The sequence below is a fragment of the Pelobates fuscus genome, chromosome 1 (genome assembly GCF_036172605.1).
Source record: "Pelobates fuscus isolate aPelFus1 chromosome 1, aPelFus1.pri, whole genome shotgun sequence".
In the NCBI taxonomy this organism is placed as follows: domain Eukaryota; kingdom Metazoa; phylum Chordata; class Amphibia; order Anura; family Pelobatidae; genus Pelobates; species Pelobates fuscus.
Genome location: NC_086317.1, coordinates 193,536,951 through 193,825,308, shown reverse-complemented (window position 1 = coordinate 193,825,308; position 288,358 = coordinate 193,536,951). Strand labels below are relative to the sequence as shown.

The window sequence follows — 288,358 nt, the reverse complement described above, 5'->3', positions numbered from 1 at the left end:
GCCCCCACCCGCCGCTCAGGGGTGGGGGCCGGGGGGGGGACAGTAAGTCCCCCCCCCTCATTGATAATTTTAGGGCCCCCACCCGCCACACAGGGGTGGGGGCCGGGGGGGACAGTAGGTCCCCCCCTTATTGATAATTGTATGGCCCCCACCCGCCGCTCAGGGGTGGGGGCCGGGGGGGGGACAGTAGGTCCCCCCCTCATTGATCATTTTAGGGCCCCCACCCGCCGCACAGGGGTGGGGGCCGGGGGGGACAGTAGGTCCCCCCCTTATTGATAATTGTAGGGCCCCCACCCGCCGCTCAGGGGTGGGGGCCGGGGGGGACAGTAGGTCCCCCCCTCATTGATCATTTTAGGGCCCCCACCCGCCGCTCAGGGGTGGGGGCCGGGGGGGGGCAGTAAGTCCCCCCCTCATTGATAATTTTAGGGCCCCCACCCGCCGCACAGGGGTGGGGGCCGGGGGGGACAGTAGGTCCCCCCCTTATTGATAATTGTAGGGCCCCCACCCGCCGCTCAGGGGTGGGGGCCGGGGGGGGACAGTAGGTACCCCCCTCATTGATAATTTTAGGGCCCCCACCCGCCGCACAGGGTTGGGGGCCGGGGGGGGGTACAGTAGGTCCCCCCCCTTATTGATAATTTTAGGGCCCCCACCCGCCGCACAGGGGTGGGGGCCGGGGGGGGACAGTAGGTCCCCCCCCTTATTGATAATTTTAGAAAGCGAGCTGAGCTGTCAGTCAGTTGCCGGGTGGCTTGTTTACATTGCAGGTTACCCCGGCAACGGCACAATGACGCGTACACGCTACTTCCGGTTTCGGCATGTTCGCACATGCGCACACGGAAGTGAGAGACGCCGGGCGCCTGAATACACAGGTGGTAAGTGTTTTTAATTTGTCTTATAAGTCTGTTTAGCTATATATAAGTGGCTTTTTGTATATGTAATAGTTTTGTGAGCTGAGTTGGTCCTGATGAAAGCCACTGATGTGGCTGAAACGTCGATAAAGATGACAGCAACTATATTTTAATAATATGGAATAAAGAAGAAGTGTTTTAATCCTAACAACAGACCGTGAGTGCAAGCCTTTATTTTTGAGATTATTTTATATGTTTTTGGCTATGGCTAAGATGCACCCGGCATTTTTTGACAATTTATGAGTGTGTGTGCTGGGTACAACTGGATACTATATATATATATATATATATATATATATATATATATGAGTCTAGTGTGTGTTTGAAGGACCCAGAATGTGTATAGGAGATCTAGTGAGTGTGCGTATATAACGGATTCAGAGTGTATATAGGGATCTAGTGTGTGTATGTGTGTAGATGATCCAGAGTTGGGTAAAGGATGTAGTGTGTGTGTCTGGAATGTAATGTGTTTAGGGGTGCAGTATGTGTGTGAGGGGTGCTATATTATATAAATATGTTTGGAAGTATTGTGTATGTGTGTGATGCAGTGTATCGGGGGGGGGGATTGTGTGTATGTGAGGGGTGCATTATGTGTGTGTGATGGATGTGTTGTGTGTGGTGTGTGTGTGTGTGAGGGTGCTGTGTGTGATTGATTTGTGTGAGGGTGCTGTGTGTGATTTGTGTGAGAGTGCTGTGTGTGTGTGTGCGGTGTATGATGTGTGTGAGAGTGTTGTGTGTGAGTGTTTTGTGTGATGTGTGTGAGAGTGTTGTGTGTGTGATGTGTGTGAGTGCTGAGTGTGATAGTGTTGTGTGTGTGAGAGTGCTGAGTGTGTGAGTGTGATGTGTGTGAGTGTGATGTGTGTGAGTGTGATGTGTGTGAGTGTGATGTGTGTGAGTGTGATGTGTGTGAGTGTGATGTGTGTGAGTGTGATGTGTGTGATGTGTGTGATGTGTGTGATGTGTGTGATGTGTGTGAGAGTGCTGAGTGTGATGTGTGTGATGTGTGTGAGAGTGCTGTGTGTAAATGTTGTGTGGGTAAATAAACAAATAAAAAACGAAGGGGGGTAAATACACAAATAATAAAACCGGGGGAGCGGGGGTAAATAAACAAATAATAAAACTAAGGGGGGTAAATAAACAAATAATAAAACAAAACTAAGGGGGGTAAATAAACAAATAATAAAACAAAACTAAGGGGGGTAAATAAACAAATAATAAAACAAAACTAAGGGGGGTAAATAAACAAATAATAAAACAAAACTAAGGGGGGTAAATAAACAAATAATAAAACAAAACTAAGGGGGGTAAATAAACAAATAATAAAACAAAACTAAGGGGGGTAAATAAACAAATAATAAAACAAAACTAAGGGGGTAAATAAACAAATAAAAAACTAGGTGGGGGTAAATAAACAAATAAAAAACTAGGTGGGGGTAAATAAACAAATAAAAAAAACTAGGTGGGGGTAAATAAACAAATAATAAAACTAAGGGGGTAAATAAACAAATAATAAAACTAAGGGGGTAAATAAACAAATAAAAAAAACTAGGGGGGTATATAAACAAATAAAAAAAAAAACTAAGAATGCATTAAATCCCCCCCCTCCCTTCTTACCTTTAGCCTGGGAGGGGGGGACAGGCATGGTGGTAATTGGGAGGGGGGGACCGGCAGTCACACACGATCCCTGGTGATCCAGTGGTGAGTGTCGCGAGATCGGGGGCGTTGCCATAGCAACGCTCCCGATCTCGCGAGAGGAACCGGGCGGAGCTGCAAGAAAGAGCTCCGCCGGGTCCTCTCTCTCCCTCCCCAGCCGCAGGTCTATTTAAGTGGGCCGGTGAGGGAGATCTCTGATCTCTTCACTGGCCCGCCATGGCACACAGCGGGGCCGGCGCTCGGATAGTGCCGGCCCTGCATAGACCGGCAGGGGAGATCATGGGACCTTCCCCTGCCGGCCTCGGCCCCTGGCCACCGCGGCCCACCGGGCATTTGCCCGGTGTGCCCGATGGCCAGTCCGGGCCTGCTATTGATACATTTGAAAAATGTAAATTTTGAAACAGCAATTTCCTACTTGTACTTATAGCCCTATAACTTGCAAAAAAAACCACATAAACATTGTGTGTTTTTAAACTCAGGACAACATTTTGAATCTATTTAGCAGTTTGTTTCATTCGATTTTGTAGATGAGTAAAAGATTTTTTAAGTAAAATTCAAAAAAATTAGATTTTTTTTTAATTTTTCACCATATTTTATTATTATTATTTAATTAAATTATATGACATGATAAAAATAATAGTATGTAAAGAAAGCCCTTTTTGTCCTGAAAAAAAAAACAATATATAATTTGTATGGGAACAGTAACTGAGAGAGTGGAAAATTACAGCTAAACACAAACACCACAAAAGTGTTAAAACTGCTCTGGTCCTTAACGTACAAACATCGCAAAAACAGTCCGGTCCTGAAGGGGTTAATATGAAAGAGGTGAATTACGGTTGAACAGACATATAGTGCAAATTCCAGTTTTTGTTTACATTTTGTTTTGATCAGAACGTGTACTATTGACTCCGTCCTGAAGGGGTTAAAGGGGATTCTACAGGGAGTCACCCTTGGTGTGTCGCCGTATACTGGAGCTTCTGGAGGAAGGGAGGCTGAATTCCCTCTATAATAAGGGTTAAAAAAAAAAACTGGTAAACTATAGAGAAAATGTATGCTTGGAAAAAATGCACTGTTTTGGGGAGTATGGACAGGAACAAAGAAGTAGGGTTTAGGGCCTAAAGCAGGGGTATTTATAAAATATTTAAATCTCTCCCGTCCAATGGGAGTGGTGGGCAGAGCTGACCCATGAGTAGTGCTGCCATGCCTGGGAAAGATTTTTATTTTTTATTTTTTACTGGTCCTCCTTTTTTCACTCTGTTGGTCAGTTGTCACTTGAGCTGTAAATTAAATGTAATATTTAGTGGCTATCCTCTAGCCATCAATCATCTTCTTTTTCTGTTTTGCTGCCTCTTAAATTGATAGTAGATCTAGCCCTTATGATTGGGAAACTAAACTGCTTATTTGCTCTTACAAATAAATAACAAGAACAAAACACAGTTCTTTTACGATCCATTCACATTTGTTCTGGTGCCAGGAATAGCAATCTAAAATTAATTTCCAAGTCTACCAGGCAGCTACCAGGAGTGTGCCTGTGTGTACAAGCCACTAGATGGTAGTGGGCATATGTACTACTGCCTATGCTGACATCCTGTGTAGTCTCCACTACGACAATTAATTCTAACAAAAGGTTCCAGAGTAAGTGGCTTGACAAACATATAGTAATAATAATAATTCATATGACACGTGACTTGAACAACACAGCTAGCAAGAGGTTAATAAAAACGCATTATATATGATAAAATATGTCAAACTATCCAAATGAATGCAAATGAAATACAAAGATATTCCTGAATTTCACTACATAATGAATATGCTAAACACTTGAATGATACTGAAATCCAGGTCTGGGAACATAAGATTGATGGCCTGCAAATTCCTAGATTTTACTATTAACATGACGTAAAGTCATGATTTTATTAAAGACACGGAAGCGAGTATTATGCTTCTCTTTCTTTAATTCTCCCTCAGCAGCGAAGAGAGATATATGCAGAAGAGAGGAAAAAAAAAAAAAATTAGCTTATTGACAGTGCTATCATTGGTATCCACCCCCTTAGTATATAAGGTGTAGCACTCCATGCTTCTTCCTCTTTCTGTAGCGATCCGAAGACTAGATCAATAACCGAACGACAAACTTGGCCCGAACAGGAACAGTGGGCGATAGTCAAATGTCCATTCTTTATGGGTGGACTGTAGAGCCTTGTATCGGATTTTCAACACCTTGAAAGCATAATTCAGGCTAAAATGAGAGGAGAAAATATGGTAATATTTGGTTGGTAACTGGTTGTATCATAGGCTTTTAATTTATTGTGGACAGAATTGTTTTCATGTCGTCATAACATATGATATTTTAAACATTCTAATAAGGTAATCTGATCGTAAGGACACACCTGATCCGTGGTCGATATCCGTGTGAAATCCAATCCCTCCACCCAGGGAGGGCGGGAGGGAATAATACTCGCCTCCGTGTCTTTAATAAAATCATGACTTTACGTCATGTTAATAGTAAAATCTAGGAATTTTATTAAAGACACGGAGGCTCCTATTATGCTCTTTCAAAGCTGAGCAATAACTCTTTCCGAGAAATGTTGGATTGGTTTAAAATAAAAATTCCGGAATGTGGATTCCGTAGACCAGTCTGCGGCCTTCAGGATGTCTTCCAATCGACATCCTATTGTCGATGCTTTAGAAGCCATAGCGCCTCTGACCGAGTGGGCTGAAAAGACTGTGATGTCTATCCCGGCCGAAGCTAATAACCATTTGGCCCAACGGGCGAGGGTAGGTGTAGTTACTGGGAGGTGCGGTTTCTTCAGTGAAATAAACAAAGGACCGTCGTTTGATGGTCGCAGGGGAGAAGTACGGGATTCGTATTCTTTTAAGCACAGTATTGGGCACAGATTTGGTTGATTTGGAAGACGTGGATAGAAGACTTGCTTAGTTGCCGATTTCGTTCTCCGTGAAATATCAAATGACACTCCTTCTGGAGTGAACATGCGGGCTTGCCAGTCCAAAGCACTCACGTCTGACACTCGTTTACAAGATAGTAAACATAATATCATGAGTAATTTTTTTAATACAGTGCCGTGTTGTTGGCCCATTCCTCTAGGAATTTGAACACTATGTTGACATCCCAAAAGGATCCGTATCTTGATTTTGGTGGGCGTGAAAAACGTACACCTTTGAGTAGGCGACAGACCAGGGGGTTCTGTCCGAGAGAAATTCCGTCCACAGTATCATGACCTGCCGAGATAGCTGATCTGTAGATGTTGACTGTACGGAATGCTTTACCCGATTCGAATAGTTGAGTGAGGAAGTCTAGTACCGTCTTTACAGAAGCTGATACGGGATCCACTGATTTTTCCAGGCACCAATCGGACCAAGCTCTCCATGCCATATGTGCGCCGTGTTCCTGGTGCCCAGGCGTTCGCCAAGAGTTGGGTAGTTGTTGGTGAGGGAACCAGGGTTGAGATCTCCAGCATGGTATTATCAAGACCAATGTGGTCCTGTAGCGTCGAATGTGCGCCAGAGTCTGGGCAATCAGGTTGAATGGGGGGAAGGCGTATGCTCGTCCCCCGGTCCAGTCCTGAAGAAAAGCATCTGTTGCCAAGGCTTCCGGGTCCGGTCGCCAGTTGAAAAATTGAGGAAGTTGTGTGTTCAGTCTGGACGCAAAGAGATCCACACTCAAGGGACCCCATAGTCGTGCGATCTTGGAGAATACTTTCGGTTGGAGTCTCCAATCCCCTAAATCCCTCAGGTATCGGGAGTTCCAGTCCGCGGTGTAATTGTCTAGGCCTGGTATGTGTTCCGCGGTCACCGACACATTGTTTCGCAAACAGTAATGCCAGAAGTCTCGAGCCAAAACCGCCAGGATGCGTGATTTGGTACATCCTAGATGGTTTATGAACCTGACTGCCGAGATGTTGTCCAATTTGAGGAGGATTGTGCAAGAGATGCCCCTGGGTGTGAGGCTGCGGATGGCAAATGAGGCCGCCAGTAGTTCCAGTGAGTTTATGTGTAGGAACGATTCGTTTACTGACCATCTGCCTCCTGTGGATATGGAGCCACAGCGCGCGCCCCAACCATGTAAGCTTGCATCCGACTCTATTATAACATCTGGAGTGGAACCGAAAATCGCCCGTCCGTTCCACGCTTCCATGTGGGTTAACCACCAGTTCAGCTCTTCCTTGGATTCTTCGTCCAAAGTGATGTTGGTCTCGTACGACTGACCGTTCCTTAGGCAAGATGCTTTCAGGCGTTGTAACGCCCGATAGTGAAGTGGTCCCGGGAAGATCACCTGTATGGAGGCCGCTAGTAAGCCGATTACTCGAGCCAGTTGTCTCAGAGAAATGTCTGGACGGTTCATTAGCCTCCTGATCTCCTTTTTGATGTTGGACATCTTGTCCGTTGGGAGGCACAGGATTTGTTGGACGGAGTCGACTCGGAATCCTAGGAATTCCATCTGTTGAGAGGGTTGTAGCACCGATTTCTCCCAGTTCACCAGGAAACCGAGGTTCTGTTGGAGGTGAAGGGTCCACGACAGGTGCGACAACAGAAGGGATCGTGTCCCTGACAGTATGAGGATATCGTCCAGGTAGATAATGAGACGAATTCCATGTAATCTGAGGAACGCAACCACCGGTTTCAACACTTTCGTGAAGCACCAGGGAGCGGAGGATAGACCGAAAGGAAGACAGCGGAAGAGCCATTTCTTTGTGCCCCACTGGAATTGTAGCAGATCCCTGTGCGTCGGTGTTATCGGGATCGTGAGCTACGCATCTTGTAGATCCAGTTTCACCATCCAGTCTCCCGGGAGGATGAGGTCTCGGAGCCAGTGTATGCCCTCCATTTTGAAATGCCAATATTGGCTTAGGTTGATAACCGGGCGGACACCCCCGCCTTTCTTCGGTACCAAAAATAGGTTGCTCACAAAACCTGGGGTATCTAGAGGGATTTCCTCTATGGCATTTTTGTTGCGTAGGACCTCGATCTCCGTGGAGATGAGGTCGCGGTGAGACTGTGGCATGTGTGGCACCCGTGGAAGGGAATCTTGAAAGGGAAGACCCGTCAGTTCTAGGTGGTAACCCTCTACAGTCTGTAACACCCAGCTGTCGGATGTGATCGTGGCCCAAGTCTGAGAGAACAAAGCTAATCTGCCCCCCACATTTACATGGGAAAAATGGGGAAAAATTGTACTCACCATAAGGGCGTTTTCCTAGGGTTGTTCCTCTGCCGCCACGGGCATTCCAAGATCTTCCTCGAGAGGGGAAGAATGGAGTGTAGGATCGTTCCTGGTTTTGCCTCTGAGTGTTGAAGGAGCCTCTGCCCGGTCTGGAGAAACCTCGGGGATTGCGGCCGGGTAGACGGCCCCTACCTCTACCGGCCCCATCGAAAACCTTTTGGTGGAAGACTCTTTTAATGGACGATTGGGCTTTGTCCAGAGCCGTGAAGGTTTTAACATAGGAACCCAGATCTTTGACGAAAGGATTCGCCGAATAACAGACCCTTAGCCGAGGCCCCTGGTTCAGAGGAGGCCATGCTAGCCAGTTTGGGTTCAATCTTCAGCAGGATAGCTTTCCTGCGTTCTGTTGACATGGCAGTATTGGCGTTGCCGATCATGCAGACCAGGCGTTGGAGCCAGCCAAACGCCACGTCAAAGTCCAAAGGTGCATCACCCGACTGAGCTATTTCCAGCAGTTCATACAGCTTAGTAACGGGACCAAGGGTGTCTAGGAACTTGTCCTGATAGTTTCAGAGGGAATAGTCTAGTCCCCTTCGGTTTTGACTAGAAACTGGGCTATCTGAGGGTCCACTTCTGGGGTTTTTGCCACAGCATCAGGTATTATGGGTCGGGGGCATTCCGCTCTTAACTTATTATGGCCCTCTTGGGAGAGGGACTTACGTACCCTGAGGGCCAGGTATTGGGCAATGTGTTCGGAGGGTTCCCACTCAGCAGAGCGTGGGTGCCTTAAGTTGTCATGGTCAAATAGAGGAACATCTTTAGGGTCGCGGGCGGCTAATGCCCCGGGCGCCCCTGATTGTGCCGAGGCACGTGTCGGTGCTAAGGGGAATTGTTTTCCCTGGAGGCTTTCGCCCTCTGAGAGCTCGTCTTCGTACGGGTCAGAGTACGGGACGTCTGACCCCTCATCGCCCTCCTCGTCTGAGTCAGACAGTACATCTTGGGCTCTTGCCCGTTTCCAGTCTCTGGTAGCCGTAGCTCGCCCAGAAGTTCTATTGCACGGTTGTTGCGCGCCATCATGGACAGCCTGAGGCATGTCAATCAGAGCAGGGTCAACCTGCATGGGGGGGAGGTCTTGTGAGTGTTTGCGCTTGCCTAGCGCTTTGCGCCCTGGTAGTGTCTCTTCAGGAGGGGTATGGGTCAAGGCAGGGGTAGCGTGAGGTTGGACTTGCCTGAGCGCCTGAGTAATGGAGTTCGAGATGGTAGAGGACATGGCTGATGATATGGCCTTTGAAATAGAGTTGGACATGGTAGTGTCCAGAAGGGATTGGAATTCTTCCGATCCCATAAGCCCAGGGTCAGCCTGATGGTCAGGGTTATTAGTGGCCATTGATGGGCTAAGTTTGCCAGGAAAATTATCACCAGATTGCATGGTAGATAACTGAGTGCAAGTAAGAAAACAACAAATTTGAAATAAAGTGAAAAGACAGTACTAGGATTGATTAACCCAGGTACAGGATGGAAAAAAAAAGGTTCAGGGAGATGGAGTGTAGCTCCAAAGTATAAAAGTGCTATAAATAGACTGTACCCGTCTGGAGAGGGAAAGGATCGATTCTCAGAGCGTGTGAGAGGGAAAAACCCACGATGCACGGTTCTTAAAATGGCCGCCGCCTTAGCCGGTGACCAGAAACCGAAAAAATGGCCGCCGCGAGTCACCGAAACGAAAGTAACCTGAAAACTACGTGCGGACAAAAGTAGGTCCGCCCGGCGGTGCAGAAATGAGTGCCGGGAAAAGCTGCGGGGGTATCTGATGAGCACCGCCGGCGAAACCCGGCAGAGTGTGACCGGGGAAGAGAGCCCCAACCCGAGGGGGGAGGGAAAACAGAAAAGCCCAAATGGGGAACTGAGGGCACAACGGTCACACAAGAAAAACAGCAATGAAACAGATAATTGAGCAAATGTAGTGGGAAGGGATGAAACGGTAAAGAGTATCCCAATAAGCAGAGTAAATAAACAGAGCAAATTGCAAATACAATATAATATAATCCCACCAGAGCACACTGTAGGTATTAGAGGAGAGTGTACTTATCTGGTCTGAGGGAGCAGCGAAGAAAGAGGAAGAAGCATGGAGTGCTACACCTTATATACTAAGGGGGTGGATACCAATGTTGTTTGTTTGTTTTTTCTCTCTTCTGCATATATCTCTCTTCGCTGCTGAGGGAGAATTAAAGAAAGAGAAGCATAATAGGAGCCTCTGTGTCTTTTATAAAATTAGGATTAGCTTGATACTGGTATTCAGGCTACTTTATGGAATAATCTATTATTGATTGTTACCTCTCCACAGAGCCTTGAAAGGATGAAAGGAAAGTTATTTCTGGCAAAAATTGGACATTTTGTTTCAAGAAGACAAAACTGACTTTTTCAGTATCCAAATAAACCTTTTAATTGGGGTTCCTGTAGGAAAAAACATGATGCCAAATTAAAGGGTTACTCCAACCAAAAAACAGTGTTTTCATAAGTTATTTGTTAGAGTAACCCACTGTGAGGTTCTTTGCCCCCTCACCCAAACTTAAAGGATCACTATAGTGTCAGGAAAACCGCTTCAGCAGTTTACCTTAATCCAGCGCTGGGCTCCCTCGGCGCTGGTGACTTCTCCTCTCCGTCCGACGTCAGCTCCCTAGTGGAGCGGAGTGCACACGCGCGGCAAGCGTCCTATGGACGTTCTGCGCGATGGATGCAAAATTTGCATCCAGCGTCGCAGATGCGCCTCTAGTGGCTGTCCGGAAGACAGCCACAAGAGGCTGGATTAGCCCCAAATGTAAACATAGCAGTTTCTCTGAAACTGCTATGTTTGCATCTGAAGGGTTAAAACCTGAGGGACCTGGCACCCAGACCACTTCATTGAGCTGAAGTGGTCTGGGTGACTATAGTGTCCCTTTAAATAAATAAATAAAACATAAAACCCATCTCCTTTCCGTCGCCAAGCCCAAGTAATCCCTTCAGTACTTGTCACCAGAAGGTAAGAGAAGGCAAAGATGATGGGCTTAGGGCTGTGCTTACTGGTGTCAGACACTAATTTTGCACAGTGCTGACATTAGCCAGCAGAGAACTTTGTTCTGGATGGGCTAATGCCATTGCCAGAGGTGGAGTTACAACTTAGGCAGCTAAATAAGTAATCTGTATGTTCTGCATTTTAAAGCGAAACACAACACGTACAGACTCCAGGCAGCATAACTAATTCATATCACTGAAGTGGTAATGGTGCTTGAGAATCCCTTTAAATTACCAAATCAAACATACAACAATAGAGAAAGCTTCAATGTAGCTTTGTTTTTGTCTAGTAGGCGGGGATACTCATCCTGAAAAAACAGATCTATGTGGACCCAGCTACTAAATAGCTCTTATATCATCCCTGCTATTGTGAGAAAATAATGTAATCGCTAGGTACAGGAGACATTTGTTCCAATAATGCCACGGTTTGTTTTCTAAACATCTAGCTTTACTCGTGGTTTACAAATATCCAAATTTTTTTCATGTATTTCCATTATCCCTGTCTCCTGCTGAGGGCACCAATAATGCTTTTAATGGGTGTTATTCGTGCTCCAAGACAAACCTCTCCAGCATACCCATGTTTGGAAACCACAGACATGCTTCCCAAACAGACTAAAAGTACCAATACTCTTTTTTGGGCTTTGTGCTATGTAAATAAAACATATCTGACCTTTGGATTGGCTAAAATCAGCAAGGGGCAGGGCCAAATGCTGTTGGCCAATCAGCACCTCTTCATAGAAATGCATTGAATCAATGCATCTCTATGAGGAAATTTCAGCATCCCCATGCAGAGTGTGGGGACGCTGAACAGCAGAGCTGCCTACTGTGCAGCACTGAGCCAGGAAGCGCCTCCAGTGGCCATCTGAAGAGTGGACACTTGGAGGTGTCCTTAGGGGCAATGTAAACACTGACTTTTCTCTGAATGAAAATGTTGCATGAAAATGCCTGAAGGCAATGATTATACTCACCAGAACAACTACATTAAGCTGTAGTTGTTCTGGTGACTATAGTTTCCCTTTAAGCAGAGCCTGGCCTTCCTCCCTCCTTCCCTTGCAGGCACTGATTTATCCAGAGGAGGTTTTCCCTGATAACAGAGATGCAGAGCACAGCTTCTTAACTCTATTCTAATTGACACAGACTGAAGTGGGCAAAATGCTGTTTTAAGAAGAACATTTTAAAGAAAACTAGACATTTGTTATCAATTCTGCTAGCGTAATGCATTACTGTGGGGCTTGACAAATTTGCTTTTAATCAAGGAGCCAGCTAACAAAAATTAGGAGCCAGTTTTTTTCAGCATCAAAAATACAATTCTTAAGGGGACCCTATAGTCACCAGAAACACTACTGTCCTCCCTCTCTATGAATTGTTTGCTGTGTGTAGGTCAGGACTGTCTGGGCAGTTGTTGGCTGAGGTGGAGGCAGGTTCATGCTAACCTAAGTCGATGGTGTTGTTGGGGTGTTTGTGCCCTTTTTCGTGTGCTTGTTCGAATGAGCTGCTGACCTCATCCTTAGAATTCGAGAGACGTGTCTGCACTGCCATTGTCTGTCCTAGTTGGTGGTTGTGTGGTGTCCAGGATTTATAATAGGCTAGGCTCAACGTATGCAGTCTTGTGATTGTCAAATTGCCCACGTTGAGTTTTTGGTCTGTCGTTGAGTGCATTGGTACCTTAATGTGAGGTCTGTGTGGGGTGGAGTTAAACAGGGTGGTCGAGGGGAGGTGTGGATGTAGAGGTTTCAAACAGGGAAAGGGCAGTAGGGAGGTAAAGGCAGCATCAACCGGCCTCCTGGGTCCCCCCCCCCCCCCCCCCCCACCGGTGTGAGGTGAGGGGGCGCGGGTTGTGTGGTTGGGATGGGTGTATTTTGCCAAAGTTACATGGTATCGGTCTGTGCAGTATTAATGAAGGGCACCAGGGTCGAGTCTAATTAAGCGGCTTTATGGTGGGTGCTATCTACCAAGGTAGTGTAGTATCTCCATTTAACCATGAGTCTCAAGTCTTATGGAAGTGTTTGGCTGTTTCGTGTATCTGGGCTGTGAAGCTATCCATGTAAGCGCTGTCTTGTATCTTATGTGCTATGATGGTGTGTGAATGTATCTGCAGTGTGGCGCATAGCTCCGCAATTACCCTGCATGTTGCCAGTGCTATCCGTGCGATTAACTTGTTCTCTGCTCTGGTGAAGGAATCTAGGGGTTTGGACAGCAGTAGCATCCATGGATCCGTGGGGCATGGCTTGTCGAGCAGTCTAGCGATTAGTGCTGTGATGCTGTGCCATAAGGGCTGTAGTTTGGGGCAAGTCCACCAACAGTGGAGAAAGGTCCCCACTTCACCGCATCCTTTCCAGCAAAGATTAGTTGGGGCTATGTGCATAGTGGGAAGTCGTTGGGGCGTTAAGTACCACCGAAATAGCATTTTGTAAGCCTGTTCTTTATGCGTCACGCAAATACATATGGCAGCTGTTGCGTCCCTGATGTCCAACCAGTCGGAGGGTTCGTCGGGAGGGCCCAGGTCCCTTTCCCACGCCTTTATATATGGGAGCGTACCTTGTGTTGGGTCGCCAAGGTGGAATACAGGTCTGAGATTTGTTCCCTTCATGCGGGGTGTTCCATACAGTCTTGCACGAATTGCGTTACGGGGGCTGTACCTGACTGCTTAATAATGGGTGTGGATGCAAAGCTTCTGAGTTGTATGTATCCTAAGTGGTCGAAAGTTGTGAGGGTATTGTTGTCAGGTATATCATTGTAGGCTATGATTGTGTTGTTAGAGTACAGGTGTCCCACCCGAGATATGTTTTGCTTTTCAAAGTTAGCAAAGTGTATTGGTGTAAGGCCTTGCGTAAAGAGCTTGTTTCTCCAGATGGGGGTAATTGGGGACAAAAAGAAGGACAGATCAAATCTGTCCCTCATCTTGTCCCATAAGTAAAGAGAGAAGGTCATTGTGGGGGCTGTTGGTGGGGGCAGAGTTCGCTGTGATCTAGGTAGCCACATATATAATGATGGGTGGTCCCACCAGAATATTATGTGCTCGAGATCCACCCATCATTTCTTGTTTGGCGGTAGGTGCCATTGTTGTATTTGGGCTAGATGTGTCGCTGTTAGTGTGTAAAGCTAGGGCCCCAGCTTGTTTGGGGATATATGCTTTCTGCACTCTGGGTTTGTGTCCATTCCAGACAAAATAATCTACTGCCCCTTGAAAGGCCTTGAAGCCGGTTTGCGGAATGGTATGGGTAGGGTCTGAAAAATGTAGAGAAATCTAGGTAGGAGATTCATTATAATTGACATGACTCTACCCAGCCACGATATCCCAAGGGAGCGCCATTGCACTAGGTCCTTGTGTGCTTTTTGTAGGAGGGTTGGGTAGTTCGCCTCATAAAGGTTTGCTATGTCGTTCGTTAGTTTGATGCCTAGGTTAAGATAGATGTTGGGCAAGTTCGAAATCGGAATAGGTTTTGTAGGCATTCTAGCCGCGGTCTATCACTGTTAATGGGTAGGAGTTCCGACTTTGTTACGTTTAACTTGTATCCGCTTAGTGTGGAGTAGGTTTGTATTAAGGTTAGCGTGGCTTCTATGGATTTTCCATGGTTTGTGAGTGTTAGCAGAATGTCGTCTGCATCTTTTAAGGTTTCCCTCCGTATTTGTATCCCCTCTATCTCTGGACTATCTCGCATCGCTTGCAGCAGTGGTTCAAGTGAGACTGCGAATAGGATGGACGAAAGTTATACAGGGCTGTCAAATAACTTTGGAATGTTTCCCCTATTCTGTCTGGAACGTTGCTAAGTTGTCCTGATTGGGTGCGTATTCTTTTACAGTCTATTCTATGTTTGAGGCGGCGTGCCAGCATCGAGTCCGCCCTTTTGCTTTTCTCATAGTATTTTTGTTTGAGCCACATCAGGGCTTTCGCTGTGTCGGCCTGTGTCAGTTGTTTTACCTGGTCTCTAATGGCATTCTGTTGGGTCAGAGTGGATTGTTGCGGGGGTGTTGTTTGTGGGTTTTTTTTTGTGAGCTGCTGTTGTCGTTGGTGTTTTTTTGCCGTCACCAGGCTAATCAGGTGACCTCTAATGACTGCCTGGCTGGATGTTTGGCTATTTCGACCGTTATTGGTTTGTCGTGTAGGAGAAGTGGCTAAGCTTCCACGTCCAATGTCGCTTGAGGTGGGGTATGCTCACGGTGAGTGTGATGGGAGGGAGTAGTCTTGGGGAGATCAGGAAGGGGTCTATGCGTGAATATAATGCGTATGCGTGGGAGTAAAAGGTAAAATCTCTTGTGGCGGGATGTTGGGCTCTCCAGCAGGGCCGGACTGGCCCACCGGGATACCGGGAAATTTCCCGGTGGGCCGCGGCACCTGGGGGGCTGCATGTAGAGCGGGAGCCCTGCTCCCTAAATTTTAATAATATCATGGCCGCCGGCCGCATGTGGATGCTGCCGGGTGGCCAGTCCGGCGGCACACTCTGAGGTGATTACTCACCTTGCGGCCGGCGGCCCCATCTCCTGTGCTGACAGCTATGCTGCTGTCAGTATCAGTGAGTGTGCCGGGCGGCCACCTAACCGGTCCAGCAGCTCACTCACTGATACTGACAGCAGTACAGCTGTCAGCACAGGAGGACTGAGGGAGGGCGCGGAGTTAACTACCATGCTCCCTCGCGGTTCCCATAATTCCCAGCACCTACACATCATAGAGTAATCACTACTCTATGATGTGTCCATGCTGGGAATTATGGGAACCGCGAGGGAGCATGGTAGTTAGCTCCGCCCCCCCCCCCCCCCCCCCCCCTCAGTCCTCCTGTAACAGCAGGCACACAGGAAAATAGGGAAAGGGGGTGACAAAAAGAGTGGAAGGGGGGACAAAAAGAGTGGAAGGGGGAGACGAAAAGAGGCAAGGGGGGGACAAAAAGTGGGGACAAACAGAGCAGTAATACAAACACAGGGGAAGGGTAGACACAGAGACAGAGGGGTAATAGAGAGACATAGGGCAAGGGGGGACACATAGACAGATGGGGTAATAGAGACACCAGAGAAGGGGAGGGGACAAAGAGACACAGGGGATGGGGGGGGGACAAAGAGAGGGGTAATAGAGAGACACCAGGGAAGGGGGGGGACAAAGAGACAGAGGGGTAATAGAGAGACATAGGGGTTGGGGGGACAAAGAGATGGGTTATAGAGAGACACAGGAGAAGGGGGGACACAGAGACAGATGGGGTAATAGAGAGACACCAGGGAAGGGGGGGGGGACAAAGAGACAGAGGGATAATAGAGAGACACAGGGGATGGGGGTACAAAGAGACAGAGGGGTAAGAGAGAGGGAGGAGACACAGGGAGGAGATGGGGAAGAGAGATACAGGGAAGAGAGGGGGAAGAGAGACATGGAGGAGAGGGGAGAAAGAGACACACAGAAGGGAAGGGGAACAAAGTGACAAGATTTGTGGCAGGCAACGTTGGGCTGGAGAAAAGAGACAGAGTGGCTGGGAGAAGAGAAAGAGGCACACAGATGAGATTTGGAAGGGGAGAAAGAGACAAAGTGGCTGGGGCTAAGAACAACACAAAAGGGGCTGGGGGAAAGAAATACAGAGGCTGGAGAAGGGTAAAAAGAAACACAGGGACTGGGATGAAGTAAAAGATGCACAAGGGTCGCTGTAAGAGAATAAAAGGAGACAATTGGAGACAAGATACACTAAACGAGGTAAAGGTAATAGACGTAAATTGATGTGATCCTGACAGTAATACACAGACACACACACACACACACACATATATATATATATATATATATATATATATATATAAAACAAAATCCAGAGCCAGGCACTCCTCCTTAACGAAAAAATCTATACCAGTAAAAGTATGCCTTACAGAATCTATGTTGGCTATCACAGAATGATATATGTTATACAGTATATAATGACTTTCTAACTAACTGTAACTTTTATTGCCTGATCCTGTTCTGCATTTATGTTCTATGTATATTCTTCACATTGTAATTTCTCACGTTGATTTTTCCTGCACGTTCGTTTTATCACATATGGACTTTGCACATATCTAGATCCATTTATGCAGACCTCGGGATATAGTGGCTTAGTTTTCTTCTCTACACACTCTTCTAGGCATGCGTAGAGTTTTCCTCCGGTCTCTTCTGAACCGGGTGATTGTTTTTACTCCTTTTACGTAGTTGCTTAGCAACTACGTTACTTACGTAACACGTCACACGCACGATCCCACGTGGTGCCTCACACTTCCGGGTTTCTCAGTCTGCCGGCTGTCCGATCATCTTACTGGTAAGCACATTACACACTTATGTATATATTGAAAGTATTTTACACATGTCACTGTGATCTTGATAAAGACCCAGGAGGGTCGAAACGTTGATTTTTGCTTAAACCACAGTTATGTATTCGTTGTGAATGCAGTAAATAAGTTTAGCACTATAATCAAGACCTAGTGTGCTCCCTTTATTGCTTCTTTCTATATATATATATATATATATATATATATATATATAATTATGCCTATAATATTTACACATATAGTAATATACATTTATTTGTGCTCGGAATTTAAATAAGTAATGGATAGTAACTGTGAGCAAAGTTGGTTGTGGTGTGCCGAAACCAACGTACGAGTGGGCCTGTAAATAAAAGAGGGCCCACCAAGGAGAATATAGTTGCACCAGGGTGTAGGTGGGAGGGGACAATCAGGCAGAGGGGACAATCAGGCAGAGGTGAGTAGGGGCTGGGAGTTTAAGTAGGGGACTTACTCCTCCCACAAATTCAGACCTCCACAAATTCAGGCCTTTTAACTTGTGCTCGGAATTTAAATACGTAATGGATAGTAACTGTGAGCAAAGTTGGTTGTGGTGTGCCGAAACCAACGTACGAGTGGGCCTGTAAATAAAAGAGGGCAAAAGATAAATTCGAGAAATACACACTTTATTGCATTTTTTACAAGACCAAGTTCCTGAAAGCTTGGCGAAGCTCTTTCTCCAGCTGAGGAATATATGCAGTATATATGCCGCGTCTGTGTGGATGATGGGTGAAGAGGTGGAGAGAGGGGGGATAAACATGGAGATTCCATTCCAGTCCTTCAAAAACTTCCCCCACATAGCCAAGTCAGCCTTGGCGTGGGGGTCCAAAGAAACTGTGCCAGAGTCCGGAACTCCGTGCATCAGGCAAAGAAGTCTGGATATGAAAGATCTTCCCTGCGGAATGATGCGCATGGCGAAGTTCAGAGATCCGAGAAGGGACTGAAGTTCCTTCCTAGTGCAAACATCATTCCGCAGGAACAAGTCTATCTCCCCTCTCAAACGTGCCAGTTTGTCGTGAGGGAGGCTAGCTCTGAGGTTAACCGAGTCCAGTTCTATCCCCAGAAAGGTCAATTTAGTTGTGATACCGGAGAAACTGACGGAAGCCAAGCACAGAGAGATGAACACAGGTTTCTTCAGGAAGGAAGAGGTTCTTTATTCGGTTCACCGATTGGGACTCAGAGGGACTAATGTCACCAAAAACAGTAAAGATCTGAGCACTGAATACATAGAGTACATTCCTTATATAGCACTGTAGCTCCTCCCATATCTAACTACGCCCACACATACCCTTAACCTATTCAATGAATAGAGTCTAAACTCATCCATCCAGTCTAACCACGTGGCTCATCTGAAACAAAGGAGAGGGACGCGTAATTCCAGTTTCTACATTCCTGCACATGCTCAGTACAATGATGACAGTATCTTAGCTACGTGTAACTAACTAACTGATACTACAAACACATGTACATACATATGCCTTGTGGCAATCTTAGCCTGCTAAACTTGTATTTTACTGGAATTACATCACATTCCCCCCTTTGATGCTTCTGTTATTTCATAATTCCAGATGCATCACTTAATCATAGTTTGCATATACCTCAGGTTGCTATGAACCAGACCAGACTTTTCTATGAGGTGAATCCCTCAACACTCCTCTTCCTGCATTGGTTCTCCCTGATTTAAAGCCTCATATTTATATATGGCCATTATCTGTGCTGCAGCCTTCCTCTCTGCTATATTTTCTATCAGGCTCTGCACAGACCTAACTACTAAAGGAGTAAGACATGGCAGGAGTAGACACAACATTAAAATCAGTATGACTCCGCCTACCAATGCCTTAAGCCCTCCAAACTGCTCATACCAGTTACCAAACCAACTACTTGGATTATACCCTTTCCATACCTGAGTAGGCACATGCGCTAGTTTAACCATATGGCTAGTAAGCTCAGCTATTGCTTGCCCTTTGTCATCTATTTGAAGACAGCAATTGCTCAGGTTAAACTTCCCACATACACCTCCCTCTACTGCCAATAGGTAATCCAAGGCTAACCTATTTTGGTACACTGCTGTCCTCATCCTGGTATTATGCTTCGCTAGAAGATTGAGCGCTTGTGAGGTCTCATTAGTAATTATCTCAACCACCGCCTGTAACCTTATAATGCGGTTGAGCATATATATTGGGGTCCTATATCCGAAAGTACCATCCTCTGCCCAAGTGGCTGGTCCATAATAATCTATAATACGCTGGGGAGGCCATTCATCATCTTCCCAGGCGCCTATCTCTATGGGTCCCCTTTTCTTCCTATGATTCACATCATACACTTTAACTCCCAAAGTCTCACCTGTTTCAATTGGCAACAAGAAGAAGGATGGCTTGAGCATACCTAACACACATGCCCCTTCCCAGTCCTGTGGCAACTCCGAATAGGCCTTCTTACCACAGATCCAGTACAAATTTGCTGGGGCTTTCCAACTAGATGTGATGGATAAGTCAAACCATACGTCCTTTAAATTGGCATATCTTGCAAACGGGTTAGATGGTTCTGAGACATTTGAAGCCGACCACCAAGTTGTATTCTTTGTATCATCATCATAAGCTTTTTGCCCTAGACAAGTTAATTCTCCTACAGAAGTATTATACATCATTCCTTTCCTTGCTATGCAAACATAACCTATGATGGAGGTCTTTAATCTCCACTCAGATTTACCTCTAACACTCATCTGATAATCGGCTTGTGTAGATATTAATTGTTCAACTGCCTCAGAACCGGACATTACCTCCTTTGCTTCCCAAGGCCATTGGTCTCCCATGTTAGTACCTCCACACACATAGCAGTTGGTTACATTAAGACTACCAGCAATACTCTCAGCTAAATCTATAAACAGGTTTTTAGCGTTATGGGGAATCTTATTATCTACACTCATCTCTTCATAAAAAGAATGGAATACCTGATGAGTTTGGGATGATACGGTATCGGTCTCTATCCCTATAAACAATATTGTCCCAGGGTCTAAACCCGTCCCATATATTTGAAACCCAAATAAGTTACCATATCTATCTAGGAATTGGTCAGGATTATTTATAAGAATATGGATTGGGTTGCATTCCATAGACTTACAGTATGGGTTGGTAGGCAACTTAGTAACAATCATATCCTTGTCTGCTGTCTGTCCCCAAGTTGCCCACCCCACACAAGACCAATATGGGCAAAAGTTATATTCCCTATCTGGGCATCTCGGACTTACATACTTGTTTTTACTACTGGGACAAATATATTTATCATTAGACCCATACGTTCTCTCCCACCTAAGATCCCCACATACATTCCACGGCTTTCTACCACTTGATATCGCTTTACATGCATCAAATAGCAGAACACCCGAAGAATGTACGGTTTCTAACTCAGTTTTATTTATTAGGGTCCCCTGAGGATCTCCATTCCTGAGGGTCAACCAAATTGTACGGGGTTGATACTCCGGACTGAAGCACTTAGGTTCTCCTACTCCTAAATGGCATACACTATACTCTATATTTAAGTATCTACACCTAGACACATCACCTTTACACTCATATTGCGAATGCCAAATTAGGGTCTGGGAAATATGATTACCTGTTCTTGTAGTCTTAATGCAAACCTCACAGCTAGGAGTGTCGGTACCTCTACCTTCCTGAATATAAAAAGACATATAAATAAACATTATCATTAGCACATCTTTCGTCAGCTGCATCCTCAATCTTCGTCCGTGCGATGGCACCTCAGCTTCCAGGATGTAAGGGCTGCAGGGAATGGAGTTCTGCTCGTCTTCACAAGGGTCCCTTCGAGACTTTCCTGGCTTTTAATAAAACGTTGGTGAGCGGACAGGCGTTATTATGGCCGTCTAAACACTCACTTACCAATCTCTGAAACAACAATAATTGTAATCCACTAGGTTTCCTCGTCACGCCGACTGAGTCGTGCGCTTTAACCGGATCTTGCAGGGATTCTCTGGATCTGTTGTAGCTTGCCAAGAATCTACTGCTGCTGGTTTAACCCTGGAGTGATGAATCCACGGAGTCACTTTGGCCACTTTTATTGCTGTAGGGGTAGACAAAAGAACAACATAAGGACCCCTCCACTTAGGCCCTAACAGTATATTATTCCACTCTTTAATCCACACTTTGTCTCCTGGATGGTAACTATGTACAGGGGGATAAATATTCACAGGTAATCTATCTTGTACCCATTTCTGTACCTCCTCCATAGTTTTACCCAACTCTACAACCTTCTGCCGGGTAATTCCTTCTCCCAACTGACTCAAATCCCCCCCTTAAGTTACCAAGTACGGGAGGTGGACGCCCATACATGATTTCAAAAGGAGAGACCCATCCTTCTGGTAGGTGTACTTCGAATACGCAACAGAGCTATAGGCAAAAGAACATTCCACTTGAGTTGGGTTTCCTGACACATCTTTGCCAACTGATTCTTAATAGTTCTATTCATTCTTTCTACTTTACCAGAACTCTGAGGTCTATATGCTGTATGAAGTCTCCACTTAATACCAAGCATATGAGTCAGTTGTTGTAGGCACTGGTGAACAAAGGCTGGACCATTATCCGATCCTATAGAGCAGGGTAGTCCATATCGGGGTATTATTTCTCGTAGCAGGAATCGCACAACTTCTCCTGCTTTCTCTGTACGAGTAGGACATGCTTCTACCCAGCCTGAATAGGTGCACACAACCACTAGTAGGTAGCGATGTCCACCAGATTTAGGCATAACTGTATAGTCAATTTGTAGATCGGACATAGGGAGTCCCCCCATATACTGAACTCCTGGTGGCTTTACTGGTCCTTGCCTTGCATTATTTTTAGCACACGTTACACATCTTCGTACATTGGCTTGAGTTAAGTTGGACAATCTTGGTATGTAGAAATGTTTTCTGAGAGATTCTTCTGTACTATCTCTTCCAGAATGTGTCCCGTTGTGATAGTTTTGGACAATTTCTACCGCTAGTGATGCTGGAATAACTATTCTCCCATCTTCTAACTGATACCATTTGTTCTCCAGGTACTTTCCAGGTTCAGTCTTTAACCACTCCTCTTCCTGAGCTGTATAAACTGGAGTCCATTGAGACAGTGGAGTTGGTATAAGAGCAGCTATATGTTCCACATATTCCTGTCTTCCTGATTCAGCGGCACGCTTAGCTGCATTATCTGCCATCCGATTTCCTTTGGTTACATCACCATCGCCTCTCAAGTGCGCTCGACAATGTATAATACCAACTTCTTTCGGTTCCCATACTGCTTCCAATAGTTGTAATATTTCAGCTGCGTACTTGATTTCTTTGCCCTCTGAATTCAATAGTCCTCTTTCTTTATACAAAGCTCCGTGGGCATGAGTGGTTAAAAACGCATACTTGGAGTCCGTGTAGATGTTCACTCTTAAACCTTCAGCCAATTGTAACGCTCGTGTTAGTGCTATCAATTCTGCCTTCTGTGCTGATGTTCCTTTTGACAGTGGCCGAGCTTCTATCACCTTGTCTATCGTTGTTACTGCATATCCTGCATAGCGAATCCCTTCTTTCACAAAACTACTGCCGTCTGTATAATATTGGACATCGGGGTTCTGAATGGGAAAATCACGAAGATCTGGTCTACTTGAAAATACTTCAGCCATCACCTCCAAACAATCGTGTTGACTTTCAGTAGGTTGCGGCAAAAGGGTAGCTGGATTTAAGGTATTGACAGTCTCTAAATGCACTCTTGGGTTTTCACACAACATTGCTTGATACTTAGTCATGCGGCTGTTACTGAACCAATGATTGCCTTTGTAATCTAGCAACGTCTGTACTGCGTGCAGGACTCGCACATAAAGTTCTTGACCCAGAGTGAGTTTATCGGCTTCAGCTACTAGCAGGGCGGCTGCAGCTACAGCTCTTAGACAAGGTGGAAGACCACTGGCCACTGCATCCAATTGCTTAGACATATAGGCAACAGGTCTTTGCCATGATCCCAAGTACTGTGTTAATACTCCCACAGCCATTCTTCTTTGCTCGTGTACATATAAGTAGAATGGTAGTGTGTGATCAGGTAGACCTAATGCTGGGGCACTCATCAAAGCCTCCTTCACGTCTTCAAATGCCTTTTGCTGTTCTGGGGTCCATAGGAAGGGGTCGTGTTCTGTACCCTTGATAGCTGCATACAGAGGTTTCGCCAATATCGCACAACTGGGAATCCATATCCTACAGAAGCCTGCTGCCCCCAAGAACTCTCGCACTTGTCTTCTATTCTTGGGTATTGGTATTTGGCACACAGCTTCTTTTCTCTCTGGCCCCATTATTCTTTGACCTTCAGAGATATGGAATCCCAGATATTTGACAGTTGGCAGACACAACTGAGCCTTCTTCCTAGACACCTTGTATCCTGCCTTCCAGAGAATGTGTAGTAGATCGTGTGTTGCTTGCTGACATATTTCTCTTGTGACTGCGGCTATCAACAAGTCATCTACATATTGTAATAATACACACTCTCCTGGGATGGACTTGAAATCCAGTAAGTCTTGACTTAAAGCTGAACCAAATAGGGTAGGTGAATTTTTAAACCCTTGGGGCAGTCTTGTCCAAGTCATCTGGCGTTTCGAGCCCGTTACAGCATTTTCCCATTGGAATGCGAAGATACATTGGCTTTCTGCAGCAATTCGGAGGCAAAAGAAGGCATCCTTGAGGTCTAAGACTGTAAAATAGGTAGCCCCGCACGGAATTAAAGCAAGCAGGTTATATGGATTGGGCACAACTGGGTGTATACTTACAACCGCATCATTGACTGCTCTCAAGTCCTGCACAGGACGATACTCATCTGTACCGGGCTTTTGAACAGGCAGCAATGGGGTGTTCCAGGGGGAAGTACAGAATTTTAGGATACCATACCGTATGAACTTATCCAGATACGATTGAATATTCTTCTTAGCCTTCTGCGGGATATGATATTGCCGTAGGCTCACTGGATAAACTCCAAGTTTTAGTTCAATTCGAATGGGTGGAATATTGCGGGCCAGTCCTGGTGGGTTGTTCTCTGCCCAAACTCCTGGTATGTTGAATAAGGATTCATCACTCTTAGGGTTTTGGCTAGTCAACGCTGTATAAAGTCGCCACTCTTCTTCCTTTGGTACAGATAATGTCATAATACCTGAAGGTCCATTAAACTTTAAAGATGTTGTTCCATTTGGTAGGAACGTTATCTGCGCTTGTAGTTTGGATAGCAAATCACGTCCCAGCAATTGGACTGGACATTCAGGCATATAAAGGAATTGATGTTTTACTACGTGGCCTCCCAATACACATTGTCGACTTTTAAGAACCGGTTTTGCAGCACTTCTTCCAGTTGCTCCTATTACGGTGATGGTTCTTCCAGATGGAGGAGCAACCAGATCAGTCACCACCGAATGTTCAGCACCAGTATCAATCATGAATGCACTCCTTTTTCCCCCTATTGATACTTCGACCATAGGCTCCGCTCGGCCAAGGGGGATGGAGCCCGGTCGGTATCAATAGTCTTCCATGACCGTGTCAGCCAATCCTACAAAGTCCCTATCTTCTCTATCGCGGGACCTTTGCGCTGCGGGATAATATCTGTCTTCTCTAACACTACCTCTGTTATTACCATTACTCCCTCCGGGACCTCCTCTACCTCTCGCTCTACCTCTAAAGTTTCCATATCCTGCCCTGGGTTGGTCTCTCTCATACTGCTCCCTTTTTGGACACTCGCTTCTCCAATGCCCTTCTTCTCTACAGTATGCACACTGATTCCTACTCAGGGGTTCCCTATTCCACTTACTGTCGCCTCTATCTGGTCCCCGTCTGTCTACGCCTGCGATCGCTACCGCTAGCATGTCCGCCTTTTTACGCATCTTGCGCTCTTCCTCTTTCTTATTCTCTGATTCCCTATTCATGTAAACTTTATTAGCTACCTCCATTAGTTGGGTGATGGACATTCCTACAAACCCTTCTAACTTTTGTAGCTTGCGCTTAATATCTCCGTAGGCTTGGCTGACAAAGGCAGAGTTTACCATTCGGGAATTCTCAGGGGCTTCCGGATTAAAGGGGGTATACAAACGGTATGCCTCCAATAATCGGTCATAAAAGACTCTGGGCGGTTCATCACTTTTCTGTAACACCTCAGCCGTCTTAGACATATTTATAGCTTTCTTCCCTCCGGCTTTCATGCCAGCAATTATAGCGTCTCTGTAGGCTTTTAAATGAACCATGTCTGCGCCATTAACATCCCATTCGGGATCAGCATTAGGATAATGAGTTGCCGCCCATGCTGCTGGATTAGCTTGATTTAATGTACGGGCTTCTTCTTCCAGCGCTTTAATGGCCGCTTGGTTTATCCTAGTCCTCTCCTCGTTGTTAAACAATGTCATTAGTAATTGCTGACAATCAGCCCAAGTAGGATTATGCGTCTGGACTATCGAGGTGAACAGGTCGGTCATGGCTTGTGGTTTGTCAGTATACGAGGAATTATGGGTTTTCCAATTCAAAAGATCGGTAGTTGTGAATGGGACATATATGAAGACTGAGTCAGCATACACCATTTGACCTACATCATTAAGGTATGCTGACCCGGGAGTCAAACGAAGTGGCATCTGATAATGTTTAGGTTTTTGGGTACCGGTCAGTTGTCGGGTTAGTACAGGGCTTCGTTGAGGGGCGTCGGTTAGGGGTTCCAGTCGAGGGGTAGTAAGGCTTGGGGATGTAGAAGCTTTATTGTGGGGAAGGTCGGTGAATAGAATATTCCGAGCCGGGCTAGAGGAAGCCTGACCGGAAGCTTGAAATGGCGCCAAATCAGGATATGCGGTTTTAACAGGGGTTGGTACCGGAAGGGGAGGTTTAGTAATGAGGGGGATGGATTCTGAGCTAGAGGAGGAAGCAGATGGGGACAACGGGGAAAGGGGTGTAGAACTTCCTGTATCACTTCCCCTTGAGGAGAAGTAAGGGGGCGGCATAGGGATCTCGGACTCAAAATGGGCGTAACCATGGCCCTAGTGGACAAACGAGTCCTGGCCACCATGAGGCGACATTGCTCCTCGTGGCATATTCGGATCCACCTTGGCGAGTCGTTTACGGCCTGCCTCCAACAATCAATGTATGGAAACTGTCCGTAAAGTTCAGGCCTACCTGATACAGCGTATACACGCTGTACCAGATTAGGATCTAAACTGCCACGTGGGGGCCATGCGGCAACCAAAGTAGGCCATTCCCTAGTACATAATGTAATCAAACGTACAGAAGACATTTTAATCCCAAAATCACATTTTGTAAATCCCTTTTTAAAATTCTTTAACATGCATCCTAAGGGATCCAAAATCTTCGAGTCCGACGCGCCCATACTTAGCAATGGAGCGTCGTTTCCAACGAATACTATACACGCACTCTATTTAACGGTCACACCCGTTCCCTCGGCAACAGCACCACGTGGTACAGTTACCAAGTGAAACGTACACAATAAAAACACTCAGGGAATTCCCGTACACACACAGCTGTTAAAACAGTCACTAAGTAATCGATATTATGCCCTTTGGCGAAACTATACAGTCACCCACGCTATAATTCCCTATATATGAATTACCCGTCTATAACATACCCCAGTAACATCGTCTTTACAAAAAGCAGTTACAGTACGGTTAGCATAGGTTAAAGTACAATTTAAGGTCACAGTACAATTAATAGTGGTTATGGTGTTAGACATGCAATAGACGACAATTATTAGTATTCATATACAGTGTCAGTAAATATACAGGGTTATGGTACCGTGCACTATAATACAGCTACACACTATTAACACTCTCGCTAGACGGCAGAGCTCACGCTACTAAACAATCTTTAACACATTTACAATTCCCAACTAATCTATTGGCCAGTACCTTGATGGACTACCTAAAACTATCTACATCCGTTTTGGTTAGCCACACTGCCCAAGCACCACATATAGCGAACTAGAGGGCGGAATTTACAACAGAACCCTCTTAGTCTATCTACTCTATCAAAAGTCTAGTGGGTTCCAAATTTACACGCCTTCCCACTTAGCCAAGATAGGTTGAGAGCTAGCGGACCGAATTTACACAGACGCCGCTTAGTCTCCCGGTCCCTCCGACCTAGCGAACAAATTGTACACCCTAGAACGCTAGTCTAGACAAGACACCGGTGTCCGGCTAGGGCTATTTACACAGAACCCCGCCTGACTCCAAACCAAATTAAACGGTCTTACTAAAGAGCGTTCAATTGAGCGGTGCTCCTTCCCTCCGACAGAGGGGGCAGATTCCGTACACAAATAACCCCTTATGGGCCTACCGCACAATCGGTATACCCCTAGTGGGTCCGCCGTCTAAAACAGCGGTCGTCTTACCTCCTCGTTCCTGAACCTGAGTTCACACTCATCGACGGGAACACCCCAGCACTTACTACGTAGAGGCCGATGATCTCCTGGACAACAGACCAGTGGCGCCGAGACGAAGGGAGGTCCACGCAGAAGTTCAGGGGTGCAGCCGTAGAGAACGTGGGCAAAGATAGACCGTCTCACGCCTCTGCTTCTCAGCTACCGTTGAACGATGAGCTTCCCGGCCAATGCACCAAATGATACCGGAGAAACTGACGGAAGCCAAGCACAGAGAGATGGACACAGGTTTCTTCAGGAAGGAAGAGGTTCTTTATTCGGTTCACCGATCGGGACTCAGAGGGACTAATGTCACCAAAAACAGCAAAGATCTGAGCACTGAATACATAGAGTACATTCCTTATATAGCACTGTATCTCCTCCCATAATTAACTACGCCCACACATACCCTTAACCTATTCAATGAATAGAGTCTAAACTCATCCATCCGGTCTAACCACGTGGCTCATCTGAAACAAAGGAGAGGGACGCGTAATTCCAGTTTCTACATTCCTGCACATGCTCAGTACAATGATGACAGTATCTTAGCTACGTGTAACTAACTAACTGATACTACAAACACATGTACATACATATGCCTTGTGGCAATCTTAGCCTGCTAAACTTGTATTTTACTGGAATTACATCACAGTTGTGGGGCCTATAGTTTTGGCTGGGGACAAAGGGACTCCAAGTGTGGCAAATAGTGCAGTAGTGCTTCTGATTGCTGTGGGTGATGGTGACACTGGCTCTATAAGTAAAAAGTCGTCGAGGTAGTGGATAACAGAGTGACACCTGGTGATGTTCAGAAGCAGCCAGCATAGCGACTCTGCGAAAATGTCGAACAGTTTGGGGCTGCTACGAGAACCAAAAGTGAGTTGTGTAGAAAAGTAGTATTTCCCACGCCATTTAACACCGTGTAAGTGCCAGAGTGAGGGGTGCATGGGTAGTAATTTAAAAGCGTTTGTAATGTCCGTTTTGCTAAGCCAGGGTCGATTACCAGATGATATGATGGACTGTATGGCGTCGTAGATGGTTACGTACTGAAGTGAAAATTCGTCTGCTGGAATGAGTGTGTTTATTCTTGAAACAAAAGAGGAGTGCGGTGCCGATAAATCAATAATTAGATGTTTTTTATTAGAATATTTGTGAATAGCAATACCAATGGGGTTAGTGCGCCAGGAGGAGAATGGTGACGAGGTGAAGGGGCCTATCATGAAACCGTTGGTGATTTCCGAGGCAATGAGGGTGTCTGTGGAGACTGGGTCTAAACGTGCTGACTGGAGATTAGGGCATTCTAGTGTACCTGGGGGAATGGCTACTATACCCGTGAGAAACCCTTTAGTGAACCCTGTGGTGAGATAATCCACCAGATGCCTGCTAGGGTGAGACCTTAGATAAAAAAACAGGTTGTCGATGTTTATGTCGGTTAGTCATTTGTTTGGTGACAACCTGGCTGGGCACATGGTCTTGGTATGTGCCCTGAAACATATGGAGCAGATGTGCAATAATGTACAGGCGCTGAAACTGCAGGAGCCTGCGTTAAAATTATTGCACACCTGCGCCTTCCCTTGAAAGGAGATGGGCCTACCTAGCTTATCCCGAAGACCACCCGCTGATTTGTTGTAGGGGGTGAAAGTGGAGTGAGGTGTGAAAGTAGAGTGAGAGGAGGGAGTGGAGGTGGTGGGATCTGCTTCGACGGGACATAAATCCGCCATGTGGGATGTCGAATTGCATATGGCACAAGCCGGGGGCCTGAGACCAGCGAAGTGGCGACAGAACAGTTCTGTGTCCATCTGACCCCAGTTCATTTTAATATTGAACTGCTTCAGATGGGTCGCCGCCTTCGCTGACACTGACTTGTGGTAGTCATAGAAAGAGGAGCCCCCGTACTTGATGCCTAGATCCACCACCTTGTGCAGATAAAGGTCTAATTCTTCTCTCCTGTGGGGGTACACCGTGCAAATAATCCCGAAGGCTATCACAAACTGGGGTATCGACAATTTTTTATTAAGCCTGGGATCCCTTGTCTTGAGCACCACAGAAATTTCACCATAGTTGAAAGCCTTGTTCTCAAGTACATCCTGAGAGGCTATGAGCAGGGACACCAGACACACATCCTTCCCATCTAGGATATCTTTCTTGATAGCGTCAGGGACGGAGTGTGCTGGTGACTCAAATGGTGTAATGGCTGTGCCTGGTGCTGGGGGGGGGGGGAGTATGGGAGGGCATGTTGGTATGTCGGGTACGGCCGTGATAGGGACTGGGACTACCGTGGTAGTACCTGGGGAGGAGATGGCGCTCTCCACCTTAGCCTGTTATTGAGGGTCTGTAGATTGGTAGGTGAGGCCCTGCTAATGCCAAGTGGCGGTGAGAGGCTCTACCTATGATTTGGCTTATGACGTAGTTGCCACAGACGTGGTGGCGGGATGTTGGCCTCTCGGTGACAGTAAAGAGAGATCAAAACGTGTGGCCGTGACAGGTGAGGCCCTGACTAGAGCCCTATAGTAGGGCATGCGAGGCTTCTAACTATGATTTGGGCGTGGGGCCGTACCTCCGTGTTGAGGTGGGGTGGGGATGGAAGGCCTCGCGGGATTGGATTTCCTAATAGGGTGAGCTAAGGCATTAGCCTAGACCCTGTAGCCAGTTCGATTGTATACTAAAGGGTATAGTGCGAGGACTGGAGTGGTATGTGGATACTAACCTTGACTGGTCGCAAATGGTCTCTGGAACCTTTTGGTAGTATTTAATGTAGTGAGTCTTGTCTTGTTGTTGTCCTTGAGGAAGAATCCTGGGGATTTAAGACAGATGTTGATGTATTTATGTGTATCGTGGTGGCGTATGATTTGTATTTTTGTTAGGGGCGCAACGTGTGATCCTGCGTTGAGGGATCTGGAAGGTTTAGGGTGTGTGAATGGGATGATTTAGATATTTTTAGAGAAGGCTGAATGAGGCCTTGGGTTGGACAATGGACTTATTTGGGAAGGGCGTAAGTACCTGAAGGTATGGCTGAGTACCGGGTCAGGATTTGGTGATTTTCCAGAGCCTGAAGGCCGTATGACCGTATGTCTGGGTAGAAGATAATAAAGAGTTAACGTACCGTGGGCGTAAGCTTTTGACAAAGTAGTAATGAAAAATGAGACCACGTGAGGTCTTTGTATGAACAGTTGTAAGTAGAAATAGAGAACTATACCTTGGTTAGAACAAACAGGGAGTAACGAAAGAGCCACAAGAAAAGTACACTTTTAGAGAACGGGGGGTAACCCCAAAAGTAACATAGCAAAAAGAGGGCAAAAAGTGTACCTATGTATACTGAGTCATTGCTCAAATATGCGTAGATTCAGAGAGGGCTACGGTAAGCTATACAGAGTATTCAACTGTAAGACAACGTCTACCCTTGGTCAATTGCTCAGCAAATTAAGCAAAGAAAAACAAATAAATTTTATTAATTGATATTTAAACCACAACGTGCTAGTGTACAAAAGTGTAAACCTAAAATGGTGATACCTGAAAACCCAACATAGGTGTAATAAATAAATAAAATGAAAAAAATGAAAAAAGAGAGAATCTCAGCCAGGACCTATATATCTATATCGTAAAAATATTATTATCAGGACTGGTGAGTGGTCCCCAGGCCGCTTGGTAGGTATGAGAAAATCTCAAAACCTTTCTTGCGGCAGCACAAGGTAGTGCGTATAAAGTAGGGGGACCAGGCCAGTATGATAAGGCTCAGTCCTGAGTAAAGAATATATAGGTGGGGATAGAAAGAGAAAGGAGCACTTTCTCCCGTACATACGGAAAGTTAGTGGCGGTCACGGCTGTATAATATGTCAGTGTAACTGGAATTAGTAATTATTCATGAACTGGTAGTTAGCAACTTCGTGACCTGTTGTCTAAGCGTATATTATAGCAGTGGCAGTGGTAGAGCTGTCCATCTGATAGCGGCAGCCCGAAATCGTAAATGGTCAAATATAGCGTAGAGTGTTAGCTATCTGCACCATAACGAAATCCTCAAAGGACCATTTGCTTTGTGCGGTAAGCAGAGCAGTATTAATACAATAGTCTTATTGGAAAGGAAAAAGCTAGTCCCCGTGCCTTCATGGGCACCTAACAATAATCCCACTCGATCAAACAAAGTCTCTTAAGTATACCTTTGTATATATATTTGCTTTATACGGTGAAAAAAGCAGTGTTAGTAAGTTTTCTTTTAGGAGAGGGAAAAGCTAGTCCCCGTGCCTTCATGGGCACCTAACAATAATCCCACTCGATCACATAGAGTCTTATGCCTATACCGGAGCAAAATAGTTTGTGCAGAAGCTAGTAACACTAGGTTAAAAAACAAGAGTGCTGCTGAACAGAGTTACCCTGCTGCTAACGCTGGACACTGTGCCTTCGAGGGCACCTCAAATCTAATCCCACTGGTAGAGATATCTATCCTCAAGATAAAGAGGAGCTAGTAATAGATTCTAACTACTGGTGTGCTGCAATAAAGGTCCATGGGCACACTAAGAGCTTCAAAATAAAGGCAAAATTCAATGTAGTTAGAAAAATAGCGTGGTCGCTAGTGCCAGTGCTTCCCTCTAAAGCAGGGGTAGGCAACCTTTTAGCAGCACTGTGCCGATATAGGATTGTGATGTCCCGTAGCGTGCCGATCCTATTTTTTTAAATTGAGGTGTGTATGCTGCTGTATTCTGCTTGTGTTATTTTTACTGTAATTGCTTTGTATCGTTGTATTTGTGCGTATATGAGCGATTATATTGTATATGTGCACAGGGCCGCCATCAGGGGGTGACAACCCACTTTCTTTCTCTGCACACATAGATAGCGAACATCGCTATCTATGTGTGCAGCCGCGGGCCCCCGGCTCCCTGTTACCACAGAGGGGGCCCAGGCAGCACACAGCCTCTTCTCTTCTAATAACTCTCTTGAGACCCGGTTGCCAGGGCAATGCTCCGCGGGTCTCGCAAGAGTTATTGGAAGAGAGGAGAGAAGAGAAGAAGCTGTATGCTGCCTGGGCCCCCTCTGCGGTAACAGGGAGCCGGGGTCCCCCCACCGGACCACCAGGGATGGAATCTCCCCCTCCCTGGACCCAGGTAAGCAGGGAGGGGGGAGAAACATTTAATTAAATTTAAAAAAAAAATGTATGTGAAAATGCCACATTCAGTCCTGCATCATTGTCAGTGGACAAGGCAGGGTGTGAGCTGGCCTGGGAGGTGGAGAGGGAGGGGGGCAGACCTTGTGCTTTGTCAATTTCTGATGGCAGCCCTGTATGTGCATTAGTAGTTTATCGTATCGTGTATGATACATATGAATGTGGGCTGTGTATGAGGGCTGCTTGTGGAATTGTGTGTGGATGGATATGTCACATTGTGTTTTTGGTAGTGTGTGGGGGCTGTTTGGGATATTGCATGTGAGAGGCTGCATGTGGGATTGTGTGCATGTATGTGGATTGTTAGTGGTGTTGCGTTAGTGGGGATTGTGTGTATGTTTGTGTGTGGGCTGTCCATATTATTTGTATCAGGGGAGGCTTATTCTGCAGGTCTGTGTATATCTAGCAGTGTGAGTGGCTTCCCTGGGTTCCAGTGGAGACCAGGCTGGCCAGGTACAGGTCAAGGACAGGAGCTGCAGGATGCTCTACTACAGTGTGGGTTCCCATTCACAAGTGCTGGGAGGAACTGATCTGAGGTCACTTCCTCTACGTTCTGCAATGCATAAATTGAGGATTTTCCTTCACCACCTTTTCGTATTAGCAGATATCTGAAGTTTCACTGAGACTCCTTATAGGCCAGAGCCTGTTTGGCTCTAGCAGCCTTGAGTGCCGTGGAAAGACACCTCGAGTGCCGTGCACGGCACTAGTGCCGTAGGTTGCCTACCCCTGCTCTAAAGCATAGAAGTACTGAAGGACACCCTGACGCGCGCGTTTCGCCCGACCTGGCTCGTCAGAGGGGAACCGGCCGGTACACTGCGTCTGGTTTAAATCTAGATGCATGAATTCCTATTGGATAAAAAGGACCATCGTCTGATAGGTGAGTACCCATTTCGTCAGTGATGACGAAGCGAGTGGGCGGGGCTCAGTCACTGAAGTTGCTTAACCCCTTCAGTGCTGGGTATAATGAAAGGAACACGGGATACAACTGTATAGGAGAAAATACCAATACTTGGATTAGACAATATATGGTGGAAGAGAAAACAAGTGGATTGGGTTATATATGCCCGTGCTCAATTGTAGCTAACCGTTAATGGAGTTACAGCATTGTTGTAGTATATGATATTATATCAACAGAGTTATGTCTCTGAGTAATGCTAGGCAGAAGTCTATATTTTTATTTTTACTGGTTCTTAGGTGGACCGACCACGTTATATTCTCACCAGTTATGATGGTTAGACGTACAGAAATTGTGTTAAACGTAGTAGGTTTTAACAGTGTTGAACCGGTGGAAGCCTAGGTTAATACTGGAGCTAAGGGTTAACCGAAGAAAATTTTCATAGTTAACAACAGATGTGATGGTATGTAATAAAACGTAATAGTTTAAATGAATTTCTAGGCCTAGACCTTGATGACTCAAAGTGATAAAATACCATACCTGTTCCTGTAATAAAAGACCTTGAAATAACAACTTTAGCGCAGAAAAGCGAGAAACTGATGCACTCTGTAAAGCCAAAATATGTGACAGTGTGATTATATGGGAAATGATTAGTACATATGTTGATGTACCGGGTATTATGTTTAGACAAAGTATTTATTTGTATATGTGACGTATGTCAGTATGTATCATGGTTAAAAAAAAAAGAAGTGTTATTAGTTAAATATATGTATAGAAACCGTATGTTTATTATGGTAGTGGATGTTTTAAGGTTAGTAAAATAAATTTAACTGGTTAACATTGATAAAAATTAAAAAGGCTGGTATTTAAACAAGTTAAATATAACCCCAAACTGATGAGTAGGTATCAGTAGTAACCGAACAGGGAATATACATAAAAGCAGGTAGAATTCGTGTAAAATAGGCCTAAGTGCATACTGTAGCCTATTTCAATAAGATCTAACCCAATATGTGTTAGAGCATAGTGTTCGTGCTTAAATCATACGAAATATATTGGTCCTGGGTGACCGAACGGAATAAGAGAATACCGGTAATAATATTGTGTATAAACTGCATATGCTAATTCGGTAAATTACGTACGAATATGTAAACGAGGTGAGAAAGTGCCGAGCGTTCGTCTGTTTAGGTGCGAACGCTGAATTTGTTTAAACGAGCATGTAATAGTACGAGTAGGTTTAGAGGGAGCCTACCCCCACGTTTTTAGGCCCGAACGGCGGGAACTCACGTGTACGTGCCGGTCTCGTGACCGGAAGCCGGGTACCTCGACCGGAAAACCGATTGGAGGGCCTCGAACGGACGGAGGACTGTTTCAGGACGTCTGACTGCTGGAAACAGGAGTAATTCTGGCGGGAAGCTGGACCGGAAGTGCTGGTTGCTATGGGGACAAGACAATCAGCTGAACGGCAGAGGTGAGTAGGGGCTGGGAGTTTAAGTAGGGGACTTACTCCTCCCACAAATTCAGGCCTTTTAACATATGCATAATACACACATAAATGTCATTAATATATATATGTAATGAGCACGTATTGGCCCAGTCTTGTTGCTAGTTGCATACTCATGCATTATAACATGTTCAAAGTGAAGAGCACACCCGTAGAACTTCAAAATAAACAAGATCACTTCTTTTTTTTTTGTTTTGCAACTGCAGACATTCAGCATTTCAGTACCATTACTAAAATGTCCTTAATAGGCCAAAGTAGTTGTACTGAAACATTGATTACATGCAAATGTACGTCTACTTAAAATAAAGGCGCTCTTTTGTTTATTTTGAAGCCCTATATGCGTTCTTTCGTTGGAGTAAGAGTTTTCAATTTCAAGTAATTTTTTCACCCTCTATATCAGCACACTATGCTGGCGCGACGCATTATTGGGCTGGTATAGAATTTTTTTCCAGGGCTGCTTTTAGTTCCCAGTCCGGCCCTGCTCTCCAGACATCTAGAAGGTTTTGGGTTTCTAAGAAGTGGGTGGATATGGTGTCGTTTCTAGTGGGCTGGGCACGATTCTGGTGTCTAGTTTGTCTGTCTGTTGCTGGGGTGTGTACTGCATTGCAATCCCCCCAATGATGATTGGGATGTTTGCGTCCGTCTGTAAATGTGTTGTGTATTGGAGCCAAAATTTGGTTTCCGGTGAGATCAGTACGTATAGTGAGCTGAATGCATATTTTGTTGCACCTATATTGCCAGTCACCGTAATGAAATGGCCTTCCGGGTCTGCGGTGTATGTTATTCCTGTCAGGGGGCAAGATGTTCTCAATATGACGGCTACTCCTTTTGTTTTTGTGTCCGGTAAGTTTGCCATGAACCTACGGTTGTAGTTACGTTTGTGAGGGGGAACGACCTATTGGCTGTGAAATGGGTCTCTTGTAGCAGGATAATGTCTGTTTTGTGTTTGTGGGCCCATCTCATTAAGGTATGCCGTTTGGTAGGGGAATTAAGTCCCTTGGCATTGAATGACACACATTTTAAGGTGAGAGGCATTTTTGGTGGTGGGGGTTATTGTATGGCCCCCAAGAATTTTACTGGTCGGGCTGTTTTGGGGATTAGCGGAGGACCTAAGGCCGGGACATGGGGAGCCTCGGGGGTCCGGCCATGTGAATGAGGTAAGAGTATGTAGATTACTGGGCTTATCCGTTGGACCAGTAGAATTTAGGGAAGGCTACCTGGCAGCTACTCTCTTAGGCTCTGGTGAGGTGAAAGGGGTAAATAACGGTAACTGACAGTCTGAGAGTCTCGTGTGCATGCTTATCTGGTCGTGTGGTCAAACCCTATGGTAAGGCCTGAGAGCCAACGCAGGCCCCTGCACCGCGTCCCATCCCCCAACCTCCTGCCTAAGAGGGAGAGGCCCGGGAAGGCGCGGCAGGCACCCTCTGTTGGGGTGTCCAATAGGAGCATGGCAACACACGCATCTGGCTCCGTAGAGACCTTTGTAACATTTTGTATACATAAGCGCATTTACGATACATAGAACAATAATCAAACATATGGCGAAGCCTGCTTCTGCATTCTGCCCCACATCCCCCCGCCACTTCCTGGGGAGAAGGGGGCAGAGGAAGGCCCGGCGGGTGTCCAGCTCCACAGAGATAACGTTATACTGCCTTGAACCGTGGCATGCAGTTAAAATCCAGTATTACTACATACAGTGCAAGATCAAAAATAAATGTTTACGTTATCATATTCTCTGACTCTCGGGTGAACAACCAGGTTGTGCGAGGGGGCCTGGGGCTTTACAATGCCTACGGAGAGAGCCATTAGATTAGCTGTGCGATGGTGAGGAGAGTGTGCTGTTGGGTTTAAGGGGTCCAGCCTAGTCTGGAGGTATGGCGTGTGTCCCTGCGTTAAGAGGTTGCTACCCTGCCTGAGGAGCCGTTTGTCAGGGGGGTGGTCCCTCCGCATCCCAAAGCCCCAGTCTGGGTCTTGGTGAGTTGTCCGGTGATTGGTGTGGCCTGTGCCCATGGGGGGGGGGGGAGAGTCGCAGATGGGGGGGAGTTACCTTGCCTCTCTAGACCAACCCCTCCTTCCCCCCACCCTACACCCCGGGAGACAAAATTAGTGCTATGGCATGTGGGCCTTTTCACGGCCTGTCATCAGGATGGTTACTGTGCCCTATGGTATGGAGTGGCTGGTTGGGTGTGTCATAAGTAAGGCACATTTAGTATTCTAGTGGTCTGGGGGGAACCGTAGCAATGTTGGCCCATGGGGATGCAGTAATAGAGCCCATTCATACATGAGTATAATCAGTACTGAGGGAGAATGGGAGGAAAGGGAGTGGAGGGATATGCAGGGCTGAGGGGCGCAGGCCCAGAAGGGGCAAGTCTGCATCAGTTCAATTTTTATGAGTCCCCAGTTATACTTCCGACTCTGCAATGTGTTGCCTCTGCTAGCTGTAGTGCCCCATGGTCTCGGGCAATATCGGTTCACCGAGGCTGGGAAGTGTTCAGCAGGCTGGGCTCTCCATGTTATGTGCTGCGATCCGTCTCTCTGGCTTTCTGCTGCATAGCATCCATAGTGGTGTGGGGGAAGGGTCGAGCGTTAGCTGGTCACACGGAGATGGCTACATGAAGAAGGTGGCTGTTAGTCTCTGGTCCCAGAGGGTCTCCTAGAGGCACCAGGACGATGTGGAGATGCTCTGTCCAGTAGGTGGGGAGGCCCTTGCTCTAAGCCCAATATCAAGTTCAGCGAAGCTGTGCATTTCGGATGGGTGCATATCAGATCCTCCTTTGGTTAAGTGCCTGGGTGAGGGGTCGCAACTCCCTGTGCTTGCGGAGAGTGCTTGGGGCTAGGTCCTGGAAGAACTGGATCTGGTGCCGGTCAATTTGTAGCGGTGTGTCCCTTGCCGCTCTCATGATTGCCTCTTTGACGTGGAAGTAGTGCATCCGCACTATGACATCTCTGGGCATGGCGGTGTTTAGGGTGGGAGCCTGCAGCGCCCTGTCCATAAGCATCTCTGCTGGCGGTGCTTCTGGAAGTAAACCACAGAGTGTTTCTCGGAGTGTGGCGGTTAGGGCCTCGATGGTCATGGATTCAGGGAGCCCCCTGATTCTGATATTGTTTCTTCTGGAGCGGTTGTTGAGGTCCTCCTGTGCATCTTCAAGTGCTCTGAAGATGCACAGAGGTCTTGTATGGCTTGCGCTTGAGTGGAGGAGGCTAACGTAACCTGCTCCCTCTTGTCCTTCATTTCAGAGGTGGTCTGTTCAGATCCGCCATTGCTTCTCTAATTAGGGCCAGGTGTTTAGTAAATTCTGTGGCCATGTTCATTTTGATTTCCTTTAGTAGGCTCTGTAAGTCTCTTTTAGTGAGCGGTGCTTGTTGTTGCGAGTGACTTTGATCCGATTCAGAGTCCAGGACGCCATCGCCACGTGGCTGGTCCCGCTCGCCACGGCCGGGGAAGATTGAGGCCACTGCTGTGTTATGTTTCGATTTTCTGCCACCTCCCATGTTTCTCCGTGGCATTAAGGTTCAGTTCCTGGCTGCTAATCGGTTTAGGATGTGTTGAACCGCTTTTGTATGATTTTGTTTGCCTGCATTAATGGAGCTCTAGCACAGTGCTGCCATTCGCCTTGGAAGCCAGGTGCCGCTCCCAGGAGTTCTTTTTTTTTATTTTTAAAATATTGAATAAATGGCTAAAGAAGTATCCTGGTAGAGAAAATGATTTAATGACAAATTAAATTATGCTATTTTCTCTTTTTCTAACCTTACTAATAGACAGAGGGTGGGTCCCATTTCCAAATTGCCCTTTGATGTGTGTATGTTGTTCATGTATTCAATACAAACTGTTATCATGTATTAGATGGACAAGTGACTTGGTAATATAAGACTATGAACTCTTATGTGTTCATAGTCTTGTGAATTTTTACACAGTGATTTGTCCACCATAATTTTTAAGAACAATTGTAATGTATGTACGTCAGTTTTTTCTATTGCTGTGAAAACCAATGAAAAGATCAAAACATAAAATGACGTATCCCAACTTAAAGCACTTTATAAAAGCGACTATTTCAAAAGTGACTATGTGAAATTGGCATTTTTATATTTATAGTAAGAAACTGCTAACTGGCTGTCAATCAAAGAGCCAGGTAGGTTTTCTTCCTCCCTCCATTATCTCCACTAAGCTACTCCTATAAGTGTCTGTGAGCCTGTGAACAGTGGTGTATCCTGGTTTTGTGCTGCCCTTCCAACTCCTATGCAATATGCAATGACATATTACTTTTTCGCTTAATGCTATAAGGATGCTGAATGAGAGTGAGGCAATCTCTTTAATACTGATACCATCCGTTTCCCACTGGACAGTAGGGAAGCCACCCTGCTGCATGGGAAAAGGTAGGAATCAGGAAGGTGACTAAAACCACACGAGCAGGGGCAGATCCAGAACCAAATCTCGGGAGGGGCACTAGTGGTGGGCTACAGCTGAGTGAAAAGGGCTGCATTGGAGGAGGGATAGGGGACTCTAGTTTAGGGGATAGGAGGCTGTACACATATGCGGCCACACACAGGGATATGGAAACACAATAACACACTGACACATACACACAGATACAAACATATACCTTCAGACACATACGCTGGCACACACACACACACACACACAGATACAAACCTATACCTACACAGGCACACACAGATACACATACCTACACATAGATAGATAGATACACACATACACACACTGGCACACAGATAAACATACCTACACATAGTTACATAGTTAGATAGCTGAAAAGAGACTTGCGTCCATCAAGTTCAGCCTTCCTCACACCTGTTTTTTGCTGTTGATCCAAAAGGCAAAAAAAAAAACAAAAAAAAAAACCAAAAAAAAAAAACCCCAGTTTGAAGCACAATTTTGCAACAAGCTAGGACAAAAAATTCCTTCTTGACCCCAGAATGGCAGTCAGATTTATCCTTGAATCAAGCAGTTATTACCCTACATTGAAAGATTATATCCTTGAATATTCTGTCTTTGCAAGTATGCATCTAGTAGCTGTTTGAACATCTGTATGGACTCTGATAAAACCACTTCTTCAGGCAGAGAATTCCACATCCTGATTGTTCTTACAGTAAAAAAACCTTTCCTTTGCCTTAGACGAAATCTTCTTTCTTCCAGTCTAAACTCATGGCCTCGTGTCCTATGTAAAGTCCGGTTTGTGAATAGATTTCCACACAATGGTTTGTATTGGCCCCGAATATATTTGTATAATGTTATTATATCCCCTCTCAGGCGACGTTTTTCTAAACTAAATAGGTTTAAATTTGTTAACCTTTCTTCATAGCTGATATGTTCCATTCCTTTTATTAATTTTGTAGCCCGCCTCTGCACTTTTTCTAGTGCCATGATATCCTTCTTTAGAACAGGTGCCCAAAATTGCACAGCATATTCAATATGTGGTCTTACCAGTGATTTATAGAGAGGCAAAATGATATTCTCGTCCCGAGAATGAATGCCCTTTTTCATGCATGACAATACCTTACTGGCCTTGGCCACTGCTGATTGACATTGCACATTGTTGCATAGTTTGTTGTCTATAACAATTCCCAAGTCATTTTCGTGTGTTGTTATCCCTAATTCACTTCCATTAAGGGTATACGTTGCTTGTGTATTCTTTACGCCGAAGTGCATAACTTTGCATTTTTCAACATTAAATTTCATCTGCCATTTGAGTGCCCAGTCCTCCAGTCTATCTAAATCCTTCTGCAGCAAAGTAATATCTTGCTCACATTGTATTATTTTACAAAGTTTTGTGTCATCTGCAAACACTGAAACATGACTTTCAATGCTGTCTTCAAGATCATTTATAAAAATGTTAAATAGAAGGGATCCCAGAACAGACCCCTGAGGGACACCACTTGCCACCTCTGTCCAGCTTGAAAATTTACCATTAACGACAACTCTTTGTATTCTGTTTTTAAGCCAATGTTCTACCCAAGAACAAGCATTTTCATCGAGACCGATTTCCTTGAGTTTGAACACTAATCTTTTGTGTGGAACTGTATCAAATGCCTTGGCAAAATCCAAATAGATCACATCCACTGCAACACCCTGATCTATACTTCTACTTACTTCTTCGTAGAACGCAATCAAGTTAGTTTGACATGACCTGTGCTTCATAAAACCGTGCTGATTTTTGCTGATAACCATATTCTTCTCAAGGAATTCTTGAATATTATCCCTTAATAACCTTTCAAATATTTTACCAGCCACAGAAGTTAAGCTCACAGGTTTATAATTTCCAGGCAAGGATTTTGAACCCTTTTTGAATATAGGAACCACATCTGCCTTCCTTCAATCCTCCGGAACACTTCCTGAAAGAAAAGAATCTTGAAAGATTAAAAACAGAGGTTCACTTATTTCTACACTTAGTTCCTTAAGTACACGTGGATGGATACCGTCAGGCCCTGGAGCTTTGTTTATATTAACTTTCTTTAGTTGCTGCAGCACATTGTCTTGAGTTAACCAATTACAATTATTCTGCAAGTTTTTAGTAGCAATCATTTGTACATCTATTGCCATGGGTTCTTCTTTAATATATACGGAGGAGAAATAGTTATTTAGAATTCCTGCCTTTTCTTGGTCTTCATTAACTAACACCCCCGTTTCAGTTTTGGGTTTTTTGGAATTTATGTACTTAAAAAATGCTTTGGGGTTGGTTTTGCTCTCTTTAGCTATCATTTTTTCATTTTGAAGTTTAGCAAGTTTAATTGCCTTTTTGCACGCATTATTTGCTTTCTTATATCTTTTATAAGATGCATCTGATTTGTCTGATTTAAATGCTTTAAATGCCCTTTTCTTATTTTTAATCTCTTGTTTTACTTCTCTACTAAGCCACATTGGTTTTAATTTGTTTCTTTTATACTTATTTCCCAATGGTACATACTGAGAAATGTACCTTTTTAATATTTGTTGGAAGATGATCCATTTATGCTCAGTGTTCTTTTCACTAAAGAGTTTATGCCAGTCAATATATTGTAAAGCTTCCCTTATCTTATTGAAATTGGCCTTTTTAAAATTATATGTTTTAGTATACCCCATGTGCTTTTGTTTTTTTGAGTTTATTTCAAAGGACACTATATTGTGATCACTATTTCCCAAGTGCTCACCTACTTGAATGTTGGTCAAAAGATCAACGTTGTTTGTTAAAACCAGGTCCAGACAAGCGTCCATTCTAGTTGGTGCTTGTACAAGTTGTGACATGAAGTTGTCATTTAACAAGTTTAAAAACCTAATTCCCTTTGCTGAGCTACTAGTCCCTATGTCCCAATTTATGTCTGGGTAATTAAAATCTCCAATAATTAAAGTGTTACCAAGATTTGCAGCTTTCTCAATTTGCTCAAACAGCTGTTGTTCCTCGTCAATATTAACATTAGGTGGTTTATAACATATCCCTACCAATAGTTGGTTTCCCTTCTTTTCCCCCAAGCAGATATTTACCCATAAAGCTTCCACATTTTCCTCATCGCATTCAATTTGCTTAAGATTTGGCTTTAAATCATGGTCGACATACAAACATACCCCACCACCCTTCTTGTTTTTCCTATCCTTCCTAAATAATGTGTACCCATTTAAGTTAACTGCCCAGTCATGTGTCTCATCCCACCATGTTTCAGTTATGCCTATTATATCATATTGTTTAGTGTATGCTAATGCCTCTAGTTCCCCCATTTTGTTATTTAGGCTCCTTGCATTAGTAAGCATACATTTAATATCATGCGTCTCTTGTTTATTTTGTGAATTACCAACATTACATAGCTTCTCTGTTCTGAGCTTGCCCCTCCCCCCTCCCCCCGTCTCCACCCTCCTTATACTGTTCTAAAGCCCATCTCCTTTCTGTCCTATATCCATTTTGTAGATTGCTATGACCCTCCCCCCACTACTAGTTTAAAATCTCCTCCAACCTTCTAGCCATCCTATCCCCCATAGATAGATAGATAGATAGATACACACATACACACACTGGCACATAGATACACACATGCGCACTGGTACACACACACACACACACACACACACACACACATACAGGCACACATACAACCACTGGTACACATACCTAATCATGCTTAAAGCGGCACTGTCATGCCGCATCCCGGTTTATTTTTTAACCCCCCTCCCGCCTCCACTACATCCAATTGACCCCCTAGTCACCCCCAAATGCCCCTAAGCCCCCCATATTACCTCTTTTGTATTCTTTATTTTCTGCCCCGATCTATATTCAGGGCGCCGCCATCTTTGTGTGGGTAGGTGAAGTCCCTGTGGGACACGTCATCTGCCCACACTAGACAGACTGTGAGATTCCCGCACATGCCCAGTTAAACACCTGCACATGCGAACGGGAATTTCATCTATTCATTCATTCATCAGACAGACGAATGAATGAATAGAAAAATCAGAAGAACAAACAAACACTGAGTATCAGTGTTCGTTTGTTCGTTCAGTTTGTTACAAGGAGGGAGCTACCGGCACGCAGCTCTCTCCTTGTAATATGTACAGATAGAAGCGTCAGGGAGCAGTGCTCCCCACCACTTCATAAGCCCCCCAGGACCCCCTCACTCTATGGGGGTCAATATGACCCCCATAATAGCACAAGGGAGATTAAAATCTCCCGATTGCCCCTACTCGCTATACTGCGAGTAGGGGCATGTCCACTAAACAGTGAGCAGCCTGTGGCTGCTCACTGTAAAATAAAATTACATAAATTACAATAAGGGGGGGCGGACCTATTGTCCTCCCCCCGTCCCCCACCCCTGGGCGGTGGGTGGGGGCCATAATGATAATGAGGGGGGGGACCTACTGTCCTGGTCCCCACCCCTGTGCGGCAAAATAAAAAAATTTAACTTACCATTTGACGTCTTCTTTTTTCTAAAATCTTTATTTTTCAGCCCCCAAAAAGGCCAAATAAAAAGCCATCATACCCGTCGAACTTAAAATAAAATAAAAAATCCGAGTGCAAAAAAAAAAACCTGACGAAAAAGAAAAAACCCGAGCGCCAAAAAATAATCCATCTTCACCCATGGCATTGGCGGATCCAGGGGGGGGGCAACGGGGCAATTGCCCCCCCCGAGAAAATATTGCTGCCCGAGGCTCTCCCCTGACGGCCCATGCAGGGCTGGTGCTAGAACCCGGGGGAGCTCTTACCTGCAGCTCCGCCGGGTTCTCCTCTCGCGAGCACGGAGCGTTACCATGGCAACGCTCCGTTCTCGCGAGAGTGAACTCTAGCCTGAGCTGCAGGTTAGAGTTCACTCTCCCACTAGAACCACCAGGGACTGGAAGAGAGCAATGTCTCCCCCTCCCTCAGCAAAGGTAAGAAGGGAGGGGGGACATTAGCTTTATTTATTTAAGAATTAAAACAAAAAAATATATATTTTATCTGCCCCCCTATCCTCTCACACACTGCACCACACAGTCCCCCCTTACCTACACAGTCCCCCCTTACCTACACAGCCCCCCTCTTACCTACACAGCCCCCCCTAACATACACAGCCCCCCTCTTACATACACATCCCCCCTCTTACATACACAGCCCCCCCTTACATACACAGCCCCCCCTTAAACACACAGCCCCCTTACCTACACAGCCCCCCCTTACCTACACAGCCCCCCCCTTACCTACACAGCCCCCCCCTTACCTACACAGCCCCCCCTTACCTACACAGCCCCCCCTTACCTACACAGTCCCCCCTTACCTACACAGTCCCCCCTTACCTACACAGTCCCCCCTTACCTACACAGCCCCCCCTTACATACACAGCCCCCCCTTACATACACAGCCCCCCCTTACATACACAGCCCCCCCTTACATACACAGCCCCCCTTACATACACAGCCCCCCTTACACACACAGCCCCCCCTTACACACACAGACCCCCCTTACACACACAGACCCTCTTACACACACACAGCCCCCCCTTACATACACAGACCCCCCCTTACATACACAGACCCCCTTTACACACACAGCCCCCCCTTACACACACAGCCCCCCTTACATACACAGACCCCCTTTACACACACAGCCCCCCCCTTACATACTCAGCCCCCCTTACATACTCAGCCCCCCTTACACACACAGCCCCCTCTTACACACACAGCCCCCCTCTAACATACACAGCCTCCCTTACATACACAGCCCCCCTCTTACACACAGCCCCCCTTACACACACAGCTCCCCCTTACATACATAGCCCCTCTTACACACACACAGCCCCCCTTACACATAGCCCCCAATACACTCACTGCCCCCCATACACACACAAAGCACCCCTCACACAAAAACACGCTGCGCCACTCACGCACAAACACACTACTCCCAATACACACACTGCACCATTTACACACAAACACACTGCTCCCAATATACATATTGCTACCCCATACATACACTGCACCCCTCTCACACACGCACTACCCCTCCATACACATACTGCGACCCTCACACACACTGCACCCCTCACACACATACACACTACAACCCCTATCCCGGCAGACATGGGTAAGTTATCAAACATTTTTTTAAACAGTTTGACTACTTACTCCGGGAGGGCGCCACAGCAACTCCTGGCACCAAAACCACTACAGAGAGCTGTAGTGGTTATTGTGCCTGGATTGTTTCTTAAAATAATCTGCCAGTGCCCCTCCCGAGATTAGCTTCTGGATCCGCCACTGACCCATGGAGGGCTCCGCGCAGACAGAGCTAAGCAGGGCGGGGGAAGGCTTAAAAATCATTGCCCCGCCCTGCAATTAGGCTAAGAACACTTTGATTGGTGGGTTTAAGCCAATCAGAGTGCTCTTTGTCATTTTACACAGCGTGGGAAAGTTCTTTGGAATTTTCACACTCTGTGTAAATTGACACTGAGCACTGTGATTGGATGGCTTGAAATCCATCCAATCACAGTGCTCTGTGTCATTTTACACAGTGTGGGAAAGTTCTTTGGAATTTTCCCACGCTGTGTAAAATGACACAGAGCACTGTGATTGGATGGCTTGAAATCCATCCAATCACAGTGCTCTGTGTCATTTTACACAGCGTGGGAAAATTCCAAAGAACTTTCCCACGCTGTGTAAAATGACACAGAGCACTGTGATTGGATTGCTTTCAAGCCATCCAATCACAATGCTCTTTGTCATTTTACATGAAGATGAATGAAGATTGAAGATGAATGAAGATTTTAGAAAAAAGAAGACATCAAATGGTAAGTTTAATTTTTTTTTACAAGTTAGTTATTTTATTCCCCCCTCACTATTTTTAGGGTGAAGGGGTAGGTAGGGGATAGTTTGATTTGGGTGGGGGGGTGACTAGGGGCTTGGGACCCCTAGTCCCCTTGATTGGGGGGGGAGGATTTTCATTTAGGGCCCCCACCCGCCGCTCAGGGGTGGGGGGACAACAGTAGGTCCCCCCTTATTGTTTTTTTAGGGCCCCCACCAGCCCCGCAAGGGGGGGGGGAGTTATTAGGTTAATTTTTTATTTTTATTTATTTTTTTTTAACAGTGAGCAGGCTGCTCACTGCTTACTAGACATGCCCCTACTAGCGGTATAGCGAGTAGGGGCATATTATTTACTAATACTAAGTAATCTTTCCTTAGTATTAGTCAATTTGGCTGAAAGACCAATTTAGGTCCTTCAGCCTTTTAGTAGATAACTCTCTGATACCGTAGGAGTTATCTACTAAGCGGCTGCAAGATGCAGCCACAGCACGAATAGGATCGGAGTTTCAGTCATTCTAATGAAATTGCAATCCGAACAAAGTGCCGAATTGCGTTCTAAAAGAAACGAACATACTGTTCTCATTCAGTTAGAACGCAATTCGGCAGTTTCGTCTAAAATGACAGGAAGCATCGTGGGAACAAAGAGGAAAGGTAAGAATTATGGGGAAATTGCTCTGACCAGTGGAAATGAAGCACACTTTGCTCCTCCGCTGGTCAGAGCTGGTCAAGCGGAGGAATCCTCCATAAGGCAAAGAGTCCCTTTGTCTTATGATTTTAAAGAAAACTAAAGAAGACAAGAAGAAAAGAAGAACAGATCCTGAGAGAGAGGGAGAAGAGGAAGAGATTTAGGAAAGGTACGTTCGGCATGACAGTGCCGCTTTAAGTCCCTCTAGGGCCGAAACTTTGCACTTTTGCACTTTTATGGGGTGTTCTACCCTACAATAAATACACCTTCAGTACATGGAGTGTTGCCTGTATATTCTATTACCTTGTATTGTTGGACGGATTTGCAGTGCCTATCAAATAAGTCTATGGGCTGGAGTGAAAAGCCGAACCTGAGTGCAGTGGACTACGTTGTCTGTGGTACACAACCATACATACTCACAGTTACACACTGTCACTCACAGAAACACACACTGACACACAAACATACTCACAGATGCACACACATACTCAGATACACACTGCCACTTGTAGCTACACACTGACACACACACTCACAGATACATACTGACACTCACAGATGCACACACATGCTCACAGATACAGATGCACACAAATACTCAGAGATACATACTCACAGATGCACACTGATACACACACATACCCACAGATGCACACTGACACGCACAGATGCACACACATACTCACAGATGCACACAGACACACACAGATGCACATACATATTCACAGATGCACACTGACAGACACAGATACACACATATGCTCACAGATACACACATATGCTCACAGATACACACATGTGCTCACAGATGCACACATACCTAAACATACACACTGCCACACACACTAATTACAACTTCCATAAGGTTGACTTCCTGGGGCTGGCTGATCCTGATGAGAGTCTGAAGCTGCCTCCTGCTCTCGCAGCTGCATCCTGTATCTTCTCAGCCCGAGTGGTCTGTAAGCTGAGAGGAAGTAACAGTCGCTTCCTCCCAGCACTCTCTGCAACTTTAAAGGGGCCTGGTATACCAAATGGCTGCAACACCAGACCAGGCCCCTAATGAGGTAGCTCAATCAATGGCAGCTGCACTATTTTCTCGGGAGGCTATTACTCTGAAATTAAAAAAACTTTATCCTTTATTTATAGTATGTTTTTGCAAGTATGCATCTAGTTGCTGTTTAAACATATGTACAGACTTTGATACAACCACTACTTCAGGCTGAGAATTCCACATCCTTATTGTTCTTAATGTAAAAAAAAAAAACCTTTCCTTTGCCTTAGACTAAATCTCCTTTCTTCCAGTCCAAACACGCGACCTTGTGTCCTGTGTATAGTCCTGTTTGTGAATAGATTTCCAGACAATGGTTTGTATTAGCCCTGGATATATATTTGAATAATGCTATCATACCCCCTCTAAGGCGCCGTTATTCCAAACTTAAGAGGTTTAAATTTGCTAACCTTTCTAAAACGTTCCATTCCTGTTATTACTTTTGTAGCCTCCCTTAACATTTGTGGTCAGAATATTATTTGAATGCACCATTATAGGTGAAGGGTGTGTGTAATGTAATTGTTTATAGTGTGTGTGTGTGTACTGTGAAATGTATTGCCTGCTCTCCTGTACTGCTGAGGTTTGCTACCAACTAGGTGGATTTGGCTATGGAGCTTGTCTAGTGCCCTCTGTTGGTAGCAACAGCAATATGCACTACCTGAATAGCAAGACTGGTTCATTTGCATATTCGGGCAGATTTGCATATTGCTAATTGTGCAGGCACGTGGGATATTTTCTGTTAAATATTGTCTCCCCCACCCCTTTAAAAATATGCCATTGTGTTATAATAAGTCACGGTATGTTGCCTGCTATGATTTGACTGTTTGTAATTTTATTGAGTTTTCACAGCATGGTTAATGTAATGACCATATAGGCTAGTCCCAAGTAAAACAAAGTTTTAGACAGTTCTTCTTGATCCCTCAAAACATAGCCTTGTCTCGTTATTTGATGGAGCTGTTATCATCACACTGGGGATTGCTATGCTCTGCATACTCGCCTGAGCTTGAATCACTTAGCTCTTTTAAGAGCTGTTCCTGTTACGCTCTCCTTGGAGGAGAGGTCTTCCCCACACGGTCCTGGATGCTGGAGGTTCATATAGGGTGGAAAGAAGACGGCGAGACTCCAGTCAAGCTGTTGCGGAGTCTGCGGTGGTTGTGGTGTCCGGTGCGGTGCTTGTGGTCCTCGGCGCATGCTAGAAAGTGTCCATCAACTGAGGGTACTCGGTCGGAGTACGGGGAGCTCTGTTACAATACTTATATTAAGAATGCATGAATTCCCATCCAAGAGCTACAGGATATGCATGAAGGCCTATGTCCAGTATACACAGACACACGCACATACTCACACACATGTACATATACACAAGTAGTGAATATGTACAAGTATACACAAGTGCATACAACAATATACATATAAATACAACCAAGTGCTGAAATATATGTACATGTACACCTACACAAACATCCACACATATACCAATGTGCCTACACATACATAGACCCATATATATGTATACATACACACATGCATGTATATACACACTTTATACATACACACACATATATATATATATATATATATATATGTATACGCAAATACATGAACACATATACATACACACAAACACATATACATACATGCACATGAACTCATACACAAATATAAATGCACAGTCACATTTATAAGCATTCATGCATAAGAGTATGGGAAAACAGGTCTACACATAGTACTTTGTATATATATATGTGTGTGTGTGTGTGTGTGTGTGTATATATATATTTGTGGTCGGAATTTAATTGATTATAGAATGTGTTGTGTTGGTTGAGCTGTGTCGAAACCAACGAACGAGTAGGCCTGTAATAAAAGAGGGCCTACTAAGGTAATGATAATATAATAAGTGAAGGGTGAAGGTGGGTGAGGTCAACCAGCGTGAACGGCATAGGTAAGTAGGAGCCTAGGGTTTAAATAGGAAAAATAACTCCTCCCACAAATTCAGGCCTTATGGCCTTCCTACTTGTGGTCAGAATTTAATCGATTATGGAATGTGGTAGGTGGTGTAGTGTTGGTTGAGCTGTGCCAAAACCAACGAATAAGTAGGCCTGTAATAAAAGAGGGCAAAAGAATGATGCAAAAAAATAAATAAACACACTTTATAGCTTCCTTTAAGGCTAAACATTTAAAAGCTTTCCTTAACTCTTGTTCTGGTCATGGGATATAGGTATTATAAATGGATGATTTCCATCGGCCCAGTCTTTTTATGATGTGGACTGGCATGTTCGAACTAGTTGCTGATGAAGCTGCTCCTATCCGGAAGGAGTGAAGGGTTGTACCCTAACATTAATACCAGAGTTCTGATGTAAAAAACAAACTTGGATGTGGGGAGAGGTTGATCGTGGAGTAGTAGTAGTGGAGAGTTAGGTGGGTGACTGTGGCGAATGCTTAGGAAAGTATCTAATACTTTAACTGGGCACCAGTCATTCCCTGTAGGAAAGGGGGGAATTGTAGTAGGCTGATTGGTTTGATTATTTTTTGAGGTTTGCAATGAAAGAATGTAATGGTCACTGTCTTTAATCACAATACACGAAAAAATAGATAGTGTAGCGCTTCTATGAATGTAAATTAAAAGTAGTAGTTACCTAGAAGGTAGATGGTAGTCTACATCCAAATACAGACTTATGAGTGTAATGGATCGAATGGGGTCAGGTTCTGTAACAATGTAAAAAATATCCACATAGTGTAAAATCTTACTAACATAAAAACAATATAAAAGTAGACGTAGGAACACTCACAAACATAGAGCTATAAACCTAGCTCTGGTGTGGATGGCTTCGGGTCAGTTTAGGCGAGAGACAAGAACTAGAAAGCAGACCCTTGTTTAAACAAACGGAACTAAAAAACAAATCATCTTTTTTTCCTAAACAAATTATATCAGATAAGATGATCACATTTGAAACAATGGTTTAAATAAAATACCCACTAAGGATAAATTCTGTAACAACTTATCAATAGCAGAAAAAAAAGCCCTCAAAGAACTAAAAAAATAATACAGACCTGGTGATTAAACCTGCTGATAAGGGAGGGGGGATTGTACTAATGACGAAAGAATTTTATTATACAGAAGCAGATAGGATTCTAAATGACCCAAACACGTATAGGAAATTAACTAAAAATCCTAGTGAAGAAATGAATAAAACATTTCTGGAATTTTTTGAGAAAGGTTTACAACAAGGCATCTTAAACAAAAAAGAATTTAATTTTCTCAATATTAAATATCCAAAGATCCCTGTTTTTTATTTCCTACCTAAAGTTCATAAGAATGCAACTCATCCCCCAGGTAGACCCATTATCGCAGGAATAGATGCCATCTCCAGCAAACTATTGCAGTATATTGATGTTTTATTACAGCCTTTGGTACACAAAACTAAATCTTATATTAAGGATACCATCTCAATTTTAAAACTTTTAGAAGATTTTAAATGGGAAAATGAATACACCCTAGTTACTTGCGATGTCACAGCTTTATATAGCAGTATCCCTCACGACTATGGCTGTAAAGCGGTTCAACATTTTTAAAATTCCTCAGCTGAATTTTTACCTGCACAAATTGATTACATTGTGGAGAGCATTAATCTTATTTTAAAGAATTTTTTTTTTTGGTGTAGGGAGGAATTTTTCCTCCAAGTCAATGGAACTACCATGGGGACCAAGTTCGCCCCCAGCTATGCTAATCTTTTTATGGCACTATGGGAGGAGACCTTTGTCTATGGCCATCATAGCTGGGAGGGGAGCTTGGTCTCCTATGGCAGGTACATTGACGATATCCTTTTTATTTGGAAGGGAAATACAGCAGATTTGGAAGAATATCTTAAATTCCTTAATCAGAACACATGGGGCATTAATTTGACTAGCACATAGAGCAACAAGGAAGTAACTTTTTTAGATTTAAATATATATATCGAAGATGGGAAAATATTAACAAAAAACCATTTCAAAACCGTTGATTGTAACAGTTTTATAGAACGTATAAGCTGCCATTACACCCCTTGGTTAGAGAATGCCCCAAAAGGACAGTTTCAACGCATTCGTCGCAACTGTACTGATTTGGAAAATTACAAAATTCAATCTTCTAAAATTAAAAATGACTTTCTAGACAAAGGCTACGATGAAAAAAAGTTAGAAATATCAAGAATAGAAATAGGTAATGATACCGGAGAAACTGACGGAAGCCAAGCACAGAGAGATGGACACAGGTTTCTTCAGGAAGGAAGAGATTCTTTATTGGATCACCGATCGGGACTCAGAGGGACTAGCGTCACCAAAATACAGCAAAATCTGAGCCCCGGACAATAGTGCAGGCTCCTTATATAGGCATATAACTCCTCCCATATTAAGCTCCACCCGCACATTCCCTTGACCAATCAACACAAATAAGAATTAACTTCCTGTTTGACCGCATGGCTTGTCCAGCACAATGGAGGAGGGGGAATACTATATCCTGTATTCTTGCACATGCTCCGTACACTACTGATCGTATCTTGCCTCGTGCAACCAACTGATCGATACGTCAGCATATGCACGTACACATGCCACGTGGTAATCTCGGCCTACTAAATTTATTTTTACCGAGATTCCACCACATTCCCCCCTTTGATGCCTCTTGATATTTTACAATTACTTGAGGCATCACTTAACCTTGGTTTGCTTACACCGCAAGTTACCTTGAACCAGACCAGACTTATCTTATGATGTGAATCTTTTAACACTCATCTTCCTGCATTGGTTCTCCTTGATCTAGAGCCTTATACTTATATATCGCCATTATCTGTGCAGCAGCCTTCCTCTCTGCTATACTTCCTATCAGGCTTTGCACAGACCTAACTACTAAGGGTATAAGACACGGTAGGAGTAGACACAACAGTAAAATCAGTAGGACTCCACCTACCACTGCCTTAAGCCCTCCAAACCACTCATACCAGCTACCAAACCAACTACTTGGATTGTACCCTTTCCATACCTGAGTAGGCACATGCGCTAGTTTAACCATATGGCTAGTAAGCTCAGCTATTGCTTGCCCTTCGTCATCTATTTGAAGACAGCAATTGCTTAGGTTAAACTTCCCACATACACCTCCCTCTACTGCCAAAAGGTAATCCAAGGCTAATCTATTTTGGTAGACTGCTGTCCTCATCCTGGTGTTATGCTTCGCTAGAAGATTGAGCGCTTGTGATGTTTCGTTAGTGATAATCTCAACCACCGCCTGTAATCTTATAATGCGGTTGAGCATATAAATAGGGGTTCTATAACCAAAAGTACCATCCTCAGCCCACGTGGCTGGCCCATAATAGTCTATGATACGCTGGGGAGGCCATTCATTATCTTCCCAGGTGCCTATCTCTATGGGTCCCCTTTTCTTCCTATGATTCACATCATATACTTTAACACCTAAAGTCTCACCTGTTTCAATCGGTAACAAGAAGAAAGATGGTTTGAGCATACCCAACACACATGCCCCTTCCCAGTCCTGTGGCAGCTCCGAATAGGCTTTCTTACCACAGATCCAGTACAAATTTGCTGGGGCTCTCCAGGTTGATGTGATGGATAGATCAAACCACACGTCCTTTAAATTGGCGTATCTAGCAAACGGGTTAGATGGTTCTGAGACATTTGAAGCCGACCACCAAGTTGTATTCTTTGTATCATCATCATAAGCTTTTTGCCCTAGACAAGTTAATTCTCCTACAGAAGTATTATACATTATTCCTTTCCTTGCTATGCAAACATAACCTATGATGGAGGTCTTTAATCTCCACTCAGATTTACCTCTAACACTCATATGATAATCGGCTTGTGTAGATATTAATTGGTCAACTGCCTCAGAACCGGACATTACCTCCTTTGCTTCCCAAGGCCATTGGTCTCCCATGTTAGTACCTCCACACACATAGCAGTTGGTAACATTAAGACTACCGGCAATACTTTCAGCTAGATCGATGAACAGGTTTTTAGCGTTATGGGGGATCTTATTATCTATACTCATCTCTTCATAAAAGGAATGATATACTTGATGAGTCTGGGAGGATACCGTATCAGTCTCTATTCCTATAAACAATAATGTCCCAGGATCTAAACCCGTCCCGTATATTTGAAACCCAAATAAATTTCCATACTTATCTAAGAACTTGTCGGGGTTATTAATAAGTATATGGACTGGGTTGCATTCCATAGACTTACAATAAGGGCTAGTCGGCAACTTAGTCACTATCATGTCTTTGTCTACTGTCTGTCCCCAAGTCGCCCACCCCACACAAGACCAATATGGGCAAAAGTTATAGTCTTTATTTGGGCATCTAGGACTTACATATTTATTTTTACTACTGGGACAAATATATTTATCATTAGACCCATACGTCCTCTCCCATCTAAGATCCCCACATACATTCCACGGCTTTCTACCACTCGATATCGCTTTACACGCATCAAATAGCAGAACACCCGAAGAATGTACGGATTCTAACACCGTCTTATTAATTAGGGTCCCCTGAGGATCTCCATTCCTGAGAGTCAACCAAATTGTACGAGGCTGATACTCCGGACTGAAGCACTTAGGTTCTCCTACTCCTAAATGGCACACACTATAATCTATATTTAAGTATCTACATCTCGATACATCTCCTTTACACTCGTATTGTGAATGCCAAATTAGGGTTTGGGAAATATGGTTACCTGTTCTCGTAGTCTTAATGCATACCTCACAGCTAGGAGTGTCGGTACCTCTACCTTCCTGAATATAAAAACACATGTAAATAAACACAATCAAAAGCACATCTTTCGCCGTCATCCTCAGTCTTCGTCCGTGCGATGGAACCTCAGCTTCCAGGATGTGAGGGCTGCAGGGAATGGAGTTCTGCTCGTCTTCACAGGTGTCCCTTCGAGACTTTCCTGGCTTATACACTATGTGATGGTAAGCGGACAGGCTTTATTATGGCCTTCTCACTCACACCTGTAACAATAAAATTTGTAATCCACAATAATTCCTCGTTACTCCGACTGAGTAGTGCGTTTCAACCGGATCTTGCAGGGATTCTCTGGATCTGCTGTAACTTGCCAAGAATCGACTGCTGCTGGATTAACCCTGGAGTGATGTATCCACGGAGTCACTTCTGCTACTTTTATCGCTGTAGGGGTAGACAAAAGAACAACATAAGGACCTCTCCACTTGGGCCCTAACGGTACATTATTCCACTCTTTAATCCACACTTGGTCTCCTGGATGATAACTATGAACAGGGGGATAAATATTCACAGGTAATCTATCTTGTACCCATTTCTGTACCTCCTCCATAGTCTTACCCAACTCTACAACCTGCTGCCGGGTAATTCCTTCTCCCAACTGACTCAAATCCCCCCTTAAGTTACCAAGTACGGGAGGTGGTCGCCCATACATAATTTCAAAAGGAGAGAGGCCCACCCTTCTGGTAGGGGTACTGCGGATTCGCAATAGAGCTATAGGTAAGAGAACGTTCCACTTAAGTTGGGTTTCCTGACACATTTTAGCCAACTGGTTCTTTATAGTTCTATTCATTCTCTCTACCTTACCAGAACTCTGGGGTCTATATGCAGTATGAAGCCTCCACTTTATACCAAGCATATGAGTCAGTTGTTGTAGGCACTGGTGAACAAAAGCTGGACCATTGTCCGATCCTATAGAACAGGGTAGTCCATATCGGGGTATTATTTCTCGTAGCAGGAATCTTACAACTTCTCCTGCTTTCTCTGTACGAGTAGGACATGCTTCTACCCAGCCTGAATAGGTGCACACAATTACCAGCAGGTAACGATGTCCACCCGATTTAGGCATCACTGTAAAGTCTATTTGTAGATCGGACATGGGGAGTCCCCCCATAAACTGGACTCCTGGTGGTTTTACTGGTCCTTGTCTTGCATTATTCTTAGCACACGTTACACATCTACGTACAATGGCCTGAGTCAAGTTGGACAATCTTGGTATGTAGAAATGTTTCCTGAGAGATTCTTCAGTACTGTCTCTCCCAGAATGTGTCCCGTTATGATAATTTTGGACAATTTCTACCGCTAGCGATGCTGGTATAACTATTCTTCCATCTTCTAGCTGATACCACTTGTTCTCCAGATACTTTCCCGGTTCAGTCTTTAACCACTCCTCTTCTTGAGTTGTATAAACTGGAGTCCATTGAGACAGTGGGGTTGGTATTAGAGCAGCTATATGCCCCACATACTCCTGTCTTCCTGATTCAGCAGCACGCTTAGCTGCACTATCTGCCATCCGATTTCCCTTGGTTACATCACCATCTCCTCTCAGATGCGCTCGACAATGTATGATACCGACTTCTTTCGGCTCCCACACTGCTTCCAATAGTTGTAGGATTTCAGCTGCGTACTTGATTTCTTTGCCTTCTGAATTCAGTAGTCCTCTTTCTTTATACAAAGCTCCGTGGGCATGAGTGGTTAAAAACGCATACTTAGAGTCCGTATAGATATTTACTCTTAAACCTTCAGCCAATTGTAACGCTCGTGTTAGTGCTATTAATTCTGCCTTTTGTGCTGATGTTCCTTTCGCCAGTGGCCGAGCTTCTATCACCTTGTCTATTGTTGTTACTGCATATCCTGCATAGCGGATCCCTTCTTTCACATAACTACTGCCGTCGGTGTAATATTGAACATCGGGGTTTTGGATGGGAAAATCACGAAGATCTGGTCTACTTGAAAATACTTCATCCATTACTTCCAAACAATCATGTTGACTTTCAGTAGGTTGTGGCAAAAGGGTAGCTGGATTTAAGGTGTTTACAGTCTCTAAATGCACTCTTGGGTTTTCACACAACATTGCTTGATACTTGGTCATACGGCTGTTACTAAACCAATGATTTCCTTTGTAATCCAACAACGTCTGTACTGCATGTGGGACTCGTACATAAAGTTCTTGACCCAGAGTGAGTTTATCGGCTTCAGCTACTAGCAGGGCGGCTGCAGCTACGGCTCTTAGACAAGGTGGAAGTCCGCTGGCCACTGCATCCAGTTGCTTAGACATGTAGGCAACAGGTCTTTGCCATGATCCCAAGTACTGTGTCAATACTCCCACAGCCATTCTTCTTTGCTCGTGTACATATAAGTAGAATGGTCGTGTGTGATCAGGTAGACCTAATGCTGGGGCACTCATCAAAGCCTTCTTCACATCTTCAAATGCCGTTTGCTGTTCTTGGGTCCATAGGAAGGGGTCGTGCTCTGTACCTTTGATAGCTGCGTACAGAGGTTTTGCCAGTATCGCATAGCTGGGAATCCATATCCTACAGAAGCCTGCTGCCCCCAAGAATTCTCGCACTTGTCTTCTATTCTTGGGTATTGGTATTTGGCAGACAGCTTCTTTTCTCTCTGACCCCATAATTCTTTGACCTTCAGAGATATGGAATCCCAGATACTTGACAGTTGGCAAACACAACTGAGCCTTCTTTCTAGACACCTTGTATCCTGCCTTCCAGAGAATATGTAGTAGATCGTGCGTTGCTTGCTGACATTTTTCTTTTGTAACTGCTGCTATCAACAAGTCATCTACATACTGTAACAATACACACTCTCCTGGGATGGACTCGAAATCCAGTAAATCTTGACTTAGGGCTGAACCAAATAGGGTAGGTGAATTTTTAAACCCTTGGGGCAGTCTTGTCCAAGTCATTTGGCGTTTTGAGCCTGTTACAGCATTCTCCCATTGGAAAGCGAAAATACATTGACTTTCTGCGGCAATTCGGAGGCAAAAGAAGGCATCTTTGAGGTCTAAGACTGTAAAGTAAGTAGCCCCGCCCGGAATTAAAGCAAGCAGGTTATATGGATTGGGTACAACTGGATGTATGCTAACAACCGCATCATTGACTGCTCTTAAGTCCTGCACAGGTCGATACTCATCTGTACCGGGCTTTTGAACAGGCAGCAATGGGGTGTTCCAGGGGGAAGTACAGAATTTTAGGATACCATACCGTATGAACTTATCCAGATAGGATTGGATGTTCTTCTTAGCCTTCTGCGGAATGTGATATTGTCTTAGGCTCACTGGATAAACCCCATGTTTCAGTTCAATTTTTATTGGTGGAATATTGCGGGCCAGTCCTGGTGGGTTGTTCTCTGCCCAAACTCCTGGTATGTTAAACAATGTCTCATCACTCCTAGGGTTTTGGCTAGTCAACACTGTATAAAGTCGCCACTCTTCTTCCTTTGGTACGGATAAAGTCATAATACCTGAAGGTCCATTAAACTTTAAAGATGTTGTTCCATTTGGTAGGAACGTAATCTGCGCTTGCAATTTTGATAGCATATCACGTCCCAGCAATTGGACTGGACATTCAGGCATATAAAGGAATTGGTGTTTTACTACGTGGCCTCCCAATGTACAGAGTCGACTTTTAAGAACCGGTCTTTCAGCACTTCTTCCAGTTGCTCCTATCACAGTAATAGTCCTTCCAGATGGAGGAGCAACTAGATTAGTCACCACTGAATGTTCAGCACCAGTGTCGATCATGAACGCACTCCTTTTCCCCCCTATTGATACATCGACCATAGGCTCCGCTCGACCAAGGGGGATGGAGCCCGGTCGGTATCAATAGTCCTCCATGACCGTGTCAGCCAATCCTACGAAGTCCCTACCTTCTCTATCGCGGGACCTTTGCGCTGCTGGAATATATCTGTCTTCCCTAACACTTCCTCTGTTCCCATTACTCCCTCTATAACCATTACTCCCTCCGGGGCCTCCTCTACCTCTCGCTCTGCCTCTAAAGTTTCCGTAACCTGACCTAGGTCTGTCTCTCTCAGACTGTTCTCTTCGCGGACACTCATTTCTCCAATGCCCTTCTTCCCTACAGTAAGCGCACTGATTTCTACTTAGAGGTTCCTCATTCCACTTACTATCGCCTCTATCTGGGCCCCGTCTATCTATGCCTGCGATCGCTACCGCTAGCATATCAGCCTTTTTACGCATCTTGCGCTCTTCCTCTTTCTTGCTTTCTGTATCCCTGTTCATGTAAACCTTATTTGCTACCTCCATTAGTTGGGTGATGGACATACCTGCAAACCCTTCTAACTTTTGTAGCTTGCGCTTAATATCTCCGTATGCTTGGCTGACAAAGGCGGAGTTAACCATTCGGGAATTGTCTGCGTCTTCCGGATTAAAGGGGGTGTACAAGCGGTACGCCTCCAATAATCGGTCATAAAAGACACTGGGCGCTTCATCGCTTTTCTGAATCACCTCAACTGTCTTCGACATGTTAATAGCTTTCTTTCCTCCTGCTTTCATGCCAGCAATTATAGCGTCTCTATAGGCTCTGAGTTGAACCATATCAGCACCATTTACGTTCCAATCGGGATCAGTGTTGGGATAGTGTGTTGCGGCCCATGCTGCTGGATTAGCTTGATTCAAAGCACGGGCTCTATCTTCTAATGCTTTAATGGCTGCTTGATTTATTCTTGTCCTTTCCTCATTGTTAAATAAAGTCATTAGTAACTGCTGGCAATCAGCCCATGTCGGATTATGCGTCTGTACTATTGAGGTGAACAGATCAGTCATGGCTTGTGGTTTCTCAGTATACGAGGAATTATGGGTCTTCCAGTTTAAAAGGTCGGTAGTGGTAAATGGGACATATACGAAGACTGGGTCAGCGTGTGCCATTTGTCCTGCGGCATCGATATAAGCTGACCCGGGATTTAAGCGAAGAGGCATCTGATAGTGCTTTAATTGTTGGGCACCAGTCAACTGTCGGGTTTGGATGGGGCTACGTAGAGAGGCGTCAGTCATGGGTTCCGGTTGGGGAGAGATAGGGTATGGGGATGTGGGAGGTTGGTTTTGGGAAAAGGTGGTAAATAGAACACTTCGAGCCGAGCTAGATGAAGCTTGACCGGAAGTCTGAAGTGGCGCCAAATCAGGATATTCGTTTCTAATGGGGGTGGGTTCTGGTTCCGGAAGGGGAGATTTAGTACGAGGGGGGGTGGATCCTGTACTGGAGGAGGAAGCGGAAGTGGATGAGGGTAATGAGGGGAGGGGTGCAGGACTTCCTGCGTTTGCGTCACTTCTTCTTAACGGAAAGTAAGGGGGCGGCAAAGGGATCTCGGACTCAGGGGGCGTGTCCAAAATGGGCCTAACACCAGTCCTAGTGGACGAACAAGTCCTAGCTACCATGAGGCGACACTGCTCCTCGTGGCATGTCTGGAGCCATTTTGGCGAGTCATTTACGGCCTGTCTCCAACAGTCAATATAAGGAAACTGGCCGTAAAGTTCAGGCCTACCTGATACAGCCACGTGTAAGCGCTGTACCAGAGTTGGATCCAAACTGCCACGTGGCGGCCATGCCGCAACCAAAGTAGGCCACTCCCTAGTACACAAAGTGACCAAACGTACAGGAGACATCTTTACCCCAAAATCACAAACTTTGAATCCCTTTTTAAAATTCTTAACCATACATCCTAAGGGATCCGGAATCGTTGACTGCGACGCACCCATATTAAACAATGGAACGTCGTCGACAACGAATACTATACACGCGTACTATTCAACAGTCACACCCGTTTCCTCTGGCAACAGCACCACGTGGTACGGTTACCAAGTGAAACGTACACAATAACAATAAACACTCAGGGAATTCCCGTACACACACAGCTGTTACACCAGTCACTATATAATCAATATTATGCCCTTTGGCGTAACTATACAGTCACCCACGCTATAATTCTCTATATACGAATTACCCGTCTATAACACACCCCAGTAACATCGTCTTTTACAAATAGCGGTTACAGTACGGTTAGCATAGGTCAAAGCACAAGTTAAGGTCAAAATACAATTATTAGTGGTTATGGTGTTAAAACATGCAATGAACGACAGTGATTAGTACTTATTATACAATGTCAGTAAATATACAGGGTTATGGTACCGTGCACTATAATACAGCAACACACTATTAACACTCTCGCTAGACGGCTGAGCTCGCGCTATCTAACAAGATATACACTTTACTAAACAATCGTTAACACATTTACAATTCCCAACTAAACTATTGGCCAGTACCTTGAATGGACTACCTAAAAACAATCTACATACGTTTTGGTTAGCCACACTGCCCAATCACCACATATATAGCGAGCTAGAGGACCGAATTTACACAGACGCCTCTTAGTCGCACTATCAAAAGTCTAGTGGGTTCCAAATTTACACGCCTTCCCACTTAGCCCAGATAGGATGAGAACTAGCGAACCGAATTTACACAGACGCCGCTTAGTCTCCCGGTCCCTCCGACCTAGCGAACAAAATGTACACCCTAGAACGCTAGTCTAGACAAGACACCGGTGTCCGGCTAGGGCTATTTTACACCAGAGCGCCCCGCCTGACTAACCAAATCAAACGGTCTGACTAAAGAGCGTTCGATCGAGCGGTGCGCCTTCGCTCCTTCCCTCCGACAGAGGGGGCAGATACAGATTCAAAAACCCCTTTGGGCCTACCGCACAATCGGTATACCCCTAGCGGGTCCTGCCGTCTAAAACAGCAGTTGTCTTACCTCCTCGTTCCTGAACCTGAGTTCACACTCATCGACGGGGACACCCCAGCACTTCTCACGTAGAGGCCGATGATCTCCTGGACAACAGACCAGTGGCGCCGAGACGAAGGGAGGTCCACGCAGAAGTTCAGGGGTGCAGCCGTAGAGAACGTGGGCAAAGATAGACCGTCTCACGCCTCTGCCTCTCAGCTACCGTTGAACGATGAGCTTCCCGGCCAATGCACCAAATGATACCGGAGAAACTGACGGAAGCCAAGCACAGAGAGATGGACACAGGTTTCTTCAGGAAGGAAGAGATTCTTTATTGGATCACCGATCGGGACTCAGAGGGACTAGCGTCACCAAAATACAGCAAAATCGGAGCCCCGGACAATAGTGCAGGCTCCTTATATAGGCATATAACTCCTCCCATATTAAGCTCCACCCGCACATTCCCTTGACCAATCAACACAAATAAGAATTAACTTCCTGTTTGACCGCATGGCTTGTCCAGCACAATGGAGGAGGGGGAATACTATATCCTGTATTCTTGCACATGCTCCGTACACTACTGATCGTATCTTGCCTCGTGCAACCAACTGATCGATACGTCAGCATATGCACGTACACATGCCACGTGGTAATCTCGGCCTACTAAATTTATTTTTACCGAGATTCCACCACAGTAACAAAGATAGAAAAGAGATGTTAAGCTATAAGGAGAAAAATCCTAGGTTTACTAACGAGGTCCCTTTCATTTGCAATTTTAATACGAAGAACTACCAAGTACGTAGAACCATAACAAAATACTGGCCCATTCTCCTACAGGATCCTGTTTTAAAAACTTTTTTATCTAATAAACCCAAATTTATCCATAGAGGCGTTAAGAATCTAAGAAGTTCCCTGGTATATAGTTTCATTAGAGAAAAAAATAAAAATCCTAGAACAACAATTTTTAATAACGAAAAAGGGTTTTATGGCTGTGGGCAATGCATAGCCTGTAAAAAAACAGGCAACAATAAGAGAACTATTCAGAACATTAAGAATAATCAAGATAAACTTATACATATAAAAGATTTTATTACCTGCTATTCTAAGAATGTTGTCTATCTTTTAAAATGCCCGTGTGATCTAAAATATATAGGTCGAACTACTAGAACACTTTACGTTAGGATCAATGAACATGTTCGTAATATTCAGAGAGGATACGATAATCATAGTGTCTCAAACCATTTTAAACTTTTTCACAACCAAGATCCAAAAGGTTTATTTTTTATGGGTGTAAAAAAAGTAGAAAAAAATTGGAGAGGAGGGGATTTTAACAAAACGATAGGCCAGACCGAAATGGAATGGATTTACAATATGAACACTCTAATTCCCCACGGACTTAATGCAGATTTTGAACTCTGCCACTTTTTATAGTCCCTTCTTATAGCCCCTTCAATTAATTAATTTATCTATGTTTTATGTATTCCAGCTATTTTTTTATGTATATATTTTTTTATCACAATTGGAGCTTCTCCTTTTATCTAAATACTGTTAAATTTCAATATAAATTTGTTACTTGCCATTGCCATGTACATCCATGTTTGGATTCGTAGAAGTTTTTTTCCTTATCTGTATATTTATTATGTCAATTTTACGGACCTTTTTGCTGCTATGTATTTCTATAATAATCTCGTTATTTGCCGTCTCCTTGTACACACACATCCATGTTTGGATTTGTAGAAGTTTTCCCTTATCTGAATATATGTATTATGTTACCTTGCTGCTATGTATCTCTAACAATTCCGTTACCTGTTGTTCCCTCGCACACATATATATTTCTATTAGTATCTTCGATGTGCATTTGCTTTATTCATATATGTATTACGTTACTATTTATTATACATTATTATGCCACTATTTAACATTCATGTACAAGCTATGCTTACATTATTACTAGTATTATTCTGTACAGATCCTTTATTCAAGAAGACTTAGTACTGACAATTTAGCAACTATCCCCCTTTTTTTAGGTGACTAAACATTCAAGCATCATGTATTCTGTGGTACATTCAGTTTTTTGTACATTATGTACCCCTAGAAAGGAGACTACAATGTGAACAATCCAACTATATATATATATATTTCTTTCTTTCTGTGCCCTTGAATCATATACACGAGCAGTTTTTCTAGTTAATAATACATGTTTCTTTTTCTTCCTTTGTCCCATTTGGTTTATTACAACATCATTTATTGGACATGATGAGTCTCTGAATGGACAGAGACAGATTTTATAAAGATTATTATTTATTCTTTTACGGACTTCCCCACTAAAGACTCCCGTGACATCATACTCATAGGAAGGAGGCTTGACCCGCACACGATGTCAGAGGTTAGAGGCTTGCACCTCATACGTTTTACCTGGTAGTGGTAATCACGTAGAGGCATGAAGCACACCTAATCCTCATTCGTCCATCAAAGAAGGTATTTAAACACAGACCGGCAAACCAGGAGTATACATTCGTTCTTCAACCCAGCTGAGGAAACTACACGCTGTAGTGAAACGCGTCCTGGGATTTCATTGTGGACACACAATGTCAGCAGTCCCCTGCAGGCAGATACACAGGCACCTATTGCGGTCATGTGATCGAGCGATCACGTGACCGCGGGGTCCTGATCTGCTGCGGGGAGACTGCCTGGGCAGACAGGCAGTCCCCCTGGACCGGGAGGAGAGCTGATCGCCGCCAGGGGACCGACGGCGATCAGGTAAGTACCCCCAAGACATTATGACGGTTCAGGACCGTCATCGGTCCTCAAGGGGATGTTTCCGATGCCGGTCCTGAACCGTCATCGGTCGTCAAGGGGTTAACGAATAACGAATACCTTGCAATGTACTGTAAACCGACACCACCATTCCAGTTGTGCCTTATGATACTGTATACGTCATGATATAAGTACTGCATTACATCATCTCTGTTATTGAAAACTATCAATAAAACTGAAAAATGAAAAAAAAAAAATTGTTACATGCTTGCGCCTTACCCAGGAACACTATGGGCCAGATGAGTTGCTGCCTTGGCCGACACTGACTTGTGGTAGTCGTAAAACGAGGAGCCCCCATATTTGATCCCTAAGTCTACCACTTTGTGCATATATAAGTCCAGTTCTTCCCTCCTATGTGGGTACAGAGCAGCTCACACATGCAAAGAGCAGCTGAACTGTCTGCACGGAGGTAAAGTGGGGGCGGGGCTAATAAAATTTGTGGGGCCAAACCGGCAGCAGGGGCGGGGCTTAATATGGCCCTTACCCGCTGCTGATACTGCTGCACATGGAGGTGCAGCAAGATGGAATCTCTGCTTCTCCACAGGCTTCAGAGAAGGACTTCAGAGAATCAAGTCCTCCTCCAGCCCACTGTCTGTAAGTAAGAGCATGTGTCTGTGTGTGTGACTGTGTGACTGTGTGTGTGTAAAACTGTCTGCCTGTAACTGTGTGTGTAACTGTCTGTGTGTGTCTGTGTGACTGTGTGTGTGTAAAACTGTCTGCCTGTAACTGTGTGTGTAACTGTCTGCCTGTAACTGTGTGTGTGTGTGTGTGACTGTCTGTGTGTAACTATCTGCCTGTAACTTTGTATGTGTGTGTGTGTAACTGTATGCCTGTAACTGTGTGTGTAACTGTATGCCTGTAACTGTGTGTGTAACTGTGTGCCTGTAACTTTGTGTGTGTGTGTGTGTGTGTGAGACTGTCTGCCTGTAACTGTGTGTGTGTGTGTGTGTGTGTAACTCTCTGCCTGTGACTGTGTGTGAGTGACTGTCTGTCTGTAACTGTGTGCATGACTATGACTGTGTGTGACTACCTGTAACTGACTGTGTGTGTAACTGTCTGCCTATAACTGTGTGTGTGACTGTCTGTCTGTGAATGTGTGCATGTGACTGTCTGCTGCGGTCATGTGTGTGTGTCAATGTATATGACTGTCTGCCTGTAACTGTGTGCATGACTGTCTGTGACTGTGTGTGTGACTGTCTGCATGTGACTGTGTGCCTGTAACTGTGTGTGTGTGTGTGTGTGTCTACCTGTATATGTCTGTGTGTAACTCTCTGCCTGTGACTGTTTGTGAGTGACTGTATATGTGACAGTCTGTCTGTAACTGTGTGCGTGACTGTGTGTGACTACCTGTAACTGACTGTGTGTGTGTAGCTGTCTGCCTATAACTGTGTGTGTGACTGCATGTGACTATGTATGTGTGACTGTCTGCCTGTAACTATGTGCGTGACTGTCTGGCTATGACTGTGTGTGACTACCTGTAGCTGACTGTGTGTGTAACTGTCTGCCTATAACTGTGTGTGTGACTGTCTGCCTGTGACTGTTTGATGTTGCCTGCAACCGTGTGTGACTGTCTGCCTGTGACTGTGTGCATGTTACTGTCTGCTGCTGTCGTGTGTGTGTGTGTCAATGTATATGTGACTGTCTGCCTGTAACTGTGTGCATGACTGTCTGTAACTGTGTGACTGTCTGCATGTAACTGTGTGTGTGTGTGTCTGCCTGTTTGTGTGTGTGTGTAACTCTCTGCCTGTGACTGTGTGTGTGAGTGACTGTATATGTGACAGTCTGTCTGTAACTGTGTGCGTGACTGTCTGGCTATGACTGTGTGTGACTACCTGTAACTGACTGTGTGTGTAGCTGTCTGCCTATAACTGTGTGTGTGACTGCATGTGACTATGTATGTGTGACTGTCTGCCTGTGACTGTAACCGTGTGTGACTGTCTGTGACTGTGTGCATGTGACTGTCTGCTGCTGTCATGTGTGTGTGTCAATGTATATGTGGCTGTCTGCTGCTGTCGTGTGTGTGTCAATGTATATGTGACTGTCTGCCTGTAACTGTGTGTATGACTGTCTGTGACTGCATGTGTGACTGTCTGTCTGTAATGGAGTGTGTGACTGTCTGCCTGTAAATGTGTGTGTGGGGGGGTTGCAGGGATTTTGTAGACAGGGGCAGGGGTTTTGTATTGGGACAGGAGTCTTCAAAAGGGGGGATAAGCAGGGGGGTTGCGGGGGTTTTGTAGGAGGGGCAGTACAGGATTTGTAGAAGGGGCAAGACAAGGGTTTTTTTAGTAGGTTGCTGACAGCGGTTTTGCAAAGTTTACAAATTGTAAAAAAAAGGGAAACATTTAACATTTTTTACAGGTTTTTTTTTGAGGGGGAGGCAGGGGGCGGGGGGGGGGACCTAATGTCCTCCCCCCTGGCCCCCACTCCTGAGCAGCGGGTGGGGGCCCTAAATACAAATGGGGGGGGACCCTAGTCACCCCCCCCCCCCCAAAAAAAAATATTTCCCTACCTACCCCCCTCACCCTAAAAATAATGAGGTGGGACCTTTAACTAAATACGTGTAAAAATAAATAAAAATAAACTTACCATTCGATGTTTTCTTTCTTCTAAAATCTTATTTTTTCAGCCCCAAAAAAGGGCAAATAAAAAAACCATAATAACCGACGCAATAAAAAAAAAAAAAAAATAATAATAATCCATCTTCACCCATGGAGGGCTCCGCAGAAGGACCTACTGTCCCCCCCCCCCCCCGGAGCAGTGGGTGGGGGCCCTAAAAAAAACAATAAGGGGGGGACCTACTGTCCCCCCCCGGCCCCCACCCCTGAGTGGTGGGTGGGGGCCCTAAAAAAAAAATAAGGGGGGGACCTACTGTTTCCCCCTGGCCCCCACCCCTGAGCGGTGGGTGGGGGCCCTAAATACTAATAAGGGGGGGACCTAATGTCCTCCCCCCTGGCCCCCACTCCTGAGCAGCGGGTGGGGGCCCTAAATACAGATGGGGGGGACCCTAGTCACCCCCTCCCCCCCCCCCCCTCCCCACAAAAAAAAAAATATTTCCCTACCTACCCCCCTCACCCTAAAAATAATGAGGTGGGACCTTTAACTAAATACCTGTAAAAATAAATAAAAATAAACTTACCATTCGATGTTTTCTTTCTTCTAAAATCTTATTTTTTCAGCCCCAAAAAAGGGCAAATAAAAAAACCATAATAACCGACGCAATAAAAAAAAAAAAATAATAATAATCATCCATCTTCACCCATGGAGGGCTCCGCAGAAGGACCTACTGTCCCCCCCCCCCCCCCGGAGCAGTGGGTGGGGGCCCTAAAAAAAACAATAAGGGGGGGACCTACTGTCCCCCCCCGGCCCCCACCCCTGAGCGGTGGGTGGGGGCCCTAAAAAAAAAATAAGGGGGGGACCTACTGTACTATTTCCCTACCTACCCCCCTCACCCTAAAAATAATGAGGTGGGACCTTTAACTAAATACCTGTAAAAATAAATAAAAATAAACTTACCATTCAATGTTTTCTTTCTTCGAAAATCTTATTTTTTCAGCCCCAAAAAAGGCCAAATAAAAAACCATAATAACCGACGCAATAAAAAAAAAAAATCCATCTTCACCCATGGAGGGCTCCGCAGACTGAGCTCTGCAGGGCGGGGGAAGGCTTATAAAGCCTTGCCACGCCCTGCAATTAGGCTACGAACACTCTGATTGGCTGGTTTACGCTGTGTAAAATGACACAGAGCACTGTGACTGGATGGATTTCAAGCCCACCAATCAGAGTGCTCTTTGTCATTTTACCCAGTGTGGGAAAATTCCAAAGAACTTTCCCACGCTGTATAAAATGACACAGAGCACTGTGATTGGATGGATTTCAAGCCATCCAATCACAGTGCTCTGTGTGATTTTACACAGCGTGGGAAAGTTCTTTGGAATTTTCCCACGCTGTGTAAAATGACAAAGAGCACTCTGATTGGCTCAAACCAGCCAATCAGAGTGTTCTTAGCATAATTGCAGGGCGTGGCAAGGCTTTATAAGCCTTCCCCCACCCTGCAGAGCTCAGTCTGCGCGGAGCCCTCCATGGGTGAAGATGGATTTTTTTTTTTGCGCTTTTTTTAATTTTTTTTATTGCGTCGGTTATTATGGTTTTTTATTTGCCCTTTTTTGGGGCTGAAAAAAGAAGATTTTAGAAGAAAGAAAACATCGAATGGTAAGTTGTTTTTTAATAATTTTTTTTACAGGTTTTTAGTTAAAGGTCCCCCTTGCATTATTTTTAGGGTGACGGGGGTAGGTAGGGGGATAAAAATAGTTTTTGGGGGAAGGGGGTGACTATGCCGCTCAGGGGTGGGGGCCAGGGGGGGGACAGTAGGTCCCCCCCTTATTGTTTTTTTTTAAGGCCCCCACCCACCGCTCAGGGGTGGGGGCCAGGGGGGGGACAGTAGGTCCCCCCTTCATTATTTTTAGGGCCCCCACCCACCGCTCAGGGGTGGGGGCCGGGGGGGGGGACAGTAGGTCCCTCTCTTATTGTTTTTTTTAGGGCCCCCACCCACCGTTCAGGGGTTGTGTTCTTTTAAATGTTAATTAGTTCAGAGAATTATACAAGTTGGGTTTTCTAAACTTAAACCTTAGTATTCAGGTTTAATTGCCGTGTTGGCACTTTGAGGGAAAAAAAAGTTGGCACTTATTGCGGTTTGGGCACGCGGGCTCAAAAAGGTTCACCATCACTGGTCTAGCTAATGAATTCCTCCTAAAGAGAAAAGTCTGAATTTTTTGTTTAGTATTCACTATATATATATATATATATATATATATATATATATATATATATATATATATAAAATTTTCAATTAATGGGATAATCAGCTATTCAGAGACAAATAAACCAACATTCACCCTGTCTGTGATCACCATCTACTGTCCATTATCATAATTACATTCACTTAAATTACAAATGAATTATTATTTATAAAGCGCCACAAAGTTCTGAAGCGCTGTACAATGGCTGGACAAACAGACACGGAGTTGTAACCAGACGAGTTGGACACAAAAGAACAGAGGGATTGAGGGAGTTGCTCAATGATCTTAAATGCCAAAGGGAGTGGGGTATAGTGACACAAAAGGTAAAGGTATGGTAGAAAACTATATTGATAAAATAGTATTCACTGAGGGCTAGGTGTTGTTTTGATGACAGTTGCAGGAGTGGAATCAGGGTGTGAGGAGCGAAAGCTGTTCACAGTTTAATTAATATGCTTTCCTAAAGAAGTGAGTTTTCAAAGATTTTTTGAAGGAGTGGAGACTGGGTGAAAGTCTAACAGAGAGGGGAAGGGCGTTCCATAGGAAGGGTGCATCCTAGAGAAGTCTTTAAGGCAAGCATCAGAGGCAGGGCCGCCATCAGAGGGTGACAACAATGACGGTTGTCACGGGCCCGGCGGCCCTGGGGGGCCCGGACTGCTCTGGCAGTTCGGGCCCCACTTTCCCTCCCTGCACACATAGATAGCGAATATCGCTATCTATGTGTGCAGCCGCGGGCCCCCGGCTTCCCTGTTACTGAAGAGGGGGCCCAGGCAGCACACAGCCTCTCCTCTTCTCCTCTCTGCTAATAAATCTCGCGAGACCCGGTTGCCATGGCAACGCTCCGCGGGTCTCGCGAGATTTGTTGGAGGAGAGAAGAGAAGAAGCTGTGTGCTGCCTGGGCCCCCTCTGCGATAACAGGGAACCCAGGGGGCCCCACCATGCCACCGGACCACCAGGGATGGAATCTCCCCCCTCCCTGGACAAAGGTAAGCAGGGAGGGGGGAGAAACTATTTAATTAAATGTAATTTTTTTTTAAAAATATGTTAAAATGCCCCTTCCTCCCTCTCCCCCTCCCCCCAGATTGCACATTTACACACACACACACACACACACACCACATACACTGACACAACACACACACACACTACATTCACTGACACAACACACACACTACATACACTGACACAACACACACACTACATACACTGACAAAACACACACACTACATACACTGACAAAACACACACACTACATACACTAACACAACACACACACTACATACACTGACACAACACACACACTACATACACTGACACAACACACACACTACATACACTGACACAACACACACTGACACAACACACACACTACATACACTGACAAAACACACACACTACATACACTGACAAAACACACACACTACATACACCAACACACACACACTACATACACTGACAAAACACACACACTACATACACTAACACAACACACACACACACTACATACACTAACACAACACACACACTGCATACACTAACACAACACACACACTACATACACTAACACAACACACACTAACACAACACACACACTGCATACACTGACACAACACACACACACACTGTATACACTAACACAACACACACACTACATACTGACACAACACACACACTAACACTACACACACACTACATACACTGAAACAACACACACTGCATACACCAACACCACACTCTGCATACACTAACACAACACACACTCTGCATACACTAACACAACACACACTCTGCATACACTAACACAACACACACTCTGCATACACTAACACAACACACACTCTGCATACACTAACACAACACACACTGCATACACTAACACACACTGCATACACTATACTGACACACACTCTGTATTCGCTACACATTAACACACTCTGCATTCACTACACTAACACACACTCTGCATCCGCTACACACTAACACACTCTCTGTATTCACTACACATTAACACTCTGCATTCACTACACTAACACACACTCTGCATCCGCTACACACTCTCTGCATTCACTACACTAACACACACACTCTGCATTCACTACAAATTTACACACACACTACATTCATTACACTGACACACTCTGCATTCACTACACCCTAACACACACTCTGCATTTATTACACACTAACACACACTCTGCATTCACTAAACTATGCACACACTCTGGATTCACTATACTGACACACACTCTGCATTCACTACACTAACATACACTCTGCATCAACTGTACACACATCATCCACTACACAAACATCCTGTATTCACAGTACACACACTACATCCACCACAAATTGAAACACTCTGCATTCACTATACACAGACACTGCGTCTAATACACACACTACATCCACTACAGACACTGCATCCACTAAACACATTTCATCTAGTACATACAAACACTACATCCACTACATCATTGTACACACACTACATCCACTACTCAAACATACTCTGTGTTCACTATACACACTGCATCCGCTACACAAACACACTCTGCATTCACTGCACAAACAGTATCTAATACACACAAACACTACATCCATTACACACATTCTAATTCACTTCCACTATACACACCACATTCAGTCCCGCATCATTGTCAGCGGACTAGGTAGGGCATGGGCGGGCCCGGGAGGGAGGGCCCAGACCTTGTGCTTTGTCAGGGGCCCCAAAATTTCTGATGGCAGCCCTGATCAGAGGTAGGAGTATGAACAGAGGTTAGACAGAGCGCAGGGGCCTAGACAGGACATATTTGTATATTAGTGAGGATAAATAGGTTCGGAGCAGCATTGTGTAGAGCAGTGGTAGTCAACCTTTTATTACCAGACCACCAACTTTTGTATCTTTGTTGATGGTAAAATGTATTTACCGCCCACTAGTGGCGCAGTAACTAGTTTTATAGCGCAAGTGCAATTTTGTTTTTAAATATGTACTTAAATGTATCTATCCCCCCCCCCCCCTTTTATGTGTGTGTCTGAATGGTGCACTGTGTGTGTTTGTGTGTGTGAGAGGTAAAGTGTGTGTGTGAGGGGGCAGTCTATGTGAGTGAGGGGTGTAGTGTGTAAGGTGGCAATGTGTGTGCGTGTGTGATGGGTTTGAGGGGGCAGTCTGTGTCTGGGTGTGAAGGGTGCATAGTGTTTATGCTGTGTGAGATGTGAAAAATCTATCTATATGTCTCCCACTCCCTTCCTCTTACCTTTTACCAGGGAGGGGGGGGGAGATAATGCTGCAAGCCCTGGTGGTCCAGTGGTGGCATGTTCACTTTAGCCAGGCCCAGCGAGGGAGATCTTGCGTGTGTATGTATGTATGTATACACACACACACACGGTCATCTTAAAGTGAATTTCTGACATTTATCTGTAATATGTTTTTAACACACAGCAATTTTTTTTGGATGAATCACAGACCTGATGTGTCTTCCTACTATACAGACTCAGACACATTTTATTTTTACAGTAAATATTCTTACGGTTGACATATTCTACTACTCATTAAAAACACTCAGACATTTTGTAAAGTTTATAGTGTTAAACGAGAAAGGGGAAAAGCCCACCCCTACCTTTAGTACAGCAAGCTTTACTCCCTGCACAGAAGCAGAGAAGACTATAGAGAATAATGGCTGATTTTCAAAAACTGTCTGACCTAAGGTGCATGCATATAGGTGAAGGATCCGGTCAAATACTGAAAAGGTAGGGATGAGTTTTTCTAAAAGTTTTTACATATACTTAAATTAAAATAAGTCTATTTTCTTTCAATAGTTGATGACAGTATTATACATTTTTTTTTTTTTTGAGGCCACAGTTGTCCTTTAAAAAGGATACGTTACACAACCAGGCCATTCCACTCAATGAAGTGTCCCTGTCCCCTTAGCCCTGCAATGTAAAACATTATAGGTGCTTCTTCTGGATGTCCTCATATGAAAGTATTGACTGAATTGGCTCGCTGCACATGCGTAAAAGATTTCCACCATCGGCTGACATCAGAGGAGCCTGACCCAGCATTGAGGGATCTTGTGATAGAATCAGGTCAATATTTAAAAGTTTATTTAGCCCTTTAATGGCTGTGGGGGGAGGGGGAGTTAAGAGGGACACTACAGTGTTAGGAATACAAAATTGCATTCCTAACACTAGTGTTTCTTTAAGCTACGGCAATAGTGATGCAGTGCAGTGATGTCACTAACCCATCAAAAAATACTAATCTGATCCTAACCCTAAATGCCATTCCAACTTTCATTCTTTAGCTGTCAGAGCATACTGCTGATGTACCTCACGTAGCACTTCGTGGCAATAACATAAGGAGTAAAACACAAAAAACATTATGGTACTGGAGGAAAACAACTTCTGCAAATCCCTTTTTTAAAAAAAAAAAAAGAAAAGGATCTGCTTGTGCAAAACCACAGATGTTACACAAAAAAGTAAGCACTTGCTGGTAAATTAATCATTGAACTTTATTGTATCTTGGTGAAGCAGACACCAAAATTAGGTGGCAACCAAAAACAGTCTATCACAGAGGCCAGTAACGTATGATACCCAAGCCCTGCATGGCACACAAGGGCACCAGTCAGACTGGAGAGATCAAAGGATTTATTGAACTGAACACATTAAGTACATATACATCAGGTCTCAAAATGTCAAGTGCCACTCTACTAGTAACTTTTAGGCAAGACAGTCCATGGCACACTCAACAAGGGTGAATTTCTACCCACCAAGGCTAAATGTTAACTGGCCAATGGCTAGTGGGTAAGAGAAAATGTAGAACCCTTCATTTATTGTGATACTCTTATACTGGAATCCAATATGTCAATTTGCTGTTCAGGTCCATGTTAAGAAGCTTTTGCACATCATTTATTATTCAACATTCCTTCTTTCTTGATCATGTTAAACACCATACACTGGCATCCAATTGTTGAATTCCATTAACACCATATACACGATTACTTTCACATCTCTGTGGACACAAGCACTTGCTGTTCTAGTATAAAATATATGACCCACAGCAGTGAACTACAGGTCAATAACAATTTTCATGAGGTGCAGGTAACAGTGTGCTGCTTGGTCAGAACAGAAATTTGATGTCATATTCATCTTTAAGAAGTGGTTTCCTTGATGAGAACACCATGCTGTACAATTAAAGTGATATTTTATTTTTGGTCTATTCAGGTGCTTTGATGGTGAAGGAAAAAACCCAAAAAAACAATAATGGACTTGAGGTTGCAATGGGTTAATCGTACAATCAGTAAACTGGTTTCACCATGACTTCCTATAGCCATAGCTGCACATCCTCCATCCATCTAGTAATTTTCTAATCCTCTTTTTTATTACCATTTCTTTGTTCCTTTTTTACCTTCTTACGCTCACCAGATACATTTTCTGTGGCAATGTCACTTTTCTTCTTTGTTCCTTCCTTTCTCTTTTTCACAGTTTCTGCCCCTTTCCTGGGGAGACATGCATAGGACATGAGCGCCATCGATAGGTAAATAAATACCCCCATGTAGCCACCTAAAACAAGGCATAGTGGCTGTGCCAAAACAAAGAGGCAAAACACATTAACTGAAGCAGCAGGGCCCAACTCAAGCCGGTCACCTCGACTCTCCCAAGACAGCAGACCAAAATATGCCACAGCAATACCAGGATACAGAGCTTGCTCAGCCATGTTGAAAAACAGACACAGTTTAACACAAGGATCAAAGTCTAAAGGTACCAGGAAAAATGTATGGGCGTGAAAGGTATTCTTAACTCTTTACAGCCCAATTAGTAAGCGTTTCACAAAGCATTCAAAGATAATAATCCTACATAATATGGGCATTTCAATAGCTGCATGTTATTAACGTGCTATAAACATTATAAAAATTATACTCAAAAAAATCCAAGGAAATTTAAGAAAGTACCGTATTTATCGGCATATAACACGCACTTTTTCTCCCTGAAAATAGGGGGGAAATCGTGGGTGCGTGTTATACGCCGATATCCCATAATTACTTACCTGTCTTGAAGCGTGGGCCGGTGTTCAGAGTGCACACTTCCTTTCAGTCCCGCCGGAAACCGGAACCTGAAATTGAAGTTCCTGTACCGCGGTGCGCGCTGTGAAGCCGGCCCACGCTTCAAGACAGGTAAGTAATTATGGGACAAGGGAAAGTGGACTAGGGGACACTATGGGAGGGGGTGGGAGAATACTATGGGGGGGGGGGAGAGAATACTATGGAAAGGGGGGGAACACTATGGGATCAGGGGGTAGAGAATACTATGGGAGGGGGGGAAATACTATGGGAGGGGGGGAATACTATGGGAGGGGGGACACTATGGGATGAGGGGGTGGAGAATACTATGGGAGGGGGGGGATACTATGGGAGGGGGGGAAGGGGGAATACTATGGGAGGGGGGAAATTTACTTCTTAAAATGAGGTGCGTGTTATACGCTGGTGCGTGTTATACGCCGATAAATACGGTAATTTTTTAATCATTCTGGAAAATAGCAGAAAAAATTAAGAACTATACAAAAACATCACATAAAAAGCTGCACATTTAACATGCGTGGTAGTGAAAATGCAAGGTTTCAGATTTTGACATTGGGCAATGTAGGAAGGCATAACTAAACAGTACAATATCTTGGGTCTTATTTATATATGTAAGAGTTATGGGATAAGCAAATTATACCACTTCAGTGGAAAAAAGAATAATTTCTTGTTTTAATTTAAAGGAATATAAAGTTGTTTTTGATTCAGTCCTTGGTGTTGTCAGATAGACACAGCTAAATGGCCATAAATGTACAAATAATAAGCTAATGACAGATCTGTGTACTATAGAATGCATTTTCCAAAGCATTTAAAAAAAAAAAAAAAAAAGTGTTGCATATCTTTCACAAATATTTTATTCATTTAAAAGTGCTCTTTCAAAATCTGCACTTAAGCCACGGTATTAGTGTGCTCTCAACAAAGTTAAAAAGGAAAGCAATTTGCAAAAAAATCTCAACTAGATGGAAAAGCTCGCAGAATTCTGACATCATCAATTGCACGGTCCTGAGAATCTGTTTCCACCATGCCCAGACGGTTCAGTGTCCCCATACCCTGTGATACACGGCCAAATATGGTATGTTTCCCATCCAGCCATTGACATGGTGCAAGTGTCAAAAAAAACTGACTCCCATTGCTGTCTGGACCAGCATTTGCCATAGCCAGAATGCCAGCACCTGGAAAGGAGACAAAAGAAGAGAATCATACCTCAAGTAAAAATTAATGTAATAGCAGAATATACTATTAAAGAAAAGAAAAGAAAAAAAAAAAATCGCAGACCTGTAAATTTGAGGTCTGGATGAATTTCATCTTCAAACTGCTTCCCGTAAATTGAGGCTCCTCCACGTCCTGAGACAGGAAGAGTGAGAGACATTTTCAAATTAGTAGTTAAAACAAATATCTGAATTTAGCAAGACAGCTTTCCCAGATATAAATGTACACCCGATTTTAGCCCACAAGGACAGTACCAAATGCTTGAAATGTATTAAGATGCAAATATGGTTTTGTAGACTTGCTAGTGGTCAGTTATGGGTCAAGTCAACTAAAAACTATTTTAATGTAAACAATGCCTTTTCAAAGTAAAGACAGTGTTTACTTTGCTGCCTAGCAACATCCCTAATGGCAGTCACTCAGATGACCACCAGAGGTGCTTCCAGGGTCAGGCATTCAGCTTCTCCACACTCTGCATGGAGACGCTGAACACACCCCATAGAGATGCATTGATTCAATGCATCTCTAGGAGGAGATGCAATTTGGATCAGCACTGCATTTTGCCGCACGTGTACTTTAGCCTCCCAATGCGTACCTATGTTTCACACATTTGTATTCCTGACACTATAGTGTTCCTTTAATGACATAGGCAATTGTACAAGTTCTGGTAATTTGCTTGTGGGTTCCTTGTTCCAATATGCATTGCATTGCTTTTATCTATTGAATCTCATTTGTCACATGCCTGTCCAGTCCTCTAATCTATGCAAATCCCTCTGTAAAGGAATACCATTGATTTCATATGGCATTATCTTACATAGTCTGCAAACACATGACGGTTTCCTCTCTCTCTCACAAACAGGTGCTTTATATATACACTACTCATTCATATGAAATGCTTGCCAGCAAGACTTTCATGAATATTCATTAAAATGTGAATTGTTGGAATTCAAGGAAAATTTTAAATTAGACCAAAAGATTCAAATTTGAAAAAAATCTTGCACATTAGCAATGTTTTCAGCCCAGCTATTTTGACCTAAAATATTCAATTTAACTCACAATAATTCACACATCACGTGAATAATCTTAACAGATTTGATTTAAATCAAACTACAAATACCCCATTAACACTTTTAATAATTTATTTTGGTTATTAGATTCTATTTCTTTTTCCATGCAATATATAATAAGAGTATTTCATACTGAAACATACCTGTTCCAGTTGGATCTCCCCCTTGGACCATGAAGTCTTTGATAATACGGTGGAATTTTGTCCCATTATAATATCCTCTCCGGGCTAGCTCTGCTAAATTCTTGCATGTCTTGGGGGCATTAAGCCAGTATAACTCCAATGTAATTGTGCCCATACTGCAGTATAGAAATTAAAGTAAGAGAGAAAAAAAACCCTTCAGCTTCACATTTATCCTTTTTTTTTTATCGCATTGCACAAATATATATATATGTATTAAGGCCGTTTGGCCTGTATTTGTGGGAGGGGCTTAAATTAATTCACTCCCCTATATAAGGGACACCCCTTACCTGACTCATATCGCTTGAGGTCAGCATCAGAATGATTTCCACTTCCGGGTCATCCAGACGCCATTTTACCGGATTACTCCATGAGGTTTTCTAAGCAGAGCTGTGTCAGGAATCCAGCCACAGGCTTTTCCGGCCTACCACCTTCTTTCTTCAATCCATCGCCGTGGATGGTGCCCAAGTGACTCACAAACCGTAAGTCGACCTACCCGTTACGCCAGGCATCAGTCCCACGGCACCATTCACGGGTCAGGTCCTCACTTTACGGCTGCATTTTGTCTAAGTCTGTTCTAAAACTATTGCATGTTCATGCATATCATTTGTTTAAACCCCCTACCAGTCTTTGGGTGTACTACAGGCTTCTTAGACATAATCACATTTCATGTACAAACCAACGAACCACCGCATTTTCGCCTACACACTGACCCCTACCGGTCATTCAGTGTACTACAGGCTTCTTAGACATTATCGCATTTCATGTACAAACCAACGAACCACTGCATTTTCGCCTACACACTGACCCCTACCGGCAATTCGGTGTACTACAGGCTTCTCAGACATTATTGCATTTCATGTACAAACCATCAAACCACTGCATTTTCGTCTGCACACTGACCCCTACCGGTCATTCAGTGTACTACAGGCTTCTCAGACATTATTGCATTTCATGTAAAAAAACAACCAACCACCGCATTTTTCACCTACACACTGACCCCTATCGGTCATTCGATGTACTACAGGCGTCTTAGACATTTTTTGCATTTTCATATACAAACCAATAAACCACTGCATTTTCGCCTACACACTGACCCCTACTGGTCTTTTGGTGTACTACAGGCTTCTCAGACATTATTGCATTTCATGTACAAACCAACAAAACACTGCATTTTTCACCTACACACTGACACCTATCAGTCATTCGGTGTACTACAGGCTTCTAAGACGTTTTTGCTTTTCATGTACAAAACAATAAACCACTGCATTTTCACCTACACACTGACCCCTACCGGTCATTCAGTGTACTACAGGCTTCTCAGACATTATTGCACTTCATGTACAAACCAACTAACCACAGCATTTTCGCCTACATGCTGACCCCTACCGGTCAATCGGTATACTATAGGCTTCTCAGACTTTATTTCACTTCATAAGCAAACAAACTAACTACAGCATTTTCGCTTTTATACTGACTCCTATCTGTCAAACGGTAGGATTAACCCCTTCAGGACACATGATGTGTGACATGTAATGATCCCCTTTTATTCAAGAAGTTTGGTCCTTAAGGGGTTAAAGGGTTCAACTTCAGGTTTAATTCACAATAATTTACATTTCACATCAAGACCAACAGTGGTTCTATCAACACTGCCACCTACAGGTCTGTCAAGTACATTGACAATTTTCATGGGGTTTTACAAACACCAAAACACTGACACCTATAGGTCAACAGACAAACAAAATTTCACATACCAATCAGTATCCAACTACACTGCCACCTATAGGGCACTCGGCAGATCTCCAGTGCACTTGCATTTTGCAACACCATGTTCACTGACCCCTACCATTCAATAAGACATCCAACAATTCACATAGCAAGCACTATATCAACATCTGGTATAAATACATATATTATTACACAATAGCAGACGCATCTGTATATACGTAACTGGTAATATAGTTCACATACATTTTTCACAGCACGCTGCTCACACAACAGACTTTCCCCTAGCAAGGGGACATACAACATACAAGGTGGAGACAGACCACATTTTCACTTGTACATACGGCACTTAATGGGTTAAGATTGATACATATTTAACCAGTATGGCTACGATGTTTAATATTTACACATCACGGCACTTTACTTTTCACATATACTGTACGTATTAAGATAAGCTTGGTCTATGCCATATTTCCTTATGCCATACAGTTTTATCCATTCAGCTTACAGTTACTACTAAAAACCTATAGGGATTGTCAGGTTCAATACCATACTACCAAGTACATACACCTGCTCACGTAGTTATTCATCTCTTACCTTCCCTGGAATAGTAATAGTATACTGGCAATTAGGGTTCTAGGGCCCAATAGGTATTACCCCCTTTTTTTCTCTGCATTATGCTTCGGTTAGTGGTCCCGCGAGGCCAACACCCCGCCTCACACTCGGAGGCATACACCCCTCGGGCCACTCGTGAGCTAGCCGCCTCGCATTGTATCATAGAGAGGGCCTCACCTGTCACTCCCCTATCTATTTTCTGGTTACTGTCACCGAGAGGCCAACATCCTGCCACAACGTTCGGTGGCCACTCAAAATCCCCTCGCGCCAAGCATAGATAGAGCCTCTCAAGCCACTTGGCAACTAGCAGGGCCTCACCAGTCACCAAAAAACACCAAGCCTAATCGTTTTGCCTTACGGCTTAGCTAGCAAGCCAGTACAAGAACCCTGGGTACAAATAATAATTGCAATCTTTATTGTTATTTAAGTATTTCTCAAAAAGATGGTGAAGAATCACCTCTTCCTAGCACCCCGGCTAGAATTGATACACCTTCAAGCAGAGGAGATGTTGCTAGTCCAGCAGCAATCAGATCCTGGACGATCCCACACATTACCACCGACCTAAGGAGGTGACAAATACCCTACCCTGCTACAGCAAGGAAAGCAGAGTTATTCAAACTCCTCCATACATCAACGGACAACACGGAGGCAGGGGAAGGCCCAGCTACATCAACTCAGGTGACACCCAGGCTATACTAGCCTCACTCATAAACTCATGAGCCAAAAAATTTATGACAGACTGGCAATCTCGAGTTGGTCACCACAGCCCTCACAAGGCTGGGCCTCACGCTACTGTACAACCAGCACCAACCAAAACTCGGTTACCTGGTACAATCAATTCTTATGACACACAAGACGTTAACCCTGCACGTATGATGTCAGCACATTGGGGAAGCAAGGCATATATATGTATGATGATGTATCTGTGGTGGTCAGATCCAGGGATCCCAGGTAAATCGGGAACTGACCATCCCTTGGTTGGGTTGGCAATTGGAATATGCAGAGATGTTTATTTTTGCAGGTACCCATACAGAAGGGATTTTGTCCCAAACAAATGGACGAGCGCTCTCAGGCTCCAGGTACCAGCACCTCTGAACTACCAGAGACCATTGATATGAGTAGTTGCATTGCATATAGACTGTTGCATATATGTTCAAATGGTTCAGGGCACATGACAAACCATGTGTCCCAATACAACTTACAAATAACGTACACACCAATGCATTTTCAACACTACTGACTCATCACACTTCCAGACTTGTAGTAGATTTACTAAAGCTCTGGAGCTTCAAAGGTCTCCCATACAGGTATCATTAACACACCTTCAAGGAATATAGCATGCCCTCACTTACAGTCAGCACAACAAAACCATTGGCTATAAACACACTCATAGCCAAGATTTGCAGAGGGGTCTTCCAATCTCCACCATTTACAGCAGGGCACCAAACACAAACACATTGGTATTGTCACAAGGAATCTTCCCTTAAACAAAGACTAACCATAGACTTATTGGCACCACACACCTCCGCTACCCCAAGTCTCAACTCCCTCATACCCTCCAAGGAGTTTTCTTACTATACAACACCATTGATCTACCTTTACAGCTATCACTCAAGCATGGGTTGAAGCTTGGTTAAGTAAGACCAATATCATCAACGCAGTAAACGGCTACCATCTACCCTACACACTGGCACTTACATGGCATAAATTGGGCAATCCTTTCCCCGCTCAACTTTCCAGCTACAGATTAGCCTATCGATATTCGCAGATACTCTGTGCTGGTTATGATAACATATCCAGAGGTCTTACAGTCATACACTATCTAGAAGACTTCTTGTTGATCAAAGATAACATATTTTTCACTAGAAGCCTCACGGCAGCTTAGTCTGGTTGACCACTTGGGCATCCCAGTACCCCATAAGAAACAGAAGGCCCAGACACTATCATCACATTACTGGGCATACAACTTGAGTCAGCATCCATACATGCAAGTTCCCACAAGACAAATAGGGAACATTCTCATCCACATCAATCACTACCTCCTGCTTAGTACTTACAACTGCAAGGAACTACAATCCCTACCAGGTTCCTTAATTTTGCCACGCCAATCATACCACAAGACCACGCTTTCACATCCAGAGTACTTTCCCCTTTTTTCCACACTTCCAACATGATGATCAGAGAATGTCCCTAGACACCTCAGCAACAGCAGACCTGCACATGGGGGGGAATTTCTTAACCACTTGGCATGGTAAAAGCATGTTCCTTCCAGGATTGTCTGACACTTCTCCAACCAGATGGTCAGACGCGGCGTCTACCACGGGTTTGGCAGCGATCTACCGGGAACGATTGCTTTGGAGCTGTTGGCCATGGCATCCAGGTTTGGAAATTTTTCCACCACCTCAGCCCCTTTGGGAGATCTACCCCATTGTAGCAGCTGCTGTGGCATGGGGTAAATCATGGTCAGGGTCATCAATCCGTTATTACTCTGACAACTAGGCACATGTCATATCATCAACAATCGCCACTACTCATCCATGATATTTCTGGGGAACTCACTTGGTTGGCCACTTATCACATTTCACTTCCATGTACCAGATGGGGGTATACATCCCTGCCGATAATTGTCTCATTTATATTCCAGGCATGTTCATCATACGCTTCCTACAGCCGCCCATACAGTCACGGCCACGCTTTCGTTCCAGAGACAAAATCATGGATTAGACATACTCATGCAGCATAGCATGCACTATCCCACCTAGCACTTTCGTCCCATACTTATAGAACACATAACACAGCTTTTCACCTGGCTTAAAGAATCTCATTGGAACATGACATAGCTCAACCTGTGTCATAACATTTCTCCTAGGTTTTGCTTCTTTTTGCCACCTTAAACTTAAACTATCTCACACACCATTAATTATATAGTTTACAGGCATTCAACAACACAGGATAACCTATGGCCAAAACTACCATAACTTCATGCTATCATACCAGACAAGAATATACTCAGAGGTTTTCAGGAATCCATTCTCCCACGTTCCTCTCAGAGATTACCAATAGCCATCCAACTTTTCATCCTTATCGGACCTATTAGATCTACAACCATTCAATTATACTACAAAGTCGGCCATTACCAGCCATGCACATTGCCTTTTATGCCTTTCTCAGGCCAGAGAATTCACTACCATCACCACCACTCAGACAGATCATTGTCTTCAACGATCCCACGTACGTAAACACATATTTCATTACCTATTGGCTCTACCACATTCCGAAACGAGTCAACACGGACCAACAGTAGAGATAACATACTATCCTACCCACAACAAATGGTGTTCACTTTCGGTCCTAGATTCCTACCTTCAAAAATTCTTACAGGAATTAAATACTGTAATGCATTTAAGGAAATGTCTGGTTAATTTGTATATATTTGTTGACTGTATTAAATCTTTGATTATTCCTTTTTGCCCTCTTTATTTACAGGCCTACCGTATCGTCGGTCTCGGCACACCACAACCGACTTGCTCCCTTTATACTATCCTACGCTTATGCTGGATCCTTACTCCATATACGGCTATTTGCCCCTTACACAAGTATTAAGGCCGTTTGGCCTGTATTTGTGGGAGGGGCTTAAATTAATTCACTCCCCTATATAAGGGACACCCCTTACCTGACTCATATCGCTTGAGGTCAGCATCAGAATGACCCTCCCACCCACTCCTCATTTCAACACTTTCTCTTTTCTTTCCATTTACTTTACTTTCTTACTCCTTGGTGGGCCCTCTTTATTTACAGGCCTACCGTATCGTCGGTCTCGGCACACCACAACAGACTTGCTCCCTTTATACTATCCTACGCTTATGCTGGATCCTTACTCCATATACGGCTATTTGCCCCTTACACAAATATATATATATATATATATATATATATATATATATATATATATATATATATATATATATATATATATATATATATATATATATATATATATATATATATATATATATATATATATATATAAATTTTTTTATTTTTTTTTTTTTTAAGTTACTGCAAAACTCTAACCTGTGCATATTTGCAATAAGAGCTCACCAAACCAGGAAGTGACTTATTGTTACTTAAAGGGAAACTCCAGTGCCAGAAAAACGATCCGTTTTTCTGGCACTGGAGGGTCCCTCTCCCTCCCTCCCACCCACCAATCCCCGGTTACTGAAGGGGTGAAAACCCCTTCAGTCACTTACCTGGGACAGCAGCGATGTCCCTCGTAGCTGTCTCCGCGACGCTCCTCCCAGTGATTGCGTCGGCCGGTGGGCGAGACTGATCTCGCCCACCGGCCGAGGAGACCTAATGCGCATGCGCGGAAATGCCGCGCATGCGCATTACGTCTCCCCATAGGAAAGCATTGAAAAATCATTTCAATGCGTTCCTATGGGGTTTTGAGCGACGCTGGAGGTCCTCACACAGCGTGAGGACGTCCAGCGATGCTCTAGCACAGGTTTCCTGTGCTAGAACCCAGTAAGTGACCTCTAGTGGCTGTCTAGTAGACAGCCACTAGAGGTGGAGTTAACCCTGCAATGTAATTATTGCAGTTTATGAAAAACTGCAATAATTACACTTGCAGGGTTAAGGGTAGTGGGAGTTGGCACCCAGACCACTCCAATGAGCAGAAGTGGTCTGGGTGCCTGTAGTGTCCCTTTAAAGAAACACTGAAAGCACCATAACCACTACAAAGTGCAGTTGTATTGCCCTGGCACTCCCTTATATGCACATACTCGTTTTTAGAACAATTTGACTTCTTACCAGGGTCGATCCTTTCTTCTCTAGAATTGCAGGGCTGGCTCATTGTTCTCAAGCAGATTGCTTCAAGTTTACCTGACACAACCCAGGTAAGAAGTCAAACATTTTAAAACATGGTTACGGTGCCAGAAGCGCCAGGGCACCATCCTACATTAAAATGCCAATCTATTTGCACCATGAAGCACTTTCAACCAGTAAGTGTGGTCCTGCTTCAGCCATACACTACAGAGACATCTGACTTCTCCAGCTGAAAAAGAGTGAAGAGCAATGCATGGCCCCAATGGGGGACATACTAAAACGAATGACAGATTGGAATGCCCATAGACTTTAACAAGGCAGTGGAATGCCCATAGAAAATAATGGAAACAAAATATTTCAATTCGAGACGAAACTATTACACATATGAAATAAATCTTTTGCTGGAATACTCTCAGAGTTCAGTGTAAATATTCAAAATTGAGATTACCGTAATTGGGATTATCAATGTTTTCTATGGAATGACAAGGGTGAATGACTAAAGAGAATGCAATAGAGTATAATGGGAAGCAACACAAACTCATTTGCAGGCAAATCTGTGTTACATAGCAAATTAACCTTTACCACAGGTGTTCCCCAAGTACAGCAGCAGATTGTAAAATTAAACTTGGAATCGGAATCGTGACACATATCAAGTAAATCTTTTACTAGCATAGTCTCCGAACTTACTTTTAATTTTACAATCTGCTGCTGTACTTGGGGAACACCTGTGGTAAAAGTTAATTTGCTATGTAACACAGATTTTCCTGCAAATTAGTTTGTGTTGCTTCCCATTATACTCTATTGGCATTCACTTGAGTCATTCACCCTTGTCATTCCATAGAAAACATTGATAATCCCAATTTTGAAAATTTACACTGAACTCGAAGAGTATTCCAGCAAAAGATTTATTTCATATGTGTAATAGTTTTGTCTCTAATTGAAATATTTTGTTTCCATTATTCTCTATGGGCATTCCTTCCACTTCCATTATTATCTATGGGCATTCCACTGCCTTGTTAAAGTCTATGGGCATTCCAATCTGTCATTCCTTTTAGTATGTCCCCCCAATGGAACCCACCTATGTTGTCAAGCCACACTAAAATGGCCTGATATATAACTCTGGGATGTCACCAGGGTACTCCTGGCACCATAACCACTACAGCAGACTATAATGGTTATGGTGCATGGAGTACTCCTTTAATAAGGACACATGACATGTGTGACATGTCATGATTCCCTTTTATTCCAGAAGTTTGGTCCTTAAGGGGTTAAATGCCTAGAAAGGGTGTTTGCTATATACTTTGTTGGACCTCCTGCTGTGGAACTCCCAGATAAATTATATACAGCAGTAAATTTGGTGTTAAAATAAATATTGCATACCGAAAGGGCAGGGACAAGAACACATATTAAATGTTATCACCCAGCATAAACCTGCAACTCTATCAACATTGTGCACCACACGTGCGGCCCCTTGCACGGTGTCACCTATTAATCATCACATAGTTTTCTTACCTGGTCTCTAAAATCACATGAGATGGATTCCACGTGTCGGGTGGTATTCCTGCCATTGTGGCTCATTCACATCGGTCAGTAAACCACGTGCGTTCCAAATAGTAACAGACCAGTTCCTGCGTTCCACGCCTCATCTTCAGCACCGCCAATCACGTCTCTGCTAACGTTCACTCCACCAATCGCAAGTCAGATTTCCGTGTGTCTCACGTATCGCAGGAACTGTTTGAACCGCGATACCATGTCAATGAAGGAGGGGGCGGGGAGTGGTTTGAATTCTGCCCGATCCTTTTTTAGGGGGCGTGGCCTACGAGTTATCCGCTCAGACAGCGGCTTGTGGTAAGTGTCACCCCTCCTGGGGTAGTAAGGGTTCAGAAATTTTGAACACTATTTGTAAATACACAGTATCTCTTAGAAATTGTACGATTTATAGTAAGGGTACACTGATAGCTCTATTCTCTAGGATCCTTGTATTTACAGAGCTCTTTGTGTCTATGGATTGTATTATGTACAATGGTATATGTATCTAACAAAGTAGAAGGGACATATCGCAATTTTGTGTCTGGCTTATATTGCAGCTAAAAACAGTAATTAAAGACACCCAGATTACTTAATCTCAGTGTAGTGTTGCTATACTTTGAAACTGTTAAATCCATCCCTTCTGGCTCACTTCCTGACGACTAGTAGAGGAGATGTTGCGGTCCTGACCTATGTCATGGGATGGGAAGCCCCCCCACCCATAGGAAAGTATTAATTCAATGCTTTCGTAAGGGGAAGCTTGGATGCTGGTCAGGTCCCCAATTACCCTCTATGAGGAGAATTGTATTAGACCACGCCAACGGAGGCGTAGTGGGAGGAGCACAGGTAAGCACAGGTAAGCAGCACCGCTGTAAAAAGGTAAGTAAAAACTTTATTTTATTAATTTTAATGTAAAATGGGGGGGATACAGCAGCCAGGGCCGGCGCAACCGTTAGACGAACTAGGCATTCGCCTAGGGCGCCAGCCTGCTGGGGGCGCCCACCAGGATGCCCCTGTCTTGGGCCACCCTCCCAGCGCCGGGCCGATCCTCCTGGCGCCCGAAGGTGGGGGAGCCAGAATATGACTTAAACAGCGCACTGGAGGAGTGAGGAGCTGCCCCACACTAGAACCCAGAGAGGCTGGATGGGCCATAAAAAAAAAAAAAATTGTGAGTGACTGTCTGTGTCAGTGACTGAGTATAATTGAATTCAGTGTTCTCTTTGACTCCAACCTCTCATTCACCCCTCATGTCCAATCAATCGCCAAATCTTGCCGCTTCCATCTCAAAAACATAGCGCGCATCCGACCCTATGTAACGCCTGAAACAGCTAAGGTGCTTGTCCATGCCCCTGTCCTCTCTCGCCTTGACTACTGTAATCCGCTTCTCAGTGGTCTTACGTGTTCCCAACTTGCCCCGTTAATCTATAATGAATGCAGCAAGCCTCATCTTCCTGTCTGCTCGCACCTCCCTTCCCCCTCTGTCAGTCCCTACATTGGCTTCCTGTAAAATATAGGACTCAATTTAAGATCCTTTCTTACAAAGCTCTACACATGGAGTAGTCAACCTGGTCCCTACTGCCCACTATTGGGCGGTTTGGGATGTCAGGTGGGTTCTGCAGAAAACGCCCAATTATCCATATCAGGATGATTTTTCAACTGAGGGCTGCTGTTTTGTCCCAGAGGCAACATAGGCCCTGTTTGTCAATATCGCAGATATTTGTTAACTATAAAAATAGACTCCCACAGTATTTTAACAAATATTTCTTTAAAACAATAATTCAACCCTTGCAATATTTTAAAATGAATACAAATCCTCAACATACATAACATTTTTAAAGGACTAATAAGTGAATATAATTAAATTAGTTCATTTCCTTCATTTGATCTAGTTTTATACAAATTATTATAGGCAAAACTGTGAAGTGTTGGCATTTTGTTAAATATTATATTCATACTTCATATTGTGTTTAGCATACATATGTGTCAGACGAAAGCCCATCTGTCTATATAGTATGTATCTGTGCATGTATAGAGAAAGCATTCAATTATGGTCAAGCAACACATATCAAATGAGCCAAAAGTAACACACATTCAATTTTGAATAAGAATGTCACTAAAGTGTTAAACTGTATTTAAATAATAATTTAACATTATTATATTTGTCTTTTTTGCTTTAGGATTCGTGAAAAATTACAAGTAACTTTAATCTATGGAAACCATAATGGGAGGTATGAAGCACACACAGCAGTCTGTTTCAATATCTAATACCTACATATTGTGCTTTAGTTTGAAGAAACATCAAAAAGTTAATCCAAGCATCATAAACACTACAGCACTACACTAAAGCACTTCAATAACCCTGTTGACCGCTCTCAGACAAGTGGCACAGTGTGCATGAAAATTGAAAGTTAGTAACTTTTGTTCAGAGCTTGGTAATGACTCTCAATGATGCTGCAGGAAGTGGAGTTACCTTTTTTGGTGTTACAGCATTACTTACTGAGCACCAGACCAGAAGGATTGATTAATATGTTGTGCACTAGATTGAGGTGTAGACCATACGCTGGACCATCAGGGAATCCTTGTTATGTCAATAAACAACCAGCGATTTGTCAATAAAGGGTTACTTCAAATCATAAAACCATGGTTTTAGTTAGAGTAACCCTTTTTGTGGTGCTCTGCGCCCTACATGCAAAGCCCAGTTCTCCCCTGAGCCGATCCTACTTGGGTGACATCCGTCCCCCACACCAGAGGAAGGATGGACTGATGGGAGGAAAGCAGTGGGGTGCATCCATTGACTGTCTGAGCACCATCAAGCTGCAGAGAAATACATAAACACTGCACATACAGAGTGCAGGCACCATGATCATTTCAAATTAATGAAGTGTCAAGTGGTCTTTTTGCTTTAGGTGACTTTTTTTTTTTTTTTTAATCTTTTGCTCTTGCAGGTCAAAGGATCTGTTTGGCACCATAATAACTATCAAAATGTCATTGTTCTGGTGTAAGGAGGTCCCTGGTGCTGCCTTACCTCAAGCTGTTTTTATGAAAGTGGAGCTACTGACTGGCTTAGAGCATCAGCTTACTGCTCTAAGCCAATCGTCAGCGCTTCTGCCTGACAGCTCTCTCAGGCTTCTGTTGAAAAAAATGAAAATTTTGAGAAAGTGGATTTGGAAGGGTCAGAGAGAAATGACGCTGGAGAGGAGCCTTTGGGGTTAAACCGTTCATGCACAAATGGTTTAAACTCTAAAGGTAAACCAGCGCCAGGGACCTCCTGGCACCATTACAACTTATTTTTTTTTACCAACTGCTCACTATAGGGAAATAAATATCTTATGACACACTAAGTAAAACCGATTGAGTTAAAAAAAAAAAAAAAAAGTTAACTGTAACATGGTTTTGATATATACAATGTTATCCCCTATTAGGTAATCTCCCTGTTTTAGTGCGACAATGTGTTTGTTTTTTTCATATGTATTTGATAACGTGGACCCTAAATGTATCTCTTTATCTTCTATATAAAAAATTATATATCTCAGTGCACTAGATGGATGATGGCATACAAGGCTGCAGCTGCTGATTGTCCTATCTGTACTATTTTTCAGATCTCCCTTTGATCACAGAAGAGAGTTTTGATTTTGATCCATATTACTCACCTGACAGGTAACATATATGTTTGCTTTATGTTCATGATCATTGTCCTTGGTTAGACTTAATCATTTAGACATGAGAAAATGTATAGTATGCAGATCAGGGAGTTTTTAAAAAATAAAGTTGCACAGTAATCTAGGTTGAAATGAAGACTAATCAATTGAGTTCAACCTTTTACACAATGTATTTTGGCTGTTGGTCCCTTGTACAAGCATTTTCAACTAAGCAAATTACTTTCAATAACAATTTGTGTGGAACTCTAATAGATGCCTTAGCAAAATCACAAAACACGTAAATATAAAAAAGACTATTCACACATTCATTATATATATATATATATATATATATATATATATATATATATATATATATATATATATATATATATATATATATATATATATATATATATAATATAATTTTCTTTTTTTTTTAATTATTATTATTTTTTTACCTGAAAGCAAATAAGTAGCTCCTGCGGGGTTAGCAGGCTATTAACATAGCAGGAGATAAGAATTTCCTAATTAAACAGACTGTGTAATGAATACATTGTAAACCTTATAGTTCACTTTACAGGAAGTGTTTAGGAAGGCTGTGTAAGTCACTTGCATGGAGGTGTGATTAGGGCTGCATAAACAAAGTGAAATAACTTCTAAATGGCAAACAATTGAGTAGTGAGACTGCAACTTAATGGGGCACTTAATGAAAGGAATGTCTGAATGCTGGCTAAATGAAAAAAGAGCTATTAAAAATAAATCCAAGTGTAATAATAAAAAGCCCACAGGAACATACTTACCAGGAACAGCATGCTGGGGGCGACAAAGGTAGAAGTGTAACAGAGATGAGATGTGTTAAATATACATTAGCTTAAACTTAAATTATCTTGGTCCTAGTAATCAAACAGACATTGTCCACTGCTGTGACCTTGTTATTTATTACTTTGTTCTATAATCCAAAAAGAAAAGATTTGCCCTAAAGTAATGCAGTTATTAATAAGCCAGCAAAATCGACTATTGATGGTTAGGGATACAAACCTAATATTAGAAGATACGTATTTAACATTTCAGGATAAATCACACAATCACCATGCTAATGTTTCTTATTCATAGCGATGATGAAGATGAAGCAAATCCTGTACTGCATTGGAGCCCACTAAGTGCCCAGGGTATGGCGGAAATCACCAAGGAAGCCAATAGGCTTGCAAAAGAGCTGAAGAAGGAGAACATATACAATCAGGGCCAGCACTCTCTTCTCTCTTTGGGCATAGCATCAATTGAAAAGCAAACAGAGAATAACTCTTCTTGGAAGAACCAAGTTAATTTTGTAACTGTTTCCTCTGGTTATCCAACGGGGACATTTTCCTCTATGACCGCTAATACCTATGCCTCTGAGAACCAACAAGAAAATACCTTTTATTGTGGACAGCAGTCATATAGTTGTAACCTACAAAACATGCTGGAAGGCACAGCAACTCATACCTCATCAGATATATGTCTGCCAGTGTGCATCACCTCACCAGGACATCAATCCCTGTTACTTTCAAATGGCACTACCAGTCTTCGTAGTCCCCGAAGAGAGACCTATGTAATTAAGGACAGTCCAAACAGATCTTTTTTGCCAGATGTATCCATCCCACCAATATATGAGCAAAGTAGCATAATTTCCCATGAAAAGAGGGAGGGAAATGGAACATCAGAAAAATACAAGAAATATAAATTTCCTATAGTGAGAACTTGTTCAACAAACGGCAGCCCAAGGGGTCATAATTCTGAAGGTTTTCGTAGCATGAGGTCGCAAATTGGAATGGTGAAATCTTGTTCAACAAAAGGCAGCCCAAGGGGTCATAATTCTGAAGCTTTTCGTAGTACGAGGTCGCCAACTGGGATGGTAAGGTCTTGCTCAACAAAGGGCAACCTAAGGGGTAATAATCCTGAAGATGTGTGTAATGCGAGATCACCAACTGGGAATTCATCAGCAGGTAATGTGTATTACAGCAAGTTGTGACCATTATAATAGAATTATGTACTCCAGCACTACAGATCCATGCAAACTTTTTCATATAATATATCCTTAAATGATACCTTCAGTATCAATGGTGTATAATTTTTCTTCAGGCAAAAAGGAATTGGTACCTTAAAAAATAAATAGACCCAATAGTGTAAAACCATACAAAATGAATTATTATAATTTGTGACAAGGGAACACTCACATAATTTAGATTTAAGGAATCAAAGTCTGGTATATGGGTCCATGTAGGTGACCCTTCCTTCTTGATGCAACCAATAACTTAATATGTCCTCAATATATATAGAGTAATACTGCACTTGCAACTGTATTATAAAAATTCAATCACTTGGATACTCACAAAATTAGAGCCTAAGATCTGGCTCACTCTCTGCACACTGTTAAAGGGCCATACCAGCTTTCTTTAGAAGCAGCAGGAACCAGATGCCATAAAGTGTTTATTAAAATTATATTTATTCACAGTACTATAACTAAAAACAAAAGTTAATCAAAAGAATTGTGGTTAAGTCCAGAATACACTTTGGATTTCTCCAGATGCCCAAGATGCATTTCACCACAGGTTCCAGAGGCTTCGTCACCTGGGCAAATGAATAGAAATTCTGTGCTCCTCTCACCTGCTTATGTCCCCTTTTAATAAGGGGATACTTGTCCTCAAGTATCCCCTTATTAAATAAGGGGATACTTGTCCTCAAGTATCCCCTTATGTAGCGTTAAAAGCCTTGTTTTCAGGTAAAATCTATGATCATCTGCATTACATTTAAGTGTCAATAATTTAAAAGTCTCTATGTAGCTCCATATACATAAGGCGTTAAGACATAGAAACGGGGAAATAAAATTAAAGTAATGCAGATGTTCTTTTAAGATATTATACAGATTACCCGAATACGGTAGATGAGAAAATAAACAATACAAATGTCATTACATATAACACCTAAAAGTCAGAGGACACCATAGTAAAATAAAAGGAAAGATAGATGTTCTTTGATTACTATTCTTTGGAAAAAAAAGACACCTGATGATTTTTAACTCCTTAACCCCTTAAGGACACATGACATGTGTGACATGTCATGACTCCCTTTTATTCCAGAAGTTTGGTCCTTAAGGGGTTAAGGACACCGCTTCAGAAGATGGGCACTTTTAAAATTATTTGCTGTTTGTGTTTAACTGCAATTTGCATCTCTCTCATTTATTGTACCAACACATATTATATACTGTTTTCTTAGACAACAAAAGGGCTTTAATTTGATAGGACACATACATTTATAAATTCTCATTTATTACAAAAACAAAATGCAAATTAATGGGGAAAAAAAAAATTTCCCCAAGTTTTGGCAATCGTAACATGTGCATAATATGTCCATCTTAGGAAAAGTAATTCAAAATCAATTAATTTATGTGTCTAACTATTTTAGAAGTTGGTATGTTTGTCTTGAAGTTTAATAATCATCACAGAAAACAAAATTGCCACGCAAAAGTATATATTTATATAAAAGACATTACAGGCATTACCACTTACCTAAGGTTACCTAAGACATTACCTAAGGTTATTTTGACACTTTTTATATAGCCATTTCACCACCAATCTCTGCTAAATATTGGAGTAAAATTGTGTTTTATCTATTTTGGCATATATAGTGAGGGGAAAAAAGTATTTTACCCCCTGCTGATTTTTGAACGTTTGCCCACTTACAAAGAAATGAACAGTCTATAATTTTAATGGTAGGTGTATTCTAACAGTGAGAAACAGAATATCAAAAATATAATCCAGACAAACGCATGTCAAAACAGTTATAAATTGATTTGCATGTCAACATGCGTTTTTCTGGATTTGTTTATGGTATTCTGTCTCTCATTGTTAAAATACACCTATGGTTAAAATTATAGACTGATCATTTCTTTGTCAGTGGGCAGACGTTCAAATACTTTTTTTCCCTCACTGTACACATATGACAAGGTTTTTGTAATGTCTATTTTCTAAAGATGGTGTATGCTATTACTGTATCCATATTGTGTTCAGCTACATCTGCTGAGTACAACGATAGCCCCATTGTATGCCTTTGCCACTATTCTGTGCAGCTACAGTGCCATATAGTTAAAACTTTCATAGACAGACCTATGTTTGGTTTTTTGACAGTTTGACTGTTCAAATAACCCCACAAAAGCCTTCCATTTGACAAATCAAATGCTCCCAGGTATCTTTTTAGGCATATATTATATATTATACCTTAACTTGCTACTAATTTTTCGCCAATTTATTTAAAATTTGTGGTGAGAGAAAAAAAAAAATTTTTTTACATGTTGCATTTTTTCTGGGTATTATGCCACTGTCATAATTTCCCCCTAAGTATGCTTAGTTATCTCTTCTGGGTAATAAAACAATATGCCCAATGTATGACCTAGACCAGTGTTCCCCAACCCAGTCCTCATGGACCACCAACAGTCCAGGTTTTGTCAGTATCTCCATTGGAATAAAACAGGGAAATACACATCCTGGACTGTTGGTGGTCCATGAGGACTGGGTTAGGAAACACTGACCTAGAGACTATTTTGTGAAGATACAGCGCTGTAAAAGAGACCTGTCAATTTCAGATTTTTAAGTGTGACTTTTAATAGATGGTTTTGATGGGTCTGTGTTCTATTATGAAAAATATTTTAGCAGGCTGCTTATTTCAACTACCCCATAAAGGCATACCATTTCTTAAAGAAGACATCCCAGTGTAATTCAAAAGGCATATTTTGAACCTTTAAAGTAATAAGGTTTCTGCGCCAACAGAAAATAAAATAGCGTAAAATAGTCCCAAAAGTCTCACTAGTACAGCAAAAAATTGTCAGGAGTATTTTATAAAATGTAGATGGCAGACTCTTCAGTAGGGATAGGTGCGTCTGAATGTCTCAGGGTATTCGTTTTATATGGAAGAAAAAAGAGACAAAGGAAGCCAATAGTGTAATAAGTCTAAAATCCAGAGTGCAAAATAGTAGTAGGAGGTAGAAAACTCGCATTTAAAAGAGCTATGGTCTGAAGGGCGTACAGCGGTATAATCCCAGCTTATAGTATATGTGAAGAAAGTGCGTCTACCAGCGCCGTCTGGTGATCCAAGGCTCCAAGGGAAAAATAAAAAAGGCAACAGTAGTGCTCTCATTTATGATAAAAATAAGTAAAAGTAAATAAAATAATACAGAAACACTACTCTATTGATAAAGAGTTGGTGGTATGATCTCAGATTTCTTTGAGTACAGGAACAATAAAAAGCCAAGAAGAGTAAGAATAATAAAAATGCATAAAAGTACAAAGAGGATTGGCACAGCAAAGTTACCAAAAAACTTTTTTAATGATCTAAAATACACAATAAAATAACCATTACGCGTTTCACCAGTAGGCTTTCTCAAATGGCATAAAAAAACATACAAGCTGGCTAGTAGGAGTTTATATAGGGGGAAAGAGTTTAAAATAGGTGCCAAAATTACATCATAGGCTATCCTCCAATAAGCATACATCATTATTTTATACATTTTACCGTATTTTTCGCTCCATAAGACGCACCTCACCATAAGACGCACCTAGTTTTTAGAGGAAGAAACCCAGAAAAAAAATATTCTGAACAAACTGTCCCATAGTGTTTCTTACTATGGGACAGTTTGTACAGAATATTTTTTTTCTCCCCTGTCCCATAGTGTCCCCCCCTTCCATAGTCTTCTCCTCTCTCCCATAGACTTCATCTTACTCCCCTCCCCACAGACTTCATCTCCCCCCCTCCCCACAGACTTCATCTCCCCCCCTCCCCACAGACTTCATCTCCCCCCCCTCCCCACAGACTTCATCTCCCCCCCCTCCCCACAGACTTAATCTCCCCCCCCTCCCCACAGACTTAATCTCCCCCCACAGACTTCATCTCCCCCCCCTCAGACTTCATCTCCCCCCCCTCCCCACAGACTTCATCTCCCCCCCCTCCCCACAGACTTCATCTCCCCCCCCCTCCCCACAGACTTCATCTCCCCCCCCTCCCCACAGACTTCATCTCCCCCCCCTCCCCACAGACTTCATCTCCCCCCCTCCCCACAGACTTCCACCCCCCCCTCCCCACAGACTTCCACCCCCCCCTCCCCACAGACTTCCACCCCCCCCCTCCTCACAGACTTCCACCCCCCCCTCCCCACAGACTTCCACCCCCCCCTCCCCACAGACTTCCACCCCCCCCTCCCCACAGACTTCCACCCCCCCCTCCCCACAGACTTCCACCCCCCCCCTCCCCACAGACTTCCACCCCCCCCCTCCCCACAGACTTCCACCCCCCCCCCCTCCCCACAGACTTCCACCCCCCCCCCCTCCCCACAGACTTCCACCCCCCCTCCCCACAGACTTCCACCCCCCCCTCCCCACAGACTTCCACCCCCCCCTCCCCACAGACTTCCACCCCCCCCTCCCCACAGACTTCCACCCCCCCCTCCCCACAGACTTCCACCCCCCCCCTCCCCACAGACTTCCACCCCCCTCCCCTCCCCAGAGACTTCCACCCCCCTCCCCTCCCCAGAGACTTCATCCCCTCCCCCTCCCCATAGACTTCATCCCCCTCCCCCTCCCCATAGACTTCATCCCCCTCCCCCTCCCCCTCCCCATAGACTTCATCCCCCTCCCCATAGACTTCATCCCCCTCCTTCCCCATAGACTTTATCCCCCTCCCATACTGTCCCCCTCCCCTTGTCCTATAATTACTTACCTGTCTTGCAGCGTTGGCCGGCAGCACAGGGCGCACCGCGGTAGTGGAACTTGAATTTCATGTTCCGGTTTCCGGCGGGACTGAAAGGAAGTGCGCACTCAGCTTGTGCGCACTTCCTTTCAGTCCCGCCGGAAACCGGAACATGAAATTCAAGTTCCACTACCGCGGTGCGCCCTGTGCTGCCGGCCAACGCTGCAAGACAGGTAAGTAAAGCTTCATATTCGCTCCATAAGACGCACAGACATTTCCCCTCACTTTTGAGGGGGAAAAAAGTGCGTCTTATGGAGCGAAAAATACGGTAAATAAGGCAAACAATGGTACATACTAATAGATATTGGGTTATGAACCATTAGTAACATGTTTAATATTAAAAATGAGCATGTAGTAAGTAATTGTGGCACTTAGCAGCCGGAGCAAGTGGCGCGCGTCACGTGCACGGCTTTATTTACCGGCCGCTAAGGGTAATGGGAAATGTAGTACTTACGAGGTTGGAAAAAAAAAATGCATTTGCCGTCCTCGAAACGGAGTAAGATAGGGAAGATGGGATGCAGGATGTCCCATTAGGTGGTAGGCAGGAGAAAAACAACAGTTTAATAAGGAGAAGGAAAGTAAATAATGTAAAATAAATTAAATGAATTACGGCAGCCATCATGGTTGGGGAAAATAATAGTGGCAAATGCCATATACATGGGGAGTAAACTTAGTGGCCATGTTTGTGGGGGCGGAGGGAAACATCCCTAATGTTTGTTAAAAATTGCTATACATAATAATAAATAATGTAAACTAAAAGTAATAAAAAATAAATCGGTTAAAAGTAACTGAATAAGTTATTGGGTAAATAACAAAGAGGACATGTTAAAAGTTATTTTTTTTGTTTGTTTTTTTTATATCTGTAACCCCTCCTAGACTTGTTGGGTTTGGGGCAGTATCGCTTACGTTAACCTCCAGCTACACCCCCTGTATCTATGCTCCTGCTATATCAAGCGTTTAGTAGAGGGGTCCCAGACCCTTCCCTCCCACTTGTTCCCTCTCCCATCTCCCCATCTAAGAGTTGCTGATCTAAGAACTCGGTTTCTTGGAGCCCCCTGGTTCTATGGTATCCCCCATGTACAGTTATACTTTCTTGAGTGTTTCGCCCTCCCACCTGTTCCCCTCACAGTCCCATAACGTTTTGTCTACACATTGTTCACCGTCCCCCCCAAACCTGGTGGTAGGAGTCCTCCCGCTTGTGATGCCTCCGTCGACAAGGCTGTGTTGCACCGGATCGTTTTCCTGAGCTGTCATAGTGGAGGAATGGCAGTAGGGTGAGCCAGATGGGCCGGCCCTTGATTCTTCAGGCCTAGAGGGCTTCCCATGCAGCTATCACAAGCTTTCTCCCCTCCCAAAAAGAGTCTTGTGTCGGTGCCACGCCCTTGGGCCGTAAGCTGTGAGAAGGTGGTACAGTGTGGGATTGAGCGTGACCAGGTAGGCCTTGCAAATCAGGGACCATCGGATCCATTCCCCGTGATCAACAATATGTTACATCCCTCCCGGACCCCACCCCAAAACATGGAGGGCTCAAGGTGTGTGGTCACCCAAACAACTCCGGTGGACTGTTCGCCTTGGATCAGAAGGCTGTGAGCAGTGAAGAAACGCTGTGGGCAACTATTCGTATCCAAACCGCCGGTACTCGAGCTGCGTTGTAGTGCCGAGGTCGGTGTCATCAGGGGACGACTATTCCTCCGGGTTAGATGGGTGTGGGGGCGCATCGTGCATCCGGTTCTCTCTAGGGCCCCTCCGCGCGTTCCGTGGTTGTCTCTGGGGCCTGGGTTCCCGGTCTAGCGGCTCCAGTATCCAGTCAGGTACAGCTATGGGTGGGAGGTCCAGCCTTTGGAGGAAGCGCGGTATTTCGTCCGGCCAGCGTGCGGCAATCCATTCGTTTTGGTGTCTCACTTGGATGCTAAACGGGAAGCCCCATTTGTATGGGATTTTGCGTTCCCTCAGTGCTGTGGTAATAGGTCTGAGAGCATGCTGTGGTAATAGGGCTTCTAACGTGGTAGGGGAGAGGTCGTTGAACAGGGAGACCTCTGCCTCCTGATATCGCCAAGTGTGCCGGGTCCTGGCCCGCTGCATGATGCGTTCTTTAAGGGGAAATTAGTGTAAGCAGCAGATAATGTCTCTGGGGTCCCCATCCCTGATTCTAGGTCTTGGGGCCCTGTGTGCCCACTCAAAGCGTATGTCTGGTGGTGTGGTTGTCCCCAGAATTTGGAGGAAGAGCGCAGTGAGCAGCTCCTCCACATTCTCCGCCCCCTCACTCTCCGGCACCCCTCTTACCCGGATATTTGAGCGGCGGCTCCGGTTATCCAAGTCTTCCACTTGTCTGCGCAGTGCTAGTAGCAAGTTACCCTGCCCTGTCAAGGCTGTGTCTGCTGCTGACGTTTGGCGCTGTGCTTCTTGGGCCTGTGTTTCCAAGGCCCGGATGCGGCCTCCCTGCGCCTCCAGATCCGTGCGCAGTGCTGTGACCGCGAATGTGAGGGAAGCCGCGAGGGTGGCTGTCAGGGACTTCATGTCGGTCTTTGTGACCATATTGGCTGCTAGTCTCCTGATTTCAGCGCCGATATCAGCCAGGGTAGGCTGTTCAGGTTCCGAGCTGGAGGAAGCTGGGGAGACGGGCGCCATCTTGGAGCCATGTGCCTCGCGGCTCGGTCCCTGCGGGGTTTGGAGGAACCCGTCTTTCGGTCCCGATGACGGTGCTGCCCTGGGGGTCTGCTGGTTCTCCGGTCTCTTTGTGCGGCCCATTGAGGTATGCTGGCGGGCTAAAAGTGGCTAATGTTGGCTAGGTGGCGAGGAGCTCGGGACTCACACGTCCATGCCGGTCGGACTGCAGGCCACGCCCCCCATGTAAAAAGTTTTGTATTAGATAAAACAATTAAAGGTGTCATAGAAACTAAGAAGTGGTTATAGTAGGGATGTTCTTATTCATATTGCTGTAGATAAAACAACTATGCATAAGAATAGCCCCAAGATGATAACAAAATATTCTCAGGAAAGTGCTGATAAACATGTTGAATCAGCTAAAAACATCAAATATTTTTAGAATCTTTTTCTTTTTTTTTGTAAATATGATTTTTATTGTCGATTAATACAGAGAAGCATAAAAAGTTGGTAGGGAGACACGCAGGTCTCAGGCATAGTTTTATATATTAATGCATCTGATGTGACATCATATTCCTACGGGCTCGCAGGCCTCGTTTTCAGTAGGTCGTTGTTCAGTTCGCTTGCCACCTTCATCCCTTTGCATTTTCATTATCACTGTAATTCCCCTTATCTAATACGTGCTCCTGTGCTCAGGATGTTGTGTACCTTCTGTTAGGGTAGGTAGGTTTATCTGGTTGTAATATGGGAATCTCTGTCCCAGAATTGCTTGGGGTTCGTGCATTTATTGGAGCTGTCCCCTAGTGTGATTTGTGCCCCGGGACCCTGTCTTATGGTAGGTTCCTTTTTGGCCTGTGGGGATTATTCGTAGTGACCTAGATGTCAGTTTTGTGTGTTCCTTTTATGGGCATTTCTTTTTGATATATGTTTGCGTTACTTTGGCCCCTGCAGTTCGTTAAGCTTCTCATGTTTAGAATCTTAGTAATAAATCATAACAGTAGATACTCTGACCAACATGGGTAAGCGATACATGGGTATTATATAAAAGAGGATATATACATATAGCATAGTACACATAATTAAATAAAATTTAAACAAATCAAAATCCACGTTCAAACCAGAGGGGGTTAATGTTTTTAAATTAAATACCCATTCCATTTCGGCCTTGCCTAGAATGTTCTTGATATTTCCACCTCTCCATGGGATCACACATTTTTTTTTTTTGTAAATATGATTTTTATTTTCCGTGACAAAAATAGAAAGGCATAAAGCATTTAGACTCGCAGGTCTAGGTGTTGTCCTTAAAGCTTGAATAACAGTTATAACGCGGGCGCGCAGGCCCAACAACAAGTTGGACACGCAGGTCCATTGTAGCATCAGTTATGGGAACCTCTTGCATATGGGCTCTTTGGCCCTTCTTCAATATTTTATCTTTTTGTCAATATATATTTTTATGTGGATGTTGTCAAGAATTTCAACAGGTATAACCAACAGTGCGGACGCGCAGGTCCAAGTAATAAAGAGCAAAGAAATATTCCGGTGTTAAGCAAGACACCTATATGTTGTCATGTTTCAATGGTATCGGACTCGCAGGTCCTTATTTGTATACTATATGCTAGGCGTACCCCCGACTTCCCAGTGCTCGTGCTATTTCCGGATCTAGCTGTCGTCTTGGGGTTTTCATTAGGGGTCTCTTGTGCTAAGGGTGGGTGACCCTCGTCATGGGAGAGGTTGGGGGGGAGGCAGAGCATAGTGTTTCTTGGAGCTGCTGGTGTCTCTGGCTATATTGGTCGATCTACGTCTCCCGTTCCCTTGTCTTTGACCGTCTACCCCTCATTGGTGTCTCTCTGTTGTGTGTGCTCCGGTTCAACGGTTCAGAATGTCTTCCCCCTCCCATGCCAGAGTATCTAGGATCTCACCATGACTTTCGTCTGCATCCCCTAGTCCGCCCTGCCTTATGCATCGTGCTTGAGCCTGTCTATCCGTGGTGTCTCCTCTATCAGTCCCGTTTCTTTGCGTGCGTGTCCTCGCCCCCCGGCCCGTGGGGGGGGGGGGGAGAAGGGGGGAGGGGGTCTCCTCCAGTCTAGCAGAAAACCGGTCCGTGTTTGTCTGGTTTAGTGTAGCATATATTGGAAGTCCGGCTTTCCGGTAGTCACTATCCAGTGTGTCCATATCGTCTGATATGTCTATGATTTCCCCTCTGCCTGTAGGGAGAGCTCCTCTAGTGTTCTGAGTTCCTCCATTCGTTGGAACCATGTTCCCATTGATGGAGCGGCCTGTTTTTCCAATAGATGGGAATGAGGCTTTTAGCCACATTAAGTATTCTGATCGTGAGGGTTTTTTTATATAGTGATGCTTTGAGTGTAGTGTGGTGAAGTAGGAATGTTGCAGGGTCCTTCGGTGGCGGGGTGTCCGTGAATCTCTTAATGATGTTGTATATGTGTTCCCAGTATGGTTGAATGAGTGGGCAGTCCCACCATATGTGAAGGAAGGTACCTGTGTGTCTTGCGCATCTCCAGCATGTGTCGTCTGTCGTGGGGTCATATATGTGAGTTTGATACGGAGTGCGGTACCATAGAGTCAGGCTTTTGTAAGCCGTCTCCTGTGTCCCGCTGGACGGTGCGCAGTGTAGTGTGAGGGTGCACATCTTGTCCCATTGGGCAGGTGTGAAGGTTGTGTTCAATGCCACTTCCCATTTCCCCATGAAGCTCGGGGGCGGCCTTCTCCTCAGCTGCATGAGCATGCCATAAAGCGTGGACAGACCTTTTGTCAAAGGGTCGGGGTCCATACAAATTCCCTCAAACGACGTCTGTGGTCTGGTGGCGCTTTGTGTGCGGAGTAGAGTTTGAGTGAATCTGTGTAGTTGACTGTACCTGAACTGTAACATAAATGGGTTGTGTGGGTTCCCTGTCATTGCCTCAAGGGTCTTGAGTTGGCCATTGATGGTCGCGTGGTAGTCGCGGGATCCTCTGTCCCAGAAGCCGGGTGAACGTCCTTGGTTCTGTCCCCGGAGGGAAGGCCTCGTTCTGTATCAGCGGGAGTAATGGGGATGGTGTGGAGGTGAGTCAGTGGTGTGGCCAGTCTGTGCCACACCTGCATCGTGGCTTTGATAAGGGGGTGTGGGGCCGCCGGTCGTCTGCCCTGCTGGTGGTCTAGCCAGGGAAGGACCGAGATGGGTCTGCCTATTTGTGCTGTCTCTATGTCCTTCCAGGGTTTGGTCACTCCTGTTTTAGTCCCTTCCACTATCCGTTGAATGTGCGACGCGTTATAGTACCCTTTAAAGTCTGGGAGGGCTAGCCCCCCTTGTCTTTTGGTAGTGTGAGTATGTCGTGTTTTATCCTCGCTTTTAATTTGTGCCAGGTGAACCTGAGGACCATGGACCTGAGGGAGGCAAAGAAAGCCTCCGGGATGGCACTGGGGACGGCCTGGAACAAGTACAACACCCGTGGCAGGATGTTCCTCTTCAGAACCCCCACCCTCCCGAACCACGAAAGCCTCACCTGCTCCCATTCTTTGAGGTCTTTTTGAATGGTGTCCAGCAGCGGTTGGAAGTTGGCCGCGTATAGTTGGGCGAGATCTTTCGTGATCACCGTCCCCAGGTATCGCAAGGAGACATCTGACCATTGGAATGGCAGTTCCCGTTTCAGTGTCATTGCCTCGCGTGGTGGTATTGATACGTTGAGTATCGTGGATTTGGAGAAGTTTATCTTGAAGTTCGATAGCTCTCCATAGTCGGCGAATTCCTGCTGGATTGCCGACATAGCGGTGTCAGGTTTGGTGATGAAGAATAGTAAATCGTCTGCGTACGCCGCTACGGAGTGCTTTTTCTTCCCTATTTTCAGCCCCGGTATGAGCGGGTTGCTTCGGATCGAGTTTAGAAATGGTTCCAGGGCTAGTACGAATAGGAGGGGTGAGAGGGGGCATCCCTGCCTGGTCCCATTTGTTATTGGGAAGGGGTTGGTGAAGGCTCCATTTACGCATACGCGCGCCGTCGGTTTGGAGTAGAGCGCTCTGACCCAGGCCATCATGAATGGTCCCAGCCCCAGCTCTTCTAGCACCTGGAACAGAAAGTCCCAAGATATCCTGTCAAAGGCCTTCTCTGCGTCCGTTGAGAGCAGAAGAAGGCCCGTGTCGCTGGTCGCTGCGGCGTGGATCAGGGCGAGCGCTCTGGTCGTGTTGTCCCTCGCTTCGCGTTGCAGTGTGAATCCCACCTGGTTCCCATGGACCAAGTCCGGGAGGTATGTTTGTAGTCTCTGCGAGAGTATCTTGGTGAAGAGTTTCAGGTCGCAGTTGAGCAGGGATATTGGCCGGTAGTTGGCGCATATTTCAGGGTCCTTCCCTTCCTTAGGAATTAAGATGATGTTTGCTTCGAGGGATTGCGCTGGGATTTGCGTCCCGTCGCGAATCGCGTTAAGGGCCGCCAGTAGGCGTGGGGTGAGGAGCTCTGAGTAAGTTTTATAGTATCTAATTGGGAGGCCATCCGGTCCCGGGCTCTTGTCTTGTTTGGCTTTTTTGAGGGCCCACGCTATTTCTTGTATTGTGATTGGTGTATCTAAGTCCGCACTCGCTTCTTGTGTGAGGCGAGCGCCTATGCGTGATTCCAGATACCGTGTTATACGTGCTTTCTTCTCTGCTCGCTCTCTGTCAGTCGTGTGTGGTTCTAGGGCATATAGGTCAGCGTAATAGGTCCGTATGGTGTCGGCCATATCTCGTGGCATGCTCTGGGTCTTTCCCTGCTCGTCCCTAATTTTGGGGATGTATGCTGTCGTTCTCTTTTTAGCAATCATGCGGGCCAGAAGAGCTCCGCATTTGTTAGCGTTGGTATAGAAAAACGCCTTGGAGTGTATGTAAGCCCTGTGGTAGTTGGCATTGAGGATAGAGGAGAGCTCCCTGTGGAGGGCCGTCAGTTGTGCCCCGTCCTCTGGGAGGTGGGTCTGTTTGTGTGTGTTCTCTAATGTTCGTATGTCAGACAGTAGGGTGGTAAGTCTAGCGGCTTTTGCGCGTTTAATGGCAGCTCCCTTCGCTATGAAGTGACCCCTCATCACACATTTGTGGGCCTCCCACAGGCAGAAGGCCGTGATGTCCGATGTGTCATTCTCCGTGAAATACTGTCAGTCGTGTTTTGGTTTCCGTCTGTACTACAAGGTCGTTAAGAAGGGAGTCGTTGAGCCTCCAGTTGTTGCAAGTGGGTCTGAACAGTGGGGATGTCAATGTCAGCAGAACCGGGGCATGGTCAGACCAGGTCGCCGTGCCTATAGCTGTCCGTCGGATTTCTGTCAAGTGGTAATGAGGCATTAGAAAATAGTCTATCCTCGAGTATGTCCCATTGGGGGTCGAGTAGAAAGTGTAGTCACGATCTTCTGGGTGTGTCGCCCTCCAGCAGTCTACCAGTCGGTGGTCATGTAGGGTCTTGTCTATGTTCTTTAAGATGTGTCGGGGTAACGTTGAGGTGCCTGTGGACGTGTCTACGGTCGGGTTTAGGGCTACGTTCAGGTCTCCCCCCACTATCAAACATCCAGTGGCGAATTTCACTATGGCCCTGGTCGCGGAGCCTATAAAGTGGTGTTGGCGTCTGTTGGGGGCATAAAGGCATGCAAACGTGTAGGGTCGGTCAGCTATCATTCCTTTTACACATATGTATCGTCCCTGTTTGTCACTGAGAGTGTCGGTGACGTCAAAGTGTAGTGACTTGTGTATCAGAATCGCCGTGCCTTTGGTTTTCCCTTCTGGGCTATTACTGAGAAAGCATTGGGTGTATCTGTGGTCTGTGAGCTTGGGGGCCTGACCCTCCTTAAAGTGGGTTTCTTGGATTAGTACTACGTGCGCTCTTTGACTGTGGAAGTGGCGGAGCGCATTAGAACGTTTTTCTGGTACGTTTAGACCTTTTGCATTGATGGAAAGGAGGTTGATTTCCGCTCTCGTGTGTGTGGTATTCGCATGCATGGCCAGGTCGCCACTGGGTTATCGGGTTATGGGGGGGGGAGGGGGGGGTCGGTGAGGTCAGTGGTGGGAGGAGGTGGGAGACGTAAAGGCTGTACGGCTGGTGCCGTTCCCCTGCTTCTCCCTCCTCCCCAGGGGCCCCCGGAGCGAGAACCACGCACTGGAAAAAATAACAAATTCAACCAAAGACAGTTAAACGAATTGCTAACTCTGTAACCAAATAAGGTAAAGGTGTGGGCTAGGTGGGAGTCGACTCGGCCGTACCAGTCAGCTCAGTCGGGTCCCCCCGCCGTAAACTGTACACCCCCTACCGGTGGGAGCGTGGCCTGTCTCCTCCTCGTTCCTAGGGGTCGATCCCTGTCTACCAGTCGGGGTTAGGAGTCCGGTGCGGAATCAAAGTGTGCCCTTCCAGAGGGCGGTGTGTGGGAGAACTTTTCCTGACTAGTGTCCTCCGACATCACCCGCCCTGGAGATTGTCTAGCCTGCCTCAGTTGGTAGTGTCAGTTGGGGGGTCCCGCCCCTCAGGGGTCTGTCCGTATCCCGGTCATCTAGCCTGGTCAGTACCGCTTGTGTGGTCTGGGCTACTTTCAAGTAGTGACTGCACCCCTCCGTCTTCCCTCATCTCGGCCTGTGGAACAGTCAACTTTGTGGGAGCGGCCTTATCCAGCTTGTTTCCCTGGGTTGCGCTACCCATGCTGGTTTCCTAAGCAACTGTCCCACCGTGACTACATAGGGAGGTTCATTACTCTACTTCGTTAGTTGTCAGCGAGGATCTGAGTGGGGGGGGGGGTTGTCCCTTAGTCCGGCTTGCTTGTGGCTAGGTGGTGACCTCTCGGCTAACCTCTTTGGTCTACTACTTCGGGGGGGGGGAGGAGGATCTACCCTTCACTCCTTCTCCCACCCACCATACCCCCCTCCCCAAATCAATCAAGTCCTCTTATAGTTCTTGCACGGTCCCTTTGGTACCCCTTTGAGAAGAGTCCATTCAAGAGTTCAAATCCCCCTAGTGCCTCGTGCCCCCCTCCCCACCCAGAGTACACAGCAGAAGTTGAAAAGTGGTGCCCCTGCATAAGCCCTGTGTGTTTGTGGGGCTGCGGGCCCATGTGAGTGCTATTATAGTTACGTGATCCCTTCTGCTTCCAGGCTCGCTTGATGTGGCTAGCGGGTCGCTCCGGCCGGTCTCACAGTTTCCGTCCGAGTTCTCGTCCGTCGCTGTGGCTGTGGCTGACCCCGTATTGGTGGTGGTGGGTTGTTGTAGTAGTCAAGTGGGTCCGGCCAGTTCAGGTGTAGCGGGGGCAGGTGGAGTTCCTCCGTGAGGTCTTTCAGGTCCTGTGCTGTACGGATCTGCCTGGGGCCGCCTGCGGTGCTGGCGATCAGGCCTGTCAGGAATGTCCATCTATACCTCACGTTCTGGGTGGTCAGTGATCTGGTGAGTGGTTTCAGAGCTCTGCGGTACCCCAGCGTGGCCGGGCAAAGATCTGGAAACAGTTGGAGTTGGTGGCCATTGTGGACGATTTCACCTTTGTTGCGTGCCTCGTGCAGTATCTCTTCCTTCAGCGCATATATCTCTAGGCAGCAAATCACGTCCCTTGGGGGAGACTCCGGCGGGCCTCTGGGTCTCAGTGCCCTGTGGGCCCTGACAAAGGCTATGGGGGTTTCTTCTGAGCGTCCTAGCAGGCCGTTAAATATTGTCGTGAGCAGGCCAATCAATTGGGCGGGGGATTCGTCCCCTTCCTGTAGGCCTCTTATCCGTATATTATTTCTGCGGCCCCTATTGTCCAGGTCCTCTATGTGTCGTGCCATGGCTTGCATTTGGGACCTTTGTTTGATTTGGGCCTGTGCTTGGGATGCTTGTGTCGCTGTCAGGGTGTCATGGTCTGCCTCAATTTGGGCCATGCGGTCTGCAATACCTTGTATGTCCGCCCTCATCAGTTGGAGGTCCGCCCTGATTGAGGCCTGGAGTGCTGTGTTGGCATTCGCCAGGTCTGCCCGCGTTGGCAGCGCCTTCAGCAGATTTAGCCAGTCCGGCGGAGGGGCTGCCATGTGGTCTCCTCTGTCTGGGGAGTGTGAGGTAGGAGTGGAGGCTCCTGACTGCGAACAGGCCTCAGATGCCGCCCGGGATGCAGAGTCCGGTGTCGCGGCTAGGAACTGCCGCATGGAGGTGTGCAGCTGCGTCTGGCGTGTCCCTGAGGGTTTGGGGGTACTCCCCGCTTTGGAGTGTTTCCCCATTTCGCGGTGAGGTGGCGGCTTTCACGCGGTTTGCGGGTGCGATCGGAGGAGCTGAGAGTTTAAGCGGCCATTCCATTCCGCCGCCAGGCCCACACATTTTTTTGATACCTATGCATTTAAGTAGTTTTGTGTCATTATTATGCATGCAAAAATGTTTTAGAGACTGAGTGATTTAAATATCCCTTTGTAATGCTTCTCCAATGTTCACTTAGTCTAGTTTTGAGGTTTCTTGTGGTCATAGCTACATACTGGAGGCCACAAGGGCACTCCAGTAAGTAGATTAAATTTTTAGTGTCGCAGCTGATAACATCCTTAATTTTATACGTTTTATTAGTTATATTTGATTTAAATAGGGTGGTTTTGATGGAACAGAGGCTTCAGTGTTCAAATAAAAACCATAATACCCGTCGAACGTGTAAAATATAAAATAAAAAACCAGAGTGCAAAAGAAAAACCCTGACGCTAAAACAAATAGTGCTAGTCATTTTACACAGGTTCCCCCCCACCCCCCATTGTTATTTATGGCCCCCACCTGCTGCTCAGGGGTGGGGGCGGAGGACAATAGGTCCCCCTCCTCATTGTTATTTATGGCCCCCACCCATCACTCAGGGGTGGGGGCCAGAGGGGAGGACAATAGGTCCCCCCCTCTTTATCCTTTATTGCTCCCACCCACTATTCAGGGTTGGGGGCCGGGGGGGAGGACAATAGCCCCCCCATTATCCTTTAGGGCCCCGATTATCCCTAAAGGATAATGGGATCCTGACAGATCCTGACAGAGGGAGAGCAGAGGAATCGATTAAAAGAAAGGTAAGTTCAGCATGACAGTGCCGCTTTAAGATCTAAAAAATTCACTTTCGTCTTACTGTAATTAGTGCTGTGTGGGGGGGTAGGGGTGCTGTGGGGGGGGGGTAGGGGTGCTGTGGGGGGGGGGGTAGGGGTGCTGTGGGGGGGGGGTAGGGGTGCTGTGGGGGGGGGGTAGGGGTGCTGTGGGGGGGGGTAGGGGTGCTGTGTGTAGGGGGGTAGGGGTGCTGTGTGTAGGGGGGTAGGGGTGCTGTGTGTAGGGGGGTAGGGGTGCTGTGTGTAGGGGGGTAGGGGTGCTGTGTGTAGGGGGGTAGGGGTGCTGTGTGTGTGGGGGTAGGGGGGGTAGGGGTGCTGTGGGGGGGGGGGGGTAGGGGTGCTGTGTGGGGGGGTAGGGGTGCTGTGTGGGGGGGGTAGGGGTGCTGTGGGGGTAGGGGGGTAGGGGTGCTGTGGGGGTAGGGGTGCTGTGGGGCTAGGGGTGCTGTGGGGGTAGGGGTGCTGTGGGGGGGTAGGGGTGCTGTGGGGGTAGGGGGGGTAGGGGTGCTGTTGGGGGGTAGGGGTGCTGTGTGGGGGGGTAGGGGTGCTGTGTGGGGGGGTAGGGGTGCTGTGTGGGGGGGTAGGGGTGCTGTGGGGGGGTAGGGGTGCTGTGTGGGGGGGTAGGGGTGCTGTGTGGGGGTAGGGGGGGTAGGGGTGCTGTGGGGGGGGGGGTAGGGGTGCTGTGGGGGTAGGGGGGTAGGGGTGCTGTGGGGGTAGGGGTGCTGTGGGGCTAGGGGTGCTGTGGGGGTAGGGGTGCTGTGGGGGGGTAGGGGTGCTGTGGGGGTAGGGGGGGTAGGGGTGCTGTGGGGGGGTAGGGGTGCTGTGTGGGGGGGTAGGGGTGCTGTGTGGGGGGGTAGGGGTGCTGTGTGGGGGGGTAGGGGTGCTGTGGGGGGGTAGGGGTGCTGTGTGGGGGGGTAGGGGTGCTGTGTGGGGGTAGGGGGGGTAGGGGTGCTGTGGGGGGGGGGGGTAGGGGTGCTGTGGGGGTGGGGGGGTAGGGGTGCTGTGGGGGTGGGGGGGTAGGGGTGCTGTGTGGGGGGTAGGGGTGCTGTGTGGGGGGGGTAGGGGTGCTGTGGGGGTAGGGGGCTAGGGGTGCTGTGGGGGTAGGGGTGCTGTGGGGGGGTAGGGGTGCTGTGGGGGTAGGGGGGGTAGGGGTGCTGTGGGGGGGTAGGGGTGCTGTGTGGGGGGGTAGGGGTGCTGTGGGGGGGTAGGGGTGCTGTGTGGGGGGGTAGGGGTGCTGTGTGGGGGGGGTAGGGGTGCTGTGTGGGGGGGTAGGGGTGCTGTGTGGGGGGGTAGGGGTGCTGTGTGGGGGGGTAGGGGTGCTGTGTGGGGGGGTAGGGGTGCTGTGTGGGGGGGTAGGGGTGCTGTGTGGGGGGGTAGGGGTGCTGTGTGGGGGGGTAGGGGTGCTGTGTGGGGGGGTAGGGGTGCTGTGTGGGGGGGTAGGGGTGCTGTGTGGGGGGGTAGGGGTGCTGTGTGGGGGGTAGGGGTGCTGTGTGGGGGGTAGGGGTGCTGTGTGGGGGGTAGGGGTACTTTGTGTGGGGGGTAGGGGGGTAGGGGTACTTTGTGTGGGGGGTAGGGGTACTGTGTGTGGGGGGGTAGGGGTGCTGTATGGTGGGGGGGTAGGGGTGCTGTATGGTGGGGGGTAGGGGTGCTGTGTGTGGGGGGGTAGGGGTACTGTGTGTGGGGGGGGTAGGGGTACTCGGGGGGGTAGGGGTGCTGTATGGGGGGTAGGGGTACTGTGTTGTGGGGGGGTAGGGGTGCTGTGTGGGGCGGTAGGGGTACTCTGGGGGGTAGGGGTTCTGTGGGGGGGTAGGGGTACTCTGGGGGGCGGGGTAGGGGTGCTGTATGGGGGGGTATTTAAGTAATAAAATAAAAAAGTATATTAAATTAGTCCCCCCCTTCCTCCTTCTTACCTCTAATAAAGGAAGGGGGGGGGACACAGCCATCCCTGGTGGTCCTGTGGTGGCAAGCAGTCTTCCGGGTCGGGAGGCAGAGGGAGGGATCTTTGCAGCAGCTCCCCTGTCCTCCCGCGCGATGCTGTGTGGAGCGTTGCCAGCTTGCTCGCAGGAGGACAGGGGAGCTGCTGCAAAGATCCCTCCCCTGCCTCCCGACCCGGAAGCAGAGTAGGCGCCTGCCGTTTCGGGCAGGCAGGCGCCTACTCTGCATTATTGGCGAACCTATGGCCGCGTGCCCACAGAAAGGGTGCCATAGGTTCGCCATCACTGTCCTAGAGAGATATAGATGAAAGACCAATTTAGGTCTTTCAGCCTTTTGGTAGATAGCTCCCTAATTCACACGGTATCATGGAGCTATCTACTAAGCGGCTGAAAGATGCTGCTGCGACACGAATAGGATCAGTGTATCATTCATGTGAATGAAATTCCGATACGAACAAAGTCCTGAATGGCGTCCTAAACTGTTCTCATTCTGTTAGGACGCAATTCAGTAGTTTTGCTGGCGTTCTGTCTAAATAACAGGACGTTCGGGGAAAAGTGAAAGGAGGCTTCACGGGAACAGGAGGAAAGGTGAAGGAAAGGTGAGAATTGTGGGAAAATTGCTCTGACCACCGGCGTAGGAAACCTCCATAAGACAAATAGTCCCTACTTTGTCTTATGTTTTAAAGTAAACTAGAACAGACCGGAAGAAATGAAGAACAAATCCTAAGGGAGGAAGAGAAGAGGAATCGATTAAAGAAAGGTAAGTTCATCATGACATTGCCGCTTTAAGGTCAATATACATGTTAAATTTATCTATGCCTTTAGTTGGGGCAAATTTCAAACCTTTTTCTAATAGTGTGATTTAATATTTAAATTGTGTCTGTTAGATTAAATATCCTATTATTTTTTATATTTTCTTATGACTGTTTCTCCTTTTTGCTTCTCTTCAAATTCCCCGTCTTCTGGGCTCCTCTGTCTTTTCCCAGGGGACCTTAACATGGACAGTTTCTCTTGTAACTGTCTCTTATATGTGACATCCGAAAACCCTCTGTGTAAATGGTTAAATCTCTTTTGTGGGAAAATCGTCTCGGTGGTGTTTTATTTTATTTTGTTCTCTAGTCTCCCTATGTGGTGTAATAGGTGTAGTTGGGGACTTTATTTATTTTTCTCTCTTTCCCGAATTGAAAAATCACTATTTTGGTGTATTCTTTCTGTGGTTCTTTGTCTGCTAACAGCTTGTGCAAAAGATGGTTTGTGTTCTCGTGTTATATGTTGTATGGCATGGAACGTTCTTGACTTCATTACATGGTGATCTCTAGAGTGTGTGATTGGTTTCTTATTGGGAACCGGTTGTTTTTGTATGTATTGTTTTTTCGCATAGTTTTGTTTGATTTTTTTTTTTTTTTTTTTTTTTTTTTTTTTACATCAATGATCATGTTCTCTAGTTTTTCTAGATTTACTTGTATCTCTTTGGTTATACGTTCATAATCATCAGGGGACGTATTATTAATCAGAAAATGTGGGAGTTTATTTATTTCAGCGTCTAGCTGGATTAAAGTATTCTTAAAGCGGCACTGTCATGGCTGAATCCCAGTTTTTTGTTTTTTTTTAACCCCCTAGTCACTCCCAAATGTCCCTAAGCCCCCCATATCACCTATTTTTATTATTTTTCTGCCCCGATCTATATTCAGGGCGCCACCATCTTTGTGTGGGTAGAGGAAGTCCCTGTGGGACATGTCATCTGCCCACACTAGATAGAGCTGAGATTCCCGCACATGCCCAGTTAAACACTTGGGCATGCGAACGGGAATTTCATCTATTAATTCGTCAGAAAGACGAATGAATGGAAATATCAGACAAACAAACTTGTTCGTTCAGTTTATTACAAGGAGGGAGCTACCGGCGCGCAGCTCCCTCCTTGTAATATGTAAAGATAGAAGCAGCAGGGAGCAGTGCTCCCCACCACTTCCTAAGCCCCCCATGTCCTCCCTCACTCTATGGGAGTCAATATATGACCCCCATAATAGCATACGGGAGATTAAAATCTCCCGAATGCCCCTACTCGCTATACCCCGAGTAGGGGCATGTCTACTAAACAGTACTGTAAACCCCCCCTCCAAAAAAAACTACTATCCGGCCCCCACCCCTGTGTGGCGGGTGGGGGCCATAAATTACAATGGGGGCGGCGGCTGGGGGCCCTAAGACAAATATCCCCCCCATCAAAGGTGACTAGGGGTCCCCAAGCCCCTAGTCACCCACCCCAAAAAATGTTACCCCCTACCTACCCCCCTCACACTAAAAAATAGTGAGGGGGGAATAAAATAACTAACCTGAAAAGAAAAATTAAACTTACCATTTGACGTCTTCTTTTTTCTAAAATCTTAATTTTTCAGCCCGTCGAACTTAAAATAAAATAAAAAAACCTGACGAAAAAGAAAAAACCTGAGCGCAAAAAATAATCCATATTCATCCATGGAGGGCTCCGCGCAGACTGAGCTCTGCAGGGGGGAAGGCTTGTAAAGCCTTGCCCCGCCTTACAATTAGTCTAAGAACACTCTGATTGGTTGGTTTAAGCCAATCAGAGTGCTTTGTGTCATTTTACACAGCGTGGGAAAGTTCTTTGGAATTGACACAGCACTCTGGATGGATTTCATGGATCCCCCAATTTCCCCACTAACTTCTACCCACCCTAGCTCAATAAATAAATATTTGACAAATATTTAACTAACTAAATTTAACTCCTGAGGGTTAAAAAAAAAAAAAAAAAACTCAGGGGTTAAAAGAAAAAAAAATCAGATTATAGTGAAATGCAGACAGTGATGAAAGGGTTACAGTTTATTGGGAAAGGGTGAGGGGGGTGGAATTTCCTCAATAACTTCCGTGGAAAATTTCCGTCCAGCGTCCTTAAGGGAGAAAGTCTAAAAGAAATTAATGGGATACTATAGGGCCAGGAAAACATTAGCTATAGCTTTCCCCTCTCTCAAAGGTGAAAAAAAACAAAACCCTCCTGTCACTTACCTGGGTCCTGTGCCAATGTCCCTCTGTGCTGGCCTGGGTCTTCTTTCTCTCCTCCCCCACCATCAGGGGAGACATAATGCGCATGCACATCAATGTCTGCACTCGCATTAAGATCTCCCCATAGGAAATCATCATTCATGATGTTATATGGTAAACAGCCACTAGAGGTGGAGTTAACCCTAGCAGGTAATTATTGCAGTTTCTTAAAAACTACAATAATTACCTGCTCATGGTTGAGACCTGGGACACTGCACCCAGACCACTTCAGTGAATTGAAGTGGTCTGAGTGCCTATAGTGTCCCTTTAAGATAACCCTAATTATAATAATAGAATAAGAATATATATATATATATATATATATATATATATATATATATATATATATATATATATATATATATATATATATATTCCTGGTGAATGATAGTATCACACAAGACTTAAAAAAACAACAACTATAAAGCTAAAAAAGGAAGAAGAAAGAAGGTATGGAAATGCCTTGCAGGAATAGTACTGAGTAATGCACCTTGTATAACTGCGGCTCTGCCATCAACCATAGGAGGGCACAGTACAGTGCAGTTTCCTTCTCGTTCCATGAAAATTGTACACTAGAAGCTTGACTTCAAGAACATCTCCATCCCACCTATGCTGTTATACTTGAGCCAGTTATATACCCGACTCAGAAAACGAGTGGGATGTAGTAAAATAAAGTCACCAATTATTTTCCCTATTTTGGCACATACTGTATTGCACTATTATTAGCACTTTTTCTTTCAGAGATATCCTAGATATATCATTATATGGTAAATTTTTATGTTACCTGCTCACTTACCTATGATCGGAGTTAATACTTTTAATATCCTATATTCTATGCATGATTCACTTCACACTGGTGTGCTCTCCACCATTTTGTGTATTGTATCTATGTTTGTGTCAAATTTTGTGATTTATTTCATGGTGGGATTAGCAGCACTGCCTATTGCTGTATTAACAGCCTGTATGGTGATTGGCAGTAGTCTACAAAGACTGGTCTTGCTGATTTCAGCTTTTATGGTGATGTGGAGACAGTGGCGTACACACAATCCATGGGGCTGCCATGCACAATCCACCGGGGTGCAAAACTGATCCGGGCAGTCACTTCCTCCCAGCTGTGATGTCATCGCTGACCGGGGCCCCCTGGAAATCCATCTCTATCACATGGCGGAGGCACCCGGTCGCAGGAGTCCGCAGAGAGGCCAGGTCCCCTGGAGTGAAGGGCCTGGTCGCAACTGCGACCGCAGTATGCATGCCACTGTGTGGAGACCAGCTTTTATATGGTCAAAATGCAGTTTGTAGTTTGCACATCCTTGTTCTATTTTCCATTAAAACTTAACTTTTCACTTTTGTATATGCTGTGCTCTAGTGAATAGTTTTGAGGACACATTTTCTTTAAGCCCTTAACCCCTTAAGGACCAAACTTCTGGAATAAAAGGGAATCATGACATGTCACACATGTCATGTGTCCTTAAGGGGTTAAAGTGAATCTGTGCAGGTTTTTTTGCATATTTTGTAAAGACTATGTGCGGTGGAAGGTTGGTTAATGAACCTGAAGCTGCCACTTGTGGCAACCATCTTCATCCTGGACATCTTCTTTGGTATTGGTGCTTCATCTGCTAGGAGGCATATCAGTGCTGTACTCTTGCGCATGAGAGTACAACTCTGAAGTCTATGGAGGAGACTATGGGAACCTCTATAGCTCACGTCTTGCAATGAGGGAGATGATGCCTGAATCTCACGGCTGTCACGTCAGATTGAACAAAAGTTATAGGCACAGCTCAGGCTTGTAACTATGTAGCTTGCCCTTAAGTCATAACTTGCCCATAAGACAAATTAACCCCTACTTTGTTTTATGGTACCTTTCTATTTCTTTGACATTCCAATGCTGTGAGGATTGGTTATTCATAAAGATTTTACATTAATGAAGGACGGAGAAGTGACAGAGCCGCTTGAAACACATCAGTTTTCATAATGTTAATTTTCCACAGAAGGCTGAGGTTTCAAATATCGTGCTCTGGCTATTCAAAGTTGCTATATTAAAATGATATTGTCTTTGTACATTCATTTTCTGCAACCTCTTATCAATATATATAATATAGGTTTATTTATTTTTTTACTTTCAGGTAAGCCAAAAGTCCACCATGTGCATGCTGCATACCTATCCTCTGGAGTCCCCACCTTTAACAGTCGTCTACCAGTTCCTAAATCTTTAGGAACTCATTCCCTTGGAAACACAAGACATATTGAACAGAAAGTATGCATGAGGTTAATAAGACCGTCTACACAGAGGGGTGAGAACCAAAATTATGTAAAGTCTAATTATTTTATGTGCACAATTCTATATATCGGTAACTTTATTACTCATTATTCTGTCTTTTCACCGGATCTTTACAGAGACTGCCTTCCAATTTTCAGTCCTCAAGCCTGCAAGGTAAGGAGGGATTCTTGAAAAAATAAAGCAGATAACAAAATCAACTGACTTAATTTATGTCAAGACAATGTTCTTATTTTGAGAAACCACGTTTTAAACCACTGAATTATTAGTGACCTATTTTGGACATAATCAAACAATAAGGTCTTCCAAGAATCCTTTTGGCAAAGTATTTTTCAACTAAAAAAAATATTACACGGTTATGCAAAATCAAGATAATCTTTATAGATAATGTTTGATTTTTTTTTTTTTTGTGTGTGTAAATTTCATGCTTTATTCTCAGTCAAGGACAAGATAACCAAGCACAGAAAAAAAACTAAGTTTTTTATTTTATTTCCATACAAACAAAGGCAGCTTCATATTTACAGCCTGATGCAAAAAAACTGTACATATTGGATTACAGAATCCGTCTCACCCCTGTTGGATGGGGGTTAGTAGTCACAAGAGGTTCGCAGTGGAGTTCTCAACATGAATTTTAGTTATTCTATCTTCAATAGATAATAGAGCATTCCTTCTTTTCTTGTTCAGATGGACGTCTCATCACTCCTAGTTTCATGGAAGATGGTGGGGAAGGAAGGGGAGACGTGACAAAGAAAAATAAAATGTCATGCATGACAATGAATTCAAAATGAACAGCAATGGAATTAATGAAGTAAATTAAAGAAGAGAAACCTGAACACAGAGAGAAAGAAAGAGAAGATAGAAGAGTTAGTAAAAGAATGTTGGTATAATTCTGGTCCTGCAGAAATGAAGAATCACCAATTAGACCTTTGATATGGAAAGAGTTTTTCTACTTTTATGTGGCCCTTGTGTGAAATTATATATACCAAAAAAGTTATGGTGGGAATAAAGCAAATTCTGCTCTGCAAGTAACCAAGCCTCAATAGCAAGTCCGTAACCAACCTCATGCTGATGAGTTGCATAAACAATGAAACAGCTGTCCATGAGTGGTTCACTGGCTTCATGAGTTGTTTCAAAGCTGTTGTATACAGCAAACAAACTCCAAGGAATCCATGTTTAACATGGAATGAGGCAAAAATGTAATTCTTTGTTGAACTAATTTGCATTTGCCCACCCAGAATCCTTTGCAGTAAGTCTTATGACTTTACTGGTGTGCAGATCTGTGTTTTAACAATGCATTGATAAAATATATATATATCTAAATATATATATTTCCAAAATAGAAATGGCTGCTCTCCAGTCTTAAAAATAAAGTTTTATTGAAAAGAGTTTAAAATGACGACCAACGTTTCAGTCCCCGTTCGGTACTTTCCTCATGGTCAAAAATAACGAGACTCTGAGGAAAGTCCCGAACGGGGACTGAAACGTTGGTCGTCATTTTAAACTCTTTTCAATAAAACTTTATTTTTAAGACCGGAGAGCAGCCATTTCTATTTTTGAACTGTATCATATGGAGCCCTGGTAATGCGCCCAGCAGTGAAGAGGTTAAAGCGTGAGTGCAGGGGATTTTTGTATATGTATGTGTGTATATATATATATATATATATATATGTGTGTGTGTGTGTGTGTGTGTGTGTGTGTGTTAAAATTATTTTTATAAATGTAAACATTTATTTTTTTAAATTTGTAATTGTATTCACATTTTAAGCTGCAATATTTTTTTGGTAATTCTCATAAGCATTTGTATTTAGCAACCTAATGCTTACTGCGTGTGACTGCTAGAGGCATGTAGACAAGCCAATTGAAAGGCCAGTACATTTAAGTCACCTGAATGGTCCAGAAATTTTCATGTGAGGGAAAACAAATCTCAGTGACTCCTTAGATGTTTTTCCTGCCTAGTGTGCATCATAGCATTCAGTGTCTCCACCCTCTGCATGCAGACATTGAACTTTCCTCATAGAAAAGCATTAATTCAATGCATCTCTAGCAGGAGATGCTGATTGGCCAGGGCTGTGTTTGAAGTGTGCTGGTTCTGCCCCCAATCTGCCTCCTTGACAGTCTGAGCCAATCCTATGGGAAAGCATTGTGATTGGCTCACACCAACACTTCTGATTTATGTCAGAGGCAGAGACAGCAGCTCCAGGCTTGAATACAATTAAGATTTAAGGAGGCCAGGGGGGCTAGATGGTGGTTTAAACACTATAGGGTCAGGAATACATGTTTGTGTTCCTGACCCTATAGTGTTCCTTTAACCCCTTAAGGACACATGACGTGTGTGACATGTCATGATTCCCTTTTATTCCAGAACTTTGGTCCTTAAGGGGTTAAGTAATTTGTATGAACCTCTATTTCTTCCACAAGAGACTTTTGAAGCATCCCTTCAACAATGAAATCTCTATATACAACCTGAAAAGACTAATACATGTTTTCCGTTTTCTAAATAATAATCATGTGATCTGACAATCTCTGTAAATGATAACAGACCCATAAATGTGGTAGCAAAATGAACTGTAATAATCAGTTATATTCACCAATAAATTCCACTATATATTGGATTTTTTTTTATATACGAAGTTAATTAAATTCAAGAAGTGATTAATTAGAAATGTATAAATTTTGCTTTGTATGTGTGATATTCCTATAAAAGCAATTCAAAGTCCTAAACCAATATTTTATGTAAATGCATATACCAGAGTGGGTTTACAACCATTGCTTAATAAACAGATGTCAATGTATACAATACATTTGAATGTTTCTTTTGAAGCAAATTCTCCAATAATGTAAATTTTCAACCAGGAGGTTGAGATTGCTCAGCTCAGGTTATAACGGTGCTTTAAAAAAAAATAAAAAATATATATATATATATATATATATATATATATATATATATATATATATATATATATATATATAAATATATATATATTATATATATATATATATATATATATATATATGCCTCAAGCCACTTCAAAGTGTGCCCCCAAACACGTTAAATTCAGGGTTGTCATAGGTTGAATGCACTCCCTGGTTTCCCTCACCACAGATGTTGTAAGAGTTCAGAAAATGTTATGTTTTTTTGTTTTTGTTTTTAAAAGCCAACCGTAGCCTTATAACTGAAGGGGGAAAATAATTAATTGTGCTAATGAGACTCTGGCCTCTGCTTTCATATGAGTGCACATTTCCAATATGAAGCACATCTCCCTTATTTGAATGGTGAAATACTGCACATGATGTTATGAGGAATGTAGCATTAATTTAGGATGAAAAAGGCATATAGTGGTTCTGTTACTTTGCAGGTTTCTAAATGAATCCTGTTATATCCCTCTTTTTTTTTTTTATGTATTTTTTTAAATTAATCTTTTGTAGATGTACATAAAGTAGGGGCTTCTTATGAGTAGTATAAATCTTTACCGGGCAGAACTTATAAGGAACACTCCATAGTGACAGCCACTAGAGGTTGATTAACCCTACATAATTTCTAAAAAAAACAAACCAAAAGTAATCTGTGTAAAAGGCGCTTCTTTTTAAGTCATATCATGAAATACCACACTGTGCGAGTATCTCCATAACTGCACACAAAAATCTATGAATAAACACAAGTGAACGGAGTGGATACAAATTACCACCAGTGACAGTAGTGGAGCGCTTGTAAATCACTTACGTGATGAGTGAGGAATATACAGCATATACTAAATAAAAAGAAATGCAATATAGTGTAGTATATTGAGTATTCCAGTGTGTGAGTAAATATGTTCTCTATACACTCACATGGATTAGAGCCAGATAAGGACAGGCTCAGATCTCACAGGTTGATGTGTTCTTAGGGGACATAGGCCCTCTTCTGTCTTTATCTGTGTATACTCAAAGGGAAATATAAAACAAAAGCATGGCAGCTTCTGGTGAAGTACAGCAAAAAATAAGTGAAATATTTTTTATACATTACAAGAGGCTTATCAGGAAGTTGCAAATAGGAAAAGAGCCATTTTTGGAATATAAAAGTAATACTGATACTAGAAATGCTAAACAGTTAGCTTTTATCTGTGATTTTAATTGCCAGAGTCACGAACTTAAATTTTTTTTTTCCATAAGTCAATTTTAAAGAATGATGAAGTATTTGATCAAATACTGCCAGAGAAACCCAGTATTGTTTACAGAGAGGTATCCAATTTAGTACATAATCATATTAAAACGAAAGAAACCACTCCGTTTTTTTAAAGACTCCAAAGGATTATATGGATGTGGACAGTGTGGTGCGTGTAAAACCACTTGTAGCCATAAACGTTTAGTCAAAGATTTTATTCAAACAGGAAATTCTTTCTATATAAAACAAGTCATCACCTGCCACTCAAAAAGGGTAATTTATTTCATTAAATGTCCCTGTGGACATTTCTATGTAGGACACACTACCCGCACACTGAATGTACGAATTCAGGAACACATACGGAATATAAAAAATGGTTACAAGAAACACAGTCTATCACTATATCATAAATATAAACACAATAAAGACCCTAAAGGTCAAACCTACAGTGAGGGGGGGAAAAGTATTTGATCCCCTGCTGATTTTGAACGTTTGCCCACTATCAAAGAAATGATCAGTCTATAATTTTATTGGTAATTGTATTTTAACAGTGAAAGACAGAATAACAAAACAATATTAAAAAAAAAATAATAATAATAATCCAGAAAAACACATGTCAAAAAAGTTATTTTGATTGATTTGCATGTCAATGAGTGAAATACGTATTTGATCCCTTCGACTTTGTACTTGTTGGCAATCACAGAGGTCAGACGTTTCTTGTAGTTGGCCATAAGGTTTGCACACATCCCAGGAGGCTAGGCCACTCCAGGACCTTAATGTGCTTCTTCTTGAGCCACTCCTTTGTAGCCATGGTTGTGTGTTTTGGGTCATTGTCATGCTGGAATACCCATCCATGACCCATTTTTGATGCCCTGGCTGAGGGAAATAGGTTCTCATCCAACATTTGACGGTACAAGACAGATCTCTTCGCAGATCCATAGGTATGTATCTCTGCTCTGCCTGTGAGCTTCTCCTGTCCGCTGCTCGCACCCACACTGCCAACTCATGCTTGCAGGACTTTTCGCGGGCAGCTCTCTTCCTTTGGAATAGCCTGCCTACCGCCATCAGACTCTCCCCTAGTCTCCAATCGTTTAAAAAGTGCCTTAAAACCCATCTCTTTAGGAAAGCTTATGGCCTCCCAGAGTAACCTCTACCTCACATACCTTTCTCTTGCCCTCTCCTAAAGGGCAGCACTTTACTCTCTCTTCCAGCTCTGCTTCACTCCTACCTTATTTGATTGCTAATTCCTGTCCTAATGTGTTTATACCCCACCTCCAATAGATTGTAAGCTAGTTTGAGCAGGGTCCTCTTCAACCTATCGTTCCTGCAAGTTTTCTTGTAATTGTCCTATTTATAGTCAAATCCCCCCTTTGATAGCATTGTAATGTGCTAGGGAATCTGTTGGTGCTATATAAATAGCAATAATAATAATAGGCAAATGAATTGGAATATCCTCCACTCCAGTTCCACACCACATTGCTACAGTGTGTGACAGAGCGACCAGGAGATGCTCTGCGCATGCCCCTCCAGGTTATCTTATGGGGCAGAGCAATACTCATATCTACGCTAGTTATCTTAACCCCTTAGTGACCAGACCGTTTTACAGTTTTCTTACCGTTCAGGACCAGGGCTGTTTTTACATTTCTACGGTGTTTGTGTCTTACTCATTTACTGTACCCACACATATTATATACAGTTTTTATCGCCATTAAATGGTCTTTCTAAAGATACCATTATTTTCATCATATCATATAATTTTACTATAAATTATAAAATATGATGAAAATCTTTAAAAACAAAACACTTTTTCTAACTTTGACCCCCAAAATCTGTTACGCATCTATAACCGCCCCCCAAAAAATCACACATGCTAAATAGTTTCTAAATTGTCCTGAGTTTAGAAATACCCAATGTTAACATGTTCTTAGCTTTTTTTTCAAGTTATAGGGCAATAAGTACAAGTAGCACTTTGCTATTTCCAAAGCATTTTTTCTCTCAAAATTAACGAAAGACACTGATCGGTCAGGAATAACCCTTCACATGTATATAATAATTTTTTTTTTTTTTTTTTTAAAAAGAAGACAACCTAAGGTATTAAACTTGGGGCGTTTTGACTCTTTTCATGCAACCATTTTTCTACCAATCTATGCCAAATTAAAAAAAAAAAAATTGGTGATTTTTTTTGACACACAGCTATTTAAGAATACATGTACTGAGATCTTTAAGGGTTACTGCCAAAGAACACCCCAATATTTGTTCAGCAACATCTCCTGAGTACAGTGATACCACCCATGTATAGGTCTGTCGGGTTCTCTGGGGGCTAAAATACCTTTTTTGGAGGGTGCACATTCCAGTTTTCCAACATGGAATTTTCACATCTGGTCATCATGCACCCATGTCTTATTGGACATTTTTGAAGCCGGCCAATGTAGTTTACCCCCATCAAACCATATATTTTTGAAAAGTGGACACAGTGGGGTATTTCAAATGGTGGTATTTCTACCACCAGTCTTTTGGGTAGTCATTTTTTTGTTTTTTTTTTCTCTCACATTGTATTTTAGGCAAGAATTCTCAGTTCCTGTTACGTGTTACTGACAAAGAACACTCCAATGTGTGTGTTCAGCAACATCTTCTGAGTACAGTGATACCACCTATGCATAGGTTTGTTGGGTTGTTTGGGGGGTGCAATGCCAAAGCTCTGACATGTGTTTTTCAAATTTTACATATCTTCTTTGCCTATCTTCTTTTTGGGGGCCTTTTTACATATCCCAATTTATTGTCTTGCCAAGAATGTGCATATATTTGAAAAGTTGACACCCCAAGGTATTGTATATGGAGTGTTTTGAGGCCTTTGATGCAACAGTTTTAGCTAAAAAAAAATTGGAGAAAATGTGTGGTAATTTTTTAATTTTCATTTTTACACACAAATTTCTGGGTGATTTAGGGGAGACTGTTTTTGGTTATTGCAAGAAAATACTCCAGGTTGTTTTCGGCAAGGCCTCCTGACTACACTCTTGCCCCCATGCATAGGTTGAACTTAATCATAAAAATAGTCTGGCGCAGTAAAAGTAAAAAAAAAAAACCCCCAAAAACTACGGCAAATGTAAAAAAAAATAATAATTTAAAACAGACCAGTGTGTGATATCGCTTTAAGCAGTCCCCAATGCAGAGTCCAGGCTGTCTGGGGCAATCAGGACAGTAAAAGACAGTGTCCTTTCTCTGCCCCCTATTGAAACAGACTCTGCACCTTGTTTGAGGATTCTGCTTTGCCGCAGTAGGGGGGATTTTAAAAATAAAATGCGTAGCCCCAACTCTGTTCTCTACCATCACCGCCCGGGGAGCAGGTGCATCTTGGTACAAAATCCACGAACTGATCTGGAGCTGAAACTGTAAAAAAGTCAGTCTCATTCCGGGGTTTGCTTTTTTTGAACAACAAAAAAGCGTTGTGGGTTGCAATCTGCATTAAGTAAATTCCAACCTTTTTGTACCAGACCCTTGTCTTCCGTATGCACACTGGCTTCCTTGTGCTCTTAGCTCTGTATGTACAGAGACCTCCACCGTCCTGTGTGGATGGTGGTAAGAAGGTACATATCCTTCTAAATGAAATAATAAAGAGGGAATAATCCCTCTTTGATAAATAGGAAGGTACAGAAAATGGTCTAGAAGAGGGGTGTATCCACTTAACAACTGGTGCAAGCAGCCCACACCCTAGGCTGAATATATAAGACAAAATAATAATAGAGGAAACAAAGAGAAAACAATCTATTGCCCCAACCAGGAGTAGATACCAACACCTAAATTAATATTCGTAATATAAGAGTGTTAATCCAGATAAAGAGTGATAGATGGATATGCCTGCAGCAGAGATGGTAGATCTACTACACAGAGAATTTGATAGAGATAAGTACCTGTAGAAAGACTATTCAATTAAATGTATCCCTATAAATCATATATCATCAGGAGAAAATGGATCCAAAGAATTATACATATAAAGATGTATACAAAGTATCAATGTGTGTAAAAATTCAACTATAAAAAATATTCAATATAAGAGTCCCCAAAGGAGCATATTTAGTCCAATAATGTCTAAGCTCTTGTAGAGGTTAGGCAGATATCCCTGCTATGAGGACAACAAGGGAACTAGCCAACTGAGCTGAAATACTCTAGTAACAGACTAGAATCCTCATAGGTAATAGTATGGTACATAAGTTTGAAAACATGTAAAAGTATAACACCTTTTACATAAAGGACCAACAGGATCAAGATGATTTCTTCTCCTACGACACCATCCACCTTTTCGTCTCTACAATATAAGATGCAGAGACATAGTGTTCTCCACATAAAATTTATTCAAACCATAGATAAATATAAGTAAAATCATGGGGTAATAGCTGCTTGATCCAAGGAGACATCTGAGTGCTATTTTGGGGTCAAGAAGGATTTTTTTCCTAGTTTGTTGCAAAATTGGAAGCGCTTCAGACTAGGTTTTTTGCGTTCTTTTGGATCAACAGCAAAAACATATGTGAGGAAGGCTGAACTTGATGGAAGCAAGTCTCTTTTCAGCTATGTAACTATGTAATTTACAAAAGTGCATCATAGTAAGGAACCTTTCTATTAAAGTCTCAATCCCAGCCGCCTAGATACTCTTGTAGAACTGTCTTGTCAAAGCTAGCTTCAAAGACAGCTGTAGAGTCCTGGATGTCAAGTGGCTGTGTTGGAGATTCACCGTGTGAGTTCCACTTTGGTACAGTATGCATTCCATTGAGCTGGATGTGAGTGCAGATGCAGCCTTACGCGTTTCGTGACGCTCGGTCACTTCAGAGGTATGCATCCTTCGTGTGCCGCTGGATATTTAAACCCCTCCGGTAGTATTGGGATTGAAATGGTTAACCTCTTAGATTACTAAATCCTCAGATCCATGTCTAACACAGACATTACATCAAAAACACTCATACTGTAACACATATAAAATCGGGAAATCACTAAAAAATAAGCAAATCGCTAAAAATAAGATACAATAAAAGTGAAGGTAGAAACCAATATCAGTATGGTAAATACCAGCAACAAACAATTATATACATCAGTATAAAAGAACACATATGCAGAGAATAATGCATTATAGTAATAATACAAAGTAATAGAAACCATAATAGTAAAGTGCTATATAGCAAGCAGCTATCGAATCATGTAGATATTGAGAGGAAAAATCTCATTAATAGTTTTAATAACTGAAATAACTCCTGCTAAATTGCAGCAGTCTAACAAATAACAGGTTATAATTCTTGAAAGTCAATAGTCTAAAAGAATAGAGGAAAATCTTGTGGATTATATACCTAAGGAATACTACCTCCATATGGTGTAAAAGAAAGAGTACAAAGTATCCAACGTGATAACAGCTGACAGTCTGTAGATGGTGACACCAGATAGCAAATCTCTGTAGATATCTGACAGGACTATCTCAAGAACATAATAAAAAATAAATAAAATAAATGAATAAAGATAAAAATGCAAAAAAAAACCTAATGAACCATTACTCCAAAAAAGCATTTAACTCAAAATCAACGTTAAAGCCTCTTGGTTCCAAAGTGTCTAATTGGAAAATCCACTTAGCCTCTGCTCTGTCTAGGGCCTTTCCCAGATCTATTTTCCACTCCAGTGCAAAATAATTTTTTCAAGGGCCATAAATTGCAGGCCTTCTGGATTTCTTGAGTGTTTGATGAGAAAATGTCTAGAGAGTGTGCGTGGGGAGACCCTTTTTGACATTCCTAATATGCTCTCCTACCCTGATTTTAAAGACTCTTAGTCCTACCAATATAGTATTTTCAACAGGGGCATATCAAAAGAGAGATCACTCCGCTTGAATTGCAATTCAAATGTGTTTTGATTTTAAAAGCTTCTCCAGTTGCTGTGTGTTTGAATTCGTTGACCTGAGATATGTGTTGGATTGTTTTTACAACCTATGCATTTTCCGCATTTATGGAATCCTAGCTTCGTTGATTTGGAATGTCTTTTTTTCCTCTTCTTTTAACTTTGGTGCTATCATCGTTTTTAGGTTTGGTGTTCTAGAGTATACCATCTTGGGTTTGCTTCCCAGGATTCGGTCCAACACTGGATACCTTTTAAGTATATTCCAGTGTTTGTTGAGAATCTTACTTAATTGGAAAGATTGGTTGCTGTAATGGGTTATAAAAGTTGGAATTTCCATGTTCAGTTGGGTATTTCAATTGCTTTTTTTCAATGCTCCTTCCACTAGATCCACCGCATATCCTTTATTCAAAAATTTTTCCAGCATGTCTCTCATTTGTAGTTTGCATACTTCCATTTCCGAGCAGTTGTGCCTAATCCTTCTAAATTGGCTGAAAGGGATGTTATTCAGCCAAGTTTTCTTATGGTAATCTACTGCAATCTACTGCTTTCTTATAGGTTTTTGTGTTGATAATATCTTCTTTGATGTATATTTCCAGGTCCAGTAATTCAACAGATTCTTTGGAATGTTGAAAAGTGAATTTCAGGTTATACGGATTAAAATTGAGGTACTGTTTAAATAGTTCTAGAGACGTCAGGTCACCTTTCCAAATGAAGATACAATCATCTATGTACCTCTGCAACAGGACCAGGTTTGCTACCTTCTTATGTCTGTACTTAACTGCCAACCGCTCCTCTTGGCGCACAGCTGAGGTCTCCCCTCTTTGTAGCCAGGTGAGTGCAAGTTGTCCTGGGAAACCTGCGCAGTTTGTACCGCAAGCTACTGTATCAAAACAATACAGTAGCTTGAACAAAGGGACACTTATATAAACATTGTCTATATACAAGTGGTACCCTTTGTTCATATGTTCTGGGCAACCTGGAGGGTCAAGGTGGCAATCCTTTCCCTCGTACACCCGGTAGGCCTGAGTATACCCACTCGCTCTCACAGAGCTTATACATCTTTACATCATACCTGGAGTGCTTGGAAGGAATATACTGCATACATTCCTTCTAGGTGTAAAAGCCTCTGAAAACCTGGCAGCGAAGTGGGGGATGATTTTATACAGCCTGTCAAACTGGGGATGCTCCATAGGGGGGCACAGGCTGTTGTCACTGAAGTGCATGAAATGTAGAATCATTTCATACCTCTTCCTCGACATACACTGTGAGTAAATGGGGGTAGAGCAGATGGGGCTACTGCTCCACTAGGAGCAGATGGAAGGCTTCTTTACGATGCCTATCAGCATAGTCAATGCGCAGATTCTGGCACATCGATGAGGGCCCATTGCTGCTTTGCCAAAAAAGAGTCAGGTTTTGAAGCACAGAACAGATGGGCATATAAATTCGTTTGAGTGACAATGTTCCCCAATACATCATCACCCAGAAACATCTCCAGAAACTGTTGGGGGCTAAATCCTGCAACATCCACATGGATGCCAGGATTTGCGGTGAAGGGTGGGATATCTGGCTACCCACTCCTCAGCAGGACTGCCAGATACAGATACATCACTAGCAGCAGACATTGGATCTAGATGTATCTAAACACCTGGCAGGGTCAAAATCCGTGCCGGAGTCAGACTTAGATGCGTCAGACTCTAACGCAAGGATGGCATATGCCTCCTCAGCGCTATACAGCCTCTGTGACATGATCACAATCACTTGACTTAGTGATATGTCACAAAAAAAAAACCCCACACACACAAAAAAAATTATCCCCTATAAAAATGCACAGACTGCAAAATAAGTGCTGCGGAGCAAGAGCCAGTGGTCTATACATTTATCACCGGCAGGATAGGGGTTAATAGCTCTGAAAAGAGCCTTTGGGTCTCACAATTTTACAAATCCCTAGCTAAAACTACCTAAATATCTCTACCTAAACACAGATCTTTCTCTCTCGCTAAAACACAAGTGAAGAGAGGGAGGGAGATCCACACTGATCAGAGTCAATATTTACTAATATTGACCTGACCAGACAAATGGGGATCATAGTAATAATAAATATTATTATAGGGGAAAGTTCTTATTGGATAACCTTAGCCCGCCTCTATGATGAGGCAGGCTAGGGTCACCCCTAGAAGCCCCATGATGCACTATCTTGCCTTTAGAAAGGCAGCGCCATATTGGAAGCCACATGGCTGGGGGTGGGAGATTAATATATTTTATTAGCTTTTTTTAAACTGATTTTATTTATGTCTCCACTTAGTGCCTCGACACCTCGAAGAACTCAACACACAGGCAGAGTATTGGAAGTCTGCCTGATGGCTTCTGATGCTCTCCTACACTACCTGGCGCCATGTGGAGCAACCCGGAAGTGATCGAAGCACTCAGCACACAGGCAGAGTATTGGAAGTCTGCCTGATGGCTTCTGATGCTCTCCTACACTACCTGGCGCCATGTGGAGCAACCCGGAAGTGATCGAAGCACTCAGCACACAGGCAGAGTATTGGAAGTCTGCCTGATGGCTTCTGATGCTCTCCTACACTACCGGGCGCCATGTGGAGCAACCCGGAAGTCATCGCTCCTGGGGAGCGATTACTCGGCGGCCCAGCAGTCAGGAGAGTTATTGCAGGATGCAGGGAGATATTTATTTATTCTAGAAGTTGTGTCCTTAAGGGGATAATCTTTATTTATATTTCCAGCTGACATTTATCTTTGAAGAAACTAAGAATATATATATATATATATATATATATATATGTGTGTGTAAGGCTGGGCCTGTAGTTGTGGGAGGGGCTTGGGTTTCCCTTCTTAAGGAACGCCAGACCGCTCCCCATTATCGTTTTCAGTCTAGCGATTTGCATACCGTGACTTCCGGTCTGTGCAAATCACCATTTTACTTACCTTCAACTTGTGTGAACACTTACCGGGTCCTGCAGCCCCTGGTCGTCCGTTTCGCTGTCTTTCAAACTCTCTAGAACCTCGACAGGACTCCCATACCTGCTCCAGTCACTTCGTTGACTGAATCATAAAATCCGTGAGTCGAGCCACCTGCCGCATGCTTTAATCTCCTTTCGCATACATCTGTTCGTAAGCAGAGCCGCGAAAAAACTGAGAAACTATAGGCTATAGTACGGTCTTTCGGCTATTTCCAGCATGTTCGTATCCCAGTTAGGTTTAGCGGGCTTTAGGGAGCATGCGCACAAACGCACTTGTTCGGCTCAAACGTTCGAACACCAAGTTGCTGTATTTCTCAAACGATTATTTCGTACAGTTTTCGTTAGTCTCGGAACGTTACGTTATATACGAAAGTTAGCCCACCGAACGCCCTATTTTAGTAGTAGGTTTAACACGATTTCATATGAATTGTTTTACTTCACTGTTTCAATTAAATACTGTCGGCCTCTAGTGGTCAGTTTTGATATTGCACAGGAGTTTAATTGAAGTCAGGTAATTACTACATCAGGGGTAGGCAACCTTTTAGCAGCACTGTGCCGAAATATGATTGTGATGTCCTGTAGCATGTCGGTCCTATTTCTTTAAATTGAGGTGTGCATGTTGCCATATTCTGCTTGTGTTATTTATACTGCAGTTGGTTTGTATCGTTGTATTTGTGCGTATATGAGCTATTGTATTGTATATTTTAATAGTTTGTGGTATGTATAACACCTATGAATGTGGGCTGTGTATGGGGGCTGCTTGTGGAATTGTGTGTGGATGGATATGTCACATTGTGTATTTGGTAGTGCATGTGTGGGGCTGTTTGGGAAATTGCATGTGAGAGGCTGCATGTGGGGTTGTGTGCATGTATGTGGATTGTTGGTGGTGTTGTGTTTGTGCGGACTGTGTGTGTGTTTGCATTATTTGTATGAGGGGAGGGTTATTCTCAAGCCCTGTGTGTATCTAGCAGTGTGGGAGGCTTCCCTGGGTTTTAGTGGGGACCAAGCTGTCCAGGTACAGCTCAAGGACAGAAGCTGCAACAGCAGCTGTGGGCTGCCCTACTCCAGTGTGGATTCCCATTCACAAGTGCTGTGAGGAAGTGATCTGAGATCACTTCCTCTACGTGCTGCAATGCATAAATGGAGGATTGTCCTTCACCACTGTGACGAGAGCAATCACATTGCACACAATCGCCACATTGTATTGGAGAAGCCTGGTTGCCCGCCTGCTGCCTTTGGACTATGGACCAGACTTTAAATGACTTATTTTCCCTGCAGAAAGGCTTATTCGTGCCTTTCTGCCGGGGTGTTCGGTAGATTTTTTCTGCCGAACAAACTGCCGAAGGAGCGACCACCTGGGAGCTGGAGTGTGCCGCCAATTTACATCCCTGAAGCTGCGGTTAACCGCAGCTTAATTGACGAATGCAGGGTGGTCTTTGTTCGTTTACCGAACACGTGGCGACGGCCATTTTAAAAGTTCCGAGCGGCCAGCGGTGTTCAGCGCTTACACCATGGATCTAAAAACGGACACTTAGTTGCACTAACACCGCTGAGCCGTCCGCCTCCTGGTTCTTCTTCGTGCAGTTTAAACCGAACACATGTTCATTCGGTACTTGTGTTATGTGAATGTGTTAACCCAGATAGCTATGCCATGGAGCCTATTCGTGTAATTAAATTATGTATAAAAGGTGAATTTATGTATTTTAAGGTGTTTTACTGTCTTTGTGTCCCCACGTGTATAATGGAGTCTTGCCTCTGCCCTGGGAGATAATTGGATTACTTCTCAATTATCCCCAGGATAGAGAGAGGGAATTAGGATGCATTGTGGGGATGTTTTACCTCTGTGTGTCTGAAATGTGATACAAGTCTGTCTGTGATACAGTCTTCCATCTGGTCCCCAAGGGGAGTGTCCACCAGGTGGGAGACCTGCATAAATACTGGGCAGGTAGCCCTAAATAAACCAGACCACTGATTGACCCTCAACACGGAGCTCTGTCTCATCTTTGGGGGGATTTACTGTATGCTGTTAGAGACTGATTGCCAGGAGTGTAAGCCGCTTGGGAGCTTTTCCTGTTTGTCTGCTAGCAGCTATTCGTGAGGTTCCAGTTCGGGAGTTTGGAGTGCTACCTTATTCCCTTGTATGCAGTTCGGGAGTTTGGTGCATTCCCTTGTATCCAGTTCGGGAGTTTGGTGTTCTGCAGTAGCTGTGCCTGTATCTCTGGAAGGGGAAGATCTCCTAAACGGCAGTTTAACCCCTTTATGCCTGGGGGTGCCGTTACAACTACCTTTTTGTATTAGCAGATATCTGAAGTTTCACTGGGACTCCTGACAGACCAGAGCCTGTTTGGCTCTTGTTGCCTTGAGTGCCGTGCAAAGGCACCTCGAGTGCCGTGCATGGCACTAGTGCCGTAGGTTACCTACCCCTGTACTACATGTTTAAAGTCAATTTTGTGGTCAAAAGTGGTCAATTTTGATATTGCACAGGCTATATTTGAAATTTGATATTTTAAAATGATTAATTTAGGTCAAACAAGCGCTTGCTTGTTAAATATTTTTTCACGCCTTATCAGTATATTCTGATGTTACGCATGTTTCTCTTTGTAGGGGACTCAATTGTGTTATTCAGGTTAATTGCCAGTTCTTATTGTTCAAACCATAGGAAGGTTATCTACCTTCTAACTTAAGTTACATTAAGGCCATTGATCTTTCGGGCACAGCTTTAAAGTTTTGTTCTCCAGAAGCAATTAGGTGGGTTTATACGTGTATATATTATAGTCATATCATAGCGATCGAATGCAGTATTACAGGTATTATATCTGTTTCAGATAATAACACAATTGAGTCCCAAAGTTTTCAGATAACCCCATAGAGCACTCTGCATTGGAGCTCCATCTGCTACTATTCACTGTGCGTTTGGTTAGTGGTTAAATTTTTTCCGGCCCTTATTATTTTGTCTAGTCCTTAAAGGACCACTATAGTGCCCTGAGGGTGCCCCCACCCTCACTGGCCCCCTCTAGCCGGGCTGAAGTTGGAGGAAGGGGTTAAACACTTACCTTTCTCCAGAGCCGTGCTCCCTCGGCGCTGGGGACTCTCCTCCCTCTTCAGCTGAATGCGCATGTGCGGCAAGAGCCGCGCACATTCAGTCAGTGCTTTCCTATGGACACTGGCGTCTTCTCACTGTGAAAATCAGTGAGAAGCGCGGAAGCGCCTTTAGCGGTTGTCAATAAGACAGCCACTAGAGGCTGGATTAACCCTATTGTAAACTATTGTTTACAGCAGGCAAAGTTAATCCTAGATGGACCTGGCACCCAGACCACTTCATTGAGCTGAAGTGGTCTGGGTGCCTATAGTGGTCCTTTAATGTTTATTTTCTCCACGGAATCTTATGGAATGTTTATAAATTCTTTGTTTCGGCTAATACGGAGTGTTAAATATCGGCCTATATTGGTCGGTATTGATATTGCACATGTCGCTATTTTAAGCTAGTCTTATGTTTTGTTAAAGATAGTATTTAATTTAGGTAAAGCAAATGCATTGCTTGTTCATCGTTTTTCATGCTTTTTCAGTAGATGTGGATGATACACTGGTTCACTTAAAGGACCACTCTAGTGCCAGGAAAACATACTCATTTTCCTGGCACTAGAGTGCCCTGAGGGTGCCCCCACCCTCAGGGACCCACTCCCGCCCGGCTCTGGAAAGGGGAAAGTGTTAAAAACTTACCTTTTTCCAGCGGTGGGCGGAGAGCTCTCCTCCTCCGATCCTCCTCTTCTCCTCCCCGTCGGCTGAATGCGCACGCGCGGCACGAGCTGCGCGCGCATTCAGCCGGTCACATAGGAAAGCATTCATAATGCTTTCCTATGGACGCTTGCGTGCTCTCACTGTGAAAATCACAGTGAGAATCACGCAAGCGCCTCTAGCGGCTGTCAGTGAGACAGCCACTAGAGGAAATAGGGGAAGGCTTAACCCATTCACAAACATAGCAGTTTCTCTGAAACTGCTATGTTTATGAAAAAATGGGTTAACCCTAGAAGGACCTGGCACCCAGACCACTTCATTAAGCTGAAGTGGTCTGGGTGCCTAGAGTGGTCCTTTAAATAAACACTATTAGGTTTTTTACTCAACTAAGCCTCTAAATGCTCACCCAGTGCATTCCTGTACTCATGTCACTAAGGCTTGATTCCTTAACCTATGTCCAGCATCAACACTGTATAACCTGCACCTATGCTACTACTATTCTATTTCTAACGTACGACTACGATTTCTTGTATCTATTTCTATATTCAAGGGAGACCGGGTCTTTGACACTTAACTGGGGATTAGATGTTATCACTAGTTCTGTATAGTAAGTTAACTTAATTAATGCCTTGGTGTATAATTATTTAACTAAGTTTAGGATCCTTATCCTAATTCACCTGTTATGGTGGCTTCCTTTACTGCTTGCCTCAATTCTACTCAAGTGTATAGTATACTCTCTTGACTATATTACCATGTTTATGTCCCTTAACAGCACTACTGTTTTATCTTAAGTCTGTTGTTCTACTCTCGAGGATGTCCCGGGTAGGGCCACGCACATAATTCTTACATAATTCATTATATATTTAGGTTCATTATTAGGACTGCTGCTTTCACTTGTATCCGTTTTTTTCATAGGTTAGAGGATATTCGTATCAAGGGCATTACTGATAACATGGTTATCACAGGTTACGGAGTACTCAGCATTTTAGGGCAACATTACCCACCATACCCCTCATACTACATTCATTAGGTAGGTTTTATAGATTATTCGGTTGGATCCACGAGCTGGCCTTACATGTCACTCAAGTACGTTAAATCATCGTATCTTTAGGTGTTGGGAATCTACGATTTACTGCACAACCTCCTACTTATGGCTGAACATTACATCGCTACATATCCTATTATGCAGAACAGGATATCTACTTTTACATTACATTCCACAATTCCTACTATATTGTTAACCCTGTAGGTCTGCGCCAATCCACCTTTTGTGTCATGACATATCTGAGAACGAGTAGTCAGAAATGCGGTATATTACACATACTCATTCAAAACCTTACCCTGACTCCCTTTGTTAGTTTCATTACTGGCTGGCAGGGCACCAGGAGCCCAATAGCTTATACTTTCTCAGGCCTCTATGCCTTATGTTAGTGGTCCCGCAAGGCCAACATCCATCCTCATACTCTGAGGTATTACACCCATCGGCCTAACACATAGTTAGTCACCTCGCATGGTGGCATAAAGAGGGCCTCACCTGTCACACCCATTCTATCTTGAGCTTGAAAAGTTACAGAGAGGCCGACACCCCATCACACGTTCGGTGAACACGTAATCCCCTTGCGCCAATAGATAGAGCCTCTCAAGCCGCTTGGCATCTAGTAGGGCCTCACCCGTCACCAAGTTGTTTAATAATTTTGCCACTTGGCAATAGCTAGTATACCAGTATGTTGTAAGGGTACACACAACCACTTCATGCTGTTTAACACATCTCTGTGACAGGATGGTGGAGGATCCCTGCCCTGCACTCCTACGAAGTCTAATACATCACACAAGGGACATGGCTAGTCCTACTTCTATTAGATCTTGGACTATACCTTGCATCACAGAAGGACTTTTGAATGGCACATAATGTACCAGCACAGCTATATAAACCAATTATTAAACCACATACATACATATTTTTTCACATATATAGGTACCACTAACCAGGCTTTTAGTAGGGAAACAACGGCTTAGTATTAGAACTGTGTCTAGTATTGGAATCCTACCTTGTTGTATAATTATACTGAGCAGATTTAATTACATCGGACATAACTATGTGGAGCCTGTATAATTAAATGTGTGTAAGTTTCGTGGCTGGTACTATTAGGTATTGGTAAGTTCCTTCTGTCCAATAATACTGGTTTAGAACATCAAGTGATGAATTATATTAGGTGCATACAGTAGTTTTGGTTATCAGTAACAGGTATAGGTCTATATTTGCAAATACCTGTCAGTTAGAGTCCGTTAGCTGGTTAGATACAGTAGGAATATATATTTAGGTTGCCCTATGTAATTGGATTGCAGGTACTCAAAATTACGTTTCATCCACGTTCATATCAATTCAAGACCTCACTCCGTTCTCCTTTACGTACTGTACATACATTCAAACTCTGACCTTTACAAAGGGCTGTCTCCTCGCGCTGACCCTTGCAGGGTCCTCCATATGCATTTGAGCATACGTTACATAACCCAATATTCAGCGCATGTTTCTGTACGTTCAAGATATCCAATGGGATATTGACTATCTGTCTACATCACAAGTAAATTAGGATCCAGCTTACATGCATTCCATGCAGATAGATGTGATATATCTTACTATGATAATATTTAGGTTGACCCACTTCCCCTTCTCATACATAGAAGTAGCTATGTTCGTTCCCGGGGCGATATTCTCTACTAGTACAATTCAGCTTCTCATCTAAACATAGCATCACAGCATGCCTCCTTTAGCTTAGGGTATTAGGCCCTTACTAAGACTTAACGTTTTGTATACTGTCATTCACCTTAGCTCCCCTTAATAACAGGTGTCGCTACTGACCGGATCAGTTTGATGTCAGGCTCGTAAATCATAGATATCCACGATATACATCAAATGATATATAAATACATATGTAGGTAGACAGTGGTTAGGGGTGTGTGTTCGCAAATATATGTATATACATGTGCTTGCGTGTATTCACTCATGCTCTGGCGGCTCATTATTTCGAACTATTGACTCACTCTTATGTTGGTATATGCGATTATGTTATCCTCAGTTCCTATGTCATAACCAGGTTTCTAGGGTCGTTTATTTGTTTGGCTCACCTATGGCATTTCTCACGTATCTGCATGTGCCTCAAGCAGATCTTGTCATATGCACTTTGTGAGAATACTGACTTGGTCAGCTGTTAATTACTACTTATCGACATATGACCACATCCCTCACTTATCTTGTTCTCCATTACAGTCTTTCTGCTGAGGGTCTACAGTTTAATCCGGTTATAGCTATATTTTATGTTGTGCTCAAGCTTCTTGAGGTCAACGGTCAATTTCACTTCTTTTGACACCTTTTACTTCTATATTTAAACACTACTAAATGACATTTGACAATTCTGTCAGTAATAATGCTGGATAACGATCTAACCGCTGTTCAAGGTTCCCCTAATCTGCTCCTACTAACCTTACACGGCAGTACTCTAACGACAAGTTTTTTCAGACTTTATCTCAGCATTTTACTGCATGGTCAGATAAGGTCTTAATTCAGCTAATTAAGCAGGTCACTCCTTCCACATCAGAGCTGACAACCATACCCCCAGGAACATTCGGTACATATTAATGGGACATTGAGACTATGGAGCTCTCAGCTTACTACAGATATATACATCAACCTGTTCTTAAATACGCCAAGTCTTCCATAACATGTATCTGTAATATATTGTAATATGCTTGATTTATAGGCTGTACAATTCTGCATGGTATACTCTTTTTGCCCTTTTTTATTACACGCCCACCGCATCGTCGGTTCCGGCACACCACAACCGACTTTTTCATATTACTATAGGTCTCGTATAGGCACCTTACATATCTACTTCTAAAATGCTCTCACTACAACTTTTGCCCCGACCACCCGACTACAGATATAAATATATATACATACACACACATACATACTTACACAACTATCGGTCGGGATATGTTATAAACCACCTAATGTTAATATTGACGAGGAACAACAGCTGTTTGAGCAAATTGAGAAATCTGCAAATCTGGGTAACACTTTAAATTATTGGAGATTGTAATTACCCGGACATAAATTGGGACAGAGGAACTAGTAGCTCAGCAAAGGGAATTAGGTTTTTGAACTTGTTAGAAAGGACGCTTGTCTGGACCTGGTTCTAACAAATAACGTTGATCTTTTGACCAACATTCAAGTAGGTGAGCACTTGGGAAATAGTGATCACAATATAGTGTCCTTTGAAATAAACAAAAAAAAAAAAAAAAAAGCACATGGGGTATACTAAAACATATAATTTTAGAAAGGCCAATTTCTATCAGTTAAGGGCAGCTTTACAATATATTGACTGGCATAAACTCTTTAGTGAAAATAACACTGAGGATAAATGGAAAATCTTCCAACAAATATTAGAAAGGTACATTTCTCAGCATGTACCATTGGGTAATAAATATAAAATAAACAAATTGAAACCAATGTGGCTTAGTAGAGAAGTAAACAAGAGATTAAAAATAGGAAAGGGGCATTTAAATAGGAAAAATCAGAGGCATCCTATAAAAGATATAAGGAAGCCAATAATGCGTGCAAAAAGGCGATTAGATTTGCTAAACTTCAAAATGAAAAAATGATAGCCAAAGAGAGCAAAACCAACCCCAAAGCTCTAAGTACATCAATTCTAAAAAAAAATTAAAGTGTAGGTACACTAAAAACTGGAATGGGAGTGTTAGTTAATGAAGACCAGGAAAGGGCAGGAATTTTAAATAACTATTTCTCCTCAGTATATATTAAGGAGTTATATTATGTTATATTATGAGTGTGTGTGTATGAGTCTGTGTGTGTCACGGTGTGCATCTGTGTGTTTGTATCTACTTATGATCTACTTGGATTTTGCCAAGGCATTTGATACTGTTCATCACAATAGGTTAGTCTTCAAACTAAAAGAAATTGGTCTAGATGATTATTTTTGTTCTTGGGTAGAACATTGGCTTAAGGATAGAGTACAACGAGTTGTCATTAATGGTAAATTTTCAGGCTGGACAAAAGTGGTAAGTGGTGTTCTCAGGGTTCTGTTCTGGGATGCCTTCTATTTAACATATTTATAAATGATCTTAAAAAAAGTATTGAAAGTAATGTTTCAGTGTTTGCAGATGACACAAAACTCTGTAAAGTAATACAATGTGAGGAAGATATTACCGTATATACTCGAGTATAAGTCGATCCGAATATAAGTCGAGACCCCTAATTTTACCCAAAAAAACTTGGAAAACTTATTGACTCGAGTATAAGACTAGGGTGGGAAATGCAGCAGCTACTGGTAAATTTCTAAATAAAATTATATCCCCCCAAAATTATATTAATTAAATATTTATTTACAGTGTGTGTATATAATGAATGCAGTGTGTGTGTGTGTTTGTATGAATGCCTTATGTGTGTATGAGTGCAGTGTGTGTGTGTATGAATGCAGTGTGTGTGTGTGTATGAATGCATTGTGTGTGTGTATGAATGCAGTGTGTGTGTGTGAATGCATTGTGTATATAACGCAGTGTGTGTGTATGAATGCAGTGTGTGTAGTGTGTGTATGAATGCAGTGTGTGTAGTGTGTGTATGAATGTAGTGTGTGTGTGTATGAATGTAGCGTGTGTGTGTATGAATGCAGTGTGGGTGTGTATGAATGCAGTGTGTGTGTGTGTATATAATGCAGTGTGTGTGTATGAATGCAGTGTGTGTGTATGAATGCAGTGTGTGTGTGTGAATGTAGTGTGTGTGTGTAGGAATGCAGTGTGTGTAGTGTGTGTATGAATGCAGTGTGTGTGTGTATGAATGTAGTGTGTGTGTGTGTATGAATGCAGCGCGTGTGTGTGTGTGAATGCAGTGTGGGTGTGTATGAATGCAGTGTGGGTGTGTATGAATGCAGTGTGGGTGTGTATGAATGCAGTGTGGGTGTGTATGAATGCAGTGTGTGTGTGACGCAGTGTGTTTGTGTGTCTGATGCAGAGCCTTGGTGGGGGTTGGGCATTTTTATTATTATTTTTTTAATTATTATTATTATTTTAATATTAAATTATTTTTTATATATTATATTTTATTTTTATATTATTATGATTATTTTTACTATTATTAATATATTATTTTTATTTTATTTAAATTTTTATTTATATTTTTTTTCGTCCCCCCTCCCTGCTTGATACATGGCCAGGGAGGGGGGCTCTCATTCCCTGGTGGTCCAGTGGATGGGCTGTAGGAGGGAGGCTGTCAGGAAGTTGTAACTTACCTTCACAGCAGCTCCTGTCAGCTCCCTTCTCTCTCCTCCGGTCAGCTCCCACTGTAAGTCTCGCGGCCGTGCGGCTCTCGCGAGACTTGCAGAGGGAGCTGACCGGAGGAGAGAGAAGGGAGCTGACAGGAGCTGCAGGAAAGGTAAGTTACAGTTCGCTGTCAGCCCCCAATGTAATGAGCCCGGCGGTCCTGTCTGTATTATGGCAATGTAAGTTGCCATAATACAGACACTCACTCGAGTATAAGATGAGTGGGGGTTTTTCAGCACAAAAAATGTGCTGAAAAACTCGTCTTATACTCGAGTATATACGGTACCTTGCTGCCGAGGGATTTAGGTAGACTTGGGGACTGGGCACTTAAATGGCAGATGAAATTTAAGTTTGAAAAATGCAAAGTCATGCACTTCGGCGTAAAGAATGCACAAACAACCTATATACCCTTAATGGATGCAAATTAGGGATAACAACACACGAAAAGGACTTGTGAATTTTTCTAGACAACAAACTATGCAACAATGTGCAATGTCAATCAGCAGTGGCTAAGGCCAGTAAGGTATTGTCATGCATGAAAAAGGGCATTCATTCTCGGGATGAGAATATCATTTTGCCTCTTTACAAATCACTGGTAAGACTACATATTGAATATGCTGTGCAATTTTAGGCACCTGTTCTAAAGAAGGATATTATGGCACTAGAAAAAGTGGCGGGCTACAAAATTAATAAAAGGAATGGAACATATCAGCTATGAAGAAAGGTTAACAAATTTAAACCTCTTTAGTTTAGAAAAACGTCGCCTGAGAGGGGATATGATAACATTATACAAATATATTCGGGCCAATACAAACCATTATGTGGAAATCTATTCACAAACCAGACTTTACAGAGGACACGAGGTCATGCATTTAGACTGGAAGAAAGGAGATTTTGTCTAAGGCAAAGAAAAGGTTTTTTTACTTTAACCCCTTAAGGACCAAACTTCTGGAATAAAAGGGAATCATGACATGTCACACATGTCATGTGTCCTTAAGGGGTTAAGAACATTAAGTATGTTCAAACAGCAACTAGATGCATACTTGCAAAAACAGAATATTCAAGGATATCATTTATAAATATAGGGTAGTAGTTACTTGCTGCTTGATCCAAGGATTAATCTGACTGCCATTCTGGGGTCAATAAGGATTTTTTTTCCTAGTTTGTTGCAAAACTGGAAGTGCTTTAAACTGTTTTTTGGTTTCTTTTGCCTTCTTTTGGATCAACAGCAAAAAACAAATTTGAGGAAGGCTGAACTTGATAGACGCAAGTCTCTTTTCAGCTATGTAACTATGTATTTATTTGTATGTGAGATATCTGTATGTATGTCAGTGTTTGTAGCGGTGTGTCTGTGTAACTGAATGTTTGTCAGTGTTGGTATCGGTTTATCTGCATTTCTGTCAGTGTGTGGCACGTCTCCGCATTCAAATGCCAACACTACACTCATATACAACACTGCATTCAAACACACCTCTGTATTGAAACACCAACATATTATATATATATATTTATACACACACACACACACCTACCTCTGCATCAAAAAACAATACTACAAACAAATGCATGCCTGCATTCAAACGCCAATACTACATACAAACACATCCCTACATTCACTCACACATACTCCATACAAAATATACTTATATTCAAACACACAGACACTGCGTAGGGCTAGTTGAAAGAAAAGTGTTTTGTTTTTTTAACAATCTTTCCATACCTAAAGGGGCACTACAGTCACCAAAACAACTTTACTTTAATGAAGCAGTTTGGGTGTATAGATCATACTTCTGAAGTCTCATTGTTCAATTCATTGCCATTTAGGAGTTTAATCACTTTTGTTTCTGTGCAGCCCTAGCCACACCTCTTCTGCCTGTGACATGCACACAGCCTGCATGGAACAAAAACCTATTTTCAATCAGATGTTACTTACTTTAAACATTTTAATCTCCTGCTCTGTAAATAGATCTTTAGTCACACACAGGAGGCTGCTGCAGGGTCTAGCAAACTCTTGCTAGATCAACAGAATTTGCAATATAGGGAGGGTAAACATTAGATGACTCTTTACAGGAAGTGTTTAGGAAGACTGTGTAAGTCACATCCAAGTGATTTAACTCCTAAATGGCAGAGAACTTAGCAGTGAGACTGCAGAGGCATGATCTATACACAAAATCTGCTTAAAAGACCACTTAAGTCACCCATGCCACTTCATCTCAATTAGTGGCCTGGGTGTCATGTAAAACATTGAAGTGTTTTTTTTTTTTTTTAAACTGCAAGGTTGAAAGGGTAAGTCCTGACTGTCATGCGGACAACCACTACTGGTGCTTCTGCTGCACTGACCAAGTAAAACTTATGTTTTACTTGGCTGAAGTCCCCATAGGAAAGCATAATTCAATGTTTTACTATGGGAAAGTTTGGATGTGCATGCAGCAATCACAGCACATGTGTATCTGGTCTTTTATGAGGGTCATTGGATTGGACATTGGAGGAGGAGGACATACTCCGTGATGTTGCTTGAGGCAGCAAGGGTTTACAGGATGCACTGCCTCCTTGAATCCCATTTAAGCAACACCTTTACTGCTACGTCTTTTACACCTTTCTGGTGACACAGAGCATTGCATGCTCTGACTATTATCTCCATAGAAACAGTAGCTAAAGAGTAAATGTAAGAGTAGTAGTGAAAGCCGAAGAAAGCTTAGTTATAGAAACAAAAAGCATTTATTAGAGTGATTTTGTGTCAGAGATGAATATTAATAGAATCTCTAAACATACATAAGTTAAACTTACTCTGATTCAGAGGATTCTTTTCCAGCTGTGTCTGTCCTGATGCTCATAGGGATTGGAGTTATTCCATTAAGTTGTTCTTGTAGGCTTGGTTTTGTTCGAGGGCCCTGTGCTAGGGGAAGGGGCCCAAGCTTATTATGTATCCGATTAATGGCAGCACGTTGTTTCTTCTTCAAGATTCCTACAAGAAGGAGCAGCACATAGTAAGTGAATACATATCACAAAGGTTACAAATATGTAATCCTATAAAATTAAATATGAATTTAAATATAACTATTTGAAAACAGGTGATTTAATATATTGTAATGGTTAAACAATTTATTTATATGCAAAATAGCATAATTAGTAAGGTTATAACATGTAAATAGAAGCTGCATGCCACCTTTATCTCCATTCATAAAAGTGCGGATTTTAAGACAAGCAATTCACTCCATTTTAACAAGCAAATGTGAAGAACTTCAATAGGGAACCAGTTGTTTCTTTTTTGACTGGCGCACTCGCAGCAATTGATGCGCATGTGCCAATATTCATTCACGTGGGGTGTAAAGAAACACTTTAAATGTTAAAACCAAATGTCTGTCTAGCAAATTATCTCTAACCTTTGTTTCTTTTGCACATAAAAGAGTAGGTTGTGAGCTGTTATTGAAAACATTTATTTTCATCTCCTCAATTTCTATTTGGTGTTCATTATTAGCATTCCTCAAATCTACTCTTAAGGTATCTCCTTCTGAAACTGTTTTATCCCCTAACCTCTTTCAGCTGGAGCTGGATCACCACGAAGTTTAGTTTTTTTGTCACCTTCCATTTCACATTATATTGTTTTTATTACAATTTAAAAACAAATTCAATTATTCACTGATGACTCTCAGATATATATTCCAAAGAGCACCCTTTCTCTTACATCAGGTCACTAACTGGCTCTTCTGCATATCTGCAGTAAAATCTGCCATATTCTTAAAGGAACACAATTGGGTCAGGAACAAGCATGTATTCCTGACCCTATAGTGTTAAAAACAATCTAACCTCCCCCCCCCCCCCCTCGCCTCCCCTCAATATAGTAAAATCTTACGTTTATTCCAGTCTGCTGCTGGCTCTGCCCCTGATCTACCTACTTGGCTGACATCAGCTGAAGTACGGATCTGAGTCAATCACAATGCTTTTCCATAGGAAAGCATTGGTTTGGCTGAGACTGTCAAGGAGGCAGATCAGGGGCAGAGCCAGCACAGGCCAAACACAGCCCTAGGCAATCACCATCTCCTCATAGAGATGCATTGAATCAATGCATCTCTATGAGGAAAGTTCAGTGTATCTATGCAGAGGGTGGAGACAATGAATGGCAGTGCTGTGCACTGCCCCGAGGAAGCACCTCTGGTAGCCATATGAGTGGCCAGTGGAGGTGTCCCTAGGCTGTAATGTAAACACTTCCTTTTCTCTGAAAAGACTGCATTTACTGCAAAACGTCTAAAGGGAATGATTATACTCACCAGAACAAATACAACAAGCTGTAGTTGTTCTGGTGATTATAGTGTCCCTTTAAAGTTTTTTTTCTCTTCTTAACAATATCTTCTTCTTCTCTCCATCGGCTCCTTAGGCTCTTTTATGGTCAACAGTACTTCCATTAAAGGGTTACTCTAAGCATCAAAACAAACTTAATGAAGCTGTTTTGGTGTAAAGATCATGCCCCTGTAGCTTTGCTGCTCAATTCTATGCTGTTCAGAAGTTAAATAACTTTGTTTATGCAACCCTAGCCTCATCTCCCTTAGCTGTGATGCACACAGCCTGTAAAGACAGATATTTTTTCACGTTTGCTGCACAGTATGTTGACTCTAGAAGTTTGTATCTCTAAGCATCATAACCTCTGCAGCTATTTGTTGCGACCATGGTGCGAGGACTGTTTGGAACAAGTGGAGTCCAGTTTTGGTTTTGGTCCCAATACGTCTCAAAAGCAGCTTGAGAGCATACTCCAGGACAGTGCCCAAATATGCAATGCCCAATAACAACTACAATAAGGTGTTGTGGTTATGGTGCTTTAGTGTCCCTTTCATAAATGCTACTGCCAAAGAGATCTAACCTTACCCATCACACTTTGCCTTTTGTCAATCCTGTTGCTGGCTTCCTGGATTAAAATTTACAATTTTGATGCTTACCTGTGATTCTCTCCACAACTATACCCTAAGCTGCTGATCCCGCATATTTTTTTACATTGAAGTTTACCTTTCATATTTTAAGCTAGCAAGGCCCTTGTGTACATGTTATCTTATTTAATGACTGTATGTTTGTTTGCCTCTTTTATAAATACTGTAGAATCTGTTTGTTCATTATTACTAAAGAAAGTATATTACTTTTTCATACATACTTGAACTTTAAGAAAAACAAAAAAACAGACAAAACACATTGCTTGTGAAAAAAATCAGATAATAATGTTTTTCCCCCTCAACTATACCAAACAATATACAGTCATTGTGACTCATTTTTCTTCTATGTCAGCTTCTGGGAGGATAGCAGAGGATCTATTTCACATAAAGATGTTAATAATACCTTGGAACGAATGAAATACAATCCTTGTAAAGGTTTTAATTGTTCAGTCTTGCATGTCTTCACATGTGAAATCCTCAGTTCAAAAAAATTGTGCTTTATTTTGCAGCTGTGCTTTGCAATAGCTCTGAAGTAAAGGGTGTGGTGCAACGCCGTCACTAAGTACCATGCCCACTGCTCATTCGTGTGTTTTCCCCTGTGCATTGTACATTTCCCCATGTGTCCCCCGAACACAGACCACACCAGTGCCCCATTAGATTGTTCACACCAATAAATAAAAACGTTCGCGCCTGCAACACAAGTATGAAACCGCAAGGGAAGTAATTAATGAGTGCTCCCCTGGGTGGGTGCCATTTCATATAGGCGAACGCACCCAGGCAGAGCATTCGAATCCCAAAAGGATATGCTTCCCTTGCAGTGTCTTCCACGAACGGGTCCCTGAGGTTGTTGGGGACACTGTTGGGGTACTGTCGGTTCAGATTACCCTACCTGCTTCTAACAGAGCTATAATCACTATTCCCACTCCCCCCCCCCCCCCCCCCCACCTCGTGAGCTGCGAGGCCAGGCTCATAGCTGCCCAAGCAACACTTTCCCCGAGGCTGCCTAAGTGGAGGCAGCCACCGGAGGGAGCCCTAGCAGAGACCCTGGGGCTGTAAGTCAGCTTTACAGCTGCAGAGTCCCCCTGGCTGCCTGGACGTCCAGGCCGACCAATCGAGAGAAGGAGCTCCCATTCAAACTGGGTTGGCACCATTCTCCTGATGGGTCGGCACGAGTGAGCGTCGATTGGTCGCTGCAGGTCGCAGACGACCAGTCAGAGAAGGAGCGCCCACTCAAACGGGGTTTTGCGCCCTTTCTCTCCTGATTGGGTGGCGAAACCCATCTCCTTCCAGAGCGCCGATTGGTGCATATGGGTTTTGCGCCCCTTTTTCCTGATTGGGCGGCAAAACTCCTCTCCTCCCTGAGCGCTGATTGTCGCAAATTGGTTTTGCACCTTTCAGCTGATTGGCTGTTGCTTGGTTTAGGTGCTACGTTTGAATTGCTTTCCCAACATTGCAGGTGCCTACTCTGCTAACACTTAGCCAGCCGGGGAGGAGGGAGCTCGGTGTTCCTGCTCCTCACTGCTCCCTCGCGCACGCCGTCTGTAGCGAAGCTGGACGCTGGAATATAACGCCATATTCCGGCTCCCGGCATCACTCAACCGCGCGAGGAAGCAGATAATAGGTCCTAACTGTACCCCAGGGAGAGGCCCCACATTGGCTCCCAAAGGTAGGGAGCAATAAAGAAAATTATGTGTGTGCAAGAATGTGTAAGTGTGTGAGGGGGAGGACTGGGATTTAGTAGAGGGGGGATTGGGATTTAGTATAGGGGGGTGCTGTGGTTTAGTAGAGGGGGATTCTGGGGTTTCTTCCAAAATAAACCTATGTTTCTATGAAAATTTAAGTTTGTTTTTTTTGCGGCCCACATAAACTTAACCTTGTTTATGTGGCCTGTGCTAGACTTTGATATGACATACTTGCCCTAAGTGTTCCCCCATACATGTACCGTGTTTTACTGTTTGTAATATGGTTTAATGTGTGTAACTGTGTCCTGTTGGTATCTCCCAGAGCGGGAGATGGTTATCTGTAACCCATCCCCCTTTTCCTGCCTGGGACAAAGGAAAGTGTATTTAAAGAGTGGAGACCCCCTTTGGGGGTCTTTGCATAAAAGCTGTGTGTACCAATAAATGACTGTCAGTGTTTTTACCTCCAGAACTGTGTGGTGTCCAGTTACTGCGGGGGGGGGGGGAGGGAAACGGGGGGGGGGGGGGGGAAGGGGAGGGGGGGGAAGGGGGGGGGGGGAATGGATGCCTGCTTGTTGTAAGGGTTCCTGAACGGCTAAAGGAAGGGAATTAGCCAATCGGGTTACCAGGGGGTCCGCTACAAGCTATGAAGTAAAGGGCTCTGGGAATGTCAACAGCTAGTATAATGCTTATTTTGTCAAAACACCTCACAAGCAGAAGTCATTCAGTCTCACATTTACTACCACCCAGTAAACAAAGAGTGTCTGGTCATCTACTGCATAGTCAAAATCATAATTCCGTATTACTAAAAAAAATAATAAAACAAATCTCTTAAAAATATGCATGCTCAGCAGTAGGGGAGGCGGGATGCGGACGTGACGTGTATGCACGCATGCCGCGTTAATGGGCCAAGTCAAGGCTGCTTCCACGCTAAACTGCGTTCGGAACCCCGGAGTTTGGGTACTGAAATAGCCCGGGCGACAGCTTGGCGTGGAAAAGGGAGAAGGCTGAGTTTGACCCCGGCAACAAAGGAACAGAAAAGGATTGGTGACGTGAAACAGAGGTGGTGGAAGGTGCAGACGGTCTGTTGCATGAAACATTTGAGGTATTAGGCACCTGTGTGCTGGACATAATCTCGCTGGAAAAGAGAACTCCGCCTATATATACATTGCCAGCAGGTAACCTAATAAGCATCTGGGTGACGTGAGTAACTCAAAGAGATTGTGAAGAAGAGGGGAAAATGTTTGCTAACACAGATACTAACACATATTGAATGGGAACTGTGAGAAGATAAAATAAGAGAGGAAGGAGGAAGGGAGAGGAAGAAAGGGAATGAAAGGATTAAAAGAAAAACAATCATTACTGGTAGAAATAAACTCATTTAACAGGCAATGAAGAAATTCTAACTCCAAATATTTAAAACATATACGATCCTACATATGGGAGGTGAAAATACTGATATTTCAATGCCTGTTGAAACAGAAGGAAACCTGCTAATTTGCATTCCCAAATAAGAATACAAAAGGGGATACTAATTAAGAAAGGAACAACTTAAAGATAAATAAAGAAATAGAGGAGAAGATAAAGAGAGGAAATAATTTACTAAGCAAAATATATACAAGGTCTCCTCTTTTCCCTTTTTTTTTGTTTGTATGCTCTTCTCCTCTCTCCTCCTTGTGGTCATTCTGATATATAAAAGCTAAATCAGTTAAGCTGAGAAAATGGCATAAAAAAAATTGATGGACCAAAAATATACCTGGAGAAAGATAAGAAGGGAAAACCATAGAAGAGACTCTTAAATTTCTTCTTGATGCAGATAATAGAAAAGCTAAAAGAACAGACTGGCGACTAAACAATAACATTCTATCAAAAAAAATAAAATAGAGAATATATAACAGAAATTACTGGAAATATTTTTTCTAAAAAACAAGATAAAGGGGTTTCTTTGCCAGTGGTTTGGAGTGCCTATAAGTGTGTTATAAGGGGATATTTTATTAAATTATGAACAATTGCAAAAAAGTGGAGTTTCTCTTTCTGAAATTTATATAAATTTTTATAAACTCTCTAAAGAAAATAAAAATTTTCCTACTAAGGAGAAAAGTACAAAATTAGTATCAATACAAGATAAAATAAATGAGCTTCTAATAGAGGAAAAAAATAAAAATCCACATTACTTAAAAATCAACTGGTACTACAAGAGCAACAGAGCCAATAGGCTACTCTCAAATAAACTAAAAAGTAGAAAACAAATGAAAAAGATACATATGATCAGGACAGAGAAGGAGTTATATATGATCCCCCCAAAAATCGGAGTAGTATTCAATGATCATTCCCATTCTGAAAACAGATAAAACTACGGAAATAGTATCTAGTTATCATCCTATATCTTTATTAAATGGCGATGTTAAAATATATGCCACTGTCCTTGCTGAGAGACTAAAAGTAAATATTTCAGGATTAATACAAAAAGATCAAGTGGGATTTGTCTCAGGTAGACCTGCTACTAGTGGTTTAAGAAGAGTTCTGGATAATTATGATGCGGCACAACGTATAAATGTCCCCCTTCTGACCCAGTCATTGGACGCAGAGAAGGCCTTTGACAGGGTCAGATGGGACTTTCTGGATAATACTTTGACAGCATACGGTATAACAGGAAGAGTTCATGATGCTATTATGACCTTGTACACGGTACCTTTAGCATGGACAGTGGGACCAGAAATAGAAGCAGAGTGGTTTACAATAGCTAATGGCACAAGGCAGGAGTGTCCCTTGTCCCCCCCTGCTATATGTCTTGGCAATAGAACCTCTCGCAGAAGATATGAGAGAGAATCAGAAGATAAGTGGTCTGGTGATGAAAAAGGGGGCGCATAAAATAAACCTTTATGCGGATGTATGGATTACCGTGGAGAGACCTAGGATCTTGGTACCTGAATTTATTAAAATAATAGATCATTATAGTAAATATTGAAATTATAAATTGAAAGAAGGTAAAACCATAGTAAGAACAAATAGAGTCAATAGACTGAGGATAGAGAGTTTATAAGAACAAAATTTAATTTTATGTGGGCAAAGGATGATATTACCTTTCTAGGAATTAAAATTTCAAGAAACCCAAATAGGATAGTAGAGGCAAACTTTCTTCCACTAATACAATTTACAAATAAAATTTTAAAGGAATGGGCTAATAAGGAAATCTCAAGGATAGGACGTATAAACACTATAACGATCTTAAATCCTACCAAAATGGAACTATTTATTTAGAATGATACAAGTTCAAGTGCATTTGGTTTGGCTAAAAATTATCCAGACAGCATTTTCAAAATTTATATGGCAAAAAAAGAAACCCAGAAGTAATCTAAAGCTATTGTCATTTGTATTGCCAAATGTCAGCCTCGAAAACCTTAATGACTTGAAGAGGATCTGCAAAGAAGAGTGGGACAAAATCCCTTCTGAGATGTGTGCAAACCTGGTGGCCAACTACAAGAAATGTCTGATCTCTGTGATTGCCAACAAGGGTTTTGCCACCATGTACTAAGTCGATGGGGTCAAATACTCATTGACATGCAAATCAATGTATAACTTTTTTGACATGCATTTTTCTGGATTTCTTTTTGTTATTCTGACTCTCACTGTTAAAATACACCTAGCATTGAAATTATAGACTGATCATGTCTTTGTCAGTGGGGAAACGCTCAAAATCAGCAGGGGATCAAATACTTTTTCCCCTCACTGTACATTTGTTTTTTTAGTGCTACCTTGTTCTATTTGTTTGAATTCCTATTTGCCTGTTCATTAATAAGACAGCAATTAGTTTAGCTTGTGAGTCTAGTCATAGTTAGACTTTCTTAGCATACCTTAGCATAGACAGTCTACGGTAATATTGTACAGGTACAAGTACAGGGATATCTTAATGTATCTTCCAAATAGAATTTTTCAATGCAGTTCCTACTTTTTCCTATACCAACTTTAGACCAAACCTCCATATTAAATTTCAGAGCATGGTCTCATTAAAAATTGTTCCCTTAGAAAATACCGACCCCCCCCTCCAGGATTTTGTTTTGAGTTATATGTAGAAAATGCAGATTGTAGCTCTATTATAGTTGGTGTACCTCTACTCTAGCAGAGGTGGTTTGCTGTCATTTCTTTTTGGTACACAGTCTACAAAATGTGTTTGTATGTCTATTATAGTAGTCAAGCTGAAGAATAATGTCCTACCTTTCTGCGGTGGGGGGCCAGTCTTCTTTGGTGATGTCAGTTTGGGTTCTGTAACACGGAGGTCCCCATTGGCTATTGTGCCTTGAGAAGCAATATTATCCACTAAGTGAACAAACAATAAGACATTATTTCTACCACCATCAAAGACCAGGCCTATTAAAAGACCACTAATATGCGTGCTATGGTCCTCTTACCTTTTGGAGGAATTTGCTGGAATTTCTCATTATTAAGGCCTTCCCAGCAGGTCACTTCAAGATCATCACCGTCATCGTCACTGTCAGATGAATGAGTGGAAGCAAAGGAGCAACTGTGATCATCATCCATGGATAGATCACTGTCATCAGAGTCAGAGTCTATGAAGGAGCATAAGTTACGGTCTATGCATCTATCTGTTTAATTACTTAAATAGTAAGTATCAATACAGCTGTGCGTACAAAGCTCAAATGACACAAAACAGAAAGACAAAATATAAGTGTGAAAGAAAAAAATCATGCAGTGTTATTTGTTTTTACAGTAATAATTGGGACACCTGTGCATTTGAGAATCATCAGATTCATGTACATGAAGCTTTTTTTTAAAATTATTATTCTAAAACCTCTTCCGCCATAGTGCTACCACTTGTACAGTGGTAAATCTTTATGTTCCTAGCTCAGGGAATGCAAATGATAGACACATACATTTCACATATTAATTTCACAATTAAAGCTATTGGAAAGCCTGAAAAGTACAGAAAATTCCTGTTTAGTCATGTCATGGACACTGGAGTACGCTCCAGTGTCCATGACAAGACTAAACAGGAATTTTTCGTCATTTTGTACATAGAGAGAAATTCAGATATAATTTTATTTATAAAATGTAATCCTTCTATAAAATGAATGGTATATAGACACTTGTATGTACCTTTAAGCTACAGTGACAGCATGGTGAAATTAAAGAGATACCACAGTGATTATCTAAGATAAGAGTGTTACCACTAGATATGTTGGACATTCTAATAATGCTGTTGAATTACTTATAAACATTGTGTAATAATGGTGGTCTAGTTGAGAGGAACATAGAAGGAAAGTAAAACATTTGAACTGATTAATACAAGAAAAGATAGATAAGCAACCTTCGTGATGGTCTTTTGCTTCCAGATACATTCCATTGGTATCCTCTAACTCTGCTAATGACTGGCCAGTCTTCAGCCCAGCTTCATCTCTGATAGGAAAACATACAGTACATAATATGAGATATAATATGACATGTATAACACATGTCTTATATCATTATATATACATTTGTAGGATTCTCTGTTATGCACAGTTTGACTACCACTGCTCCCTGTTGGATTTTTATTCTTCTACATATTATTTTTGTAATGGTATCTAAGAAGTCAACATCAATCTCATCAGAAACACTCAATGCAGCAACCTGAAAGATGATTTCACCCAACTGTTAGTCAATAGATTTTGCCCACACTAGTTATGGTAAATGTGGTTCTTGTTTCACATGACATTGTGTTCCAAATATGTAAGATGTCGACATTCTGCATCAGATTTCTTAGCTCTATCTCTCTCCATAATACTTGTAAATTCACCACACTCCCCAGAGCCATGGAGAAAGAAAAATATGAGATCTTACAGTGGCTACAACAATATGCAAATTCACTTGGATTTTCACTTACATAGAAGTTCACCTAATCATAAAATGTGACCTATTTGTTTCTGTTCTTGTAGTCGGTGACTCATCTTTGCTTGCTTATCAAAGTAATTTGTTCCCTCAAATTGAACATTATGAGAATTTCTCATTCTTGACGGGTGAACCCATAATTAAGAGCAAATATCCCCATAATATATTGAGTTGATTCACTTAATTCCCTCCTTAATAATAACCAGCCTGAGCCTTAACTAAAGCACTGCTCTCCTAGACTATGTAAATAAACACTAGAAAAAGTGCAGAGGCGGACTAGAAAATTAATAAAAGGAATGGAACATTTTAGTTATGAAGAAAGTTTAACAAATGTAAATCTCTTCTGGAAAAAATAAGTCACACAGGGGATATGATAGCATTATACAAAAAAGTTGGGGCCAATACAAACCACTGTCTGGAAATCTATTCATAGACAAGACTATACATATGACATGAGGTCATGCATTTAGACTGGAAGAAAAGAGATTTAGTCTAAGGCATTTAGTTTATGACAGTAAGAACAATAAGGATGTTCAGAGGAATTCTCTTTATCAGAGTCTGTACAGATGTTTAAATAGCAATTGAATACTTGCAAAAACACAACATTCAGAGATACAATGTGTAATTAGTGGATTAGTGAGGTAATATTTCTTGACCCAAGCAGATATCCAACTGCCATTCTGGAATCAAGAAGGATTTTTTTCCCTAGCTGTTGCAAAATTGGAAGTGCCTCCAACTGTGTTTTGTGCCTTCTTTTGGATTAACGACAAAGAAATATGTCAAATAGGCTGAACTTGATGGAGCATGTCTCTTTTCAGCTATGTATCTATGTACCACGACAGGGTTTAAGGAGCTTAGTTAACTAGTTATTGTACAAATAATAGTTGATCAGTGTTTTCCATTCTAGTCAACTCCAAATTGGAATTACATGCTGAAATGTAGAATTAAAGTAAAAAAGTGATCATTAAAAAAAACAGGGGTAAGGCGCTCGCTATAACAGGTATACACAATAGTGCTGGGCAGCAGTAACCAGTACAAGGGTTCCAAACCTTGTGGTGAAATTAGTGCAGTCTAGCGCCCTAGACAGCAAATACAAAATATGTATACGCACACAAATATGCGATGATCTATATACAATTAACCTCAAAAATAAGAGAACATAAAGAAGATAATAGTGCAATATCGCAAGTATAATTAACGGATGTATGAGTGCATCAAATATGGTCACACTCACATTTCCCAGAGCTAACTCAGAGTTCAGCTGGTATTATGCATGGACGCGTTCAGAAGCCTTCCATGGTGAAACGCGTTAAGTGAGACTTTTTTATAGATTATATATGTGATTTAATTTTTTTTTCTTCTGTCAATAAATAGTATATATTTTTTATCCTACTTTTATTTGCTTTTGGATCTTCTACTCCGTCCGATTCATGGCTAACATCAAATTCCCTGGTTGGGATGATACCACCTATGCCATACTAACTAGAGCAAGTTGTCCTCGAGTAAATGTGAGTACATGATTTTCTAGTTCTTTTATTCATTTTACTAGTACATATTGCACTTTTGGATCCTTTCTTTCCACATATATCCGTATCCTGCCTGGGACCGCCAAGACGTGCCCTGCTGTATATATCCTGAGACGGGGATTGTTCCGTCCATGCATAATAACAGCTGAGCTCTGAGTTAGCTCTGGGAAATGTGAGTGTGACCATATTTTATACTTGTGATATTGCACTATTATCTTTTTTATGTTTTTTGAGGTTATTTATATATAGATCATCGCATATTTGTGTATTTACTGTCTAGGGTGCAGTTTCCTATTTCTACTTGTCTAAAAAAGTGATCATGTTCACGAAAATAATAAAGGTTAACAAAGATTTCCCTTGCTATATCACGTGTTGTCCCATCTTATAATGTTGTTATTAGGCTTGCATTTTTTTTTGTCATATTATAGTCTACTTATACAATGCAGCATCCAAAACGTCCTACTTGTGCTGAAAACTAGAGGAGGGCATTTGGCTCCTCTAAGTAGTTCTGAATGATATATAATGTTGGAATGGAATCCACAGATGATCGTATACAAGGAGCAGCAGATTTCTCACCTCAGCAGAAAAGGTAGGTAGCTGTGACTTCTCCCTGAGTGCAGGGAGCCTGTGGAAGAACCAATCGGCATATGATAGAGACGCCCATCAAGATATGTATTTCCAGGATGTGACTACAAAAATAAAAAACACGAGTTGGAATCAATACAAATAATTTGCTGAAACAACAGATCGCAAACTAGGATATTATTAAGTGTGTGCAGTGCTTACCGACGTCAGAGTGGATTTTGTAGTGACACTAGGTTCATGTTTTTTGCTTACACTCTGCTTCAATGCCTTGTGTACATCTTTGCTGAGAATTACACTAACCAGGAAGATGACAGGGCCCTAATAGGTTAAAATACAAAATGAATCATCTGACATGTTTGACACAAGCCATCGTACTGCAAGATCCACTTGTTTTAACTGTTTACCTGTGCGCAGACAACCCCAGCATACAGATAGTGCAAGAGAAGCAGGTCACTGTTAACAGACAAGAGAGCAAGCAGCCAGGATACGCTGACAAGGATCAACAGGAGAGTGGAGCAACGGAGTCCTGAGCTGTATAGTGATAAATTATGGACACATTTTCATGTTGAATGTATATGTCACTGATTTTCCAGATTTTAAATGTACAATATTACCTATTATTTACAGGTTTGTTTAAAAAATCTTCAATAAAAAAAAAAGACATTAAGTGCTGTTTTTAATTAATATAAAATATATTAAACAGGAACAATTTATTAATGACAACACAAAATATATTTATCCTATTTATATTTACGCAATATATGTATTTCTGTGGTAAAAGCAAGTCTTATGGCTTGACTGGTGTGCAGATTTTTGTTTAACATTGTATTAACTACAATATATGTGATATATCAAATGCATAGAGTAAAAATGAAGCAGTGGTAGTATCAGTTAACATAGAGTAGTAACCATTGATACTTACGCTGTTCCCTTCTTTTGGAAGCCTTCTCGTTTTACTGCACATGACACACGGCCAGATAAAACACACAGGAACAGACCAGTCTATACAAGAAGCAAACAGTTAAATGCTGAACCTATTAACTGCTCCAATAGCTAATAATTATATTATTTATTTATAAAATATTTTACCAGGAAATATACATTGAGATTTCTCTTGTTTTCAAGTATGTCCTGGGTCCACAAAACATTGTATTGATACATTATGGTACAATAAAATCCAAAAACAATATAAACACAATATATACAAAATTTTACATAGAACAGGTAGGAAATATATAATCAACTATGTAGAGGATCTCTTAACCCCTTAAGGACACATGACATGTGTGACATGTCATGATTCCCTTTTATTCCAGAAGTTTGGTCCTTAAGGGGTTAAAGGACTTTAGGCTTGGGGAAGATTTTAAAGTGTGCGGGAGGTCGTTCCACAATTGCGGCGCTCTGTAGGAAAAGGAGGATCGGACTGCTTTCTTTTTGTATTGAGGTAGACAAATAAAGTGCTGGTACTGGATCGGAGGTTATAGGAGGCGGGAACAGCCGTTGAGAGCATTCTGCTCAGGTAGGGCAGGAGTTTCCCAGGAAAGCTCTTTAACACAAGGCTGGAAATATGAAGGATGCATCTGGATTCCAGCGACAGCCAGTTTAGTTATTTTAGCATGTCACAATGGGGGATCCTGTAATTACATTGTAGCACAAATTGGCAGAACGAGTTATACAATGTATTGAGTTTATTAATGTGGGATTGCGGTGCAGATGCATATACTACATCCCCATAATCAATGATTGGCATCAGCAGGATGCAGGACTTAGGCAGGATTTGTTTCTGTACAGGGCACCTAGTTTTGGATAAAGTTTAGATGCAAGTTTTTCTATTTGTAGGCCATAAGATAGATTGGGGTCTAACAACATACCTAGGTATTTGAAAGAGTGGACTGCGGTCAGTGTGCTATTTGAATTTGTTTTGATGGATAGGTGGGAATTGTGTAATTTAGGTACCGTTCCAAAGATCATTATGACAGTTTTGTCAGTGTTTAGGAAGAGTTTGTTTTTTGCGATCCACTTCTCTGTAAACTGGTCTTGGAGCACAGCCTCAAGCTGCGGTAGATCGGATTTGCTCGCATAGATTACTGTGTCGTCTGCGTACATGTGTACATTTGAGGATTTTCAGACATTAGGCAGATCATTTATAAATAATGTAAATAGTAGGGGGCCAAGAATGGAACATTGGGGAACACCACACGTGACTGGGAGAGGGAGGTAGTCTCTGTCAGAAATGGACACATATCACGAGCAATCCGATACATACGATCGAAACCAGGTTAGCGAACAATCATCAATACCTGAGTTTTTGAGTTTGTGCAGTAGAATGTTGTGTTGTACTGTGTCAAAGGCCTTTGCAAAATCAAGGAAAATAGCTCCAGTTAGGTCTCCTTGTTCCATGCCAGTTTGGATGTCATTGCAAACTTTTAAGAGGGCAGTTGTAGTGGAGTGATTCTGGCGAAAGCCCGAATGATCAGGGGTCAGATAGTTTGATTGTTGGTAATACTCGTTGGTAATACTAGTTGCGTATGGACACATTTTTCTAAGATTTTTGACAATACTGGAAGCAATGATATTGGGCGATAGTTAGAAACCAAAGTAGTGTCACCACTTTTATGGATAGGCACTACTCTCGCAGTTTTCCAAAGTTTGGGTATGTATCCAGACACCAAGGATTCGTTAATTAGGGTTGCAACGGGTTTAGCAATTGCCGGCGCACTGAGCTTCAACAGCATTGCTGGGATTTGTTTAGGTCCAGACTGGTTTTTCATTTTTAGATTATTAAGGTGTTTTTTAATTATACTAATAGGTACAGGTCTAAAAATTAACTTGTCTATATTGGGCCGTTGCAAATTTAGTGGGGCCTGATCCACATTTGTAGTTTCAGGATGTGCGTCATTTATTAGCTTGGCAATCAGGGCCGTGAAGCATCCGACAAAATCATTGTTAAAGGCATTTGCTACATCTAGGGGAAGTTGCAGGGTTTGGTTATCTGTTTTGCAGTGGAGGGTTGGGAGTGAATTGGGGGAGTTTGTAATTTATTTATGACTTTTCAAAAGTTTCTAGGGTTTGATAGGTTATTGTTCAGATTTTAACAGAAATATTGGGCCTTGGCCAATTTTGTTTGTTTTGTGCATATATCTTGTCCATTGTCTATATGCACAGTGATCATTCATAGAGCCAGTACGCTTGAACTTTGACCACAAAGAATCTGGTACATTTGGATGAGGTCAGCTGTGATCCAGTTCATATGTGCTCCTTTTACTCTCACCTTGCGCAGCGGGGCACGCAAATTCCAAATTTGTAGGAGTTCAGACTGAAAGAATTCAACAGCACAGTCTAGATCTGGGATAATGTTTAATCTGTGCCATGGGAGGTTCTTGATGTCATTAAGAAAGGATTCAAGATTACATTTTTTGAAGGACCTGGTGATTTTAACCTTGGGAGAGGATTTAGTAGCCTTTATTTTGCGCACGCAGTACACTAAACAGTGATCACTGAAACTGTTTGGGAGAACACCGACCTCCTGGATTCTATCAGGAGAAGTGGAGAGAATCCAATCAAGCAGGGTATGGTTATGGCTTTTAATGTTTATGCGAGTTGGGGAGGATATTAATTGCATTAGCTGTAAAGTCTGACTTAAACAGTGTGCAAGAACTATTATTTTCAGGATTCAGCCAATCAATATTAAAATCTCCAAAGACCAACAGTTCACTTTTTGGGTTTTGAGCTATGGTTTCACTAAGGAGAATGGCTATGTCAGATAGGGAATGCACTGGGTGGTAGATTCCTGCAACAATGATTGATTTACTGCACAGGATCTCAATTGTGCCAGAAAGGAAATCAAAGGTGGCAGAAGGGCTAAAGTTTTGTAAGGGGGTAAACTTTATGGAATTGTAAACATAAATAACAATGCCTCCTCTTCTCTTTGCTCTGTTATTTCTAAAACATGAATAACCCTGTGTTGCAATGGTATTTTAGTCGTTAACCATGATTCGGAAAGCACAATGATTTTTGGTTTGTAATGGGAACACCAGGCTTGCAGTGCATAGTTTAGGGAGTAAGCTACGGATGTTGAAGTGCACAAAAGCGAGGCCTTTTTTAGTGGGGAGATTAGGACTAGAATTACCTGGGGGACCAGGGTTAGACTCCACATCATTTGCAAGGGCAAGTAACATAAGGAATAGGAATTTGGACATAATTTTTGTTTGGCCATATAGTGAATGGGATACGTTATTATTTTGTGAGGTGGGGGTAGGAGGGCTATTTTTTATAATTCTCCACCAGCACTCAGCAGATAAGTTACAGCAACAGAGCAGGCCATGGTGTATGATAATTTGTTTTCCTGTTTGAGGTGTGTGTTTATGCCGGTAGTGACGTGAACAAAATTGGATTGAGAAAAGGGTTATTAAGAATAACAAGAATAACAGTATGGTTATATTTGGATTCATGTTAGTGGTATGAGGTGTGTAGTTGAAAATGGAACAGAAATCATGAAAAACAAAAATTAAATCAAAGTATATATATTATTGGTGTGTGATATTGCTAATAGACAGCACCAGCCATAGCTGCTTGATCAACCTGTGCAGTCACATGGAAGCAATGCATGCTGACTTGACCGGTGGAACTAAATTTTCCAAACATACTTTAATAACAGAACTTTAATTAAGAACCAAGGCATTTATGGCACATTTGCCATGTTTTCATTCTTACACAATTTCCCCTTTCTGTTTAAATGCACCTATACATGTTATATATCATTTTTAAAGGAAAAACAGGGCTTTCTTTTGATACCCTATATGTATACATAACACAATATTAAATCGGAATAAAATATTAACACGTGGGATACAATTTAAAAAATGAAATATTTTCCTCAGTTTTACATTTGATAATTTTTGCACACCAAGTTCAATAAACTAATTCAAAAAAGATCCCCTAATTAGTCCAGATTGTTAAAGTGGCCAAGGAATTCAATACATTTTTAGAAGTTATAAAACAAATACTGCAAGAAGTGAAATACTGTTTTAAAGCTAAAACTCAAAATGTGTCATCCTGAGATTACAACTTTAATCAAAATCCTTACACAAAAGTACATATTTATAGAAAGAACACCCCACCCTCTAATCCCATCTCTGAATGGATTCCCCCAGCTGATGTACTGACATCAGCAAAGGGATTTCCCAGCTCACACAGTACAGAAGGCATTGTGAGCGCTCTGTACAGTGTGATTGCAGTATGAGAGTGAGAGCTCACTCTCGTACTGCAGCTACAGCAGACAGAGATCGGTGCTGGGCAGCTGGCAGAGCCCAGCACCAATTACTGAGCAGGGTGCAACCAGAGAGACCTCGTCTGGGTCTTTTCAGACCCTTGGGATCTCCTTACCACTGGAAGAGGAGGTGGGGGCAGGAGGGGGACGGTACAGGGCTGTGGGGAACATTGTAATTTTTAAGTTAACCATGGCTGAGCAATATTTCAATGTATTTAAAGGGCTATGCACTTTGAGCACTGCTCATAGCTGTTCTTTCAGTCTGAGGCCAATAACTGTGGACTCAACTGAAAGAGGGCACCTCACATTTTAAGGCAGCCGCCTAGGAGCAGTGACAGAAATACAGGGACTGAGCAAGATTGCTCAGCTGCAGTATGTAAAAGGCTATGTACAGAGTTTACTTTCAGCGCTGCAGATAGCTCACATGTCTGTCTAAGTACAATAAGAGTACACTGTGGAGCCAGCTAAAAGAGGGGATCCGCTTTCCATACCTAGTTTTCCTTGGTACCAGCAGGGATTTAACCCCAGCTGGTACTTTTACTGCCTGACGGTCTATGGCATTATTAGGCATTAAAGTCCTGCACTGCATGACAGCACAGACCGTCAGGTGGTCCCAAAATAGTTACTCTTAACATCATACCAAGTTTGCATTATTGCAATTTGGGAAATCTTAGAGCTGTTATTCAGGGAGCCAGAATGATAAGCACTGGGCAAAGATCCACTCATCTTATACAAACAACTGCTGTGGAATAAGCTGGTAGACAGGGATATGATCAAACGCCTCACATCAGAATGAGGGGCATCTAGTTGGTGAAGCCTCCTCCTCATGAGAGAGAAGTGTTCCTGAAGCTGCAATAAACAAATCTAAGTTGTGCAGTTTCAAGATCTTGGCCCCTTATTTAAGGGAACATGCGCAAAAAAAAATTTAGTAGATAAACTACCAAAGAAAATATGCATGTGTTTCTATGGCGTACATGAAATCTTGGCATGCAATATCTGCCAATCTAGTTTTTCTCTTTTTTCGGAATGTTCCTTTAATGCAAGTCTACATGATATAGGGATGTCATTTTTTATTTTTTAAAGTAAAAGTATAATGCTAGAAATAAAAAATCCCTAGCACTATATTGCCCAGCCCCCACTTGAGCCCCCTCCCCCCTTTATCACTTACCTTATTCCAGCACCGATATCCCGTGATGCTGGGTCAGGAATCCGCCTATGCTTCTCCTCCACCAACATCAGCCAACTGGCGTGCATGCACGGTGAACGCTGCAATCGCATTAGGCCTTCCCCATAGGAAAGCTTTGCATAATTCTTTCCCATGGGGTTTTAGGTGACACTGGATGTCCTCATGCAGAGCGTGAGAGCGTCCAGTATCAGTTAGGCAACTAAACTTTGCCTAATCACCTGGAAGTCCGTATAGTGCCTATCTGGTAGACTGCCACTAGAAGTGGAGTCAACCCTGCAAGGCAATTGGCTAACAATGCTGTGTACACACTAGTCTTAAAAAAATGTAAGAACTGCATCTGGTGTTTTTCATAGTCTGGCTTTCTGGAATATTCCAAGATAATATCACTAAAAATAACGTAGACTTATGGTGACTTGTATAAACAGCTGAAAAAATATTGCTTCTTCATAAGTTTGTTCTATTTAATATGGCATTATTATATTTTTCTGACATTTCACCTTATCACATATGAAAAAAAAATGTTTATTTTAATATAAATGTCATCAAATATTCAGAAGACCACCATCTGTTCACAGCAACAGTATTATATTTACAAGTCTGTTATCAAACAAAAACATAGTTTATTCATCTTTGAAATATATAAAATGTATATGTTACAGTACATACATTCGATAGAATTATTTCTTACATACATAATGTTCTAGTAAGTAGATAAAGATGGCAAAACAGAATGCATTTTGCCACTGTATCAAGAAAATATACAAAACAGAGAAAGATTCTGGGACAAAATTCTAAACGTGGAGCGATCAGTAGTAACACATTATTAGCTCAACATGTACACCATGTACAACTCTGACCAAAAAGTGAAATTTTTGCGAATTATGGCAAAAAAATAAAATTAAAACAAATGTATTTTGTTTCAAATTTTTCAATCATATTTTCTAATTTTCTTCAATATGCAATAGAATCAATATTATTATAGAATGTGTATTGATCTAATTTTCACCATAATAAATTCTTTATTATAATAATGATCAAAAAAGGTTAGTATCTTACCGAGATGACAAAAGCAGCAGGGCCAGCAAAGCTCCAAATTAAGGTGTCGGAAACTGACAGCCAACAGAAATCAGGGTTTCCATAACCTTCAGGGTCTAGGCCTACAGCCAAACCTAAAGAAGGAGTTCAACAGAGCTATATGTTTTCATAAAGTATAAATAATCAAATCTGAGAAGTGTAAAGATCTCTTCTCGGCTGGTGCCCAACAAGGTCAATATTCTAAATTCATCTAGATTTACATTTTTTTTTTTTATTTGCAGGAAAGTAGACAACACAACGAACAACATGCAATATTAGATGTGACTTAGCAGACAAACACTGTCTAGAAGACTCTAAAATAACAAAGAGGAAGAATGGTACGATAAACTGTGCTATGCAAGAAATATTGTTCTTTATAAACTAATTGGCCCATATTCACATATATAAGGAGTGCTTAAGTATTCTTGCATAAGTAAGGGTTTTACAGCTCACCGGTTATGAACGCTGGAACACCCCAGCCTAGTGCATAGTAAAACCGCATTGGACCAGTGTTGACATCGCGAACCTCATTAAGTCTGCGGTAGATGTGCAGAACCTCAAGGAAAACCCAGGAGAAGCAGCAGAGAGAGAGGAAGTGCAGGAGGATAGCAATGATTGTGCAGGCAAACTGAGGGAGGCAGTGCAAAAAAAAAAAAAACAAGAGTCAGATTACAAAGTATGGAATTGTAACATTTGCCTCAGGAACAAAACAATACAAAGCAATATGGTAAGCAATAGGTAATACATTTAAATATGTGGGGGCACCAAACACATGGTAAATAATCTATTATATTGTATCATATCTCTAAAGTTTCACAACATACCTTTTAAACCTTCAACCAGCATCCCAAATTCCCCTTAATTCCCCTTAATTGTGAGTGGTGAATGCCTAGAGGAGAGCAAATAAATAAATCTGTTGTAGATACCTGCATATCTGCCTGGTTGATCCCAAGTAGGAAGCTAAGATGAGAGAAGAGCAGGGCAAGTAGGAGATTACGACGGATACTATGCTGGTTGAATCGGAGCGAGCATGGGATGCACAAGAAGAGCAACGTAAGCAGCAGAAACCCAAGAGTCACACCTATGCATGAGTATGTAATAATGCGCAATGGAAGGACCTCTCCATTCTAAGTTGTAGTAGATTGATGACAAAAAAAGGACAGGGAGAATAAAAATACATAATTAATGAAGGCATCAAAAAAAGTAAAATGCACATTGGCCAACATGTAAAATGGCCTTGTCTGATTTATCTTGTCTTGTTTACCTCTCTTCGAGACATGTCCATTAAGACTGCAAAACTGGTCATATGATGGCACTGGCAGCTAATATGTGTCTCATTCCGAAAAACCAGCTCACAGCCACGGGCTGACCAGCCACCTCCAGGAGTGGGCAGGCTGCAAGGTTGAAAACCAAGGATAGTTGATATCCAGCAGAAAAAAAAATATTTCATTGTGTCACATTATCAGTATTGATTAATCGTGATATAAAAGTATAGATAACATAATAGACAAATTTAAATCTATTTAGAAAAATAAAAACAAAAAAGGTAGAGGATGCTTACTGCAGAGTGTGATTCCAGTGCACGCAGATAGGTTTGGATCGATCCTGGGTATCCCTCAGGCGGAACTGAACTGTAATAGGCTGATGGAGAGCACCTCCATCTCTTTCATGGATGTTAATACTAACCACAGGGGAGTTTATTATGGGACGTTTAGGGACCCTGAAAATAACAGAAAGACATTACTATAAATAAAGGAAATTATAGCTACAAAACACATTGAGGACAGCAAAAAACAAACAAAAAAAAACTTAATAAGTTGCCAAATTCTGACTATTTTTATTGTGGATACCTAAGGCTCCTTTTGTCAGGGTCCCATCTCTCAGGCAACAGTGTCCCAAGGGTATGGTATATAATGACAGTCACCACAGCCTGGGGATCTTTATGCACCCCTTCTTCCTTTAACTCCTTCTCTCTCTTTTCCCTGCTCCGATCTGGTGGTGGCTCTGAGGGTTTCCCAGAGAGTGATACTAATAGGAAAAAGAGGACACATCATTTGCCACATGTTATACTATAAAGTATGCATTGTTTTAATAATTTGACAATATTCAGCCATACAAAACAGGTGACATTTGTGTATGTGTGTATGTGTGTCAGGGTGTTTGTTTTTATGTCAGTGTGTGTGTGTATCATGTTGTGGGCATGTATCAATGTTTGTGTGTGTCAGGGTGCATGTGTATATATGTCGGTGTGAATCTGTGTGTGTGTATGTGTCTGTGTGTGTGTGTGTATCTATATGTGTGTATGTGTCTGTGTTTTTATATGCATCTGTGTGTTAATGTGCATGAATATCTGTGTAAGTATGAATGTATGTATATATGTGGTAGTGTATGTACATCCAAGCAGTCAAACACCAGCACAACATATAAGCATACTCCTGCAATCTAACTCAAATATTACATACACACCCCTGCATTCAAACTATATAAAATATTCAAACACACCCCTTCACTCAAACACAAATACTTCACACAAATGTACATCCGCATTTAAAAGTGAACATTACATTCAGACACAGCCCTGCAATCAAACGCAAACATTACATATAAACAGTATTAAAACACAACAACTATATTCAAACACCAACACCGTACATTACACTATAGCACCAGTAAATGAAGCAGTGCTGTACAGATATGCAACCTAGAAATTTTGACTTGGGGTGCCTTGGAAAACTACTAAAATATTAAGGGTGCCTTGAACCTAAAAAGTTAGGGAACCACTGGGTTAAACAAAATAAAAATAACTAAATTTGTTATGGTGAAAGTCACTAAAGCCATTATCAACTCCACTTATTATAAAAATAGTTGGAGTTTTAACTCCCTTTATTACAACTTCAACATATTTCTCCTCTTGAAAATTGAATCATGCACGAGTAACAATTACAACTCTAGCAACATTCTCAGAGGAAGCCTCTAGATTTTACTTCCAAAATAATGCATTTGCATACTGCTCTTGAAAAGCAAATGTGTTGTCATACCCTTATACTGAAGTGGATAAAGAAAACTTTAAAAATATACATTTTCCATCTGTGGCTATACATTTTTTATTTTCTATGTTACTATTATAATTATTTATAAAAATCCAACATATATGCAGTACTGTACAATAGGTGGACTAATAAGTAGCTGCAAAAAGACATGTTAGATGTTCAGTCACAGAAGGTGCAAAGGGACCAGCTCAACATTCTAAGAGGAGTGAGGTAAAATGACACAAGAAGTAAAGGTAGCATGTATTTAATGTAATGTAAAAGTAGGTTTGTATATATCACAAGCAATGCCAAGGGTAAATTACTGTGACACAAAAGCAACATTTCTGCTCTCACCTGGGAGGTGAGTGCTGATACTTCTGTGACAAATCACCCTCAACACAGTTTGGGTTCCTGTGTCCATTAAAGGTACTGCTACTGAGGAGCCTGGCCAGTCCTGACCCCAATATCTGTAATCAAACTGCTTAACTTACCTAATTCAGTTGAAAGAGGGTCCCTCGACATAGTGGAAAATCATCACTACTAAATGAGAAGTGATGTCTATCTCTATCTACCAGAGCACAAAGCAATCCGGTAGAACATCATCCTGGCGGTCTGATTGACAGCTAAGAAGGTGCAACTTAGCACCTTTATAAAAGTACATATTTCTCTTCAAATTTACACTTTTGTAAAGTGTGTACGACAGGACACTCGGTCAACCCTGTTAACCCCTTAAGGACCAAACTTCTGGAATAAAAGGGAATCATGACATGTCAGACATGTCATGTGTCCTTAAGGGGTTAAAGCAGAAATGCTTTAGGAGTTTGGAATGTTACTTTCATTTTCATTGTATGCTTATATTTGTCAGTTGCAAGCAGTGGCGTACATACCGGGCCAGCCCACCAGGGGGCCTGGCCGCCCTGCAACCCAGGTATGTACCCAATGGGCCAGCCTCTTCTCCTGGGGGGCCCAAGAGCCGGCCACCTCAGGGCCCCCCGAGGCTGGCCCTGGTATCACCCGGCGGGCAGGCAGGCAGGCTGGCGGGCGTGCAAGGGAGCACTGTTCCCTGAGTGCTCCCTCTTCAGCTCCCTCGCGTGCCGCGTACTGATACCGGAGCCGGAAGATGACGTCATCTTCCGGCGCCGGCATCCCTACACGGCGCGGGAGGGAGCTAAAGAGGAAGCACTCAGGGAACAGTGCTCCCTTGCGCGCCCGCCAGCCTGCCCGCCGGGTGAGACCACTGGACCCCAGGGAATCCACTCAGTTCTCCCACAGGTAAGGAGGCTGGGGGCATTTTATTTTTTTTTTTTCAATTTAAATTTTATTGAAATATTGTTTTCTTTAAATATCTTTGTCAAAGTATGCGTGAGGTAAGTAAACATTGTGCCATGCAATAACACATTTGACATTGCATGACTTATAGATATAACGTAGTAAACACTAGGGAAGAAAATGGTTTAGAGCGTAGTATGTCCCAGAGGGCAGTAGTCTGAGGGTCACAGTCTCTTGTGGGTACTCGGTCTGTTAGAGATCCTGCGGATCTTTTTGACGACCCATTCCTTGTTAGATTGTGGGTGCTCCTCTGGGTTCTCACGTGCTGTCGGCTGTGACTCCATGGGTTCTGTTGCTTCCTGGTGTGTAGCTAGTAGCCCAAGGGTTTGGAGAAATGTCTGCGGGTCTTCAGTGGAGGAGTGTGTGTTTCCCCCGGGGTACCACCAATGAGCCCCCCGCGTCCCAGCGTTATTTGATAGCATTTTCTCGTAGCCGTTTGGCTACCTGTGTCGTTTTTTCTTTTCCACAAGGACTTGGAAGGGTAGGTCGCTGTAGATCTCAACTGAGTGCCCCTCAAGCCGCACTGTGCCCATCTCTCTGGAGCGTTTCATTATCACGCTGCGTGTGGTTATGTCTCTGGTAACTGCAATGACATCCCTAGGTGCTGTTTCTGGGGCAGTCGTTGATTTCCGTATTCGGAAGGTAGCTTTTATGTGGGGGGTTTCTGGGTTGTCTGTAATGCCCATGGAGGCTATCAGCTTCTTCACTGTTGGGAGTAGAGCCTCGTCTCCTACCTCCTCTGGCACTCCTCTAAGGCGGATGTTTCGCCGGCGGTGTCTGGATTCCAGGCTGAGCACCGTTTTCTGCAGCTGTTGGACCTGATTTGTGAGTCCTTCTAGCTGGCTTTTGGTGTGGCTGTGTTGCAGGTCTCGGGAAGTCTCCCTCTCCTCTACCTCCTGTACTCTCCTGCGGATGTTGCCAATTTCGGTCTGGGTCTGCTGTATGTCAGCCTTCCAGATCCGCTGCATAGCCGCAAGAAGTCGTTTTATATCTCCTTTTGTTGAGGGAGAAGAGTCATCTTCTGATTCTGAGGCTGATGTTGCTCCGCCCGGGTGCAGCGAGGCAGGGGAATCCCTCTCTGCCTCGGAGTCCTCCAAGATCTCTGGGCTGTATCGAGGCTCGGGCGCCATCTTAGGTTGCGACGGCGGCGTGGGTCTCTCAAAAGATAGCCTGATATCGGGCTGCTTAGATGCCTCCGGCTTCTTATTTTTTCTTCCCATGATTTTCTCTGTGTGGGGGTTCGTGAGTAAATGCTTTTAGTTTTGTTTTTTTCGGCTTGTTTTTGCCTATTATGATGTGGCCTTTGCGGAGCTCCACTGAGATGCGTCCTGTTGGTTTCTTGGTCAGCCACGCCCCCCAATTTTATTTTATTTTTTAAAAACATGTGTGAGTGTGTGTTAGTGTGTGTTAATGTGAGTGTGTTAGTGTGTGTGTGTGTGTGTGTGTGTGTGTGTGTTAGTGAGTCTGTGTTAGTGTGAGTGAGTGTGTGTTAGTATGTGTGTGTGTGTGTGTGTGTTAATGTGTGTGTTAATGTGTGTGTGTGTGTGTGTGTTAGTGTGTATGTGTGTGTGTGTGTTAGTGAGTGTGTGTGTGTTAATGTGAGTGAGTGTGAGTGTGTGTTAGTGAGTGAGTGTGTGTGTGTTAGTGTGTTTGTGTGTTAATGTGTGTGAGTGTTAGTGTGTGAGTTAGTGTGTGTCTTAGTGTGTGCGTGTGTTAGTGTGTGTTAATGTGTGTGAGTGTCTGTGTGTGAGCGTGTGTGTTACTTCCCGATTAGTGTGAGTGTGTATGTTCACCAGATACGGAAAACCTGTCCCTTTTGCCCTGAGGAAAACGCAATCCTAGTCCTGTGTCTAGCATTCACATTTCACCTCTATTAATTTGTAAACTTTCTATAAATTGTAAAACAAAGCTTATGTAGTGACTACTAAGACTTCTATAAACTATTATATATATCGTCCTACTGTTTAAAAAAAAAAAAAAACTTTGTGTGTTAGTGTTAGAGAGTGTGTGTGTTAGTGTGTCAGTGAGTATATTTCTGTGTGTTTGTGTGCGTCTGTTAGTGAGTGTGTGTTTTGTAAGTGAGTGAGTGTGTGTCTGTCTGTCTGTCACTGAGTGTGTGTCTGTCAGTAAATGTGTGCGTCTGTTCATGAGAGTTCGTGTGTGTGTCTTAAGCACTTACCTTTCTCCAGTGCTGGACTCCCTTGGCGCAGGGGATCTCTCCGCCCCGATCCGCCTCTCAGCTCCGAACGCGCATGCGTGGCAAGAGCCACGCGCGCATTCAAACCGCCCATAGGAAAGCATTACTCAATGCTTTTCTATGGACGTTCAGCGTCTTCTCACTGTGATTTTCACAGTGAGAATCGCAGAAGCTCCTCTAGTGGCTGTCAGGGAGAAAGCGAATAGAGGCTGTATTAACCCTCAGTGAAACATAGCAGTTTCTCTGAAACTTCTATGTTTTCAGCTGCAGGGTTAAAACTAGAGAGACCTGGCACCCAGACCACTTAATTGAGCTGATGTGATCTGGGTGTCTGTAGTGGTCCTTTAAATGTATGCGTTTATGCATGCACTGGCATACATACCGCGGTCGCAGGGGTCGCAGCCCTGCGACCAGGTGCCCACCGCCATGTGTTGCGGCCCCAGCCCGCGCGGGGGGGGGGGGGGGGGGGGGGGGGGCAACGGATCAGTTTTCGCACCGGGGCCCCATGGGTATGCCACTGGTTGCAAGATTTCCGTTACATTCTTCATGTATATTTCAGAAGATGCAGTAAGATAACACTAATTTAGTACAGATTTAACCAATTTTTTTTCCAGGAACAGGTTGTTTACTTAAGAAGCTATATAAGAAGATATGCAGTAAACCCTGTATAAGAGAAGTATTTTCACTATATAATGTATAATAATTTTTTTATGTCATACACAAAAAAATAATGTATTTTCTCCTGGAACATCTTACCCTGGGCATCATGCAACATGAAATTTGCTTGTGGAAGGATCACTGCTGTTTCCTGGTCACTTGGCTTCACCCCACGCAATGTCTCATATCGTGGAAGTACTGCACCAGCAAAATTCACCTTGTCCAACCTTGTTACCGAAACAACTTGCACACAGAGAGAGAAAAAAAGCAAAGATTTAAAGCCGAACAGTAGTTAAACAAAACTGCACGAGAAGAAGTTGTCCATCTGTAACTCACCAATGTTAGGTGTAATAATAGTAAAAGGATTGAGGTAGGTTTGCTTCATATTGCGAGCGAGGGTACCCACATAGGTTTCATAATTTCGAAGCAATAACGCAGTGCCACCCTCTGATACTTGAATAATGTCCCATTGTTGTTTAGTTCCCAGATCAAGAAGATGACTGCCTGCTCTTACAACGTTCTGGAAAAGCAAAAAGTCATCAGCTAAACTGTAAGACCTTACTGAAGAAGGATAAAGGAAGCAGGAAAAAAAAACCAGAAGAGATTGGAACCTCAGTATTATAATTTATACACGCGCAATGAGTTCAAGGTTCAATAGGTGAAGGGTATTGCAAAACCTAATTTGGTCTACAGTAATAAATGGATGGATTTGGATTATTGAGGATACTGCCTGCAGGCTTATAAAGTTGTTAATCTTAGCGGTAGAAAAATGTCACAAAATCCAGATCATCTCCCTTTCTCTGTAGTAACATTATGATAAACACTGACAGTCACCTCTGTAAAATGAACATCTTGTGTTGCTGCCAAATTGAAGCCACTCTCCTGGCTCTGTCGTTGTAGAATAGTGCTTAGCAGTTGGTAAGATACCCGCACATCACTGCCAAGGAAAGTTCCTGCTTCCTGGGTGGCATTAAAAAGATTGTGTGCACCCTTCTGTGCAACAGCAGGGCTCAGCAAAGAAATGTTCTTTTTAAGAGTATCTAACTACAAGAAAAATAAAAGAGTAGACAATAAGTAGCAAGTAGAATTACTATGAAAGGTTAAATTACGAAGTTAAAGGTTTTTATGCAATTATAGTGAACATTTTAAAAAGGATTGACATGTCTATGCAACAGAACAACAAATGAAAAAGGTATACAAAGCCAACAAATGAAGGTTGTATTAGCACACAATGTGATGTGCTATACATAGCCGCTACATACCAATGCTTTGAGTGGTAGAAATGGGTGGGATGTACAGTTTGATAAATCTGGAGGTAGCCACCCTCTGTGCTCATCACAATGTCGGACAGCAGTTCCTAGGGATGAAAGAGATAGATGTTTTAGTAATAAGGCAGAAAATAGATCCCTGGGCTGATTTTGGGTTATATTTCTAGCAAAACATACCAACAGAACCTCGGGGACATGAAACAGCAGCTGGTAGTCCAAAGCGTGTCCTCTGCCACCAAATCTCCGCTTCTATAGCTCGAGGGCAACTGTCATAGTTGACTGTAAAAGAAAAGGTCAATTAAACCACCTACACATCTGGGACAACAATGTCTATCTCACCAGCTGATCTTCTTAAATATAATCAGATTCTTATTAGTGATGTCGCGAACATACAATTTTCAGAGCGTATTTCAACAGGAGAGCACCCAGATGGGGGAACCAGGGAGTCTCGCACCTTGTTACCATCCCTTCCTGTAGTCCAGGGGCAGGAATCTGTGTCCGAGCCCCCTATTGACTCTGAGACCGAGGCGCGGTGTCCTGAATTCCAGCAGGCCCAACGGACAGATGCCACGTTGGAGGTATTGAGGGAACGTGCTAGGCAGCCACTCATAGACAGGGATAGGGAGAGAATGTACTGGGATAATGAGAGGTTATACAGAGAAACCATTCCCAGCCAAACCCCTAACCGATCTCACTAAGAAAGCACTCCCACGAGTGATTAAGTGGACACCTGAGTGTGAAGTTGCCTTCAACTCCTTAAAACAGGCCCTTACTGATTCTCCCATACTACAGGCCCCTAATTTCCACAGACGGTTCTTAGTACAGACTTAGTACAGCCTCTAACTATGACCTGGGAGCGGTGCTGAGTCAAGTGGATGAGAAGGGGGATGAGCATCCTATTGTGTATCTCAGCCGGAAGCTGCTACCTAGGGAAGTGGCCTATTCCACTGTAGAAAAAGAGTGTTTGGCCATAGTTTGGGCCTTGCAAAAACTGCAACCGTACCTGTATGGGCGCCAGTTTACTGTGATTACTGATCACAACCCCCTACATTGGTTACATAGGGTGGCTGGGACAAATGGGAAACTCCTCAGGTGGAGTCTGGTTCTCCAGCAATATGAGTTTACCATACAGCACAAGAAGGGAAGTACACATGGCAATGCTGATGGTTTGTCCCGCCAGGGGGAAGACTCCACCTAATGCGCAAGGTCGAGGCATAGGAGCCTCCTCCCATTGCTTCTCTTATTTGGGGGAGGTGTCACGGCAAGGGTGTATAATTTATTATTACACCCTTGGAATATTATCCTTTAATGTAATTTGTGTAGTAAATGGCACAAATTACAGAGATGTTATTGCTGAGGTCAACAGGGGTTACATCTTTTGAAGCTGGGATCCCCCACAGAGGTCAGTTGACAGTTGGCTCCCAGACTTGATGTCGTCTAGTCCTTGGGGAAGAGGGATTATTATTACGCTGCCTGTGTTGTACCTGCTTTTTTCTGACTACCAGCGGAGATACCGTGATTTTACCGCTACTCCGCTATAGTGAGTAATTAGGACTTCTGTATTTTATCCTTTTTGGTTTTATCTGTTGTTGGTGTAAATAACTTGTTTATCAGATATTGTTATATGCACTGTGACTATTCTTTGTTCATAATAAACATTCATTTATTAAGTTCTGCCTTTGTCTGGTTAAGAATCACGTTACCTGAAGAGACTAGTTAGTATTTTTGTAATTCCTTAAATATTGTACTAAGTAATATTTGGTGGGTTTTATTGTTGATTTACCTGGGGGACCAAGGCACCCCATTTATAAATTGTCTTGGTGGTGGCAGCGTTAAATTAGTAATAGTTATATTATTATGTTTAAGTGTGGGTGGTGTTAAAAAGGGGGATATTGTCATTATTTCCGGTCTAGTGAAGACAAATAGTGTACTTTAACCCTTTCACCACGACAACTACGTCACGCACACTCTTGGAGTAGGGTGCGTTCGTGACAGTGGATTTTTAACAATTTTTTGAAGGAGTGGAGACTGGGTGAGCATCTAACGGAGGAGGGAAGCGAGTTCCACAGGAACGGTGCAGCCCTCGAGAAATCTTGAAGGCGAGCATCAGAGGTGGGAGTACGGACAGAAGATAGACGTAAGTCTTCAGCAGATCGTAAGGGCCTAGACGGGACATACTTGTGTATAAGGGAGGATAGATAGGTGGGAGCAGCATTATGTAGAGATTTGAAAGCAAGAACCAGAATTTTAAATTGAGCTCTATATTTTATAGGAAGCCAATGTAGGGACTGGCAGAAGGGTGAAGCATGAGAGGTGCGGGCGGACAGGAAGATGAGCCCCGCATTCATTATGGACTGTAACAGCGCAAGTTGGGAGCACGTAAGACCACTGAGAAGTGGATTACAGTAGTCAAGGCGAGAAAGGACAGTGGAATGGACCAACACCTTAGTCGCATCTGGCGTTGAGTAGGGGCGGATGCACGCAATGTTTTTGAGATGGAAATGACAGGATTTGGCGATAGATTGAACATGAGGCTTGTAGGAGAGGTCAGAGTCAAAGAGAACACCTAGGCAGCGAGCCTGTGTGGTGGAGCTGATGGTAGCACCGTTGACTTGGAGGGAGACAGACACAGGAGTAACAACACTTGAGGGAGGAAAGACCAGAATTTCAGTTTTGGTCAAGTTTAGTTTAAGGAAGTGGGCAGCCATCCAGTTAGAAATAGCAGAGAGAGGCAGTCAGAGACACTAGTCAAGAGGGACGGGGAGAGATCAGGAGAGGACAGGTAGATTTGCGTGTCATCTGCGTAGAAATGATATTGGAAGCCAAAGGAGCTAATGAGTTTACCAAGGGAGGCAGTACAGATGGAGAACAGTAGGGGACCAAGGACTGAACCTTGGGGGACACCAACAGAGAGGAGTTGGGGAGAAGAAGCAGAGCCAGAGAAAGAAACACTGAAAGAGCGCTGGGAGAGGTAGGAGGAGCACCAGGAGAGATCAATATCTTGTAGACCTATATTGCGTAGGATGAGAAGAAGCTGTTGATGATCAACAGTGTCAAAAGCCGCAGACAGGTCAAGGAGAATTAGTATAAAGTAGTGACCACGAGATTTTGCAGCGAAATGCTGTGTTTTTAAGAGAGCTGCAAATAAACAAATGTCAATCAACTGAAGCAATGTTGTAAAGAAGAATGGGCCAAAATTCCTCCCCAACGGGGTTGGGCCTGACAGCCAAGATGGCCGGATGTGCTCTCTGAGAGCTCTCACATCAGCGGGCACAAAAACGAAAATCCCAACCATCCACGGCATGCTAACGACACAAGATGCACAGAAAACAACACAGGACCACACGGGGAACAAGACGATACCAGTCCTGCACCAAAACTCAGAAAGAGTACCTGAACCGACCATGAGGCCTAAACTAAAGCTGAGCACGAGGCCTGGGGGAGGCAGCCGATCCCCCGGCCCGGGACCTGCTCAAAAGCGTAAACCAGATGCAGCCCTGCTACTCCCCCTCTGGAATGGCGGGGGATATCCCGGTCAACGCTGGGGACTACTGCCCCGCAACGCGGCTCACACAAGCGACTGAAACTACAAACAAAAGGGCTGTCTGGGGTCCAAGCAAAATGGCAGCAAAATGCACCCTCATCAAGCCACCCAGGCAAACCCTGGAATTCTTTGACAGACTATATCCCTTCATGGGGACTGCGCTCCGTACTGGGGACCGGCATTTTAAGCTAGCATTGCGAAGAGTGGCGGCATGGATCCGTCCGTCCACCCAACGCCACCTGATTAGTTGCCCACCCCGAGCACCTAGACGGGGTCTACCTCAGAACTTTAAATGGCGGGAATCGGAGACCTGCCTCTCAGAATCCAGCACTCACCATCACATACAACAAAGCGAGATTACTAATCCCACCCGACCTACTCACCTCCGAGCACCTTCGGAACTCTCTGGCCAGCACAGCTCGTCTCCGCACACACAAACCCGAGCCGACAGCCACAGGGACCCCCCACATGAAGCACAGCTCCATACCGCCAAAAGGCGCGGGCGGAATGCCCCTCCCTCCAGATCACACTGGCAATAGAACATGGCCGCAGCACCAACCCTGCACATGGCTCACCTGTCCAGCCTCCAAAGCCGGCATCGGTTAACCAAGGCGGTTTACACCGCAGACGGACTGTGATCCTGCACGGAGACAACGCACGGTCCTCGTGAAAAGGCAGTAACTACCACGCTGTCATCCCGTTTGTTACGACCTTTACTCACCTCCCAAATAAGCACTGCTGAAATGTTTTATTTTCTTTTATATTCACCGGTATCCATGCTCTTTACACTTGTTCACATAGCACACTTCAGAGCCAAGCACGCAATAAACTTGCAATAAACTTGATTACCTAATCTGTTATAACCGTGCACCACACAGACACACATTATGTTTAAACAGCCTTTTACGACCCTCGGGCGCATAAAGTGCATAATAGACCCAATGTGTAGAACACCAGTTTATTTTCATTTTTAGAATTCTCACTCACACAATCAACTGTTATAATGCACTATAGGAAATAGCTGGTAGTAGTCGCACTCTAAACTAACGTAATTACTTAACACAGCCAGTTGTACACAGCCTGACCAGCAAGCTTACAGCACGTAAAAAGATAGATCATCAGGATTACTGACCACATGTATCCAATCTTAGTGTATGCAGTACTTCCTTTACTACTATTCTCTATTCATATATAAAATTTGTGCAGAACCCTCCACATGCTGACCAACTGTTAACAAATGCTTATGTATATGCTTGTAAAAGCTGTTGGGGCATGAAGAGCCCACTTGTAATGTTTTGATGCACGCAAAAAATAAAGAATTTAAAAAAAAAAATTCCTCCCCAACGATGTGAGACTGATAAAGTCATACAGCAAACGATTACTTCAACTTTTTGCTGCTAACAGTGGTTCTATTGAATCATATGTCATAGTTTTTCCACACATGCCTTCTTCATTTTATCTTTACTTTTGTTAAACAAATCATTACAAGGTGTAATATGTCATGCTAAAGAAGGATATTATGGCACTAGAAGAAGTAAAGAGGTGGACTACAAAATTAACAAAAGGAATGGAAAGATTTAGCTATGAAGAAAGGTTAGCAAATTTAAATCTGTTTAGTTTAGAAAAACAGCGCCTCATAGCATTATACAAATATATTCGGGGCCACTACAAACCATTGTCTGAAACTCTATTCATGGACAAGAGTATACAGAGGACACAAGGTCACACCTTTAGACTGGAAGAAAATTTGTTTTTTTTAGTTTTTTTTTACAGTAAAAACCATAAGAATTTGGAATTCCCTGCTGGTGGTTTTATTAGAGTCTGTACTAAAGAGCAACTGGATTAAATACTTGCAACACAATATTCAAAGATATCATTTTTAATAGGTGGTTTCTTGATCCAAAGAGAGATCTGACTGCCATTTTGGAGTCGAGAAGGAATTTCTTCCTAGTTTGTTGCAAAATTGGAAAGTGTTTTTTTTTTTTTGCCTTCTTTTGGATCAATAGCAAAAACAGATGTGAGAAAGCTGAACTTGATGGACACATGTCTCTTTTCAGCTTAAGTAGCTTATGTGAAGAATTATCCTGATAGTTTAGCAGTACATTACCCTAACCAGGGCTCAAAATTTCCACTCACCATTAGCTATTGGAAAGTGAAAAATTAGGCATGTGGGTAGAAATTTTAACATGGTGAATATGCCATGGACTCTCCTGGCTTAGAGTGGTGATTAGCATTTAACGTGTAGAATGTAGCTTAGGAATTGAAATTTTAAGCCTTGACACTACCTAGTACCAATCAAAGACAGATCAATTAATTATTCATTCAGTATACAAAGTATCGTACCTTCACAGCCATTTAAGGTGACCTCTGCAAATGGGTTGTCACAGCGATCACAGTGTTGTCCAATGACCCCTGGTTTACAGGGGCATTGTCCTGTCACTGGATCACAAGTCCGACTAAGTGAACCTGTAGAATAACAATCACACAGCAAACAGGAAACACCACTTGATGGTCGATAGTGATTATCCTGAAAGAAACAATAATAGGGAGAGGATAAAAATATCCATAATAAATGAGTAAGAGGGATCTCACAAAATAAAAACACATATATTAAAAAGGGTTTTCTCTTTCATATTGAGAATTCAAGGTGAATTAAAGGTAGCCAAACTAGAAGGATAGTTAGGAATTTTTCCACTTCAACTCAATAGCCATGTAAGACTAGAACCTCCGACTCTAGACCCGAAAGCCTTATTTTATTAGCCATATTATTCTTTCTACTAAATGCATTAGAAATGTACATGCACCTCCGGGTTAAGGGTTTCCACGAATATTATGCAATATCATTAAAGGAATAGTGATTCTTGGCTACAAATAGTTCTATTTAGTTATGCCAAATGCCCCAGCTATACAAGTCTTTCATCTTGAATTTCATACTTTGTAAATAGGGATTACCTTTCTGAAGGATGTAATGGCATGCATGTCCTTTCACTTTATTTTCTACTTTTGAGTTTCCACTTTGTCATCCAAACAGCTTTATAGCTTTCCTCTACCCTATTATTCCTGCAATCCTGACTCCCATTTTCCCATCTCAGTGGGTCTTATTAGCTCTGCCAATATTTCATATTATAGCCACACACTGTTTTCTCACCTTGCAACGACACTCTCCCGTTGTCTTGTTACAGTCGGCATCAAAGCCCTTGTTCACATCACAGTTACATGGACCACAAACTGGGTGACCCCACCAGCCACGGGCACATGGTTGATCAAGCCTGTTTGGTAGAGAATTGATATTTAACCCCTTAGTGACCAGACCGTTTTTCAATTTTCTTACCGTTAAGGACCAGGGCTGTTTTTACATTTCTGCGGTGTTTGTGTTTAGCTGTAATTTTCCTCTTACTCATTCACTGTACCCACACATATTATATACAGTTTTTCTCGCCAATAAATAGTCTTTCTAAAGATACCATTATTTTCCATCATGTCACATAATTTACTAGATAAAAAAAAAGTATAAAATATCATGACTTTTTAAAAAAAAACACTTTTCTAACTTTGACCCCCAAAATCTGTTACTCATCTACAACCTCCAAAAAAACACCCATACAGGCATACCCCGCTTTACATACACTCACTTTAAGTACACTCACAAGTACAGACATACCCGAGAGTGTACGTAAAGGTGCCTCGCGAGTACAGACATTCCCGCGCCTCTTCTGTCCGTGAGTGAACAGGAAATTGAAGGTTCTATTCTCACCCGGAGCAGCTCAGTTAAGTGGATTCAGAGGATTCAAAGTTAAACCATAAATGCTTAAAGTGATAAAGAGGTGTTTCTAAACAAAGTGTGCAACTAAGCTGCTAACAAACACAAATTGGCACTGTATTGACAGAAAATGGCCCAGTGGTCAGGTTTATTTTACTTTTCCTCCCAGTTTAAGGTTGTCAGATGAGTAAAACATTGAAGATAAATGGTACAATCTGGAATGAGATTTTTCTTTTTACTGTTTGTTTTAACTGAATAAAAGCCCACTGGAAATCACTAAATAAACTTTTTTTGTAGACAACCGATAAAACATAATTCAATAAAGAACCAGGAGATGGCGCTAGAGGCAATGCTGGTATCATAGACCCTACAGTGGTCTGCAGTAGTTATGGTGCCCAGAGTGCCCAATTTAAGCCTTTACTTTGTGCGCTCTCTCTCTCTCTCTCTCTCTCTCTCTCTCTCTCTCTCTCTCTCGCTCTGTAAGCTGACCCACTGGCTAGGACAGGTTCAAAATGAGGGAACAGCTGAGCTGGGAGTTCATTAGTTATGCAGTAAGAAAATGACAATCTGTTACCTGTGTTCACAGTGTGGTCCATAGTAGCCTAGAGCACAGTCACACAAATAACCATGAGAAAAGCCGGCACGTCTGACACATGCAGACTGGTGTTGACATGGGTTAAGTTCACAGGCATCTGTGCAGCTATCGCCATAATAGCCTATTAAGAGAGCAGACAGCACCTGATGTATTTAGCAACAATAACTTTACATTTATTAAAAAGAAAAAGACAGTAATTGTAGATGGAAGGTATATGGAAGATGTATTAATTGTCAGATGCGCAGTGTGTCACTTACCCTGGTGACATGCACAGGAGTAGCTATCCCAGTCATCCCTGCAATAGCTGTGCACAGCACATGGACTGGAATCACAAGGATCGGGAAAACTACAACCAGGATCAACATTCATATGCTTTGTGTTGGCTAAAGATATTGGGGAGCCAGGAGAACTGCCCATCTGCACACCCTGAAGTGCAAAAAACAAAACAAAAAAAAGTAAGGATTTTATCAGTTGGACTAACACATCTCCATTCCTACGCTCTCCAGTTTTGTCCTCTACTTACTTGAACACATCCACGGAACCCCTGATGAATTTCACCTTTATCACCAGTCATGCCACCAACACTCAGACTGGTTAGAAGGGTGCCTACAAGGTCACCTGGAAAATAACCTTTCACCTATAAAAAATTTAAATAAAAGTATTGAGCAAACCATGAATCATGCTGCTTCTCTGTGACAGATCTTGAATCTTAATAAAAGGACGCATTATTAATTCTATAACTTTTGTCATGCCACTTCCTCTAAGGTGTATGCAAACAGCATTCTGTTGTTTTTCATTTTTGAGACTTATAATTAGTCACCGTGAATGGCTGGTTACAAGAATTCATACATATTGTCCAACATTTTAAATGGACAATGAGAGGCACTTTAATTTAGGGATGTGAGTGAGTGGGGGTGTGGCTGTTCTGAGAAATTTATAGTGACCTACTAATAACAATTTAGGCAACTAAAATATAGAACAAGAACAGCATATCTAAAATATTACATGTACAATTATATATATATTGTTCATGTATATATATATATATATATATTTTTTTTTTTTTCTAAACACATTTATTGTAGTTTAAAGACACATCACTGTGAGTATTACTGTGGAGCCCTGTTATACAATCAGACGGACCAACAATATTAGGCTTCTAGAAAAGAGGGATATTAGGATAGAAAAGAGGGGGAAAGGATTTGGACCAGAAATAGAGACTACACTTGGAAGGCATGAGGTATGAGCATATCAATTAATCAGCCCAGTAAATTCTCATCTTCTGGGCACCTTTCTGCATGTACTTTTAAACCACCTAGAAATAAATGCTGAGCTTTATTAAGTGTTATTGAGGCCTACAGACATTATACAGAACACTATAGTCACCTAAATTACTTTAGCTAAATAAAGCAGTTTTAGTGTATAGATCATTCCCCTGCAATTTCACTGCTCAATTCACTGTAATTTAGGAGTTAACCCCTTAAGACCGCAGCCAAATGTACAAGTTTTAGTTCTACATGGCATTTTAACCGTCAATGTCATAATACTGTTTGCTTTTACTGCAATAAAATACACATATTTGTATTCAGCAAAGTCTCACGTGTAAAACAGTACCCCCTATGTACAGGTTTTATGGTGTTTTGGGAAGTTACAGGGTCAAATATAGCACGTTACATTTGAAATTGAAATGCGCCAGATTGGTTACGTTGCCTTTGAGACTGTATAGTAGCCCAGGAAATAAATTTACACCCATAATGGCATGCCATTTGCAATAGTAGACGACCCAAGGTATTGCAAATGGGGTATGTCCAGTCTTTTTTAGTAGCCATTTGGTCACAAACACTGGCCAAAGTTAGCGTTAGTATTTGTTTGTGTGTGAAAAATTCAAAAACCGCCAAAAGACTGGACATACCCCATTTGCAATACCTTGGGTTGTCTACTATTGCAAATAGTATGCCATCATAGGGGTTATTTTCATTCTTGGGCTACCATGGGGTCAAAAAGGCAACGTAAGCAATCTGGCGAATTTTAATGTGAAACACAAGCCTTATATTTGACGCTGTAATTTTTGAAAACACCATAAAACCTGTACATGAGGGGTACTGTTGTACTCGGGAGACTTCGCTGAACACAAATATTTGTGTTTCAAAACAGTAAAAAGTATTGCAGCAATAATATCGTCCGTGTAAGTGCTGTTTGTGCGTGAAAAATGCAAACAACTTCACTTTTACTGGCGATATCATCGTTGTAATACATTTTACTGTTGAAACACTAATATTTGTGTTCAGCGAAGTCTCCCGAGTAAAACAGTACCCCCCATGTACAGGTTTTATGGTGTCTTTGAAAGTTATAGAGTTAAATATAGTGCTAGCAAATTAAATTCCCTATACTTTCGGCATGGGTTGTCAGGCAGGTCCGGCTAATTGTAATTAATTGTGATACCTAATTATGTAAAATTATTACATAAATATATGTGTAGAATTAATATATGTATATATATACATATGTGTATATATATATATAATTTTTTTTAAATATTTTTATTTATATATAGGTATATATATAGTGATATATCCGTATATATTTATGTATATAGATATATATATTATTTCGTTATACATGTATTTTGTTATAAATATATATACATTAATATCACAATACAGTTAGAATGAAATAAAACACATCTATATATTTTTTAATATTTTATTTTTAATTATTTTTTTTATTGAATTTTTTTACGTATTTACATATTTTTTTTATATCATAAATATATATATATAACAATAATTATATATATATTTAATCAGTATCAGTCTACGTGTAATTTGATATTAATATATATATATATATATAATTATATATATATTAATATTAAAATACACCTAGACAGTGTATGTGTATGTGTGTATATGTGTATATATATACTTAGATCATATATAATATATATGATCTAAGTATATATATATTTTTTTTTTACACTTATTTTAACTGTTTTTTATTTGATTTTCAGCCAGCAGGGGGACTAACTGTCATTACAGTTAGTCCCCCTGCTGGCATTGCTGCAGCCAGCTATCCCGGCCATGTGATTGTGAGGAGGATCGCCGGCGACCGGGTAAGCAGGGCCGTCTTTAATATGGATTGGACCCTGGGCAAACATTTGCTTGGGCCCCCTGAACCCTGTTGTCCCCTCCCTGGCATGCAATCATGCCCCCCACCCCAACGCAGAGGCAGACGTAAAGTAGAGAGGGCTCTGGTGCATGAATTATTTTGGGCAAGAGGGGGCAAAAGGTAGATCCCCATCAGTCATGCAACTCCAACAATGCTTTGACAGCTGGGGCGCTACCATTTTCCCATGCATGCAGGGTTGTATTTAGCACTGAGCAGTATTTGTGTGTTTGAGTGTAAGCATGTTTTTGTATGGAGTATGTTTGTGTGAATGTAGGGGTGTGTTTGTATGTGGAGATGGCATTTAAATGCAAGTATGCATTTATGTGTAGTGTTGGTTTATATATACACTGGTGTGTTTATATATAATTTTGTTGTTTAAAAAAAGAGGTGTGTTTATATGTAGTGTTGAAATTTGAATGCAGGTGTGTATTTGCGTGTAGTGTTGAATGCTGAGATGTATGCACAAATACACATGCACTGTCACAAACACACACACACACTGTGATACACATACACACACAGAAACACTTGCAGATACACAGATATACACAATCATACAGATGCAGCTATACAGACACATTTACACACACTGACACACACACATACAGACACACAACCTGGCACACATGCACACAGATGCACACACTGACACATACGCAGATACACTGACAACATACAGATACACAGACACACACAATGACAACATACAGACACACAGATACATAACATGACAAATGCAGATACAAACACTGACACACCTGCAGATACACACATTGGCTACATACAGATACATGCACAGGTATACACACTGGCACACACACAGATACATACATACTGACAACATACAGATACACACTGACACACACACACACACTGACACTGTGACAGACATACTGACACTGTGACAGACATACTGACACTGTGACAGACATACATACTGACACATACACAGACATACTGACTGGCACACCGACATACATACAGACACACAAACTGACACACACAGACATTCTGACATACACACAGACATACATACTGACACACACAGAGACATACAAACTGACACACAGACATATACTGACTGACACATACATACTGACACACTCACAGACATACTGACACACTCACAGACATATACTGACTGACACATACATACTGACACACACAGACATACATACATACTGACACACACAAAGACATACATACTGACACACTCAATTATGTAACTGAGATATAGAATTTTTACGCGGTCTGGGTATTTCAGCCTAAACTTTGCAATTTATTCTCAGTTTACCCCGTTTCCTGGCTTGGTAATTCCGTGTTTCTCATCTGATTGTCAGAAAAACAAACCATTTATAACACAGCAAAGAATGCATTAACATGGAAAGCCTCCAACTCCCCTTATATTTTACTTTATGTGAAACTGTGGCAGTGTGGGGTGACAGTGGCGGTGTGGGGTGACAGTGACATTGTGGGGTGACAGTGGCGGTGAGTTGTGACAGTGGCAGTGTGGGGTAGCGGTGTTGCATTCAACACACACAGACATACTGACACACAGACATACATACTGACACACACACATACATACATACTGACACACAGACAGACATACTGAAAGACACACATAAATACTGATACACAGACAGACATACTGACACACACAGACAGACATACTGACACACACAGACATACATACTGACACACACACACAGACAAACTGACACACACACACACACAGACATACTGACACACAGACACACACAGACAGACACTCTTCAGTTTCCTACCTTTGAAAGAGGCTTCCTTCCCTGGGGTCCAGTGTGCTGGCTGGGGTAGTTGGGAGTTGGGGGTATGCTCCCCCTCCTCACTGGATGCTGGCTCAGCAGCCTCCTGCGCGGCCCGATGTCTGTGAGGTGGGAGGAAGTGATTTGCGGACGTCACTTCCTCCCATGCAGCCGTTAAGCAAGGGCCCGGTCGCGCTGTTAAAGGGCCACAGCGCCAACCGGACCCCTGCTGGAACATGCTCACTGGGTGGCCCTAAGGGTATGGGCCACCCGGTGGGCCCCCTTAGTGTGCGGGCCCTGGTGCAGCCGCAATACTAGCACCGCGGGCCCATTAGGTAGGGATATATTTAAAAAAACAAAAAAATTTATTGCAGGCAGCGGGGCCCACGGGGCAGCTGCTTTGGGCCCCCCATGAGTAACTGGGCCCAGGGCAGCTGCCCCGTTTGCCCCTCCTTAAAGACGGCCCTGCGGGTAAGTGAATAAAAATCGGAGGGCGTACATTTACGTCCTGCGGCGTTTAGAGACGCTTTAAAAAGGACGTAAATGTACGCCCTGCGGACTTAAGGGGTTAAATCACTTTGTTTCTGTTTATGCAGCCCTAGCCACACCTCCCCTGGCTATGATTGACAGAGCCTGCATGAAAAAAAAAAAACTGGTTTCACTTTCAAACAGATGTAATTTACCTTAAATAATTGTATCTCAATATCTAAATTGAACTTTAATCACATACAGGAGGCTCTTGCAGGGTCTAGCAAGCTATTAACATAGCAGGGGATAAGAAAATCTTAATGAAACAGAACTTGCAATGAAGAAAGCCTAAATATGGCTCTCTTTACAGGAAGTGTTTATGGAAGGCTGTGCAAGTCACATGCAGGTAGGTGTGACTAGGGTTCATAAACAAAGGGATTTAACTCCTAAATGGCAGAGGATTGAGCAGTGAGGCTACAGGGGCATGTCCTATACACCAAAACTGCTTCTTTAAGCTAAAGTTGTTCAGGTGACTATAGTGTCCCTTTAACCTTCAGCCCAAATGTCTCATCTGACAGATGCATTAATGAATCCGATAATATAAATTCCATAGATTTAGACACAATTTTACCAGAGATGGGAAACACCATTTAATCTATACTGTCAATATGTTTAAAATGTACAGTAAATAATGCAGGCCACAAGACATAATAATAATTGTAAAGACGATTAGCACTATTAAAACTGTCACATCTAGCTATATTTACCAACATGATGACAAATTAGGCCCTCTACATGTTGAGCTATTTTAAATAATTAGCTTATTTAATTAATTCTGAAACATTTTACTATTTCATTTACACTGCATGTCTGGCTGTCCTGCAGCAGTGAAAACATAATTTTCAAGTAAATTTAACATGGATGCGTATTAAGGGAGAGAGGGATGCCGATAGTTGCAGATGCAAGAGTGAACCCAGAGTATGATGGGGTGATGAAATCGTACTACATACTCTGGTAAATAATTTTAATAGCTTTTACTGGAGTGTGCCAACAAGGAACAGACACTGCAACTATACATTTAATGACTTTAATTATAATGGATAAAATAATTAACATAAGAAGTGTGATCATCAAAACTAATCAGTTAAAAGTTTAAAGTGACACTATAGTTACCAAAACAACTTAGCTTAATGAAGCCGTGTTTGCGTATATATCATGCCTCTTAAGCTTCACTGCTCAATTCACCGCCATTTAGGAGTGAAATCACTTTTGTTTCTGTTTTGAACAGCCCTAGTCTCCCCTGGCCATGACTGACACAGGCAGCATTAAAACAGAATGGTTTTATTTTCAATCAAATGTAACTTACTTTAAATGTTTATCGCCTGCTATGTAAATTAAATTTAAATTACATACAGGAGGCTCCTGCAGGGTCTAGCAAGCTATTATCAGAGCAGGATAGAAGAAATTCTAAATTAAACAGAATTTGCAATAAGTATGTAATAAGAAGTGTAAACATTAGATCACTCTTTACAGGAAGTGTTTAGAAAACTGCTTCATTAAGCTAAAGTTGTTTTAACTATGTATTCCTTATATGTTTTGTAATGCCATTGGACTATATCTACCAGCCAGTGCTGCAAACTGGTAATAGACTGACAAAATATATCCAAAGTATTCTGAATAAATAGTTTTTTGTTTTTAAATCATCATTTAAACTGAGCTGGGAGATTTTTGTATTCTTCCTCTGATATTTTGGGCTAAAAGTTACCAAGTCCATTTAATGGTCATCAAATAAATAAAACACTTAATCTACATATCTCTACAATATCAGAATATATTGTAATACGCTGTAGGTGCAGCTTTTATGGAAACACTATTAAAGGGAATTTTTTTTTAAAAATGACCGACCTGATCCTGCCCATAGTCTACGTGAAGTAGAAGGATCTGGCTCTCGGGATCTGAAGGATCTTTCTGAAGTTCCACTGCTACGTGATGCCAAACCCCATCATTCAGTTTCACATGAAGTTGTAAAACAAACAAAAGACTGGACGGACCATCAACAGTCAAGAGGAGAGTGCCTTCACTCATCTAGGAGAGAGAGAAAAAAAACTGTTAATATCTCCTAATGGATAAACTAACAGCTAAAGTGAGAATTACACCCACACACTCCTTTCATAATGTCCATGACCCAAAGGCAGACCTTTCTCTTTTTTTAATTCTTTTTTTTGTTAAATGTTGTAGTGACAAAATATACAAACATATACGTCCATGAACATATTGTAGAAACCAGAAGCGTCACATGAGAACATGTATCATAAAAGTATCGTTTACCAGCAATTTGTGCTTCTTGAAACTAACTCCAACTCTGTCAGAAATGATCATAGTGAGCCGAATTGTCATTATCAGCGGTTTTTGCTTCATGTGGTTGTGGGTCGTTTGTGTCTCACGTTACTCTCATTTTGGCGGCTTCAAGTGTGTTCGTGACAAAGGTGTACAATATATTTATATTAAATTGCTAGCCTGGCATCCAGTGGTATCATTATCTAATGCTCATGCCCCTGAGGGGGACGAACATAGGACAGAAGAAGAAAGAAAAGATAGAGCGAGAAATAAGGGGGGGGGGGAGGGAGTGGCGCATGCCCGCAATGTCGGTCGTGTGTTATATTAGGTATGTACCGGTGTCGGGGATGAGTCCGACGGGAGGAGTTAGTCCGTGAACGTCAGGTGACATACGTGTGCCATTTTAAGTGCGTGCTGAGGATGCTGTTCTAGGCAGACCTTTCTTAAAACATGCACTGCCTCCAATTTCCCTTTTGACTGTTCCTTGAGAAATCACTGATTCTGTGCAATTCATGTACTGTTCTGACTTGTACCTAAGACCTCATTCTTAAAAATAAAGATAATAGATCCCGGTATTCAAAGCCTGAGACACAGCGGCAACACCAAAGCGGGAACCGTCCCACACGGAGGGAACGGCCCCGGCAAACATCAGGCCACTGGGACCCAGCTAAGATGGCCGCCCAGCAAGAACCCCAAAAGCGGAGCACACACGCCCTACCATCTACGCACCCCCTGGGAGAATTTGACCGGCTTTGCAGAAGCCTCTGGCATATGCTGCGTGAACGCGGAATGTCTTGCCGCCAGACAGCAAAGCTACTAGCCACATGGACATCGGCTAAAGGGCCTACCTCAGCGCCCCTCAAGTGGACATATCACTCCTGCATCTAGAGGGCACGCTTCCAGCCATCGCTATGCGGACTACATGCATCTAGTGAGCACAAAACTTTTCTTCAGTTACTGCCGTTGTGACAGAACGTTACCAGTGACTTTTTACTTCAATAGTTATTGCCACCGCGACTCTTATTTACATATTTATCTGTATTATCTCCCAGCGTAATGCAGATAACCCACTAGCTTATACTATAACACACAATCGATTTACTAACCCTGTTCCATGCGCACACATAAGCCTTATGCTGCCCTACAGAATTGTGTTGCATTATAAAAAGGTGCAATACACCTATAATCATATGCACAACTAGTAGTGGTGGGTGCACACTTAGCCTAGCACGATTTACTGTAATAATTATATATTGTGTAAACTCCAAAGAAGCTAAGAGTTATTATGTCCGACGCATGTATGTTTTGTATGTTTAGTATAATTATTTTATGTTTGACTAGCTTATGACATAGCGTAGAAACCATTATTCAGAAAGTTACAAGCGATAGTATTTTGTGTCATGTACTGAAATGCAACACTGAGCTGAGCCACTAGGGAGCTTCACTGTAACTGAACTATTCAGCAAGCAACTATAAAGCTAGTAACTTAACTGTAAGATGCGACATACCAAACGGGCAGTAGCGCAGTAATTACACAAGCAAACGCAATCGTGCCTTATTTAGGATGGTACCTTATTTAGAATGTATCCTTCTTTAGCAGGTAATCAAGCAATTGAGCAATGCCCAAGCAGTTCACTCATATTTACTCCACAACAGTCTTACCCATGTTATATCTCAAGCATGATACATGCCTTAACACTGTTTTAACATGTCACTCAGAACACTGACAATTATTGTTGGGGCACAGTGAGCAACGGCACCGTATTACCTGAGCTCCAACTCCTAGTTACCTCTTAAACTTGTTGTGTTTTATCCTTCCTGTTTCAACGCACTAGGCGCTAACATGAGGAGACCGGGCACATAGCCGTTCATCCTCGACTCAAGCCTATAAAACGATGTTTTTAGCATGACCCTCACCTTTATTTTGTCCTAAACCACGCTATCAAGCGGTAGACAAAGCGACTGTTCATTCTAGGTGGTTAGGAAGTATATGATGCTAACCTGATTGTTTTTTTTTCACTTTAAAAAAAAAAAAGTGCAATGTCTCTAATGCCATGTGACATATGTGAATGCCAACAGATCTGCACCAGCTGTTGTGGCAGTGCAACCTGCATGTTTTCTCTCTGCACGAACAAAATAAAGAATTAAAAAAAAAAAAAAATAAAGATAATAAAAAACGTCTTTCTAGCAAATGTTTTCTGCAATTTCATTGCCAATTTATCTTTCTTTTCTCCACTTAAAAAAAAAACAATCCAAGAAACAATGCCCACGCTATTTAGAAGTAACTGCAAACACTGCATACAATCAGGAAAGTAATCTGAACCATGGCAAATGCTATACAGCAGTCACATATTAACAAATGTTTAGGAATTACATTTTTGGCAGAAGTACAATATAAATATTGTGTTTTATAAAGGGCTGGAGTAGATCTGCATACTTTGTACATTTGTACGGCAAATGGTTTCCTAGCATACACCTAACATCATTAAGTACTCCTAAATATCCTTAAAGGGGCACTGTCAGCCTCAAAATGAACCATACATTTAATGTATTTTATAGAAACTAAATATCATTTGTGGCACTCATTTGATGGTGTCTGCCTTTTTTTTTTTAAAACACATCTTGGTAATTTTAATGTGCCAAGAATAATTTGAAGCTCCTGATATCAATCACGCTCATATACCAGCCAGAAAAGAGTCTCTACAACAAAATATATTTTATTGGTTGACGCTAAAATGCTGGCTCTTGACAATGCACATAGGTGGGGGCGAAAACGTATTAATAAGTGGGCAAATAAGTTGAAGATTACGTCTGGATTACAGAGTTTTCCAATACAGCTATTTTACGTCATCATAATGAAGGTTGGTGTAGAGCTCAGGTCAACATAGTAAATGAGGAAAAGGATTTGTGGCATATATCCTTCTTTTATTCTAGTATTTGACTGGGCTTAATATTTAGGCATACTCTGCTTTCTATAAAAAACAAAAATAGGTGCGCTGTGTCTTTAAGACTCAAACTGAAAAATAGTGAACACTTATTTAATTTAAAACCATCAAAGTCTCATACTACATATTGATTTTAAGTGTTTTTATTTATTTTTTCACCATAAGGATTTTTGGCAGAGGCATTGCACAATATTGGGACCACGATAGATTTTTGCAGTAGATCACTTTAGTGATTTAGATACACTTTGATGGTTTTAAATTAAATAAGTGTGTTTTCACTATTTTTCAATTTGAGTCTTAAAGACACAGCACACATTTTTATTTTTTTTTATTTTTTTTATGGTATTGGAGTGTATATTTAAGGGCTATTTGCACTTTAGGTGCTGCTTATTTGCACAAATTGCACATTGTTAACATTTGTTTGGACATTTTAAGTGCCATTTGTTACTTGTCATTTTATTTGTTATACTCTGCTTTCTCACTGGGAACTTAACCCCTTAAGGACACATGACATGTGTGACATGTCATGATTCCCTTTTATTCCAGAAGTTTGGTCCTTAAGGGGTTAAAGGGACACTATAGGCACCAGAACAACTTTAGTTTAATGAAGCAGTTTTGGTGTATAGATCATGCCCCTGAAGTTTCACTGCTCAATTTACTGCCATTTAGGAGTTAAATCACTTTTGTTTCTGTTTATGCAGCCTTATCCACACCTCCCCTGGCTGTGACTGATAGCCTGCATGAAAACAAAATGGTTTCTTTTTCAATAACATTTTAACTTATTAAACGTTTTTATCTCCTGCTCTGAAAATTTAACTTTAATCACCCACATGAGGCTTCTGGAGGGTCTAGACAGCTATTAACATAGCAGGAGATAAGATATTATAAATTAAACAGAATTTGCAATAAAGGAAGTTTAAACATTTGATGACTCTTTACAGGAAGTGTTTAGAAAGTCTGTTTAAATTACATTTAGGGAGGAGTGGCTAGGGCTGTATAAACAAAGTGATTTAACTCCTAAATGGCAGAGAATCGAGCAATGAGACTGTATGGGCATGATCTATACACCAAAATAACTCCATTAATCCAAAATTGTTTTGGGACTGTAGTGTCCCTTTAAATAAGAATCTGAAAAGGCAGATTAGTTTGCAGTGGCTTTGAGGAGCGATTTACAAAAAGCAGGCCAAAAAGAGCTTAAGATCTAACCACAATCAGTTTTTAATGTAATTGAAAGCTTAGCTTGGAATGTATCAATATGTTAGAAAACACCTACATATTCTGCAGTGTTGTACCGTGGTGCTTAAGATGAATCATATTTCTCAATTTCAAAACGTGCACTGCAACACAACATGAGTTGAAACAAATGTGTTTTTCTTTTATAGATTATGGTGTAATCTGCAAATAGATGCACAGCCATATCACTGCACATAGTGGGATACTGATAAATAAGGAAAGGAAGGGGTCAAGTCACCAACCTTGAGGGAATCACCTTTTGAAATTGTCATTGCTTCATTTAAAACTAGACATATTTATGAGGGTTTGGACAACTGAGCAATTTGAGTAAAACTGGAATTATGTGGATCCAGAATCAGAAGCTTAGACAGTTGTAAATAGATGTACAATTAAATATGAATTGAGTTTCCTGAATTTTTTGATAGCACATGGAGTAAGACTTCAGTCTGTACCAAGATAGCAAGTACGGTAACTATTACAACCTTTTTGGGTTGGTACCCAGAGTTTGGGTATATAAGTAGACAGTTAAAACAGATATATTGCACAAGATCATTAAATACAGAGAATATCTCACTAGCAGTTCTCCATGTGTATTGTGTGTGGTGTATGCTAAAATAAAATGATAGCTAGTGTTACAGAAAAAATATACACAACACTAAGCATTAAAATCAAATACCTGCAAATTGAGTGCCAATTTTTGTTCGCCTTGAGCTCTCAGTAAAATGGCATTAGTCTGGCGTGTTCTAAACATGAAGCTTAGGTGCCATGGCACAGTGATGGGCACTGCCAGAGTTTCCCACCGAACAATGCCATCACCCAGGAAACGTAAAGGAGACAACATCTCTAAAAGGAAGACAAAAACAAACGAAGAGGTTTGAAAAATCAGATTTTACAATTTTCAAGGATTTAAGGGTTTCTTGATAATTTGGTATTCTTAGAGAAATGCTGTAAAGAGGGTTACAAAACTACTCAGCTTCCTTCAGTCCATGGTCAGGAAGATGATGTACAAACGGAGAAATTAAAAACCATTGCTATTTTTCCCAGAAATGATCAATCAACTAAAGAAAATTCCAACAGCAATACTGTAGTACACAAAGGACCTAAGGTAAATAGTATGTAGAAATCTCTTACAATGGTCAGAATAATGTTCATGATTCCAACATGAGAAAACATTAAAAAGAGCTGTGTGTATATGCAAAACAAGGAGGAAACCACTTCATGAATCTCAACTTTGTTGCTTTGACTAGCTAGGTATTTTTCTAGGTATTTTTCATTAAGAGGGACTTGGCGCGCATTTTAGTTTTGTTTCCTGACGTGCGCCTCATTTAGGCACAGGTCATTTCCCGTAACTTCTGGCAGCTGGCCCATAATCAGAGTGCCATGGAACGCTGCCGTATAAAGGTAAATAGGAGGGTCTCTACGTTTATTTTGTGTGCTAAAGGGATTCTGGTTCACCACAGGGTGTTCGAACGGGATGCAGCAAATTTGTTTCGGTGTGATGGAGTTCACCTTATGGAGGTTGGGCTTGACCTTTTTAATCTTGCCATACAGGAAGCAGTGGAACAGGCCTTGGGCGGTTTGGGTGGGGCACCTCTCTTATTTTAGGCTTCAAACAACGGGGTTTGTGGCGGGGTGTGTGTCCATGCCAATAGGTTTTGGGGCTGTTACATTGAGTGTCAGGATATGGACAAGGTCGGGTCTCAACCTCCCCTGCTCTGTACGGTAATCTTTTAAGTTACCGACTTGTCCACCGAGCTAGAAGCCGGCTGGTGGTAAGCATTGAAAGGAAAAGGGAATTTGGTTGGACGAGGGGGGAGGCGAGAACTTTGTGGGCAAGTTGGTACATAGGCACGTGGTCTCTTTCATTGGCAAGGTGTTAATAATTATATGTTAAGTTATGAATTATTTATGTATTTATCTCTGGTTATATAATTAAATTATAAAGTTTAATAAATATTGGATGAGTCCTACAGTCTTATGTTTTAATAAATGCTGTGGCCTGTTTCATCCAAATTTGGTGCTTGTTGTTATTGGGGGGTATTTGGGGTAGGCTCTGTTATTATTATTCGCATTACATTCCCCGTTACATCCATACATGACTCTGATTTTTAATTTTGGCATAACTAAACCCTGCACTTTCCAAAAATCCATCATGGTCATAGCAGTATTATTTTCAACCTTACACAAGATACTTGAAATTATTGATTGAACAATTAAATCGGGATGTGGCAATAAAAATGAATGTGATGTAAATTTAATGTAATACATGTCTGATCAGCTACCTTTCACTAGTTTTGTACATGCAAACAGGTTTATGTTTGTATTCAGCCAAAATATACTCTGTGCATACATGAAAGTAGTAACTATAGTCTAAGGTCCATTAGATTATAGGCAGCCTTCACATAGCAGTCATTGGCAGTGGCGGAACTGGCAGCTGCGACCGGGCCTTTTACTCCAGCGCGACTGTTCCCCCTGTGATGATGTCAGACTGAGCTAGGAGGAAGTGACTGTCCCGGTCACTCCTTACAGCTTACACACAGCGCTGCGCGGGAGGAGAAGAAGAGGAGGGAGACAGAGTGGGAACTCTGACTCCCATCAGGCTGAGCCACTGGACCCCAGGGAAAGTCCCCCTCCTGCACCCAAAAGGTAGGAAACAGGAGGGTGACCAAAACATTTTGTATATGTGTCTGTATATGTGTGTGTTTGTATGTATGTATGTGTGTTTGTATGTATGTGTGTATGTCTGTATGTATGTGTGTATGTCTGTATGTATGTGTGTATGTCTGTATGTATGTGTGTGTGTCTGTATGTATGTCTGTATGTATGTGTGCCTGTATGTATGTGTCTGCATGTGTATCTGTTTGTCTGCATGTGTGTGGGAGGGAAAAGTATGGGAGGGGAAGGGTAGATGTATTGAGGGGTGGCAGGAGGTAGACATATAGGGGGGGGATCCAAGGCAATTTTTGTACCAGGGCCCCCTGGTTTCTGGTTACACCTCTGGTCACTCGATCTGATTTATAATCAATATGATATAATCCGAAGTATAATATACCATGGCCAAGGTATACAATAGTTATCTTGTATGGCGTATCCACAGCCAAGTTACAGCACAGTCAGAGCCTGAAGCAGGGCGAGGCAGCAGGGAGATTGGTGGGTGCTTAACCATGCTGCCCACTATATAGTTAGCTATATTGTGGCCACAAAATACTTAAATACTTAAGGAGTACGCATGAGTTAACAATCTCATGGGCACGATCTACTAAATTGTGCGCATGAAATAGTACAGTATGCACACAATTTAAAAAAAACATATTTCCCCTGTTACCTCTACTACAGTGACTTAAACATCATTGAACTATTATGGAAAGGTATAGAGCACAGAATGTAACTATTTTAACTTTATCTATTCATCAAATTCTCTAAACAGAATGGTGCAACATTCCACTCTACATAGTTTAAGACCTGTATGACAGCATTCCAAGAAAAAATTAAAGCTGCTCTGAAGGCAAAGGTTGACCCTATTACTTATTAGGTCCATTAGAATTATATTTTGGTTTTACCCTTCTTTGTTCAGCTGTTGTGTAAGTATATAATGTCCTCTCTTCTATTTTATAATTAACTTTTTTTGTTTCTGCTTTTTGTTATTAACACATTTGTGACTTAAATATTTGTTTTAAACAGCAATAGTTTACTTAACTATCATTTCAACAACAATTATATATTCTATATAACCGTGGTATGGTGTGCATAAAAAAAAAAAAAATCTGTTATTTGATCTAGCAATACTAACAAAATAATGACCTATTTTAGTATGTTTTGCTTACTAACATGGTCAACCAGTTGAAACAGTGAATACACATTCTTTTAAATTAAGTTACAATTATTTTGCTATGCATTGTTATATGCCTCTGGACTATGGCCCTGGGAGATTGGGCCCTTTAAAAACAGTATTCGGCCATACCAGAGTGTATGTCACTCATTCTGGCCCTTTAAACACTGTGGGGAAGGATTGGCACTTTTTATATGGCACTTTGGATGCAGCCGAAGTGCCGAAGTCGTCGAAGTGGCCGCCATTCGACAAAGGAACACTTGGCGGCGGCCATTTTAATTTAGTCGAACGCGGTCAGCGGTGTATGCTAAAGAATCTATGGAACTAAAATCGGCTGCGCAAATACACGAACATCGCTGACCCTTACCGTCGCCTCCACTTCGACTATTCGGTTAAAGTCGAAGTACATTCGACAATTCGAACACCATGTTACAATGTGCTATTTGCACGAACTGACCCGTTTGTGCATTCGAAGGGGACTTAGCCGTTAGTCTGCAGGAAATGGTTTGATTGGTTGTTTTGTAACACCCTGTGGGTGGTCCTATCTAAGGGAAAGCGTCATAAAAGAAGGTTCTTTTGGTGCCAATAAACAGACCACTGCTTGACCCTCAGCATGGAGTTCTGTCTCTTCTTTGGGGGGGATTTACTGTATTCTGTTAGAGACTGATTGCCAGGAGTGTAAGCTGATTGTCTGCTTTTCCTGTTCGTCAGCTAGCAGCTATTCGTGAGGTTCCAGTTCAGGAGTTGGAGTGCTATTTTGTATTCAGTTCGGGAGTTTGGTGTTCTGCAGTAGCTGTGCCTGTGTCTCTGGAAGGGGAAGATCTACTAAGCGGCGGTTTCAACCCTTTTATGCCCGGGGTGCCGTTACAGATGATATGCCACATTGTGTGTGTGTGGATGATATGCCACATTGTGTGTTTGGTAAGGTGTACATATGTTTAGGGCTGCTTGTGGCATTGCATGTGAGAGGCTGCTTGTGAGGTTGTGGATTGTCAGTGGTGTTGTGGTTGTGAGGAATGGATTGGTGTGTGGGCTGTTTGCATTATTTGTATGAGGAGGAGGCTTATTCTGCAGCTCTGTGTATATTTTCCAGGGTGGGAGACTTCCCTGTGGTTCAGTGGGGAAAGGGCTGGCCAGGCACAGGTCAAGGGCAAGAGCTGTGATAGCTGCTGCAGTGTGGATTGCCATTCACAAGTGCAGGGGTGAAGTGATCTAGCGTCACTTCCTCCAAGTGTTGCAATGTGTAAATTGAGGATTGTCCCTCACTACCTGCAATCACTGCTCAGTTTGCACTAGCAGATATCTGAAGTCCCACTGTGACTCCGGATAGTCAAGAGCCTGCTTGGCTCTGGCAGCCTTGAGTACGGTGCAAAGGCACCTTGAGTGCCATAGGTTGCTTTATCCCTGTTATAGAGGAAAAAAACTTTTTTTACACCAAATGCAGGTGGTACAGAACTACTAAAGCTCTCAAATGTTGGGGTTTATACTCTGATGCACCCACATAATTATTTGAAATATTGAGCTTTGTTCTTTCAATAAGCCTTCTACAAGGTTAACATTAAAATCGGCACTGTTAATAAGACTGGTGTGTTGTACAACATATCCAACTACTGATCTATAGCAAATGAACAGCATTTAATTTTTTTGCTGTTGCATTCAGAAGTCTGAATTTTAAAGTGATTAGGAATACTTGACATGATTAGTTCTTACATGTTTACATAATCTTGCAGAATAGATAGATGCACAAGATACTGAAAAGTATCACAGTTTACTTTAAAAATTTAAATGTTCAAACTTGAACAGTAACAGATGTGTGTAGCTAGTCAGTGTGAATACAGTAAGGTGTAGAATAGGGTTGTGATGAATAAAATGTGTTTGCTGTAAGTACAGAAATAGTGCATAGATTGCATAGTTCATGACTAAGTGGTTAAAACAACATAAAGTCAAGGGAGTATTGCACACAAGTACCGTATATACTCGAGTATAAGCCGACCCGAATATAAGCCGAGGCCCCAAAAAACTGGGAAAACTTATTGACTCGAGTATAAGACTAGGGTGGGAAATGCAGCAGCTACTGGTACATTTCTAAATAAAATTAGATCCTAAAAAAATTATATTAACTGAATATTTATTTACAGTGTGTGTATATAATGAATGCAGTGTGTGTGTATGAGTGCAGTGTGTATGGGTGCAGTGTGTATATAATGAATGGAGTGCAGTGTGTGTGTATGAGTGCAGTGTGTGTGTGTGAGTGCAGTGTGTGTATGAATGCAGTGTGTGTATAATGAATGCAGTGCAGTGTGTGTATGAGTGCAGTGTGTATGCAGTGTGTGTATGAGTGCAGTGTGTGTGTGTATGAGTGCAGAGTGTATGCAGTGTGTGTATAATGAATGCAGTGCAGTGTGTGTATATGAGTGCAGTGTGTGTGAGTGCAGTGTGTATGAATGCAGTGTGTTTATAATGAATGCAGTGCAGTGTGTGTATGAATGCAGTGTGTGTATGAATGCAGTGTGTGTATGTGTGAGTGCAGTGTGTGTGAGTGCAGTGTGTGTGAGTGCAGTGTGTGTGTGTGCAGTGTGTGTGTGTGAGTGCAGAGCATTGGTGGGGGGTGGGCATTTTACTAATTATTATTTAATTATTATTTTAATATTTTTTTTAATATTATTTTTTTTAGGTAACTATTTTTTCTTTTATTATTAATTGTATTATTTTTGTTATGTTATTATTTTAATATTTTTTTTCTTCTTCTTATTTGTTTTATTATTCATATTTTTATTTTTTCGTCTCCCCTCCCTGCTTGTTAGCTGGCCAGGGAGGGGGGCTCTCACTGCCTGGTGTTCCAGTGGATGGGCTGTAGGAGGGGGCTGTCAGGAAGCTGTAACTTACCTTCACAGCAGCTCCTGTCAGCTTTCTTCTCTCTCCTCCGGTGCGTGCAGCTCCCTCTGCAACTCTCGCGGCCGCGCTGAGCGTTGCCACGGTAACCCGTGGCAACGCTCTGACCCCGCGGCTCTCGCGAGAGTTGCAGAGGGAGCTGACCTGGGAGCTGCACGCACCGGAGGAGAGAGAAGGGAGCTGACAGGAGCTGCTGTGAAGGTAAGTTACAGCTTCCTGCCAACCCCTCGGTCCATGTCTGTATTATGGCAATGTAAATTGCCATAATACAGACAACTGACTCGAGTATAAGACGAGTGGGGGTTTTTCAGCACAAAAAATGTGCTGAAAAACTCGTCTTATACTCGAGTATATACGGTAAATGTACGTGGGAGCTCAGTGGAGGGGGGTCTGCCACCCACCAGGAACAAGTCCACAGGCGTTACAACATAGAGTGAAGGCAAACATATTATTAAGGCCTCACTGCCAAAATGTTATATCTTTTTTTTTTAAACCTTTTTATCCTTGATAAATATTATTTTTGCCTTCACCCTATGTTGTGATACCTGTGGACTGCTATTTTTTAGGTTTAAAAAACAAATCACAATATTATGTCTTACCTTGCTCACAATCTTTCCCTCCATAGCCCAAAGCACACTCACAAGAGTATCCATCCCAGCGATTTACACATGTCCCCCCATGCTGACATCGCTCTACCTCACATTGGTTCCTCTTGGCAGGGCAACCTGTAAGAGTGATGTTAAGGTTAGCCCAGCCTTTATATCTATATCTAAATGTGACAATACATATTTTTTTTAATTTTTATTAAAAAAACATCCCACAACGTATTCAATAAAGCTTTTTCCTCTGGTTTATACTTCTCTTACAAATTAAAAAAAAAAAAAATCCCATCTTCCCTCATTCCCCATAATGTGACTCTCTCTACATAGTCCTTTATATTTACGGTTTATACAATACCAGTAATAGTCCCATTATTGGCTATATATTCCTCCAGATCCATGGATTTGTTGTCGATCACCAGGTCTTTCATACAGCCCACAAAGTATCTGTGGGTAACTGGGAATCCTTCAGGAAGATTGGGAATGCCCCCCAGTAACAGAGGACCAGTAAGATCCAACGATCTGTATAACAAAGAAACAGTCTTACAAAACTAATACATCAGAAGAAAAAGAGAAACTGGAACATTCTTCATGAAAATTAATATATTTGTATACACCAATCTGGATTCAACTCTTTCTTTTCAATACAATACATATAAAAAAAATGCAAAAAAATTAATTATGAGTCATAAAAAAGAAACCATAAACAAATGTTTTTTTGGCAGTTGCAAATCCCAAAGTTGTACGGGTTCTCACTAAACAAGAAAGTGTATTTTTTTTTATAGTACTGCTTATGTTATCTAATAAGAGTTATGGCCACAACAAGTGTCTCAAAAAAAGGTTGGACTTATCAAGAAAATTATTATTATTATTTTATTTTTTTTTAAATCTATAACAGTTTTTAAAAATAAATAATATATTCGGTTGCTTTGACATGACAGATACACTTTGATTCTAAAGATTAACGGGAAGAAAACACACCGCAAAATAAGCAAAAATACACATTGTCTATATCTAAATAAGTGAAATCCTTTAACTCAATGGTTTTCAAATTAGTCCTAAAGAGACGCCTACCAGTCCAGGGTTTAAGGAGTGCAGAGTTGTCTCTAGGGTGTTTAATTTTAAACAAACAAACAAAAAGAATACACATGGACACAACTGGGTGATCTCTAAATCTTGGACTGGTAGGGGTTCCTTGAGGACTGGTTTGAAAACCACTGCTTTAACTGATGACTACCTAGCGCCCGGTAATGCGGCCAGCAGCAGCCCGCTCTATATGATCAATTCAACTTGATAGGGGGGGCGGCCAGACAAGCAGTAAAGCCACACACCAGCACCCACCCCCCAGACAAGCCACAAAAAGTGTCTCAGAGATGTATGGCACGTAAAACAGCTAAACTCTCAGAAACCATTCATGACATGACCAAAAGGGAGAGATGCCAAAGGGAGCGATGCAAGCCACACACCAGCACCCCCCCACCCCCTTACGAAGCGCCCTAGGCGGTCGCCTACTTAGCTTATAGGATGCGCTGGCCCTGAATTTATCAAACCAATTTTAAAACCAGGCCCTTGCAGCTCCATTTCCTGCAGGGAAATCTGACTAGTTGCACTGAGAATAGACATCTGGCGTCTCCTGCAGATGAATGGATGCAACACAGGCACCTAGGGACCAAGGTTCTAAAACAGTATGACAAATTACACTGGGAGGACACCAGGGCACTCCTTGACCAATAACCACAACAGCAGGTTGTTATGGGCATGGTGCTTGGAGTGTTCCTTTAATATGCTTCGCAATCTATGCAACCTGTAACAAGCACCACATTCCTGTTCTACCTTCTGTGATTTGCTTATTCACATCTTAGTTTTAGAAAGTGGGAGTTTTTTGGGTGAGAGACAGGTGTCATTATATCTTATTTCTCTCACACTCACATTCCCCATTCTCTCACACTCACTTCTTTGTTCCAGATTGCATCCCTTGTGCAGCACATGAGTAGTTCCCCAGAATGGATCCAAAGTGGAGGGACATTGTTGTATCACAATCATCTATTGTTACCACTGCCACCTTCTGCTCTGAGGGTCCTTGCAGGTCTCCAGACTTTCCCACAATTGGCTGAAAAAAACAGTATGCAATTAAAAAACGAAAAAATGCAATTCTCCAACTGCACCCTCCACAAGTCAGATCATAGATACAGACCATCCAGCAAAAAAAAAAAAAAGAAAAGGAAATACAATAGAAAAAGTCAATACAAAAAAAAAAAACTGTCAAATACACCACTGCGTGTCTCTTCTGTGACAAGACCATCTATGCTTTTGTAGATACATACCTTGTTATAGTAATGCAGATGAACAGTGTGCCATTGACCATCACTCACGCCTCCAGAAATATAAGGGGATACTGTAGTTGTAAATTCACCTAGGAGACAGACAAGCATATTGCTCTACATTGGAAGCTACAAAGTAATGAAAGTAAACTGTAAAGATATGCAAACTGTCTTTAGCATAACAATGTAGTGTTATAATTATTTTTATTATATCAGGGCCCCTGTATTCCACCTGCCAATTTGACATTAGTGGGTGGAATTTTAGCACTGGAGTTTGTCCCTTTGCCTGTGAGGATACTCCATGTTGTTGGCATAGCTACGGTACTTAGTATTTTTATGTGACAACATGCTGAACGAGAGACAGTAAGCCATTTGTAAGTAGTATCAAACAGACTGATAGTATAACATTTCTACATGAACAAAACATGTTGAACAAACTGATAATATAGAATAAATAATTCAACAAAGCAATTTTGGAAGCAAAATGGCTTATATTTACAGTGTTAGCAAGTATTAAAACTTGGACTTTAGCGGGAAGGAAAGGGTGCACATGCTTAGGAGTGTAGAGTGTTTGTAGTTCATACCTCCCAACATTTCAAACAGAAAAAGGGGGACACTTTCATTTTTGGGGTGTAAGTGGAGGGTGAATGGGGGATGGGGTTGCTCTGATAAATTTTAGGTGACTTACTAATATCAATTTATGTAACTAAAATGTAACGGAGAACAAGAACAATGTATCTTATTAATTTCTGAGCATATTTATTGTAGTTTAAAGACACATCACTGGGGGTATTATTGCTGTGAAGCTCTGTTATACATTCACTCACACCAACAATATGGAGCTCATAGAAAAGAGGGACATTTGGATAGAAGAGAAAGATTAGGGCCCAAAATAGGGACTGTCCCTCCAGAAAAGGGACACTAGGGATGTACGGCATTTTGTACTTTGTGAGTAGTAATGTGTGGAAGAGATTTCCGGGGTTATTTACTAGAGTGAGAAATAATTGTTAGGAATTCAAATTGAATTTCAATCTCAAAGGGCACTTTAGTCACCAAAACAACTGTAGCATAATGAAGACATTTTGGTGTATATATCATACCCCTGCAGTCTCACTGCTCAATTCTCTGCCATTTAGGAGTTAAATTACTTTGTTTATGCAGCCCTGGTCACATCTGTGACTTACACAGCCTTTCTAAATATTTCCTGTAAAGAATCATCTAATGTTTATACTTTCTTTATTGCAAATTCTGTTTAATTTAGAATTTTTTATCTACTGCTCAGTAAAAAGCTTGTTAGACAATAACTTTTTAAACCCCTTTCCGACCGCGGATGTACCAGGTACGTCCAACAAAAAATGGTCGTTAACGATCTAGGACGTACCTGGTACATCCACAGCAATCTATACACTTCAATAAATATACAAAGTGTTCTGTGTTGTAAGGCGCTTAAAATAGTGAAACTTAAAGTGCTCTCAGTTATAGCAGCTTTCACACAAAAATAGGAACTCTCTATTCCTATTACATCAAATACAAATAAAAAAAACCACTATTTAACAGATAAGTGCCAAATTAGTGAAGGTGTGTAGCGCTAAAAAGTGGATTACTTACTCCCAACTTATTGGGGATATAGTAGTTGTAAATGGCTGTATAAGAACAAAAGGGAAAAGTATATAGTGCAACACTGTTAAATTAAAAATGGAAATATATATTCCAAATTGGAAGCACTCACGTGGTTTAGAGCCTATTATGGATTGGCTCTAATCACTTGCGCCGTTGTGCACTTAAGGTGGCACACACCTTCTAGGTCCACGTGTAAGATGTTCCTCAGAAGCATGTAAAACAAAGAGGTATGGGGGAGACAGGGAGAATTGCCCTGGTGCAGAAATCCTTAATCAGGTAAGGTATAGTGTAAACACATATAGATGGCTTCTCACCTTAAAAAGAGCCTATCACTTGGCTCTAAGTGTATAAGCAGATGAGTCCAGTTCTAGGGTGACTCTACCCTTCTTTAAGCAGGATAAATGGTCCACCAAAGTGTAGATTCAATAAAATTTATATTTATTCCATTAGTGTAAAACTTTAAAAAATAAGTTGCAATACATACACAGTGGTGATAAGTCCAAAGTCCAATTGGACTTTGGACTTATCACCACTGTGTATGTATTGCAACTTATTTTTTAAAGTTTTACACTAATGGAATAAATATAAATTTTATTGAATCTACACTTTGGTGGACCATTTATCCTGCTTAAAGAAGGGTAGAGTCACCCTAGAACTGGACTCATCTGCTTATACCAAAAAAACAGAATACCAAGCAGTGAGTTTAGAGTGTGAGAAACATTAAACCAACACTTGATATAGGTGCAGCGCTTACAAAGTATAATGTAAATAATCCTTATGCACTTACCCCTTACAATAGGCACGGGGTGTACATGAAAAATAAACAAAGGAAATATATAGGGTAGTACTGTCAGATAACTTGATAATAGAGTGAAAAATATAAAAGGGGGAACTCACATTGTAAAGAGCCTTTTATACGGGTATAGGCTCTAAACACATCAACCAGTGTGCCTTTCAAGGTAGGCAGCAAAACCTAGGAATAGAAGATGCTCCTTTCTTCCTTCTGTCTGCGAATTATATCTCCAAAATAAAGCACAAAAGAAGACTCCTAGTGCAGATTTATCTTCAATTGAATATTGTAGAACACAGGTATAAATTTGGTGCTCACCTTTTATAGAGCCTTTTGGGGACTGGCTCTAAGTGCTGTAGGCACCAGTGTCAATTTAGAGGTGACACTTCCCTCAGGTGGATACCAGATGTATGGAGGAGATGGAGTAAGGGTATTTAAAAAATTACATTTATTGAAAATCACAAGAAAATATATATATATATATAAAATGCATACGAAGTAGCATGTATAAGTATACTACTACTAGAATGTCCAATCTCCTCTTCTCCCAGAAACGCGTTTCGCCGTCCTTATCGGCTTCCTCAGTCTGTACTTGTGAGTCTGCTGGTATCCAGTTTATAAATCATCCATTCGCGCCCTTTTCCTCGCCGTCCTGCAGCTGAATTTCATTTCCTGGTTAGATGCCGTCGCGTCACTTCCGGTTCGGCTTGTATTGCCGATACATCATTTCCGGGCTCCAGTTGTTCCTACAACTCCCAGCATGCTTCAGTTTGTACTTCCGTTTTTTTCGAACCTACATGCAGGTTCGAAAAAAACGGAAGTACAAACTGAAGCATGCTGGGAGTTGTAGGAACAACTGGAGCCCGGAAATGATGTATCGGCAATACAAGCCGAACCGGAAGTGACGCGACGGCATCTAACCAGGAAATGAAATTCAGCTGCAGGACGGCGAGGAAAAGGGCGCGAATGGATGATTTATAAACTGGATACCAGCAGACTCACAAGTACAGACTGAGGAAGCCGATAAGGACGGCGAAACGCGTTTCTGGGAGAAGAGGAGATTGGACATTCTAGTAGTAGTATACTTATACATGCTACTTCGTATGCATTTTATATATATATATATTTTCTTGTGATTTTCAATAAATGTAATTTTTTAAATACCCTTACTCCATCTCCTCCATACATCTGGTATCCACCTGAGGGAAGTGTCACCTCTAAATTGACACTGGTGCCTACAGCACTTAGAGCCAGTCCCCAAAAGGCTCTATAAAAGGTGAGCACCAAATTTATACCTGTGTTCTACAATATTCAATTGAAGATAAATCTGCACTAGGAGTCTTCTTTTGTGCTTTATTTTGGAGATATAATTCGCAGACAGAAGGAAGAAAGGAGCATCTTCTATTCCTAGGTTTTGCTGCCTACCTTGAAAGGCACACTGGTTGATGTGTTTAGAGCCTATACCCGTATAAAAGGCTCTTTACAATGTGAGTTCCCCCTTTTATATTTTTCACTCTATTATCAAGTTATCTGACAGTACTACCCTATATATTTCCTTTGTTTATTTTTCATGTACACCCCGTGCCTATTGTAAGGGGTAAGTGCATAAGGATTATTTACATTATACTTTGTAAGCGCTGCACCTATATCAAGTGTTGGTTTAATGTTTCTCACACTCTAAACTCACTGCTTGGTATTCTGTTTTTTTGGTTTCAACATTTTAGTGGTTTTGGAGTATCCACTATAAGTGCATATAGCAGCTACACTAAATAAGTTTGCACCAAATAAGCGTTAAGCGCCTTATAGCCACACCTTCTTTGTATCTTTTCATCTGCTTATACACTTAGAGCCAAGTGATAGGCTCTTTTTAAGGTGAGAAGCCATCTATATGTGTTTACACTATACCTTACCTGATTAAGGATTTCTGCACCAGGGCAATTCTCCCTGTCTCCCCCCTACCTCTTTGTTTTACATGCTTCTGAGGAACATCTTACACGTGGACCTAGAAGGTGTGTGCCACCTTAAGTGCACAACGGCGCAAGTGATTAGAGCCAATCCATAATAGGCTCTAAACCACGTGAGTGCTTCCAATTTGGAATATATATTTCCATTTTTAATTTAACAGTGTTGCACTATATACTTTTCCCTTTTGTTCTTATACAGCCATTTACAACTACTATATCCCCAATAAGTTGGGAGTAAGTAATCCACTTTTTAGCGCTACACACCTTCACTAATTTGGCACTTATCTGTTAAATAGTGGTTTCAATCTATACACTTACCTGATCGCTGGCAATCCTTTGCCGGCGCTAGCGATGTGGGGACTTGCCTGGCATCCCAGGTAGTCTCCCTGTGACTGATCCGGCCCCCCAGGCCATGTGATCGCGGGTTCCTCGCGATCACATAGCCGGAATAGCCGGCTTGTGCAGTGCCTGCAGGAGGCCTGCCTGAGCTCTCAGGAAGTCCCCCTAGAGCCTGAATTTTTTTTTTTTAAAGTTAATCAAAGTTAAATAAAAGTTTATAAAGTAAATAATCCCCCTGCAGTAGTCCTGGCCACACTGGCCTTTCAGGGCCATATGATCACCATCATCAAGGAATCTATGGAGCTGCCAGCATGGGGACTGTCTGAGCTGTCAGGCAGTCCCCCAGGCTGCTAAAAAAAGTAAAAAAATAAATAAATAATTAAATAATAAACTGAATGTATTATACAATAATGTATTATACAATAATTAAAGCATTTTATAATATATTATACATATATAATACATATATATGATTTCATTATACGTGTACTTTGAGATATATACTCATATATCTCAAAATACACTTATAATGAAATCATATATATGCATTATAAATGGTAAAATCAGATAAAGGAAAGGTAGCACCACTAAAATATAAATGTGATATACTACTATCACATATGACAAACTGGAGAAGTAGAAAATATATGCACAATAGCTAAAAGTCAAAAATTAAAAAGTCTATAAAGTGGATAAATCCAAAGTCAACACTAGAGTAAATAGCTCTATCAAACGTGAGATTCTCTATACTGTATTCTACCCTTATCTGGGACATACTGCACCCTAAGTAGTCATCTTTAGCTATTTCATATGAACTCCAAGAACTGAGGAATACACCTACTATCAAGATTGTACCATCCTCCATGGACAGGTTCCCTACTCTGGATTTATCCACCTTATAGACTTTTTAATTTTGGACTTTTAGCTATTGTGCATAGTTTTTCTACTTCTCCAGTTTGTCATATGTGATAGTAGTATACTACATTTATATTTTAGTGGCGCTACCTTTCCTTTATCTGATTTTACCATTTATGTTATAGGGCCTGTGAGGGAGCCCTAATTTTAGGTGTGCTGCCACCCATTTATTTATCTTTTTTTTTTGTGTGTGTGTTGTTTAGATAGAGAGCGCTGATCCACTTCCTCATGCAGGACTCATCAAATCCAAGTATCACCTTGGCATCGTCTCAAATCGGTTTCACTTGAATCAAGTATACAAGATCATATTTCACAGGCTTTTTCTTTCAATGTGAATTCCATGTCTTTTTCCCCACATACTATGAAATCTATGTCATATCACTTAGGTCAGTGAGAACGGAGCAAAGCCAAGCTATATGTTCCTTTTTTGTTATTTAGATTTAAATGTACAGCGCTGTGGAATATGTTGGAACTTTATAAATACCACTAATCAGGGCCGCCATCAGGGGGTGACAACCATGACGGTCCCCACGTGTAGCGGCGGAACTGCCGCCGGTGCAGTTGCACTGGGGGTCCGCACGCTGATGGGGCCTATCTGGTGGCCCACACACTTAGGGCCACCCGATGGGCCCTATATCTTCAGGGGCCCGGTCAGCGCTGTGGCCGTGTAATAGCGCGAAAAACGCAGCCGTAAGGCAAGTGCCTCTGGGAGGAAGTGGTCACTTCCTGCCAGCTCACTCCGCGCAGGAGGAGAGCCAGCCAGGCAGTGAAGAGGGAGAGCCAGCCGACTCCCATCAGCCCAAGCCACCCTCCTGCAAAGAAAAGGTAAGAGACAGGAGGGTGGCTGAAAAATGAGCTGTGTGTTTGTGTGTATGCATGCATGTATGTATGTCTGTTATTATGAATGTATGTCTGTATGTCATTATAAATGTATGTCTGTATGAATGTATGCCTGTAGGTGTCTGTATGTATGTATATATATATCCTGACGAAAGTCCTGACACAGGACTGAAACGTTGAAGTTTTTATGGCAGTTGCCGAATAAAATTTACTTATTTTCTACATTGAAAGAAGTCCTTGGAGTGCTTTTCCTACCTTTGATCTTTATAAAATTTGCTGACAAGCACCGGGCTATACCTACATCTTTACAGGAGTGCAAGCATTGGACAATATTATATATATATATATGAATGTATGTATGTCTGTATGCCATTTAAATGTATGTATGTGTCTGTATGTTCTTATGCATGTGGGTCTGTATGTATGTAAGTATGTGTCTGTCTGTCACTGTGTATGCCTTTGTGTATGTCTCAGTATGTGTGTGTCAGTATATATGCCTATATGTCTGTTTCAGTATGTGTGTCTCTTAGTAGTGTGTCTCTGTGTGTGTCTGTGTGCGTTTGTATCAGTGCGTTTGTGTCTGTGTGTGTATTCCTGTGGGCGGGGTTTGGAGGTGGACCCCGAGGGGGCCCAGACCCTAAGCTGATTTAGGGGCCCCAAAATTTCTGGTGGCTAATAAATGCCACTAATAAATAAATGCTCTCTCAAATGGAGTTATTTAAGAATTTGGGTGACTTGTTAGAAAGTTCTGCAAAAATGTATTTATCAACATCGAATTTGAGATTTTAGACTCAGAAAAGGCAGAATGTAGGTATTGTTTGGCCATTTTCTATACCACCACTCAAATCTTAGACTATATCTTTTTTCTTGTAGTGCAAATGGACAGGTTACAGAGAATGGATTTTAGAAAAGATGGTCTCAAGGACAGCGAGCTTGTTAAGCATCAAGTTTACTGCATTTTTATGTGTGGAAGGTTGTTGATCAAGTGAACTGAACTGAGTCTTCAATATCCCCCAGGTTACATGCCCAGCCAGTGTTTTCCACTAGAACATTTGTTCCACCCAGTAATATAATATAAAAAAAAGAAAAAATCTCAGGCTCTCACTGTGATTGTATCCAGGCAGGTTTATTTGCAACGTTTCGACCTGGACACAATCACAGTGAGTGCCTGAGATTTTTTCTTTTTATGCATATTCCGTGTGTTTTTTTGCCGACCCATGCTCAGTAGCACCCTGGATTGTAATATTGTGGCTGAGTGCGACCCTATCTTTTTTCCACCCAGTAATACAATATCACATTAGGAACCACAAGATCCCCTATGAATTTAAGTCTATACAGCAAAGTTTTGGGGGGAAAAACTTGCTTGTTTGTTGTGCTATATTAAATGGGATATATCCTTTTGAATATACAGTGTCCAATGAACTAATGCAACTAGAAGTAATTTGAAGTTATAACATTTTTGCGAAGACAAGCATTTTTACAATATATACTCAGTAATGAGAGAAGTACTGTAGTGTTTTCATGCCTTTAAAACAAAGACCTTTTAAAGGAACACTCCAAATACCATAACCACTACACTATGATGCACTCAGCAGAGGAGGCTCTCTAATTAGGCGATTTAGGCGGCCGCCTAAGGTCCCGCGCTGGTTGAGGCTTTAGGGCCACCTAAATCACCAAAGAGTGACTTGTCGGATCGTCAGTCTATGACCTAGCACCTGATAATGGGAGGGGGCCCGGCGGCTTGCTCTTTATGCTGCTGCGTGCGAGGCCCCTCTACTTGGTCTGCCTTGAGGTAGAGCACGGCCGGCCTCCGGTCTGCAGCTCCGCTGCGTGTGAGCTGTAGACTGTAAAGTGTCTTGCATGGTATCACATGGTCTGTAACTTGGCTCCCAGCGCAGCTGCAGACCGGATAGGGAGCTCACTGGACCACCAGGGAGAGTGACAGCCCACCAGACAACAAGTACACTGGACCACCAGTGTCAACCACCTGTTGCCAGCCCCTCCCTCCCACACCCCTCTGCCACCTGTCACCCCCTCCGTTCCGCAATTCTGACACCCCATAACTCTGCAACCTGCCCCTCCCTCACTCTGCCACCTATCACCCCCTCCTTCCCCCACATGCCAATTCCTAACTCTGCCACCTGTCACCACCTCCCTCCCACACTCTGTCACCTCCTCCCTCCCTCTGTCCCCCCCTCACTCTGCCCCGTCACCCACACTCTGCCACCTGTCACTCCTCACTCTGCTACCGATCACCCCCTCCCTCCCTCTGTCACCCTCTCACTCTGCCACCCAATCCCACACTTTGCCACCTGTCACCCACTCACTCTGTCACACCTCCCTCACTCTGCCACCTGTCACCTCCTAACTCTGACATCTGTCACCGCCTACCACCTTCACTCTGTCCCCCCTCCCTCCCTCACTCTGTCATCCCCTTCCTCCCATATTCTGTCACCTGTGTCCTCCTTCCTCACTCTGTCACCCCCTAACTCTGCCACCTGTCATTACCTCACTCTGTCCCCTGTCAGTCCTTTCCACACTCTGCCACCTGTCAGTGTGTGTTTGTCAGTGAGTGAGGGTGCGTCTGTCAGTGAGTGAGTGTGAGTGTCAGTATGTAGCTGTGTATGCCTGTTAATGAGTATGTCTGTCAGTGAGTGTGTCTGTCATTGAGTTAGTATGTCTGTCTGTCAGTGAGGAAGTATGTCTGTCAGTGAGTATGTCTGTCAGTAAGTGTGTGTGTCAGTGAGTGGGTGTGTCAGTGTGTGGGTGTGTGTCTGTCAGTAAGTGTGTCTGTGAATGTTTGTGTCTGTCAGTGACTTAGTATGTGTCTGACAGTGAGTGTGTCTGTCAGTGTTTGTGTGTGTGGGTATGTGTGTCTGTCAATTAGTGATTGTGTGTCTGTCAGTGAGTGTGTCTGTGAATGTGTTGGTCAGTGAAGTGAGTGACAGTGAGTGTGTGTCTGTTAGTGACTTAGTATGTGTCTGACTGTGTGTGTCTGTCAGTGAGTGTGTGTCTGTCAGTCAGTGACAGTGTGTGTGTGTCTGTCAGTGAGTTTGTCTGTGTGTGTAATTATATATTAAATTCACCAAATTAATTGAATACATCATTTATTACAGCAATATGTATTTGTGTACTAGTGTGTATATGTGTGCATGTATTTATTGTGTGTGTCCATGTCTGCAATGAGAGGGTGGGATGTTATGGGCAATGCAAAAGTAAAGTTGCAAGCAACATATATATTATTTGTGTACATACATACATGCCACCAAGGAGCTTGTCCATGCTCCAGTAATTTCCAGCATGAATTATTGTAACCCTCTCCTAATTGGTCTACCCAAAAGCCATATTGCCCTGCTACGTTCTGTAATGAATGCTGCCGCCAGACTGATTTTCCTCTCTACTCGGTCCTCTCACCCCTCTGTCAGTCCTTACATTGGCTTCCTGTATCCTATAGGAGTCAATTCAAAGTGCTAACCCATACATATAAAGCACTGAACAATTCTAGCCCCTCTCATATCTCTTCACAGATCCATAGGTATGCCCCTTCTCGGTCTCTCTACTCCGTGACCTTCTCCTGTCCGCTACTCGCACCCGTATGGGCAACTCACGCTTGCTATTCCTATGGAATAGCCTGCCTACCGCCATCAGACTCTCCCCTACTCTTCAATCGTGTAAAAAGTGCCTCTTTAGGAAAGCTTATGGCCTCCCAGAGTAACCTCTACCTTACATACCTGTCTCTTGCCCTCTCCTATAGGGCAGCACTCTACTCTCTCCTCCAGCTCTGCTTTAGTCCCACCTTTTTTGATTGCTATTTCCTATCCTAAGGTGTTTTATACCCCACTTCCTATAGACTGTAAGCTCGTTTGAGCAGGGTCCTCTTCAACCTATCGTTCCTGTAGGTTTTGTTGTAATTGTCCTATTTATAGTTAAATCCCCCCTCTCATAATATTGTAAAGCGCTACGGAATCTGTTGGGGGTATATAAATGGCAGTAATCGGAAAACACATATATGATAATATACATAAAGAATTATAGAATATATAGGGAAAATATAATCATAGCACCTGTGTGCACGTTGCTGCGCCCCAAGGTGCAACGGCACACAGTTTGGGAACCGTTGCCTTATCCATTATATACAGGGTAGCCACAGGCTGCCAAACTAGGAATGTTAAATTAGGCTCAGAGAGATCAGTGGTACATGGGGAATACTACTGATACGCCAAAAGGCGCGTCGGGTTCTTTCTTTTTTGCACCTCACTATGCGCGTGTAGACCACTAACTATGGGTATCACTTGTTTGTTACTTTAAATGCACTTTTAGTTACCCTTGGGCTAGATGCTTCAGGTAGGCACTACTGGAAATCCCACGGTGCCGAGGTACCTAGATTAAGTTTGTTTGGCTAGAATTGTGAGGCTTATGCTTGTCCCTTTTTTCTCTTTTTGTTATTGGACAGCTAAAGTAAAGGGGGAACCTTTCTTACTGTATTTCTTCCCCACTACTCTTTCCTTTCTGTCAAGCACCAGGATCCTTAGCTGCTATTAGGAATTTTTAGCCCTATTAGGGGGCTTACTTATATTATTGTGTTTTTCTCTAACACACATTACCTTGATCCTATAATCTATCTGGTGACTCTATAGTTTTTTTATCTTGGATTTTAGACCAGCCTTTAGCAGACATAGCTCATATAGCAATCACCATACCAGGTAGCACTGATCTCTCTAAGCCTAATTTACCCTTCCTTGTTTGGCAGCCTGTGGCTACCTTGCACATAACGGTTAAAGTTTTTTCCTCTCGGGTGTTATTGAACTTTTATGGTATGTTATGGTTTAAAGGGATCCTATAGTGCCAGGAAAACAATAGGGTCCTGGCACTATAGGGTCCTGGAGTGCCCCCTCCTTTGTGAGATTTAGAACTGCAATGTGAACATTTCGGTTCTCTGGAACTCCAATGTTTTACATTGCAGCACTAAGTGCAAAAGGGACACTGCACCCAGACCACTTCAATGAGCAGAAGTGGTTGGGTGCCTATAGTGTCCCTTTAAGTTACACTGTATGCACCAAGACCACTTCTGCCCATTGGAGTGGTCTGGGTGCCAACTCCCACTACTCTTAACCCTGCAAGTGTAATTATTGCATTTTTTTTTTAATTCTTTATTTTTGTTTCAGCATCCGTTACGGCAGGAAAAACATTGGTAGGCCCACGCAGGGGCCTCTTATCGACATATTAAATAGTGCATTAAACAGAATATAAATGGTGGTGTTACATACATATTCTTAATAGAGTGCCGTTCGGTGCTGATTTTCAATTATCCGGGCGTTGTTAGCCCAAGTATTAAACATAAACAAAAACATGAACATCGGTGAGGTCATGGCATTTCAGTATTTGGTTTCGTGACATATGAACCAGTTAACGTTGTGCGGGTCTGAGTTTTGTTTGGTGGGTGAAGCGTCCCTGCGTTTGTCAGTGTAGCGCTTAGTGCGGTTCTGTTTGTCGATGCAGAGTAAGCTCACACCGCTTAAGTCGTTGCGTCTGTGTCGACCCAGTCGAGATTGTTTTGATATTCTGTTAACAAGGCTGGTGTACTGATTGATTGGTCATATAGGAAGTGGGGGAGGGTAGGGGATGGGGTTGCAGGTTGAGGGGGGGGGGATTAGGGGGGAGGGTTGCTGTGCTCGTCGGGGCGCCCGGCGGGTATAGGTACGCCGAGCCGCAGCTCGTCCTTCTCTGATTCTCTGGAGTTATTCATTGGTATAGGTTTCCCAGGGTTGCCAGGTTTTTTGGAATGATTTTTCCGTATTTCTTATTTGGGCTGTAAGTTTGTCCATTAAGTATGTGTCTTTAATTTTAACTATCACGTCGTTGTCTGTGGGGACCGTGGGCTTTAGCCACGACTGTGCTATTGCTCTTCTAGCTGCCAGTGTGAGTTTATTCAGAAGTTGTTGTTCTTTTTTGGACAGGCCGTCGGTTGGCCGGGAAAGAAGGATCGCCCAGGGATCTAGGTCTATGTGTCGTGTGAGGACCTCCTGGAGTAGTGATTGGATTCTCTTCCAGAATTTGGCTACCTCAGGGCATTCCCACCACATGTGGACAAAGGTGCCCTTGCCGCCGCATCCCTTCCAACATGTGTCGTTGTTTCCCCCATTTTATGGAGCTGAACAGGTGTGGTGTACCACCTCATGAGCATCTTGTAGGATTGCTCCTGATGTAGCACACAAATTGATGTTTTTGCCGTCGCTTCCCATATGTCTACCCAGTCTTCCCCCTCTAGTGCTCCCCCTAGGTCTGCCTCCCACTGGTGTATGTATTTTGGGTCAACAGTTCCCTTTTCTGGGGCGCTGAGCTGTGCGTAAATAGTCGTGATCATCCCTTTTTGGATTATTTCGGCGTTACACATCCGTTCATAGAATGTCATAGGGGTTTGGGCTGCTTTCTTTATATTTGGGTGTTTGGCAAAGTCTCGCAACTGTACGTATTGGAAGACGTCCTTGGTTGTTAGGGGTGCTGTGGTTTTTAGGGTTTCGAAGGTTTTGAAGGAATCCCCGTCATACATATGCTTGTATCTTTGCATTCCTGTGCTTTCTATCCCCCTAAAGTCTTGTGCGCTCAGCCCGGGCCCAAACGCTTTGTTCCGTAGGTACGGAGTCAGCGGTGAGGGTGTGTGTTTCAGGGCGTACTTGGTAGCCGTCAAGTCCCAGATCCTTATGGAGTTAAGGATCGCTGGGCAAGTTGTACGCAAGGTCGGGCGGTCTTGTTTGGGCACCCATATCCAGAATTGTGGGAGGTCAGTGCACATTAGTTTTGTCTCTAGATCCACCCACCTATGTGCGCCTTCCGGTGTATGCCATGCTACTATCTGGGCCAGTTGGGCTGCCAGGTAATATTGATGCAGGTTCGGGAGTCCCAACCCACCCCTCGCTTTAGGTCGGTACAATGTCTGTCGAGCTATCCTGTGTCTTTTCTGCGCCCAGATAAAATTGTCTATGTGTGAGTTGTTTTTTTATAAAGTGCAATAATTACCTTGCAGGGTTAACTCCACCTCTAGTGGCTGTCTACTAGACAGCCACTAGAGGGCACTTCCTGCTCCATAGCACAGGAAACCTGTGCTAGAGTGTCGCTGGACGTCCTCACGCTGTGTGAGGACCTCCAGCTTCGCTCAATTTCCCATAAGAAAGCACTGAAAAGCATTTTCAATGCTTTCCTATGGAGAGCTCTAATGCGCATGCACAGCATTGCCACGCATGCGCATTAGGTCTCCTCAGCCGGCGGGCGGGATCAGTCTCGCCCACTGGCTGACGTAATCACTGGGAGGCGCGGCGGCGAGCAGAAACCACCGTCGAGGGACATCGGCAGGGTCTCAGGTAAGTGACCTGAAGGGGTTTTCCCCCCTTCAGCTACCGGGGGATGGGTGGTGGGAGGGAGAGGGGACCTGCAGTGCCAGGAAAACGGATTGTTTTCCTGGCACTGGAGTTTCCCTTTAAGTCATGTTATACAATAAAGGTTGCTTTTATATTCACTGTCTTCCCCTCCTGAAGTGCCTTAGTACACTTCCGATGTTTTCTGCTTAGGTTACATAAGTGGTTATTGTAGGTAAGGTTATTCCCTTTATTCAGGTAAGTGCTGTTGCCACACTGCCCCTTGTGGATTTTTACTCTGGGCAGTGCACCAACAGATCTGTTTTATACTATTGACTATATATGCCATAACTACAGTCAGAGAGCTCACAAAGCAGCGGCATAGGGAGCCATGACAATGCAAACCTCTGAAAATGAATACAGAGACTACCTCTCTGTATCCAACGCTGCAAGCCCACCATTCAATATCTACAGCTCCCCTAATTTATTCACTAATGGTGTTCATGGGGGCCTCATGTTTGAGTTTCGCCTAAGGCCTCGCAAAGTCTAGAGCCGCTCCTCATGCAGTGGTTATGGTTCTTGGAGTGTTCCTTTAAAAGAGTGCAAGGTGGTTGTGCATGCTACAGCAAAGTCTATTCCTAGTATTCACAGCACACAATAAGGTTTGCAATGAGTAACAGTTGAAATTTGAAACCCTGTATTGTTATAAAAAATCATATAAAGGAGGCGGAGCCGAAACGCCGAAGCGAGCGGACACGAAACCTTGGAGCTCCGACGATTACCCGGGGAAAAAACGCCTAAAACACCCCATCTTCATACCCCAAGCGTCTAGAAATCACCCCGACACCAGATGGGGCGTAAAGGGAAGAAAATTATGCCCAACAAGCCTACCTCGGGGCTGACAATCGGGGAAATGTGGAGGCAAGCACAGGGCGCAATCGAAACAAACATGGCGACATTGCATGGCGGGTGCTCAGATTTCTCTGACGAAATGTCAGACGACGCAGAGGAATTACACCTGCGGGCTCCCAACCTGCCACAGAAGGCTAAACAACGCGGTGCAGAACCTGACACAGAGCCTGTTACCACAGCAGTGTTGAAAACATTATTGGCAGACCTGCAGAAAAACATCCATGAGGATGTAGCAGCACTCCGCGCGGATCTACGAGGCCTGTCAGGCCGCATCACCAAACTTGAGGGATCCTCCCAATCCCAGGCCCAGGACATCGCGGCAATGCAACAGTCCATGCAAGACCTGCACAGCCAAACACAGCACTATGAACGTCGCCTAGCGATTCAGGAAGACGCCATGAGGAGATCCAACATAAAGATCAGGGGAGTCCTGGAAAATGTACTGGAGGCCGAATTACCAATACTCATGGGGCGCCTGCTACCGGCACTGCTGCCACACAGGCAAACTACACCAATTACCCTGAATGAGGTATATAGGATCCCCAAACCGGCAGGTGCACCGACCACAGCCACAAGGGACGTCATCCTCACCCTCCGCAACAGCAACGATAAGGCAACGATCCTCTCTGCACTCCGCGGTAGAACCCCCTTCCGCTTCGAGGGTATGGAGCTATCATTCTATTCGGACCTATCCAGGGGCACTTTAGCCTGGCGCAGGTCGCTTAGACCACTAACCACAGTGCTTCAACACCACAAAATCAACTACCGCTGGCGATCCGCCAGGACACTGGTGGTACTACAGGGGGCAAACACACATATCATCCAGGACATACAGGAAGCCCCGGCCATACTGCGTACCCTGGGTTTGCCCCAAGACTCTATCTCTTCAGAGGCGCCTACTGCCAACAATTCACCATCTCACACTCATGCCTGGAACCCAGGCCGAATCACTCCATTCATCCCCCAGGGTTCCATGCCAGACTCCTATGCAGCGATCACAACTTAAGAGCAGAAACCCACGCACCCAATGGAGATCCTGACTCACCACCTGAAACAGATAAAGAAATACCGAAAGCTCATGCAGACCACTCTACTGCCCAGTCTACTACCGAACTTTATATCGAGACAGCCCGAACAACCACGAGGCCCACTAAAGGTCTGTGGATGCGGACAACGAACTCTTGAACAGACTACCACACTTTCCCTCGCAGACGCGGACATACCCACATACTACAAAATGTACATAGTTTAACAGCGCACCCCGCCCCTGGCCCGATGCCAACACCCGGTCTACGCCAGACCCTCACCCAAGTGACCTCGTGGACTTGCTTCCTGCTACACAAGCCTTGCGGGTGCTGCCTATCCTGCCAGATCCCGGGGGGGCCATATGGCTCTAAGATAAGACGATGTTTCTTGTGAACTTAGTCCTTTCGACTACCCACTGTTTTTTATTAGTGACTCACTTGTGACAGACAAGCACTGCCTAACCTGTGCCTTTAAGCCTTCACACAGTCCACATGTTAACGTAATTTTCCTCCAATTTGCCTTATCTAGCGCACGTAATGTAGACCCTGGGCCTCAGGTTACCCCCTGTTATACAGCCTGCCCCCTACGGGTACAGGACGAGAGAGTAGTTCTCACCAGGTTTGAGAAAACCCTCCGGCTGACGACAAACTCCATCATTATTATCCGTACCCGGATCCCGACAGGATCATATATTTTAATTTTTCCCCAGCACTTTACGTGCTATACTGTATTTTTTAAACAAAAATTTCCCTGGGACCTTTAAAACAAATTCGTACCTACTGTCCAGTTACCTTCCAACAGGGAGTTGAATAGTTTCTCTGGAGAATCTCTATGTCTGCAGCTTAGGATGGAGTCGAGGTTTTTCTCAGCGGCTTCCTATCTTTTTGATTTTAAACAGTTTACTAATGAGCCCAGTAGGCTACTAGCTTGTTTGCCGCACAGTCAGTGTCCTACTCTTACAGCTACCATATAATTGCTCAACATGCGGTTTAACATACTATTCTTATCCTTCTTCGCATATTTTTCAATGTTGACCATGCTGCCACTATCTGCTCAGTATAGCGTAATGTTGTCTGTGTATTCTTTGTTAATATTTTCTATAAGTCCTATAACCAAATTTAACATGTAGTTTCTTGTCACTACGGTGCGATTGTCTTGTGCAACTTATTACCACAACCAAACACAGATTGTCAAAACTGTACCTGTTAGCAATCTTGTAACTCGTTAAGTTTATTTGGTTGGTGTCCACTTTACTGTTTACATGCCAACTATACAGCAAGCGTAGCCTATATTGTGTTCTTATTTGTTTGTTTTCCTTGTATTTTTGTTTAGTTTAATCGTAGGTAGCCATGCATGCCCTATTAACGCTCCACGCTCACTCATACTGTAACTACAACACATAGGACAGGCATGGAAAGCATGTAAATCAGCAACTCATGCACATGCGGAGTCACAAGTCTGTTATCACACAGGCCTCACCTAAACTTCCACAACTTCTATTTTAGCTAAACCTCGGATTTCTCATCCCACAAAAATGACAGTTTGTGACTCCATATTAGTGCCTCATATGCTATAACGTTTACCTGGCACATAAGATTAACTCCAGATAAAATTTAACATGTTCATAGATTCACTTTAACTTACCTGTGTAATCCTTCTTAGATAAGCTGTTGATACTGGTGAAACTATTGTTACTCTTAATAATGTTACCCAAGCATAATCTACATAATCTAACTGACGTTGCTCATTTATCAGTAACTTTATCAAATGCATGTTTAGCGTAGAATATGTAAAACGACTACTAATTTTACAAAGCTTGTAAGAGTACAGTTAATCGATAAGCTTGTTTTAAACCTTAACGAACACTCGACATGTACTAGACTAAAACCTAAACGTTGTTCATTTGTTGTGCTCTTCAAACTCTCTAAGCAAAGTTCATCATTACAGTTTATCTCCTTACCTTTAAAAAAAATTGTGTGCAAGATCTCAAGTCTACCCCTATGTTCGAATTGTACCTAACAAGCTAGAGGATTGCCTTTGGGGTACCTCATTAGCAATTGTTATCACTGTGCGCACTTCAAAAATAAAGAATTTAAAAAAAAATAAATAAAAAATCATATAAAATACTTTGTGGACAATACTAAACTTGAGTTTCTTTGTCTAGCTGTGGTAAAACGTGCTACAGTACAGATTCTATGAACACGTTTTGAGCTGTATCAACTGAGCTGTACTGATTGCAGGGCCGTCTTTAAAGGAGCACTATAGTGCCAGGAAAACAAACATACTCGTTTTCCTGGCACTATAGGGTCTCTAGGTCCCCCCCCCCCCCCCCCCCACCCTCTGGGCCCCCCTTCCGCCGGGCTCTAGGAGGTGGAAGGGGTTAATCCCTTAACTTTTTCCCCTGACAGGCTCCCTCAGAGCAGGGAACTCTCCTCCTCCTTTTTGCCGTCATCGGCTGAATGTGCATGAGCGGCAAGAGCCGCGCGCGCATTCAGCCAGTCCATAAGAAAGCATTCTCAATGCTTTCCTATGGACGCTGCGAAAATCAATGAGACAGCCACTAGAGGCTGGATTAACCCATAGGTAAACATAGCAGTTTCTCTGAAACTGCTATGTTTACAGCAAAAAGGGTTAAACCTAGATGGACCTGGCACCCAGACCACTTCATTAAGCTGAAGTGGTCTGGGTGCCTATAGTGGTCCTTTAAGATTGAATGGACCCTGGGCAAGAATTAGCTTGGGCTCCCTGGATCCTGTTCCCCATCTTCCGCTCACTGGTATGCAATCACACCATACATCCCACCGCAGTGACGGCAATAAAGAGGGTCCTGGTGCAAGAATTTTTTGTGCTTCTTATCGCAAGGTAGATCCCCATCTGTTGTGCAGCTCTAACATTGCTTTGACAGCTAGGGCTCTACATTTTCCCATGCTTGCAGAGTTGTATTTAGCACTGAGCAGTGTTTATGTGTTTGAATGTAAGCATGTTTTTGTGTGATGTATGTTAGTGTGAATGTAGGAGTATGTTTGTATGTGTTGTTGGTGTTTAAATGCAAGTATGCATTTATGAGTAGTGTTGGTCTTTGAATGCAACGCTGTGTTTACATATAATTTTGATGTTTAACACAGAGGTGTTTTTGTATGTATTGTTGACGGTTCAATGAATGAGTGTGCTTGTATAAAGCGTTCACTTTTGATTACAGGAGTGTATTTGTGCGTCGTGTTAGTGTATGAATGCTGAGATGCATGCACATATACACATACACTGCCACACAAACACACATGCAGACACACAGACACACATGTAGATACACAGATACACACAATGAGACAAACACACACAGATACACAAACTGACAACATACAGATACACAATGACAGCAAACAGATACTCAGACACATATGCTGACAGACATACTGACACAAATTGGCAAACATACTGACAGACACATATACTGACAGACATACTGACAGACGCAATGACACACACGCACATTGACAGACATACTGACACACTGACAGACATGCTGACACACACACACACTGACTGAAACAGACACACACAGACAGGCATACTGACATACACAGACAGGCATACTGACACACAATGACAGACACACTGACAGACATACTGACAAACACATTGACAGGCATACTGACACACACACTGACAGGCATACTGACACACACACTGACAGGCATACTGACACACACACTGACAGACATACTGACACACACATAAACACACTGACAGACAGACATACTGACACACACAGACATACTGACACACACACTTTACACTTAACCACCCTCCAGATTCTTACCTTTTTCTGGAGGGTGGTTTCCCTGGGGTCCAGTGGCAGGCTGAGGCAATTGGGAGTTAAGCTATGGCCCTCTCGGCCTGGCCCCCTCCTCACTGCCTTTCTCCGCTGCTTTAATCTGTCTGTGGGAGGAAGTGACGCACAGCTGTCACTTCCTCCTGGGCAGCCTAACTGGCTGCCAAACAGAAAGGGGCCCAGTCGTGCTTAAGTGCCACAGCCCCCGACCGGGCCCCTGCTGACACATGCCCACCGGGTGGCCTTTAGTGCATGGGCCACTCGGTGGGCCTCCTTAGCATGCGGGCCGGTGCGGCTTTTTGCAGCCGCACCACTGGGTCCATGGGGGCTGCTTAAATCGCGGGGCCCACAGGGCAGCTGCTCTAGGGCCCCCAGGAATAACTGGGCACGGGGCAGCTGCCTTGTTTGCCCCACATTAAAGACGGCACTTTAATGCGGGGCAAACTTTATTTGTTTTTCTTTTTCCTTATCCTTGCTTACGTAATTCAGTATGTAAGTGCCACAAAGATTGTGTAAATTTCCCATATAGCAAGAAAATATAGATCTAAAATTAATAATAGAAGGAGAAGCTAGAATAACAATATAAAGCTGCTAAGCCTAAAAAAAATGGCAACTAACATAGATCAATCTAAACATATAAAAGGTAATGATACAAATGACTCAGTATTAGGGATCGACCGATTATCGGTTTTACCGATATTATCGGCCGATATTCTGTATTTTCGGCAATATCGGTATCGGCCAATTCAGATACAGATATTGCCGATAATATATAACAGGACCGGCAGACTCATTACCAGCCCGGCGGTCCTGTGGGGGCCCGCAGCAAGCGTTTACTTAACTCCCAGCAGCTCCTCCAGCTCCCCAGTGTAAGTCTTGCGAAACCCGCGGCCGTCAGAGCGTTGCCACGGGTTACCATGGCAACGCTCCGCACGTCGCGCTGGCCGCGAGACTTACACTGGGGAGCTGGGAGGTAAGTAAATGCTTGCTGCCGGCCCCCCTACAGCTCAGCCAATGCCACTGGACCACCAAGGACTGCTATATCCCCCCTTCCTGGCCAGGTAACAAGCAGGGAGGGGGGACAACAAAAATAATAATAATTAAATATAAAAAATAATAATAACTAAATAAAAAATGCCCCCTCACACACACACTCCATTATATACACATACACTATACAAACATACTGCAGTGTGTTTGTGTAGTGTGTTTATATAATGCAGTGTGTGAGTTTGTATAGTGAGTGTGTATATAATGCAGTGTGTTTATATAATGCACACTACACAAACACACTGCATTATATACACACACTATACAAACACACGGCATTATACAAACACACTGCATTATATAAACACGCTACACAAACACACTGCATTATATACACACATTACACAAACACACTACATTATATACACACATTACACAAACACACTGCATTATATAAACACACTACACAAACACAAACACACTACACAAACACACTGTATTATATAAACGCACTACACAAACACACTGCATTATATAAACACACTACACAAACACACTGCATTATATAAACACACTACACAAACACACTGCATTATATACACACACTACACAAACACACTGCTTTATATAAACACACTACACAAACACACTGCATTATATACGCAGTGTGTTTGTGTAGTGTGTTTATTTAATGCAGTGTGTGTGTTTGTATAGTGTGTGTATATAATGCAGTGTGTTTATATAATGCACACTACACAAACACACTGCATTATATACACACACTACATTCACTATACACACACTACACAAACACACACACTTTGCATTTAGTATATACAGCATTCACTTTAGACACACACTGCATTCACTTTACGCACACTACCCACACACTACACAAACACTCTGCTTTCATTATATACACACTGCATCCACTACACACACTGGCCAAATACACACTGAATCAACTACACACTACACAAACACACACAGCTCCCCTGTCTAAACACACTGCATCCACTACACGTGGCATGTATATTTTGTGCATTTACCTTTAGAAATAGTTTTTATTTTCCAAAATGGTAAATGTACAGAATATCGGCAAATTATATTGGCTATCGGCCTGAAAGTTCAGAGAATAACGGTATCGGCTCTAAAAAAATCAATATCGGTCGATCCCTACTCAGTATGTTTTTCAGTAAGTAACACACTAAAACCATAAAAATTAAAAACATATAGCCTTAGATACTTTGCAAGTGACAAATAATAAAAGAGAACAGTATCAGAGTGATGTTGTGATACATATGAGAAAAAAAAAAAACAGATGGAACTGTATAAATGTTCAGGGTAAAGAAACCTAGTGAAAACAGCCGATTCGGCATGTTAAAGTGACAGCAAAATGTCAGTGGATCGGTTAAGTACTGGGCAAGATAACTCCAGTTTTCTATGTACTTCAATTGGAGCTGTGGCTTACCTAAAAAATAGTTAGTGTAAGTTACAATTAATTTATGCATTATATCACAGTGGTTCTTTGTATTTTGCACTTTTAGATATATCACATATTTGTGCTAATTGTTTGTATACACCTTATCACTTGTGAGTGAAGCAGTATATTGCACTTTATAACACACATTTGATGTTGCTAAATGAATTTGCACTTTAAATTTTAGCGCACCTTTTTCTGTTTTTACTAAAAGAGAACTCCAGTACTACCATCCAGTATGCGTCCTACTTGTGTAGGTGGCATGTGCATATTGCTCTCTTCCCCTTTCTCTAGCTATGGAGACAGCACGAGTGGCTGCTCTATGCACGGGTGGTTGATGGCTTGGAAGAAGCTGATAGTAGGTGAATGATTGGTGTAATCTCATCCTGGTTTTGGAAGGCTTGAACATATCTATATTCTCAAATTTGCCGTTTAGCCTATTTTATTTTTTTTTTTTACATCTTATACAGAAGTATATTGTATAAATAACTTTGCTAACACTTTGATGAACTATTAATTAACTACAAAAATATCATACTTCCATAACCAATTTGATTAAATGGAAAGGTAGGAGAGATACTTTTTAGATTTTAAACAAACAATAAAATACTGCTTATTCTGTTTGTCAGAACAAAGATATAGCTTTGTTGAATTGTTTTCATAAATGTATGTTTCCTTACAAATGCAAAAATCAATATTATATGAGTGAATCAAAGTTCCAAGTGAGTCTACCTGAGAAATGGTCAATTTTCTATTTGTAGAAAAATAAAGACTTTTAAAAATAAGGGCATTTTATGACAATGCATATTACAAGTTTTGAACAGAATATATTCCCTTTAAAATATAAGGGGTTGGGGGAGGGAGGGGAAGGGAGTTACTATTGTACCAGCATTTTTATGAATAAATGAAAAACTGATACCTGCTGAGAAAGTGAGCTGGACCTGTTCATCTGTCACCTCCAGGACAATGAAATCATGTTTCCCATTAAACCTCCCATTATACAGTAGTAGGCCATTACGCTCCCGGGTGGCAAAGCTGGAAGGACAAGAAGAAAGTTTCACTATGTTCTAGGTTACATTATTTATATTAGGTTATTTTTCAAAACAGAGATAAAAAGATATGTCCCACCACTCCTTGCTATAATTGTAAATTATTTTTATTGTGGCCTCACCAAACAAAATCAACATCTGCTTTTTCAAAACTACAATTTTAAATTGTAAAACCCAAATGCCCTCTTCTACCTTACAAAGGAGGCTTCTGGGCCACAAGCAGAATGTCCCATCTTGCAATACTGTCTGAACAGCTCAAACCGGATTTACGACACCATGATGGCCATAAAACTTATCAATCCCACATTAGCATGCACGGGTACAGTTTGTTTTTAAAATATTGAACCCCACAAATTACGTAATCACGTTCCTGTGGGACAAAATCTGTTGCACATTCAGCTCCAACTTCAAATTGATATTCAAGTAATCAAAACATTTAGTGCATACTTTGTGTTTTTAACAACATTTGCTGTTTGTTCAACCAGTTTTAATTGACTTTCTATCTTTTTTATTTACATTGTTTCATTGCATTTTCAAACCCATGTAGTTCAACAGTTTTATAGAATTGCCAAGCATTGAGACATTAGGTCATTACAGTTTCTTCGCTTCTACTTCAAACACATTTAGGTTATTCAATAAACTGGCAACATTATCCAAAACACAGTCCAAAATACAAATCGTTAGAAATATCAGAAATTGTAAGAAAAAAAAAAAAAACACAAAATTTTTCACCTTTTTAATAATAATCTCAATTTTTTTAAATAAATTCAAACATTTCGGCAGTTTTTTTTTTTTTTAAACATTTCACATGCCCCAATGAGTCTACGTCTACGTAACCTATGTGGTGAGGAATTAATAAGATAGCTTCCTTTGTGAAACATATTTGAAATATACGGTACATATCCTCCTCCAATTTTTTTTCCATGTTTTCACACCTAAATATAATGAACATATTAATCCTCTAGGAAGCTGACCTCTGACCTCTCACCCTGTCTCAACCTTCTGGATAATTAGTATTTGTCACAGCACAGGCCTGGGGACATCTGTGATTTCACTCCACCCTTCCCCTTTACAATCAACTTGCTCTGAGACTTATGAGGCTAGACAAAAAAACATGGGTGGGAGTACAACAAAGAGCAAAGAGGACACACACAGAGACAAAAAAAAAAAGAGAGATTAAGAGAGAGTTGGAAAGTGATATAAAAAGATACCACATTAATGATGCTGTTAATAAAAGGACTTCATTGTAATAAATCATTAGAATTAGTGAAAACATAGAGTCACACCTGGAAATATGTCACCCAAATATTGAAAGCCCCACTCACCTGAGTGACAATGTGAAGTGAAATCTCTGTCTCAAGCCACGAAAAGTAAGAAATGATTCTCCATTAAAAGCACGTGTGGTTACTGTACAGTGGGGAGATTCGAATGCACCAGGAGGACACTCACAGTGGAAACCTCCCACCAGCAAGTTCACACATACTCCACCATTCTTGCAGAGCCCTGACGAGCAGCGTGCAGAACGCAGAGCAATCTCACAATGCGGTCCTTGGAGAGAAGAGATATATCACAGTTAGTGTAGGAAAGTCTAGGAAGAAAGGGTTGCATGGAGTGAAGGACAGATAGTAAAAGACAGAAATATAAATAAAAAAATAAATAAATAAAAGTGAATACTTGCTAAAACACATGTCACAGTGTGCAAACTAAAACATAGGTGGCATCAAACCACTGTTCAATAATCTACCTGGAGGAGAAGAACTACAAAGTTTAATTCAGTCTGTCCTGGTCTCCTTAGCCTCCAGACCTCGTATGGACAATACTGATGTACAAGGCCGCCATCAGAAATTTTGGGGCCCCTAACACTGATCAAGGTCTGGGACCCCAGGGGCCCGTCTCCAAATCCCGCCCACAGGAATACACACACACAGACACAAACACACGCACTGATACAAAAAGGACACAGATACACACACAAAGATACATACATACTGACACACACACACATACATACTAATAGACACACATACTGAGCAGACATACACACATACATAGTGACACACAGACACATTCTAACATACATATAGACACGCATAGGGACATCCATACACCCACATACATACATAGATATACTGACATACATACAGACAGACATATATATATATATATATATATATATATATACACACACACACACATACTGACATACACACAGACAGATATACATACATATACTGACATACATACACATACATACATGCACATACAGATATACATATATAGGTAATGTTTCTTACCTTTTCATTGCAGGAGGGTGGCTGGGGCTGATGGGAGTCGGCTGGCTCTCCCATTCTCGCAGCCTGTCTCTCTCCCCTCCAACGCGGAGGAAGCTGGGAGGAAGTGACTGACTGTCACTTGCTCCCAGCAATATTTGCGGTGCGGCTGAAATTTTAAAAAAGAGGCCAGGTCGCGCTATTGCATGGCCGCAGTGCTGACCGGGCCTCTGTGGATATAGGGCCCATCGGGTGGCCCTGAATGCTTGGGCTGCCCGGTGGGCCCTACCAGCGTGCGGGCCCCGGTGCAGCTGCACTGGTGGCAGTTCCGCCGCTACATGTGGGGCCCGGGCGGCTGGGCCTCCCAGGGCTGCTGGGCCCGTGACAACTGTCATGGTTGTCACCCCCTGATGGCGGCCCTGCTGATGTATATTTCAGGTGATTATTATTTTGCAAAAAAACATCTACCAATCTATCTGCATGACAAGCTGCCTCTCAAATAGGTGTCCTTGGGCAAGACAGCTAACAATACATATCCACCTACTAAAGAGTGTAAGCTCTTATGAGCAGGGCCTTCCTCACTCCTTTCTCTAACTGTACAGCGCTGCAGAATATGTTGGCACTATATAAATAATAATAATAATAGCCCTGTTAACAAAAAGGAAAAATAGAAGATGACATTGCCAAGCGCACTCAAATACATGTAACTCGTGCTTATTTTTTTTAATGAATCTGGCATTTACTTTTACGGATTACTGGCATTTAAATGTATCATGCTCCCTACTGTCAACATTGTCAATTATCAACAACATCTCTCACCTGTGTAACCTTCATGACATTTGCAAGTGAAGCCTCCTTCATGACTCTGGCAGAAGCCATGTTCTCCACACGGTCCTGTGTAACATAGGTCTACCTCTGTTTCACAGTATTCACCAGCAAAGCCCCTTGGACAGCGGCAGCGCAAACCTCCTACTGGCAGGATAGGGCGAAAAAGTAATGTGTCTGAGGCTAAAAACGGAGCAGAGCTGTCAAATCGCAGGGCAGATACACACAGCATGTAGTTAGGACAAGGCTCCCGGAGACATACATTGTCATCAAATGGCAATACTCGCTGCTGTGCTAGAGCAGCCAACAGTGTCCGATTCAAGTACAACAGCTCACGGAGTGTCTCTGATGGAAGAAATTCCCCTTCATGGTCTTGGACCTGAAACAAGGGCACATTTTTGCATGGTGTGTATCAGTGTACATGTATCAATTCTTAGGGAACATTTTAAGGAACTATCCACTATATAAAAAACAAAAAAACAAAACTAATGTAGGTATGTCCATAAAACCCAGTACCGAGTACCGAGGGACATCGGGCACTATAGTGTTAGCTATGATCTACATTTATTAGGTGCAGTTCGTCTGCCTAAATTAACCTTGTTATCTATCCTGTAATTTCTCCTCTTTGAGTTATTTATTAAACTGTGAATTTTCTGGAATTTTTTAGAGATTAGGCCAAAATTGCTGAATTGGAAAGATTATCCTGGTTAGCTAATTGTTCATTTCAGCTACTTTGGCCTAAATACTCTTTTTTGAGCAAAAACCTCATTGTATACTGTTCAATTTTAATTCTGCCCTTGGACCTCTTACGTGTGTCCAGTCCTGTTTCTTGTTTCTAACATTACCTCTGGGCTGGAGGCACTGTGGCGGTCCTTATTTATGTGTGCCTTCCCACATCTCATTATATATGTAGGACTGTCCAGGCATTTTCATTATTCATATTAATAGGGCACATGCACTGTATACATATTGTAAACCACAGCAGAAGTTATAGGACCTCTTTAATGTTACTCACCAAGAGACTGACATTCAGAATCTGCATATCTGGGGTGATTCCAGTGGTTAGTGATGGAGTCTCGTTGTCTTCCTGAATACTAAAGACTACCACTCCAGGTGGTGGTATAGAAAGTACCTGGGCAACAGCACGCATAAAGAGGGGCATGAGAGGTGAAAGGAAGTGGTATTGAGAGACTCCTCCGAGACGAAGGGTAATACTGTGCGAAAGCATCTCATCTGTAATAATTGCTACCTGTAAGGTGCACTGAGCTGTAACACTGTGTATGCCATCTGTGTGGGGAGACAAAGGAACAGACATAAGATGAGAAAATCTGTAGCCAACATCTATTTTATTATCTACTATGGATTACTATCCTTAGTAAATAGAACTTGGAAGCTTGTCCAGTTTGGTACAATTTATAATATAAAAAAGTGATATTAATTTTGTATGTCAGGGAAGTTCTCTACAATCTATTAACCTAGTACCCACAGATCTACTTCTAAAATTGCAGTAATCTACACTGACTACATTCAGGTGTGAACAGCTTGGTATTTATAATAATATATAGTTATATTCAATCTAGCCTCTTTAATTTATTTAATAATCATGACATTCACAATAAAAACAGCATAATTAGAAGTTAGTCATATGTACTACGTCATGGCATTCATGGCACTGGTTGCACACACTTAAGATGTCTACATATAGTAATCACAACATTTTGACTATATTATAACGCAATAAAGACTGCTACTGCAGACTGCATATATGTCCATATAAAATTCCCTGAACTCTTCCAAAATCTTCCAGCATCCCAAGCAGCTATTCAACAGCACCCTGTTTTAATTTATGTCAATGTTGTACCATGACAGCAGTATTTTATAGTATTTAAATGTAGGAGCAGATGAGATGGTAAAAAAAGGGTTTAATTAATTTAGTTTTGCATTACCAAGCAATGAACTGTGCTCGCACTGGGTTGGGAGGGAATGGGTTAGATGGAGGTTTGAATCAGATGTGTCAAATTCCAGGTTCATTCCATTTCTAAACAATTCTAATTTGCTTTCCTCAAAGCATACTTCACAAGCCCACATATGGCTTATTTTCAACTTTGTCACTGTTATCAGCCAGAAATTAATTACTAAAGTGCCTGTCACTATTTTAAGGAATAGTGACTTTTTCCCAACTATTAAATCTTACCATTTAGGGCTTAAAATTATTGTCTGGCATGACTTGTAGATGTTCCAATTGACTATAATGGGAGACATTAACCGCTACTTAGCAATAAGTTTCCAATTGCTTGTAGCTACAGTTTACCGACTGCCTCAGTCGAGATTGAAAACTGGCCTCCTGTTGCAAAAAAGTTAACAGCTAACTCCTTGTACATACTACAGGGAAGACATGTTAGCTGTACGGCTTTATAATTAAACCCAACACTTGTTCCCAAAGCATATCAAACCATGCCAAACATCTAGTTGTTCTGGTGACTAAAGTGATTTAAAGTGTCCCTTTAAATCTTGCTCTGTGTTCAAGATTCACAATATGTATTCCTATGCAGTACATGTAAATTCATATACCGTACCCTACAAGTAAATGACTCATGCCACATAATGTTACAAACCTTGATAACGTTTTGGATCCTGCAGGACAGGGCTGATTTGGGAACCTTCTCCTATCTCACCATACTTTTTTTTCCTCTTCTACTTCTAGAGCCACTTAAGAAATATTACAAAAATCTGGAGCAGAAGGCCATCATATGGCATTTTTGCCCATACCAGAAAACATCCACAGCACTCTGTTCATGTGCCACCCTGGCAGGGCTTACTTTCTCCCTGCTTAGGCATGCATACCAATTTATATCGTATGTGACATACATTGCAACCCATCCTTCTCTCTGGCCCTATGCTTTTCTCTCTGATTCTGGTATTAAACAGTGGCATGAGAGTAAATGTTAGAAATACAATTAAATATTGCAGACTTGACAAAAAAATCTTTGAGTTAACCCACATAAATGTAGTGCAGAAACCAGTTTTTAAGGATAAGAATGCAAATACACATCTCAATTGTCTCCCACAAACCTAACAACTCCAAAAGCCAAGTGGATCCTGGTTTGGATCTGGGTGAGTGGTGATATTTTATTTTATTAACTTGCTAACTATATCAGTGACTATTGTTTAGCCACCATAATGTAATCATTCAGTGATGATGTATTCTGAAAACCTTTTGCATAACTAGATGTTTCTCAGTAAAACATTTTATATAAAAATAAAATTTAGTCCAGAGATCCAGTAAAGGGACATATTTAAAATAAATTTAGTTGACGTTAAAGATGTCAATTTAAATTATCAGGGATTATCAACTAATGCAGGTCTATAACCTTAAAAAAACGACAAAACTTTTTATCTAATCTGCACCATCTAAACACTATAGATACCCTGTAATTTATGCATTAGCATATAGTAGACACATGGTCAGCAGAAGGAAGAATATATAAAGACAATCAACTCCACCAAGAACAAAGCAGACATAGACAGTGGTCCCGATTTAAAGTGAATAAAGATAGCAAGAAACAAACTGTCACAAATTTAAGAGTACAACAAATGTATAATCTTGTTGATAGAATATTTGTGCACTCTCAAGATAAATGTGCAATACACTATCTGGAGCAGCCTTCCATATTCTCCAGCAATTTCATTATTGAGTTTTCCTTACTATCATTAGTAGAAACAACTATATAAATACAAGAGAAAAGTATCTTTGAATCCTAAAAACTAAAGTTTTCATAAGGATACTATTACATTGACAAGCTGCTACATATACATGGTGTAATGGACAATTAAATGGCTTATGCTTTCAAGTGTCTCCTGGTTTCGTTACTTAGAAAATATCAATTGTGATTACACGGCTCCAACATTATTTATAAACAACAGCTAATGATTCATTATGTTAAGAGCATTTCAATGGGTTAGTGTGTCTTTAAAAATACAAAACCGTTCCCACACCTTCTACAATGGCTAGGGGGAAAGGTGTGGTACCCACCCAACAGTTTTAAGAGTTTTTGGATAGCTTTTAAATAAGCTTGTATCAAGACAGGAGTAGACAAAGATGTTTACTGCCTGATAATAGAAAAAAACAAACATTCTGAATTAGACAGAGACATATTACTGGAAGAAAAAAAAAAAAGTAGTGATAAGCACTACTATGAAGAACAGCAATTTATGCCAAAGGTCTACAACAAACACATAAGGGAGGGGTATGGCTGCAGGGAGAATGTAGCAGGAGAGTGGAGAATGATTGGGGTAATAGAAAGGAAGGAATGCAGAAAAGTGAGAATAAATGGGCAAAGATGGTAGCAACTGGGAACATAGTTTCCTTGCACAGCCATCTGAAAGGGACACTATAGTCACCTGAACAACTTTAGCTTAATGAAGCAGTTTTGGTGTATAGAACATGCCCCTGCAGCCTCACTGCTCAATCCTCTGCCATTTAGGAGTTAAATCCCTTTGTTTATGAACCCTAGTCACACCTCCCTGCATGTGACTTGCACAGCCTTCCATAAACACTTCCTGTAAAGAGAGCCATATTTAGGCTTGCTTTATTGCAAGTTCTGTTTCATTAAGATTTTCTTATCCCCTGCTATGTTAATAGCTTGCTAGACCCTGCAAGAGCCTCCTGTATGTAATTAAAGTTCAATTTAGAGATTGAGATACAATTATTTAAGGTAAATTACATCTGTTTGAAAGTGAAACCAGTTTTTTTTCATGCAGGATCTGTCAATCATAGCCAGGGGAGGTGTGGCTAGGGCTGCATAAACAGAAACAAAGTGATTTAACTCCTAAATGAAGTGAATTGAGCAGTGAAATTGCAGGGGAATGATCTATACACTAAAACTGCTTTATTTAGCTAAAGTAATTTAGGTGACTATAAGTGTTCCTTTAAGTCAAATGAGTCACCCAACCATATTTTCTTCCATTTTAACATCATAGTTTCCATCTGCCAATAGTTTCTCTGTTATTCCCCTCACCCCAGCATTAACACTCTCCCTCCCAGTATCCCCCCCCCCCCCAGCATTAACCCTCTCCCTCCCAGTATTCCCCTCACCCCAGAATTAACCCTCTCCCTCCCAGTATTCCTCCTCCTCCCCCTTCCCCCAGCATTAAAAGGGAAGGGGAATAATAAAAAAAATGTAAAACCTCGAAACAAGTAAAGCAAGGAGGCGGGAGGTAGTATATCTACTAAATGCTTTTTTTTTTTTTTTTTTTTTAATGTCTTTTTAATGTTTTTTTTTTTTATGTCTGATTTTCAAATCTTTACATATTAAAGCACATGCATTTATCTGATATACTGCTTTTAGTTGCTCTGTCACATGAATGTGTCTTCATATGTATAAACTGATTATTTTTATCTAACCAAGCTATCAGAAATGTAAAGACAGTTTTTAAGAAGCTTTTATTTGAATGGATGTGGTCTTCTTGTAATGGCATCATAGTTTCTCCCGAAATTTTGTTTCTCTGAGTTACACACTGCAGACAGTTACTGTTATTGCTTATAGAGCAAAAGGGATGCAGACAGTCAAAGTGATCCTCAGTAGAGCTGATTTACATCCCAGTAAGGGCATGCATTATGGAGGAGAAACAGGATCATTGGGGGTTATGTATAAAAAGTGTTGTGCTCTAAAAAGTGGTGCAAACATGGAAAAGGGGACGAGTCACAAATGTAAAGTGTCAGCTGGTTCCAATAATCTCTGTTATGCCCCACTTTTTAGACTATGACATTTTTTATATATGATCCCCATTGTTTCTGTTTCTTCTCCTCTCTTGGTTCTATCTTTATGCTGATGACAGAGCCTGTAACAATGAAAGAAAAAATCTCAGGCACTCGCTGTGATTGTATCCAGGCAGATTTATTTGCAACGTTTCGACCTGTCAAGGTCTTTATCAAGCATGCTTGATAAAGACCTTGACAGGTCGAAACGTTGCAAATAAATCTGTCTGGATACAATCACAGTGAGTGCCTGAGATTTTTTCATTTCATGTATATTTTGTGTGTTTTTTTGCCGACCCATGCTCAGTAGCACCCTGGATTGGTATATTGTGGCTGTGTGCGACCCTATCTTTTTTTTTTCAGAGCCTGTAACAATGACAAAAAACACACACAGTTAGGAGGCACTGGGAAAACACAACCCACAAATATTACAGCTAAAACCAAAGAATAATAAAGAATTAGAAGTACGTACAGTTCCTTTTAGTTAATAGCCCTAATATTAGTATATGGAACAAACATAATGTATTAAAAATCCCAGCAAGTAAAGTGACAAATATTTAAAGTACCGTAATGTACATCAGTGTTCGACAAATGCCAGGCCCCATGTTGCCATGGTGACTAGAAGTTTTTTTTTACCTTGGCAGCCCTTTAACAAAGGTGACCACTTGCCGTGTATAGCATGGGACCCGGCCACCATCCTGGGGTAGCATGGGAGCCGGCCGCCAGCCCAGGGTATTGTAGGAACCTGCCGTCCGTCAAGGGTAGTGTGGGAGGCAGTGCGAAGCAATAATCTTTCTGCAGTTACTCTCTGCTCCCTCACGCTGTTTAATAATACCGAGAAAGAGAATATGATGTCACTCTGGCCCGGCATCACTACAGAGAGAGTGCAGGGGAGCAGAAAGGAGATGCAGGAAGGTGATCAGAGAGGCATTTTTTCTGAAAAGGCAGTGTTAACATTAAAAGGCTTGCAGGGACATGCTACAGAAACCAGAACAACTACATTAAGCTCCAGTGGTTTTGGTGACCATAGCATCCCTTTTAAGAATTGCATTTTTCACGTTCAAAAATTAAACTTTGTTTGTTTAAAAAAATACTGTCTCCTAACTTTTTTAGTTGGCTCCTAGATTCCAAACAAATTTGTCAAGCCCTGATTTACATGGTATGCCATGCCTCTGTCAGGTAAAGCAGTCAATTTAAATTGAAAAATAAAAATGTATCTGTTTCCAAAAGGCAGCATGCCGTTGAAAAGCTCACAATGTACATGTTTTTTTTTGTTGTTGTTTTTTTGAGAATAGATGACAAAGTTTCTACTTCAATTCAGCATTAGTTATTTGGACTGCATGTTTGTGATATTACCAACTAATGTGTCTTTCCCTGTTGATAGTTCCTCTTTGCCATGCGGTCTGTACAAATGCAACACATTTGGTAATCAATTTTGTTCCCTTCAACGTATTAAATACTTGTACAATCTTTGCAATCAATGCACCAACAATTCGGGAACAGGCTTTTTGGTGTGATTGATACACTGTCAGTCGCCTGTTTCTTTGATATCTCACATATCAAAGAGCAAATTGTTAGACCTCTTGTTACAGACACCTAGTCCTAATGGACAGTCAACCTACTATGATAATTCTCCAAAGCTGCCTTTGTATTGGCGATTTCGTTATGTTAAACGTCCTATATTAAGTGATGTTTCTGTTAATATTCATATTATATAATAAATGGTGATGTGTGCTTTATGGGATTTTTATATACACCCACGGAGCCCTGCATTTGAATAAAGGCAGCAGCAACAGCCACAGCCAGGCAGGAATTTAGTGCTGCAGTCCAGTAGTGTGACTCCCATTAATCTAGGGACCCCACAAATTATAGTTTCACTATTTTTCCACATTTGCCAAGTTTCAAGGAGTTTAGAATATGTATGTTTCTGGCACAAGCAGCTGTTTTGGTTTTCCAATTCACATGAGGAAGATTAAAGACACCCATGATGATATCTTCATTGTCATTTAGCTATTTCCTCAACCAGTAGATTATCTAACTCTTCCATTTGTCCTGGGGGCCTATAAATCACACCTACATGAGTTACTGTGTGATTACCAAATTCTACCTTAACCCAAACTGACTATGTTCGCCTCACTAACTTTTATTAGGCACATACAGGGCCACCCCTCCCCCTTCCCTATCTATTCTATATAAAAATTACCCTGGTATTTCTATGTTCCGGTCAAATTTCTCATTCATGTCTCAGTAACAGCAACTAAATCTACATTATCAGGTGCCATTTTTGCCACAAGTTCATGGATCTTATTCCCTAAACTGCGAGCATTTGTAGACATGACTCTAAGCTTATTTTTTAACACACTTGCTACATGCACCATCTGTCCTTGTTTTGGGGGACAATTGGATTGATGTTTTATAACCCTTTTGCCCCCCCCCCCCCCTCCTAGTTTAAAGGAACACTATAGTCACCTAAATTACTTTAGGTAAATAAAGCAGTTTTAGTGTATAGATCATTCCCCTGCAATTTCACTGCTCAATTCACTGTCATTTAGGAGTTAAATCACTTTGTTTCTGTTTATGCAGCCCTAGCCACACCTCCCCTGGCTATGATTGACAGAGCCTGCATGAAAAAAAAAACTGGTTTCACTTTCAAACAGATGTAATTTACCTTAACCCCTTAAGGACCAAACTTCTGGAATAAAAGGGAATCATGACGTGTCAGACACGTCATGTGTCCTTAAGGGGTTAAATAATTGTATCTCAATCTCTAAATTGAACTTTAATTACATACAGGAGGCTCTTGCAGGGTCTAGCAAGCTATTAACATAGCAGGGGATAAGAAAATCTTAATTAAACAGAACTTGCAATAAAGAAAGCCTAAATAGGGCTCTCTTTACAGGAAGAGTTTATGGAAGGCTGTGCAAGTCACATGCAGGGAGGTGTGACTAGGGTTCATAAACAAAGGGATTTAACTCCTAAATGGCAGAGGATTGAGCAGTGAGGCTGCAGGGGCATGTTCTATACACAAAAAGCACTTCATTAAGCTAAAGTTGTTCAGGTGACTATAGTGTCCCTTTAAATACATTCTAGCAAAACCTCTGAACTGCTCACTGAGAACATTTGTTCCCTTTTAGTAAAGATGCAAACCATCTTTTTTGTACATTCCAAACAGAGCTACCATGAGAAATGAAGCCAAATCCTTGCTCCCGACACCATTCACCAAGCCACAAGTTAAAGTCCCTAATACGCATCCGATTGTCATTCTGAGTGTTATGCACAGGCAGAACTTTATTATATATATCATTGGCAAAAACACAAAACACTTCCTTTACCTATGAAACCTCATTGCAAGCCAAGTCTTTTGTCCCTAGATGGACAAGTAGATCCATTGCCCCTTCCTGCTTTGTTAGCGTAACAATATTACAAACATGTCTCCTGTCTCTGTGAGCAGTAGCTCAGGGAAGACATCTCACAAGGCCACTATAGTCCAGCTCAAAAGCTGTTATGATGGAATCCCCCAACAACTGCTTTCTATCAGGCCTCACCTTATCCTTTTTTGTAATTGGCTGCAGTCTTGCACAACTTTGACAGAGGATGGTGGTTCCACAAACTCGGTGCCTGAGCCTGTCTCCATAACACCACTACACTCGGTGTCTGAGCTTGTCTCCATAACACCACTACATTCGGTGCCTGAGCATGTCTCCATAAAACCCCTACACTCTGTGCCTTAGACGGTCTCCACAGCACCACTACACTCGGTGCCTGAGCCGGTCTCCACAGCACCACTACACTCGGTGCCTGAGCCGGTCTCCACAGCACCACTACACTCAGTGCCTGAGCCGGTCTCCACAGCACCACTACACTCAGTGCCTGAGCCGGTCTCCACAGCACCACTACACTCAGTGCCTGAGCCGGTCTCCACAGCACCACTACACTCAGTGCCTGAGCTGGTCTCCACAGCACCACTACACTCAGTGCTTGAGCCTGTCTCCACAACACCACTGCACTCTGTAACTAAGCTTGTCTCCATAACACTATTACACTCAGAAAGTGCTGAAAATTTATGTAGAGCAACAGACTGTGCAATAGGAGGGACAGTGAGAGCCTGGGGAAGAGGAAGGGCAGAGAGAGCCTGGGGAAGAGGATCAGGGGAACCTGAGGCAGAGGATGAAGAGCAGGGAAAGCCTGGGGTATGAGGAAGCCTGGTGCAGAGTAAGGAGTAGTAGTGAGAGCCTGGGGCAGAGGAAGGAGGGGCAGAGGAGATGTAAAAAGAGCCTGGGGTATGAGTAAGTGCTAAGGAACATGGAGAACCTGGGCGGAGGAGGAGCTTGGTGAGCCTGGTGGTAGGGGAAGGAGCAGCAGGGAGTGCCTGGGGCAGAGTGAAGCAGGGGAGCCTGGGGCAGAAGAGAAGCAGTGAGAACCTTGGGTGGATGAAGTGCAGGGGAGGCTGGGGCAGAGAAAGGATAACCAGGGAGAGCCTTGAGCGGAAGATGAGCAGGGAGAGCTTGGGGCAGAGGAGTAAAAAGCAGAGATAGCCTTTGGTAGAGGAGGAGCAGGAAGAGCCTTTGGTAGAGGAGGAGCAGGAAGAGCCTTTGGTAGAGGAGGAGCAGGAAGAGCCTTTGGTAGAGGAGGAGCAGGAAGAGCCTTTGGTAGAGGAGGAGCAGGAAGAGCCTTTGGTAGAGGAGGAGCAGGAAGAGCCTTGGGCAGAGGAGGAGCAGGAAGAGCCTTGGGCAGAGGAGGAGCAGGAAGAGCCTTGGGTGGAGAAGGAGCAAAAACAGGGCCGGTGCAAGGATTTTTGCCGCCCTAGGCAAAAAAGATTTTGGCCCCCTTATTCGCTCCACAGTGGTCCTATATGTTTAACCCCACAAGATAAAACATTGCCTTACCTTAAAGGATTAAACAAGCCTCTAGGGGTGGTCACGCTGACAGCCACTAGAGCAAGGGTTCTCAACCCAGCCCTCGAGGACCCCCTACCAGTCCAGGATTTAGGGATATTCTGGGTGTGTCTAAGGTGTTTTATTTTTTATTTTTCTAAACACCTTAGACACACCCAGGTAATGCCTAAATCCTGGACTGGCAGGGGGTCCTTGAGGACTGGGTTGAGAACCCCTGCTCAAGAGACATCTCAACTACTATGCCATGTTTAACGTTAAAAGTGCATAGTGATTGCCACTTATGTGCATCATGTCCCCAATGAACCTGTATGAGGAACATTGGATTGGACAAGCATTGCCCCATCAGTGACATTGAGCGAGGTAAGGAGGCAAGCAGTGCAGAGTGAGTCTTGGTGCGTGATAAATGTAAGTATGCCCCCCCCCCCCCCCCCCGCCCATCTTTTTTAAAATAATTTTTATGGTGGAGGGACTTGAATCTATGTAGGGACAGAGACACGATAGTATTCGGAATACACGTTTCTATTCCTAACACTATATATATATATATCTATATACATACATACACACACACACTCACACTCAATGGCCCACACAATCACAATCAGTGACCAATGCACACACAAATTCAATGACTCACGCAGTGACATACACATACACACACTGACTCAAGTAGACATACACGACAGACTCAGACTAAGACTGGCCTAAGCATACAAACACAAACTGATGCAAACTGACACACACACACAGACCCAAGCAGATACACATAGATCCAAGCAGACACACAGACATACACAACGATCCAGACACACACTGGTGCAGACTGACACACACACACACACAGACCCAAGCAGGCACACACAGATCCAAGCAGACACACAGACAGACCCAAGTAGACACACACACTGATCCAGGCACACACACACACTGACCCAGGCAGACACACAAACACACAAAATACTGATCCAGACACACACACATACACTAACCCAAGTACACATACACACACAGACCCAAGCAGACACACACACATAAAATACTGATCGAGACACACACACACTGACCAAACGAACACAAACATATTGACTGAAACAGGCTAACAAACACACACACAGCACGAAGTCCCCCACTTGCCTTCAAATAGTCTCTCCGTGGGTCCCAGTCCAGGCCTGGCTGTCTTGACTCTCTTTTAGCTCCGCCCCTGCTATCCTAATGCCCACTTGACTCAGAGTACAGGGCAAGGGGAGGGAGCGATCGTGGGATGCGCCTGTGTGCTGCCGGCATATGAGAAGTATGTATGGGGGAGGGAGGGGCGGCACTGTGATCTTTGCGGGCTAAGATTGAAGGCACCGGGCGCTAGTTTGCATCCATGTGCTCCCTAGCGCCCGATGCCATGACCTGCGGCACACAATGTAGAATGTGTCCCACATAGAGGGGCACTTCTTATGGGCGCCACCCTTTAAGAAGCGCCCTAGGCGGCTGCCTAATCGGCATATAGAACGCGCTGACCTTGAGCAGGAAGAGTAGGGAGAAACTTGTCTGGTGGAGGAGCAGGGAGAGCCTTGGGCGGAGGAGGAGCAGGGAGAGCCTTAGGCAGATGAAGGAGGAACAAGGAGAGCCCAGGGCAGAGGAGTAGCGGGGAGAGAAAAATATATACCGTATATACTCGAGTATAAGCCGAGTTTTTCAGCACATTTTTTTTGCTGAAAAACCCCAACCCGGCTTATACTCGAGTCAGAGTCTGTATTATGGCAATTTGCATTGCCATAATACAGACCGGGGGAGAGGGGTCTGTGAGAGCTGTAACTTACCTCTCCTGCAGCTCCTGTCAGCTCTCTCCTCCTCCTCGCCGTCCGGTCAGCACCTCGGTCAGCTCCCAGTGTAAATCTCGCGAGAGCCGCGGCTCTCGCGAGACTTACAGTGGGAGCTGACAGAAGAGCTGACCGGACGGCGCGGAGGAGGAGAGAGCTGACAGGAGCTGCAGGAGAGGTAAGTTACAGCTCTCACAGCCCCCTCTCCCCCCCACTGAACTACCAATGCCACTGAAATATCCATTTGTGCAATCAGTTAAAATGTTAAATCATACTTGACATGCATGATTTAAAATTCCATTGGCATTTAATAGCTTTCTGTGGAATAGACTTCTGTATATAAAATGCTAGCTTATTTTTTTTCCAAGCGCTTCTATGTTTAAAAACAGACATTATTTTTTAAGCATCTATTGAAGCTGTGATATTGAAGTTAGGAATATACATTGTTCTGTAAAGTTTTACAATTAAATCTGTCAATCAGATCTGACTCTGGCTGTCTGTACTGCCAGGATTTTCCAATGTTTTATTCTGCTTTAATTCATTATATTTTATTTTTACTAGGGAAGGAGAGCCCCCCTCCCTGCTATGTATCAAGCAGGGAGGGGGGACGAAAAAAAAATATATAATAATAATAAAATAAAATAATAATTAAATTAAATAAAAATTAATAATAAGAAATAATAATAAAAAAATATGAAAATAATTAAAAAAATAATAATAAAATTGCCCACCCCCCACCAAAGCTCTGCAACACACACACACTGCACACTGCACACATACATATACACACACACACACTGCACACATACACATACTGCACTCATACACACACACTGCACACACTGCATTCATACACACACTGCACACATACACACACTGCATTCATACACACGCTGCATTCATACACACGCTGCATTCATACACACGCTGCACACATACACACGCTGCACTCATATACACACACTGCATTCATTATACACACACTGCATTCATTATACACACACTGCATTCATTATATACACACACTGTAAATAAATATTCAATTAATATATTTTTTTTAGGATCTAATTTTATTTAGAAATTTACCAGTAGCTGCTGCATTTCCCACCCTAGTCTTATACTCGAGTCAATAAGTTTTCCCAGTTTTTTGGGGTAAAATTAGGGGCCTCGGCTTATATTCGGGTCGGCTTATACTCGAGTATATACGGTACATTTGAAATAAAAGCAACTATATTAATTACAAAAAATGTTCTAATATAAGGGGTACAATTTATAGAAATTGACTGCTAAGGTGTACTCAAGTGAAAAAAGGTTTGGAACCAGTGGTGTAGATCAATTGTACTCTGCATTCCTACTACAAACAATGTCACTTTAAAGCTCTTGTTTTTATTCTATAAAATATGCAAGGGCAAAGAGAGCAGTGTTTAACACATTCCTGACCACAAAGAAGGAAAGATATCTTCTTACAATTCAGATGCTTTACTCTATAACTCACATGTTGAGACAGCCCTTGAATTGCAAAGAATGCTGGGAAATTTAATCTATGGCAAGTCTACGTGACGTCCCCTCGACACTGTGTATGTGTTATTTTATATAAACCTTTGTCTATAAGCATAAATATTAATTCTACCTTCAGTATGTATGCATGCATATGTGCGTCTGCATACATGAAATACATACAAACATTATCTATTCACATGTGAACAAACAATGATGCATCCCCACCCACCCCCAATCTTGCAGGTCTAGTTACCTGACAGGATGACAACAGTCCCCCAGGGACATGGACACCCTCCCCCAACAGGTGTCACCTGCACGGAGCATTTAAATTGGCACCAAGATTATCTGTCTGTTGTGAAGGAAGTTAAAAAAGAAAAAGGAAAACGGTGCAACTTAAGTTATCCCCATGGGAAACAAAAAGAAAAAAACTTGCGTAACAGGGATAATCGCTGCAAATTACATCAACACATAATGATCTGCTACAAAATTTTTTAAAAAGGGCCAGTCTTTCTCCATGTTTCCAAAAAAAAAACATTAAATAAATAGATTCATCCTGGTGAATACTTTGCTAAAATTGGAAACTGTGAGAAAGACAAAACGATTAGACAAGTTGGTAAAATATAGTGAAATTGGCATTTTTTTAATAATCCAATTGATAGGTGTCTGATTTTATGTTCTACATTAAAATGTTTTAATATTACCAAAAATAAAAGTTTACATGTACATGCAAAGCTTACATATCAGAAGTTCTTCTGGCTTATTTACAAGGCCTCTTTGGTTAGAATTACAGCTTATCACCTCATGCAGTTAAGTGACAGCTAGTGTACATTCAAAAAACCTGACATCACTTGCAAGTCAAAGGACATGCTATAAGCCGATTTCAGCTGTTCTAATTGTGTATAGTCTTGATAAGTATGAATTACATTTCACTAAAGTGGAGTTAAAGATGGCCACTCCAGTATACAGTTATTAATATATGTTACGTAAGCAGCACAAAAAAATATATAAAAAGAAAACAAAATAATATTTTATTTAATATACTCAAACGTGTATTAACATGGAACTGGAGAATTTGTTCCATGTCAGAGGGGAATTAGGTGCATGTGGGAACAGGGTTGAGGTATTCGGAGTGTAAGATCATCAAGGTGGTAGGACCAACGTATTCAATGTCAATCAAATGCGAAAAGCAAAAACCAAACAAAAAAAACAAAAACCTTCCTTTAAAATAGATGTGCCAATTGAAAGCATTTAATGGATTATTGTTAAAATATTTCTTCTGAATAACATATCATTTGTGACTTGTTTTTGTTGTGTTTTTAAACTTTCTTTTGTTTCTAAAAATGTTATCTGGCTTGAACATACATAAAGCAATTTTCTGATCAATGAAATGTGGAGCAATCACCATAGAAACTAATGGAATGTCCCTGCTGATTACTCTACATTCAGCTCTTTGCCCCCGAATGGCCATTCATGCAGTTCATGCTACTGTGAAAGGTCAGTATTGTTTCAATGATCTGTTCACAAGAATACATGACAATGGCAAGAAAAAAAAGAGCAATTTTCCAAAATACTATATATATTTTTTTTAAATTTATTTACAGGCTTACTCCGTGCACCATGACAGCTTAAAGGAACACTATAGTCACCTAAATTACTTTAGCTAAATGAAGCAGTTTTAATGTATAGATCATTCCCTGCAATTTCACTGCTCAATTCACTGTCATTTAGGAGTTAAATCACTTTGTTTCTGTTTATGCAGCCCTAGTCACACCTCCCCTGGCTATGATTGACAGAGCCTGCATGAAAAAAAAAAAAAAACTGGTTTCACTTTCAAACAGATGTAATTTACCTTAAAGGCACACTATAGTCACCTGGACAACTTTAGCTTAATGAAGCAGTTTTGGTGTATAGAACATGCCCCTGCAGCCTCACTGCTCAATCCTCTGCCATTTAGGAGTTAAATCCCTTTGTTTATGAACCCTAGTCACACCTCCCTGCATGTGACTTGCACAGCCTTCCATAAACTCTTCCTGTAAAGAGAGCCCTATTTAGGCTTGCTTTATTGCAAGTTCTGTTTAATTAAGATTTTCTTATCCCCTGCTATGTTAATAACTTGCTGCAAGAGCCTCCTGTATGTGATTAAAGTTCAATTTAGAGATTGAGATACAATTATTTAAGGTAAATTACATCTGTTTGAAAGTGAAACCAGTTTGTTTTCATGCAGGCTCTGTCAATCACAGCCAGGGGAGGTGTGTCTAGGGTTGCATAAACAGAAACAAAGTGATTTGACTCCTAAATGACAGTGAATTGAGCAGTGAAATTGCAGGGGAATGATCTATACACTAAAATTGCTTTATTTAGCTAAAGTAATTTAGGTGACTATAGTGTTCCTTTAAATAATTGTATCTAGCAAGCTATTAACATAGCAAGGGTCTAGCAAGCTATTAACATAGCAGGGGATAAGAAAATCTTAATTAAACAGAACTTGCAATAAAGAAAGCTCTTTTTACAGGAAGTGTTTATGGAAGGCTGTGCAAGTCACATGCAGGGAGGTGTGACTAGGGTTCATAAACAAAGGGATTTAACTCCTAAATGGCAGAGGATTGAGCAGTGAGGCTGCAACGGCATGTTCTATACACCAAAACTGCTTCATTGAGCTGAAGTTGTTCAGGTGACTATAGTGTCCCTTTAATAATAGATATAAAGTTGTCATGGTGCCTGGAGTCTGCATGTGCAAGATTTCCTATTAAACATTGCACATACAGAGATTAACCCTTCTGTTGCCAGAGGTGTGACTCTCTACCTTTGTGTCACGTATTCATCCGCTTATAGAAATGTGGTTAATGACATTTACTGTCCACACAGGAAAAGTTGTGCCGATCAGCAACCTAATCCACAGAAGGGTTAATGCTGAGCAGCAATTATGCAAATGAAGCCTGGTAACTGACTTTGGGGTCAAAGGCCAGTTACAGCCTATCAGAACAAGGAGGGGTATTTAGGCCCAGTTCTCATCCTGCTCAGTGCCCTGTCGTGGTATCCCTTGTGGTTGTCCGAGAGCGCGTTCCTGTTATTAGTTTTCTACCTGTTTTTTTACTTTGGCTTGGTTTATTGACTTCTCTATATTCTGGTATCCTGACTCCTGGCTTTCCTCATCGCTGCGTCCCTTTCTGTGTTCCCTGACCTCGGCTAGTATTTTGACTATTCTATGTACGTTAAATCCGGCCATTCTAAGGACCGGTAATACGTTACTTATTTGTCATCCGTGCTATACAGTTCTACGTGCTGGATCAAACAGTAATCTTGACACTTTGGCAGCATCATAGGGGCGTCATTGGCCAACTAAAGTTCTGGGCAGCTGTTAATTTTGTGTCTGCATGCTACCACCAGACAGCCAATGGCACAGCCACCCATGTCCTCATTACAGTCCGTCCCGCCTGACCTCCCTCACTCCTTTTCTTAAGATTTATGGGTTAGTGGTTATTTACCACATTATAAAACTGTAAATAATTGTAAGTTGTAAATAATTAATGGTGTAAAATAAATGAAAAAGTAAACATAAATATAAATAATTGTTTTTGAAATGATAAATGCATGATTCATTATTTCGACAAAATCAATTTTAATAAAAAACACACTCATACTGACTCCTTAATATTTTTGTCTTGCTTATAAATTCAAAAAAAATCTACCAAAGCATAAAACATATATGTTTGGTTTCAAACATTATCCACCAAATAACATTTAAGACCAAGTAAATATCCTGGTTCCTGGGCATTGTCAAGCCAGTCCTACCCCTCCCAAATTCTAACCCCCTTATGTAAATTAGTGAATGCAGAGGTCATTTTTCCCCAAAAGAGAGAATGCCTCTTACACAGACAATGTCTGCCATAAAAAGGAAAAAAGAAGAATGTCTATAGGAATTAGGCATATAAAAGACACAAAAAAGGGTATTCATAAGGAAGTAATGCTTTACAAGAGGTTCTTTAGGGACAATAGATATAGGGAACCTACTTGTGATTTCTATAAGCATTTGGGTTATCTGACTTTTTGGAATAAATTTTATAAGCTATAATTTCTATGGATATGTACAGGTTAATGACCTATTAAGGAAAATAAATATATATTTTTTAAACTTCCATTCTACCAATATTTTTATTTTTTTTTATTTTTTAAAAACATTAAAAAAAAACACAACAATATTTTCTGCAAGGTTTAGTGGCACATCCCCAATGTTTGATTGATAGTATAGGATGCCCTAAGGAATAAGGGAGCACAGCTTGGACTGGAAGATTTTTTAGCACAAGTAATAAGTGAGAGAATAATTAAAAAGACAGTGTAAATGGGGGGGGGGGGAGGGGGGGGGTAAGAAGACAGCTGAGGACCTGGACAGCTAAGCTGAGGATATTGTCAGAAACTAAAATTCTGAGTAGTGTTTACATATATTTTAATCATTACAGTAATCAAGCATTTGGGACTTTCAGAAACAGCTATCCAAATATTAGTTTATGCTTATCTGCACAGTGTCTAGCGAAAAGAATAGCCACTTAATGTGATGATAATGTGTGTTTGGTTTACACGTTATCCAGAACTACTGGATAACATCAGTATAGTCCAGACCACAGTCAATTTATACATTGATAATACATAACTTTTTTTCTCGGTTACATTGTGTACTGGATAGGCTGGCGACAACTCAATGGGGGGGTCACATAAAATGTACTTGGTATAGATATTGTAAGAACCTGTTCTCAAATATAATGAAGGAAAAACAGAGCACACTCTCTCTTTCAACAGAAAGATACATACGTTCAATGCAAATAGTATATACACTGCATAAGAAAGGGTAAACATGCTCAAGGGAGAAAACAGTGTGACCTATCGCACAAAAGAATGCAAGTGAGAGAAATAATTGACTCACTTCTTGCTGGACAAACAGAGAGGAAAAACTGAATCTACAAGAAAGGTGGCCCATCAAATCAACAATACATGTAACAAGGAATGATCATGTCCTCACTGCAGCAAAAGGGGATAAGAAAACTTTATAGTAACACGGCAAATAGAGTAATAACGTGAAGTATATTCTTGTGCAAAAGGCGAAAGAGTTGCAGCAAGACAGTAGGAGAAACACAAAGACACACAGCGTGCAAGGGAGCAGACCAACAGTGTCACTGTCATGGGCAGACTGGACAGGAGTCAGTACAACATGTTTATCTGAAACCTAGCCAGGTGTGTAACTAGAGAGCTGCACATCCACTCTATCTACAGACCCTTCATCGCTACAAGGGCATAAAGTCTTCAAACAACCTCTCAAGTGTAACCCTTTGGTATAGCAATATCAATATAAATATCATGTGAAAAAAGACACACACAAAAAAAAAAGTTTTAAAAACAAACAAAAAACAACGATTGCACCTCTGGGGACATGGCATATATTACTTTAAACTGCACGGTTTGAAGCAGGTGCCAGATAAAGCCTCCCGCTGATAGTATGAAAGGCCTGTCCCTTAGCACAGCTGCTTCAGCTCCCTGCGGGCACATCACAGACACAATATTTGCAAAGAAATAAGGCAGTGCCAGCCTCACACTACAACATGCCAAGTTTCAGAAGTCCCAGGCATTTGTAATTTACAGTAACCACTTTCAAAATAAGTAGAAAAAACATGTATCACTTTAAATTCACTGGCATGTGAGACATTGGTTCATCACATCAATAAAATTGTTTCCTCGTCATCTTATTACATTTACCAAGCAGATGTATTGTGCTCACAATCTCTCAAGGGCACCGATTATCTTTAATGTCTTTGCTGTGAATATACAATATACATATATCATACCCCAACTGCCACTAAATTAAAACATGTCAGAGCAGCATTATCTCAACATACACCGTAAAAATAGCACACTAAAAAAAACAAACCATAAGGCATGATGGATTTATTGTCAGAGTTTATCTTTAAAGGCTAAGCCCACTGCAATGAAAATAGTATCTGCAATGTAACACACACACACACACACACACACGAAAAGCTGAAAAAACGTGTATCTATTTTTCAGGAGGAATGCAGCACAGGTACAGAAAACAGCAGCAATGACTGTCTCCTAAAGTTTTATGGGGGGGGGGGGAGGCAGTTTAACACAACCAATTGTACTGCCACCCTCAACTGTGGTAGTAGTAAACATCCCACATGTGCAATTAGGTGTTCCATTAAACATGACATTATATGTGCCCTGATCTTATGTGGGTTACAGCAGTCTTAGCTACCCACTCAGTGATAATAATACAGCACATGAATTTGTGTGTTTTAAACATGCAAGGGGGAAAAAAAGCAATCAACATGTTCAATTTCCCCTCAAACACAAGAGCATATCATCTATTCACATCATATGCATTGCATGTAGAGGCAGAAATCCAATACTGATTAGCATGCACAAAACAGCCATGTCCACTACCCCCACACATATGCTCCTATATTTTGCCAGCAAACCATGGCAAGGAAGAAGAATACATGTGTAGGCATTTAGGTTTTTGTGTAAATCCTCCTCTGGTATATGTCATCAACATATTCTACAGAATCGGGAATAGAAATAGAGCAGTGGCAGGCCTATGCATGCAGAGTACATACAGTGTTTCCATTTGTTATCCATGTATATATACACTATGTCTCAGAAAATGTAAACATGGACATAAAAAAAAGCACAGGAATAAACAATAAAGAAATAGTTAACCCCTTAAGGACTGAGCCAAATGTACAAGTTGTGAACGAAACAAAATGTAAACAAAACCTGGCATTTGCGCTTTATGTCTGTACAACCGTAATTCACCTCTTTCATATTAAATGCACCCCCCCTTATTATATATCATTTTATTCAGGGGAAACAGGGCTTTCATTTAATATCAAATATTTAGCTATGAAACATAATTTAATATGAAAAAAATGGGAGAAAATAAGATTTTTTTAGTTCTACATGACATTTTAACTGTCAATGTCATAATACTGTTTGCTTTTACTGCAATAAAATACACATATTTGTATTCAGCAAAGTCTCACGTGTAAAACAGTACCCCCTATGTACAGGCTTTATGGTGTTTTGGGAAGTTACAGGGTCAAATATAGCGTGTTACATTTGAAATTTAAATTCGCCAGATTGGTTACGTTGCCTTTGAGACTGTATAGTAGCCCAGGAAATAAATTTACACCCATAATGGCATACCATTTGCAATAGTAGACAACCCAAGGCAGTGGCGTACACACAACCCATGGGGCCCCGGTGCGAAAACTGATCCGTGGCCCCCCCCCCGCCCCGCGCTTACTCTGCGCGGGCTGGGGCCGCAACACATGGCGGCAGGCACCTGGTCGCAGGGCTGCGACCCGTGCGACTGCGGTATGTACGCCAGTGCATGCATAAACACTTAAAGGACCACTACAGACACCCAGATCAAATCAGCTCAATGAAGTGGTCTGGGTGCCAGGTCTCTCTAGTGTTAACCCTGCAGCTGTAAACATAGCGGATTCATAGAAACTGCTATGTTTCACTGAGGGTTAAAGGACCACTCTAGGCACCCAGACCACTTCAGCTTAATGAAGTGGTCTGGGTGCCAGGTCCTTCTAGGGTTAACCCATTTTTTCATAAACATAGCAGTTTCAGAGAAACTGCTGTGTTTGTGAATGGGTTAAGCTTTCCCCTATTTCCTCTAGTGGCTGTCTCATTGACAGCCGCTAGAGGCGCTTGCGTGATTCTCACTGTGAAAATCACAGTGAGAGCACGCAAGCGTCCATAGGAAAGCATTGTAAATGGCACTCTAGTGCCAGGAAAACGAGTATGTTTTCCTGGCACTAGAGTGGTCCTTTAATCCAGCCTCTAGTGGCTGTCTCATTGACAGCCGCTAGAGGATTTTCTGCGATTCTCACTGTGAAAATCACAGTGAGAAGACGCTGAACGTCCATAGGAAAGCATTGAGTAATGCTTTCCTATAGGCGGTTTGAATGCGCGCGTGGCTCTTGCCACGCATGTGCATTCGGAGCTGAGAGGCGGATCGGGACAAGGAGATCCCCAGCGCCAAGGGAGTCCGGCGCTGGAGAAAGGTAAGTGCTTAAGACACACACACTCACTCTCATGAACAGACGCACACATTTACTGACAGACACACACTCAGTGACAGACGCACACAAACATACTCAGTAACAGACACACACTAACACACACACACTCTAACATTAACACACACTAACACTAACACACACTAACACTAACACACTAATACTAACACACACACTAACACTAACACACACACTAACACACACACTAACACTAACACACACACTAACACACACACTCTAACACTAACACACTCTAACACTAACACACTCACTCACACACACTAACACACACACACACACTAAAACTAACACACACACTAACAAACACACTCACTAACACTAACACACTCACACGTTTTTTTTTTTTTACATTTAATCCCCCCCAGCCTCCTTACCTGTGGGAGAGCTGAGGGGATTTCCTGGGGTCCAGTGGTGTTGCTGGCCCTGCTGTCACTCTGCTGTCCGGTCCTGCGGGCGCGCGAGGGAGCACTGTCTTCTGAGTGCTTCCTCTTCAGCTCCCTCGTGCACCGCATTGAAACCGGAGCCGGAAGATGACGTCATCTTCCGGCTACGGCATCAGTACGCGGCGCGCGAGGGAGCTGAAGAGGAAGCACTCAGGAGACAGTGCTCCCTCGCGCGCCCGCAGGACCGGCCAGCAGGGTGACAGCAGGGCCAGCCTCGGGGGGCCCTGAGGTGGCCGGCTCCTGGGCCCCCCAGAAGAAGAGGCTGGCCCTGTGGGTACATACCTTGGTCGCAGGGCGGCCGGGCCCCCTGGTGGGCCGGGCCCGGTCGCGGCCGCGACCCCTGCGACCCCGGTATGTACGCCACTGACCCAAGGTATTGCAAATGGGGTATATCCAGTCTTTTTAGTAGCCATTTGGTCATGTGAAAAAAATGAAACACAAGCCTTATATTTGACGCTGTAATTTTTGAAAACACCATAAAACCTGTACATGAGGGGTACTGTTGTACTCGGGAGACTTCGCTGAACACAAATATTTGTGTTTCAAAACAGTAAAAAGTATTGCAGCAATAATATCGTCCGTGTAAGTGCTGTTTGTGCGTGAAAAATGCAAAAAAACGTCACTTTTACTGGCATTATCATCGTTGTAATACATTTTACTGTTTTGAAACGCTAATATTTGTGTTCAGCGAAGCCTCCCGAGTAAAACAGTACCCCCCATGTACAGGTTTTATGGTGTCTTGGAAAGTTATAGGGTTAAATATAGTGCTAGCAAATTAAATTCCCTATACTTTCGGCATGGGTTGTCAGGCAGGTCCCGCTAATTGTAATTAATTAGGATACCTAATTATGTAAAATTATTACATAAATATATGTGTAGAATTAATATATGTATATATATATACACATTTGTGTATATATACGTATATATATATATATATATATATATATAATTTTTCTAAAATATTTTTATTTATATATAGGTATATATATATATAGTGATATATACGTATATAATTATGTATATAGATATATTTATTATTTCGTTCTACGTGTATTTTGATATAAATATATATATATTAATATCACAATACAGTTAGAACGAAATAAAACACATTTATATATTTTTAATATTTTATTTTCAATTATTTTTTTTATTTTTATTTTTACGTATTTACATTTTTTAATATTATATATAAATATATATATAACAATAATTATATATATATTTAATCAGTATCAGTCTACGTGTAATTTGATATTAAAATATATATATATATATATAATTATATATATATTAATATTAAAATACACCTAGATAGTGTATGTGTGTGTATATGTGTGTATATATATATATATATATATATATATATATACTTAGATTATATATATATATATATGATCTAAGTATATATATATATATATATATATATTTTTTTTTTTTTTTTACACTGATTTAATTTATTTTAATTTGATTTCCAGCCAGCAGGGGGACTAACTGTCGTCATTACAGTTAGTCCCCCTGCTGGCATTGCTGCAGCCAGCTATCCCGGCCATGTGATTGTGAGGTCCTTGCAAGGACCTCACTCTCACATGGCCCGGGGGGCTGAAGAGGACGGAGGTGCCGCAGGGGGCTCCCTGGGAGTCCCCCCAACCGCGATCGCCGGCGTGGGATCGCCGGCGACCGGGTAAGTAAAAAAAAAAACGGAGGGCGTACTATTACGTCCTGCACCGTTTAGAGCCGCTTTAAAAAGGACGTAATAGTACGCCCTCCGGTCTTAAGGGGTTAAAGGGATCCTATAGTGCCGTTTTCCTGGTACTATAGGTTTTTAGAGTGCACCCCCTCCCTCCCTTCAGCCACTTACCTTAATCCAACGCTGGCGCTGGTGACCTCTCCGCCCCCGCCAACCTCAGCTCCCGAGCAGAGCCGAATGAGCAGCCAGAGGCGCGCGCATTTAAACCCGCCCATAGGAAAGCATTACTCAAGGACGTCCAGCGTCAAATAAGTGCGATTTACTCCGTGTCAATCGCGGATGCACCTTTAGTGGCTGTCAGGAAGACAGCCACTAGAGGCTGGATTAACCCTGCAGTGTAAGCATAGTAATTTCTCTGAAACTGCTATGTTTTCAGCTGCAGGGTTAAAACTATGGGACCTGGTACCCAGACCACTTCAGCTCAATTGTGGTCCTTTAGATAGAATAGAGAACAGAGAAATAAAGTCAAACAGAGCATAAAGAAATAAAGCAGAAGAGAGGTCTTGATGATATGTAATTAAGTAAAGGGTTACTCCAAGCACCATTAAAAAGCAAAGTACATTTTAGTTATTTAATGCTTGTTTGGTTTATTAAAGGATCAGCCAGCAGAGACAGGCTGTAGACACCAGAACAACTACATTAAAGGGACACTCCAGGCACCCAGACCACTTTAGCTCATTGAAGTGGTCTGGGTGCCAACTCCCATCACCCTAAACCTTGCAAGTGTAATTATTGCAGTTTTTATAAACTGCAATAATTACCTTGCAGGGTTAAGTCCTCATCTAATGGCTGTCTATGCATGCGCATTAGGTCTCCCCCGCTGGCTGATGGCAGTGGGGGAGGAGCGTGGGCGGAGCCTGGCCAAGTGCCGAGAGATATCGGCCCTGGATTCAGGTAATTCAATTAAGGGGTTTTAACCCCTTCAGCAACATGAGATGGGGGGGGGGGGGGGAGGGGAGAGAGGGGCGCTCTAAGAACCTGCAGTGCCAGGAAAACTGTGGTTGTTCTGGTGACTATTGTGTGCCTTTTAATTTAAGGCAGCTGGCTAGCAGGGAAAGGTTACTTTAATAAAAAAAAAAATTTTATGAAAACACTGTTTTTTGTTTGAGTAACCACTTTAAAGTAATAAAAAAAAAAAAAAAGCATCAATAACTTATTATTATTATTTATGAAGCGGCAACAAGTTTTGTAGCGCTGTACAATGGGTGGACTAACAGACAAGTATTTCTAACCAGAAGAGTTGAACACACAGGAACAGAGGGATTGAGGGTCTTGCTCAATGAGCTTACATGCTAGAGGGAGTCGGGTAATGTGACACAAAAGGTAAGGGTAGGGTTGAAACGTAGGTTGGTTGCATAGAACTAAATTAGAGATACTTAAATAATAAATTCTCCAGTTGTCATGTTATTTTAGGGCAATGAATCAGATAGCATTGAAAAATATTTGCAAAATCCTAGAGCTAGACAGACATATTTGGAAGTTAAGTGTTCTTAGGAGAAATGCAAAAAATATTCCCATTTAAACAAACAATCTCAAATAGTTGAGCAACTGGGAATGTTGCTGCTGGAGCCTCAGTCAAGGGCAGTAAGCTCTTTAAAACAAATTCAGAGTTAAGTTTGTATCCCTATAATACAAAAAGTAAATAAGAGAATAAAAATTGAATAAGATGACTAATGTATAAATTATAGAAACTCTCAATAGACACATGCTTACAGAAAAACAATCAGCAAACGTACAAGATGATTTAGGAGTATGACATTATGACATACCTGTAACAGACACCTCCATGGTAGCTTCCAAAGGACGGTTGCTGTCGAGGTCAAGGCTCAAACTTAATTCCCCACTGCTAGTGTTCAACAGAAGCAATCCTAATTCATTTCCACTCAGGAAGGTAAAGTTTAAAGAGTCACTAATGTCAGGATCACGTGCTGGAACTTTCCCAATTACTCCCACTGGGAAACTGCCACCACCACCACCGATATAATGATTAAAGACTACTCTGAAGTCACTCAGAGTTGGAGCATTGTCATTGACATCCACCAAGCGCACTCTGACTGTTGCTCTGCTGACCAATGGAGCAGATGTGGCTTGTACCACAATAACATATTCTGGTCGCTGCTCATAGTCCAGATCAACAAGTGCTGTAAGTTCCCCTGAGAAAATATCCAGCTGGAAAACTTCTGGGATGTTTCCTTCCACAATCTGATACATTATTTGTGCATTTGGGCCTTCATCAGGATCAGTAGCTGTGATTCTTGCTAGTGGTGGTCCCAGGGGACTATTCTCTAAAACCATAACTTCCAGTTCATCTTTGGCAAACACTGGTGCATTATCATTGACATCCAAGACTGTGACTACTACTTCAGTAGGAGTACGGTGTGGGGAAGGCATCCCTTTGTCAATGGCATAGGCAGTTAGTCTATACTGCACAACATTCTCTCTGTCCAGTTGCCTTAGGGTCCGGACAATACCAGACGTATACTCCACTGTAAAGTCCCCATCCCCATCATCTCCTCCTGCAAAGGTGTAAAAGACTCTTCCGTTGAGACCAGAGTCACGGTCAGTTGCAGAAATCTGTAGGACACTTGTATAAGGGGGGGCATCCTCAGGTACAGTGCCACTATAGGATGCCCTTTGGAAGACAGGGGGATTGTCATTGACATCAGTCACCAGAATTTCCAGATAAGTTGTGTCAGATTTCTGAGGAATGCCATTATCACGTGCTGTCACAGCTAAGGTGTAAGAGACTTGATCCTCATAATCTAGCTCCATGGTGGTAGTAACTGCTCCAGTGTCTGGGTCTATGGCAAACTGTGGCATACCTTCTTCAGCCAAGTATGTGATGCGAGCATTCTCACCAGTATCTTCATCTGTGGCACTGATTACTACTACAGTGGTTCCTGCTGGTTGATCTTCTCGCACACTGACTGTGTAATGGGAGCTCTGAAAGACAGGTCGATGCGTGTTGGCATCTGTAACATTCACCACAGCTCGTGCAGTATCTGATCTCATCCCATCTGATGCTGTTATAGTAAGCACAAACTGACGTTCAAGTTTGTAGTCAAGAGGTAGAGCAAGTGTTAAAAGACCACCACCACTAGCTAAACTTGAGATAGAGAAGCGATGACGAACATTTCCAGAAGTGATCTGGTAGGTGATAGTAGCATGAGCATCCCTATCCACTGCCCATACAGTCAGAACACTTGTACCAACAGCTGCGTCTTCATTAAGACGTGCCTGGTATTCGTGTTGAGTGAATTCCGGAGTATTATCATTGACATCTAGAACCTGCACACTTACTGAAGCTGAAGAGGACAGAGGTGGCTGACCACGATCTCTTGCCTCCACGCCAAAGCTATAAAACTCCACTTCTTCCCTATCCAGTTCTGTCTGCACAATTATCCAACCAGTGCTATTGTTTATTGAGAAAGGTCCACATTCTCCTGTTAGACGATATTCAAGCCTTGAGTTTTCGCCAGAGTCTGCATCCAGTGCCTGAGCCTGTAAGACAGAGTAACCAGAAGGAGCATTCTCCAACACTGCAGCTTGGAAAGGACCACTGACAAAAGCTGGTGCATTGTCATTTACATCCAGCACCTGAATACTGACCAAACCAGTTACGTTGGATAATGGGGGTCTCCCTCCATCTTGTGCCCGTACCCTTAGTGTGTGCTCTCTCCCTGTCTCAAAATCAAGTGTGCCAGCAAGAAATATTGCACCAGTCTGTGGATCAATGGAGAAAAGACCACGAGCATTTCCACTCAAGATACTGTAGTGTACTGCAGCATTTGCTCCTTGGTCACGGTCAGTAGCAGTCACAACAAGAAGCTGTGAGTCAGTGGAAATGTGTTCTGCTACATGTGCCACATAGCGCTTCTCAGTAAATTGGGGGGCATTGTCATTTTCGTCTTCAACAGAAATGTGCACAGTGGCAGTGGAACTGCGAGGCCCAGGTTCACGTCCTTGATCATCAGCTTCAATAAGTAATTCGTAGAAAGCCACAGACTCACGGTCCACAGGGCCTCTTGTCCGAATGACCCCCGATCGATGATCGATTTCAAAAGCCTCACCAGCTCCAGATACCAAACGGTAGGCAATGTTGGCATTTATGACAGAGTCTCCATCTGTGGCACGAACAGTCATCACCTCATAGCCAACCTCCATGTTCTCTCGTACACTCTCTCTGTATTCTGGTTGTTCAAAGGTTGGGTCATGATCATTTGTGTCACTGACTGAGACAGTGAGGGTGGCCATCGCTGTTCGGCGGGGGACACCTGCATCACTGACAGTCACTCTAAAAACATGGGTACTCTTGGTTTCTCTGTCTAGTTCATCTGCTGTGGTCACTTCTCCACTACTTGGATCCAGTGAGAAAAAGCTGGCAGAGCGACTATCAAAAAGGGCATCCATGGAGAACTCTAATCGCCCAGCAGCTCCTTCATCTGGATCACTAGCCCTCAGCTGCACAACAAAAGTCCCAGCAGGCTTATTTTCAGGCACTGATACTTGGTAACTTGGTGTCTGGAATTGAGGACTTGTGTTTACATTTCGTTTACCCCTGAGCATCGCTAAACCTTTGACTGTCTGCTTAACCAATTGTGGCAGCATTACCTTCCAGTGAACTATATGTTCTCCTTGCTTAGTACATGGTTGGCACTGCAGCTTCATTTCTAATGGGTGCTGCTGAGTCAGGCAGAGATGGCGAGTGGTTATCAGAATGTTGTGCCGTACTGTTGCCCCAGGGCTGCCCACAGTTTGACATTGGAATTGGCATTTACCCCATGGTGCTGGCTGCACAGAGGGGAGAGGCAGCAATGTCAATCCAGGGTTTAGGCATAATTTATTTGGCTCACCATAGGGTGCAGATCTGAGATGCAGTGTAGTGATAATATGTAGGTGTTCATGTGGACATGAAGGGACATGGGCACTGACCTGGCTGGAAATAAACAGGATAGATGGAATGTTTTGAGGCAAAGGATCAATGCAGGTCCAGGAAAACTGAAGAGTTGGATTTGATGGGCAATGTGCACTGATGGGGTCTTCCTGTACAAGTGAAACGGAACAGTTGCTATGTGGAAAATATTTAGGAAGGCCCAGTATCAGAGGCAACAGCAGCAATAGGAAAAATAAACCAGGGGTAGTTAACCAGGCTATGCCCCTGGTGAGGCCCTGAGGGCACACACATGCCATAGGTCTATGATTTGCCCACTCCTGCGGGACTGAGCATGGGTCAGAGGCAACGGTCATGTTTCTTGTGAGCAGAATATGCTTCCAGGCACATCATGAAAAAAAGTGTATGGGAACAGAGGTGAAGCCCCTAAAATATGAACTAACGATCTACTCGATAATTCTTTATGGGCACTCAAAAAACGCGAAAAGACAATCAAAGAGGAAATCTTGACGGTGCATTGTATAAGCAGAAACACAGATCTCATACCACTCTTAATGCCAGGCCCAGTCGTTCCCTCTACAGGTCTCCATGAAGAATCATTAGTCCAACTAAACACAGTGGGTGAATTCTTCCTAGGTCTGGATAAAGCATATACAACTGTCTATAGAAAATCGACTCTGCAGCTCTGTATATCCTTCTCCTGTGTCCTGTCCAGGTTTAATCCTTCAAGACGGTAAGCTCTCTCCCCTAGTGAGCATGCACAGTGTCTGCCTCCAGGACACATACATGGTTTTTATCTGTAAGATGTTTCCAGTGGGTCTCAGAATTCTGAATTCACATAGAGATTTTCACGTGCGCACGTCCACCAGCTTCCTCCTATATCCTTCGTACATAGAAGATTCTGATCCTTGCTTTAAATCAACCTGCTCAGGTTGAAATCCCAGAAAGCTTTTTCTTAAAGCGGTAATGATAGGTGGGGTCCACACCAATGCAAACTCTTCCTCGTCTTTTCTCTCGCTGATTTAATTGTATGGATTTACAGGTGGTGTCATGGAATAAAATAAAATGCACTCTGCCTTGACTGTAAAACCCCTTAGCGTGAGCCTGCAGTAGTGTGTAGACTGTATGTCTGAGCTGCAGAATGAATGGGAATTGGCATGGGAGGGTAGATAGGCGGAGCAGAGGGGGGAGGGTGCAGCAAAACTGAATATTTAAATATGTTAACCAGTTTAGAACAGTGAAAGCAGATGGAAAGGTACAGCTCAGATTCATTGTCTGCATCGATATGGATGTAGAACAACCTGCAAATCCTGTGAGCACGTGTTGAGATATGACTAAATCAGTATATTGTTAATAGGCTGGAGACAGTCACCAAATCCAAGCAAACACCTAAAGATTTCTTGTAAAAATCTTAAATAATGGGTAAATTCCACTCTTTAATTACGCGAAAACTGCAAAAAGCATTGAACTTCACAAACCAAGCATTCTTATTTTCCAGCATTAGCAGCACAGTGTGCACCCGGAACTGCATAAGGTTCTATTTGGAACGTTTTCTAGGAGATTTGTTTTGCATGGCAGATTCCACCGCCTGTGCAAACTTCGCAAGGGGGTGAGACTCCGCGCTCCCTGTATTTTGTTTGTATGGCGATGGAGGCTTTGTTAGTTCTGCATCTATCCCATGAACCTGCAGGCACCATTGAACCCTTTGAGAGTGAGGCATGTGTGATTTTAAAAGAGAAATGCCTCTCATATGGGGGAAGCCTGGCATAGAGCGGCAAGGAGGAGGTTAGTAGATCTAACACAGCTTGGGACACTTTTTTGTGTTCCGATATTTGCATATGAATAGGTAGAAACCAGAAGGGTGAAGCTTGGATTTATTCAGGGACTTTAAAAAAAAAAAATTAGCAGGGTGTGGAAAGCTTTTAACTCATCTGAACATGGCAGCAGACTTTATTTACTGTTTTTTAAACGTTGAGGTGTGCGATCTTTCTATTGCTGTACAAAGAAAGCATATTTCGATTATCTATCCAGCATATTCTAGCAGTTGAACTTACTTGAATTTGATTTGAATTGGTTGCTTTCAACAGATTTAGATTGACAAAAAAAGGTTTGGATTCATTTAAAAAAAATAGAATATTTAATATGTGAGGTAACCGTTTGTTCCCAGGAGAAAACCAACTCAAATGAAGGTACAGATTTTTTTTTTTCTCTTAGAAATCTGGCGTTCTCCACATTTTGGATCAACAAAATGGATTGGGTCATAACTAGCAAGATCATTTATCTTTCAACTTTCCATCATACTTCTGTTTTTGACAGACTGTTAATAAAAGTACTGTAAAACTATTAATAAAACTCATTATACAGTTATTTTGTATTTATATAAAAAAGTATACTAATAACCAGCGCTCTATTATGTTTATATGTATTTACCACTCAATGTTTTTTTATTTTTTTATTTCTTTATTTTTGCAGTGCAAAGAAGAAACATAACAGCAGGCGTGTGGTGCCCCAATAGCATTCCTCACGCTTAGAATTAACATTTTTAACAATGGGGTTACCATAAATCCGTGCACATTTTTTAGTTATTTATGTCAAGACTGTCCACGTTCAAACTTTACGCTGGGTATACAAGTAGGATAAAAATTAAGTAAAAAACAAAGGATGATAAAGGTGCTGGCTACATCGTCTCGCTAGTTCGTCTATGCAAAGATAATATAGTGTGGTCATGTTTCATGGCATAGCAGATTCTAGTTTTGCGATATTACATATTAACATTATGCTAGGAGTATACAGGCTATAAGGCATCGTATAAGGCTTAACAGTGCTGAAGCTTTCCTACGTTATAGCATTATATTAGTGTTACTGGTTGTGCTGGTATAGCTAGCTGGCAGATACTTAGCTTAAAACAATCTCTTAAAATGGTACAGTGATATAGGTGGTTTGACCATGGACTTATAGCAGTGCCGGCAGTAACAGAAAAACAAACAGTGGTGGAAACACAAAAATAAAGTTGTCGGCTAAGATTCGTGGGAGTTCATTTGGGGTATATGAGACTGGGTTTACAGTGAGTACTATGCCTGCTATTGAGTCCAAGTCCCTGTTGGATCAGCCGATGCCGTGTTGGGGCTGAGTGTGTGCCCTCTGCGTCGGTCGGTGCAGTTGGCGCGGTCTCCCTGGTGTGCGGGCGGCTGACATCCCTGGGTCTCATAGGAGTACGTTGGTCTGCGAGTCAGCTCTCCGGTTTGCAGTCATGCTGTGCGGAGATGGATGCGACTTGAGTTGATTCATCTAATGCTGTTTCGGGGGTAGACGTGCGCGTCTCGCGATTCGGAGTCCCCTGCCGATGGAGAGTCTCCGCTCAAGAGGTACCCCGTGTAGCCGGTGCCGTTTGGAGCCTGTGGTGAGTAGATCTCTGTCAGCCATGGGTTTGGCGCACCAGGGTCTGATTCCAGTCGCTCGGCGTTAATCACTAGGCTGGTATTCTGCTGGGTGTTTGCAGCATGTGAGACACTCCCTGGCAGCAGGGGTTTAGGTGATTGCCTGACTGCTGCTTCACCAGGTGTCGGTAGGCCCCGTGGCGTGGTAGCGGTTGCGGGCAGTCGGCAAATCAGTGAGTCGTTCTGTGCTTTGCCCAGAGGAGGAAGGAGGCCACCGAGATTCCGCCCATAGCGGAGGTAAGTAACATGTTTGGGTTCGGTGGTGTGTGCAGGTGGTCTCGGTTTGCTTATGGTCTTCATGTCCTCGCACATGGCCTCCGCCATTTTGATTGCAGTGCTTGGGTAGCGGGTTTTGGCGGCCCAGTTACTGCGCCTCAGGTGCTTCGTGGTGCTCGGGTCCCGAGAGTGAGGACCGGGATCACCCCCCCGGTCCAAGGGGGGGGGTTTGGGGGCAGTTCCCCGCGGGTCCGACTCATGGCTAAGCGCTGATCGGCAGGCAGTGGGGCAGCGGCCGTCCACCCCACACCCGTCTGAGTAGGCCTTGAGGTGCCGATGAGGAACCCTCCTCCTGGGGACTGAAGCCTGTTTGGCCAGCCTCTCCCTAGATCCAGGGCTCTCTGCCCGCTGAGGGTCACCAGTGCTGGACGGTTTTCTGCCAAAAATTGCAGTTTTGGTGATCTTTTGGGCCTAGTTTGCAGGAGCTGGTGTCGAGTGCGACCGTCCAGCTCGGCGGTCCGGCCCCGCCCCCCATTTACCACTCAATGTTAACATTTTTTAAAACAACTATGTCACCCCAAAAAGTTTCTGCATGTGTAAAATGTAATTTAGAAATGTACTGAAGGTATATTCACTCAAAATGTACTAAATGTTTACAACCATGACCTTATATTTTGATAAACAAATTTAAGGCCAATTAAAATAAAACAATAAATGAAGTAAAAACATGGTTATGAAAGTATTGCTTAAAGGGACACTATAGGCACCAAAACAACTTTAGCTTGATAAAGCAGTTTTGATGTATAGATCATGCCCTTGCAGTCTCGCTGCTCAATTCTGTGCCATTTAGATGTTAAAGGGACACTCCAGGCACCCAGACCACTTCTGCTCATTGGAGTGGTCTGGGTGCCAACTCCCACTACCCTTAACCCTGCAAGTGTAATTATTGCAGTTTTTTATAAACTGCAATAATTACATTGCAGGGTTAACTCCACCTCTAGTGGCTGTCTACTAGACAGCCACTAGAGGTCACTTCCTGCATCATACTGTTATAGAATTATTAAAACCTTTATTACATTTCCCCATTAACTCCATTAACTTCATTATATGACAGATTTTCATAACAGCATTTAGAATATTAGAAAGAGAATGTATTTTCTAGAAGGTTATGAATTGTCAAGTTCCTGTAATATGTTACAATGTATGCCATAGCTAGATCATGAGAACTGTACTAATGAAATGTCCATTCACTAAAAAGCCTTGAACCTGACCTCGAATCTAACATCACTAACTACTCAAAATGGCGCCTAAAGCCCCCCTCCCATCGAGTAAAGCCTCGTGCTAGCAAGATGGCGCCTGAGCCATCGTGTCCACTCCCGTGTCCAAGATGACACCACCTCTCGGTGGGAGGACATGTAGCCGGCCACTTAACACTTAAGCCAATTAATAATATTGATGGGTGGGTATTGACATAGCCACTTAACACCTAACCCAATTAATGATGTTTATTTGTTGTTATCTTGATATTCTATGATGATGTAATATTGCTCTTATAAGGGTCTGCGAGCCCGCTTTTTAACCAGATGCCATTAAATTTTCTCGAAGTTCTTTTAACCTGAACTCCGTGTGTCAGTGTGAATTTACTTCTGCGTATACGCAATTTAATCATCTCAAATTTGGACAGGAACAGATAGACATTCAAACTTATTTGTTTGCTTAAAAGAATCTATATCAATAGCACAGATTATCTGTGCTAGAGCGTCGCTGGACGTCCTCACGCTGTGTGAGGACCTCCAGCGTCGCTCTGTTCCCCATAGGGAAGGAAGCATTGAAATTCATTTTCAATGCTTTCCTATGGGGCGCGGCATTGCCGCGCATGCGCATTAGGTCTCCTCGGTCGGTGGGCGAGATCAGTCTCGCCCACCGGCCGACGGAGGAAGAAGGTGGAGCGGCGGGGGAGGAGCAGGCAGCCACGTGGGACATGTCGCTGCCTGAGGTAAGTGACTGAAGGGGTTTTTACCCCTTCAGCAACTGGGGATTGAGGGGTGGGTGGGAGAGGAATCCTGCAGTGCCAGGAAAACTGATTGTTTTTCTGGCACTGGAGTTTCCCTTTAAATCACTTTGTTTATACAGCCCTAGTCACACCTCCCTGCATGTGACTTGCAGGTCCTAAACACTTCCTGTAAAGAGTCATCTAAGGTTTACATTTCCTTTATTGCCAACATTGTTTAATTTAGAATTTCTAAACTCCTGCACTGTTAATAGCTTGCTAGACCCTGCAGAAGCCTCATGTATGTAATTAAAGTTACATTTACAGAGCAGGACATAACTTTTCAAGTAAGTTATATCTGATTGAAATTGAAACACAGCAAATTAGGCCCCCGAGGGCCATGTAATCGCTCCGTAGATCTGCCTTCACGGAGAGTCAGGCAGTCCCCCTAGTGCCAAAATAATGACGGAGAGTCAGGCAGTCCCCCTAGTGCTAAAATAATGAAATAAAAATAATGACTAAAGCCACAAAGGATTTATATATATATATATATATATATATATATATATATATATATATATTCTTTTTTTAATTAAAGGACTATATAGGCACCCAGACCACTTTAGCTCAATGAAGTGGTCTGGCTGCCAGGTCCATCTAGGGTTAACCCTGCAACTGTAAGCATAGTAGTTTCAGAGAAATTGCTATGTTTACATTAGGGTTCATCCAGCCTCTAGTGGCTGTCTCATTGACAGCCGCTAGAGGCGCTTCCGCGCTTCTCACTGGGATTCTCACAGTGAGAAGACGCCAGCGTCCATAGGAAAGCATTGAGAAACATTACTATAAAATCATCCGTTATCATTACATTGTTTGAACTTACTTCACTTGCATAAAGACATTTAGCAAAAACTATTTGCCAAGAAGTGTATTGGAAAGGAGTGGGGGTTGAACAAGCCAAATACCAGAGGGAGAGAAAGAGAAAGACAGATCTCAATTGTGGAAAATAGCAAAATATCACTAATTATCGTTTCCCCTCTTCTCTCCTTTTCTTCTATTCCTCCTCCTTCTTTCCCTTTCCCTATCCCCTTCTCCAGGGCCGGATTAACATAGGGGCTGATGGAGCTGCAGCTCCAGGCCCAGGCCAATGGAATAGGCCCATTTAAAAAAAAAATAATATATATATTTTTTTTTTTACACACTACTCTTAGGTTTTCCACCTGACTGGTATTTTACTGGCACAGCCGGTATTTGAGGCAGTCTGGCCGTGCCGGTATTGCAGTAATACCAGCATTACAAATGCAGGTATTTTTCTCAGAATAAATGGAGATTACTCTGCAATACCAGCACCGGCCAGTAGGGGTCACTGTGTGTGGAGAGAGGCAGGTATAGGAAGTTACAGCATATCCCTGCCTCTCTCTACTACTCACTGATCCATGAGGGAGCAGCAACACAGCACAGAGTCCAGACAACAGCTCTACAGTAAGTGAGGGATGGGGGGGGGGGGAGATAGTAGGGACACATGGGGACACTGAGACACTAGGGGACACATGGGGACACTGAGACACTAGGGGACACTGAGACACTAGAGGACACTAAGGGACATATGGGGACACTCAGACACTAGGGGACACAGACACTAGGGGACACTGAGACACTAGGACATATGGGGACACAGACACTGGGAGACCTGGGAACACAGACACTTGGGGACACTGGAAAACATGGGGACACTGAGACACATGGGGACGCTGTGAGACATAGGGACATTGGGAGACACTGAGACATCGGGACACGGAGACACTATGTCCCCATTTCTCCCAGTGTCCCCATGTCCCCCAGCCAGTGTCCCTAGTGTCTCAGTGTCCCCAAGTCTCCCGGTGTCTGTGTCCCATGTCTCTCAGTGTGCCTTGTGTCCCCATGTGTCCCTATATGTCCCAGTGTCCCCATGTCTATGTCCACAACTGTCCCCATGTCTCCCAGTGTCCCCAAGTGTGTCTCACAGCCAGTGTCCCCTAGTCTCCCAGTGTCTGTGTTCCCATGTCTCTGTGTCCCTAGTGTCTTAGTGTCCCCAAATGTTTCAGTGTCCCCATGTCTCTCAGTGTTCCCAAGTGTCTGTCTCCCAGCCAGTGTCCCCTAGTCTCCCAGTGTCTGTGTTCCCATGTCTGTGTCCCTAGTGTCTTAGTGTCCCCAAATGTTGCAGTGTGCCCATGTCTGAGTGTCCCCATGTCTCCCAGTGTCCCCATGTCTGTGTGTTCCTAGTGCCTAGTGTCCCCATGTCTCCCAGTGTCCCTATATGTCCCAGTGTCCCCATGTCTATGTCCACAACTGTCCCCATGTCTCCCAGTGTCCCCAAGTGTCTGTCTCCCAGCCAGTGTCCCCTAGTCTCCCAGTGTCTGTGTTCCCATGTCTGTGTCCCTAGTGTCTTAGTGTCCCCAAATGTTGCAGTGTCCCCATGTCTCCCAGTGTCTATGTTCCTAGTGTCTCAGCGTGCCTAGTGTCCCCATGTCTCCCAGTGTCCCTATATGTCCCAGTGTCCCCATGTCCATGTCCACAACTGTCCCCATGTCTCCCAGTGTCCCCAAGTGTCTCTCCCAGCCAGTGTCCCCTAGTCTCCCAGTGTCTGTGTTCCCATGTCTCTGTGTCCCTAGTGTCTCAGTGTCCCCATTTCTCCCAGTGTCCCCATGTATGTGTGTTCCCGGGTCTCTCAGTGTCCCCATGTCTCTCAGTGTCCCCGGGTCTCACTGTGTCCCCAGTATCCTAGTGACATGGGGACACACTGAGACATTGGGACACTGGGAGAAATGGGGACACTGAGACACTGGGAGACTAGGGGACTGGGCGACATGGGGACACTGACACTGTGATACATAGGGACACAGACACTGGGTGACTTGCGAGACTGAGACACTGGGAGACAGGGAGACATTGGGAGCAATCCATCTATACAGCAGAATCAAACTGTGAGTAGTTTGTTGGTGATTTTACAGAATTTTCTCTGATGTCACTCCTTGTGATTATACAAATGATTAAGGCTGGTATTTTTTCCCAAGAAAGGTGGCAACCCTAACTACTCTTCACATACTCTTGCTTAAAGGAGCACTACAGGGTCAGGAACACAATCATGTATTTCTGACCCTATTATGTTAAAACCACCACCCTGGCCCCTTCTTGCCTCCCTAAGTATAGTAAAATATAACTTGTATTCAAGTCTGCAGCTGCTGACTCTGCCTCTGAACTGACTGTCTGCTGACATCATCAGAAGTGGTGGTCTGAGCAAATTACAATACTTGCCCATAGGATTGGCTGAGACTGTTAACTAGGCAGATCAGGGGCAGAGCCAGCACAAGTTCATCATAGCCCTGGCCAATCAGCATCTCCTCATAAAGATAAATTGAATCAATGCATCTCTATGAGGAAAGTTCAGTGTCTGCATGCAGAGGGTGGAGACACTGAATGGCAGTGCTGCACACTAGGCATACTGCCCCAGGAAGCACCTCTAGCAGCCATCTAAGGAGTGGCCAGTGGAGTTATTTTCTCTGAAAAGACAGTGTTTACTGCAAAAGGCCTGAATGGAATGATTCTACTTACCAGAACAAATACAATAAGCTGTAGTTGTTCTGGTGACTATAGTGTCCCTTTAAGTTTGGAAGCTTAAGAGGGATGTATGGGAACAAAACCTGTGTGGACTGGCTGACAAAACTGGTTTAGGTAATGCTGTTGGTCTCTCTAACACTGTGGTATGTCCCCTCCTTTCATCTACACTCACTACATACACCTTTTCTCTGTCTCAGACTGTATACCAGGAACTTCTGCCTGCTAGTAAGAAGATAAGGAGATAAGTGGACCAGCGAGTGCTAGGGGACAGTCCTTAGAAAGCATGGAGTGAGCGCATCATTAGACGCATTTATGTCAAGCTCAGAATGCTGCCAGAATAGTATGCCCTTAGTTGGCCAGCCTGCAGGATTGGCGGGCAGGCTGACATGCATTCATGCCAGGCTGTCCTTCAAATTCTTTGGACAGACATGCCCCCTTTTTGGGCATGTTCTCCCCTTTTGGCAGGTCTGGTGACGTGATTCGCACCAGTGGTCCACCCTTTTACCACGCCCATTGACTTCCTGCTTCACTGGACACTGCTGGGTATGGATTTACTTGAAAGATGAAAGCATAAATTAGAGAGAGATTAGCATAGAGTATGTGTTTTCTTATAGCTGCATCCTATGAGTTTCCCTCCAACACCATCTCCATCAGATACATGACGCTTGGGAGGTATGACCGTTTTAGTGTTTTTGGTCGATAAGATTCTGTAAATAGGCCCATCATAATTGTCAGCACCAGGCCCACTGGGCTCTTAATCCGGCCCTGCCCTTCTCCATTTTGTCTTGTTCTTTAACAATCTCGAACATTACAAAAAAAGGAAACAGGCACCCTAAACATCCAATACAAAAATATATGTGTCCGGCGAGGCAGCTCCACAATAGGATTAATACTCACTAAACTCAATCATCAGATTATTAATTAATTATTTTTTTGCTTATTCAGGGATTAGGTTAAAGGGGCACTATAGTCACCTGAACAACTTTACCTTAAAGGACCACTCTAGTGCCAGGAAAGCATACTCGTTTTCCTGGCACTAGAGTGCCCTGAGGGTGCCCCCACCCTCAGGGACCCCCTCCCGCCCGGCTCTGGAAAGGAGAAAGGGGTAAAAACTTACCTTTTTCCAGCGCTGGGCGGAGAGATCTCCTCCTCCGATCCTCCTCTTCTCCTCCCCGTCGGCTGAATGCGCACGCGCGGCAAGAGCTGCGCGCGCATTCAGCCGGTCACATAGGAAAGCATTCATAATGCTTTCCTATGGACGCTGGCGTGCTCTCACTGTGAAAATCACAGTGAGAAGCACGCAAGCGCCTCTAGCGGCTGTCAATGAGACAGCCACTAGAGGACATAGGGAGAAGGCTTAACCCATTCATAAACATAGCAGTTTCTCTGAAACTGCTATGTTTCTGAAAAAATGGGTTAACCCTAGAAGGACCTGGCACCCAGACCACTTCATTAAGCTGAAGTGGTCTGGGTGCCTAGAGTGGTCCTTTAATGAAGCAGTTTTGGTGTATAGAACATGCCCCTGCAGCCTCACTGCTCAATCCTCTGCCATTTAGGAGTTAAATCCCTTTGTTTATGAACCCTAGTCACACCTCCCTGCATGTGACTTGCACAGCCTTCCATAAACACTTCCTGTAAAGAGAGCCCTATTTAGGCTTTCTTTATTGCAAGTTCTGTTTAACCCCTTAAGTACCAAACTTCTGGAATAAAAGGGAATCATGACATGTCACACATGTCATGTGTCCTTAAGGGGTTAATTAAGATTTTCTTATCCCCTGCTATGTTAATAGCTTGCTTGACCCTGCAAGTTCCTCCTGTATGTGATTAACCCCTTCAGGACCAGCCTGTTTTTGCGATGTTTGTACGTTAAGGACCAGAGCAGTTTTAACACTTTTGTGGTGTTTGTGTTTAGCTGTAATTTTCCGCTCTCTCATTTACGGTTCCCATACAAGTTATATACTGTTTTTTTCACGACAAGAAGGGCTTTCTTTACATACCAGTATATATATTATGTCATATATTGTATTTAAAAAAAATAATAAAATATGGTGAAAAATAAAAAAAAAAACATGTTTTTGGACTTTTACTTGAAAAATCTTTTACTTATCTACAAAAGCTAATGAAAAAAACTGCTAAATAGATTCAAAATTTTGTCCCGAGTTTAAAAACACCCAGTGTTTACATGCTTTATTGCTTTTTTTTGCAAGTTATAGGCCTATAAATACAAGTAGGAAATTGCTGTTTCAATATATATATATTTTAAATGTATCAATAGTGACATTGTTACACCGTTATCTGTCATAAATCCCCGAAACACACCTAACATGTACATATTTTTTAAAGTAGACAACCCAGGGTATTCAAAATGGGGTATGTCCAGTCTTTTTTAGTAGCCACCTAGTCACAAACACTGGCCAAAGTTAGCATTTATATTTGTTTGTGTGTTAAAAATGCAAAAAACGCTAACTTTGGCCGGTGTTTGTGACTAAGTGGCTACTAAAAAAAGCTGAACATACCCCATTTGCAATACCTTGGGTTGTCTTCTTTTGCAAATGGTATGCCATCATGGGGCTAATTCTCATTCCTTGGCTACCATACGCTCTCAAAGGCAACCTAACCAATCTGACAAATTTCAATAAAAAAAAAAAAAGTAAAATCAAGCCTTATATTTGACCCTGTAACTTTCACAAACACTATAAAACCTCTACATGTGGGGTACTGTTATACTCAGGAGACTTCGCTGAACACAAATATTAGTGTATCAGAACAGTAAAATATATCACAGCAATAATATCCTCAGTGAAAGAGCTGTTTGTGTGTGAAAAATGCAAAAAACTTCACTTTCACTGACAATATCATCGCTGTGATATGTTTTACTGTTTTGAAACACTAATATTTGTGTTCAGCGAAGTCTCCCGAGTAAAACAGTACCCCCATGTACAGGATTTAGGGTGTCATAGAAAGTTACAGGGTTAAACACAGTGCTAGCAAATTAAATTATCTGGACTTTTGGCCTGGGTTGGCAGGCAGGTCCCTCAAATTGCAATCATTAAAATTACTTAATTAGGTAAAAATATTACATAAATATGCACGTAGAATTTTAATATATATACATATTTATATATTTGACGTCTACGTGTATATTTATGAAATTATTTATGTAATTATGTATGTGGACATATGTATATTTCGTATTATTTTTATTTATTTATTTATACATAGATATATATATCATTACATTCTAAGTGTATTTTGATATAAATATATATATCAATATCAAAATACTGTTAGAATAAAACTGAATATATATATATAATTTTTTTTAATTATTAAAAATTATTTTTATTTTTTGTTATTTATTTTTATTAACATATTATTTGTATTTTATAATAATATATATATACCATATATATAGTTATTATATATATTGTATATATTCGTGTGTAATTTAAATATAAGTGTATTTTTATAATTATATACGTATATATAAATATAAAAATACACTTAGTGTGACATTATATATATGATATATATACATATATTATATATAGGTATATATAGATATAATACATGTATATATAGCATATATATATACACATATTATTTTTTTTTTACACAGATTTTTTTTTTACACTTTATTTTTGATTTTACAGATGCAGGGAGACTGCCTGTCAGCACAGACAGTCCCCCTGCAGGCAGATACACAGACCCCTATTGCGGTCATGTGATCGAGTGATCACATGGCCGTGGGGTCCTGATCTGCCGAGGGGGGACTGCCCGGGCAGACAGGCAGTCCCCCTGGACCGGGAGGAGAGCTGATCGCCGCCGTGGGACCGACGGCGATCAGGTAAGTAGCCCAAAACCGTTATGACGGTTCAGGACCGTCAGCGGTCCAAACGCACGTTTTACCGCTGACGGTCCTGAACCGTCAGCGGTCCTTAAGGGGTTAAAGTTCAATTTAGAGATTGAGATACAATTATTTAAGGTAAATTACATTTGTTTGAAAGTGAAACCATTTTTTTTTTCATGCAGGCTCTGTCAATCATAGCCAGGGGAGGTGTGGCTAGGGCTGCATAAACCGAAACAAAGTGATTTAACTCCTAAATGACAGTGAATTGAGCAGTGAAATTGCAGGGGAGTGATCTACACACTAAAACTGCTTTATTTAGCTAAAGTAATTTAGGTGACTATAGTGTTCCTTTAAGACCTACATACGTATATTGTGTGTAAATATATATATAGATATATACATATATCTATATATATATATATACATATATATATATGTAATTATATATATAATTTCATACTCAGTCCATTTTTATATTAATATGATATTTATTATATTGTATATTAATATAAAAATACACTTATAATTAAATTACATATACATATTCTATAATTTTGTTATGTATGCATCTAGTTGCTGTTTGAACATCTGTATGGACTCTGATAATACCACTTCTTCAGGCAGAGAATTCCACATCCTTATTGTGGTGATTTTAGGAGTATATAAGGGCTGTTGTCATTAGCTTGGCTAATAGAGCTTGGTTGCTTCTTCTAAGTGTTGCTTCTAAGTGTCTGTGGTTGGAGATATTCTGGAGAGTTTTACAGAAGCTTCAACTGTCTAAGAGTTGTGCTAAGAGTTATTTTTTACTGTTACAGGTAAGATTCATCTGTAGGAAAAGGTTACTGACTGCACAAGGTTTGATTTCCTGTTGGTAATTATAAGGCATTTGATTGGATTAGGTAGCTACTTGCTATTGATTGCTATTTAAATTAGCTATTGTTTGCTAATAAGCAGAGGCCTACCCAGGTGTTAAACATTCCTAGTGGGAGGTGATTTTAGGAGTATATAAGGGCTGTTGTCATTAGCTTGGCTAATAGAGCTTGGTTGCTTCTTCTAAGTGTTGCTTCTAAGTGTCTGTGGTTGGAGATATTCTGGAGAGTTTTACAGAAGCTTCAACTGTCTAAGAGTTGTGCTAAGAGTTATTTTTTACTGTTACAGGTAAGATTCATCTGTAGGAAAAGGTTACTGACTGCACAAGGTTTGATTTCCTGTTGGTAATTATAAGGCATTTGATTGGATTAGGTAGCTACTTGCTATTGATTGCTATTTAAATTAGCTATTGTTTGCTAATAAGCAGAGGCCTACCCAGGTGTTAAACATTCCTAGTGGGAGGTGATTTTAGGAGTATATAAGGGCTGTTGTCATTAGCTTGGCTAATAGAGCTTGGTTGCTTCTTCTAAGTGTTGCTTCTAAGTGTCTGTGGTTGGAGATATTCTGGAGAGTTTTACAGAAGCTTCAACTGTCTAAGAGTTGTGCTAAGAGTTATTTTTTACTGTTACAGGTAAGATTCATCTGTAGGAAAAGGTTACTGACTGCACAAGGTTTGATTTCCTGTTGGTAATTATAAGGCATTTGATTGGATTAGGTAGCTACTTGCTATTGATTGCTATTTAAATTAGCTATTGTTTGCTAATAAGCAGAGGCCTACCCAGGTGTTAAACATTCCTAGTGGGAGGTGATTTTAGGAGTATATAAGGGCTGTTGTCATTAGCTTGGCTAATAGAGCTTGGTTGCTTCTTCTAAGTGTTGCTTCTAAGTGTCTGTGGTTGGAGATATTCTGGAGAGTTTTACAGAAGCTTCAACTGTCTAAGAGTTGTGCTAAGAGTTATTTTTTACTGTTACAGGTAAGATTCATCTGTAGGAAAAGGTTACTGACTGCACAAGGTTTGATTTCCTGTTGGTAATTATAAGGCATTTGATTGGATTAGGTAGCTACTTGCTATTGATTGCTATTTAAATTAGCTATTGTTTGCTAATAAGCAGAGGCCTACCCAGGTGTTAAACATTCCTAGTGGGAGGTGATTTTAGGAGTATATAAGGGCTGTTGTCATTAGCTTGGCTAATAGAGCTTGGTTGCTTCTTCTAAGTGTTGCTTCTAAGTGTCTGTGGTTGGAGATATTCTGGAGAGTTTTACAGAAGCTTCAACTGTCTAAGAGTTGTGCTAAGAGTTATTTTTTACTGTTACAGGTAAGATTCATCTGTAGGAAAAGGTTACTGACTGCACAAGGTTTGATTTCCTGTTGGTAATTATAAGGCATTTGATTGGATTAGGTAGCTACTTGCTATTGATTGCTATTTAAATTAGCTATTGTTTGCTAATAAGCAGAGGCCTACCCAGGTGTTAAATATTCCTAGTGGGAGGTGATTTTAGGAGTATATAAGGGCTGTTGTCATTAGCTTGGCTAATAGAGCTTGGTTGCTTCTTCTAAGTGTTGCTTCTAAGTGTCTGTGGTTGGAGATATTCTGGAGAGTTTTACAGAAGCTTCAACTGTCTAAGAGTTGTGCTAAGAGTTATTTTTTACTGTTACAGGTAAGATTCATCTGTAGGAAAAGGTTACTGACTGCACAAGGTTTGATTTCCTGTTGGTAATTATAAGGCATTTGATTGGATTAGGTAGCTACTTGCTATTGATTGCTATTTAAATTAGCTATTGTTTGCTAATAAGCAGAGGCCTACCCAGGTGTTAAATATTCCTAGTGGGAGGTGATTTTAGGAGTATATAAGGGCTGTTGTCATTAGCTTGGCTAATAGAGCTTGGTTGCTTCTTCTAAGTGTTGCTTCTAAGTGTCTGTGGTTGGAGATATTCTGGAGAGTTTTACAGAAGCTTCAACTGTCTAAGAGTTGTGCTAAGAGTTATTTTTTACTGTTACAGGTAAGATTCATCTGTAGGAAAAGGTTACTGACTGCACAAGGTTTGATTTCCTGTTGGTAATTATAAGGCATTTGATTGGATTAGGTAGCTACTTGCTATTGATTGCTATTTAAATTAGCTATTGTTTGCTAATAAGCAGAGGCCTACCCAGGTGTTAAATATTCCTAGTGGGAGGTGATTTTAGGAGTATATAAGGGCTGTTGTCATTATCTTGGCTAATAGAGCTTGGTTGCTTCTTCTAAGTGTTGCTTCTAAGTGTCTGTGGTTGGAGATATTCTGGAGAGTGTTGCTTCTAAGTGTCTGTGGTTGGAGATATTCTGGAGAGTGTTGCTTCTAAGTGTCTGTGGTTGGAGATATTCTGGAGATAACCTGGAGGTAATCCGAGGTATTCAGGAGGATAAATAAAAAGTTAAGGTTTGTTTGATTTAAATTATTCACCTCATTGGAATGGCAGACTTAGTTCAGTGTAATAGTTGCTTTGCATTTGTTTCACGTTCCACTTTTTGGAGGTTTGGTTGTTGTCTAATCTGTAGACAGTTCTCTATTTTGCGGCAGGAGATTGTATTTTTGAAGTCTGAGATTTGTGAATTATCTGGTAAACAAACTCAGGCTGGAACTGCTGCAAAGCCACTGCCGCAGAGACATACTAGGAATGGCAGATGGATTACTGTAGGATCTGGTAGACTTGGAGTTGTGGATAAAAGGCATATTGCACAGTCTGTTAATCTACATAATTCATTTTCTGCACTTTCAGAGTGTAGTGGTGTCGTGGAGAGAGGCACTGAGGCTAGTGGTGTTGTGCAGAGAGGCACTGAGGCTAGTGGTGTTGTGCAGAGAGGCACTGAGGCTAGTGGTGTTGTGCAGAGAGGCACTGAGGCTAGTGGTGTTGTGCAGAGAGGCACTGAGGCTAGTGGTGTTGTGCAGAGAGGCACTGAGGCTAGTGGTGTTGTGCAGAGAGGCACTGAGGCTAGTGGTGTTGTGCAGAGAGGCACTGAGGCTAGTGGTGTTGTGCAGAGAGGCACTGAGGCTAGTGGTGTTGTGAAGAGAGGCACTGAGGCTAGTGGTGTTGTGAAGAGAGGCACTGAGGCTAGTGGTGTTGTGAAGAGAGGCATTGAGGCTAGTGGTGTTGTGCAGAGAGGCACTGAGGCTAGTGGTGTTGTGCAGAGAGGCACTGAGGCTAGTGGTGTTGTGCAGAGAGGCTTGAAGACTATGGTGAGGCCTAATAGAAAGCAGTTGTTGGTGGGGGATTCCATCATAAGAGGTGTGGAGATGGGCAATGGTGGTCTTGTGAGGTGTCTTCCCGGAGCTACTGCTCACAGAGACAGGAGACGTATCTGTAATATTGTTAAGCAAGCAAAGCAGGAAGGGGAATTGGATGTACTTGTCCATTTAGGGACAAATGACTTGGCTTGCAATGAGGTTTCAGAGGTTAAGGAAGTTTTTAGTGTTTTTGCCAATGATATACGGCAGGTTGCTTCCACATTGTCATTCTCTGAAGTTCTGCCTGTGCATAACACTCAGAATGACAGGCGGATGCGTATTAGGGACTTTAACTTGTGGCTTGGTGTATGGTGTCGGGAGCAAGGATTTGGCTTTATTGCTCATGGTAGCTCTGTTTGGAATGGAAATAAACTGTACAAAAAAGATGGTTTGCATCTTTCTCAAAAGGGAACAAATGTTCTCAGTGAGCAGTTCAGAGGTTTTGTTAGGATGTATTTAAACTAGGAGGGGGGGGGCAAAAGGGTGATAAAACATCAATCCAATTGTCCCCCAAAACAAGGACAGAAGGTGCCTGTAGCAAGTGTGTTAAAAAATGATAAGCTTAGAGTCATGTCTACAAATGCTCGCAGTTTAGGGAATAAGATCCATGAACTTGTGGCAATAATGGCAACTGATAGTGTAGATTTAGTCGCTGTTACTGAGACATGGTATAATGAGAAAAATGACTGGGACATAGCAATACCAGGGTACTCTTTATATAGAAAAGACAGGGAAGGCAAGAAAGGGGGAGGGGTGGCCCTGTATGTAAAGAATAGCATAAAATCTAGCCTAATAAAGGTTAGTGAGGCGAACATAGAGTCAGTTTGGGTTACGTTAGAATTTGGTAATCACACAGTAACTCGTGTAGGTGTGATTTATAGGCCCCCAGGACAAATTGAAGAGTTAGATAATCTACTAGTTGAAGAAATAGCTAAAATGACAATGAAGGGGGAAGTTATCATCATGGGTGACTTTAATCTTCCTGATGTAAATTGGAAAACAAAAATAGCTACTTGTGCCAGGAGCACACATATTCTAAACTCCCTACTGGGATTGTCTCTAAAACAAGTCGTTGAGGAGCCAACTCGTAAAGAGGCCATACTAGATTTAGTGTTAACAAATGGAGATTTGGTATCAGATATTACTGTAGGTGAAAGTTTAGGATCCAGTGATCATCAGTCAGTGTGGTTTAATATAAGAACAGTGACCGAGTCACACCACACAAAAACAAAAGTTTTAGACTTTAGAAAAACAGACTTTTCCAAAATTAGAATATGTGTAAAGGAGTCATTATCAGACTGGAGCAATTTAAATGGAATCCAAAAGAAATGGGATTATTTAAAAGTTGCACTACTGAACGCAACAGAAAATTGCATTAGGCTTGTCAGTAAAAGCAAAAAATTCAAGAAACCACTGTGGTACTCCACAGATGTAGCCAAAATAGTAAAAAACAAAAAGTTAGCATTTAGTAATTATAAAAAAACCCAGAGTGAGGAAGACAGAATGACCTATAAGATTAGGCAGAAAGAGGCTAAGCAAGTTATAAGAGCTTCCAAATCACACACAGAAGAGAAAATAGCACAGTCAGTAAAAAAAGGGGGACAAAACCTTTTTTAGATACATAAATGAGAAAAGAAAAGTAAAACAAGGATTAGTTAGATTAAAAACAAAAGAAGGAAGGTATGTAGATGAGGATAAAGGTCTAGCTGACTGCCTCAATGAATATTTTTGTTCGGTATTTACAGATGAAAATGAAGGAAAGGGACCTCAGTTAAGAAAAAGGATAAATGAGTCATTTATTACACGTGAGTTTACAGAGGAAGAGGTTCTATTTCAACTGTCAAAAGTAAAGACAAATAAGTCAATGGGACCTGATGGAATACACCCAAAGCTATTAAAAGAGCTTAGTGGTGTACTAGCAAAACCATTAACAGATTTATTTAACCAATCATTGATAACAGGAGTAGTCCCAGAAGATTGGAAGTTAGCAAATGTTGTGCCCATTCACAAGAAAGGTAATAGGGAGGAGTCGGGCAACTATAGGCCAGTAAGCCTAACTTCAGTAGTGGGGAAAGTGATGGAAACCATGTTAAAGGATAGGATTGTTGAACATCTAAAAACACATGGATTTCAAGATCAGAGACAACATGGGTTTACTTCAGGGAGATCATGCCAAACTAATCTTATTGATTTTTTTGATTGGGTAACTAAAATTATAGATCAGGGTGGTGCAGTAGACATTGCTTACCTCGATTTCAGTAAGGCTTTTGACACTGTTGCACATAGAAGGCTTATCAACAAACTACAATCTTTGAGTTTGGATTCCAATATTGTTGAATGGGTAAGGCAGTGGCTGAGTGACAGGCAACAGAGGGTTGTAGTCAATGGAGTATATTCGAAGCTTGGGCTTGTCACCAGTGGGGTACCTCAGGGATCTGTACTTGGACCCATTCTCTTTAATATTTTTATTAGTGATATTGCAGAAGGTCTTGATGGTAAGGTGTGTCTTTTTGCGGATGATACTAAGATATGTAACAGGGTTGATGTTCCAGGAGGGATAAGCCAAATGGAAAATGATTTAGGTAAACTAGAAAAATGGTCAGAGTTGTGGCAACTGCCATTTAATGTGGATAAGTGCAAGATAATGCATCTTGGACGTAAAAACCCAAGGGCAGAGTACAGAATATTTGATAGAGTCCTAACCTCAACATCTGAGGAAAGGGATTTAGGGGTGATTATTTCTGAGGACTTAAAGGTAGGCAGACAATGTAATAGAGCAGCAGGAAATGCTAGCAGAATGCTTGGTTGTATAGGGAGAGGTATTAGCAGTAGAAAGAGGGAAGTGCTCATGCCATTGTACAGAACACTGGTGAGACCTTACTTGGAGTACTGTACACAGTACTGGAGACCCTATCTTCAGAAGGATATTGATACCTTAGAGAGAGTTCAAAGAAGGGCTACTAAACTGGTTCATGGATTGCAGGATAAAACTTACCAGGAAAGGTTAAAGGATCTTAACATGTATAGCATGGAGGAAAGACGAGACAGGGGGGATATGATAGAAACATTTTTAATACATAAAGGGAATCAACACAGTAAAGGAGGAGACTATATTTAAAAGAAGAAAAACTACCACAACAAGAGGACATAGTCTTAAATTAGAGGGACAAAGGTTTAAAAATAATATCAGGAAGTATTACTTTACTGAGAGGGTAGTGGATGCATGGAATAGCCTTCCAGCTGAAGTGGTAGAGGTTAACACAGTAAAGGAGTTTAAGCATGCGTGGGATAGGCATAAGGCTATCCTAACTATAAGATAAGGCCAGGGACTAATGAAAGTATTTAGAAAACTGGGCAGACTAGATGGGCCGAATGGTTCTTATCTGCCGTCACATTCTATGTTTCTATGTTTCTATGTTTCTATGTTTCTATGTTTCTATGTTCTTACAGTAAAAAAAAAAATTATTTGCCTTAGACTAAATCTTCTTTCTTCCTATGTCCTATGTAAAGTCAGGTTTGTGAATAGATTTCCCCACAATGGTTTGTATTGGCCCTAAATATATTTGTATAATGTTATCATATCCCCTCTTAGACGACGTTTTTCTAAACTAAAGAGGTTTAAATTAGTTAACCTTTCTGATATGTTCCATTCCTTTTATTCATTTTGTAGCCCGCCTCTGCACTTTTTCTATTTCCATAATGTCCTTCTTTAGAACAGGTGCCCAAAACTGCACAGCATATTAAATATGTGGATGTGATCTACTTGGATTTTGCCAAGGCATTTGATACGGTTCCTCACAATAGGTTAGTCTTCAAACTAAAAGAAATTGGTCTAGATGAATATTCTTGTTCTTGGGTAGAACATTGGCTTAAGGATAGAGTACAGCGAGTTGTCATAAATGGTAAATTTTCAAGCTGGACAAAAGTGGTAAGTGGTGTCCATCAGGGTTCTGTTTTGGGACCGCTTCTATTTAACATATTTATAAATGATCTTGAAATGGGCATTGAAAGCCATGTATCAGTGTTTGCAGATGACACAAAACTTTGTAAAGTAATAAAATGTGAGCAGGATATTGCCTTGCTGCAGAGGGATTTGGATAGATTGGGGGACTGGGCACTAAAATGGAAGATGAAATTTAACGTAGAAAAATGCAAAGTTATGCACTTCGGGGTTGAGAATGCACAAGCAATTTACACCCTAAATGGTAGTGAACTAGGGATAACCACACATGAGAAGGATTTGGGAATTGTTATAGACAACAAATTGGGTAGCAATATGCAATGTCATCTGCCGTTGCTAAGGCCAGTAAGGTTTTGTCATGTATAAATAGGGGCATAAATTCTCAAGATGAAAATATAATTTTGCCTCTTTTTCTAAATCGCTGGTAAGACCACACCTTGAATATGCTGTGTAATTTTGGGCACCTGTTCTAAAGGATTATATCATGGCACTAGAAAAAGTGCAGAGACGAGCTACAAAATTGATAAAAGGAATGGAGCATTTTAGTTATGAAGAAAGGTTACAAAATTTAAATCTCTTCAGTTTGGAAAAACGGCGCCTGAGAGGGGATATGATAACATTATACAAATATATTCGGGGCCAGTACAAACCATTATCTGTAAATCTATTCATAAACAGGGCTATACATAGGACACGAGGTCACACATTTAGGCTTGAAGAAAGGAGATTTCATCTAAGGCAAATAAAAGTTTTTTTTACAGTAAGAGCAATAAGGATATGGAATTCATTGCCTGAAGAGGTGGATTTGTCAGAGTCTATACAGATGTTTAAACTGCAATTGGATAAATACTTGCAAAAACATAACATACAGGGATATAATTTCTAATTAGTGGGGTAATAGCTGCTTGATCCAAGGAGACATCTGACTTCTATTTTGGGGTCAAGAAGGAATGTTTTCCTAGTTTGTTGCAAAATTGGAAGCGCTTCAGACTGGGTTTTTTGCCTTCTTTTGGATCAACAGCAAAAGCATATGTGAGGAAGGCTGAACTTGATGGACGCAAGTCTCTTTTTAGCTATGTAACTATGTAATATGTGGTCTTACCAGTGATTTATAAAGAGGCAAAATAATATTCTCTTCCCGAGAATGAATGCCCTTTTTCATGCATGACAATACCTTACTGGCCTTAGCCACTGCTGATTGACATTGCACATTGTTGCATAGTATGTTATCTATAACAATTCCCAAGTCCTTTTCGTGTGTTGTTATCCCTAGTTCACTTCCATTAAGGGTATACTTTGATTGTGCATTCTTTATGCCGAAGTGCATAACTTTGCATTTTTCAACATTAAATTTCATCTGCCATTAGAGTGCCCAGTCCCCCAGTCTATCTAAAGCCCTCTGCAGAAAAGTTATATCTTGCTCACATTGTATTACTTTACAGAGTTTTGTGTCATCTGCAAACACTGAAACATGACTTTCATTTTATAAACATGTTAAATTGAAGGGGTCCCAGAACAGAACCCTGAGGTACACCACTTGCCAGCTCTGTCCAGCTTGAAAAGTTACCATTAATGACAACTCTTTGTACTCTATTTCATAATGTAAACACACACTGTGTGCAGCACTGGCATTAGTTCATATGGCAGATCATATGGGTGGGCATTGTGATGTCACATGGGGGAGGGGGGGAATTTTTCTTTTGCCTAGGGTGGCAAAAATCCTTGCACCGGCCCTGTATATATTTTAATTCTACGTGTATATTTATGTAATCTTTTTGCATAATTAAGTGATTTTATGAATTATAATTTGAGGGACGTGCCTGACATCCAAGGCAGAAAGTCTAGAGAATTTCATTTGCAAGCCCTATATTTAACCCTGTAACTTTCCAAAACACCATAAAATCTGTACATTGGGGGACTGTTTTAATCGAAAGACTTCGCTGAACACAAATATGAGTGTTTTAAAACATATTATGACAATGATATAATCAGTGAAAATGCAGATCTTGTGTAAACTATTCAAAAAAGGGTTTGTGACTAAGTGGCTACTAACATAGCTGGACATACCCCATTTTGAATATCCAGGGTTGTCTACTTTTTAAAATGATATGCCATAATAGGGGTCATTTTCATTCCTGGGCGGCCATACGTGACAGACGCACAGTCGGATTTGCTGGCATATGCGCTAACCTTACCCCAACCCCTATTAAGACACGGACACAGGTTATACTGTTGGAAATATTAGTCCACAGCTTTATTAATTAAATAATTAAGGAATAACAAATGGGGTCATTGCCAACAAATCTTATTAAAGTCAACATCCCCCCATATACATAACATACCCCTAGCAGTGACCCCACAATAATAACAATAGATAACAATCTAAATAACATGTTAACACTGAAACTGGCTGTTCAATATGACCACATTTCCCACCAGATAAATTGTAGGGATATACCAAGACACCGCTGTCACGGCAAGGGTGTATAATTTATTATTACACCCTTGGAATATTATCCTTTAATGTAGTTTGTGTAGTAAATGGCACACATTACAGAAATGTTATTGCTGAGGTCAACAGGGGTTACATCTTTTGAAGCTGGGACCCCCACAGTTGACAATTGACAGTTGGCTCCCAGACTTGTGTCGTCTAGTCCTTGGGGAAGAGGGATTATTATTACGCTGCCTGTGTTGTACCTGCTTTATCCTGACTACCAGCGGCGATACCGTGATTATACTGCTACTCCGCTACAGTGAGTAATTAGGACTTCTGTATTTTATCCTTTTTGTTTTTATCTGTTGTTGGTGTAAATAACTTGTTTATCAGATATTGTTATATGCACTGTGACTATTCTTTGTTCATAATAAACATTTATTTATTAACCCCTTAACGCCGTTACGGCGTTCTATGCCGTCGCGGCTTTAAAGGGCTTTAAAGCCGTTGCGGCGGCATAGAACGCCGTAACGGCTTGCAGCCCCAGGAGCAGAGGTGTACTCACCTCCGCCGCGATCCTCTTCTGGGGGGCTGTCTGAGAGCCCAGGCAGCCCCCCTCCGGCAAATGAGGCCCCCGGGGGCCATGTGATCGCTCTCAAAGAGCGATCACATGGCCCCCTATAGCTGGCTATGGATCTGCCAGCAGGGGGACTGTTTAAAATATTAGACAGTCCCCCTGCTGGTAGGTAGTGTAAAAAAATAAATATTAAAATGTTATAAAATAAATTAAATGCCTTTTTATATATATATAATATGTATATATATTATATATATAATATATATACATATTATATATATGTAACGTCATACGTAATGTATTTTAATATTAATATTAGTATATATATTAATATTAAAATACACTTAGAATGACGTTACATATATATAATATGTATATATATTATATATATAATAGATCTACATATATATATTATATATATATACGCATAATTACAATAATAAATAAATAAAATAATTAAATAAATAAATAAAATATTGAAACAAAATATAAAATAAATTATATATTCATATGTAATTTCATTCTAACTGTATTTTGTTATTAATATATATATATTGGAAACAGAATACACTTAGAATGACATTCTATATATATCTATCTATATATAAAATACAAATAACCGCAAATATATATAGAGAGATAAATACATATAATTACATAAAAGATTACATTAGTATACACGTAGAATTTATATACCTATAAATGCATATATATTAAAATTCTACGTGTATATTTAAGTAATTTTTTAACATAATTATGTCATTTGATTAATTAAAATTTGATTGACATGCCTGACAACACAGGGAGAAAGTGCAGAGAATTTAATTCGCATGCACTATATTAGACCCTGTAACTCTCCAAGACACCATAAAACCTGTACATAGGGGGTACTGTTTTACTTGGGAGACTTCGCTGAACTCAAATATTAGTGTTTAAAACTGGTAAATTGTATTACAACGATGATATTTTAAGTAAAAGTGACGTTTTTTGCATTTTTTACAAACAAACGGCACTTTTATGGACTATATTATTGTTGTAATATGTTTTACTGTTTTAAAACACTAATATTTGTGTTTAGTGAAATCTCCCGAGAATAACAGTACCCCACATGTACAGGTTTTATGGTGTTTTGGAAAGTTAGAGAGTCACATATAAGGCTTGCATTTCATTTTTTTGACATTGAAATTTGCCAGATTAGTTATGTTGCCTTTGAGACCGTATGGTAGCCCAGGAATAAGAATTACCCCCATGATGGCATACCATTTGCAAAAGTAGACAACCCAAGGTATTGCAAATGGGGTATGTCCAGTCATTTTTAGTAGCCACTTAGTCACAAACACTGGCCAAATATTAGTTTTTTGCTTTTTTCACACAAAAACAAATATGAACGCTAACTTTGGCCAGTGTTTGTGACTAAGTGGCTACTAAAAAAAACTAAACATACCCCACGTTCAATACCTTGGGTTGTCTACTTTTTCAAATGGTATGCCATTATGGGGGTAATTCTCATTCCTGGGCTACCACACCGTCTCAAAGGTAACATTACTAATCTGGCAAATTTCAATTTGAAAATGGAACGTTCTATATCTGACCCTGTAACTTTCCAAAACACCATAAAACCTGTTAATGGGGGGTACTGTTGTACTCGTGAGACATCGCTGATTACAAATATGTGCATTTTGTTGCCGTAAAACCTTACAGTATTATGACATTTACAGCTAAAATGTGAGGCGGAACTACAAATTTTAAAAAAAAATTCAAATTTCTCACAGTTTTTTTTTATTTTATTCATAATAAATTGTTTCAAATACAAATATTTTATATGAAATGAAAGCCCTGTTTCTCCTGAACAAAATGATATATAATAAGTGTGGGTGCATTTAATATGAAAGAGGGGAACTACGGGTGAACAGACATATAGCGCAAATTCCAGTTTTTGTTTACGTTTTGTTTTGATCAGAACGTGTACTATTGACTCCGTCCTGAAGGGGTTAAGTTCTGCCTTTGTCTGGTTAAGAATCACGTTACCTGAAGAGACTAGTTAGTATTTTTGTAATTCCTTAAATATTGTACTAAGTAATATTTGGTGGGTTTTATTGTTGATTTACCTGGGGGACCAAGGCACCCCATTTATAAATTGTCTTGGTGGTGGAAGCGTTAAAATAGTAATAGTTATATTATTATGTTCAAGTGTGAGTGGTGTTAAAAAGGGGGGTTTTGTCATTATTTCCGGTCTAGTGAAGACAAATAGCGTACTTTAACCCTTTCACCACCACAACTACGTCACGCACACTCTAGGAGTAAGGTGCGTTCGTGACAACCGCTACCCCCATGTTCCAGTGTAGGGTGTACCCAGACAGCGCTATACCCCCAGGTTCGGAGCCACCGACGAGCTTGAACCTACCAACCACGTGTAACACTGCCTAATCCATCCTAAACCTCAGGGTGCCCACTTTTTCCTCCATCTACCCCCCCGATTTAACCTCGCCATTCCCCGCCGCTGTGAAAAAACAGGAAAATCATCTAACCTAACCAAATTTCAGGGAGGGTGGGAGGGACAACTGACAGATAAGTTTAGGTTCAGTTAAAATGGCCACTTCATAAGATGGCCAGTATAAATACTCCTATTGTGGCTCCGCCCCACCCAGCATGCTAGCTGTCACTAAAACTTCCGGTTGCTGTTATGCCTACCTCCTGGCTCTGTCAAGGCCTATTCCTCTAGCTGTGCTGATCCATGGGCTACATGACAGGCGCACAGTCGGATTTGCCGTTATATGCGCTAAACAGGTTATACGGTTGGAAATATTAGTCCACAGCTTTATTAATTATTAATTAATAATTAAGGAATAACAAATGGGGTCATTGCCAATAAATCTTATTAAAGTAAACATCCTCCCATATACATAACATGCCCCTAGCAATGACCCCACAATAATAGATAATCTAAATAATATGTTAACACTGAAACTGGCCATCCAATATGACCACATTTCCCACAGATAATTTGTAGGGGTGTACCCCGCTACCCACCATATCGATTGTAGGGGTGTACCAAGACAATGCCACCCCCACGTTCCAGTGTAGGGTGTACCCAGACACTGCTACACCCCCAGGTTCGGAGCTCGAACCTACCAACCACGTGTAACACTGCCTAATCCATCCTAAACCTCAGGATGCCCACTTTTTCCTCCATCTACCCCCCGATTTAACCTGGCCATTCCCCGCCACAGCTCAGGACTTGACACCTAAAGCTCCTGAGCGACCCCTACCACACTGGAATAAGGCCTGTTGAATGCCCTCCTGAAGGCCCAAATTAAATAGATCACACCCTACATCCGAAAAATGTACCCCATCCCTCCTAAAGTACCCATGGAGCTTGCCTTCCAATTCGCTGTGTCTCACTGTTACACCGCCCATACGTCTGATAAATACAGCCATCATTTTATTAATTTGTCCTCGACAACGAGCCACCGTGGCTGGGTCCCTAGCATGTCTCCAATGTAACCGAGGGACCATCTCCGACCACACCACCACCCCACCTGGAGCCAGCTCCCGCAGCCGGTCCACATCCCTCTTCATCCACCTGACCAATTCCTTTTTTGGGACCATGCCCATATCATTCCCTCCCACGTGGATTACCAGTATGTCCGGAACAGTACCCCTTGCCACCTTCTGGAAAATTTCCCCACTAATGCCTTGCCAACCAAACCCCCGAAAACCAAACCACTCCAGCTTCACCAATTCCAGAGGAAAGCCCAGTTGCACTCCTTGTCTGCGAAACGTGGCTTTCTTCTGAGCCCAGTAAATGTAAGAGTGGCCCACCAACCAGGCCACCAAACCTGAAACGAATATGTAATTAGTGACAAGGCATAGCACGAAACACCACCCCATACATCCATATCCATTAAACCAAATATTCAGGCCGTAAGTAGGACTTAAACCGTACTGACTCCTGCCTAAACGTTTTACCAGATCCTCACTTAAACCCAGACGGAAAGAATGGGTACCAAAGTACATGGGATCCAAACCCAACATAGTCAAACCCATCCGAAAGACCCGAAGGAATTGGAATCGCAACAGAGCCGATCCGTCCCCATGTACCAACAAGCCACCCGGGATGTCTAGGCGAAGCTCCATGTAGTGCGATGCGCATGAAACCAGGCATACCCCTGACCCCAGCAGGGAATATAGCGTTACCACACATCCTTTACCAAACACATCCGTTTTTGTACGGCCCAACCGAATCATTACCTTGTCCGACTGTAGTTCGACATCCGAGTGTTTAACCCCCCCCAACACCCGCCCGAGAGGCACTCACCAGCTCACCAATCCGAAATGCCCCAAAGAACGCCCACGAGAAGGCCACCGAAAACAAACTTACCTTAAAAGGAGAGTAACACACCACTGACAGCCCACCAAGCCCTGCAGTTCTTCAAAGGAAACCGGCCGCCTGGTATCGACAGATTTCTTACCTCTCCGAAAGCCCTGTAATGCCTGACGGATTAGAAAATAATTTGTCTTGTCATTCCAACCATTCAGTTTGAACAAGAACGCCAATGCCGCCATGTTCCTGTCAATCGCCGATGGAGATAAACGCTGAGCGAACAAACGGCATAAGAACCACAGCAAGTTATCCAAACGCCCCTCCTTTGACTGGTACCCCCCAGTGTAACCTACCGCCTTGTCCCAAGCATCCCAAACCTTTACATAGGCAGTCCACATGCCTGGTGTCAGAGAATTCCATATCAATCCTCCAAGCATGACGTCCAGAGCTGCCACATCACCTCCAAACAGGCCTGTCCTTCCTCCCGCACCCCCGGGGCCGCCATCCAAAACCTGTCCCACTTTAAACGAGAAAAGGAATCAGCCACTACGTTCAGCAAACCAGGCATGTGATGTGCCTGAAAAACAATATTAAACGACATGCACAGTAATACAAATCGCCGTAATATGCGTACCACCAGGACAGAGGACGCGGATAAATAGTTAACCGCATGAACCACCGCCATATTGTCTGTAAAAAAAGATGACTTTTCTGTCCTGCAATACTTCTCCCCATAGAGCCAAGGCCACTACCAATGGAAATAATTCCAGAAATGCCAAATTCCGAGTGAGAGGACTTACCTTCCACACCTCAGGCCACTGCTCAGTGCACCTGCCTTCCAGATATGCCCCAAAACCTATGCTCCCAGAAGCATCCGTGAACAACTCAATATCATCTGAAGAGGATGCCGCTTCACAAAAAAAGACCCTTCCATTGAAATCACGCAGAAATGCTTCCCAGACCCCCAGATCTTCTTTCATGGCCCGCGACACTCTGACAAAGTGACGCAGAGACCGAACTCCACAAGTAGCCTTTGCCAGGAAAACGGTTAAAGATCCTTCCCATGGGGATTACCCGACATGCAAAATTGAGACTGCCTATTAACGACTGCAATTCTCTCAGCGTAACCTTCTTGGACCTGCAGACTTTCGCTACGAGCTCCCGAAGTGCAGCCAACTTATCCCTAGGCAGTCGGCATTCTCCTACCACCGAATCAATTTCCAACCCAAGAAAACTAAGACATGTGGTAGGACCCTCCGTCTTGTCGGATGCCATGGGCACGCTGAAGGAATGAGCCACCCATTCCAGCGACCATAAGGTATGTCCACAACGGTCTGCCCCCGCCAAGCCCACACACAAGAAGTCATCGAGATAATGTACTTAGGAACCCCCTCCTGATTCCTCCTTCACCACCCACTCCAAGAAGGAACTAAACTTCTCGATGGAGATGGAGCAGCCCATTTGCAAGCAGAGGTCCGCAAAATAGGCCTGTCAAACGTACAACCCAAAAGATGTTGACAATCAGGATGGATAGGCAATAGCCGAAAAGCCTACTCCATGTCTGCCTTTGCCAATAGTGCTCCATGTCCCACCTTCCTAACCAACTCCACCGCCTGGTCAAATGAAACATAAGAGACAGAATACAGCGCCTCATCAATGTCTGTCACGTTCACAGTAAATGATGTGGAACACAACTGCAGGTTTCTTAGGACTTTGATCTTTTATTAAGACACTTAGATGGAACTGAGACTTCAGTTCCAGAATTACAGGTACTGTTTCTTTAAATAATAAACGGTTTGTTTCATTTAGCTATGACAAGGTTCAGAATTCATTAGAGTCCGTTATTCTTGTTAACAGTTCAAATTATAAGAGATTGTATACATTGGAATTATCAGTAGCAAGACTGGTGCAGCAAAACTTAAATAGTACTTGTTTTGAGGGATGCTGTAGCAGGCTTGCTGGACAACTTGATAGCAGACTTTAGTATGAAGAAATAAGACTATCTGTAGCAAGACAAGTACAGCTGAACTTGAATAATACTTGATTTGAGGAAAGCTGTAGCAGGCTTGCTGGACAACTTGATAGCAGACTTTAGTATGAAGAAATAAGACTATCTGTAGCAAGACAGGTACAGCTGAACTTGAATAATACTTGATTTGAGGAAAGCTGTAGCAGGCTTGCTGGACAACTTGATAGCAGACTTTAGTATGAAGAAATAAGACTATCTGTAGCAAGACAGGTACAGCTGAACTTGAATAATACTTGATTTGAGGAAAGCGGTAGCAGGCTTGCTGGACAACTTGATAGCAGACTTTAGTAAGTTGAAATAAAGCTTTAGCATTGTTAGCTCTTAACTCAGAGACTGTAAGTTACTTAACTTCTAGAAGTAGAGGGATTGTGTCCCCAGCTCTCCTCTGAGGCGGTTGCTTCAGTGAATGGTTGCAGAGAGTGCTGGCACCTGTCGGTGATGAGGAGAGATGTTGGGGACTTGAATATTCCTCCAGTCCGGTCCAGTAGCGAGTGGTCGTCTCAGTGAAGTATGTGAGCCGGTGAGTTTGGCGCGGTACGCGTTTCAATAATCCAGCCTCTATCAGCTGGTGCGGTCGCATTAAATAGCAGACTGCGTCAATGGGGGTGTGGCTAAGCTCCGTCAAACCCGGAAGCATGAGGAGACATCGGGAGGCTTAAGGCCTGACAAATGTCATTATTTGCCGAAGAGCCCTTCGGATATGACAGATGGTGGATCAGCCGAAATTTACCCGGTTCCTTCTTAGGCATTACACCAAAAGGAGAAATTCGTAAATCATCCAAGTGAGGATAGGCGAACGGCCCTGCCATCCTACCCAGCTGAACCTCCTTAGCCAATTTATCCTGAACCACCTCCGGATGCTCAGCAACCGACTTCAAGTTGTTACACAAATGACCCGAGACCCTTGCCTTTAAAGGAATACAAAACCCCTTGGAAAACCCATCTATCAACAGTTGTGCATCTGCCTGGTTACCATACCGGCTTAGCCAAGGCAACATCATGCTGATCTTCACTGGCGTGGCCCCCAGCGGAAGAGGCCAGCACCCCCGTAACTCCGGCTCCACCAGCAGGTGTAGACTTTCCCCGCTTGAAGCAACTATTGAGGCCATGGGCTCCCCCACAGCCGGAACATTTGTGCCGAAATTTACACGTGGCACCCCACTTGCATTGCCCTTCGTTAAACGACCAACAGAACCCTTTCTTCTGACTGGCCGGCAAAGAAGAGGTTGATCCCGCGCCGGCACCGCCCTGAAAGGGCACAGTTTTCTGCACCATCAGCAATTTCATCCACAGCGGTAGGTCCATCTGGTCCCACCGCATCCCAGGATTTGCTGACAAGCTTTGGCGAAATTGCTCATCGTACTTCCACCATGCCATGCCCCCGTAAGTTTGATAAGCCTCCCATATCCCATCTAGGTAACAGAAAAATTGAGAACAATGCTCGGGAAACTTTTCCCCTAAAACACTAGCCAAAATACAAAATGCCAGAAGCCAGTTCCCAAAAGACTTTGGTATCTTCCGAAACCGTTGCCTCTTTTCTCCTCCTCCTTCTTAGCATCTTTCTTATCCTCCTCTTTCAGATCAATGTATGCCTCCAGAGGAAGGAGCGAGAAAATCTTGAGGAATTCGCCCCACCAAATCTTCTCCTTCACTTCCGATTTGAGATGACAGCCCAAAGGCCCGGCAAATGACACATTCACATTTTGCCTGGCTGCTTCAGGGATCTCATCCATCAACACGTACCCATCACACGCTATCACTTGAGTAATTATGTGTCAGAACACTGGGCCTATGATAAAAGGACCAGGAAGAATAGACATGGACTCGTTACTGCATAACCTTGGTAGCCAGCTAATACTTAAGTACTTCTGCATATGGGGGGCACAATTGTAACTCCAAGACTCCACCCTTATGCTCATGTGTCTATATGTTTGAGTATAGTAATTAGTGTTTGACTATATTTAAATGCCAATTTAAATGCCATGGGGTTTCTATATAGTTGTTTACATTTTTGTTATGCTCTTCTTTTCCTTTCTCACTTTTACTGGCATGTTCTGCTTATTTTGTCTCCCCTTCTTTCCAGGCTTTCTTTCCCCCTCATATTTATTGGTTTCACCACATCCATGATCTCTATTATTTTTTATTATTATAATTTTTGGCCATGTATATAGCGTTAACTTATTCGGCAGCTCTACAGAATATTTCTTCATTTTCTATGCTCTCCCTTTTTTCATGCTGTTTACAGGTTTTTCATGCCATCATGTACTGATCCTGCTGGCATCCTATATGCAGATGCCATTATAATGCACATGCCATGTCTGGGGGGATTACTTATTGATCCAGCTGTGTAACGATAATATGGTCACATAAAATCCTCCTTTTTCAAAATGTTAGTCTTCAGATGTCATATCAAGGTGTTTAGAAGACGATGACGTTTGATAATAAGAAGGCCCATAGCTTCCCATCATGTCACCACCGGTACAAAAACATACACTTTTTTAGAGATGTATTTCCCTACACCGACAGTGATTAAAAATCTACAGAGTAGCAGTGGTTTTATTGCAGTAATGTATTATCCATTTTCCACAAGTGTACTCTCTTAAAGGAAGCATATGGCCACCTCATTTCAGACACCATTTACTTGATATATGGCTGAATGCATCACATACAGTATTCCTGGCTTCTTTGTGTGAAATACAGCATGTAGCTGCAGTTTTTGTTTTGTGTGTGGGATTCATTCTGTGACTCATGTGGGGGCTGTAACATCTTTAAGCTCAGTAATTAATCTTTAACTCTTCTGTTTCCAGTTTTAAATAGAGCTTGGTTCAAATCTCATGGGCAAAATAATATGGCCTCCATAGGCTGGTTTATGATAACTCTGGTCTAGTGTACAGTGCTCTGGGTATATTGTTGCTTGACAGCCCAGAACCAGGTCATAAATTAGAGGTGAGAATATGAATGTCATTGTGTGTGTTAATATATGTGTGTCAATGCAAATATGTGAATGAGTGTCAGTGGGAATCTGTATAGCTGCCTGTGTGTTAATGTGTCTTGGTGTGTACATTTGTGTGTATCTATGCATGTGTGCTGGTGTATATGTGTGTGTATGATCCTGTTGCTAACTAGGTTGAGGTAAATGGCAAGTTCTGTATGTGTGCAAGTGACTAATATACATATATATACACGTGTTTGTGTAGCTAATTAAACATATCTAATGTACTCACATGGAAACGGTAACCCTGGAAGAGAAGAATAATAATGTGTAGTAAGTGACCCTGTAGAAAAACTCAGGGGCAACAAAATAATTAAATGTACACTCTACACTACCGCCCACTAATGCATCTTTCTTGATGGAAAAATGTCCTTACCGCCCACCAGTTTTCGCGCAAGTGCAGAATATTTTTTAGAAAGGAGGGTGTTTTAAAAAAATAAATAAATATAAGTACATTTATCTTTTTATTTCTACTTTATGCATGTTTATAATGTTTATAACTTTATAAAGTTTAATGAGAAAAAAAGTTAATTGAAATTACCCTTACTAGTGATTAATGAGATCCTTGAGGTTGATTCTGCGAGACTAAATATTTTATATCTGGTTCGATTTTCGTAAGGAACAAACTAAGGGCTCCTCTTTCGGTGATATTCAG

The 288,358-nt window shown here is 42.4% G+C and overlaps 3 protein-coding genes across 5 annotated transcripts; 1 reads left to right on the top strand and 2 right to left on the bottom strand.

Annotated features, from left to right (window-relative positions):
• Positions 1-75,616: 75,616 nt before the first annotated feature.
• PPIL1 (peptidylprolyl isomerase like 1) lies at positions 75,617-86,631 on the bottom strand. 2 transcript variants are annotated; one of them, XM_063444430.1, is made up of 4 exons: positions 86,358-86,628; positions 77,646-77,800; positions 76,505-76,573; positions 75,619-76,401 (listed from the first exon to the last, which is right to left on the bottom strand). In XM_063444430.1, exons 1-4 carry the CDS (start codon positions 86,411-86,413, stop codon positions 76,181-76,183), a joined length of 501 nt encoding a protein of 166 aa, XP_063300500.1. In that variant the 5' UTR covers positions 86,414-86,628; the 3' UTR covers positions 75,619-76,180. The 2 variants fall into 2 exon arrangements, with proteins under 2 accessions (XP_063300502.1, XP_063300500.1); XM_063444432.1 differs by lacking the exon at positions 76,505-76,573 and having other exon boundaries at positions 75,617-76,401; positions 86,358-86,631.
• Positions 86,579-115,817, top strand: LOC134607104 (uncharacterized). Its single transcript, XM_063450170.1, has 6 exons — positions 86,579-86,693; positions 88,550-88,600; positions 89,972-90,029; positions 91,127-91,995; positions 115,506-115,673; positions 115,777-115,817. The coding sequence occupies exons 2-6, from the start codon at positions 88,582-88,584 to the stop codon at positions 115,815-115,817; spliced, it is 1,155 nt and encodes a 384-aa protein (XP_063306240.1). The 5' UTR covers positions 86,579-86,693; positions 88,550-88,581.
• Positions 115,818-116,120: 303 nt separating this feature from the next.
• CELSR2 (cadherin EGF LAG seven-pass G-type receptor 2) lies at positions 116,121-255,312 on the bottom strand. 2 transcript variants are annotated; one of them, XM_063453195.1, is made up of 36 exons: positions 251,045-255,312; positions 226,011-226,282; positions 224,990-225,374; positions 223,226-223,448; positions 221,771-221,886; positions 198,795-198,883; positions 198,423-198,580; positions 196,829-196,992; positions 196,471-196,596; positions 189,827-189,993; positions 184,541-184,720; positions 177,739-177,852; positions 177,473-177,641; positions 177,195-177,336; positions 176,009-176,129; positions 175,204-175,387; positions 169,494-169,595; positions 169,311-169,405; positions 168,883-169,092; positions 168,385-168,568; positions 168,148-168,291; positions 162,687-162,864; positions 162,398-162,556; positions 162,101-162,230; positions 161,763-161,963; positions 161,290-161,464; positions 160,819-160,931; positions 154,230-154,309; positions 153,712-153,838; positions 153,509-153,625; positions 153,299-153,411; positions 150,637-150,725; positions 149,720-149,878; positions 149,526-149,627; positions 141,500-141,677; positions 116,121-116,485 (listed from the first exon to the last, which is right to left on the bottom strand). In XM_063453195.1, the coding sequence occupies exons 1-36, from the start codon at positions 254,520-254,522 to the stop codon at positions 116,458-116,460; spliced, it is 8,772 nt and encodes a 2,923-aa protein (XP_063309265.1). In that variant the 5' UTR covers positions 254,523-255,312; the 3' UTR covers positions 116,121-116,457. The 2 variants fall into 2 exon arrangements, with proteins under 2 accessions (XP_063309265.1, XP_063309266.1); XM_063453196.1 differs by having other exon boundaries at positions 116,121-116,359.
• Between the last annotated feature and the right edge of the window lie 33,046 nt (positions 255,313-288,358).

What these genes read in the sequence shown, in the direction of transcription:
- PPIL1 (XM_063444430.1), bottom strand. Translation starts at nt 86,413, where the DNA reads ATGGCAGGAATACCACCCGACACGTGGAATCCATCTCATGTGATTTTA. An exon ending in GGGAGATCCAACTGGAACAG is followed by an intron (nt 76,574 to 77,645) that starts GTATGTTTCAGT and finishes TTCCTGTCTCAG; the next exon opens with GACGTGGAGGAGCCTCAATT. An exon ending in TCCAGACCTCAAATTTACAG is followed by an intron (nt 76,402 to 76,504) that starts GTCTGCGATTTT and finishes TCTCCTTTCCAG; the next exon opens with GTGCTGGCATTCTGGCTATG.
- LOC134607104 (XM_063450170.1), top strand. An exon ending in CCATATTACTCACCTGACAG is followed by an intron (nt 90,030 to 91,126) that starts GTAACATATATG and finishes TCTTATTCATAG; the next exon opens with CGATGATGAAGATGAAGCAA. An exon ending in AAGACCGTCTACACAGAGGG is followed by an intron (nt 115,674 to 115,776) that starts GTGAGAACCAAA and finishes GGATCTTTACAG; the next exon opens with AGACTGCCTTCCAATTTTCA.
- CELSR2 (XM_063453195.1), bottom strand. Translation starts at nt 254,522, where the DNA reads ATGACCGTTGCCTCTGACCCATGCTCAGTCCCGCAGGAGTGGGCAAAT. An exon ending in CGGGAGAGTGTCGTTGCAAG is followed by an intron (nt 175,388 to 176,008) that starts GTGAGAAAACAG and finishes TGTTTCTTTCAG; the next exon opens with GATAATCACTATCGACCATC. An exon ending in CTGGGGTTGTCTGCGCACAG is followed by an intron (nt 153,626 to 153,711) that starts GTAAACAGTTAA and finishes TTAACCTATTAG; the next exon opens with GGCCCTGTCATCTTCCTGGT.